The sequence below is a fragment of the Sorex araneus genome, chromosome X (assembly GCF_027595985.1).
Source record: "Sorex araneus isolate mSorAra2 chromosome X, mSorAra2.pri, whole genome shotgun sequence".
Classification (NCBI taxonomy): Eukaryota; Metazoa; Chordata; class Mammalia; order Eulipotyphla; family Soricidae; genus Sorex; species Sorex araneus.
Window position 1 is genome coordinate 212759378 of NC_073313.1, and position 235199 is coordinate 212994576.

General features: G+C 37.0%; 1 protein-coding gene across 1 annotated transcript; it reads right to left on the bottom strand.

Annotated features, from left to right (window-relative positions):
• Positions 1-2646: 2646 nt before the first annotated feature.
• On the bottom strand, positions 2647-219250 carry CCDC141 (coiled-coil domain containing 141). The gene is made up of 26 exons (XM_055121699.1): positions 219176-219250; positions 206676-207006; positions 202454-202686; positions 199221-199343; positions 152879-153070; positions 149839-149947; positions 144689-144942; positions 124671-124787; positions 93914-94108; positions 80142-80314; positions 69805-69946; positions 67769-67888; positions 65903-66094; positions 59364-59543; positions 50478-50654; positions 49694-49819; positions 47368-47556; positions 46313-46492; positions 43479-43628; positions 32312-32452; positions 30639-30833; positions 27121-27304; positions 22234-22346; positions 18733-18849; positions 7058-7914; positions 2647-4749 (listed from the first exon to the last, which is right to left on the bottom strand). Exons 3-26 carry the CDS (start codon positions 202553-202555, stop codon positions 4482-4484), a joined length of 4596 nt encoding a protein of 1531 aa, XP_054977674.1. The 5' UTR covers positions 202556-202686; positions 206676-207006; positions 219176-219250; the 3' UTR covers positions 2647-4481.
• Between the last annotated feature and the right edge of the window lie 15949 nt (positions 219251-235199).

Below are 235199 nucleotides of genomic sequence, written 5' to 3' on the forward strand. Positions count from 1 at the left end.
CTTCCTTCCTTCCTTCCTTCCTTCCTTCCTTCCTTCCTTCCTTCCTTCCTTCCTTCCTTCCTTCCTTCCTTCTTTCTTTCTTCCTTCTCTTTCTCTCTTGATTTTTTGCTTTCTTGCTCCTACTAATATATGGTCTCCTGCCCATGGCACAGTGCTCAGGGGTACTCCTAGTTATGCTCAGGAGATGAAATACCAAGTATCAAACCCAGACTCTTGCATACAAAGCATCAGCCTCTTGAGCCATCTTTCCAACCTGTAGATTCTAATTTTTCTGATGATTCTTATTTTGCTTGCCATTGATAGAACTTTACCATATTAATTGTGTTTTCTTTTCTAATATGTGCATTTGGCGTTTTAAGTTTATCTCTAAATACTGATTTTTAGGCATCCTAAAAATCTTACCAAAAATGGTGTATCCTATTTTAAAAGAATAGTGCAATTTTCCCAGCATTTTCCTGTTACTGAGTATCTCACGGTGTGGTCCAAAGACCAAGAGATGAAATTAATTTTTTTTTGTCTTTTCCTGGCAATGGACTAGAGCCATAGCACAGCAGGTAGGGCGTTTGCCTTGCACGTGGCCAACCCAGGTTTGATTCCTCTGTCCCTCTTGGAGAGCCCGGCAAGCTACCAAGAGTATTCCGGTTGCATAGCAGAGACTGGCAAGCGCCCCATGGTGTATTCAATATGCCAAAAACAGTAACAACAAGTCTCACAATGGAAACGTTACGGGTGCCCTCTTGAGCAAATTGATGAACAATGGGACAGCAGTGCTACAGTGCTACAGTGTTCCTGGCAATGCTCAGGGGTTCCTCCTGTCTCTGCATTCAGGAATTACTCCTGGTGGTACTTGGGGGGCCATATGGGATGCCAGGGATCATAGAACCCAGATCGACCACGTGCAAGATAAGCTCTCTACCCACTATAGATAATCTTTTGGCTCTTATATTAGTAGATCAATGTTTTGCTTACTAATAATAGAAAATGTATTTATTGTTTTTATGTATTTATTACTTATTCTAGATAAGTACATAAGCCTTGTTTTTTATAATTTGGACTTAGCTGCTGAGAGTAGAAATGCCTCTTCTCTGCTTATATTTTGTGATCATTGATGACTAATTACATGAGCCTTAAGATATTGAACAGTGATCCTGGATTTAGCCTTCTTTAGAACTATTTTGAATGCTGGGATAGCATCTATACTTATGTATAAATTTTCTATCAAGACCTAGTCCAGTTGTATCTGGGGGATTCTCACTTAATTTTTAAAGATTATTGAGTAGTATTTTATGCTTGATTCATGATAAGAACCTGATTCTGTTTATGTCCATTACAAGGATATCATTATTGCCATAATAATAATTACGTATTGAATATCTTTTTACCCTTTTTATATACCGTTCTTTGAAGAAAAGGGAAAACAAAATAGATTTATGTTTGTTTACCTCCAACAATTCATGATGTATTCATTGAGTATGACTGCCTTAGACACTCAGAAGAGATAACAAGACTCTTTGATGATCAAAAATATTGCTAATTAGAATCTCACAGTTCAGCCAGAGATCAGTGCTTGAACTTTCTGTGAGTCTATTGCTTTGTATTAAGGAACATGCCATACACAGCTCAGGTGCTGACAGTGCAAATAGCAGACACAACTACAATGGACTTGGTGGTCAGAGGCATCCTGGGGTACGTTAAGTTTCAAGTATAACTAGAAAGATAAGCTAGAATTAAGCACAGAAAAATAGGATAGTAAGAGCTGTTATAGAAAGGACTGGAAAGAAGAAAAAAATAATAGGGTAAAAACCTGAAACTAAATATTGCTTTGATTAGGGAATCAGAGGGGATACAACAGAAGCTGGGAAGATTGTATAGATTTTATGCAACTTGAGTATAGCAGTTAGAAGGTTCTTGTCAATAATCTATTTTAAATTTGTTTTGATTTTAAGTAGTGATTACCATTAGTGAGTAAAATAGTTACATCCCTCCCCAATGCTTTTTTAAATAAATATTGATATTATACAATATACACATTGCTTTTTTAAATGAATATTGATATTATACAATATGAACATTCAAGTGTAAGAATCCCTGTGTTAAATTTCATTTCAAATTAAATTACAAAAAATAAACTTTACCACTGAACTTACACATATCCTTTCATTAGAAAGTCTGAACTTGAATGAACAATTATTTTACCTAATAGGTAGTTCAAAATTTATTTGTGCTGCATTCCCTCAAGGAAAAAGTATATTTTCTTTTTGATCTTTATTTAAATTTTCATTTTCTTGATGAAATTTTTATATATCTAACAATCCGGGATTTTCTCTAGAACCAAATGGGTATAAATCATTTAAAATAAAAACATTTGAATTTTCTAGTATGATTTTAATTAACACTTTAATGCAACTTTCATGGAAGAACTATTTGATCAAGATGCAAATTTCAACAAAATAGAAAATAACTATGAAATTCATGTATAATCACAAAATGGCCAAATCTCTAAGAGAGCCATTTGCATTAATATTTTAAATATCAGCATAATGATACTGAAGATATTAATATCCACTCAATGCATGTGTATGTACACATATTTCTAATATACCAATCAATCCATTCATTTATCTTATATTTGATATACACATGAAATTAGCAGGCACATCATATATCTTTATTTGGTTACATTCTTTAGATACATGTATAGTCCAGTCTTCATAATATTACCATTAATTGCCATGCAACAAGTAAAGCAAACTAGTAATGTCAATGCCTTAAAAATCGCAAACCACAATCAACTGAGTTATTTAATGGAGAAAAAAATTCCTCCAAATTAACAAGAAAGAGTAAGATTCTGGGAAGATAGAGTTGATTACCTCATTCTATATACCCTCTTTAGACATGAAAAAATCTTACATTTTAGCTTTAAGAGAGTAATAGCATCAGTCATGATACACAAAATACTTGAAACTAGACAAAAAGTATAGAAGAATTAGGAGATTATGAGTTCACTAAGATATTGCATACATAATCCTTTAATGGTTTACATCAAAGTTGAAGAAAATGAGGAAATATAATTTTTAAATTGGATATGCAGCGCAAGAAAAATACATCCATTTCTACTAAGCACATCTGTTCTGATAAAATCCAACTTTTAAATATTAACTTAAATATATTACATTTAAATGTTTTTATTATTCAGTCTTTCCAGCAACCTGATTATTTTAATTTATCAAAATCTATAATAAATAATTACTTCCACTAAATATTTTCCTAGTAAAATAGTGTGTTTAAAATCTAAAAATCAAACCTCTTATTTATGTTTATTTTAAAAATGAACAAAACTGATGTTCCTCTTTTCTTAATAGCATATTTTAGAAAGTTATAGAACATAGTTCAATGTTACAGTAAAATGTTAGGAATGGAATTCATCTTCTACTGTCTTATCTTATATTTCATCCTTCTTTCACTAAACTATCCATCTGAGTTTAATTTCAAATCACAAGCACCACTCCTTGAGTTTAATATTCTAAAATAAACAATATCTGAAAGAGAAATAGTGGGAAAGAGAGTGTGATTTAAAAAAAAATTACATTACATGGTATCCTTACCCTCAGTTTTCATTAGTGTTTTTTTTTTCATTTTCCAGCTGTTAACAAGACATGAAATAAAAACTATCAATTATTTAAGAGGTAGATGATGAAATTGTTTTCCAGATAGGGAACCGAGTCACTGAAGTGCCTTACCATTGCCTATAAAAATTATCAGCAACAAAATCAAGTTTAGAAGCCAGAGGAACTGGCTGTATTTTTATATATGTATATGGATCCCAAACAATGCAATAGTTGGTAGATATAATGCCAGTTCATTCTTGCAGCCTGTATTCCATCTTACTCTATGACACACAGAGCTGATGGAAGCTTGAAAATCCATTTCAAGCTGAAGGCACATCTGTTCTTCAATGTCTAACCCATGAAATCAGAAGAGGAATGATTATAGCAGCATTCTCAGACTCACAAGTATAGGCTATGTGAAAAGTACACTAAATGTATTTCAATAAAGGAGATCAAGATATTAAAAATAAAATTTAAAGGCATTTAATACAATTATGAAATTGGCAATTTAAATTCAACCTTTCAACTGTTTTTCTGAAAAGTGATGCTTCTGAATACTATTATGAATAAAAATGTTCAAACAATTTGAAATTAAACTGATCTTGCTGCTCTTAAATTAAGGCAGAATTAGGTATCATAAGGCTTAATTGCGTTTTATACACATCTTCTGGAAATGTAAAAATGTATCCCTACACACTGCTAATAACTTACCAAACTCCATAAATGCACAAAAGTACTAATGAAAGTTTGATTATTTCATCTAACAATAGTATTAGCCAAACAAGCAATGATTCTAGTACGGAGAAGTTCTGGGAAAGAAACAGCTGTCTTATCCTTTGGGCTCCTCAGGATGTCCGGGTATCAGTTCTACAATTACTGTGTGAGTAGCCAGTACAAGAGAGACACACTAATATAGATGACACACAGCGTTATCCAGTTTATTTTTGTGATCGTCGGCCTATAGTTACCTGTCACATGGAGGATGACATTGGAAGAGAGAATGCCACTAGAGTTTTGGGCCTGAGCCACATAGAGGCCTGCATCTGCCTTGCATGCCTTCGGGATAAACACTGAATGTCTTGTCTCCTTGTGCAAAACCTGTAAGTGTCCATCTGCAGACAATTTCTGGCCCTTCTTGTACCTGAAGCAAAGAGTCAGTTTTTAAAGTCAGGATCACTGTTTATTCACACCATTTCCAAGTTCTAATAACCATTGCAAACAGGTCAATTACCACCAGAGCAATCTCTAGGTTTAACAGGAACTTTGTTATTATCACAAATTCTGTTAGGACTGTTTATCCTTCAAATAGTGATTGGAAATTGATGGTCACAGAACTACTTGATCAATTCAGAATATGTTCTGATTTTTTAACTTTTGTACACAGTAAACAATAATTGGATTATTGAATAAACATTCAAATATTCAACTACTCAGAAAAAAGAAAGAAAGAAAAAACAGGAAAGAGTGTCTGTCACACTGGGCCACCATATGCTCATGGGAACAATGGCCTTGAATATGAAATGATGCTCTCTGACTGGCCTGCATCATCCTTTTAGCTGCGGTGAAACAGCAACTTGTGACTGGGAATCTCTATTAGAGCAAGGCTAATCTGTTCCCCTCCCTCATCTTTATCCCCTGAGAGAAACATGAAAACACCAATGTGCTCTTTTAGAGGAAGGTACTCACATAATATTGCTTGCCTAAATGAGTTCATTGAATGTTTGTGAATTAATTTACCAGAAGAAAATGATTTCTAATTATAAAGGGTGCTTATGCAATTGGATTATGACTGTTAATGACTTGTTTCTAAGTTTCCTCTCATCGTAAGCACTTCGCTGCATCTTTTTATAAAGTAAACAATTGATTTTGTGTATTCTGGATTCCGGTTGGTTTATTTGTACTAATTCTCTGCTAAATAAGAAGTGATAACAAACCAGAATCATTTTTGGCTCCCATTTGCCTATAGGATTATTTTGCAGCTTCTGAATAAATGCATGATCCCCTGTGAGCTTGCCAGTTGTTCACTGTGCAAAATTGCTGAAAATGTGAGGGCAAGCTATTTCTTCAAATATATGTATACATATTGTGTGTGTATATATATATATATATATATATAACTAAATTACTTTTTGTGTGGACAAAAGCAAGAGACATTTCAGGCAACAATTTTCTTTAGGCTGAACTGATACTTAATAGTGAATTAAATGTCTTTAAAATTCATAAATAGAAAATCTATGATCTATAAAAACATGCAACTGTTAAAAACCAAACAGAAAGTATAAATAGCCGAACCATCACAAGTGCATTTCTCTTAGTAATCTGAGAGTTTTCTAAGTTGTTTAGATAATTGATTTACACTTCAAGTACCATCAGCAGACACACACAATAATTGAAGCTGTTAATGTCCACTTAAATATAGATGAACACTACTTTGATTATCTTAATAGCAAACCTCATCCTCACATACTTAAAATTATTTCCTCCAGTAAATTTACTAAAGGATAAAATTGACTAAATGTTTAAAAGTAACCCACACTTTTATGTTTTGGGATGACAGCTGGTGGTGCTCAGGGGTTACTCCTGACTGCACTCAGGGATCACTCTGGGTGGGCTTGGGGTACCATATTTGGTGCCAGATTCGAACAACCCACCCCCTCCCCACCCCCTTGTCAGCCACATGCCACATGTAAGACAAGTGCCCTACCTACTGTACTACTGCTTTGGCCAAAAGTAATCGATTTACTAAGAAAGTTAGAACTTACTTATAACAACAGTAGGTGATTCAAAACCTGTATCCCACAGTTCACTTTTATTAAAACAAGTAGGCTAAAAAATAATGATGTCTCCAGAGTGAAATAATATTGCTCATATCTCAGTTATTATACCACCTTTCAAAAATGGGTTTATTACCTGTCACAGAGAACAACTGTGAAAGAAATATTTTTATCCCATCTATTACACTGAACAAATTTATAAAAAGAAGTCTTAGTGAAACACACAAATATTACAGAAGTGACATGTGTGACTGTCTTGGGAAGAGGGAAAAGATTAAATAGGTAAATGAAAGAACAGGGAAAGACCTAAATGCTTATTTTTAAAAATTGAATAAAGGATGTTAAACCAGCAAACTGGCATGCTTTTTAGAAATAAACAATAGGAAATATGTTCAAACCATGGACTCTAGAAATGTAGAAAGTTAAATGGTTCTGAAAATAAAAGAAGCTCAAGCACTTTGTAGAACTTGTGGAGTTTAAATTACTGTTTAACAGGATTACTCTTAAGATTTATTAGCCATGCTACTACCCTAATGAGAGTTGGGGGAGTGGCGGATGTGAGGTGGAATCATGCAGAGTTGCAGAATATTAATTAGCTATCCCTAACCTGAAGTTAGTGTATACAGTAACTGGATTTGTTCCCTTTTTTATAGCTTGTCATTATAGGCTACCCACCATGTCAGTGTAGGCTCTGGATATCCTGTCACTTCAACTTCCAAAGTCACTGGAGAACCTTCCATGACAGTTACATTAGACAGGAGCCTGGAGAAATTAGGCGCCTGGTCAGCTAGGCTGACCACACTGTTCTTTGCAGATGTACTTTTAATCTCTTCTTGGGAAACCATTTGCCTCTGATAGGCCTGGCTGGTGCCTGATTGAAACCTGAGGCTGGAGAATGCATCAGGGGAAGCATGCAGCCTATCTTGGGTTTTAGTGACGTTATTATCAGCATGCAGTTTTTCTCTCGTTTCTAGCAAATTTTCCTGAGCCAGGGGGTGCTGCTGAAAAGCTCTCACATGCATGTCACTCGGCATGCCCTCAGGATGTTTAGCACTGATTGTGTGGAAGGCAGTACTCTTTTCCAGAAATCCCTGGGAGGTTAACAGGAGTTCAGCTCTGAACTGGGGTGTAGGCCTTTCCAGATGACTTGAATCTGTGTCTCTCTTGTCGCTGCAAATATCAGCAAAAGCAGGAGGTGGTGGAATGCTCAGTTCCTGGGCCGCTCCTGGCCCGCTTGCTCCTGCCTGCATCTTGTCAAGGATACTTATGTCAAGGCTGAGGGGGGGGCTGGGATGGTCCTCCACCTCCATGTCTGAAGGCGTAAGAGGGGACTCTGGGCTTCCTGGGAGTGGAGGCAAGGAGATGTCATCAGGTGAAACACACTCTGAGTCTTCTCCGGAAAGCACGTCTGCGGGCAGGACCAGGCCTAGGACTTCACTGTCACTGGCGGAGGACAGCTGTCTCAGGTCCCTTGGACGCTGTCCTTCCTTTCTTCCATTGATGGGCAAAACATCTGCCGCCGGTGCCTGCTCCTTTAAAAGAGAAAAGCCAAACCTTCGGGTTAGTCAGTGAGTATTCTTTTTCCAACTTTGAATAGAGTGAAACTCAACCTCAAAGACACAACTTGGGGGGCAGGAGTGATAGAATAGCAGGAAGGGCATTTGCCATATCTGACCTGGGTTTATTCCCTTGTACCCTATATGGTTCCCTGAGCACAGTCATGAATAAGCCGTTACATAGCTGTGTGGCCTCAGAACAAAACCCAAACAAACAGACCAAACAAACAAAAAAGTAGACAATTTGAGAAAAGTGACACCCAGTCTGAATGAAATGAGAAGCAGAGGAGACAAAGTTGAACTTTTATCTGCAGTCAAAGTGTCTGCAGAGCTCCTACCAGGTTAATGGTTTCCTACCATTATCTGGTTATCTCCTTCTACCACCAAACCTATTTTGGTTTATTTGCCTATGCAATAATGCCCATAAACTAGATGCTCCTTTGTAAGGTGACCCTTCAGATCCTCCTAGAATAATACCTCCTAGTATTATACCTCTTCTTTCTTGGGAAAGGCATACTTTGTTACTATGATAAAATGGGCAAATTTCCTTGCCCTTCAAATTTTCCTTCAAATTTCCTCATTTTTTGGGTTCTGGTTTGGAATTACATCCAACAATGTTGGTGGGTAATGGGTGGGGTGCTTCCTACACTGTGGATGGCGTTCACTCCTGGCAGTATTCAGGGAAACGTGTGGTGCTAAGAATTGAATTAGCCCTTTGAAAATTTACTATTTTAACCACCTTCAAATACACAATTAGGGGGCACTAAGTACATTCACATTATTGTGCAATTATCACCACCATCATCTCCAGAATGTTTTCATGTTCTTAAAATGAAAATCATGTTCTAAAAATCTACTCATATAACACTAACTTCATTCTTTCCTTCCCCAAGTCTTGAGAAAACATCATTCTATTTCTTATTTCTAGAAATACATTTGCTCCAGGTACCACGGCTAGCTATTTTTAAAGACTAGTTTTATTTTCTTAATATCTCTTAATTTTTGGCTTACACTGGGAAATATTTATTGTGCATCACATAAAAGGTATTGGAAAGAGAAAATGGTAAGTAAAGATAAATGCTGCTTTTCACAGAGATGACTGCCTAGTTGGTCGGGGGGTGGGTAGGCATAAAGAAAAAAATCATACACTATAAAATTCAAGAGAACATAGCATGATACAATAGAGATAAACACTTGTATTTTCTCTTTTTTCCCCATGTGTCATGTAGGTTATACAAGAAACCCCATGAGTGGTAGTCCTTCATCTCTGCTTACACTGTTCTAATCTTTCTCACTACTAATCCCTGTCCACCTCTGGTTTAAGAAGAGGCTCGAATATCTGGCATGAACTGAAAAGAACACTGAAACTAAAAGAGATTTCATCTATAACAAATTTATTTTACATGCCCTGTTTTCCTTGACTTCCTTAGCATTTCTCCTTAATCATCGACAAATGATTTTTGTTCTTCATGACTACTTGCATATAAGAAAGTCATATCTTAACCTTGGCTTGGAATTTTTTATTTATTCCATAGTCTTGCTGCTGAATACACTTTTAAAGTAACTTTTGAGATATGTGTTTCCAGGTTGAAGATTAAAAGAAAAAAAAAAGAACGCTTCTTTTACAATTCCACATATATTACTTAGCATGGTACCAACTTAGAGAATGCAGTTTTCTTTAGTCATTTTAGTTTAAATTCAGAATCAAAAATCCTATTCCTAATTAGGTCATTAGCATAGTTTTAGAATAAAAATATCTCTATTGATTTTCAAACTTATCAGGCATATACTTAAATATTCACAAGTTTTTTATACAACCATTATTTTGGAATAAACTGATTGATTTTTGTAAAAATAAAATTCAGAAGTTCCTAAAAGTCCCTCCATTAAAATGAAAACAAAACACACACACGTATGTACACATGCAAACACACACACATTCACACAAACCAGTGAACACATATACAGTAGGGAAAGCCTCCTTTTCTTTTTATTTTATCATTTAAGTAATTTACAATGGTGAAGATGTTTGTATTTATGACACACAAAGTTATTGTACCACCAAAGTACAATAACCCTTAGTTCCTAGGTCCCTTATCGCCTGCCACCACCCACCACATCCCCACCTGGTAACCTCAGTTCTGTTATCTGAATCCAAGGGTTTGTGTTTGTTGGGTACTATCCATTCCCTAGCTTTGTTTCTTCATAATATTATACATGACTGAGATCATCTGACATCTATCCTTATCCTCATGGCTTTTTTTTCCCCCCACTTAACAGGACACACTCCAGTTCTATCCAAGTTATAGCAAAAGATAAGGTTTCATTTTTGCATATAGATAAAAAGTACTTCATTGTGTATGTGTGCCAAAATTTCTTTACCCATTCTTCTATTGTTGGGCACTTGAGTTGCTCCCAGAGCTTGGTTATTGAAAATACAAGAAATATGTGTATGTATATATCTTTTGTATTGATGTTATTTTCCTTTTGGTATAGACATCAAGGAATGAGATTGCTGGGTAATATAATAGTTCCTTTTTTTATCTTTTGAAAAGTTTCTACATAATTTTTTCATAGAGACTGAACCCATTTACTGTCTTATCAGAAAATGAAGCTCTATTTTTATCATGTTTGTTTTTTTGTTTGGGGGACACACCCTATTAACTCTGTTTTTTTCTGGCCGTGTTGATATAGGCCGTTCATATTTGTGTATGGGGATTATCTTATGGTCATTTTCATATTCCTGATCATCAATGATGCTTATTATTTTTTCATGTGCTTATTAGTCATAGTTTCTTTCTCAATGCCTAAAATTTAAGCTTAACGTAATCTCATTTTTTTTCCTTTTTGACACTAGAGTCAGATCATTGAAGATGTCTCTGAAGTCATTATCATGGAGAATTGTGCCGATGCTTTTTGTTAACAAATTTATGGATTTGTCTCTAATATCAAGGTCTTTGATCAAATTTTAAATTAACTTTTACATACAGTACAAGGCATGGTCCAGTTTCATTTTATTTATATTTGGTTAACCAGCTTTTCAGCATCATTAATTTAAGAGACTCCTCCCTCCATTTTATGCACTTAACTCTTCAATCAAAAATTAAAAGTTCATACAGCTTAGGTTTACTTCTGGGCTCTCAATTCTATTTCATTCATCTGAAGTTTTGATTTTATTCTAATATCCCAGTATTTTGATTACTGTAGGTTTATATTTTAAAGTCACAGTAGTCGGAGCAATAGTACAGTGGATAAGGTACTTGCCCTTTCAGCTTTTTAATCATTATATAACTTTATACAAATTCCTGTCAAAAATCTGTTATAGTTTCCTAGAACTACATAATTTTCTTTATGAAAAATGGCTCCCTGCATTCACATTACCAGCTATTTTTTTTATCTTTCCCTATCATGAAAACATCTTTGCTACTGAGGAAGGGAGATAGGGGAAGAAGTATGTGTGTTTACAGAAAAGGTAGTAAGGTCAGTATACCTTAACACAGACTGGGTATATTTATATTTACATCAATTTACTGACTTCCACCAAAATAGCTGGGAAACTTAGTCAATTCACCAAAACATAGTTAATTCTCCATTTGTTACCATTACAAAACTTAGTTGCTTTTTGTTTGTTTTTTTGTTTGGGGGACACACCCAACTTTGCTCAAGGCCTACTCTTGGCTCTACACTTCAGGCTGATGCTTTGTGATGCTAGGGGCTAACGGAGGGCTGGGGATTGGAGTCCAAGTCGACCACAGGCACAGCAAGCTCCTTACTCAGCTGTACTATCTCTCCAGTCTCAGTTGCTTTTATTGTCGTTGTTGTTGTTGTTCATATTTCTTTTCAAATATAATGATGTGTGATCTTGTTTTTAACTTCTCTTATTTTCTTCACGAATTTCCCCCTTAAAGATCACATCTGCTTTCACATCTAGTTAAAAATTAGCTTTTATTTTGGCTGGTTGAGAGGAGGAAGGGTTGACCATCCTTACCAGTGCTCTGTTGCTACTCCTAGCTCTGTGCTAAACGGTGGCTCCCGGCAGTTTCCAGGGAACCACACAGTGTCAGGTATTAAACCTATGCCTCCTGCATGTAAAGCATGCACTTCAGCCCTTTGAGCTACCTCTGTAGCTCATCAATTAACTTTTAATTAATCCTAAATCTGCAGCCTCAGGTATTATCCTTGTAAGTATTTCTGAACTTTTATCCTCACTGATGGACTTAATCACTTGGATTAACGATAATTGTCAAAAAAAAATCTGGAAGAAAGAAATAATGATACTCTATATTCATCAAACTAAGATTGCAGAATTTATCTTCAAAGAACATAGATTTTAAGAAAGAAACATTGTATGGTAAATTAAGGGAACAGCACAAGACTTTATGTTCCAAAGTATCTCCATATAACATAGTGTTATCTTGGGACAAATAAGATTAAAAGAAGGTAAGTGGGAAACAGAAAATGAAAATAATGAAGGGCTATAGAGATACTATAGCAGGAAGGGCACTTGAATGCAGCTCACCTGAGTTTAATCCCTACGGTGCCCTGATTCCCTTAGGAGTGATCTGAGGATGCAGAGCTAGGTGCTAGCCCTGGGCACTGCCAGGTGTAGCAATCAACCCACCCCCTGTTAAAAATAAATAGTGAGGGGCTGGAGCAATAGCACAGCGGGTAGGGCATTTGCCTAGCATGTGGCCGACTTGGGTTCAATTCCCAGCATCCCATATGGTCCCTGAGCATCACCAGGGGTAATTCCTGAGTGCAGAGCCAGGAGTAACCCCTGTGCATGACCGGGTATGACCCAAAAAGCAGGAAAAAAAAAAGAAAACAAAAAATAAATAATGAACACTGAGCTCAGTCAGCAAAACCTCCTGCCCCCACGCCAGGCTGTTTTCCCCCGGGTCCCCTTGGATGGGGGGCAGGTTGGGTTTCCCTTCCTACCCCAAGCAAGATCCGGCAGCCAAAGACCTTCAGAACCCAACCACAGCCATGCTAAGCCACTCTCCACACGCTCAGTCGAGCCTCACCCATGAAGGAACTGACAGAGAAACCCAGGTATGTGGGTTGGCTGAAACCTCCAAGCCTCCTCAGATTGGGACTGGACCTCCTCCATCCAGATCTCCAATTTTGCCAGTAGCTAGGCAGTCACACCCACAAACTTCCCCCTTCCCTCCTCAATGAGACATGTAATCTCATCAACGGCCAAGATCCAAAGATTATAAAACAAAACTCCTGGAAAAGAGCAATGCAGAATCTCACACAGCAGAAACTGGCAAGGTACCCGTGGTGTATTTGATATGACAAAAAAGAGTAACAATAATGGGCCTCATTCTCCTGACCCTGAAAATGCCAGCGACAAATGAGACGTCACTGACACCCACTCGAGAAATCAATGAGCAACTGGACGACAGTGAGAGTGATACAGTGAGATCAGTTTGTGCAAGAAGATTCTGGGAAAATCTCAATGAGGGCCATTAATAGCCATGGATTGGAAGTTTTGGTAAAATGAACAGAAGGCTAGAGAAGGAGAAATACTTTGTCTCCAACAAGGGACCATTCCTGGCAGTGCTCAGAGTACCACATGGGATGCCAAGGATCAAACTTGGGTGGGTCACATGCAAGGCAAGAGCCCTGCCCGCTGTACTGTTGCTCTGACCCCTCCCACCCAATATATTCTAATGTTAATATCTATATAGAATTTACCGTTTCTCCATTCAGTTGATAAGAATTAGCAGAGGGGGAGCCAGGACTATCCTCACCCAGTTTGCTAAGAGCACTTCACTGAACTGATTGTTCATATAAAAGCACTTTCATGCCACTACTTTTAGTTTGCCATGCCATTGCTTTAAAAAGGTCATCATGTGACTGACACCCAAGGACGGTAGACACAAGGGCCAGGAAGATTGCTCCATAGTTTGAAGCCTGCCTCCTGGGTGGGGGAGAAGGGATCACTAAGTAAATGATGGTTGGAAGGATCAGTTGGGATGGGAGATGTGCACTAAAAGTAGATAAACGACCAAAAGTGATGGCCTCTCGGTATCTGTGTTGCAAACCATAATGCCCCAAAATAGAGAGAGAGTATGTGAGAAATTGTTTGCCAGGGAGGCGTGCGGGGGTGGAGGGAAGGGGGGTTATACTAGGGAGATTGGTGATGGGGAATGTGCACTGATAGAGGGATGGGTGTTTGAACATTATATGATTATAACTCAAACATGAAAACCTGTCACTGTATCTCATGGTGATTCAATAAAATAAAATAAAAAAAATAAAGCTCATCATGCAATGGAAGGAAGTAGACACTGGTGGAGGGATTGGTGTTGAATTAATTATTGGGTGCCTAAAACTTTTATATTATGGCTTGTATATTATAGCTTGTATATTATGGCTCTTGTATATTATATATATTATGGCTCTTTAATAAAGATTTTAAAAATAAACAAATTAAAAGGTCATTATGTAAACACATGATTAGAAAGAGGGAAAAGGTTTGACAAATGTCTTATTTATATGCAGCAATTCCTCAGAGTTCCCTTCTGGCTTGTGAGAAGGTACATAACAAATTCAGGAGTACCTTACAGATTTTGACACTTGTTTCTGTGATTTTTAGAGGGAAAGATATTTAATTTTTTGGCCTCAGTTTCCTCAACTGTAAAATGAAATTTGATCAGATGACTGTTAAATCCTTTCTAGCACTAATATTCTGTAGCTTGATCGCTGGCCTTGTAAGACATCATCTTCTATCAAATAGTTCTATAACTTTAGACAATTCTCTTAATACTTTGTGCCTCCATTTAACCTGAGGGATCTTCAGCTATTACTTTGGTTAGAGCGTCAATGCTCACTTTAGGGGAAAAAATGCCATCACTAATGTGTTTGCATGCAATGGGTATTGCTTTGACTGTGTTGCTGATTCCACCTGCTGCATTTTGGGTCAGAAAAATGAGAAGCACTTTATTTCTAGAAAAAAATAGTACTTTTGGAAAATAAATTCCTGTAATAGTTTGGTGAAATTGTTCTTTCTCACTTAATAAATTCTCAAGGATAGAACAATACCATGTAAGGGTAACAAAATTAATCACTGAAATCCCCAGACAAGGTTTTCACTTGTACTTCTTTTTAATCTGCATACATTTGTTTGGGGAATCATTATACCTGATCTAAATTATAAATAATATAGAACAAAATGGGAAGGAAACACAACTAAGCTCTTTAAAAGGGAAGATCACCTCTACCCTTTCAAAACACTCATTGGACCAGTTATACTAAAAAATAGATTAAAATGATGTAAGAGATTTCGTAATGACTTCTATACCAAAGGACTGATAATATGTTAACTTTTAATTACATTTAAAATAAAGGTGAATGTCCCTTTATTTAATTATAAAATTAAATTTCTCTCCTACCCCCCCTGCACACACACATACACACAAAAATCTGCTAAATCTGCTTGAGTCTTTCTATTTTTCTTATTTTGGTGATTGGGCCACACCCTGCAGTGCTTAGTGGAGGGGCTACTTCCAACTCTAGATCAAGGGTTCACCTGGCCATGCTGAGAAGACCATGTGGTACTGGAGATGGAAGTCCTGGCTCCCACATGCAAAGCATAAATCCATCCCGATAAACTATCTTTCTGCCTTATCACTTAAGTTTTTCTTCCAAGAATAATAAACATAGGCCAGAGAGCTAGTACAATGGGCAAGGCTCGCACTTTGCATGTGACTAACATTGGTTCAATCCCTAGTACCCCATATGGTCCCCTGAGCCCTCCAGGAGTGATCCCTGAGCATGGAGTCAGGCGTAAGCCCTCAGCACGCTGGGTATACCCGCTAAACAAAACAAACAAAAGAACACCCCAAAACAAGCAAAAAATAAACCAAAAGGGAAAGTAGGCTGTTCTCTCATTCTGGGCAACTCAGAGAAGGGAACAGCAAGTAAAATGTGGTTGTTGGTCATGTAGGGGAAAGATGATGCGGGCCAAATATAGACTAGAGACTGAACACAATGGCCACTCAACACCTTTATTGCAAACCACAACACCTATTCAGAGAGAGAGAACAAAAGGGAATACCCTGCCATAGTGGCAGTGTGGGGTGGGGGGAGACGGGACTGGAAGGGGGGGTGGGATGTTGGGTTTACTGGTGGTGGAGAATGGGCACTGGTGAAGGGATGGGTTATCAAACTTTGTAAGGGAGAAACATGAGCACAAAAATGTATAAATCTGTAACTGTACCCTCACGTTGACTCACTAATTAAAAATAAACTATAAAAAAAAACAAATAAATTATTCTGAAAAATAAAAAAAATGCTTATTTATGAGTGTGCTTGCTTATGATATGCTTGCTTTAGTAGCAATAAGTTATTTTTGCTTAATCACTGTCACTGTCACTGTCATCCCGTTGCTCATCGATTTGTTCGAGAGGGCACCAGTAACGACTCTCATTGTGAGACTTGTTATTACTGTTTTTGGCATATCCAATACACATGGGTAGCTTGCCACGCTCTGCCTCGAGGGCTCGATACTCTCGGTAGCTTGCTGGGCTCTCAAAGAGGGGTGGAGGAATTGAACTCGGGTCAGCCTCATGAAAGGCGAACGCCCAACCACTGTGCTATCACTCCAGCCCTTCTGCTTAATAGATATGCTTATTTGACAAGTTAGAAAATAGACAAGAATTTAAAAATGAAATAAAAATGTCCTTTTGGACCATATGTGGAGATACTCAGGGCTTACTCTTGGCCCTGTATACAGGGATCACTCCTAACGTTGTTCAGGTGATCAAATGAAGTGCGTGGGGATTGAGCTCATGTGGGATAAATGCCCTATACCCAATATACTCTATCATTTTGGCACCATATATTGTTTAATTAGAATAATTTAATAAATGAAGTTTGGAAAATGTGGGGTCAGGACGATAGTACAGCAGGTAGGGCACTTGTAATTCATGAGGTCAACCAGGGTTCCATCTCTGGCTCACATCTGATCCCATGAGCCTGGCCAGGAGCGATCTCTGTGCACACAGCCAAGAGTAAGCCCTGGCCACTCCTGCATGTGGCCCCAAACACAAATAACAATACACACAAAGAAAAACAAAAGTGAGACTGCAGAGATATAGTACAAAGACAACAATACATACAAAGAAAAAAAAAAGTGAGACTGCAGAGATAGTCTAGCAAAATGATGTTTGTATTGCACGTGGCCAACGAGGATTCAATCCCCAGCACCCTCTATGGTCTCCTGCACTCCACCAATATTGATCCCTGAGTACTGAGCCAGGTGTACATACACTCTGAGCACCACAAAATGTGGCCTGAACCCTCCCCTCCAAAAAAAAAATGCAAAGAAACTGTGATGTACTTAATAATGTTTGGAATTATTTGACAATCAAATAATTGAATTGGTCTAAATCAAAGTTGATTTTTCTCCCCAGGGACATTGGACGATTTCTACAGACATTTTATGAGTGGTACAATGTTGGGGTGGGTAGTGAGCACATCTGGCACCTACTACAGGAGGCCAGAGACATTGCTAAATATTTTACAGTGTATAAGACAGCATCCCTACAACAGAGGATTTTGAAGCCGAAATTTCAATAGTGATCAGATTTAGAAACTCTGATACAGAATCTAAAAGCAAAAATGACCGATGTTAGACTAAAGTCAACAAAATGACCACTGTTGGCCCATTTTGTTTGCCTTAGATAGAAACCAGGGTTAAATGCCTCAAGGCCATCCCATAAAAGGGCATTTTTGCTCAAATGTAGTTGCTGTCTAGTGGTTGTACAATTGAACTAGACCCTGACATTGATTTAACCTGTGGAAAGGACATTTAAAAAAGAAGTTCCAAGATCTGTATTGACTTCAAGGAAAAATAAATCTTTCGTTATGAGATAGCATCACTGATTAATAATTTTTTTCCTTTAAACTTCCATGCCACAATTGGGAACAGTTGAAAATGATGTTGATTCTGCTTGTTTTTTTCAGTTCTTTGGGAGAGGGAGAAACATTAGGAGCAAGAAACTTGGCAATGCAAAGAGTCAGAAGCTAATTATAGTCCAGGAGCTATGAATAGAGCGTGAACAACTTTTGCCAAAAATCCATAATGATGTGATTTGAATAATACTTTTGGAATCAGGATACATTTGCATTTTGTGAGTATTTGCACTTTTTCTGCATACTTAATTTATCTCTAGTGCATAGGTTTTTTTAGAGTGCAAAATATTTAATCTCTTAAGTCTTTAAAGTAACTTAAACATCTCTCTAAGTACTTTGACATTTGTATTTCAGCTAGAGTCTAGGCACATATTTTATTTAAATTCAGATAGAATATAGGTATATATATATTTTAATCTTGTAACAGAAATATCACCTTAAAGCTTTATTTTATAGGAATAAGATATATTCTAATTTTACATATTAAAATTTTCTTTGGGAATGTAAAACAAGAATATCCTAGTTTGCAGTATGATAAAGAGGGAGAAATAACATTTAAAACTGGAATTAAATATAAAAAGACAATGGAAAGTCAGCTAAAGATGGTGGGGAAGTGTTTTGGATTGATTGCAAGATGTTTAATAGACTATCCCAATGCAAATGTGAAATGCTATAGTTTTATTATTCAATAGGAGATTCTCAGAAAAGTAGCTAAGGTGAGAGAAGAACTAGACTAGGGGTAGAAAGGAAAGAAAACTGCATTTTAATTGGACATTTGATTCAAATATAAAAAATACTTCAGTTCAGTACACAATGAATCTAACCTCAAAACAAAATTAATAAATACTGAGATTATATGGTTTTCTTTACCTTATTCACTTCTTCATTGAATATTGTCTGATTATTCTCTATTGGTTCATTTAGAAGATCAGTGCAGTCATTGTGGAAGTCTTCCAAATCCAAACTCAATTTTAAAATATCTCCCTGCTGTGAAAAGTGATGGTTAGCATGTGCTGGGTATAAAAGTTGGAAGAACAGTGTCACATCTGTCACATTATAACCAGTGGGAGAACACAGCATTTTTTGCAAGTATCTGATACATGTATTTCACAAGAAATTGGAGTACTCCTATGACAGGATTTATAAAATTACCCCTCTCTACCCATGCTCCCAGGTCTCCTCCTACCCAAGTCCTTTGATTGAGTTCATTTTCAGCAAAATTTGGTTGTTCAAAGGCCCAGCAAAAAGAAAAAGTCATTGTTTCAGTAGGATGTATCTATAGGGACATTCTCTACAGCAGGAAATTATAGTGCACAGCAGTTCAAATTATAAGGACTGTCTGGTGGAGCAGTAATGAGATAGAAATGACTAAAGATCTCTGGTGAAGAACAAAGTAGAAAATCCAGGGAATTTGGAAAAGCAAGATATTTAAGAAACTTGAGGAAGAAAATGTCATTGAGTACGATAAGGGAAAAACAACTTGGAATAAAGTAGAAATCATGTGGTTGATGATATTTTGTTCCTACGTTTCATTTTACTTGTGGCTTCATAGAGGGTTATAAACTGCTGTGGAGCCAGTGTGAGGGCTGAGAATATTCAGAAGTGGTAAAAGGAACCACAGGTATATATATCAAGGGAAAGAGCACAAGTGTAGGAGGATTATTATGCGGCAAGAGAAGATGATTTCTTTCTAGAATATGATTATCAAGTAATCTTAAAGAAATGTGTGGGCTCCTCCGAGCACAAATGCTACTCTGACTCAGGATTTGAGGAGACATATTTCTGAGGTGATTCAGCTTTTAGTTTCAACTCTAAAAGTTGAACTGTTTGCATTACTGGGTAAGTCACTCTGCTTTCGTACACTCATGATTCCTTATTTCAATATGGCAGCTGTTGTGGAAAGAATACCCAATTCTGAATCACATCTAAGTTAAATTTCATATCCACCATTACTGATGGTGGGGACCCCAAGCACAACACTTTTACCATTTTCAAACTTCATCTCTGAAACAAGGAAAACGACGTTTGCCTTATCTCCTTCACAGATTATTTAGAGATTACTGAAGTAATATATATGGAAATCTTTTGTAAACCTCAAATTGTTTTATACATAGAATTTTTATTATTCTTTCAGCCTTGACAAGGACTTCTGGGTCTCCTCTTTCATAACCCATGCAAAAGAGAGCCAGAGCATCAACTTTAAAAACACACACAAAAATGAGAGATGTATGTTTCTCATGCAAACATCTATGAAGTGTTAGTAATCATTCTTTGACAAACTTTATTCAGGTTGTACTTGTAAGGGCAAGGCTGATTGATGCCTATTTCTCTTGCCAATAAGGCCCTTCCTCATTTCTATGTCTACACAAATCAGACCTTTTCATGGGTAATGAATAATTCTTCTTTGTATCAACCCTTTGGGCATTTACTCCAAATGCCACAACCATTTCTGGAGAAACGACTTTAGGAGAAGTTTAGTGTTTAATGTTGTGTGAAATGCTAAATGGAATAGTCATAGGTTTCTTTAAATATAGTCAAGTAAAGGTCTTGAAACACATGTGGTAGTTTTTAAGAGTGATAGAAAAACTAAGAAAAGAGTTACAGAGGAGGTAGAATTTTCCTTTCACTTTGAGTAATGGTAAGAGTTAAATAAGCAGAGATAGGAAATAATGGACTTAAAGAAAACAGTTAAAATCTGGTGACCTGGGAGCATGGGGTGGTTAACCAGTGAGACAGGAACCTGTGATGAAAGTCAAAGCATAGTGGTGTGAAAAGATGATCAACCTCTGAAAATTGCAAGCCTTTGAGATTAAATTTTATGTAGTGAACCACGAAGAATTTGTACATAATTATATCTATTTCTACTCATACATACAAAAATATACTTATACATGTGCATATATATTTCATACCCATGTATGGTTTAGTATGTATGTCTGTTTTGGAGAATGTATGTAAAAGTATTAATGCTAAAGAAAAGAAAAAGTTTTATGAATATAGACTTAGTATTCTTTAAAAAAAGTTAGAAGAAAAAGGGGCAGCTCAAAGCACTGGAGCACATGCTTTGCATGAGAAGACCCTGAATCAACCCCTTGCACTACTTGGTCCTGACCACTGCTAGGAGCAATCCCCATGCACCAAGTCAGAAATTGCCCCAAGTACCATTATTGTGGTCCCAGATCAAAATAAACAAAATAATACAAAAAACTATTTTGAATAAAATGGGTACTCAAATTTATAACAGAATTTCATGTAAAATTTTTATTAGAGGGAAAAAAACTTTGAATGGCAGCAGCACCATATGTGTGAATAATAATGATCACAGCTGCCATGTGCTCATTCACGTTCGGTCTACCCTGTGGCACTGTTTCCTATTTACTCTGTTTTATAGACCAGAACACTGAGTGTTAGTGAGTTTAAGGAATGTATCTGAACTCACAAGTTAAAAAATTTGGAAAGCAGACATTTCTAGGAGTGTATTTTGTTCTAGAGCATATATTATTTTTTTCCATTTTTTACAGATGCACTATTTACAATACCATTGATGATACTTTCATGCTTAAATCATCCAAATCCCACACCCATCAACAGTCTGCTTCCACCACCAATGTCCCTGGAACCTCCTCTCAACTCCTCTCAACTTCTCCACCCCAGGTAAACTGGTTATGTAGACCAACTCTCCAGTTCTGTTCCTTTTGAGAGGTTATATTCTTAGTTACCTTGCCATTTTCTCCATCCTAAAATATAGCAACAAAATAAAACTAAGCCAGTTATGAAAATGAAGTAATGAAGAAATGAGGACAGTTTTGAACACATCATAGACAATATATATCGTTCTCTTTTGCAACTGGATTTTGCATAGCTATAGATAATATTTTATATTTTCCCCATAATTTGCTATCAAATTTTTATTGCATGAAAGATTATAACGAGTTTAATAAGCCCATGAAGTTGAAAGCTAAGTGGGCATAATAACAAAGACAATCAGTTTGATTTTCTTTGGGGCCCCAATTTTGGGAAATAGGAAAACCTTACATTCATTACCTATAAATGAAAACATAAGGCTAATGTAGCCATTACTTTCAGTTTAATGGCACACACTTATCCTTTAGGATATGATCCATGAAAAAAATAAACTAGACACCTTAATGGTGTTTAGCTTTCATTCCCAGAAATATTTTTCTCTACTGTGATGGGAAAGAAACAGAATTAATTATGAGATACACAGATAATTATGTTAGAAAGCTGTGAAATAAATGTGCACATTATGTCCCTTGAGAATTTCCATTACAACTTCTTTGCATGAGAAGACACTTGATCAACACATTTATATTTATATCACTTAAAAATACATATTATTTGAAAAATTACCTTCAGCTTTTCTTCAAGCTCTGTGAGAGAGCTACATAATTCAGTAACAGACTCAAGAACTTCTTTGTGTTTTGCTACAATTTTCTCAACATATCTCTGCCCTTCCTCTAAACCTGAGGTGGAGAAACAAAACTATTTTTAAAGGTCAAATTCATAGACAAAAATAAAATTCTCTAGCATTAATTTCTCACCCCAGTGTTTTGTGTACAGACTGATGGCAAGCATAGTGAGTGCTTTTTAAATTTTACCTTGAAATAATGGGGTTTAAGTTTTTTAATTTTTATTGAGATAATATTGGTTTAGAGAGTGTTAAAATTTATCTATTGTACTCTTGGATCAATGGAACCCAGGAGCAGAGATCCTCTGCCTGCATCCCCCAGTATCCAGGGGCCCAGTGGTCACGCCCATAAGCCACCTCCTGCCAGCAACAGATAATCTCATAGCCACCCTCCAGAACTTACGGCTGCTTCTCCCGGAAGGGAGTATAAAATGAGGCCCCCATAACCATGCCACCGGACTCCATGCCAGGTTGTTTACACTCGGGGAGCCCCAGAGTGGGGTGGATGAGAGCCCTCCCCACCCCAAGGGACCCAGCCCCGGCAGCCGACCTCCACAACCCAACCGCCGCCACATTCCAGACCACTTTTCACATGCTCAGGTCGAGCTTCACATAGGAATGAACATATTCCTAAACATCCTAAGACACTCCCTACTCATTTTCCATAATTACCACACCATATTTGATAGGGTTCAGACAGTAGGCAACAAATCATAGAGGGAAATATATATATACATATATAAATGCCTATATACATATTATCAGACATATATACCAAAGCTCACATCACTCAAATTTTAACAACATGTTAGTGATATCTTATAGAATGTATTAATGGCTTCTGCTAAAATAGAACAATCTTCACACTGCTTTCTATATGAACACTCTTTTGTAAGCATGTTCAGCAGCTCTTCATAACAAATAAAACAAAATATGTTCTTTTGTTTGTGTTTTGAGACAGGGATTGGGGGCCTGGGATGAAAACATCTTGCACTTGGTGATGGGAAAGTGTAATGGTGATGGCTTTGTGCTTATATATTAGTTGTAATCAAATATTATGATGTAACTTATAAAATAAATAAATAAATACAGAAAAAAATTATCTATTGTAGGACAGGTGTTGAAATACATAGCATCATTCCAAGTCATACAATATAGGCAGATGGGCCATGAAACAGCTGATAAGAAATATCCAGGTCTATTCTATCTTACTCCACATGTATTTATAGGCTTTGTCCATCCTGATTATTGGATATTCTCTATCCCTGTTTCAGGGCTACAACCTTGTCCACTACAAAAGTGTCTATATACTTCCACCAGTTCAGAATCCTCTCCCTATTTACTAACTTCACTCCTGTAATCAGAGTTCAAGGGATCATTTTCATTGGCATTATATGTTCCCTTGCTTTTTTTCTTCATATACCACACATTAGTAATAGGATCTGCTAACTCTGTTTCTCCTGATTTATTTTATTGTGCATGATATTATTGAGTTACATTCATATTGTGAAAGGCAAGATTCCAAGATTCTTAGAGCTGTGTTGTCTTCCATTTGTCTCATAGCACATTATCTTTATCCACTAGATATTGCTGGGCACTTGGATTATTTCTAGATCTTGGCTATTGTAAATGCTGAAGCAATGAACAAAGTTGTACATTTATCATTTCAAATTAGTTATTTTATGTGCTTTGGATAAATACATAGGAGCTGAATTGCTGGGTCATCTGGCAGATGTATTCTTCATACCATTTTCCACAAGCGTTGGATCAATTTACACTCGAGCCAAATAGTTTACGATGATTTTGTTTTCCTTCTTCACAACTTCTTCATCTCTTCTCTTGTTTTTTTTTTGAGATATGGCATTCTCACTACATGCGGTGTTATATCAATGTTGCTTTGATTTGCATTTTCCTGATAATCAATGCTGCTGGGGATTTTTCTCATTCCCTTTGGCCATCTGCATATCTTTTTCTGAGAAATGGCTGTTCAACTCTTTCCCCTATTCTTTGATGGGGTAGTCTAATTTTGTTTTGTTGTTGAATATTGTGAATTATTCATATATCTTAGACATTTCCCATTTTTCAGATGTAGGGTGTATAAATATTTCTCTCCCATATATTTAGAATGTCTTTTTCATTATTAATTTTTTTCTTATAATGAACCTTTTTTAATTTAATGAATTACATTTAGTTTATTTTTGCTTTTCTTTAAAAATGGGACATTTAAAACAGTAATATAGGGAGCTAAAGAGATAGTACAGCAGGTAGACCCAGGTAGTATAGTATGTGGCAGACCCAGATTCAATCCCCAGCATTCCATAAGGTCCCCAAGCCCTCCCAAGAGTAATTATTGAGAGCAGAGTCAGGAGTAACCCCTGAGCATTGTCAGGTCTGCTCCAAAACCAAAACAAAACAAAGGACAAAAAGACTTTTTAGAAAAAATGATTAATTTCTTGTACCTTATTATTTTTATGTAATCTAAATAGCATTGCTGTTGACCTGATATAGCTCCATCCTGATCAACTTTCTTCTATTTAGAATATCTAGTGGTTCTTTGCTACCTAGACAATATACATTTAAGGTCCCCATAATATTTTTTAAAGCTATACTTTTCAAACATTGTTTTATTTTCTCAGGGTACCATATGTGTTGCTGGAGATACAACCTGGATCAACCATGAACAAAGCATCTTATCCATGTGCTGTCACTTAGTCCCACAAACATATTTTTAAAACAGTATAAATATTTTTGCTTTAAAGTTCTGGGTTCTAGAATTTTTTAGTGACCTGTAAGAGTTGATATATTTCCTCACTTGACGAAAAATTAAAAATTAAAATATGTGCAACTTCCTTATAGAACAGATGGACAGACTTAATTTTTATTTAAATTATTCATTCAATGATTCATTTATTCATTTAATTTCTATTAAGAACTTACTATGTATCATTAAGCAGTGAATTAACAGTTAAATATTTTCTCTGTCTCTGTCTCTATCTCTGTTTTTGTCTCTGTCTGTCTGTCTCTCTCTTTTCCCCTCTATACTGCAGGAAGATAGCCTGCCAAGACAACAAATACACAAATTGTTGATAGGAACACAAACTAAGTACAAAACTATGCATGATAGAAGTGAAACAAACTTTATCAGTATTTGTGAGTACTTACCAAAGTCTGAAACTGCATGGGAACTGACATGCAGTGATAAAATATACTTTTCTGCATTCAAGTTGCTTATGGTCAATAGAGGAGGCAGATGTAAGCAGATAATTATACCTCAGTGTGAAAAGTGCAATAATGGAAGGGCATATACTCAGTGCTATGGAACAAAGTACCTCCAGAATTTTTTTTTTGAATGCAGTTCTATGGACACTACAGTAATTATGAGATGCTTCATTTGTTCTTTCTAATTTCTCAGTCTGTATTTTATTATTTTTATAATGTACCCCTTTCCTTTGGAAAATCACTAGCAACTGTTTTTTAATCATTTATTATCAGGGATTACTCTTAATGATCCATGATAGTAAGTGTATCAGAAACATTATTATACAACATTTTATTTTTTTATTTTTATTTTTTAAATTTAATTAATTTTTTTAATTAGTGAGTCACCATGAAGGTACAGTTACAAATTTACCCATCTTCATGCTTGTGTTTCCCTCATACAATGTTCAAGAACCCATCCCTCCACCAGTGTCCATTCTCCACCACCAATGAACCCAGTATACCTCCCACACTCCAATCCTGTCCCCCCCCCACCCCACCCCGCCTCTGTGGCAGGGTATTCCATTTTGTTCTCTCTCTCCTTTTGGGTGTTGTGGTATACAACATTTTAATGATACTCATGAAGAGAACTTTATGTAGCAGGAGAAAATATGCGTTTGATAGCAGTCCTGGGAAGCAAAATGTAACATTCTCTACCTGTTGCTATCTTCTTTCAAAGATTTGCCTTATCTCTGGGGATTTGGGCAGGAGTGGGGGTGAGAGGGTGTGCAGCTCATAGTTAACAGTATCAATATCTACATGTGTTACTGTTATTTCTCAAATCCCTCAAGAACCTCATCACTAAAGAGGCTTCTTCAATGAGACCATCTTGAGTGAGGAAGACTTCTCAAGCTTACAACTCAACTGTCATTCCCAGTCATGGAGAAGAGGAGAGCAGCATATGTATGACAAAGAAGAACAGAAGAACGGCAATTTGAGAACTCCTAACTATTGCACAAGTGAAAGGAAAGGCAAAGAGGGAAAATGCTGGCTCTTTCTTATATCCATAAGCATGTTTTAAAAATCCATTGCCGGCCGTTTTTTAACAATCCTCATGCGTGGAATTGAGTCTTACCTCTACACTACTTCAAGTAGTGAAAATAGGGTGATTCATGCCTAAATAAACAGTATTGTTCTGTCTTAATGTCTTGGGAGTGACTTACAGGAATGAAGGAGAAAAGAGACTCGAAAGAGTGGGGTTGCATATCAACAGGTTTCCTCTCTGACAGTTATAAACTCTTTCCTCTATTCCTGTTACTATTTACTTTTGCAGACAGTGGGCTCTTATCTAGACCTTTTCCCAGAATGGGCTGGTGTGGAGAACATGTCTGGGGTTACTATGCTCTGGTTTTCTGCTGTATTAGGTTCACTATAGATCTGTACAGTGGCAAATCACTGTATTGCTTAGAAAAGACCTCATGGGCTGTGATTCAATGTGATAGAATACATGCCTAGTATGAGTGAGGCCCTGACCTCATAACAGAGAACTGCACTGCCAGATAGAGCATTGATCCTCAAGTCCGTGTCACTACAAATATGGGGGAGCAGGGGGAGGCATGGAGAGTGCTCACCATACAAACGCTGTGCAAGTTCAATGATCTCCTGAACCCTTTTTTCTTGTTGAGGTACTGAAGGTGTGATAAACTTATTGAACTGTTGGTGCAGAATTGCCACAGCTTCCTTTGTCTTGCATTCTGTAGAATATTTTCCAACTCTTACCACTGTAGCACTTGCATCTTCATACCAAAAGTGACACTGAGTTAAAGTAAGACAAAGCATAAATGTTAAAGGCACAACTTTTCTAAAGAGTCACTGAAATATTAAATTTCAACTTCTTCAAACATTTTGTTCACGTTTTCCAACTTTTGAAATCATAATAAAGAGAATATCAAGACATGATTGTGTATTTTTGTACTCTGGTACTAGAGTTAAATAAGAAACAAAAGGTATGGAAATGCATTTGATCTTCCTGGGTTCTTAGGTATTCCTAAAGAATAATTCATATCAAAATGTTGCAGATTTATAAGAACAGGCAATATAAATGGCACATGACACTTTAAAAATCCACGTATAAGCAAAAAAAAAAGGAAGAAAAAAGTTTAAACACATAAAATCTAGCTTAATTAATTGAAATCATTAACAATAGACGGATATTGCTTGATTAACATTCTAATAAATAAGTTCTCTCTTAATGAGTTTTAGCCAATAGACTGAAATAATTCCTCAGTAGAATTGGTTTTGACCTTTTGAAAATAGGAGATAGTCATATGCTCAAAGCACAATAGGGATTTGAGAAAGTGTTTCATCAGAAATAAATCATTAGATGGAAGGAAGTGTCTAACCCAGGCAAAAAAAATTTGAAAAACAGAAATGTACCATTCTGTTAGTAGTTGACTTTTAAATATGTCTGCAAATGTATGTACATATATATGCATATATATGTGTGTATGTGTGTACATATATATGCATATACATATATACACATATATGCATATATATATGTACACACATACACACACATATATATAAGCTTGCAACCCCTATATTTGCCACTGCAAACCTATATATCAGATCTGGAAGAATTATGTTATCTTATTAATTAATTTTCATTAAGATATGGTGATTTACATAGTTATTCACAGCTGAGTTTCAGGTTTCAATCCTTCTTAATTGGACACCACTTAAATGTTGAATAACATTGGATTGTCATTGCTTCTCCCATAGAAAGCTAAAGGTTCACTGGGCTACTCTCACAACAGTGCCCCTGAGGCACACCCAATTCCATTAAGCACTTATAATCCTATATTGCTTTTCTCTTTCCTTTATGTCATTTACATGGTTTATTTAGCAATTTCCTTTTTGTATAGACACAGGAAGACAATTCATGGTATGCTTTATAATATGGGAGTTAATTGACTCCAAAATAATATTTACTCCTGGGCATCCATATGTACTTAAGCCTCAGTTGCCCTTAGTTCCTAGCACTCCAAAAAGCAGGGTCCCCATGAAGGGACTGGATGGATCCAGGTCAAGCTGTAAGCCACCTTGGCGTTGAAAGGAAACAAGCTAAGCACCATAAGTACAATAAGTTAAGAGTATGGTCATAGGACAAACTCTGTCATGACCCACAAAGAACCAATTGAATAAGAACCCTGCTGTGTTTAGGAAAGACTAAACTGGCCTGAGGAATATGGTCTAGAATGTGTAGTGAGATGTTCCCAGGAGGAGCCAATATTTTAAGCTTAATATATCTTTTACTGTGTTCATACAAAATGACTGGAAATATTGTAAGAGGTAAATTTACTATGATTGTTCAAATGGATTACTAGCCAAGGAAAGGAGAAATCAATACACCCTGGATGGAATCCCACCCTTGAGTGGATTTCCTAGTAATCTGGAGTAATCTGCTCAAATGAGATTTTGTCCTGAGTTAATCTCCTGAAGGAGTGGCTTTACATCTCTCTGTTGTTATGATAATGTTCAACCTCACCTTTGTATCTCCACCCGTCATGATTTCTATATAACTATGCTGTAAGGGGTAAAAGAAACTAGAGAGTCCAGACTAGAGATTGAAGACTAGAAAGTCAACAACTAGAAGGAGGATGGGAACTGAGACTTTGGAGACTTTGGGACTTTGGGATAAGAAGGAGGACTAGATGACAATGATGACTGGATGTAGAGGACTATGAGACTGTCGAGACAAGGAAGAAAATATAATGAAAAGAGAGGACTTTGAGGTCTATGAGAAGACTAGGATGATGGAACTATGATGACTGGGACTATGATCAAAACTATGACTATGAATGCACCGTAAGGAGAGAGATCAGACTACACTGGGGAGGAGAGAGAAATAAACTGACTGCTGACCAGCCTGGGATCATGTTTCTTTGCTCCTCTGGTTCTTCATCCATTGCCATCATTGTCCAGCCTGGAGAGGTGGCTCTCAGCCACCGAACGCTCAAATTCCCTGCATGCCCATGCCTTTTCTTGGAAACTCACAGTTAATGTGGTGTTTAAACTAAAATATTAGCTGTATTATTTACCCACAGTTACATTTTGTGCCTCATAATAGTGAGCCACAAAGAACATTTAAGAACTTCCAAGTATAGATTTTTCTTCACTACAAGTGTACCTGTTTTAAGTCTATCTTACCATGTATTCTCAACAAAACAAAAATACTGATTTTTATACCTGAAAAAGCCAAGAATAACTTTTTATAAATATTGTCAAATTATCTGTAATAAAAACTAAATTTGAGTATTTTAGACAATTATGCAGCACTGAGCATAATTCTATTATGATTAAACATTTTCAGTTGATAAAAAAATAGATCACTGTATCACTGTCATCCTGTTGTTCATCAATTTCCTCAAGCAGGTACCAGTAACGTCTCCATTGTGAGACTTGTTACTGGTTTTGGCATATCAAATACACCATGGGTAGCTTGCCAGACTCTGCTGTGCGGGTGGTATATTCTCGGTAGTTTGCTGGGCTCTCTGACAGAACAGAGGAATCAAACTCAGGTCATCCACATGCAAGACAAATGCCCTACCCACTGTGCTATCGCTCCAGTTCAAGAGAAAAATATAATGAGAAAAAAATATAAAAAAAAGACAAATGAGAAAATTTCATATGTCTATGGTCAGAGTAAATTAGTAGAATCTTTCTGAAAAGATTTTGGACAATAAACTCAAAATCTTATTATATACATCCCCTTTGGTTCAGAAATTCTACTTTAGGAAATTATCCTAAGGGAGTAATAATAATAAAAAAAGCATGGTACAAGAATCACTGACTGGGGCTGGAGCGATAGCACAGCGGGTAGGGCGTTTGCCTTGCACGCGGCCGACCCGGGTTCAAATCCCAGCATCCCATATGGTCCCCTGAGCACCGCCAGGAGTAATTCCTGAGTGCAGAGCCAGGAGTAACCCCTGTGCATCGCCAGGTGTGACCCAAAAACCAAAAAAAAAAAAAAAAAAAAAAAAAAAAAAAGAATCACTGACAGCTAATGCAGCATTGTTTTAAGGTAGTATAGCAAGTCTTTAGGCCAATATTACAATGAGGATCACTTTAGAACGATAGAATATACCTCTTCTATTAGCTCCTGGAGATGTTCCGTCAGATCCAAATTCTTCTTATAATCTGTCACAACCTTGTCAAACTCATCCACATGCTTTTGCAAATCTTTCATAGCTTCCAAAAGAACATTAACTTTATTGTTTTGAAAGTTTACAAAAGTATCAGAAGTTTTATTGTCAACTTTTTCCATTTTCCTTTTCAGGGCCTGTTTTTAAAAATGAATTGAAAAGTAACATTTAATTGTTATTGTGAAGGTAACTGATAGTTGAATACTGAGAAAAATGTTGAACTCATGGCCAGAGAGATAGTACTGTGAAAAGGGCATTTGCTTTGCATGTGGCTGGCTCAGATTTAATCCCTGCCATCCCATATAGTCCCTGAGACCTGCCAGGAGTAATTCCTGAGCTCAAAGTCAGGAGTAAGCCTTGAACACCAGAAGGCATGTGCCCTGCCTCCTAAACAAAACAAAGAAGGAGGAGGGGGGAAGGAGGAAGAGGAGGAAGAGGAAGAACAAGGAGAAAGAGGAGGAGGAAGAGGAGGAGGAGGAGGAAGAGGAGGAATAGAAAGAAGGAAAAGCAATCAACTTGAACACTTCTAGTTTTCTGTTATCACTGTATCACTGTCATTCCTTTGTTCATCAATTTACTCGAACAGACACCAGTAATGTCTCTATTACACTCAGCCCTGAGATTTTAGCAGCCTCTCTTTACTCGTCTTTCCCAACAATTGGAGGCTCTTTCAGGGTCAGGGGAATGAGACCTATTGTTACTGTTTTTGGCATATCGAATATGCCATGGGTAGCTTGCCAGGCTCTCCCAAGTGGGCAATAGATGCTCGGTAGCTTGTCAGGTTCTCCAGAGGGAGAACTAGGCTATTAAATGTTCCAGGAGCCTAACTTCCGGGAGCTTTATTTTATAGTCTCTGGTTGTAGGCTGTTGATGGGATTACAGGGAACCGGGGGCAGTCTCTGGGTGTGACTGCCTAGTTACTGGAAAATGGGGGATCTGGGAAGAAGAGGCTCAGTCCCGATCCAAGTTCCATTATAATATCTTAAAAATATTCATGAATGTATTTTGAAAAAAAAAGGTCTTTTTTTTCAAATATTGATCCCATATTCAGCAAACATCAAAATTTTAGTATTAAGATTCATTTGATATTTGAGAATGATACTATGATTTTTAAAACACAATGACCATAAATGAAATAAAATGTTTTGTTATTTTCTGGTAATTTCACTATTTCCTAGAAAAATCATACAAATTATCAATCTAGGACAAGTGATAATCCAGGTATGTATGTGAAACATAGAAATAGTGAGCAGATTTCCTGACAGGCAAATTCCAGGAAAAGGAGGAAGTCTACACAAGAGGACTATGTGTCTATGTGTGTGTATATTTGGGGGAAGGGTGGGGGGGAAATGGAACAGGGATAATGGGTAAAATTGACAGGTTATAATTTGGAACTACCTTAAGAGATAAACTTATTATATATAAAAATAATTATTACACATACATAATTTGTTGCATATAAAGAAGACCAAAATTGTTATGAGAATAGAAATGGGACGCTAAAGTTTCTCTTCCAATTCGATTAAAATTAAAAATGCCAAATGATTTTGCAGTAATTTTAATAACTCATGTTTGACCACTCACATACACATACCCCATGCACAAACTTTGATACCTGTATTTTATCAGCATGTATCTCAACTTGTTGAATTTGATACTTAAGAACCTTCAAATTCCGAGCTTTTTCATTTTTCTTACTGTAGTTAAACTTCAAGTTGTTGAATTTCTTTTTCACATCTTTGAATGACTCTTTGAGCTGTAGGAATTCAATAAAAAGAGATGATTACCTTAAAATGATAATTGATATTTGTTGACAATAAATACAAATATTTTAAGACAAAAATATTTATAATATTAATGTGTTGAGTGACTCAACAGAAAACAAGTAGTATGCTAAGGTTTTTAAGTACATGATTTTTGTTTGTTTGTTTGTTTTTGGGTCACACCTGGCGATGCACAGGGGTTACTCCTGGCTCTTCACTCAGGAATTACCCCTGGCGGTGCTCAGGGGACCATATGGGATGCTGGGATTCGAACCCGGGTTGGCCGCATGCAAGGCAAACGCCCTACCCGCTGTGCTATCGCTCCAGCCCCCTAAGTACATGATTTTAAATATTACCCAATATTACTAATATTACCTAAATATTAGTCATCATAAATTGCTCTTGGTTCCTTAGGATTGCAACTATAGCATATCCTTTGAAATGCAAACAAGAGATTTTTCTAACATATCATAGACTCTCCATGATTAATTTTTTGTATTAAATATAATTTTTAAAAATCATTCTCTTCTCTATGTATTGATGTTTGATCCAGATTCATCTATCTTACAAAGATCTCTTAGGTAAATTTATTAAGGCCCCAAGGAGCAATTAATATTACGAAACTTATCAAGATGCTCACATGAATAGCACCTCTAACAGTTGACTGAAAGAGACAAGCCAACTTGAGTTTTAGTAAAAAAAGGAATTTTGTTTTTCCAATAAACAGTTTTCAAAAAATTTATTTTTTTCAATAGAAGTCATTATATTCGGATGTTCTTTAAAAATGAAAATGCAAAGGGACAGATGTTATAATGATAGCAATGCTAACTTACCTATAAATAGTGATGGTTATTTATTGAAAAAAGGGATCTTAATCTATGCCCTTTAGACTACAAAGGTAAACAGTCTTTTGAACTAAGTTTACCTTTACTAGTACACCAAAACTCTCTAAACAGGTCAGTTCTATTAAGCACTTCACTTTCTGTGCCTTCTCTGTATATAAAAAAAAGTAAACACACTGAAGATAATTATCTTAGCAGCAAAAAGAAGTACAGAAACAAACTTCAGATTATGTGGAAGCAATTAACAGCAAAAATGAACACTACTCTGAGACAAATTTGAACTATAGCAATAATAAGAACATTAAATTATTTTCACTAACAGCAAAAATTATTTGAGAGTGAATAAAGGCTGAACATATATTAGATTTTTTTATTTTCAATGCAGAAAAGTATATCTGTCTTCAAAGAATGTTTTTCTCCAAATACTTATTTCAAATTATTTATATTACAGAAAAAAACATGACTTTATTCTTAACACTTCTTGAGATAATCATCTATGAAATTCTAGCAGACTTGCACATATAGAAATTATTACACATAAGTAATCTTTGTACTTCAAATAACTAAAACTAATCAGTACCATTATATAGTAAGTGAAATTGTTGAACATTAGTTTTAAATTGTAAGTACAGAGGCCCCGTGAAACACATAAAATGACAAATCGTTTAAAATGACAAATCATTAGTGGTAGAAAGAAACAGAGTTTTGAAAACTATTCCTATATTATAAATCAATAAAATATTTTAAATATATTCAGTTTCTGTACAAATGAAATAAACAACCAAATAATATTTAATATTTTTACATTCAGTGTTTCATTAGGCATGTGTTTGATTTTAGTGGTAAAAGACAAAAGAGGTAAGTGTTTTGTGATGTAAGGGAACTTCATCTTAGTTTTTCACATAAAACTATGTCAGGATCTTTAATCCCCTAAGTTATATTCTGCAATTAAAGGAATAAGAAGTACCATATCTGAAGCATCTGAAGAAACTAGTGTGTTTTGGGGTGGAATGTGGTGGTGATGACCAAACCTAAAGCTTCACACATGCAAGGCAAATGTTCCAGTGCTGAACCATGTTCCCAGAAAATCTTTGTGCTAAAAATATGCTCTCAGTGGGGAGTTATTGTTCAATGAGTACAATGTTTCTTACTGGGATGATTGTTTTTCAAATGATGGATAGTGACTATACAATTAATTATATAAATAAACTTAGTATCATGGAACTGCATATATTTAAAATGGTTTAGATGAAGTTTTATGTTGTATATTTAAGGAGTAATTTTATATTAAGGAATATATTTTTACCACAATTAAAAAATGTTTTTAAAGGCCACTTCTAGCAGTGTTACATGCAAGGCAAGTGCCTTAACCCTTGTAATATCTCTCCAGCTGAAATAAAATTTAAACATAAAGCAATAATGCCACTAATAGATAAAATAAATAATTTAGAATATAATAAAATAGAGAAAATGTCCTACATAATTAGCATTTATCCCTTGAAAAATATATTTATGTATGTGTGTATATATGTAATGTATATGTATGCATATTTTTCTTCTCTTTCTGGAACAGCATGATGCATATTCATGCCCCCAAAAGGAAGAATTCTGCCATCAACCTGATGGTAATTGGGTTACAACTTGCCTATTCAAATAAGAAGGATCAACATCTATTTGAATCTATATGATAAATAGAAAAAAAACTAAAGATTAACACTTTAATTCTAGACCAGGACATTTTAAGTCTTGCTTGAATGAAGAAATTTATGACTAATTAATAATGAATACAATTCTATATTTTTTTGCTTTATAATGTACACACTTCTAAAGATGCATAAAGCTAGAGAATGTTCATGGCATGGGTATAAAAAAAGGGTTTTTTCTGACATATAACTTGAAAAGTTATTAGCACTTTTCCATCCCACTGGAAATTCATTTTAAATTATATGCCTTTCCCAGCTCAAATGGAGGATGATTACAAATAAAGGTGGAAAGCAGCATATATATTACCTTAGCAAGGTTTTCCAAAAAATTTAGTCATGCCTAATTTTCTAACCTGCATATTTCAAGATGAAAACGTAACTTCCCACATAATCCCCACATAACTTGAGATCTTATTTTCAAAAGAATCAAGTGCCATGTTGCTCAGCTGTGGTATCATGGTTTGTGCAGCTGTTTCTAACTTTAGTTAGCTTGTCAGCAATAGAGAATGGTGGCTAAGACAACTGCCCAAGTTGAGCATAGAAGTTGAAAAAAAAATACCCAACGTTTGTGGCAAGTTAAAATTTATCCTGTTAGAAATCTTTAAATGCTGTTATAATTCACACTAATAAAATCCGAAAGCTTTAAAATCTCTGTTTTTAACTGATAATGTAATTTTCCTATCATTCTATTAGGATCCTCCATATTTGTTGTCCTCCCCCACCTCCATATTTGTGAAAGATTTGATAGATGAATGGAAAGAAATAAAGACTTTAAAATTTAGTTCCTTTTTTTGCGGGAGAAAGGGAGCCACATACCTGTCGGGGCTCAGAGCTTACTTCTGACTCCGTGCCAAGGAATTATTCCTGGTGGGGCTCAGGGAATTATATTGGTGCTAAGAATGAACTCAGGTTGGCTATGTGCAAGATAAGTACCTTACCCATTTTACTATCTCTCCAGCCCCAAAGCTATAGTTGTTTTGAAATGAACAGAATGAGCATCTTCATCAAATTTCCCTGGGAGCAGCAAATTTCTCAGAGGGTTAAGAATGAACAAAGCTACTTTGAGATGGAAAGGAGAATGACTTTCCGGTTTGCTATTTGTAGTCTTGATAGAACTGGTCAAGGCAGTTTGGGCGAAGAACATATTATCTATAAATCTGTGCTTGGCAAGACACAATTTATGTTATGAAAATGGGGCATTTATAAGTAAGGGATTGCATTTAAAATGAACACTTTTCATTACAAGGATGAGACAATTTGGCCAGAAACAAAAAATACAAAAACAATTCATTGATTTTTATTTTTCTAATACCCACTTCACAAAGTTCATTTGTTCACATCATTTTATCTGTTAAAAAAGCAAAACAAACAAACAAAAACAAACCAAAACCTAAACTTCCTGAAACTTAATTTTCAGTAACAGAAAGATGCAATTATATCAACCAAGGATGTTTGCAATTAAAATGAAGGAACCCGAAGATTCATCATCTAACCAAATGATTTACTGCAATTATAATGCTAAAGTACTGAGCTTCTGTTCTAACTGCATTTGAGATAAAGTGTTTGGATCCCTTCTATCAGCAACCACAGGGCTGTCTTCCTTTGCTTACGACTCATTTTGAGCCGAAAGTCTGGGAGCTTGAAACGACAATCACTCTGTTTTAAGTTGTAGGTAGCAGCTTGTCTCAGTAGCAGCAATTTTATACTCTTTGAAAATTGTGTGATCATAATATATTTAATTTTTATTTTCTGAACATGATATCTGATTTTAAATGTTAGCTCCCTGTATTATTCAAGAAGAATGAGATATTTATTTATTTTTTTTACAGATGCTAAACACCAAAATTCTAATAATTTCAACCCCATGGGAGAGTGGTTGTTGGAACAAATTATACTCATCGCTGTCCCCTGAAAATACTATGCAAATGGTACTACCATAGGGCCCAGTAATGAGCAGCTCTATTTTAATCTGCCAGGATTCAAAGGTTCCTGAGGTCTCTTGTACTCTTATGGCTGGCACCTGACAGCTACAAGAAAGGTATTATTTAATTTTTTAAATTTTATTTTTATAGAATTGTTCACAATAATTTATTACATTCAATATTCCAATACCAACCCCGCCACCATTACACCTTCCCACCACCATTATTTCCAATTTTCCTAACCATCACCCAAGCCTGCCCCAATAGCATGTTTGTATTGCTTGTTATGAATAATTCGCTAAAAATGATCAAAATAGATTTCCTTAGAAGAAAGTGTGTGAAGATTGTTGTATCTCACCCTGGAGCCATTAAGTCCTTGTAAAAGATATTACTAACATATTGTTACAGATTGAGCCTTGTGTGCTAGTATTTTCTTAATCGAGATTGGTTGCCCTTTACTTTAATATCATCCAATGTTCCTGGTAAGATAGATACTTTTTCAATGATGATTATACAGTATTTTTTTTCCTTAAAATGGCCAATTGGGTTATCAATATGGAAAAGAATAAATCTCACTATTATACCATAGAGCTGCCCACTTTGGGTGCTCTACTATACACACAATTTCTGCTTCCTTTCCTGTCAGTGAAAGAGATTGTTCATAGAATTTATATTAATGTATTAATGACAAGGCATTATTAGGAGATTCATTTTATTAGTTATTGCATATGGGCAATAATGACATTCTATTATACTTCTAATATACTACTCTGTTGGTCAACATCCAGAGACTATAAAACCAACCTTCTGGAAGAGAGCTACGCATAGTCTCTTGCCCCCTGCACCTGGCTGTCTTCACCAGGTCCCCGTGAAGGGGGTGGGCTGAATTTTGCTCCCCTCCCCAAAGAGAGCTCCCACAGCTCTAGAACCCAGACACAGGCATGCTCAAGGCCCCTCTCCACACATTCAGAGGAGCCTCACGCTTGAAGGAACCGGCAGAGAAACCCAGGTATGCGGGACCTGGGGCTGAGATTTCCAAGCCTGCTCAAATTGAGACTGGACCTCTTCAGCCCAGATCCCCCATTTTCCAGTAGCTAGGCGGTCACACCCAGAAACTGCCCCTGACGCTGTGAAACCCCATCATCGGCCAACATCCAGAGACTATAAAACCAAGCTTCTAGTCATCATATAGCCTAGTTCTCCCTCTCGGACAATCTGGCAAGCTACCAAGAGTTTCCTGTCCACATGGGAGAGCCTGGCAAACTCCCCGTGGTGTATTCATATGCCAAAACCGGTAACAATGATGGGTCTCATTCCCCTGACTCTGAAAGAGCCTCCAATGCGGCACCATTGGGAAGGATTAATAAAGAGAGGCTTCTAAAATCTCAGGACTAGGATGAATGGAGACGTTACTGAAACCGCTCGAGAAAATCGAAGATCAGCAGGGTGATGATGATGATGATGAATATATTATTCTAATATACTTCTAAACTTACTTGAATCCCTGGGAACTCAAATGACCAACCTATCCTAATCAAAAAAAGAATGTGGGACTGGAACACAAGAGATACACATTATTTATATATCACTGTATCAGTGTCATCCCATTGTTCATTGATTTACTCGAGTGGACACCAGTAACGTCTCCATTCATCCAAGCCCTGAGATTTTAGCAACCTCTTCTTACTCATTCTTTCCAATGATTGGAGGCTTTTATCAGGGTCAGGGGAATGAGACCTATTATTGTTACTGTATTTAGCATATAGAATACACCACAGGGAGCTTGCCAGCTTCTTCAGTATTCACATATACATATCATATATATACATATGATATATAAATATATGTGTATATATACTATTATTGGACTTAGAGTTGGAAATTCTAAATGACATGTATATGTTAAAAAAAGGATCATTATGCATATGAAAACCTTTTGTGCTTCCTTCTCTATGTGTAAAATGTTGCAGCAGTCTAAAACTTCCAGGTAAAATACTGTAATTATATAAAGACTTCTGTTTGCAAAGCTTATTTTGAGAAATGGATACCAACCCAATTCTGTCATTACTATTTCTCTTATCTAAGTAATTTTTTGTGACCCATAATGAGACTCCATTTAAAATTTTCCATTAACATCATGTAAATGCAAAGATAATTTAGGGGGTCAGGTTGCAAGAAGAAAGCATGCTCAACATTAACTTATTGTGTTTTTAAATTAAGATGTGCAAAGAATGAGTAACTAATGGTGTTCTGTCATGTAATATGACAGAGAATGTCTGTAATGCTTTATGTATTAACAACTTACTTGTATTGCCAGGCAATAAAATGTAGAGTGAAATTCAGTATTCATGCAGGCAGATATACCTTTGTGTGAAATTAATAGGGAAAAATGTTCAAATCTTGCAGTTGGAAAGTCTATTTTCATGGAAAAAATTAGTTTAGTAATTTCTTTTGTCTTCTATAATACATGAAATTAGAAAATGCTATTTTGTGCAATGATAATAAAGGCCCCAAATAATGGATTTTGATCCTTCAAGAATATCACAAGACATAAAAATAATCATACATCTATTAATAATCAGATGAAAAAATCACTTGTCTTGCTTGAGGTGCTGAGTCCCTTTCTAAGAACCACAGTGCAGTTAAAACCATCAAGTGAACAACAAGATAATTACTCTCACTGTCAATGTCACTGTCACTGTCATCCTATTGATCATGGATTTGCTTGAGTGGGCACTAGTAACATCCCCATTGTGAGAGTTGTTACTGTTTACTGTTTTTGGCATATTGAATACACCACGGGTAGCTAGCCAGGCTCTGCCGTGCAGGTAGGGTACTCTTGGTAGCTTGCTGGGCTCTCTGAGAGGGACGGAGGAATCGAACCCAGGTCAGCCACGTGCAAGGAAAACACCCTACCTACTGTGCTATCGCTCTGGTCCAACAAGATAATCAGGAATAAAACTTTGGTTGAAATAATGAAGTGAACTGAGCTAAATATAAGATTATATCATTTATAACACTTATACTAGAAAAAATATAGAGGGAGAGGACTTAGACAAAATGGATACATTTAACAGACCTTTTAGTGAATGAATCATTAAGTGAACAGCAAATTCTGAGCTTAATTAGTGACAAGTGTACTGGTTCCCAGCAGGGGTCGGTGCTCAGTAAATGAGCCTTTGGCCCAAAGCTGACTCCTAGAAACACTATAAGCAAAACATTTGCATCTAGTAGCATATTGCTCAAATGAAAATCAAATATTCCTGCTTCTTATCTGAAAAATAAAGCTGTTAAACTAGATGCCCTTTAAATTTCATTTTCATTCAGAGTTTATGAACTTATCAAAACCATTTTAACTGCTTTAAAAGTCTAACTCACATTAGAAGGAAAACAATGTACTTCAAAGTCAACTGAAAGAAACAAATGCTGGCTTGGTTTTGTTCCTTGGTTGGACATCTGACTGTATTTTACATAGAAAAAAATAGTGTAATATTTTTTTTAATCTTGTATAATGTCTTAAGCATTTATACTAAATTCTAACAATTGATTACAATACTAATAATTTGTAAGCTTCAAATATTGGTGCTACTTGGATTCTGACCATCAGTTCATGAGTATAATATTCATAATACAAAATAGAATATGACTATATTTACTTTTCTATAAAATATTCCTCCTAATTTATGCTCTCATTTATTTGATTTAGAGTTAGAAATTCTAGATTATGTGTATAAATAATACTACCAGATTCCAGGTTATATATATAATTCTACAAGGAAGAAAAAGGGGACAGGAATAAAAGATCTGAAAAAATCCTTCATAAGTGAAATTGTAACTTACATATAAAATTATTTGGACTAAGGGCCAGAGAGATAGCACAGTGCGTGATAGCACACTTGCCTGATACTAGGTTTGTTCCTGGAATTCGATATGGTCCCCCAAGACTCACCAGGAGTAATTCCTGAGCACAGAGCTAAGAGTAGCCTCTGAGCACCACCAAGTGTGGCCCAAAGCAAACAAACAAACAAAATTACTATTTAGATTAGAAATGAATAAGAAGGCTGATTTTCTTAGTATTTTTTTTTTTTTTGCTTTTTGGGTCACACCTGGCGATGCACAGGGGTTACTCCTGGCTCTGCACTCAGGAATTACCCCTGGCCGTGCTCAGGGGATCATATGGGATGCTGGGATTTGAACCCGGGTCAGCCGCGTGCAAGGCAAACGCCCTACCCGCTGTGCTATCTCTCCAGCCCCTGATTTTCTTAGTATTTAAGACCATGTCAGAGTGATGTCAATTACAAACGAAATCCACATGTTTCTGGTTGCTCACTTCTTTTGCCTTAGACAATCCTAGGGCATCCCTACCAAGGCAGGCAGCAGTTATCTGCCACCCTGGCAATCTTGCTCCTTAGCACAGGCTCGTGACAAGGCAGTACTGAAATAGAACCTCTGTGGGAAGGGCCTGGACAGGGAGCCCAGCTGCATAAATGCCATAGCCCTCCAGGGAAATGGAAATTAAGCCATAGCGGGTTGAGATTATGGAAATAACCCTTCATCTGTTTCACTTGTGTTTTTAATAATTCAGAGCTGCGCAACATACAGAGAGAAATTTTCAGGAAGACAAACATATTATACTGGCCCCATAACCACCCACCCTTAAAGAAAGGAGTAGAATAGGATGAGATTGCAAAATGGAGAAAGAAGACAGAGATAACTTCAGAAAGGTAGCACAAAGGACTGGAGAGAGAGTACAGAATTAAGGCACTTGCCTTATACACAGCTGACTCATGTTCGACTCCCCAGCACTACATACGATCTCCTGAATTAGTATCATGAGTGATCCCTGAGCTTGGGCCAACCCTAAGCCCTGAACACCACTGGGTGTTGTCCAAAACAACCAAAAAGAAAACAAATCTTATGCAAAAGTTTGCTTCTGAGGCTGAAAATCCAACTTTCAGACCCTGGGGACGAATACTACTCTCTGTCAGATGATTTTCCATTGCAAGACCTGGCGGTAGTGCTGTTACCTGCAGACAGAAACCGAAAGGAGCCATTCTCTGTACTGTGGATTAACCCTGAATTAGGGAGTCTCTAAATGGAGAGCGACTGCCTGGAACATAGGCTCTGAGCCTCGCATTAACTTAAAATTATTGGTTGTTACTTTCTGTGTCCTTCCTGTTGAACTGATCCAAGTGGCTTTTCTTGCCCTTTTGACATCTCAGTTTTCTTCCACGTTTTGTTCCTGCACTTGCAGGAAATACCATCCAAGTTTACTCACTCATAACTTAATCCAACATCGAATGATGTTTGGTAGTATTTGGTACTTCTGGGTTTAGAATGTATGAACTGAATGTTTAAGAAAGCTTACCACTTCTGACTCCCTTTTCTGACGAAGTGGTTCCTAATAACTCAAAAATCTTTTCTCAAAATGAAAGTACGGTGTTCTGTTTTGCTGTCTATTCCCAGTCAGGGATTAACGCCTTGCTACCAGGGTCAGAAAGATGGTACAGCGGTTAGGGCACTTGCCTTGCAAGTAGCCCGACACAGTTTGATCCTGCCCACTCCATGCCCTTCTCTATCTCCCCCTGCCCCCCAAGCCACCATGAGTGATTCCTGAGCACAGAGCTAGTAGAATTAAACTCTCAGCAACACTGCCAGGTGTGGCCCAAAATAAAAACAAACCAACCAACAAAAACCAAAGCCCCTTGCTATGTAGATCTGTTTCTCCATGGCACAAGTAAGTTTTGAATATAAACTTTAGCAAAACAAGGATATGGTGGTAGTTCAGTAGTGCCTGGGAGCTGGGGGGACCTGAGGGATACACAATTAGATGAATGTGTGTGTGTATGCGTGTATGTGTGCGTGTGCACGTGTACGGTTAATTGACAGGAGAATGATTTTTATTCTGTTATTTTCTTAAGAGCTTTTTTTCTAGAGGAGCCATGCAGTTTGAGTAAATATGAAACTGGCCGCTTGACTTTGGTGATAATACTTTATAGCCCATCAGGCAAAAAGCCTGTTCCCCACAACCCCTTTCTCCATGAGTCAACGACACTAAAATAGAATCCCAGCAGGCTGGAACTGGCCACAGCAGGACAGTGTCACCCTCTCTGCCCTGACAAGCTGTGTCCACCCAGACAAATTATGGCTGTAATGACTCTGGGTTGGGTAGCAAAAAGAAAAGACAACATTATGGTTGTTTTTTTTTCTACACTGACAATGTTACGACAATTTGGGAAGCTTGAAGATTGCTTACTGTATTTTGAGTCCCAAGGCTATTATTGTTAGATGAATAAAGTCAAAGGTGAAAAGAAACTCCCTTGATTCTTGATTCATTATTCTGTGTGTGCAAGCATGTGTGTTTCCGTGTGTGCATCTTTTTGTATGTGTCTGTCTGTGTGTGTGTGCGCGCGCGCACACACACACACACACACACACACACACACACACACACGCGCGCGCGCGCGCGCGCACGCATGCGCAGACTTTGAGAACTGCATTTTAAGTTAGAGACGCTTTTGGCAGTGATCACTTCTCACCATGCAACCCCACCTCATTGATCTCATCTCTCGTGGCACAGTACTCCAAGCTGTGGGCCAGGGTCTGTTCATACTCTCCCACTTTGGCACACCAGCTTACATGGTCTCCTTCAATGAGGTCCAGCTGCTTCTGCAGGTTCTTTGCAGAAATATGAAAGCAGTTCTGAAAACGATGGAGAAGTGGAAGTTACGAAGGGAAGGGATTAGACAGTGGTAAGAGGAATCTGCTAGTTCTTTGCAGTATGAAACTCGTAAACAACATTTTTTTTAAAAAAGAAACAAAATGGCTTGTAATTTGTTTCCCCTTAAGCATATTTGAATATGATTTCTGAAAGAAGCCAGACAGCAATATGAAGGGAGGAAGCTTAATGTTACATTTCAAGTCTCTAAACTTCAGTTTTGAAGATTTGCTCATCACACTCAACTCCTCAGAGACACTCTTCATTATAAGGTATAATTTTTACTTCAAAAAGCATAAAATATGCATTAGAAATATTGGGCTTCTGCACTGTAATTTTCCTGTCATCTTGAGTTTAACCTTAGGTTTATTATGCAAGTGCTCCAATCACTGCTCAGCATAGAGGGCTGCTGAGGCTAAGGCAAGCCTCGAATTGGAGAACAATTTGTGTGTCTTGTGCACAGTGAGAAATATTCCCTTTTTTGCTTTTTGAAAATGCCAATAAAAGTCTTTAAAAAGAAAGTTCCCTGGAAGATATCTGTCATATTGAGTGAAATATGTGAGAAGAAAGGCAAACACAGGATGATCTCACTTCTCTGTGGTGTGCAAAATAACTGGAAGAGAAAATATAGTAGAGTAAAGCGGGGGATGCCTGTATTACCCTTGACTCTAGAGTTTAGGGAAGACAAGAAGGAAAAAAATCAAGGAAGGAAGAAGATGAGAAAGAAAAGTAATGGAGGTATAGGGGTTGGGTCATGTGGGTGATGTGGGAGAGTGATATCGCTGTAAATCCAAAACACAGAACAGCAACACTGAAAACATGAATTCTAAGCTGCCAACACCAAACTCTAAAATGGCAGGGGCGGGGGATGGAATATGGGAACACTGGTGCAGGAAAGTTGACACTGGTAGTGGGACTGGTGCTGAAATAATTAATTCCTAAACTCAACTCTCAATAATTTGTATTGATATCAAACTATTGTTTACAATATCAATACAAACAATAGTTGTTTGATATAAATACATAAAATTGTAGTGATATCAAGTTCATATATTTGTAAATCACAGTTCTTTAATTACATAAACATTGTTTAAAACATTTTTAAAAATTTCTTCTTGGCAAACAGATTCTACGAACAGCACCAAATTTTATTTCCATGACATTGTTTAGAAAAATGCTTTAGGTTTATTGCATTCCATGTAGGTTAATGGGTGTCTTAAATAAACTTTGAAGTGAAATTGACCATTGTGATTATATTAATGTCAGACTTATTGTGTAGAAAAATATATTTTCTCCTTCCAAATTAGGAATTGAAGGATTTTAAAAAATAATCTAAAAAATAATCAGACCTAGTGCTTTACTTTTAAAACTCAGATCTCTCTTTTAAGCCTCCTTTGTTAGTCCAGTTTGTGCATGATTCAGCATCAATGACCACTCCCTGGGTGCTGGGATGGAGCTTGGAGATTTGTACTCCTCAGGTCTAGAGTATTGTGAATAAAGCAGTTTCTCTGGGCCTCAAAGTCTTCAGCTATTAAATGAGATAAGTTCTAGGCTAGATGATCTCCAGAGAATATTTCTCATCTGAAATCTAAATCAACATTGTCTAAGCAAAGTATAGTGTAGGTCACATAAATAATTTTTAAAAATTTTGTATATATGGACTGGAGTGATAGCACAGTGGATAGATAGGGCGTTTGCCTTGCATGCAGCCGACCTGGGTTTGATTTCTCTGTCCCTCTTGGAGAGCCTGGCAAGCTACCCCTGGCATATTCGATATGCCAAAAAACAGTAACAACAAGTCTCACAATCGAGACGTTACTGGTGCCTGCTTGAGCAAATCAATGAACAATGGGATGACAGTGCTACAGTGCTTCAGTGCTTGTATATATATGAAAAAGAAAAATTTTTGGTGTAATTAGCTTTAATATTATTTTTTAAAAAAATAACATTTAAAATGTTAATAAAGTTTATTTAATGCTGCATCTCTAAAACCTGGTGTTTTCTACACTTAGAGGACATCTCAGCTGTTGAATTTCTATCAAAAAATTTTCATTTATATTTAAATTCATAGTGTTTATAATTTTAAAACTTAGGCTTAAATATTTAAGTGGTTCCCAGCATACTTACATTTTTCCCAATAACTACACTGTTCATTTAAAATTTTAAATTAATTTAAATTGAATATAATTAAAGCTTAATTATTAAGTTGCATTAGATATATTTAAAATGTGAAAAGCCAACTAGTATATTTGACAACATGGCTCTACAATTTTAATTATCATTAGAATATATATCTACACAGAACTGTAATAGGTAAATTAAAGTTCTCTTTCTCCTTTTACAGGTGATAGACTCATCAGTAGGCTTAATACAGTTTTTACAAATTTAAAACTTGGGGCTGGAGCAATAGCACAGCAGGTAGGCCATTTGCCTTGCATGCGGTCGATCCAGGTTCGATTCCCAGAGTCCCATATGGTCCCCTGAGCACCGTCAGGAGTAATTCCTGAGTGCGAAGCCAGGAGACTGCCAGGTGTGACCCAAAAAGGAAAATAAATAAATAAATTTAAAACTTAATATATGCTAGTCAATTATTTTTCTATTCTAAAAATATACTAGTAAAATCCCTGGTTATAAGTGGCTATAAATGGTGATGATCAAAGTAGCTTACAGGCCGCTGCATGGATGAGATAATGTCTGTTCCCAGGGATAGTGCCAATTTGTAGAGACGGTCTATATGTGTTTTCTTTTCCTGAGAGCGACTGAGACGAATCTGAACATCATGGACGTCATCCAGTTCTTTTGTCGATTCTAGAAATCCCAGGTCCATATATTTGATGAGATTTCCCAGCTGGAATTCAGGGGATTGACAATTAAACAAAGTTTCCATTTTTTAGGAAGACACATCCTTTCTAAAGCCTATTTCCTAACATCCTATAATCCCTACAAATCAGTGGGGTTAGTTGAGGGTTACCATTGTCAGTTCTTCTAAAGAAGTACATTTGGTCATAGTCCAAAACTTGAGCAAAATCTAAACCCAGGATCTATTCAAATGCTATTTTGATGGAATAAAAATACATCTTCATTTTCTACAAGTAGAAGCTAATAACTATGAACTTTTTTTTGGTTAAAAATCCATTAATAGGAATCAGGGAGTTAATACAAAAATTAAGTGTTTGACTTGTATGTGCTGACCCCAGACCAATCCAGACCCACTCCTAAGTACTAGAAGGACTGAATCATGAGCACAAAGCCAAGACAAGCCCCTGCCGGGAGTGATTCATTCCTTCCTCCTGTCCACAATAAAAGCAATCCGTAAATATACATTTATTGAGCATTATATAATATCAGTCAAAATACCAAGAGCCATTTTTTATAATGCTTTCTTTCTGTAAACAGTTTGCCTTTGAGTTGGTGGTAAAAGAGCTAGGTTGATGAAAATAGACTGCTGGAAAAAGTGACAGGGTTTGGAAGGTAGAGAGGAGCAAGAGGGACTTTTGGCTAATGACAGCCTCAGAGTCAAGGCCTGCCATTAAGAATGTGTCCTCCATCTTTGAAGCATGAAATTCTGTCAGAGCAGAGCACAGGGAGGATAGAGCAGTATTTTCAGATTGTGAAAAGATTCCTATACCAGAATAAGCAAGTTGGTCTTTACTATTACCTAATGACTTTTAAATTTTATAATTTAAGCTGAAGGGGCTTTAAGACATGCATAACAAGTCTAACCTCTTCCTTTACTTGCTGAAACTGGATTATCTTGCTCAGGATATTATCATAATCTTGGATGCTCTCTTTCTGTTTTTGGTGAAAGTACAGGAGATCCTTCAGTTGTTGAGACTTCTCATTCACAGGGACGCCTTTGCCACTTAGCTCTTCGAATTCTTTTATGATGTACTGAACCTCATCAGCTAGTAGCTAAAAAATTAAAAACAATAAGAGAAATTTAACTTTTAGAGAATGATCTGCTTTATAACAATGTTTCTATATTTAAATAATATTTATTAATTTATTTTCTTTTTAAACCACCTTTACCACCCATGCCCTCAAATCCAAGCATTGTACTTGATACTAGAGACAATAATATTTTAACCTGACTTTTTATTAAAAAAAATTTTTAAAGACCAGTGCTAAAGAAAGGTTTCAAAGCTAGGTGGTAAAATGGAAAGTTATTTATTTCTATGCTACACTAAATATTATAGTCATCCTCTAAATAATTATGCATTTTAGCTATTTTAAGAAGCTAAATATTGTCATTAGTTATGACGTCTAACACTTAATAGAGACTAGACACATGTCATGTGATTAGAAGACCAAGAGAAAACAATTAGAAAAATATATAAGGGAGGAATTATTTGTTCTTTGAGATAAAGGAATGGTCAAAATAAATCACTATAATAAATGAGCTTTGAAAAAAAGTCATTCCAGAGTTTATAAATAGTCTCACAGAGAAGAACAGATAAACCGTTTCCTCTTTTACTCAGTGCAGTTCCCTACAGAGATCTAGGTTCTGGGCCCATGCTTACAAAGACATACAATTTAAGGGGAAGCCACTTTAATTTCAGGGCTGGATCTTATATGAAGAAAAACAATTGAACATGGTTTAGACTAAAAAAGTCATCTGCAGGCATGACCTTCAAGCTGAAACTGAGCATATGATCATCCAATGCACATACATCACAGTGCTAGAACTAAGTAAGAATCTTTGCAAACCCCCCACCACCCTATTGAGAAGAATTTGGATACACAGATATATAACTTTCTATATAATTTGCTTTATAACAACGTTCAGGGAATGTGAGCACACAAGAAATAGTAATAAACACGAAACACAGTGCATGTCAAAGAACCTAGTATTGGACCAGTTGGGGCTTTTTATTTATTTATTTTTTAACTGAATGACTGTGTGCTACAGTTACAAAGCTTTCATGTTTGAATTTCAGCCATACAATGATTGAACACCCATACCACTTGAGGCATTTTAATTTTAAGGGAAAGAGCTCACATACGGCTACAATGGTATGTGTGTTGGTGTCAGTGTGTGGTGGTTATGTATTATCAGTTTTGTCTTGAAATTTAATTATATATTTATTATATATAAATTTAATTATATATGCATATATATCTTAAAAGAATCCTTAGTCTTCTAATTCTGGGATTCCTTAAGAGTCTGCATTTATGAAAGAGTGACAAATAGAAACACTGCATCTTCATTTTTTCCAGTGAAGAATAAAAATCCATGCAGAAGGATAGCGGGAGTGACAACTATTTTTGGCAGCTGTGTGAAAGTCAGGAGTGGCAAGAAGTAGGGGCTATGGAATGTACTAGCATCTGAGCTTGGGAACATGACTCATGGGCTTTTCTCTCTCTTGCCCTGAGGACTCCCTGGGCTGGAGAATGGGAGCACACAGCAAAATTCTTCGGAGGGTGGTAGGAGTCTAAGTGTTCATGACTGGGGACAGTGATCTCACTGGGGTAATTTTAGGAGTAGGGTTTTAAGAGTAAAGGGCAGCAGAGTGTCTGTGTCACAGTCTGTCATCTATCTCACATGTCTCAACCTATATCACATCTGTGTTCCTTTCAAAATAGAGTCAACATAAGTGATGACTATATTACCAAGAAAAAGATTTGGTGTGAATTAAAATCATTCAAGATAAGATACTAAGGACATTTTGTGCATGAATGGTTGAGATCGCCAAATAGAAAGAAGTGCCTAGGACAATAAGAAAAATGTAGTTTTAAGTGGATATTTCCGCACGGCAGAGCCTGGCAAGCTACCCGTGTTGTATTAGATATGCCCAAAACAGTAACAACAAGTCTCACAATTGAGATTTTGCTGGTGCCTGCTCAAGCAAATCGATGAACAATGGATGACAGTGACAGTGACAGATTTCGGGAAGCGTTATTATTGTTTTGAAAAACAGTACTTCACCATTTACCATTCACCATAAATATACCATTTAGTGAAAAGCAATTCACCATAATTTACTAGGAAACCTCAACCAAAGTTGGTTTCTTTGAACATTCACCCAAATTCATCCACTGGTTTCTTCACCTGGAACTGAGGTTTCATTTCATTCCATTTTTTCCTTACACCTAAAATACTCTGGAGGCTCCCTCCGAGGTCAAGTGCAGACACAGGCATAAGTGCTTCCTGAAGAAGTTTTAAGTTGTGAGTAGTCTGAAATAAATATCAGATCGTTAGGTGCACATTTTCTCTTCCACCAGCAACAATATGTTAACAGCATCCCAGTGAGGACATGGTATTGATTTTTCAGTCCTCTGCCTGGAGGAGTGCCTGTTTCTGAATTCAGCGCAGGCCTGATTCTCCTTTACTATTTTTAAAATGCAGACATAACAGAATGTATCATTGTAGGCCTTCTTATGTGTGCATTTCAGTGGCATTCGTACATGTACATGGGTGGTGTGCAACTGTGAGTACATTCATTTTCACAGTATGTCCTGCCCTCCTGGACTCTACTCATTTGACAAAAACTCCCTTTCCCCTTCAGCTCCTATTCTGCTTTTTCTCTTCGTGATGACATATGGTTCTACTCAAAACTACCAAAGTGGCATATTTATAAAATTTTTAAATACAATATCTATCCTTTAATTTTGACTATTTTCACTGGCTAGCACTTCATGTTGTAGCATGTATGAGAATTTCATTCTTAAGACTGAATATCAGGGTCCATAGCAATAGTACAGTGGGTAGGGCATTTGCCTTGCATGCAATAGACCTGGGTTCAAACCCAGCATCCCATATGATCCCGGAGCACTGCCAGGAAAAAAAGCCAAAAAAAAAAGGAATAAATATCATCCACAGTATAACACTGCACCTTTTTAAGTTGTTCTTCAAATGCTCCCCACTGCTGTTTCACGGGTCTCTTAGTGACTTGAAGTTTCCACGTTATCCGGAGGTGGCTGAGTTCTTCCCTTTCTGCCTTCTGGTTTTCCAAAGTGTTCCTCATAATCTGCATTTTATTTTTTACATCTGCGATTTCACCCTCTTTTGCCTGTCAAAGTAATAATCCATATGTATTTTTTTTCTTTTTAGTGAATCAATTTTTACTTTTTATTTATTTTTCTTTTTTCTTTTTTTTATCTGGACTTTATTGATCTAATAAAATTACATTAAGAATTGAAATGAATTGTACATTATTGTGCTCATGTTTCCCCCATACAAAGTTCGAGAACCCATCCCTTCACCAGTGCCCATCCTCTACCACCAGTAAACCCAGCATCTCATGTATTTTAATTCCCAAGAAATGTTAACATTTGGCACATATCTTTGGTATACACAGTCAAAGAAGAGCACAACTCTGATATCAAGACAAGTCTGACTGACTTTCCCGAAGTTAGCTCTCAAACCTCACATCTGTGCTTGGTACCATTTTCTGATGTCCTGGTGATCTACAAGACTCCAAAGGCATTTGTATCTCCTGCTGAGTTCTGTTTAGTTCTGCTAAGTTTCCTGTCTTGAGAGAAACTGAATGCGCACTGCAATCTAGATGTGTTGAATATGAGATTATTGATTGGCATAAAATTTAGTTTAGCACACCTTTTATTTCAGAGTATAACAAAAATCTCAGTATTGGGTAATATGAGGAATTGTTCTGGCATGTTTTTCCCTTTCAACTACCCCATTGTGTATGGTTCATTATTTTGAATTGCTTTCAAGTTATTTACAGTTATGAGAACAGAATCGAAAATTTAGATAGCTCTAGGTTTATATCTCTGTGTATCCATCCAAGCACAGTCTCCAAATTCAAAGGCTTCTCTTCCCAGTTTTCACACTTTCTAGCTGACTGATTTGAAATCTTTCAAACAATGGCTTTAAACAAAGGGAAAATCAATTGCAGGCAGAAACTGAAATAGGTAACAAGGCAGATCCTGTGTTTTAATTTATATGCAAACATTTTTTAGTGCAGAACCTGGTCAAACAATGATTTCCTTTTATCCAGCCTTTCTTAAATCCTTAAATTTCTCCCCATGCAAACTTTAAAAAAAAAACCTGATCTTAATCAACTTACAAATTTATAGAATTTTAGGGTATAGTTTAATATCTCTTTACGTGAATAGGATTCACCACTCCCACCACCAAAGTTAAGGGTCATCCCACCACCAAAAGATCTCTCCCCAGTTCCCTTTTCCTCTGGTAACTAACATTATTTTCACCAAGTCTAGGAGTAACAGGTTTTTTTGGGTGGCTAGTTAATTTACTTCATCTGGTAAAACCTTCCATTTCTAAAATACACATGTATTTCTATAATGACCTTGACATCTATTTAAATTCAAGGGACCCTGCAGGAAACAATGTCATAAATGATGCAGGAGCAGCGGTGACTGCGGGTGTCTGTATTGGTTCATGGTTTCCAGTTTCCTCAACATTTTCCTTTTTGAAAATAAAGATGTTCAGACAGAGTTAGAAAGAAGTAAAGTTTGTTGGAAAGTAGAAGAGAAAGGAAAAGGAACTTCTTCTGAGGAACTTAGTATAGGACTAAGGCTCAGCTAGTGGGGTTTTAAAGTAAACTTGTGTCTTTGTGTTACAGAAAAATGCAGGAAGTTAAAGATAAAGGATTTTTCTGTAGGTCCTTTAAAATAAATAATGAGTCTTTATATTTCTTATAGATTGACAAGAATGTTACAGAGAATGCAAGGATCAGAGTGGTCTGCCCATTTGCCTTAGGTATCGCCCTTTATCTTAGCCTTCTGCTGAGCCAAAGTTGGACAATTATTAACTTCTTACTTATCAGAAAGAGCCCAGGAATTCACTGGAAAAAAAAGTAAGATGGAGGCAGTCAAAGATGGGACTGCTCATGACAGCTGGCAAGGGGGAACTGAGGCTTCCTTTTTCATAAATATGTAACAGGCTATTTTAAATAATATGACACCTTACATGCAAATTACTCACATGATATTAATATTATACATTTGCACTTTATATTAATTTAGACATTAAAAGGATAATTATTTGCAAAAGATATCGATGTATTTTTCAACTGCTAAATGAAATTTCTGTATCAATTTGAGTACATAGTGAGAAAATGATGTTTCTGTAATGATTATTATGAAAATATGTTTATTATGAAAGATATTAGACAACTAGCTCAGAGTATCTCAAGTTATATTTTTATTTGTTATAAATAAAATTATACTATTAGAAAGCAATTGATAAGAATGCAATATGGTATCGCTGGAGCGATACCACAGCAGGTAAGGCATTTGCCTTGCATTTGGCTGACCCGGGTTTGACTCCCAGCATCCCATATGGTCCCCCAAGCACCGCCAGGAGTAATTTCTGAGTGCATAGCCAGGAGTAACCCCTGAGCATGACTGGATGTGACCCCAAAAAGCAAAAAATAGTGTAATATGGCATATGTAAGCTTAGAAATTTTTGCATGTCAGTAGCCATTAGAAAGCAAGGTGGTCTAGAGGAGAGTTATTAAAAAAAGGTTATTGTATGATTTGTTGATATTTACCTAGCAGGATTCAAGAACAGTGATTTTGGGGCAAAATTAAGCACCTAACCACTTTGAAAGATTAAGGATTTTCCTAAGATCCACTTGGTAAACACATTACTCATTTCCTTATGTGTAAGAGAAATTTTGCCATAATCTGTTCTACTCAGGCACTAAATTAGCCATTTTCCATTTAGGTTCATAAAATGAATGATCTTTAAATGTTTTGTTTTCTAGATACTGTGATAATAAAAAGGCAGTATCCCAGAGAGCATTTTGGTATTCACCACCATAAATTAGTGAATTGGCACTTCATCAAGACATCTGCCAGACTTCTGGCTTAATTCAGTTTCTCCAATCTTGTTTTTCTATTTTTTCTTTTTGATAAGCTGAAAAATTTCCCATTTCAAGCTTGAAAATATGAGCTGTGGCATCTAGTTGAGAGCAGGACACTCAACAGAGAATGCCAGCTGGCCTCTTCCTTCTGAATAACAAAAGAGGCACTGCATTTCAATAATAATGTTTGTTTGAAAGCATATTGATCCAAAAGATACAAAAAGATTTACAAATGTGTTTATTTGATTTACTAAGTTTCGTATCTCAAAATGCAGCTGAACCAAATGAGTTAACTAGCATGTGAACCTTTACTTTTATCAATAAGGAAGAATTCATTTATCAAATGATAGTGGTAGTTCAGAGCAAGTACAGCAGGTAGGTATTTGCCTTGAATATGGCTGATGGGTTCAATTCCACTATATGGTCTCCAGAACACTGCCAGAATGATCCCTGAGCACAGGATCAGGAGTAAGCCCTGAGCACTGTCAGGTGTGCCCCCTCTTTCTAAGTGGTAAATATGTTAGGGTAAAGTGAAAATGTTTATAATCTCAATATAAAGCATCACTAAGGTATATGGTAAAATGCACATTACTAGTGAGCACTCTACGTGGGCATTTGAATATCACAACAATCTAAGTTTACTGTTTTGGGTATACAGACCCAGGGTTCCTGTATGCAAAGCATGCACCTCAGCCCTTTCAGCTACCTCCTTAGCCCAACCTATGTTTATTCAGACCTTGAATGAAAATCTGACTGTACGATGCTGAACACCCTAAGTAACTACTATAAGACTTCAATGTCTGGGTAGTATGGATCAGCAAGAGGCAGAACAGTGCTTCCTTGTAGAATAACTAGAGAGTTGGATAAAATGCAGAAAGCATCCAATTGAAGGTAGATTCTGTAGCAACAATAAACAAGGAGACTAGGAATTCAGAGTAAAATGACTTGTGTTTGTCAAGTTCATCTGTCACCACTGTTAACACATTTGAGGCAATGGTGATATATAAAGCACAATGGTGCTATCACACAAGGTTAGTAACTGAGGCTTTACTGGAACTAAAGAAACTCATGGAGCCTCTAGTAGATACTATGAAATGCAGGCATATAGCTGATCTCCTACAGACCTTGACAAAATATGGGGGTTCTGCAGATAACTGAAGAATTTAAAACCCTATGCAAATACCTCTAAAAAGCAAATTGGAAGTTTTCATGAGATTCCCAAGACTGGAGTTGGGGATGTGTCAGGGAGAAAGGACCAACCAGCCTTTTAGTAAGCCCACAGTAAAACAGAGGAGGCTGTGTCTTGACAGGATTGCAGTCCATACCCTATTTTATCGCTACCACTGGGCTTATATGATCTCCCATCAACATTCAGATAAGAAAAGATGATGATACTGTGAACCAAAATTTTTTAAATTGAAATTCTAAGCATTTGACAATTATTTATTAGTCTTCCAGGTAAAGGACAACATGACTAGACACCAAGAGGAAATTAGATGATAGAAGCAATTCTAGATCTAGATATTCAAATTAGCTTAAAATCACTGTATCACTGTCATCCCATTGCTCATCGATTTGCTCGAGTGGGCACCAGTAACATCTCCATTGTGAGACTTGTTGTTACTGTTTTTTGGCATATCAAACACACCACAGGTAGCTTGCCAGACTCTGCCATGCAGGGGGGATACTCTCGGTAGATTGCCAGGTTATCCGAGAGAAATCAAGGAATTGAACCCAGGTTGGTAGCGTGCAAGGCAAACACCCTACCTGCTATGCTATCACTCCAGCTTAAAATACCCATAGTCAAGAAAATACAGAAAATATGGAACAACAGAAGACAAGAAAGAATTCCACTGGTAACTGAAATCCTTGTTAAAGAACAAACTTTCAAAACTGAAAAGTGAAATTTCTGAAATGAAGTTAGTAATAAAAATGATAGACAAAAATGCAGTTTGAATATGTTTGTATTTCCTCATAAGTGCAAATTAGAAAAATGCATTATCAAAAGATAAAAAACCATCTGAAAAACTAAAATTGCAAAAGTGGCATATTTATATAATACATGTTTGAAATATTCCCAATAAAAAACCCTACATTTTAGAATATAGTATGTGTGTACTATAAAGAACATGGGAAAATGCTTAGTAAGTTTTCTTTGATGTTTTAGAACAATCTTAGATAAAATTAAAGTATGTGATGCATATTGTGTTTCTACATAGATTTAAACCAGAATAATCTTTAAACAAGGTTGAAACATAGAAGGTAAGGAAAAATTGTAGCTTAAAGTATCTGAAGACAGAACCCGATTCTTCCAAATGAATTCAATCTCCAGACTGAATATTCACATTCTCAGTATTAAAAAAATGTTTAGTTACATTTGCTAATCTATAGAAAATAAGAATCAGAAAATTAGAGTAGAATATACCCTAATTTTCAAAAGGGGGAAAAGAAGGACTGCACATAGATTGGTAAGTTTTACATTGACTACAGTAAATTCATCTTGATCAAGGAGTTTGTGAATATTTTGAAAGATTTTTCATCAAAAGGAAATGGCTTAATGTATGTCAAATTTTATTTATATAGTTGATAGAATACTAGGTAAGTAGACCATTTTCCTTTGAGCAGTGTCTTCTATTGTATACTTAATAAAAATATTATAAAATAATGATTGAATTAAAATATTATAAGGAGTGTTCATTATTATTCTAAAAAATGGTAAATCAACTGATAGCTTGAATGAACTGAAATATCATCCTGTCCCTCAGACATTTTTATTAAAGATTTAATTTTAGTAATAGAAAACTTGCCTATTATGTGTATAAAATTAAATCCAGGAGAGATAGTTAATTCAGATAGAAAGCTTAAAATTAGTTTTACAGTATGTAATAATGGGTAAAGATCACAAAAATAAATTAAATAGAAATAAATATAAAGTCCCACATTTGTTTGAGAAAGCTAAATAGCTGTCATAGATAAAATAAAGTAGAGACCTAGCTAGGCAAGAATTGCCACAAAAGTATAATGGAAGTTTGATTTGATCAAAAGCTTAATATGAATCATCAAAGTAAAATTGTTGCTAAAAATGTTAACATAATAATGGATCTCATTAGTGAAAAATGATGTCTACTTTCTTGTATTCTGTGCTGAATTTGTACTTCACCTTTTAATTAAACTTTATAAATTATTTTGACAAGCTATGGAAAACTCCAGAAGGGAGGATTAGGATGGAGAGAGAAATAAAACTACCTAGAAGATAGTAAAAAAAAAAAACAAAAAACTGTACACATTTAACTGCTGAAGATTCAGATTAGGCATCGCAGCAGCCACTTTCCATGATGGTAGAACTTTAATAATAAGAGGAATGAAGCATGATTTCTTCCCCCCCGAGTAACTAAAAGATTAGAGTCAGATGTGGAGATAAATTGCACTTAATATTAAAAAACAGTTTTCTCTTGAATAACAATCTCAAACCATGCACAACAATGAATTCAAAATGGATTGAAAAACTGAATAACATTAGACCCCAAACTATTAACTTTTTATTTTTATTTATTTATTTTCCAAACTATTAACTTTTAAAAGAAAACACAGATCAAACATACTCTATCAGCTTCAGTTGATATCTTCAAGGATTTGACTATCAGTGTCAGTGAAGACAAATAAAAATAAACAACCAGGATAACATCAACGCAAAATGTTTCCATAAAGCGAAAGACTATGAAACAAAATGGCATGCAGAAATTATTTGCAGACAGAAACCTGGGTGAAAGTATAACTGGTAGGTTGTTTGGATTGTATGTGGCCAACCTAGGTTCAATCCTGGCACTCCATATGGTTCCCTGAGTCCACCAGAAGTCATGCCTGAGCACAGAGCCAGGAGTGAGCCCTGAGCACCACTGTGTGCACACTGCCACTTCCCCTCCCCAAATAGAAAATATTTGCAGACAGTATATCTAAGAAAGGGATAATATACAAGATATATAAAGAATGCACAAGACTCAGCAACAACAAAAGAACCCCAACTCAGTCCAAACATGGGAGAAAAAGTCGAGTAGACCCTTCACAAAAGACAATGCACAAATAGCCAACAAACACAGAATAAAATCCTCATTATCACAGAATTGTTAATAAAAATGACAGCGTAAATTAATCTTACAACTTTGGAAATTAGCATGACTATTTTTCAAAATATTAAAAATAGATAATTAATCTATTATCGAAACTATCCCGCCTGCACAGCAGAGCCTGGCAAGTTACCCCATGCAAATTCGATATGCCAAAAACAGTAACAAGTCTCACAATGGAAACATTACTGGTGCCTGCTGAAGCAAATCAATGAACAACGGGACAACAGTGCTACAGCGCTTAAAAATAGATATGCTATTTAGTCTAATAATTCCTTTCTTGGAATTAAAAAATCCAATATTTCAAAAATATAAAAAATTATATTTTTATTGTATTTTTTTTGTTAAACATACAATAAACCTATGTTTATTGCAGTGCAGTTCACAATAGCAAAGATCTACCTGCAACACAAGTGCCCAACTTATGGAGTGGAGAAGGAAGATGTGGTAGTTAAATGCAATGGAGTATCACTCAGCTACTAGAAAAGATGATATCGTCATTTGCTACAGCATTGATGGAACTGGAGGGGTCATGCTAAGATAAGCCAGAAAAAGAAAGACAAATGTTGGATCACTCATATGTAGTATATGAAGAAGCAAAGCAAGTAAGCAGATAAAATCTACCTAAAATAAATCTTTTGATCCTGACCACAAAAAGGAAGTTTCTAAAGATGGGAAGTGGGAAAAGATGATCAGAGAGGTGCCCAGTGGACTGTAGTGGAGCCACAGTGGCACTTTGGTGATGGATATGTTGTGGTAACGTACCCCTAAAACATGAAGACATTTACCGTTACAAAATAAATAAAAAGGATTTTTGGTTACTGATTTTCTAACAATGAACTGAGTGCCTTTTTTTAAGGAATAGGATGGAAGTTTTAAAGAGAAGACAGATTATACATCTTTTAAGAATCTGACAGAGATCCTGACTCAGACCAGAGGTTCACGTAAGGACTCTAGACTATTTTACAGATAAAAATATTTTACAGATAACAACTGCAACTAATTTTCAGGGAACCTTTCTCAATACAGTGCTATGGTCAGAAATTTGGGACTGGAGCAATAGCACAGCAGGTAGGGCATTTGTCTTGCACGAGGCCGACTCGGGTTCGATTCCCAGCATCCCATATGGTCCCCTGAGCATATCCAGGAGTAATTTCTGAGTGCATGAGCCAGGAGTAACCTCTGTGCATCACTGGGTGGAACCCAAAGAGCAAAAAATAAAAGAAAGAAGGAAATTCTTCAGAGTGAGGATTCTTCTTAAACATTGCGGTTAACCACTAGAAACTTTTCATGGAAAGACTGGAGATTCAGAATTAAGGCACATGTCTTAGGAGTGGACCCCAGTTCATTTCCTGGCACCACAAAATCCCCTAAACACTGTTGGTTGTGGCCCACAAACACCTCTGCAGGGCCTGAGTCCCACCTTAGGTCAGAAATCACTGAGACGGTCTTCCAAGTCTCCTGAGTACCATAGGAAAGGCCACCCACACTTTAAGAAGAAAGTTTTCAAGGTCCTTGTCCTGTTTTCTCATTACAACTCGAAATCTTTTAATGCTTTCTATCTTGGATCTGTTATAATAATCATCCTCTCTTCTTTAGAGCTAAAAGCAGCCTTCCCGTTAGAAACTAACAAGAAGTACTAGAAAAAGTGTTTTGATGCTGGACTTTTGGGCAGTCCTAGATTAAGTGAAGCTAAAAATTAGCTCCCTAAATTAGCATTGCTGATTAACAACTGAACTTTTTAATGTACGACTTTGACAAGTGATCTGTACAGAAGGTGTGATTCATTTAATGTCATTCTCACCATATTTATAAAATGAAGGAACTCCAGTCCTAAGTCTTGAGTTAAAAAACTCCTCTTTAAAAATAGGTGCCACTGTTCCTCAGTTAAGTCAGATGGATGCCTGGCTTCAGCGTTATCCTCTTTCTTCTGTTGGATTTCAGTTTGGTAAAATGTCTTTAGGCTCTGGCACTGCTCCTCCACCTTAAAAAAAGAAGAATATAAATATATTTTAGAACACTTAAAAACACTTTAAAAAAGCACACTAAACTTTAATTAAAGTCTGTATAAAAATTAAACTAAAACTACGTTTCAGAAATCTTTAGTTATTGACTAATGTCAGTTTACTGAAGCAACATGAGACTCCATTTCAGTTGTAAATTGATAGAATTATCACAAGTTAATAAATTGAATTGAAAAGTTTATTCCCTACAGATGCACACATATACATTATTCATGCATATACATTGCATTTATACCTATGTATGTAATTGGGGAATGCAATTCAGAAATAAATCTGAAAATTTATTAGAGCTTATTTATAAACAGATGTGCCCATAAAACTATAGATTAACATGAGTTTCACAAAAAATTATATTTAATGCAAGAATTTATGTATTTTAGATATCATCAACGCTTATTGGCCAACAAGGCAGGATTTGAAGAGCTCATGATTATCGAAAACAATCTAAATAAGGTGATAAATTTCAGGCAATGGAAACTGGATAGCTACCTGCAAAAAATTGAACTCTGACCTCTGTCTAATGCCAGGCACAAAAGTCAGATCCAAGTGGATTAAAAACATTAATATCATACATAAATCTATAAGGTTCATAGAAGAAAATGTAGGCAGAACTCTCCATGACATTGAAGCTAAAAGCATCTTTAAGGACGAAACAGCACTACCCATGCAAGTGGAAGCAAACACAAACAAATGGGACCACATCAAACTAAGAAGCTTCTGCACTTCAAAAGAAACAGTGACCAAAATACAGAAAGAACCCACACAATAGGAAAGAATATTTACCCCATACACATCTGATAAGGGATTAATATCCAGAATATACAAGACACTTGTAGAATTGTATAAGAAAAAACTTCCAACCCCATCAAAAAATGGGGACAAGAAATGGACAGAAGTTTCCTCAAAAAAGAAATACAAATGGCCCAAAGGCACATGAAAAAATGCTCCACATCCTTAGTCATCAGGGAGATGCAAATCAAAATAACAATGAGATATCATCTCACACCTCAGAGACTGGTACACATCAAAAGAACAAAAGCAACGAGTGCTAGAGTGGATGTGGGGGAAAGGGGATGCTCCTACACTGTTGGTGGAAATGCCAACTGGTCCAGCCTTTCTGGAAAACAATACGGACAGTTCTTCAAAAACTAGAAATTGAGCTTCCATATGACCCCGCAATTCCACTTTTGGGAATATATCCCAAGGATGCAAAAGAGCACAGAAAAAATGACAGCTGTACCTATATATTCATTGCAGCACTGTTCACAATAGTCAAAATCTGAGTGCCCTAAAACAGATGACTGGTTAAAGAAACTTTGTTACATCTACACAATGGAATATTATGCAGCTGTTAGGAGAGATGAAGTCATGAAATTTGCTTATAAATGGATAAACATAGAGAGTATCATGCTAAGTGAAATGAGTCAGAAAGAGAGGGACAGACATAGAGGGACTGCACTCATTTGTGGAGTGAAGGGTAGCATCATATGAGGCTGACACCCAAGGATGGTAGATACAAGAGTCAGGGAGATTGCCCCATAGCTGGAAGACTGCTTCATGAGCGGAGGGGAGAAGGCAGATGGAATAGAGAAGGGATCACTAAGAAAATGATGGCTGGAGGAAGCAGTTGGGAGGGGGGATGCATGCCTAAAGTAGGTAATGGACCAAACATGATAACATGATGACCTCTCAGTGTCTGTGTTGCAAGTTATAATGCCCAAAAGTAGAGAGAGAGTACGGGGAATATTGTCTGCCATAGAGGCAAGGGGAGGGTGGGAAAGGGGTGTATACTCGGAATATTGGTGATGGGGAATGTGCACTTGTGGAGAGATGGGTATTTGATCATTGTTAGATTGTAACCCAAACATGAAAGCTTGTAACTATCTCACGGTGATTCAATAAAATTAAAAAATTTTTTTCAGGCAATGGTTGGTTTATATTTTAACATTATTAATTTAAATAAACTTACTGAAGGGACTGCAAAAGATGTTTAGAAATAGAAATTCTTATTTCCTTACTCCATTTTTTCTTTAGCCTCTGTTCTGCTGATGCTACTCTCCATCAACCATTCCTAAAATTTCTGGCCCTGATTATTCTTCCTGAGCGTATTAAAGTGCCACCTTTCTCATGGACTTGTCTAAGTGTCACTGGTAAGAATTAAGTATTTGCTTTCTCAGAGTCCCAAATATATTTGGGTGGGGGGGCATGGAGAGAATATAAGCAAATTATAATAACATAAGACAAGTATACACTCAATGTTATAGGTCTGATAAGGAAATACCACAACTCTATCTCAAATAGGGAAAGAATTCCCAAAGGAAATAACATTTGATCTGCATTTTTCAGAATTGTCTCAGGTGAGAGTGATAAGGAAAAGAGTATTATAGATGGAAGAACAGTACGTGGATTAGAAGCGTGAACCTCTGATTGGTTCAGAGCATGATAAATCATCTTTGCTACAGTAAAGTTCAGGGTGCACTAGCTGAGCAGTAAGAAAGAGGCTAGAAGGATGACTACATTGTGATAAAGCTGGTTAGCAGATGTCAACTTGTTTTCTATTATAATAAACATCATTGTGACACATTTTCATTTCTTTTAAACAACTGATAGCGGTGACTAACAGTCACAATGACTCAGCCAGTAGGAATCTACTGTTAGTGCTTCCTGTGGGACTGTGCACTCCTAGCTGGGGTGTCAATTTGATGGGCTCAGCTACGTGAAATTCTCTATCATAAACTTTATGAACTTATACTCCTTTCCTGATTCTAAAAAGTGCCTCCTTGACTGCAAGTGAGAATGAAGTAATCATAGGAATTCCCCAGAATCTATAATCTGTACTAGTTTATCTTTTAAGTGAATACTAATAAGACTCTCAAACTTTATCCATTTCTGGTAAAAGTTATTTGTAACTTGATTCACAAATCAAGTTTATTATATCTATTAAGTTAACTGACTTTCCAGTCGTAGGCTTAGATTTTTATCAATTTTTGAAAAGAGGAATGGAGGAGAGAATTAGAGAAAGCAAAGAAAGCAGATAGAAAACAACCATTTGGTGATGGGGGAGAGGGATTCGGGGGCCATACCTGGCTCTGCACTCAGAAATCACTCCTGGTGTGGTTCAAGGGACCATATAGGATGCTGGGAATCAAACCTGGGTTGGATGCATACAAGGCAAGCACCTTACCTACTATATTCTCATGCCAGCCTCAGATGACAACTTTTTTTTTAAGGCAAGCAGAAGTAATGAGAATTCAACTGAGGAGGTGGTAATACCAATGAAGAGGAAGAAGAATTTAGAAATCTTTTTTAGGTTGCCTCTATAGACAAACAAAAGATGGCATGAGATTTGAGATTTAAAAAAATATGCTGAAGATTGGAGGTTAAACTGTAACTTTGATGGTTACCAACTCTTTTATTTTGTATACCTAATTTCTGAAAGTCCCTGTCTGGAGATGATAGGAATAAAATATAAGAGCACTGTCAATACAGTACATAATAAAATCAGGAATGAAAAAGCCTAGGGCAAAATAAATGCTCAGAAAGAGACAATTCAGAAGAATTTAAAGTTTCTACATAAGACTTCTCAAAGTTTGTCATTGTGAATATCTATTTTTTTTTTTATTGAATCACCATGTGGAAAGTTACAAAGCTTTCAGGCTCAAGTCTCAGTTACACAATGCTCAAATACCCATCTCCTCACCAGTGCACATATTTCACCACCAAGAACCACAGTAAACCTCATTGTGTATACCTATTAAAGCACACTTGGTGAGAGAGTGTAACTGGGTTGAATAAGTGTGGTTAGAAAGAGTTAGCAGTATAAAGATTGAAAATATACACTTAATGGTGCTGGGGTTGGTGTTGAAATATTGAATTTAATAAATTATTTTGAACAACTTTTTAAAAATAAAATTAAGAAATATATATTTTTTATTTGTTTATTGGTAAGGAATTTTACGAACATTTCAATGGAATGGAGAGGTGGCATATGGTAGTACTGAAGCGGAAGAGGGAAAAGGAATTGAAAGGATGAGCAAGAAGAGACTAGAAAAGTCATCTTTTCATTTCTACATTTCAGATATGTAATGAAAGAAAATTGTATAGTGGTAGCCTTGAGGATGACAAGACTCTCTGGGTCCAAGTACAGATAACTAGATAAAGAGAAGGAAAGAAGGGGAAAGTAGAAGATAATTGCAAAAGCTAGATGCTGAAAGATGCAGAAGCATGCGGGAGGGAGGGCCTGGGTACTGGTTAGTGTGAGGGAAGAGCTATGACTTCACTTCATTGGTGACAATGGAGAACGGTTTGGAAGTCAAAGGAAATCAAGGTAGTTAGATTCAATGAACTCTCTCTTTGTCATGTACAAAATAGGGACATCAGCTGGTATACAGAAGGAGAATGGGAGTAAAATATTTGAGAATTGGTACTGAGTGGGTGCCAAGTTGGGAGCATATGGGGGGACCCAGCTGAGGCAGAAACCCACATTTGCCACTGAGCTAATCAGCACAATGATATGATTTTTCACAGGAGCGTCTGGAAGGTTGAAAAGAGAAGCTAAGTAAACAGAGTGTTGGATAGATCTAATATTGAGAATTGGCAGGATTAGTGACAATGTAAGGCAAGAATTTGAGGGCATGGAAAGTGGAATGGAAATGAATGACCGAGAGCTGGTGAGGGGAGAAGGAAAGCCAGAGGGAGAGAGGGTGTGACAGATGGAGAACACAGCCAAGACGGGAAGGACAGAAGGCTCTGCCAGGTAGGAAAATAGATTGAGAGCAGGGAGGCTGAAAGGCCATATGATTCTTCCCCATAAGTGTTGTTTGCAAAGCAAAATTTCTAGTCCTAGAATCATTAAAAAAAATTATTTATTTATGTATCTTTGCCAGCGAGGCAGTTTTATTTAACTCTTTTTAAATAATTTTCACATGTTAGTTTTCTGTTTCTGATTTGGTGATTTTTGGGAGAGGAAGCCCAGAGTCCCCAGAAGCATGACCCAACCCTTGAGTCCATGCTGAGGTCCCCTACACAGAAAGGAGAATTGGTGAGCCCAAGGGAGCTGCAACTGCCCAGGACGTCTGTCCTATCTTTGGGGACATTCTGAAGGCCAAAGTGGGAGGCATGTGGTATCAGGTCCCGGTGCTAAGTGGCTAGAGAGGCCCCTCCCCTGGAGTGTTTCTTAGTGTCAAAGGTCAGGTAGGGCCATGGAAAATGCCTACTTAGCTAGAAGCCAAGAAAGTACAATTTTGCAGAAGGCATGCACTTCTTGATAACTTTTCCACCCGTTCAAGAGGGGAACAAAGTGTGCTTACTTTTTTTTTTATCATAACAAAAGTTAGATAATCTTGTCTTTTATAGTAGAATGTCTTCTAAGCCAGGAGAAATCAGAGCTAAGAAAAAATGGAGGAGAACCACAAAAATCAAAAAGTAAGTGAAGAGCCGGAAAAGAAGAGAGTAGTTTCTTTGACATTTCTTGGGACTGTGCATGGAATTCCTGCAACAGGGCAGAGATTCAGAACATCACATGATAGGGGCTGCTGTGGAAAGGTGCTAGGCCAGAAGGTGAAGGAGGAAGAATGGTGAGGGTCAGCGCTGAGAGGTGGGGAGCAGAGGATAGAGACCAAACATGCTCCCTCTCTCTGGCTGGCTCTAGATCTGAGTGGATCTTGCTGGTTCTGCCTCCACCTGCCCCACCTCCCTGAGAGGAGTCTCTCTGTGCCTGGGAGCTAGGTTCAATGAGATGAGACCCCATCCCTGTTCTATTAAGTTTTTTTCAGGAAAGTTGGAATTTCAACTTGTTAAAAGGCATGAAACAAAGACAGATATGACATTGTGTCCTAATGCCTCTAATTTCTAATCTGTGTATTTTGAGCATATTCCATTAAACATTTAGGTATTCAAAAATATCTGTGATTTAGAAGGTAACTAATATTAAATGTATGGGGCATATTTAGACTATTATAAATAATGGGTCAGAGTAAAAAGTGCTCCAACATAGCCACTTGATTTTCATGTGCATGTGAAATATATACAGGCACACTTGAATTATTTTTCAGTAAAATGATTTTCTCTTTGATTCCTTGTATAGTAGCTCAAAGAATAAAGGGAGAAAAAGTGAGCACATACACTGGGGCAGACAACATGACTGACCCACTGGGGCTTAAAACTCCCCTGGGATGGATGATGACCACCATGCTGAGGAGGTCAGCCCCAAAACATGCAGACTCTGATCATTGCAACAGCAAGAACAAAGGAAAAGAAAAAGAGGGAAAACATGAACCCAGAAAAAAAAAAAACAAAATAACCAACTAAGTTACTCTACCTCATCTGATGACTTCAGAAATGCCACAAAAGTTTGCAGCACTTTTGACCTGAAACTGATGATCTGGTTGAGTGTGTTTAATTCTTGCTCTAGCTGGTTAACATTAGAAGAAAGTGATGTAACTTCATCAAGTTCAAATTCATTTCTTTCTTTCATGAGTTTTGAAGCTGCTTCTAATTCATGTGATGTCTCCTATAAAAGCAAAGCACAGAGGGTCAGAAGCTGACAGGGGAATCATGAACAATTCACATTTCATTAACTTCTCTACATCCATATGTTACCATTGCTAATTGAACTTGTACCTAGTCTCTTCTCAACAAAAGATGCAACTTCTAAAATTTAAAAAGACACCTAAAAATAAAATTCATCTCAAATATTTATCTCACTATCAGCTACACTTCTTATTTAAAGCATTTTATTTTTCAGAACTAGAAGTAAGATTTCTTGGTATGAAGGGCTAGAAAACTAAATGACAAAAGTGCTTTAAAATTTTAAATAAAATGATGATAAATGAAAGTGCTTATAAAATTTAGAAATAGCTACAGAAAAAATTTAAATGTATTGTGTTACATAAGAGATGGCAAGTTTACAAAAATTACATATTTATTTTTAAATTTCAGAAATAGGACACAATTATGCAATCACTTAAATCTTTCAAACAAGAATGACAAGAATGACATACATGTATGTTACATATTACATCTAACTAAGTAGCCTACACAGGCAATATATTTAACTGCTTAAGGTAATTCTCCATTGTTTCTTTTTGTCTACATTTTTTGTCACAGAATCCACTGATTAAATGGATGAGTAGGTATTGTAAGATTTGCTATCGAAAGAATCATGTTGAATTTCATCTAAGAACAAGCTAAGAATCAAGCAAAAATGAAACAGAAAATCTTTCGGTTGCAGCAAAGAGAGATTTTTTTTTCACTCTCCTAGTACTTAATATGCCTCTCAAGTACTCCTTTGAATGAAGGTAATTTTAATTTATAAGTGCTGCTTCCAGAAAACATTCTGGGAAGTAGAAAGCCATGAAGTTTCTCTTATACAATTTTCTTCTTCCTTTAGAAAGTTTAAAAGTAAAGACATTGAGTGTTTTTTATACGTATTTTACCCTACACATTTAAAAAAAAAACACCAGCTCATCTGTGAGTTTAGGATGTATGACTGTAGAATGTTCTGGGAACAATGGATGACTTAGCAAGGAGCAAGGGCGTCTGCTCTTGGGCAAAACTGGAGAGGGTACTCAACCCAGCTCCCCAATATCTGCTAGGGCAGGAGGAACCCCAGAGCAGGTCTGGAAGTATTGATAGGGATATTTGAACCCAACTCCATGAGAATTGAGTAAAATAGAACTACAACAAGTGCCAAGGAAAGGTGAGTTCATTTTGTTCTGTAGAGAGTTTAAACTAAACTGTGGACTTGGTGGTTTGGTTGTTTGTTTTGCTTTTTCCTTTGGGAATCTTACATTTATTCATATCATGGTGATAATTTTATTTTATTTTATTATTTTCTCAAGGAGAAAAAACAATAGTCTTAGAAGTATTCTTCCTTTCTCCTCTGACACCCCAAAAAACAATTACTAACATCTTCTGGGGAAGGTAAAGGGATTCAAATGAATGTTTGTATAATACCAACCTGGAGTGCTAATTCTCAAGCGAGTTCAAGCAACTACTGAATGTACATATAAATAATCATACTAGATATACTGAATAGTCAAAGTTTTAAAACTCGTTATCTGTCACAATACTGTTTTAAAATTTCAACACTCGAAGGACCTAAAATCAAGTTTCATAGTTATGGAATATAAAGAAAGGAAATCAAATTTACTAAATCATATCCATAATGATAAATCTTATTTACCTCAGCTTGTTTATCTAATTCCAGATATTTATTCAAAATCTTCTCTGATTCAGAAAAGTTGGAACCGATATCCATTGCATTAGAAAGTACTGGGTTGAATTTTTGAATTAACATTTCCACCTTCAAAATAAATAAACTTGCAGTCTTAGTAATATGTATTTGCACATGTGCATGCAAAAGTATAAAGAAGATAAGCATTATTCTCTAGTCTCTCATTATACATATCAACTACATATCAACTTAATTTTAAACATCACTCACTGTCACTGTCATCCCATTGCTCATCGATTTGTTTGAGCAGGCACCAGTAATGTCTCTCATTGTGAAACTTATTGTTACTGTTTTTGGCATATCCAATATGCCATGGGTAGCTTGCTAGGCTCTGCCATGTGGGCTCCATACTCTTAGTAGCTTGCCAGGCTCTCCGAAAGGGGTGGAGGAATCGAACACGGGTCAGCCGCCAGAAAGGCGAATGCCCCACTATCGCTCCAGCCCAATTTAAAAAATAGACTTAAATATTTCAAAATTTCATACTTGAATAATACTCTTCATAAAAGATCATATACCCACCACTGGCCCACCAATTGAGGGTATATGCACAAGAATACTTTATTAGTAGCAATGAGATATATGCAATCTTTCATATTTTCTAAGAATTTATTATGTTATTTGCTGAGGATAATATATTGCTAAAATATCATCAGAGAAGAATTTATATAATTAATTAGAGTATCTTGCCTGCATGGCCGAGTCTGGGAAGCTACCCTTGGCATATCCGATATGCCATAAACAATATCAAGTCTCACATGGAGACGTTACTGGTGCCCACTTGAGCAAACTGATGAGTAACAGGATGACAGTTATACAGTGATATAGTGATAATTAAACCACAACTGTAAGTGGAATAGAACCCAATAACAGGCATGTTTTGATGATGAGGATCAAAGCATTAGATCATCCTGGTTGCTATACTTAGGGCTGAGGGACTCTGGTGCAGCACCAAACTCTATACAGGTCACGATAAAACATAAGTATGCACTTAGGCCATTTTATGATAAAGGTGGTAGGGTAATTTGCTATTCACCTACATGGATCAATGAATTAAGTAACCTTTAGAGGGTTTGATATCATTAGAATTAATTCCTTATCCCATTTTACTAACCAGAGTTCATACTTCCCACAGTTGCTTCTGAGTTAGATGCAAGATCTAGCAACAGTTGTTTAAGCTCTTACTGAGTTTTCCAGGGCTACCGAATTAGCTTCCTCTCCAGCTCTAGGGAATGCAGCACCACAGCTGATGCCACATTTGGAACCTCCTTGTACCCAGATGTCAGCACAAGGCTCAAATTCCCAAGTTTGGGGGTCAGTGGTAGGTTACAATTTAGATAGAGACATCTAGATTTAATATTCTCTTCTGTAAAATTTCAAATTTTCAAACTGGTATAAATCAAGGATGAGTCCATTTGATCAGATGAAAACATCATTAAAAATTTAAGACCCAGCCTGTGTAACAAGGTACACTAGCATTCATACCATTGAGATATTACTAGTTCTGTTATATATCCTATTTATATACCAATAGAGTTTTGCTTGGTTAAATAGACACTGCCTAGTTTAATTCCTCTTTGAAAAATAGAAAATGAGCTCCTCCCATACCTAGTCAATATTGTCACTATGCAAAGAGGAGTCTCACATCTCTGCTCTATTTAAGAAGGACCTTTATTTCTGACCTACTAGAATAAGTAAATATACAGTTAGATGCAAAACAAGGACTTCTTTTGTTCAAGGTGTGGGGTGGCAAGAGAATTACATATCTAGTTTTGGTGTCCTGCAACAAAAAATGTTAGAGGAGCTATTATCATTCCATCCAGTTATAAACACTAATATGGAAAGTGAGAAATTTAAGGACATTCCCATCCTATCAGGCCCACAGACTGCAAATGCCATACCCTTTACTTAAGTTCAAACAAAATAGAATCCAAATGAGTTCATTGTAAGTAACATATTAAGGAGGAAACAAATGTTGTATGATCTACCTTCCCTAGGTAGCCCTCCACTGAGGCTATTAATTTCTGTTTCTTAAGAGCCAATTCCTTGTGTGCTGAGCACTGTTGAATCAGATGATCCGCTCGTTTCTGAATGCATCTCATCATCTCATGGACACCGGTCACCTGGAAACTGACCAAAACAAACCATCTGTTAATTCACCCTACCCCATAAAGAAGCCTCCAAGGAAAGGAGACATTGTAAAATGAAGGTGCTCTTTCATGACAGGTCTAAGTTGATACCAAGTGGTAAACTTTAACCTAAAGCTTCAGGCTTTAGGTTAACAGAAGTTAAGTAGCAATAGCCCTGGTATAACAGAGAGAAAAACCAAATTATTTTTTTTTTTGTTTAAGTCAATCAGCCCTGCAGGAAAAAAGGGGTTATAGGTTTTTCAACCAGATCTATTATTTTCTGAAGGTCTACTTATTAATATTTATCTAAGGTATTTTGAGAACCTTATAGCCTTAAAAACACACACAGAAAAACATAAGGAAATAAAATCATATTTACTAAACCATATCCATAATGATAAATCTTATTTTATTTACCTTAGCTTGTATATGTTTGCCAAGAGTTTTCTTAGGGATGCTATCTAAAATTTTATTTATTTAAACATGTTCTTTGGATAAAAATGTAGATAAGTCAATTAACAAAATATTTACTAATTCAATGAGGTAAAATATTTATGTAACACTGAAGTCCTTATTCTTAATTATTACGAATGCTCAAGGCTGCATTCATGAGATGAAAGCTGATTTATCACTAACATCTTCTCACATTTCATGTCTATATAAAATACATCAAGTTTCCTTTGTCATTTTTTCACTTATTTCATTTCTCTTGAGAAAAAGAAAAGTAACATGGGAACTTGAAAAATGAAAATGTCTTTAAAACAACAAATGACAGACTTGTACCCTATGTGCTCTAGTGTAAAGCTACATTAGCATGTTTCCTAGCCACCCTTGTAGACCAAGTTCTGCGCGTAAGATAATGAGAATGTTACACATGAGATGAGCATCCTTTTCTTAAAAAAAAAAAAAAATTCAACCTATCCTTAACATAGCTTCTTCTACTATGTAAAAAGTTGAACTTTTTAATTTCCTGTCAGTCATTGCCTTCAAATACTAATAAAGATTAACATGATAACTCTTAGATTTAATTATCCAGAGTTTAAAAAGGTCTTGGGCTAAGGTACAGATCTCAGTGATTTTACCTCAAATAATTAATTTATAATTCTTCAAAAATGAATTTAATTAGTAATGAAATGAGAGCAAGATCCCAAATGACTGAGAGGTAACGTAACTTTGAAGTAATGGCAATAGGAGCACCTTGTCAAAGTGCTTGGGATTCAAGTGACCCTGGAAATCACTAGCATCCTAAAGAAGTGTCACTGGGGAAGGGGACTCAATCACTATGAGAAATCTTATTCCTGAAACTTTGGTTTTTGGGCCATACCGAGCAGTACTCAGGGCTTACTCTTGACTTAACACTCAGGAATTACTCCTAGCAGTGCTATAGGGACCCTACAGGATGCTGGGGATTGAACTCAGGTTGGCAATGTGCAAGGCAAGCACCCTACCCACTGTACTTGGGTAGGTCTCGACCCTTATTCCTGAAACTGATGTTCCATAGACTTAAAACAAATTCTTTTGCATTTTAATAATTCTGAGATGAAGAAGAATCTAATCAAGAGATTAAAAGAGTTTTAGAAGTAATTCTTATGATACTTAATCCAAAAATTCTGTAAAAGCATTAATACTGTATTTTGACTTTGAGCCACTATATGGGGAAAAAAAGACAAATCAGTTATTGGGTCTGAAGAGATAGTAGAGATGACCTAGATTTGACCCCAGAACCTCATACGGTTTTCCAAGTCCACCTGGAGTAATCCTTGAGAACGGAACTAGGAGTGAGCACGTGACACTGCCCAATGTGGCCCAGCTTTTTCCCCTTAAATAAAATCAGTTATCCTGTAGACATTGGTTCCAAGTTTTCTGTAGAATATTCAAATATTAAATAATAAATATAAATAAACACAGGTCAATAATAACTGTGGAAAGAAGCTTCAAAAAACAAAGATTGTGGGGATTAAATCACTAAAAAAAACACTGACTAAATACAGTTATTGAGTACTTAAGGCATTGTTTTTGTTTTAAGCAGTATCTTACAATTATGAAAACAATGTGATTTGGGTATATTTGGTATCTCCATTTTTTTCTGATAGCAATGTGAGAACCAGAAAAATTCAGTAACTTGCCCAAGACACAATTATTAAATGATGTAACTAGGAGTCAACCTGCTTATCTGATCTCAGAATTGACATTCTTTACAACCTTATATTACTTTTTATTTGTCTGTAACATTAAATGGTAGTATTTTCCCTTAAAATTTGACTTCTTTTGAAATTAATATTGATGGAGACAGGATTGCCTAGGTGGCAAATTCTTAAAACAGTCTCACTTTTAAGTAATGGAGTTCTACAGTTTGCAAAGTGACCACTAGAGGGACTCAGTACCTTCTTAAAATTTCATGTTATGATGGACCCTTCAACAAAAAAGAGAAATGCAGAAATAAAATTAAACCAAGCATTCATTCTAGAAAAAAATCTTGATCTTTCATAATTTGTGCTTTTAATTTAGCTGAATCACAGCCAACCAAAGAGAATAGTTTTATTTCTTTGTCTCTCTGTGTCTGTCTCTCAAGTTCATTCATTTTTTTTCACTTTCAAGGACCAAAAAAATAAGAGTCACTGGACATCCTATTCATCCATATATTCCCTGAGGTCCTGGGAACATAAACCTGAAAATAGTAGAGTGGTTTATCTCTTCAATTTTTATAAAATACTTTCATCGATAGTTAATAAAAGAAAAAGATGTTTGAGGAACAAGAACATATACAGATGGTTACTGTGTGAAAAATGCCACTACACCCCTACTAACAGTTTTCAGTCAATTTTAAACAATAAAGACTTTTCCCTTTTTCTCTTATAAAAGTTGTAGGCTATTCAGAGACTGCCACTCACTTCTTTGGTTTGCTTTAGCATTATGGTTAGCTTCCTGACATCTCCTTGCACCGTGTAAAGCCCAAAGGAACAGATTGAACTACCTTCTCCACTGTTCACACTATCTTTTCTTGTGCCTTTTGCCCTTTCCTTGCTGTGCAGAGTTTTCTTTTATCTTGCTTACCCTAGTGAGCTCCTGATTTCTTTGGTATATACCCTCAATTAGATCATCTATAAGGTATCGTGCATCAACCTAACTCTTCCCACGATTTCTGATTGAAATACATCTGCCAAATCCTAACCCTTGTGCTGCGCCCTTCCCTCTACATCCCTTCTTAGCAAGAACCATATTGCAGGTGATAGCGTTCGCCTCTCCATCATCTTCATTCATACACTGATCACTTTATGTACATACCTTCTGCACTGATTCTAGACTTTTGAAAACTCTAAAAAAGTGTAACATATATATTGGCTCAGAACATAAAAATCAGATGGTTTGATCAAAGAAAAAATCTGACTTCTGTCTACTGGGAATTGATACATGAACTGAAAATAAATTAACAGGAGTCCAGCAGTCACCCAGAAATGAATCTTATCATTTCATAGTCCTATTATACAAATGATGGGACAGTAGTGGAGAATAAGTAATAGAAACTTGACTACACTTGGTGTGCTATCATTTTGTTCTGATTCTGAAATCACACTATGTGTTTCTTGGGGGCTAGAGGCACTAAATCTGGGGCTCTATGACTGACATAAGAACTACCAATTTACCTTTGGACTTAATCTCTACATAAGAATGGATTAGAAGGTGTCTGTCTGCAGTGCAAGCATGAGGTACACTAGATTATTCCTGATGGTGATTTTGACTTTTCCAAGCAACACAGATACTCAGAAATGACAGCCTATAAAATCTTCTTGAGATATATGTTAAAGCTCCATCATGGGAGCATTTTCTCTTTTCTTTAAACAGTAGAAAGGCTAGGAGGACAGAAAATGATTTTTTTCCTCCCCAAAGAGTAAAGACATTGACTTCTGGCTAAAAAATAGACTGTTCTATTTACTGTATGGAAGCAGTTGCCTTATCTTTGCATCTGTTGTAAATTGGGAGTGGGGGAGGGGAACAAATCCCGTTGTTAATGTAGTCTAATGATTCTTTCCAGAGAACGGCAAGTTGCTTTTAAACCTTTCATAAATTACTATTGGCAGCCCATCTGGATTAGGAGCTGAAGCAGATGGAAAGCACTTGACAGCTTACTCTATCTCATCAGAAAGAATCAGCTGATCACGTGGGTTTTTTTGTCTATGGACAAATTATAGTTAGAAAATGGAGAAAATATTCTTATCTCTAGTACACTGTTTCTTCTAAGCAGGACCCAGAAACATTCTTTATGTTGGAGAATATTGTCGGCACCACCTCTAATCTATATTCTGACGTTTAAAGGGTACTGTTGGTATTGTAGAAGCACAATGCTCATTTTTACAATTTTTTTCTGACATACATTATAAACACTGATAATTCCTTCTTCCTCACCATGCACACAATCTTTGGTATATACAAAACAACAAAGAAATAGAGGAATAAGTTGTGCCAAAGTTATAGGGCTCCCAGGTTCTGGCCCAGATGCAAGCAGAGAAGGCCACACATTACATTTCTGTCATCGTAGAGAGTAAAGCGTGTTCTACATGAAAAGGAGCCATAACTAAGAATCCATCACCTCATTCAAGTAACAAGAATAGGTTATTCCTCCATACAAAAGGAGTTTAATAGAATACTATAATTACATGGTGATTCAATAAAAAATAAAAATAAATAAAATAAAATACTATAATTAACTTTGACTGGAGTGAAGGAGCCAGGCACCCAGGGCATGAACTACACCCTCATCCAGGTTCCCTGGCTGCAGCTCTGAGGGCAATACGTCCTGTTCACACAACAGGAGCTCAGTTCTGAAAGGGAGACCTTCTGGGTACAGGTGGAAGTCTTCAAAACTGTTAAGAAGGAAAGAATTAAAATGGGAAAAAAATAAATCAAAAAGGAAAAACAAACCCAAGAACAGACTACTGTAGATAAGAGTACAATGCAAAATTTCAAAACACCTCAGGAAAATAAACTCTAAAATAAGATACTCAGGGGTGGAGCTATAGTATAGCAGGTTGGGTGCTTGCTTTGCACACAGTTGACCCAGGTTCAGTTCCTGACATACACGTAGTCCCCTGAGACCCATCGGGAGTGGTTCCTGAGCAAAGAGCCAGAAGTAAGCCCTGAGCACCGCCGGATATGACATCCACTTCCAAAGAAGAAGTAATCATAAATGTAAGATTAAAAATAGACATGATGATACAAAGTAAACATCTGAGATAAGGTGGAGTTTATTAGATGAAATTATCGTAAGGGGTAGGATAAAAATCAGGACAGTCTTCTAGAGAGATATAGAAACTGAGAGGACAGTGAAGCAAATTTACCTGTAAACTCTAAGTTAATTTTCACAAACAAGAAAAGACATATGAATATTTCACAGGTGGCTTGCCTGTGCTGGGCCTTGCATGTTTCAGCATGCTGAATTGATAGCTGTGTTAGGGAATAAAGGAGAGTCCTAATGTTTGTTCAAATTGTGGAAAGTGTCACATTTCCATCTTCAACTTGTTTAAGCACTTCACCAGTTTCTTGGGCTTAATAAATGCAGAATAGGGGTCTGAGTACAGTGGGTAGGGCATGTGGCTTATATGTGGCTGATTTGAATTCTAGCCCTAGCACCTTATGTGATCCTCTGAGCACCGCTAGGAGTTACCCCTCAAAGAAGTGCCAGGGGTAAGGCCTGAGCACTTCTAGGTGTGGTCAAAAAAGAAAACCAAGAAGCAAAAAAAAAAAAGAAAAAAAAACAGACAAAATAAATAAATGCAGGATATTTAGACTTAGCAGCAGGCTTCCCTTGGTCTACAATGACTCTATGTTCAAGTTTCAATCCAATCAGGACCTAGGAATAGGTGAGGAAGGTCTGAAGTTAGGAGCTTTCAACTTCACTGAAATTCTAAGTCTGACCATTATTGCAGACTATCATAGGTAACATGACAATGAATGTACTTTAAATTGGTTTTTCAAATTTGGGTGTATGTATACTATATATCAGATATAATACTATGAAACATAATAAATATTTAACAGTGACTCAGACTCATCACCCAATTATAGAGGAGAGATGAAAAACATAAGTAAATGTAAATAATGATTATAATTTCCTGTGGCTGCTCCAACTTCAAAGGTAGTTGATGATAGCATAAAGCACCAGTGTGGATTTGTTCCAAATAAGGTAATAATTAGATAAGAATGATGACAGAAGGCTTAGAACTACTGGGAAGTTTTATTTCAGATCAATGTGAAGTTTTAAAATCCTGGGGTTTTTTTTTTGTTTTTTGTTTTATTTTTACTAACAGAAAAACACATCACTATGAAATTTATATCTGTCCCAATATTCATTCTGCTTATATTATTTTAAGAAAAATATTTACCTGCTTTGTTTCACATAAAATATTACTTAGTGAAAATGAGTTTATACAGGTGACATTGCATACTATCATAGCTAACATGACAATGAATGTCCTTTGTTGTCATTGTTTTGATTTGAAACAACTATGTGCCTAAGCATTTTATTTTTAAAATTCTTTTTATAGAAGTTTTTAAATGACGTAATTATTATTTGACATATTCCAGGTTAACAAGTGCTACCCCCTCAAAACTTAAAAACTTAAAAACTGCTACCCCCTCAAAACTTAAAAACTTAAAAACTGCCTCTAAAAATAAATATTTCCATTTTACAGATGAGTAAACTGAGACTCAGATAAGTTAATCAAAAAAAAACCACAATATTGTTCTGTTTCGGGAACGCACAAAATAAATTCCTTTGGCATTATGATTTAATTTCTAATCCATGCCAGTTTCCAAAGGTCTGATTATAAGAACATTAACACTGTAGCACTGTCATCCCGTTGTTCATCAATTTGCTTGAGCAGGCACCAGTAAATGTCTCCATTGTGAGACTTGTTGTTACTGTTTGTGGCATAACGAATACACCATGGGGAGCTTGCCAGGCTCTGCCTTGAGGGCAGGATACTCTCAATAGCTTGCCCAGCTATCCGAGAGGGATGGAGAAATTGAACCCGGGTCAGCTGCGTGCAAGGCAAACATCCTACCGGCTGTGCTATCACTCCAGCTCTATAAGAACATTAACACTTAGGACTTTGTATCTTACTTGTGTCCTCCAAAACATTCATAAATCTTGAAAGCCATGTGGCATCCAGTAACATGAACCTCAGAGAAGTTTATGCTTCTTCTATTGCCACTACTATAAACCCTCCTACATGCCATCAAAGGCTGAGAATAAAAATATGTCTATTATTTTCCATAGATAGTTATCAAGTTATTAAACAAATGACATATTAGAGGAACAAGGGGAGAAAATTCCTAGTGAAATGTATAGGATTGAAATCAGCAGCTCTCTGCTCCCCTAGTTTATAACTGAGATCCTAATGCATTTGATTGTCTTTTTAATGGATTTTTATTCTTTTGTGTGGGGTGAGGGGTGCAACAGGAGTGCAAGGCAGGGAGCACATTAGGCTCTGCACTCAGAAATCACTTTGGGTGGGGCTCATGGGACCCTGTGGAATGCTGAGGATGCAATGCAAGTGTCCCACCCACTGTACTGGCTAATCTTTCCAGTCCCCAGGTTTCTATCCATGTCTACCTTCTAAATCAAAGTTGCCCTTTGCCAAGTACCAATTTCACTTTACCTTTAGCTCTTCCTGAAAAATGAAAATAATGTTGATTTGTAAATACTGTGAAAATACTGTGAAATCTCAAGGCAACCAAGTAATTTGGAACTAATGTGAAAACTAAAATATCTAACATGTTGGCAGACACTAAACAGCTAATTACTTTTAATCCAATTACCTAACCCTTAAATCTATCTTCTTGAAGTGGTCATGAACTGGTACTTGTATTGAGACTTTGGTCTAAAGAACAGAAATATCAATTTTTAAATACATCACTTTAAAAAATAATACAAATATAAAAATCAAGATTAGAAGCAGCAAAAGAGGCAAGGACAATGAGACCAGCAATCAAACACAACTCCCACAGAAATGATGGCTCTTAAAGGTCACCAAAACTAAAAAGAGAACACAATATAAAATAAAAGTACTTCATCTATACTTAAGAATAGAAATAAAATCATATTGATTAGAATAGACAGGATAAAGTGAGCAATAATAAATTGTGACCAGCTCTCCATTTCCACAAGCTAAGCAGCAAAAGTGAATAGAGAACTTTAGCCTTCACTAGGAAGCAAGAACTAGACTATTTGCTGTCATGTCTTAAATGGATAGAAAATAAATAGACTCAATATAAGAAATAATGTTTCTCAGAAATGGAGTAAGAACACAAGGCAGATACTGCTGGCAGCAGGGTAACAAATAAGAGCCTTCCAGTAGCATCCATATACTGGGAGCTCACTTCAAATAAAAGCTTGGGGTGGCAGAACCCAAACAGAGCCGTATGGTCTTACTGATTTGTCAGAGATCACACTTGTGTACCTGCATGATGGTGTGAGGTATGGGGTCCAAAGAACCTAGAATTTCTAGATGAGGGTACCAGAGACAGATTTCCAGAGACTTGGGGTAGAGTTTTTGACCACCTGTTTTTTCTTACAATAAAGGAAACTGCCCATGACCCGAGAATACACAGGCAAAGAGAGGTTGGGCCAGAGAACTAATACCTTTGAGTTCCCATTGCTCACCTGACAAAGGACCATTGCACAACTAAAACTTGAAACCTCACCAATTAAATCAATCTGCAGTGATTCTAATCCATGTCCAAGATGTACTATAAGTTCACACACAAAAGTATCTGAGCCACTGCATAGATCACCTTCTCTCCAAGTCATTCAAGCATTTAGATCTAGAAAACAGAACTTTCAGCCAGGGATCGGGAAAGAGCTTTCATACCCACACTTTGAGGTCAGATATGGAAATTCTGAGACCTGTAGAGACAGTGGACTCATTATTACTTTATTCATAGCTTAGAACCAAAGTACAGAAACTTAATTGCTACAATTATTATTGTTAGTTTTCCAAAGAAGAAAATCATTTGCTTTTCTTAGAGTCTTGTGACTCTTGAAAAAACTTTGATTATATTCGATCTTGGCTTTGCATTATCTTGTAACATTCATTATAAGTCCTGGTTAAATATGTCTGTTCATATTCAGACAGTTTTCAAGAAAGAAAATTTCCTAATACCAAACAAATCTACCAAATTATATATTCAAACACAGCTAAAATAAAACAGAACAAAATTTGAAATATTTGAGATTCAAGGAAATTGTGCATTTGAAAGATAAAAGACTTTTTAATCATTACACAAATCTTTTTGTTTGCAAAATTGTAACCCTGACCACTGTTTCTTCCTAGCCAATATCTGTTCCACCATATGCTGTCATTTCCCTTTGTCTTACAATCCACGTATCTTTTTGCTGTTTCCATTGCCTTCAGTTTCTGTTTTCCAAGATCCTTTTCTCTTTCTATTCTCACACAACTCTCGGCTTATAGTGATCACCCACTGAACGTGGCCTTAAAAAGTGCTCATTCTAGTACACTGGTCAGGAGCTGTAGTATAGGCACTGTGCACTTAGATTCATGTTCTGGCTCCTGACTCACTAGCTGGGGATTATTTCTGAGTGACTTAACCTCTCTGTATATGTTACTTATCAAGGAGAACATTGGCAGTATGTGCCTTGTAGAGTTGTGAGTATTAGTGAGATAATTCTAAAATTCTGGGCACAGTGCAGGTTCTCAGTAAATGTGAGTTTATATGATGGTGTTGATGAAAATAGACATATATTTTACTTGGAGTATTTTTTTTATGAGTCAACAAGTTTAAAAGGAATAAAAGCTGTTTTGGTTGTTTTTTTTTTCCATAAAAGATAAAAGGAACTGGGTGGATTCCGGGCTCATTCATTGAAAACCAGGAAGAAACCCCTCACCGATGATATGTAAAAAGCACTGGGAACCAAAACTGTTTTTTCTTTTGTCCTACCCCTCTTTCCTCTGAGACTCATAGGAAGAATATTCCTGTCCTCAGGCTCAGAAGAGGGCCTCCGTGTCTGGTTGAGCAAAATTCACTGTTGATGAAAATTCAATAAATCCTTTAAACCATGTCATAATGCAGCCGAACATCAGAGACAGAATAAGAATCCTACCACTTACTTTTTTTTTAACAGGTTGTGGAAATTGTGTAAAAGCTTGTTACTCTGAGGAGGAAATAGACTTACTCACCTGCAGGAATCTACTTGGCTGATTAAGTCTCGTCCCTTTTGCAAAGCATCAGCTGTGCAGTCTTTAATTTCTTTATGTAATTCCTCATGCTTTGCTGCCAAGACAGGCAGACTTAAACCCTCTGATTTAAGAAGCTTAAGGTAAGCTTCAGCTCTTCCAAGTACATCAAATGCCTGCCAAAGAAAACATATTTTCATCTGTTTTTCTAGTTTAAAATCTACATCAATGTGTGCACAGAAATAATAGAGATTAAAACAGGCTATTCAATTTATTAGTTTATAATCATAATAAAAAACAAGTCTTAGTCTTAGAAAATGGCCATATAATTATAAGGAAAAGTGATCATAGTTTTGTTTATAATAGATAAATATCAGCATCATAAAATTGCCAAAATAGCTTACATTGAGAACAGATCTACACAACACAGTAATGACTGTATAGAATTTGGACAGCCAGGTTTACTTCTTGCACCTCCCGTAAAGTAGAAATATAATGAGTGAGATATTTTAAGAACATTATGCAACCTTTTGTAACCTGAATGTTTCTGTAATATTGTTAAAAGGAAAGTTGATAATAAATTGCACTTTGAAACTAAAGTACTATAGAGAAGTATATAATAAATTGCTAATTTACTTTTGCTCCTTGCATTTCCAAGTATAAGAAATTCTGTCTGCTATATACATGGCATCCATCTCTAGACAATATTAGAATTTAGTTCTCAGGCAGTGCATGGACTAAGGTGAATGCAATATTTAGTTTCTGATAAGAAAAATAGAATTATGCAGGGGAAAAATCATAGTCTTGTAAATCAAGCTAGTCTTGCTATACTTTTTTATTCCTTTTCTTTCTCACTTTATTAGCAGATTAACAACCAAGCATAAGGAATTAAGCTTTTGAAATTAACATAAAGTGGGGAGGACTTAATTTTTTGAATCATCAAGTCTTATTGGCATTAAAGTGGAAAAGTAAAGGCAATGAAAGAGAACTGGAGTAATATGAAGGAAAAAGAGAGAGAACAGAGTGTAAAAATCTTCATAGGTTTTCTGACATACCATTTCTCAATGTGTACCTAGAGAGCAAAAAGTTGGGTAAGCTGAAGAAACTCGGAAGCTGAACTACCAGGGAGGTCTTGCCATATGTCCTTTGACTCATCTGGGAAAGCCACCTTACAGAATATGCCCTATAACCTGGAGAGCATCCTCCTGCAGTTTGTTTGACAGCGCCATGGCCAATTGACCTTGAAGTAACATCTTGCTTAATTGCTACCTTGAAAGACATGAGTTTGGCAGGGTCCCACCAAAATGGAATATACAGACCCCACAGAAGATTCATGAGATACGAGAATAGCGGGTCTCATGAGTGTAATACTGAGACCTGAGAATGATCAGAGGAAAAATGCAGTTTAACTCAGCTCTGGTGGAGATGAAACAAAAGCCATACCCCAGTTGCCATCCTAAAGAGGTTTGAAGGCAAAACTGAAATTGAACAAAATTTGAATGAAATATGAAATATCTCAAACACTGCCAATTATTTATATGTTGATATTCTGTTCTCACTTCAAAGTCCTCATGTCTCCAAAATCTGTTCCATGTACTATTTTTTTTAAAAAAAATCACTTATGTCACAGATTATTTGAAAGAAACTTACTATTTCATAGGAACTAGCAACAACAAATGCAGTTAATAAGAACTGATGACACTCCTACACTCTCTGTCTCATGATTACTTTGAATTCAAGAAGTATCCTTGAAAGTCAACTAATAGTTTTGAATGTCTGCTGAGTTCAAGATACATCTTCCCTTACAGCTTTGGAAGCAAGCAGTAAATGATCCCCACTACGGACATTGGGAAACAAGGTCTCAGAGAGCTTAAATAATATCTACCAGTGAAACTTCTTCTCATGTGCAATGGATTTGTCTAGTACAGTTTTTTGTAATGGTGACATGAGAAAGGATTACCAGGAAGGCTGCAGAAAGTAGACTGTTTTCTACTTTTCAGAAAGTAGACTCTAGGCTTTGTCAGCAAGCATCAGCCTTTCCTCACAGGAAAAACAAGCAAGGAAAGTCGTGAGATTTCTTATGCCATACAGACGAGAAAGAAAGGCGGCATAATCAAAGACACTTTGAACCTGGAGCACCTGTCCTTCTCAGACTCTTTTTCTTCCATGGAATTGCTGGCAAAGACAAAGGTGTCAGTCAGGATGTCACTGACAATGATTTGAATGAACCTAATCTTTCCATCAGATGGAGGAAAGCACTGTTTGGTAATTATGCTTTATATTTAAATCTTTTATTGCTTACTTTGAATAAACTGGAGTCTCTTGTTAATCAAGAGTTAGTTTAAAAGTTAGTGCCTATGGCAAAAATCTGGTACAGTCATAGTTAACATGAATTCTCATAAACATGCCTAACAATTTAATATGTATGTGAACAAGTGCTCAGAGTAAGTGCATATTCAGATTTAAGATGGTGAACGACTGAGAAAAACATAAGGAACAAATCAAGGTAAAAAGCATATATATAGGTATCAGAGATTTAATATCCTTTTTTAAAGTTAATTCTCAAGGTCTGGTATGAAACGAAAAAGAATAGAGATTCCAAAGTTTACTATCTTTCCGTTTTTTTTGCCTGCAAGTTTAACTATATTTTGTTAATATTAAGCATCAGGAGCCTTAATTCCTATCATGTTTATTGGATTGAGAATTGTAGAAGTAAAAAATGAAGGTAACTAGAACTGATGATAAACATGTACAAAGTTTTCAGCAAGTATTTCTGGCTATACTGTAACCCTTTCTTGATCCAATATATCCTTGAAAGGTTAAGCATCTTTTCAAGATTGCTATGATTAAGATGAATGTGGTCAGCTGCTGGCCACCACCCGTTCTCTTGTGGCTCTAATCAACAGCTGTCCCCTGCCCCTCCCATTCTCCTAGGGTGTTGCTCTTTCTACAAAGGACTTAAATTCTGAAGCCATGTGGATACTAAATGCCTGTGTGATGTGAATCCACCCCATTTCTGGATTTTTTAAATTATGAAATGTATTCTTTTTTTAACTTTATGGAAATAAATGGAAGAGCTAAACATTTTGTAGGAGAAGGTGGTGATAAAGGACTTAGATAATCCATATCTAAGGCTCAGAGTATCCAAATTTTTTCTCAGAGATTTTTCTCAAATATATTAAAATGTTGGAGAAGCACTGACTTATAAATTTTATTCTGGGAACAATATTAGGGACTGTCCCATAACTTGAGGTGCTCAGGGGCTGCTCTTGGCCCTATACTCTGGGTCACTTCCAATGGTGCTTGGAGACCAAGTGGTGCCAGAGATCAAACATAAATTGTTTTTTGGGTTACATATAATAGAGCTATGACAGTAGAAAGAAAGTGAAGGATTAAATTTCTTCATTAGCTCTACAAATTACTTACTATATATATGTATAATGTATATGTACATATATACTAATATATATTACTCCAATATATTTACAGAATTCTACTATAGGGCTGGATGTTCTATGAGAATATGCTCCTTAGTTTTAATTCTAATCTAATCCAAATGGAAATAATCTGAGCACAGAGCAGAAATGATTAAATTTCTTGGTTTTAAGTGGAAGTCTCTTTCAAAAAGATTCTACTGTCTGTGATACTCTGAGTCATATGCAAAGCTCATTTTTCTTATCCCTATGCAGTTTTACTGAGGAATCCATGTACCAATTCCAGAAATGATTTAAATATCATTACTCTTGCTTAATCTACCCCCCGAAATAGAACTGAGTGCTTTTTATTTGCCATATGCAAAAGGAACCTGATATACTCAATCCAGCCTAGAAAGAATCTCTTTGTTGCACACATAGCACATAACTGGCTATTTCTGGCAAGAACACTGCAATCCACACATAAACATTTTTGCAATTATTTTTCCTTTAGGTTTTCTTTTCACACCAGTACTTTCTTCACACTATGTTATATTGTGTTCAAATAAAGGTTTTATGATTGCATTATCAAAAAAAACACAAACTATAGAAGCAAGTAGAATTCTCCTTTTGAGTTCTAGCTGATTATTCCATATGGAACCCCTCAGTTATTCGGCATATCAAAAGAAATCAAAAAGCTCTTATTGTCTCTGGTTTGAAACAGACTGAGGAGTTGCTTGATTTTTGTTCTTTGCGATGTTAATAAAAACTTTTTCTTTTTTTTTTTTTTGGGCCCAAGATTCAAAGCAGGTTGCACCAAACAAAATAGAGGCAGTATCAGGCAGAGTATATTTTATTCTCTCTTAACTACCTACAAGGTTACTAAACTAAGCAAGAATCATGAATCCCCTCAGCACAATTCTTATATCATGCAACTTCAAAGGGATGTTTAATTAGCGTTGCTAAATTAGTGTTGTTTGCTACTTGATTAATCTATAGAGAATCAATGTTTATGTGTATAAAATGTATATAAACATTGATTCTCTACAGATTAATCAAGTAGCAAACAATACTACTACTAGTAACTAGTAGTAGTACTAATTATACAATACTAATAATATGTAATATATATTTTATATATGTATGTATATGTATATATATCTTGAAAATTTCTCTTCATGAGTTTCAAGGATGGAGAATGTTTGAAGCTTTAATTAACAAGAACTCAAAACTCAAATTGTCTTCTAATTAGATTACTCTATCTATTGGAAACTGGCAAACTACTGGGAGTTTCCTGCCCACATGGGAGAGCCTCGCAAGGTCCCCATGGTGTATTAATATGCCAAAACCAGTAACAAGCTGGGTCTCATTTCCCTGACCCTGAAAGAGCCTCCAGCACAGCATCGTTGGAAGGACGAGTAGAGAGAGGCTTCTAAAATCTCAGGGCTTGGACGAATGGAGAGGTTACTGAGACACTCAAGAAATTTGACAATCAATGGGATGATGATGATGATGATGATGATGATGATGATGATCTATTGGAGATTCAAATCTCTCCAGGATTAAGTTTTTATAAAGGGGTCATGGATATAGTATAGCAAGTAGGGGATTTGCCTGCACATGGCCGACCTGTTCAATCTCTGGCATGATATACGGCCTCTGAGCACCACCAAATGATCCCTGAGCACCACCATGTGTGGCCTAAAATTCAAACAGTAAAAAAAGAAAAGATTTTTTTTAAGTGGGGAAAACCACAAGCTTCAATTTCCTTTCTAAAACATAACTCAAGAAACTTTTGGTGGCCTTCGATATGGCAAGATAATTTTTAATTCCTGTTCTGCCCAAATTTGCCCAGTCTTATAAAAGTCCTGGGAGCAGAGGGGTATGGAGGGAGGGATTTTTTGCTCCAGACATTTGCTGCCCCCTACTGGTGCTCTGGCTTATTCCTTCCTTACCTCTTCAATGTTGTTCCCCTGGGTTCCAGAACTCCCTGTTCAGAGTAAACATTGTTGGATTAGTGGTGTTAATGAGAGGTGTTTAAAATGATGACTACCTAAAGCAGGATTTTGCAAAGAATTTAAGATGTTGTAAATTTGTAAATACAGTATTTAAAGTGATTATATATGACGTTAAAGTGGTATATATATGAAGCATTTTTTTCCAGCCATGTATGGAGGAAGTTTATGCATCAATAATTTCTTTTTCTAAATTTATCTTAAAAAAAGTAAACTACATCCATATTTGAAGTCTTGCCAGATAGTCACTGTGCACAATAAGTCATTTCTTTAATTTTATTTAAATATACGTAGGTGATTTTAGGATGGTCTTGAGAATACTAGTATGTCCATTTGGAGAAAGTTCATCTATAATGCACACAGCATTATTTTTCCATTTATTCAACAAATATTTACGGATTAGGACCCAGAATATGGAAGATATCAGTGCTGAATAGAAAAACAAATATTTATTAAAGTCTGTATAGCATGCCCTCTGCTATGTGTTGGGAGTATGAAAATGAACAAAAGCATTTAAGTCATGCTAGAGTAACTAGTGCAGTATTAAATGCATATACTTAATGACAAAATAATGGCTAGCACTTACTGCATATTTAGCTGTTCTGTGCAATAGTCGTGCATTAATTTATTTACATAGTGCAATAACTTTGTGAAATACATATAATTATTATTCATATTTTACAGATGAAAAATCCAGACACACAGGAAATTAAATAACTGCCTCAGGTCATAGAGCTAATACATATCTGTGACCAAATTCATACCCAGGAGGTTTAACTCCAAAATCTATTATATTATTTTAGAAAAGTGTCATCTAAATTTTCATACAATACTCCAAGATTGCATTTATTTATTTACACTCCAATTCTCTCCTGACTGGATTTTATACATTTATCACCAACTTTAGGAACTTTTTCTGCTAAATGGTATTTCTTGAAAAAGAAGTAGCTTAGTAAACTTATTTTAGAAAGGAGCAAACTCAATCTCAAAATGATAATTGATTTGTCATATGGTCAGCCACTTATTCATGGATTTTACAACATTCTATGAAAACTGGTAAAAAATAAGATGATTAAGACATAATCTCTCTCTAACGAGCACAGAGAAATACTATGCAATCATAAGGAAAAGCAATTAGTGCTGCCCAAGACTTCTCAGAGGAGGTGATATTGATGATGACAGTGTCTTTATATAGGACTAATCAACTTCTCAGACATGACAGAGAGATTGAGCTTGCAATTGGCATTTCTTGTACATGAAAGTAGTGGCTAAGCTCTTTTCTTTCAAAATGATCTCATCCCAATTACTTAGATCAATATAGTCTTATATGAACAAGATAATGGTGGCCCCAAATGCAATAGTTTCTAATATTGTGCTGCTTTCAATCATTCAAATAGTTACAGAAAATATACTATCTGGAAGGCACTATTCTCTACATCCATTTCACGTTACACTCTAGTGAATGTAATGTGAAATGGATGTATTGCTTGCCCTCAATAAATTTTAATGTGGCAAAGCAAAGTAAACATATCAAAAAAAGTCCTAAGTATAAGGAATAATATATTTACTGAAAAAAAAGAGATTCAGCAATCTGAAGTTATTTACGGAAAGAAAACCAATTATTACACTCCTGACATGGAAGTCAATTGATAACTTTATCATGAGATAGTCATTGAATGAGTAACAATTAAAATGAGTGTCTTCATCCTTACTGGTGGGAAGGTCATCTAGTTTAGCCTCTATAGAAAACAGTATGGGGATCTTTAAATAAAATGGGAATAGAACTACTATGTGACGCAGCAATACTACTTCTTGGCATCTAATTCCAAGACACAGAAGCACTAATTGGAAAGGATAAATGTCCACCTGCATTCATCACCACACTTGGTACAACAGTCAAGATGTAGAAACAACCTAAATGCCCACCTTTGGATTAATGGATCAAGAAGTTGGAACAGAAAAATATGCAGCTCTAAGAAAAAACAAAACTGTGTAATTCGCAGAAATATGAACGGAACAGGAGGAAACCATGCTAAGTGAAGTCAGTTGGCATGAGATAAATACAGAATGATCTCTCTCATGTGTGGGATTTAAAGATACACAGCAAGGTAGCAGAAAAGGGTCAAAACCAAAGATCCACACAATTGAGTTGAGCGTAGTGTTTAAAAGGGACTGGCACTGGGCTCCTTTCGGGAGGGAGGTGGGTACCCTGGTCATGAGTGTGGTGTTGGAATTACGTGTATGCGAAACCGCCAATAACAGTATGTAAATCACAGAATCTCAATCAATAAAACAACTTAAAAATTCAAAACAATAAAATGAGTATCAAATATAAAAATATTAAATATTTTTGAGCTGTCGTCTCCCTTGCTAAAAGTTAGATGGCAAGGGAGTCTTGTTTTGAAAATTATCATCTATTAAATATAGTTCTGGGCTAATGTGGATATTTGACAAGTAGACATGTTAACCAAATATTTGCTGTGGTTCAAGCAGCCTATCTCTGAATTCTAAAGGCAAAGGTCTCTAACCCACTCTCAGAGGCAGTAATGGAGAGAGTGGACTATGATACTCTATTTCTGCCTCATGAGGTCTGCCTCATCATGAGTTTAAGTTTCTTATACCTCTGCATATTTAAGAAAATATTCAGCAAAAGGTAAAACCTGTCCATCAAGACCATTCTTGAAGGTTCCCTGCCTACTTTTATCTCATTACTCTGGAATATCGCCCTCACCATACCTGTCATAAGGATTTAAGATAGACTCTCCAACGTGGCATGACTTTATACCATCAGCCACCAACCCTTTAGGTCTCAGCCATTTAAATTTAGCTCACAGCTCGCCTTCTTTGAAGAAGCCGTTAGTGCACTGGGGTAAAGGATTTGGTGCTCTGAAGTGCAAGGTTCACTCCACCACAGTTTTTCCCACAGCCTGCAGTGCTTCTGTTTACCTGCCTCTTCTATAACTATGTTCAGAAACTCTTGAAGGCAAGGATTATGTATTTTTATTTCTAAGCTTTTGTGTTGGGACAGAAAAATCTTACAGGGGTTAAGGCACTTGCTTTGCATGTCACAAACTCCAGTTCTATCCCCCTGAACACAACCAGGAGTGATTCCTGAGCAGAGAATCAGGAATAAGTCCCGAACACTATCTGGTGTGGTCCCCAAACAAAACAAAAACCAAAACCAAGCAAGCAAACAAGCAAGCAAATAAACAAAAAAAAACCCTTTAAGTTTAGGTAACATCATATCTTTCTCTCTTATTTAAGACACCATGATGTACAAAGTTGCTCCTAATAGTTTCAGGCATACAATGTTCTAATGCCAATATCACCACTAGTGTAATCTTCTATGACATAGAGCCTACAAAGTTCAAGCAGGAGATTCATTAGAAACATAGGATTGTGTCTGTCCACCTTTTTATTGCAGTGAACTATATGACACATGACAAAGGAAGTCTATCATGTATTAGCTGAATGCTTAAGTGCAAAAGGGAGAAAGTGTATAAGCAAGCTGATGAATTTCTAAGAGTGAAGTTGTTCTGGGAAAAGGGAATATAGATAGCTACTTAAGTAATATTAGCACTGAAAGTAATATACTTGCCCTGATTTCTCATGACAAAGTATTTAATTTCTTGAATTCTTTATATCAACCTAACAAATTCCTTCTGCAAAATGCATTTAGATTTTCTACTTGAACAGGCATCTTTTTTTCTAATCTCTACCACAAGAAAATGTCCTAAACTTGTGCTTTTTTTGTCTTTAATTATAATGTCTCTGTAGAGATATTACTATTTGGAATCACTATAAATATATTTTAAAATGAAATGCTATTTAAAATTGTTTGGTTTTGTTTTTTGGGCTATACCCAGAGGTGCTCAGACCTTACTCATAGCTCTGCACTCAGGGATCATTCCTGGCAGAGTTTGGGAGATCATATGCATTGCCAGAAATCAAACTGGAGTTTGCTGCATTCCAGGTAAGCACATAAACCCTTATACTAACTCTCTAGTCCCATTAAAAAATACATTAAAATTTCAGCAATAATGGCAGATGCAGTATAACCATGAGAATTGCTACATTTCCAACTGCTTTTGGTGTATTCCTCTTTCCATTGAATTTTTGCTCTAAGATTAGTCCAACTTTCCATTGAATTTTTGCTTTAAGATTAGTCCCCTAAGAACCACAACACAATGTAGATTTGGTCTCAATCTTCTCTGCTTGCTTTCTTCAATGAGATAATGTGCTTGGAAATGGAAAGCACAGGATATAAAACTTCATGGTCTATCAGTCATATTTTGCAGATTTAAGTTCAATCATCATTGTCATATTCATATAAGTTATAGAGTCATACTATCCTGCTCTTGAAGTGTACTATACATTCACTTCTGTTTTATTAAAATCACAGTCCCTAAACAATGTCAAATGCACTTGAATGACTAATACATATTAACCAAAGCTACTTTGTAATGAGCCTGCTAGAAATATAATACATAAGAAATCTAAAACCACAAAAAATGAAAATTTGGAGACAATAAGATGAGTAAGATAATATGTAGCATGTTTACTATAATAGGCAATATGTTTGTAGAGCATGACATATCCTCATACTTCTTAGGAATTAGAATAAATCATACATGGTTGACAATATCACAAATAATTCTACTTGTGTATGTGATTTAGAAAATTGGTTGACCAAGCACAGTATACAACTTTAAAAGGAAAAGGAAGTTTCCTGTGTTCTTCAGTGTAAGGCTCAATTTTCTCTTGAATTTGTTTGATAAAAAGCATCAGTGTTGGGGACTAGAGCAATAGCACAGTGGGTAGGGCATTTGTCTTGCACTCGGTCAACCCGGGTTTGATTCCCAGCATCTCATTTCGTCCCACGAGCACTGCCAGGAGTAATTCCTGAGTACATGATCCAGGACTAACCCCTGTGCAATGCCAGGAGTGACCCCCCCCCAAAAAAAAGCATCAGTGTTGATACCCTTAGGTTCCATGTGCTGACATACAACCTACTACTCACTCTAAGTAAAAACCACTGTGTCTCAAGCCAAATGCTACAGTCATTTAAATAGACCATTGAACCCTGAATATTTGTCAGCATTTAGTAGGGTTAAATGATAATTAACTTCATCCAGGAGCAAAGATAGTATGGGCTCTATTGTCAATGTATATGATTAGGTGATAATTATGTTTTATTGACTTTCACAAACTGGAAATGTATTGACTTATAGATATTATGTTTTGTTCTCTGCTATATCCCCAGCATTTAGAACACAAGTTATTTTTTAGATATTTAGTAAAGAAATGAGTCCCTAAAAAAGAAGCGTATACTTATTTCATGAAATATTTATTCAGCAATTTCAATAAAAGGAATTACTGCCTTTACTCCAGTAAATAAGCATATCTATATCTACAACTGGTAGATCAGGGAATGAAAGAAAATAATGAGATTTCCAAATGATTGCAAAAAATATTGGTGCATTCTTCTGTCTGCTCCAACTTGATACATGATGAAAGTCAGGATGAAAAAAAGAACTCTATAATATGGAAAACTTATTAATGACAGGCCATTCAATAAAATGGGATTGTGCTATTTATTATTGTTTTAGCAAAGTTCAGTATTTCAAAAGTATAAATGAATGATACAGTATTTTTTAGGCACACATATGTGTCACATTCACTGTTTCCTATCCCCTATACTACCATATTTTTCACACTAATATTTCATGCAGAAATGTAAGGGTATTAACCTAGCTTTGACAAATTCAAACAAGAAGTTACTGCTGAAAAATAATTGCCCTTATCAAAGTGGAATAGGTTTTCATGGTCAGTATTTACTTTTTAAGCACTGACTACCTCCTTTTTTGTTTTTCTTTCATGGTTATAATACTCAGATTCACATGAATTGAATGGGAAGAGTCTCTTTTATGGGCATACCCCAAATCCTTAACTGAATTATCTTTATCTGGGTCATCTCTCATTACTGTATCTTCTCAGACAAAAACAAAGGCCTATTTATTGTTTATTCTAAAGCCATGGATTCCACAAGGTTAGGGGAATCCTATCTACTGCAGATGTGCTCACCTATATTACACCATGAAAATTAGTATGTGACTTGCTGATACTTTGATTACTACTTTTGCATGAATAATAAATAAAGTCTTTCAAAACAGACTCAGAACACATATGTCTTCTGTCAGTATTCAGGAATTTGTGACAAGTTAACATGGTCACATGGAAGTTCCTTAAGATTTGATCAAATGAATTGCAAAAAGAAAAATTAATACTTTGGAAATAAACATGACGTAAACTACACAATAAAAATATTCATTTAGAGACCAGAGAGATAGTATACCAAGTAGGGTGTTTGCCTTGCATATGGCTGACTCAGGTTTGATTTCCAGCACCACATAAGGTCCCCCAAGCATCACCAGGAGTGATACCTAAACATGGAATCAGGAATAAGCACTGAGCACAACTGGATATCATGAGTTTTCTACTTTAATGGATACCCACTACATAATTTCATCATTTATTCTTTATAATATGGTAAATAATTCAGGAGACATGACTAAACATCAGTTTTATAAACTTCTATTTGTATTTGTTGGGAAAAAAGCATTCATAATCTTTTATATTTAATTCTTAGATTTGGAGTTGCAAATGAACTGGTGTTTTGAATAGAGATAATTTTATACTTAAGCCATAGAAAATGTGATAGTGCAGATAAATAATTAGGCATTATTGTAATTTGAATATCCTGACATTCAAATGATGAAACAATCAAAAGTCTTTGGGGCTAAAATAAACAACAAAATGATTTTTTAGGATTTGACCAGAATGAATGCATATGGTTAACTGTTCTTCAGTTTTAAACTCTATTATTGTAAAAGATGCTATCCCTTTCCCTCAAGGCCAACAGATAATATTAGAAGAAAAATCTCTCTGGCATGTCAACAAATAATGAGAATAAAGAGTGAGCAAGAGAATGAGAATATAAAACAGAGATAAAAACTCCCTGTTTTGCAGGTAAACAAAGGATAGGACTTGTAGAAGTGTGACTTTATTGCAGCAGTATATCCTATAGCTATTTTCCTTAGAGACTTCATTGGTTGACTAGCAGATGACCCACTCATTGGTGGACTAGATAACCCACTCATTTTAGAGAATGAGAGAGTTGACTTAAGAAGCTTTTTCTTCAAAGACTGTGCTATTGAAGAGAAATATAACTAGTAGCTAACATCTAGTTAGCTCAACAACTTCAGTAATACATGATTCCTGTTTTTTTTCTCTTCAAGACATTTAAAACAACAAATAATTTCACAGTAAATATTCCTTTAACATTTTCCCCTTAAGTCTAGCACCTTTGTTTTGAAATTTTGCTAGCATTAATGTGTTTTTTTTAAAAGTTTAAAAATAATAAATGAATTATTAAAGAAATTCAAAAGTAATTACTACAGTGTATCTACCAGGACATTGTATTCAGGGTATTGAGGTCATGACTTTGAATCACAATGTGCCTAGTTTCTGGGAATTAACCCATTGTCCAGCTCTTAAAAAATATATATATATGTATATATATATGTAACGGAATTAAAAAGTATTAATTCCAGTAACTTAATTCCAATAAATTAATTCAGCAGGTTGAAGATGTCTAATAAATTGGGAAAAGTAGGAAAAATTTCAAATAGGATCATTAGACTCAGATTCTGAGTCTTATACAAGTGGCAGGAGCATGTGAAAATACCCACTTGACAGGAACTCTTGCTTTTTAGCATGAAAAGAATCAGCACTTCTCCAGCACAAGAAAACCTGGAGAGGCTCCATAGCAAGATTTCTGCTTAGCTAACTTTAAAAGGTTCTGTCCATCAAGGCTGATTTTGAGATTAAATGTTCGCAAATAGGTTTTGTAATTTTTATAAGTGAAAGACATAAAAAAAGAGAGAGAAAGAGAAGGATCTTTTTTAATAGTTAGTTTTGTTGTTTTTTTAAACAAGAATCTTGAGAGATATCAGGATTGAAATTTTATACGAGAACTTTTCATGAGAAACACTATAATATTAGCAATGTATTCCATCACAAACAGACCAATATTAGTTCTAAGATAAAATCCTCCTGTGATACCGTCCTAATGTGACTCTAAACATACCAAAGTTTAATCTCAGTGTTGAAAACAAAGTAATGGTCATTACAGAAATACATTTTAAAAACTCTTCCTTAGTCCTATTAATTAAAAACCGTGAGCAGTCTTAACTTGGAGGGTGTGTCCCCAAAGCCTGTGGTTCTAACGGGTTGCTTATTGGTCAGCTCTTATGATCTAAAATGACCAACTGGACCTTACACTGACCTTGTTAGCGTTGTTAAAAAAATCATTGGCCTTTTTTAACCAGACTTCCCTTTCCACCATGAGCCAACCAAATTCTTCTTGAAGTTGATTCAGTTTCTGGTTTGAGATCTGTAGATGTTCTTTCTCCATGTTTTCCTTTGATAGAAGAATCCCGAGTGCCTCAGTCTTCAACGTTTCAACTTCGGAATTCCATTCCTACAAGAGATCACTCTCTTCAGTTTTTTGACATATCTTACCCTTTATTATCATTGATAAGATTCAGAGGATACTTCAATATGTTGAATATATTAGAAACCTTTCCTTCTATTTTCAAATCATGGAGGAATATATGCTACATTTCAGGTTTGAATACCAATATACAAATAAAATTTTATTTTGATTTCTTAATTTTTTATTTTATTTCTTACTTTTCCACCTAATCACTGTGAGACCTTTACAAAGCTGTTCATGATTGGATTTCAGTCAGACAGTATTCCAACACTCATCCCTCCACCAGTGTACATTTCCCAGTACCAGTGTCCCCAGATTCCCTCCCATCACCCCCACCCCCAACCCCCTGCCTGCCTCTATGGCAGGCACTTTTCTTCTTCTCTCTCTCTTTTTTATGGTGCCAGAGGTCCTAGGGAGTGATGGCAGTGATTTGGTTCTCTCTTGTGCTCTCTCTCTCTCTCTCTCTCTCTCTCTCTCTCTCTCTCTCTCTCTCTGTCTCTGTCTGTCTGCCTTCTGTCTGTCTGTCTGTCTCTCTCTCCTTTTGAGCATTGTGAAAACAAAATTTTAAGAGGAAACCAGAAAGACATAAAAGGTGAGAGGAAGTGATAGTAGAAAGAAAAAGAAGTTTGGAGTGTGTGATTGATACAGGCCATTCCTTCATTTTCATTAACACTATCAGAAAATGTATCCAAATATTGCCAGCAGCATGTTACAATCACTAACTCATTTTGATCTATTTTTATTCACTTAAGTAATTTTTTAAAAGCCTCTCTCTTTTAATTCAATCTCATTGTCAATGTGGGCAAATGTGTGGAAAAAGGGATAGAATGTTCATATTTTATGGCTGTTATTTTGCATCTGTTTGTACTTAGAACTGAAATTAAGATCTGTTTTTCTCCATAAAATTAATAGCTATGATTGTGCAGTATTCTCTCTTTTTTTCTGACCTTAGTTTCACCTCTCAGTGCTTCACTCCTAAGGATATAAAAGTTCCAGAAAAAGAAGAGCTAGCTTTTTACTTTCTGTTGCCCAAGAATGAGAAACAGTAAATCGAGAAGAAAATAAAAAGTTGGGAAATCCAAACACATTAACCTTAAATTTATTTAAAGGTACATTTGAACTTCTTGCAAAAGAAATGAGGTCATATTCAGTTTTATAAAACAATGTTTATCTCTAAAAGGGTCATCTTGTGAGTGAATTTTCTGGTACCCATCTCAACTGAGATTAAGTGGTCAGCAAAGGCTGATTGTTAAAACATCAGAAATTTAGCACCAAATTTAAGAAGTCAAAATCTGATTCCATCCTGCCTGGCTCCTTAATGCAAAATATCCTATATTAAGCTTCATTTGCAATGTTTTATAAAACAACTATAATTTTAGTGCAGTTTACCATCACTATCTTAACCCATTCATTTCACAACACCAATGAAAACTATGGCTAGCATGATGCTAGGAAAGATATCTTGGGAATATAATGAAAGAATAAAACACAGTTATTTCCTTAACACACAAGCTGTTATTTTTTTATAATTTTTATGCACTACTAAGCGTATTTAATATTAAGTATAGGCTGGTTCTGCAGACAAATATAACATGGTAGCACTTTAAATAATTGAATAGATATGGTATAGATGGTTTTATTAATGCCATAGAAACTATTCTAGTATTTGCAAAGGAAAACCATTTAATCAATGTCAATAGAGTAGTAAAGGTATATTAGTTTTGAAATTTTAGCACATATTATAATTTTGTGGCTTGTAAAGTATAAGGTTCACAAACTTTGATTAGATATTACAATTTTCTCTGTATTTACATGGGCTCCAAAGGACCTTATTTCTCAATATTACATATCCAAAAAGTGGCAGAATAAGGAGCAGTTTACAGATCTGTGTGTAATGCATAATGTGTAATTCCAGCTGCTCTCCGCCCAGACGAAACCCCGAGTGGCCCCACACGAATGGCTCTTCCACTCCTAAACATGATCCCAGAGGCCCACTAACTAATTTCGGAACCCAACGGCTTCTTGCAGAAATGCCTCTAGACTGTGAACCAAGCTATGGCCCTGTGCCGCCCTGGGAGGGGAAAGGTTTTTGTCCCTCGGCCTTTCCTTTTGGTGGCAGTGATGGCGGTGGCGTGGTGACTGCCATCTTTTGGAGCCCACTAAACAGAGGTAGAAGCTTGCAGTGACGCGATTTCTGGCAAAAATTTCTCTGGACTTAATTACTAAAATACCTGAAATCCAAAACTGCAACATGTCATGTCATATGCTCTTCATTCTCAGCAATGGAAAACAAATTATCAAATTTATCAAATGATGCCTTTTCGGCAGGTCTGATTGTTGGGGGTAAATTCCAAATAATAATACTGATTTTTCTGTCGAAATATTGAATGTACTCAAAATAAAGAGAGAGTAAAGTGAAAATCATCAGTCACACAGGTGGGGGTAGGGGGTGGGATGGGAGTTATACTGGGGTTCTTGGTGGTGGAACATGTGCACTGGTTAAGGGATGGGTTTTGATCATTGTGTCACTGAGACTTAAATCTGAAAGCTTTGTAAATTTTCTCATGGCAATTCAATAAAGTTAATTAATTAATTAAAATGTGTCGTTCCAGGCAAGAGAGCATAGAAAGACTCCCAAATTTTAAAAATTTTCAGCAAGTGCAAAAGTAGCACTCTTCAGCATGAATATGGGTGACAGGAGTTCTGCAAGAGCTTTCCTTTTTTGATGATTGCTTTGTCCCCTTTTAAGGACAATTAATTTGTGCCATGACTTTTTTTTGTAAAACCTGATAAATACCCTTCCCACTCACAAACCATTACTTTGACCTTGAACAAATATTTTCAAAGCCACGAGCACAGTTTCTGGCACATATTAAAGTGCTTGTTAAATAAATAGCCTCACACTTTTCTTTCCTGGGTATTTCTGCCTTCCAGTTCTAAACAGTAGAGGGAAGAGTCTTCAAATATTATTGCTCAGAGTTAGGTATTGATGATATTGATGATTATACGTGATAAACAAAATTAAGCAATCCCTTTTGCTGGATACTTCTCTGAATCTTTAATGTTAAATTTGTGTGTATTGTGACTTCTAGAGAGAAACACCATGTGGAATATTTGGAACAGACCTTTCTTCTTATGAAGAAACATGTTTGCTAATTATAACCAGGGACCAAAGCTCCAGTTTGAACAATGCCAGAAAACCATTCCCTCTGAAGTTCAAAGAAGCTGAATTGTGTATTGGTTCACCTGAATTTCACAAACTGTTCTGTCTTTTACTTTCTTCTACTTTATGCTTATATCTCCTACTACTCAGTCAGTCTCATTCCTCTCCTTTCTATCCATTCCCACTTTCAGTCACGATCTGTGGTGTAGAGCAGGTGGAGAATAATCTCAATGGGCTGAGCACATGCAAAGTTATGTGGGCGGCTGAGCTGAATCCCCAGCATGCCTGTTCCTCCAACACCATAAGAGAGAACCTGGAGTAGCCACTGAATATGCCACAAAACAAACAAAACCCAAAAAAGATCCCTGTAGTAAATTCAGAGATGAAATAATTCAGCCATCTAAGTACTTCTGTGTAGACACAGGTAATTCTTTCAAACAATCAGGCATTTCAGATCTGGAAACAACCCAACAAGCCTGGGACAGTTGACTGGACAAGAAGCTGTGGCACATCGACACAGTGAAGTGCTACTTGGCTTTAAGAGAAAATGAAGTCAAGCAATTTGCTGACCCATGGGTTGTTCTGGGAGTATTATAGCTGAGCGAAAAGAGTCAGAGGGAGATGAATGGACACAGATTGATTTCACTCATGTGGGATACAAAGAATCATAGGAGAAGAATAATAAAGGCCAAGGCAATTAAGAGCAAAGAACAAGAAAACCAGTCCTTTGTAGGCACTTGCCACTGAACAGGGAAGGAGGTAGAGTAGGGATAGGTCAATGAAGTAAGGAATCATTACCACACTAATAGAGGGAAGTGGTCACTCTAGACCAGGACTAGGTCCTGAAAGGAAATAAATGCATAATAATGCCCTATCAGTACAGTAAGTCACAGTGCCTTAAGGAGGTGTGGGGGAACAGGGGAGGGAGATAAAGAAAAAAGTGCCTGTTCCAGAGGCACTAAGAGGGGAGGGAAGGGAAACTGGGGACAGTGGCAGAAGGAAGTGGACACTGGTGAAGGGATTAGTGTTAGAACATTGTAGGCCTGAATAACTTTGAAACTATAATTCACAGTGATTCCATTTTTTTTAAATGTTAAGCATTGACCAGAGTGCTCTGTGTTCATTAAGGGAAGTCTGTTAAACAAATATGAAGACCTTGAAAAAAATCTGGAGTATTATAAAAATAAAACAGTGATGTATGAATATGGAGAAATAGATTATAGCCATTGTGGAATACTAAGTTCTAGGACATGTCTTAACTACCAAGGAAGTTAAGGCTTGATTTTTCTGGAGCTGGAAAGATAAGGCAACAGGTAGGGCACTTGCTTTGCACCTGATCGACCTGGGTTTAATCTCCAACATCCCATATAGTTCAATGAGTCTACAGGGAGTGATTCCTGAATGCAGAATCAGGAGTTATCTCTGAGCACAATTGGGTGTGACCCCAAAACAAACAACAAAAAGACTTGATTTTTCTTTTTCTATGATGCTAACTTGTATGATGCTAACTACAATGTTAACTACTCACTGTATTATCTCACTTAATCTGCAGGACACTTCTGTAAAGTTAAAACGGCTAGTATGTCCATTTTATAGAAGGTATAACTGAGAGAAAAAAGTTGAAGAAGTTGCCTAAGGTCTCAATACTAGTAAGTGAAAAAGTTTGAATTTAAATTCAGGTAATCTGATTCTAGAATCTGTTCTCAAACAGTATCCCATCACAACTCTTCAAATACACTGTTTTACAAACTACAGAAAGGTCGAACAGATCAAATTAGAGGTACAGAGATGAAATACACATTAGCCTGATTCAGCAATGGAAAGTTTTTTATTGCATTTGGATTTTTTGATGTGAAGCAGAAGCCTCATTTTTTTAAAAACCTCATTGTGTTAAAATTAACACAACGCCATTATAGATATCACCAAGAGTTTACAGACAAAATTCAAGCTTCATTTTGTTTAGCAACTAAACCAAAAGAATTAAACCTTTCTTTATGAGTAAGAAAAAAAGCTGTCTTCTAAGAGTGTCCATAAATCTGCCTTTAATATAAATTTTGCAGTCAACATTAAAGAGAGACTACTGGAACAGAACCAAGTCTTTGAAAACTCATTTTAACCTTGTGATTCACACAGTGTTATAAAAAGTAGGTTGTGACCTTCTAAGGAAACTGTAAAGGACCATTTTCTGCTCTTCTCTCCCCTTCGTCTCGATTCCCAGCTCCTTAATTACATTTCACATGAACTCTGTAGGTATTAAATGAAGCCGGGTCCATTCAATATTTCTGTTCAATCTTCTCAGAAAATTGGTTCTGTTTTCTTTGGGCAAGCACTCTATAGGCAGTTTCTGATACATTTTTATACCATTCTGATGATGTATTTCCCCAGACATTTTTCTTAGGGGACTCTTCCACTATTTTCTTTTTTATGATAAGACTTCCCGGAGTCCTAGGAATCCATCACCCTGTATAAAAAATGTAGCTGTCATTGTTGTCAAGGATGAAGGAGTCCACTAGAGGAAAGGTCGGATTGTTTTCTCTCACCCTTTGCTGCCTGCATGTATAGTGTTAAGTCTCTAACTGAGTTTCAGTCACTCCAAAATACAATATTTCCAGTACTTAGCCCCAGCAGCAGAAAGCCAAAGCCTGCTATATCACTGGCTTTGCAGTTCGTTAGAGATACGTGCACATCTCTGGCCCAGTGGACAAGTAGAGCCCTATGGGCTCAGCTAGTGCCACAAGTCACTCCATCATGTTTCTTTCCTCCTTGTAGTGAAACCCTTTGAAAGGGCACCATTCACTCTTCCATTTGCAGAGGAAACTGAGCTTCACATGTATACCTTGACTGAAAGGGTACTTTTACAAGGATTAGTGTGGATAGACAAGGAGTCAAAAATGATTTCTTCCTTCCTTTCACTTCCATGTATCTTTAAAAACATTACTGGCTAGCTTTTCAAGTAAAGATCAAAAAATACCCCTAGCCATTGTATTTAAAATGTGAAAATAGTAACTGTTCCGGGCTGGAGTGATAGCACAGCGGTTGGGCTTTTGCCTTTCACACGGCCAACCCGTGTTCCATTCCTCCGCCCCTCTCGATTCTTCCGCCCCTCTTGGAGAGCCCAGCAAGTTACTGAGAGTGTGGAGCCCACATGGCAGAGCCTGGAAAGCTACTCGTGTGTACTCAATATGCAAAAAAATAGTAACAATTAGTCTCTCAATGAGAGACGTTACTGGTGCCTGCTCGAACAAATTGATGAGCAACGGGATGACAGTGACTGACTGAGTAACTGTTCCAAGTTTTAAAAAAGAAACATATGACAACATGTTTGGTACTTTTAATTACATAAAATCTTTCCTCTAGAGCAGGGACTAATGAGCCAAGTTCAGGTGGTAAATCTTCAGAACGAACTTTATTTCCAAAAAAAATTTTTCAGGTGAGAGAAAAAGATGGACAAAGGAGCCACAGGGGATCGATTGGTAAACTAAGTCAGAGCCAGTTGTATAGCTTATAGGTCAGGATGGTGACTGGCAGAAGCATATGGGGAGCTCCTGTATCGTTCCTGTAGCACTGCTTTCTCCGAGGACCTCTCATGAGACACAGCCGGTTTCTCCTTCCTTCTTGGAGTCAACAGCCCAATTTGGTTCAGCACCCAGGAGGATTAACTCACTGACACAAGATCATAGAATTGTGCATGATTGCATTAACAGATGGTATAAACAAAATTAACCTGGCAATTTTCATCAGAAAGTATCTGAATGTGTTCTGAGCAGGAATTTCTTTATAAGAAAAGCTTACATTTTTGAAGTGTCGATGGGTCCTTGAGAAGCTAACTCTGTTGAGCTGGATCAGACTGAGCCTCTCATTCTCCCCTTCTGGGCATTTTTGTACCACTGATCTAAACACAAGCCACTAACAGCCTGGAGAAATGAGTCTGGACCCACTCTTGGAGAACAGAGTTTAGTGCCTACAGGATATTTTAACTTTGCCCTCACCATTGCATTTGGTCAAGAACACAGATTGCAAACAGGAAAATCTGTGCTTCTGTGTATCACAAAAGATGAAGAAAACATGATGCTTGACTCCCAATCCTCAATAACAACAGATGCATGGAGTTAGAAGCGCACCACCGATATTGAAAACTTTAAACTGGTTCAAATTGGGCATTTTCTGTAACTTCCTTTCCTTGTGGGACAATGACCACCAAAACCCCTTCACATAAGCCTGCTTGTCTAGTGAATCATCTCTAAACTCAGAGACTGGGGTTTAAGAGCCACAGTACCCATGAGTTAACTTGCCAAGATTGGAACTAACACTGTAGAAGAGATGATAGATAAAAACAAAAGTCATTTCTGAGTTTTGGTTGCTGTTTTCTTATTTATTTCTCCATACATGTTTTACAACTTGAGAGGAAAACGTGGTATGAGAGTCTCCTGTTTCCCTTTTCCCACTCAGTACCTGGCCACTGCATAGTTTATCCAGTTGCAAAAGGCAGGAGCTTATGGAAGGTTGTGTGGTCAAATAAAAACTTTAAGTCAAATAAAATGATAATTTACATCATAGGCAAGTCTTTCAAACCAACAGTTAAAAGAGCAAGATATTATTTTTTTCTTCCACAATGTTTTTAGATAAAAATCTGATTATATGGGAAGTAAGGACAGGGGAGGATTCTACCCAAGATTTGTGTTTTCCAAGAAGCATTCTTTTTAACTTAGTATTTCATTCCTGTTTTTCTTAGAGTTCTCGTTCCTCTTAATCACATTTCCCTCAAGTTAATTAAATAAGGAGAAGAACCAGATTAGGGAATATTGGTGTTTTCATTTTTAATCAAGGTTAATAAAGTCTAGCTGGCCAAATAATTTTCATCAAACACAATTTGCTTACCACAAGATTGTGCCCCTGGCTGACTAGGTGGTCCCGTCCCATTTTTTATTAAGGTCCTCAAAGAACTTACTTTTTAATTTTCTAGAGAATATGTTAGAACTATCCTCAGGATCTCAACATATAATTCAACTATCAGGAGTATTATTAGGTTTTGATGTTTACTTCTTGTTAATGAAATAGATTAACAAGAAGTAGATTAAGCAGAGGAGAAGTGCATCCTTACCAGCATTAGATAAAGACTAGAAAAAGGACTCTTAAATCTGACTGCCTAGCAGTATCTTCTGGAAAATATTTAAGACCACATATTTTTATACCCAACCTGTAGCCACTGAATTACATTTATTACTATGAGAGTCCAAGAATATTTATTTAGTGGTGATATTGGTACAATATGTGCATGAAACCTTATCATTAGCTGTATTATAGATCAGGGACCTTAAAATATTAATAATATGTATTTTTATTTTATTTTATTTTATTTGCTTTTTTGGGTCACGTCTAGTGATGCTCAGGAGTTACTCCTGGCTCTGCACTCAGGAATTACTCCTGACTGTGCTCAGGGGACCATCTGGGTTGCTGGGAATCAAACCCGGGTTGGCCATGTGCAAGGCAAACAAATGCCCTATCTGCTGTGCTATCGCTCCAGCCCCATAATATGCATTTTTTTGGTCTCAATAATTTATTACATTCAATATTCCAACACCAATCCCACCACAATTACACTTTCCCACCACCATATTTTGAATTTTTCCAAAACCACCAAGCTTTCCCCAATAGAAGGCCCTAAATAATTTATTTTGTACTGCTTGTAATGAATAATTTGCTAACAATGATAATTTTTTTTTTTTAGAATAAGGTCTGTGAAGATTGTTGTATCTCACCCTGGAGCATTAAGCTCTGTTTGTTTTTTTTTTTTTTTTTTTTTTTTTTTTGCTTTTTGGGTCACACCTGGCAATGCACAGGGGTTACTCCTGGCTCTGCACTCAGGAATTACCCCTGGCCATGCTCAGGGGACCATATGGGATGCTGGGATTTGAACCCGGGTCGGCCGCGTGCAAGGCAAACACCCTACCCGCTGTGCTATCTCTCCAGCCCCAGCTCTTGTATAAGAGATTGCTAACATGTTGTTACAGATTGAGTCTTGTGTGTAATACTTTTTTAATCGAGATGGATTACCTTCTACTTTACATTCCAACCAATGTGGTATGCTACTCTTGGTACATTGTGGTGTAGAATAATATGTATTTTTAAAAACTGAAGTTTTTCTTGAAATCAGGAGCAAACATGTAAATTTATAACCAGTCAATTTTTGAAACGCTCTATCTGAATATTCTAAAATATATAATTAATATTAAACAAAAGCACTAAAATAATATCCTTGCAAGCTCATAAATGTGAAGAAAAGAATGACTTAATGGTAATTTTAGTCTTAAGACTTTCAACTAATATGACTTTATCAAAACCACATTTTGTATTAGTCATTCCCAAATCTAAGATCTAACTTCAATTTTACAAATTACTTCAATCAGTAAGTACTGTGTTAGACTGTAGAAATACAATGACTGTCCTATTCATGAATGATGAATGTAAATCTATCATGAGCTTTAAACAGCTTGGGTGCAATGTGGGTATCATTATCTTACATGTATAAAGAAAACACTGAGACATTTCTTTGTACCTTCTTCACATTATTATATCAGACAAAGAAACCATTGATTTAAAAAAATGCAGCAGAGTTTTTAAATAAAAGAAACTGAGAGAAGTTACACAACTGGTCAGGTTTTTCTTTCCCAATTAAAAAAAAATTTTTTTAAATAAATCTCAAGGTTTATTTGAACTTTCCTTGGCAAATTTTTTAACTATATTTTGATATCTAAACTATTGTTAGAAAGAGTCTTACTGTAATGGTTTAGAAAAAATTACTTTTTTTAAATAAAATCCAGTCAATGTTAGAATTTCTTCAACTTTCCCTTTTCATAGACTTTGTTTTCAGTTTATCACTGAGTCAGTGCTCAAGATATTCAATCCATATTCAATAATCTCTAAATTAACAGCAAATAATACTTGGAGGAGCAATATAATTCCTCTACCCTGGATGTAGAATAATCTGAAATGCATAAGTCTGTGCCTCTTTAAGAAATTTTTTGTATTAGCACTTATGCACTATTGTATTACCTAAGTAATACAAAGGGAATTGTGTAAACTCAAATGAAGAATTAAGCAATCTTTTAGAGAAAGGTAAAATCCTTTCTAAAATTGGGGAATCTGGGAAGCAGATTCTTAAATGATCATAAATATGAAAAGGAGTTTCAAGTAGTGAACAGAGCAAGAGACCTGGGGAGAAAGCAAGAGGTTGATTTAAGCACTGCTTGTCAATCTGGATTGCAGGAATGCCTCAAGGAATGCACTGAAGCCCTTAACATATTCAACCCAGACAGTTTCTAAATGTACTGCATAGTGACAGGAAGTGACAGCACATTTCAAGATGTCAGAGTTCTGGTAGGACATATACACATATTGGTGGCATCAGACCCAGGGATCATGTTAACATGATTTTCCTACACTGTTTCTTGTATCAATTCACACAAAGGGAAAAGTGCTGAATCCTTCTAATTGCTCCGAACCCCTCCCTACATCTTGAATATGTCCTTTGTCTTTCTCAATCTGACTTCCCAGAAACTCACTATACCTCTGAATGAAAAACTTCAAGTTTTCATTATATGCCAAATCTTAAAAATAAGACAAATCCCGGAATAAGAGTAGAAAAGTGGGCTAAAGATTGCTAAGCGGGGTGAAAATAAGGTTTATTTGATGAAAGAGTGCATTTCACCTATAAAATTATTAACATCAAGACTGATATAGAAAACAGACCCAGGGAACTACAAAAATAGCCCCACCCCCTCAGCCAAGGTGCCCTCCAGCACCCGGCCAGAGGGCTTTCCCAGCAAGCATTAGGATTGCATTGGAAATGGGACTTTAATACCTACAAGGCCAACTTTCTCACAGGCACCTCGGTGGCGGGGGATGTGGCCTCCTGCGAAGCATGCCCAGAAAAAGACTATGACATATATAATATGGTGGTTTCAGTCAAAACAATTAATATATAATTGCATAATTGAAATTTTCTAAGAGAATAGAATTTAAACACACATATAAAAATAAAAATGTCTGAAGTGTTGGATATATTAATTAACTACCTGGGGAAAACACACAAATTTATATCAAATTATGAGGCACACGAAATACCTTACAATTTCATGTGCTGAATATACCACATTAAAGGAGTAAAATAAAATAAAATCACTAAATTCCCAAATCCATGAATTCCATATTAAAAATACAGATTTGCCTGTACCATTCATTCTATGCCCATATAACCCATCAACATCCTATTTATAATTCTAGGTGTACTTCAGGGCATAGCTCCTGAAGACAAAATGTACCTTTTCTTAAATAGTAGGTTCAATGTGTAGGCAGCGTTGTGTTAGGCACTGTTAGTCACTTCACTTTTCAACATGGCTGAAAGTTCCACTCTGTGTTTAGGTTAATAGGCATTCACCTTCAAAAGTCAAATGTGTGATGGTATGTTGGAGAAGGTGAAGAAAAACAAAGGTCAGCAATGATTGGGCAGCATTCAATATTAGTGTGAATCAGATTGCTCTTCTCCAAACCACTGAGAATAAAAAGAGCACTGCATTGATCTTGTTCCTCAAGTTTTGACCACTATTTCTCCATTGCCTCAGAATCAAAAGGATTCCATAGAATTCCATTTCATGTCCTTTTACTCTTTTGAGCGATAACACAGCGGGTAGGGCGTTTGCCTTGCACTCAACCTACCTGGGTTTGATTCCTCTGTCTCTCTCAGAGATCCCGGCAAGCTGCTGAGATTATCCCACTTGTATGGCAGAGCCTGGCAAGCTCCCCGTGGCATATTCAATATGCCAAAAACAGTAACAAGTCTCACAATGGAAATATTACTGATGCCAGCTGGAACTAGTCAATGAGCAATGGGATGACAGTGACACAGTGATACAGTGATTTTTTTTTTTTTTGAGAGGGGCCTTCCTATTGGTGTTCAAGGAGTTTCTCAACCAACTCAGGGAGATGACTCAGTAAGAAGAACTGAGGATGTGATACTGGGAGGGTTCTCTGTGCCAGGGCCTCCAGGGCTGTACTCAGTGATGTTGAGAGAAGGGGGACCATGAGTGCTAGCTGGGGATCAAACTGGGATCTGTTTCATGCAAAGTATATGTCTTGATTTCTGTACTATCTTCTTTCATCTGTAGTCTTGATTATCACACGTAGAAAAAGTGACTCAGGACTTGCTAACCAAACTGAAAGTTGCTTATAAATTATAACAATTTATAAGTGTAGAAAGGGTTAATTCAGGGTGACATTTTGTTGTCAGCTTTTCCAAATAAGTAACTGGCCCACTCAATACTATTTGTGTTTAATTCCTAGGTCCCCAATCATTTTTTGGGGTGCTACAAGAAATCTAGAAGTGACATCTTTTCTATGATAAATCCATAACTGAGGGAAATCAGATGTGAAGAAATGAGAAATACAAATTTCATGCCAGAAAGGAGAGAACTAAGGCTTAATTTTGCCAGAGGAGGAAAGGCTTTACTTGAATAATAAGTAATATTCATTGAACAAAGAGAAAGACAAGAATAAGGATAAAAAACAAAATAAAACAAAACAAAAACTTCCCCATAAAACTTCCCATAAAACATACCAGAACTAAATCGAAGATCCTAGGTCATCTACCTAAGAGTTGCCCGGGTTCACCTTCTAGGCTGGAATGGACACACAGATCTTTAAATATACCCTCTGCCCAATGTATAAAATGTCCAGGGATCTTGATTGTGGGTTTTACTTTCTTTGTCTAGTTTCTTAGCCAAATTTGAATTACATAACAAATATACAACTTCTACCAGACCCAATTTTGAATTATATACCAAACACAGTTTACAGGTCCTATCTCTGCTTAGCTTTTCTAACACTGTCCCTGATTTCATTTTGACAGCACATCATCTTTTCATCATCTTTCCTTGGTTAAAAAAAAGAAGAAAAATGTGACCTCAGATTATGCCCATTTTTTAACTTTACTGTTTACATGTCAATTCTAATATCATAATTTTCTATTACCTTTGAAAAAGAGGACTAAAAGAAATATCAAGCAAGCAGGGGTGGGGTGGATGGGAGGGAAACTGGGGTCAATGGGGATGGGAAATGTACACTGGTGAAGAGATGGGTTTCAAAAAGACAGAGAGAAAAAGAAATTTCAAGATTGGTGAGGGAGCACGGGGCTGTTATGGAATGAAGAACAGTACCGGGGAATTGGGAACTTCCTGCTGAGACCTGTAGACAAAGGACATGTGCTGGAGGGCTTGAAATACCAAAAGAAAGTTTTCACTTTATTCTGTGTCCAAAGGGAGTTACTGGAGAGAATTGAGAGAAAAATAGCTTCATCTCAGCTTGTCCAGAGTGTAACTGATGATGCCATAAAGAACTGATTGCGAAATGGAAGAGCTAGAGGGGTAGAGACGCAGATGCCAGTTAGGCACGTGGCAGGATCATATTTTGTGCTCATCTCATATTGTCCCATCTGCCCTGCTACAAGTAGGCAGTCAATATTTTTGATGTGCCTTTTGCCAAAATAAAGTTTATAGTGAAATCAAAAGTAGAAGTTACTTGCAAGTAATTTCCCAGCTTTTTTATTATAAGAATTAATACATGTGAAGAGCAGACAATAAAGACTGAGGCAATCTTTATGACAGGGAGACCTAGCTAGAGCTGGAGAAGAGGCAAGATTTGGGCAGTGTCCCAGGGAGATGTGGGCATCCCTGGGAAGTCCTGTATGTTCACTCCTGGGACTCTGAATGTGGTACCAAACTAGATCCCCCAATAGGAACAGAAGAAGCAGAATCTCTGAAGCTTTTGACTACTCAAGCTAAGACAATAGCTTTTTTTAAAATAGGAAACAATAGACAAATGCATAGTTCTTCTACAAAGATCCTGTGCTGTGTGGACCCAGAAGCACTTTTATAAAACTTGAGGAAAGAGAACACTAAGTATGACAGAGACTGAGTCTCAGCAATCACAAGATGGAAATGCAGAATCAGACTTTAATTTATTAAGAAGAAAAAAATTTTGAAAGCCAAATAAATACCTTATGCAAATATTATAGTTTATAGAGCGATTGCACAGCAGGTAGGGTGTTTGCCTTGTACATGGCCAACCTGGGTTCGATTCTTCCGTCCCTCTCGGAGAGCCCAACAAGCTACCGAGAGTATCTCACCCACACAGCAGAGCCTGGCAAGCTGCCCATGGCATATTCAATATGCCAAAAACAGTAGCAACAAGTATCACAATGAAGACGTTACTGGTGCCCGCTCGAGAAAATCGATGAAAAATGGGATGAGAGTGCTACAGTGCTATAGGCTCAGATATAAACAACATAATTGAGTTATTAGTGAAAAAGTCTAACAAATTAAAGTAGAGGGTCCCAGATGAGAAGAGTGGAGAAAGAAATGAGTTGACTGAAATTTGGAGGTGAAGCTAAAATGAGGTTAGAGAAACAATGAGAACTTTAATGGAGTCTGAAGTCTCTAACTTGAGTGCCGATAGGACTACCATGAAATTGTATTGGGGAAACTGTAAATAATAAAATTAGACTGCATATCTTAATACCTTACACAAAAGTTAGTGAAAAGTGAATCAAAGTTTTAGATGTTCAGCCCAAATCCATAAACCACTTCAAATAAAATAGAGGCAAAAATTCCATGTTGTCTGCAGTAATGTTCAATGATGTAATTCCAGTGGCGAGTTAAAGAAAGAAAAAATAAACAAATGGGACTGCATAAAATGAAAATACTACTAATCTGAAAGAAACTTGTCACTCAAACAAAAATACATCAAAGTGAATGGCAGAAAATATTAGTAAGCCATACATATCTGACAAAAGACTAATAGCCATGATATAATAAAGAATTCACAAAACTCAACAACAAAAAATTCCATCAAAAATGGGAGAAAATCTGAGTTGACATTTCTCCACAGAAGGTATATAGATGGTCAATAGGCACATGAAAAAGTGCTAAGTATTACTGATTATCAGGAAAATGCAAATCAAAACAATATCATCTCACTCCAGTGAAACTGATCTGTATCAGAAGGAATAAAAATAACAAGTGCTGGAATGCATATGTGGGAAAGAAAAGGAACCTTCATTTATTGTTGATAAGATTGCAAACTTAATCAGCTTCTAGCATGGTCACTTCACAAATAAATAAATAAATATAAATAAATAAAAACAGAGCTACCTTAAGATCCAATAATTCCTTTTTAGGCATCTATCCCCAAAACACAAAAGCACTTATCCAAAATTATAGAGAGACACTATGTTTCCTACTATTTACAATAGCTAAGGGTTTGGAAACAATTCAAGTGCCCAGTCACAGATGAGTGAATAAAAAATATGTGGCATGTACATCCAACAAAATAATACTCATCTATAAGAAAAAGTTGTCTTGCTTTTATCTGCAAGATGAAGACTAGACTCTGTCATGCTAAGTGAAGTCAGGAGGAAGAAAGACAAATACTAAATTATCTAATCATGTGTTTTATATAAAGAAACAGAACAAATAAATTGACAACGTCTAAGCGAAACAAATATTTATATTCTGGCATCACAACCGAGAAGAATAGAAGAGAAGGTGCTAGAGATAATTGTGGAAGATTATTGACATGTTGTGTCACAGCATTGTACCCCTAAAACATAAAATTTTCAGTCTTATAAGTTCAATATTAAGTCAATAAATCATATTAATTTGAAATAAAACGAGAAATGATTTAGAAGGTATGATTTAATTAGAAGTGCTAATAAGAAATCCAAGTCTAAATCATCACAGCTGATGCCAGTTAGATTCCCAGCAGTGCATACGGTCCCTCAAGTCTCACCGGAAATGATCTCTAAGCGTTGAGCCAGGTGTAAGCCCTGCCCACAGCTAGGTATGGTCCAAAAGCACAAAAAAAAACAAAAATAAAAATTCTACTGATCAGCACGGGAGTTTTAACCACCTCCATTTCCGACCTGGGCCAGTTCACCCTTTCTTAGGCAACCTGGTGGTCCTCCGCTCCAGGAGGGTCACCATATTGATGCCGAACTTAGTGCGGACCCATCGGCATAGCGCACTAAATGGGAATGCCCTGCCACAGAGGCAGGGTGGGGTGAAGGGGACGGGGTGGGGGTGGGGGTGGGGGTGGTGGGAGGGATGCTGGGACCACTGGTGGTGGGAAATGGGCACTGCTGGAGGGATGGGTACTCGATCATTGTGTGACTGAAACGTAAACATGAAAACCTATAAGTCTGTAACTTTGTCTCATGGTGATTCACTAATAAAAAAATGAAAAGAAAAAGAATAATTCTACATCTGAAGTCTCCTAATGAGACTAAAAACAAGAACTCTGGGGATGATCTATTTTTTAAGTTTTGGCTGTAACTGATGTTGCTGACCTTGGAGGGCTAACAAGTTTCATATGCCTCTGTTTTGTCATTTGTAAAAAATTAAAGGCAACAATACTTACCTGTAGGATAGTCATAAAGATTGAATGAGTTATTATGTTAGTGAGATTTTAAAAACAGTTGCTGACAGAATGCAATGTTCTATGATTGTTAAAAATAAGGCTGTTTTGCCTGTTACATTGAGAAAGAAAGAAAGAAAGAAAGAAAGAAAGAAAGAAAGAAAGAAAGAAAGAAAGAAAGAAAGAAAGAAAGAAAGAAGCAAGGAAGGAAGGAAGGAAGGAAGGAAGGAAGGAAGGAAGGAAGGAAGGAAGGAAGGAAGGAAGGAAGGGAAGGAGGAAGGGAGGGAGGAAGGAAGGAAGGGAAGGAAGGAAGGAAGGAAGGAAGGAAGGAAGGAAGGAAGGAAGGAAGGAAGGAAGGAAGGAAGGAAGGAAGGAAGGAAGGGAGGGAGGAAGGGAAGGAGGAAGGGAGGGAGGAAGGAAGGAAGGAAGGAAGGAAGGAAGGAAGGAAGGAAGGAAGGAAGGAAGGAAGGAAGGGAGGGAGGGAGGGAGGGAAGGAAGGAGGGAGGGAGGAAGGGAGGGAGGGAGGAAGGACGGAAGAAAGAAGGAGGGTGGGAAGAAGAAAGGAGGGAAGGAAGGAAGGGAAAATGGAAGAATGGAAGGAAGAAGAGAGGAGAGAGAGAGAGAGAGAGAGAGAGGAGAAAGAAGAAGCCTTTTTACATGTCAACTTCAAGTCAACCCAATTTCATTCTTGTTATGATGATAGCAATAGTACCCTGAACTGTATTATTAGTTATTGGAAAAATAACACAACATGGGAATTTTTATTTAAGGATGACAAAGATAGAAAAACAAAATAATATGAAGATAATTAATGAATTAAATGAAATAATTTGAATGAATTTTTGTAAAGGTAACTAGAAAGAACAAAGAGGAAAACTCTAAATATTTAAATTATGAAATAGTGAAAACTCTATAAGCAAAGTAACAGCAAAGTAACAGTCTAGTGATCATAGACTACAACATTCTTCATTTGCTTTCTTAACTCATCCCCTTTTTATTTTTTATTTTTTTTCATCCCCTCTTTAGAAGGGCATAAATATTTCTATCCGACGTACTTTCTAAATCAAATTTCCCTTGTAAATGAAAACATAAGGTTCACTAAACTTTAAATTAATCTGCAAGGAAAACTAGAATAAGGTCACCAACGTGAAAATTCCATTATTTTGTAGATTTTTCCCTAGGCTTGCAGGCAAATTCAATACTCTTTACACATATTATACCTGTTAGTAATGGAATTGTTTTAATTTATTTTCTATAAAAAATGACATCTGTTTTTAATTGGAAAGTTCATTAAAAATCAGACAAGTAAAACATATTAGTCACTAAAATGAAGACAGAAGAATTAAAATGCACTGATGCAGGTGTCTATCTTTAGAAGTATCACTTAATTTCTTCCTGGAGTCATCTTAGATTCAGACAGCATTTTATTTTTTTAAATTAGACAAAACATTATTAAAAAACACACTCTGCTTCATTTTATAGACTTCCTTTCCAATCATCAAAGGTACTATGATCTGATTTACTGAAGCAATATATTTTGTGCCTTTTTTTTTACATGTCTTTAGTGAAGGAATTTTGGGATGTGATAGAAGTACAAACACAAGAGTCAAATTCTTTATTCAGGTTAATATGCACCACTATGAGAAGAGTGGATCAATAATGCTTGTGAAACACTTGAAAAATATTTGGATAACTTAGAAACTATAGTTATTGCTACATACTCCCTGAACCACCAGTGAGACCTTTCATGCTAAGTAATTCATATAAGTGCTACTTCTGAGAAATTATTCTTGTTTTGGAAAGGGTACAATCAGAAAGCCTAAACACATTTCTTTGATCTTTAGTTACCATAATAATGGGTCTACATATAAATACAAATGACAAAAGGAGATCAAGTTCTAAGCTCAGATAATCATGTTTACAGCTTAAGAGGCATAAAGACTTATTTAAACTTACATCTCCTGAGTCCTACCATGACCCAACATTCCAACCCTCCCATTTACACTATGATTCACACACAGTTCTTTCCTCTAAAATCTTTGTTGACAAAGAGTGGTCCAGTGACCAATAGCACCAATGTTTTAATTGGGGCTCATTAAAATGCAGACATGGTCAGGCAATTTGTGAGAAAACTATACTCTCTGTTAGAATATTTTAAAAAAGTATATATTTTTTGTAGTTGGATGAGCTAGGCGGTCACACCCAGGGACTGCCCCGGCGCTGCCATGTAATCCCACCAAGGACCAACATCCAGAGACTATAAAACCAAGTTCCCGGAAGAGATCGATGCATAGAGTCTCTTGCCCCTGCGTCTGCCTGTCCTCCCTGGGGCCCCTCGGAAGGGGTGGGTTTCAGTTTCCCTCCCTTCCCCTAGCAGAGCTCCCTAGGCCGAAGACCTCTGGAGCCTAGCCACAGCCATGCTCAAGGCCCCTCTCCACACGTTCAGAGGAGCCTCATGCATGAAGGAACCGGCAGAGGAACCCAGGTGTGTGGGACCCGGGGCTGAGACCTCCAAGCCTCCTCCAAGCCACTTCCGCCCAGATTTCCCATTTTCCAGTAGCTAGGCGGTCACACCCAGGGACTGCCCCTGGCGCCTCGTAATCCCACCAACAGCCAACATCCCTCTGGGAGAACCTGGCAAGCTATGGAGTTTCCTGCCCATATGGAATAGCTTGAAAACTCCCCATGGCATATTCATATGCCTAAATTAGTAACAATGATGGGTCTCATTCCCCTGACCCTGAAAACTCTTTGTGGCACCTTTCCAATGTGGCACCATTGGGAAGGACGAGTGAACACGAGTGAACGAGTGAACCTAAAATCTCAGGGCTAGGACAAATGGAGACATTACTGAGACTGCTTGAGAAATTCAACCATCAACGGGATGACAATGATGATGATGATGATGAGTTAGATGAGCAAGAGGCAAGTGAGCAAGAACTATGAAAGGAAACATTTGTAGATAATATATACTTTTGTACACAAAAAAAGTTGGAGAAAATTATTTCAGTAGATGCAATACATATTGGAGCAGACAAACATACTTTAGGAGATTTATAGTGTATAATATGAGCAGCCAAAAAAACTATCTATTGGCAATAAATAATCTGAAAAGAAAATTAAGAAGACAATTTCATTTATAATAGCTTAAAACAATTACTTAGGAATTAATATAACCAAGGAGGAAAATACATGTCCTAAAATTATAAAACATAGTGAAAACCTTTTTAGAAAAGCACTTAATAAATAAAAAGGAATTCTTTGGTCTTAGATAAGAAAACTTATTATGCTTAAAACTTAATGCTGCAATATTTCCAAAGTCAACAATACATAAAACGTAGTCACTATTGAAATCCAGTGGCCTTTTTTTTTAAGAAATAAAATATCTGCTCCTACTATGCATAAATGCAAGGGGCTCTGAGCAGCCAAAACATTTCATTTTACTGCTCGGTCACAATGGTGGTTGGTGGTCATTGTTTACCCCTGGCTCTGTGCTCAAGAATCACTCCTGTTGGTGCTTGTGAGACAATAGGTTGTACCAGGGTTGGCTAGTAGAAGGCAAATGCCTAAATCCTTGTCCTATTTACTTAGCCCAGCCAGAATAATTTAGGAAAATATTAAACTTAAAAAACTCAGGTCTAGATCCCAAAACTAATATAAAAACTATCACTAATCAATCACAGTGTGGTATTAGCATCAGCAAGAAATAAAGATCAATGGAATAGAAGCAAGAGTTTAGAAATCAACCCACTCATTTGTCACCAATTACTTTCAATAAGACTATTCAATGGGGGAAAGAACTGAACTGACACAACTGGATAGGCCCATGTAAAAGAATGAATTCTATCTTTACTTCACAGTATAAGCAAAACAACTCAAAATGAAACAAAAATCTAAATACAACAACCAAAGCTAAAAATATCATTTCAAATGAAGGATAAATCTTTTATATTTTGGAACTGGCAATAGTCTTTTAGTTATAATGCCAAAAGCACAACAAAATTAAAAGGAGATAAGTCTGGTTTTCAACAAATTTACAAACTTTCTCTAACACCACTGAGAATGACCCTCAAGCACAGGAGTTGGCGTAGACACTGATAAGTATAGTCCTAAAACTCAAAAACCTTTCATGCATCAAAGAACACGATGGGCTTGAGTAGACATTGTTTCAAAGCAAATATTCAAAAGGCTCAATAATACATAAAAAAGATCTTCACCGTCATTAGTTGCTAGGGAAATACAAATTAAACTAGAATGTGATAGAACTTCACACACACTAGGGTGGATATAAAAAAATTAATTAAAAAGCTTCAGGATTTGCCTAACGCAATCTTTTATTTTGCTGAAAAATCTAATCCCATCCTCTTATTTCTTAAAAAAATGTTATTGTTTTATATTTGCAATACAACTTCACCACCCCCACTATCAAGTATCAGGATCTCATAACTATTTCAAGATACCCTCAGACCCTACTTTGTCAATACAGATGGCTACTCTGTTCACCCTGTCTCAGAGCTAGTTTCTCTTGAGGGCTGCCTGCTCCCTTGCTTTCTGTATATTCCACATGTCAGGTCATCCAGTAATTGTCTTTCCTTTCTGACTTGCTTAGCTTGCTTAGCTTAATACCCTCCAACTCCATCCAGGTTGCAGCAAACCTCATGATTTTATCTTTACTCATAGTGTATACATCCCAATTTATTATCTATTCATCTGTTATTGGGCTTCTGTATTGTTTCCAGACACAGACTATTGTAAGTAATGTTGCAATGAACATATCTGCTTTCTTCCCAACTATAAAACCTTTCTATTTTGTACTCCATCAAGCACACTCTACTAGATAGATAGGACATTTATCCAATACATAAATCATATAATAAAACTAATTCTTTTCAGGTTTACACAATCAAATTGTTTTCTAACAGAAGTAAGTAGAGATGATGCAATTTAACTCCAAAATGAGATGTGTACCAATCTCTATATTGCTATATTTTAATATGCATTGCTTTCTAATTTTTAAAATTAGGTAACTCTATGGTATTTCTAAATTCAAATACTGTGACATACTGGGGCTTCCCTGCAGTAGTGCAGACTTTAAAGAGGAAACTGATTAGAAACATAATCAGACATTTTCTTCCACATTAATATTTTTATATTTATATTTTAACTAAGGGCTGGAGTGATAGCACAGCGGGTAGGGTGTTTGCCTCCTTCTCTACCGACCTGCGTTCGATTTCTCCGTCCCTCTCCAAGAGCCCAGGAGGCTACAGAGAGTATCTCGCCCACACGGCAGAGCCTGGCAAGCTACCCCTGGCATATTTGATATGCAAAAAACAGTAACAAAAAGTCTAACAATGGAGACGTTACTGTGCCTGCTCGAGCAAATCGATGAGCAACAGGATGACAGTGATACAGTGATTGCTTCCTACAATGGTTGAACCTACATGGTTGAGTAACATGCAATGAAGTCAAAGCATTCAAATTGCTTATACAAGTGGGGACATGTTTACATTATAAACTAATTGGAAAATTCACAATGCAAAACTAATAAAATTTTTAATATAACCACATATATACAATGTATACATATACATATAAAAAGTGCAAGAGTACCTAATTTAAGTATGCTATATATTACTTTCATTTTCCATAAAACTACATATCACAAGCAATTATAATTTTTTTAAAGTTTAGATATTTTCAAATTTTTCCAAAATGAGATATCCTATATACCAGAACAATGAGACATATTTTTAAAAATTCACTTTCTTGTAATGAGTCTATTAATGATAATTATGCATTTAAATTATTCAAATAAGCTTGCAAAAGATTCTGCTTTACTTTCTTATCTCATAATGATGAATATTTTTGTAACTTTAAACTTGCTTTTTTCCTCTGAATAAGATTTCTGTGGCAATAAAACTTTTAAAAATGAATTTCCAAAAATAATATTTGAAGGAACTTACAGCCAAGATCACAAATCCAATTTATAAAATCACTCAGCAAAAACTGGAAAATATCTTCAATGACTTGGAAAATCAGATTAGAAGATGAATCAGAGAAGATAGTTTTAATTTTGAGGCTGAAGACTGTGAATTCTGTTATATTAAAATATTAAAGATGATGTTTCAATATACCATTTTTGGTTTGCACCCCTCCAATAATTCAAAAATTATTGCTATTCAGGAATTTTATAAACAATATAGAGTCATCTATAGAAATAAAGGGTAGCTTGGACATGTATAAAATGTGTGGGGAAGTCCTCTTAATCTTTAGCTCTGTACAAATTCTCTGAGGGGAAAAAAAAAAGTCTTCAGACACTGAAGGCTTAGGAAGCATCTTCTGAGATGTTATATTTTTAAGAACTTCAACTGCTGTGATCTGGCAGCCGAGCCTTGACTAAAAAGCTATAAATTTCTTTTATGACTTAAAATGGGGATTAATAGCTTTCATCTCATAAGACATCATGTTCCACCTAAAGTCCCTGTCATTCAAACTTCAATAGTTCGCTTATGTGACTTTTCCTGTCTTAGTCCCTGTTCTTCACATTTATAATGTATTCAGAAGAATCAAAAAGTAAATCAGTTTGAACTTCTACTCTGCTTGGATGGTATTTTATTCACCATCGGGCCCCAAACTCAAGGGCTGGAGGCCTAGGCACGTAATATAATGAGTGAAGTAAAAGCAGAAGAGGCAGATAAGGAGAAGATGAGGATGGCAAACTGGAGTCTCTATAGTTGACTCTCAAGGAGTCAACTGTCATAGAACCCTAGTCAAGAGTCACCACTCTATATAGAAAAGTGAGTTTGAGCTTGTCAGATCTTCCTTCGTGTGGGTTTTGTTTGTTTGTTTGTCTTTGCTTTCCGCTTCTATTGAGATACTATGATGTTAATAATAAAGTTTCAGGCTTACAATGTTACAACACCACAAGCACCACCAGAGTCAGTGTCCTTCCATGAAAGTCTCAAAGGCCTTTGCAGCACTCTTCACACCCCTGTGTCCAACTTAGTCCTGTACGCAGACTCTCAGTGTATGTTATAACACTTTCATTTTTCAAAAGCAGTAAATATGAATTCATTTTTAAACTAAAATGCCAACATTTGAATGTCGCTAATCATTTTTGTTTATTCATTCATTTACATATTTCGGTTTGGGACCACACCCACTTATTTTCCCAGGCTACTGCCCAATTGGTAGTCAGGAGTCATTCCTGGTGATTCCCTGGGAAATCGCACAGTAGTAGGCATTGAGCCTGGTCCTATATCATACACATTATGTGCTCCGCATGTGCTCTAGTTGTTAGCTAGCTATCCAACCCTGAATATTTTTTAAAATCCCGATGGCTCAAACAAATTACATGGAATGTCTGGGCATGAGACGAGAATCAGACTTTGGAATTTGTTCAAAGTCCCCACAAAAGAGCTGGATACACAGCAGGCAGGTGCTTTCCCAGTACACTAAAGACTGGTTTGGATCTCCAACACCCCATAAAGTCTCTCGAGCCTGACCAGGTATGTCCCTGAGTACAGAACCAGGACTAAGCGCTGAGCCCTGTCAGGTGTGTTCCAATGCCTCACATGAATCTAGTCTGTGCCAACACAGTGCCTAAACTGAACGCAGCGTTCAAGCTATGGAAGCAGGGATTACTAGCCAACAAAGGTGGCATGAAAATTATTTTAAAACAAACACACTCGAATAATATGAAGCCAGAGAAAATATGCTACACAAATTTAAGCAGAGCTGCTTCTAAATGTTTTTTCCATTAATCCTTTCCCTCATGGCACCCCAAGGTTGCTTCCTGAAAGAAGGCTGATTCTTAGCAGCAGGAATTGCAAATTCAGCTGTCATCAACCCTCCCAAGAGGAATCTTCAGTCAGAAAGACAGACTGTTCAATACATTTATTAGAACCCAAAGTCTAGGATATTCTCCCATTATGACCCTAAAAGCCTTTCTTTTGCTAACATGATATACAGAAAACTGCATTTCAAATTATTTCATAAGTTTTCAATTTCTGGGAAGTTCCAAAACTGCAAATAAAACTTGTCTAGTAAGAGAAGCTAAACACTCCTGTTAGAGATTAATACCAGGTTACAAAGTTTGATTTGCATGAACCACATCAGTTGAATTCCTAGCAGCACACAGGATTCCCTGAGCATCAGCAGGAGTGAACTTTGAACACAGAGCAGGAATAAGCCCTGAGTACCACCAGGTGTGGCCAAATACTCCTCCTACCTCCATCCCCTGAAAAAAATCCCCAAATTTCTGTTAATTTCTCTATTGTAAATTTATTTGCAGGCCCCCAACTGCTGGGTCCAAATTAGAAGAGAAATCACTTTCTTCACACTAGAAGTGCAAGTTGATTCCCTAAAGTAGGTCTTATAGAATGTTATTTTTAATATGTAAAAGAAATGATTAAGCCTTCTCAAAGGAATTAATAACAAACTGTCTACATGTATTTTAATACACCCTAAAATTCTGCCTTCCAGTTTTAAATTTGTCTTGAGGTATCACAGTGATACATGCCAAATCTAACAGTATTTTATATTATTAATCAGTTATTTGTAATCATCTATATCTTATTTTTTTATCTGCTACATACTCAATTTTTTTAGCAAAGACTGAATTTTAATATAGGGGCTCAGAAAAAAGTGGTAAAAATCTTTTAGCTAAATTACTTGAACACATTCTGAATAAACCACCACATTGAGATATGAAAATTTTGATCTGAATGTGTGATAGTTTCAAGAGTTTATCTGAAAAAAATTACCGGGTAGACTAACAAATAACACAAATAACACAAAACATCTCCCTGTTATTTGATTTTTCGTTGAGAAGCAAAAGCTACTGCTTTCTCAGTGTTATAGATGATTACTTGCTCATGTGTATTTCACCAATAGATTTCCAAGCTTGAGAATTTATTTTATGGTAAATATCTTTTGAAGGATATAGTACACTTTCTTCTCTTCATACTCACATCCAAACAAAAATCTAAAGTAGTTATGTCTTTTTTGTTTAAGGACATTTAAAATTAGATTTCTTCTCTAAGAACAAGGAACAAGATGTTGAAAACTTACAGATGGAAATGACTAAAAATTTTATAAAGTAGATGGGGAAAGGAAACATTTTAAGAACCACTACTGAAAAAATGGAAGTATTTTCAGTAACATGTTCCTTTTTTTTTTTTGCTTCTTGGGTCACACCCAGCAATGCACAGGGGTCACTCCTGGCTCATGCACTCAGGAATCACCCCTGGCGGTGCTCAGGGGACCATATGGGATGCTGGGGTTTGAACCCGGGTTGGCCTCGTGCAAGGTAAACGCCCTACGCGCTGTGCTATCACTCCAGCCCCTCAGTAATATGTTCTAACTGAACTTTATTTATTTATGCTCTTTGTTTGGGGCCACACCTGGTAGTGCTCAGGGATCACTCCTAGCTATATTGGCAAACAATATGAACTGCCAGGGATTGAACTGAGATCTGTTGTAAGCAAGGTGAGTACCTTAATCTCTGTACTATTATTATCTCTAGCCCTAATTAGATGGTTATCAATCCTTAGCGGAGTTCAGAAGGAGCAAATATAACCAATGTTGAATAACAAGTGAGATGGCAGGAATCTAAATATTAGTATTTCTTTTTCTATCCAGATGCATCTCATTATAACATCATACATTTTATTTTCAGAAAACTTGTTAATCCAGGGGTGGAGTGGTTTGTGAATAATGCAAAAGAAAATGTCTAACTAACAAAGGTTTCTATGTCCTCCCAGTAATCCTAAATGGGACAAGCTTCATGGGGAACTGACCTGTGTCATTACATGGGACCTTGGGATCAGCAGGGTCCCATCCTTGGCTTAAGTGCTGTTTCTATATCAAAACCTCAAAAACTTCAATAAATTTCTCTTCATTTTTATTTTGCACCGAGTACCTAAAATCTTGTAGCTAGACCTTGAAAAAGCCAACCAAGTGAGAGTTAAGTGGCTATGCAGAGAACCTTCCTCGAAGAGGTAAAAGTAATTGAATCTCAGAGGCACAGGACTGTCTGGAACAGAATAAAGTTGGATGCCATAGAAAATGTGGCATGAGAATATTTTTGGGTGTTTTCCTCCATTCTCCACCAATCTGATCATTGCTTGCTTTTTGGTTTTGTTTGTATTGGGATTTTTTTATTGAGGTAAGACCATACCTGGCAGTGCTGAGGGGCTACTCCTAACTCTGTGCTCAGGAGTCACTCCTGGAAATGCTCAGGGGATCATATATTGTACCAGAGATTGGACGGGGTTCAGCCACATGCAGGGCAGGTGTCATTGCTTGTTAATGTATGATTTTTTTCAAGCTAGAAAATAATACCTGTATTTTCTGACATTGAGAATGACATTGAGATAGCTCTGGAATCTGTCTAGTGGATAACTAACACATGAGAGGCAGCAACTGGTGTCTTGATATGCCTTCTCTAACTCTCCACTATATGAGTTGGGTAAGGCATATGCCAGATAAATAGATTTTGAAACAAAGAAAGATAAAGAGGCATTCATTGTATATGTTTAGGGTGTGAAATCCTATTCAAAACTGCAAACTTTCCACACTGTCAAATGTTCCATACATTTGAACATTGAATCCACTTTCAGCTCATTTTTGTTCATATCCATCCACCCAACTCACTCAGAAGAGAACAATTCATAACACTGACTTTCACATCTCCCACTTCAATGCTCTACTATGATTTGTGTAACATAACATGTATTTTTCTGTATTTTAATAATATATGACAAGATTTCCTTTTGTTTGTGTACGTACACACATTTTCCTTGTTGATTCATCCCTAGAGTGATACTTTAATAATTGTAAATAATGTCATGATGGACATAGGGGTATATACATTCAAATTAGTGCTTTAATTTCCTTCAGAAAACACATTAAATAGGAATTGATAAATCATTGGTGGGTAGGGTTTTATTTTAAAGGTTCTGAGGTACTTCCATGGTGACTGCTTCAATCAACATTTTCTCAATACTAAATAAGTGCTCCCTTTACTCCAAGTCCTCAACCTAGAATGTGTTATTTCTTGTCTTTTTGGCAGCCATTCTAACTGGTATGAAACAGTATCTAATTGTTGGTTTGATTTACATTTTCTTGACAATTATAATCGTGAGAAGCTTTCAGGGTACATGCTTGCAATTTCTATGATTTCTTTGGAAAGCACATTATTTGAATCTTTTGCCCATTTTGAAACTGGATTCATTATTGTTGCTATTGTGGCTCTTCTGTATAAATTTGGATATTAATACTAACCAGATACATTATTCACAAATATTTTTCCATTTAATAGCCTGCCTTTTTTGTGTTACTTCTTTATTTCTATTTATGGGTTGTGTATATGATTTTTGATATAGTATCACTTATTTGTTTCACTTTAAGTAACAAATTAAAAAAAACTCATATAGATCAATTCAAGAAACCTAAAGCTTGTATCCTTCTATTTTAACAATTCAAATAATACATTTGAACATTGAATCCACTTTCAGCTCATTTTTGTTCATGATGTGAAGTAGATTAAATTTTTCTCTTTTGCATGTGACTATCCAATTTCCCCAATACCATTTATTGAAGATATAACTTTTTCCCAATTGTATTTTTGACTACTTAGTCACAAATTAATTAACTGATCGAATAGGTTTGAGTTCATTTCTGAATTTAAAAATATCCATTGGCATGTATGTCTGCATTTCTGCCAATACCAAACTGTTTTTACTACTATTTAGTTTGAAATCAAGAAGCCTCCATTAATACCTCCATTTTTGTTCTTCTTCCTCAAGATCACTTTGACTATTTGTAAGTTTTTATAGTTCCATGCAAATTTTAGTATTGCATTCTCTGTTTTGGTTGAAGAAAATGACACTGGTATTTTAATAATGATTGGATTGCATCTGTAGGCTCCTTTGGGCAGTAAAGACATTTGAAAAAAATATTTCTGGGCTAGGGGGCTGGATTGATAGCACAGCGGGTAGGGCATTTGCCTTGCACTTGGCCGACCTGAGTTTGATTCCCAGCATCCCATATGGTCCCCCGAGCACCACCAGGAGTAATTCCTGAGTGTACAACCAGGAGTAATCCCTGTGCACCTCTGGGTGTGACCAAAAAAAGAGCAAAAAAAAATATTTCTGGGCTGGAGAGAAATGTCACTTGCCTGTATAACCTTGCATGTGGCAGGCACACAATGGCAGGAGTAGCCCACAGACATAGCCAAAAGTAGCTTCCATATACCATTAGGTGTGCCCCCCAAACAAAAATGCAAAATCAATTCTTTCAATTCATGATGACAAATGCCTTTCCATTTATTTGTGTCTTCTTCTATTTCCTTCCTTAATGTCAAAACATAGTGTTTAAGGGTTTAGAAAATATGCTACATGGGGGGAAGGAGAGTTAGGAGAGAAGACACGGAGGGGATAATGATGACACTGGAGAGAAATGTTCAATCTAGAAGAGGAGGTGTTTTAAAGTAGTATAGTATTATGTGGGAAACTCTACTAGTAACAGTGCAGTAAAGCACAGTGCAGAATACTATAAAAAATTGTTTTTATTAAAAAGTGCCTCTTAAAAGAGGTACACTGGTTGGTAGGAGGCTAAAGGGTGGGAGAAATGCATTGTGGAGGGAAGCGAATACTGGTGAAGGGATTGATGTTCAAATATTGTGTGTCTGAAACCCAGTCACGAATAACTTTGTAATTTCACAGTGACTACATTTAAAAAAGATAAAGGAAGGAAGGAAGGAAGGAAGGAAGGAAGGAAGGAAGGAAGGAAGAAAGAAAGAAAGAAAGAAAGAAAGAAAGAAAGAAAGAAAGAAAGAAAGAAAGAAAGAAAGAAAGAAAGAAAGAAAGAAAGAAAGAAAGAAAGAAAGAAAGGATGAAAGGATGAAAGGAAGTAAGGAGAAAATAAAGGAAAGAAGGAAAGAAGGAAGAAAAAAGAAAGAAAGAAGGAAAAAAAGAAATAAAGGAAGGAAGGAAGGAAGAAAGAAAGAAAGAAAGAAAGAAAGAAAGAAAGAAAGAAAGAAAGAAAGAAAGAAAGAAAGAAAGAAAGAAAGAAAGAAAGAAAGAAAGAAAGAAAGAAAGAAAGAGAGAAAGAAGGAAGGATGGAAGGAAGGAAGGAAGGAAGGAAGGAAGGAAGGAAGGAAGGAAGGAAGGAAGGAAGGAAGGAAGAAAGGGAGGAAGGAAGGGAGGAAGGAAGGGAGGAAAGAAGGAAAGAAAGAAAGAAAGAAAGAAAGAAAGAAAGAAAGAAAGAAAGAAAGAAAGAAAGAAAGAAAGAAAGAAAGAAAGAGAAAGAAAGAAAGAAAGAAAGAAAGAAAGAAAGAAAGAAAGAAAGAAAGAAAGAAAGAAAGAAAGAAAGAAAGAAAGAAAGAAAGAAGGAAGGAAGGAAGAAAAGAAAAGGGGAAAAAGAAAAGAAAGGAAAAGAAAAGGAAAGAAAAGAAAGGAAAAGAAAGGAAAGTAAGGAAGTGAAAAAAAAAGAGCTTAGGGACTGGAGTTAGATACATTTTAGGTCAAACCACTTACCACTGACAAGATACATGATATTGCTAAAGTTGCATCTCTAAGATGATTTTTTACTTGTTAGAGTTTCATCTGTAAGAGGAGGTAATAAAACCTATCCATCATTAGTATTGTGATTATTTTAGGTAATATAACTCTCTTACTAAGTATAGTGTCTGACACATAGTAACTATTCAAAACAAGATGATTATTAATGTTTTTGTTAGCTTTTGTTTGCTTCTATTCTAGAAATCCACTTCAATGGGTTGTGATATTAGTGCTATCAAAATCCTTAATATACAAATAGTGAATTATTCAATTTTTAGTTCTTCCCTAAATTACTTACAAAATCACATTGCAGAGAAGTTCATGCATCTTTCAATATCTTAAATATGTCTCTTACCTTTGCTTTTATCATCAGTTCCTCGTGCTTACGGATTAGATCCTCATTGTCAGAAAGTGATGAACCTAGACTTTGTTCCTGTAAATCTCTTATGGTTTTTTGAAACCAACAGGTAACCTAGATTTAAAAAAAAAAAACAATAAAAAGACCAAATTTCAAATGATCAACTAAGTGAGTAAAAATTCAGAAACTAGTCCCAAGTATTAAATTAATATGATCTGGTTTTTACAAAATTTCTGAAAAGTTTAAAAACACATACCTCAGTAAATTACATAGTATAAAGAAAACATTTCAACTCTTCTAACATAAAAAATCGCCTACTCAATGAACCAGGCATTCTTTTTGAATATAATTCAGCTTAACTGAGTAAGCATATGAATCCATATGAATCTGAGTAAATTTACCTAGACCCACATGAAGATATTTAACAGCATATGTAGAATTATATTTTCTACCATAGAGAGACAATGCAAAAAATTAGTTTGCTACCATTGCTGGAAATTGATATCCAAAAAATAAATTTAGTTATTAAAATTCTACTGATGTTATAAATAACTAAAAGTATCAATCATATTTATTTAGAAAACATCCATATTGCATGCCTTACAATGTTAAAACAAGAAATAGAAAAGGACTTGTAAGTAACTTTACATTTTTTAATGATGACATAACTTGACCAGATGACATGGAGTACCTAAATGTAGATCACTTATTCCCAATTAAAGGATGAAAACTTGTGTTTTTACTCTCAATAATATTATTGTATTATTCTCATGATGACACTATAGCTGTTGATACTCAGAGAGCTCATTAGCTGTTAAGCACTTTATTAGCTGCCTATGGAAACATCACTTCCATTTCTCTATTTTTACCTTTTGGTTTTGGGGCAACACTCTTTGTTGACTGGAAATTTCTCAAATAATATCTTTGACATAAATGCAATGAAAATAATATGGTGACCTTGTAACAGTTTTCATGTGAAGTATGACTCATTTTCTTGAGAATGGTTTGTAATATGTGCATAATGCACATATTTGTGATTTTTCCTATCTAAAGCGGCATGTTTACATAGATATAATTATTTAAAAGTAATCTTTCTGGTATTAAAATTGGAAGCAAATAATAAATAATGTACATATTCAAACCCACAAAGTATCAAGACCTATGAGTTATTGATCTATTTAATTTATATTATTCATAAAATGCAGATAAATAGAATGAGAGTAATGATCTAAGGTTTTCATCAAAATAAGACAGATCAAGACTAACATTTTAAAATCACTTATCTTAAATAGAACAATAATGAGTTTATTAGTAGCTGAAGTAGGGAGAACTCAAAAATCTCAAGAATGCTTTAGGAGGGAAGGATGACAAAAAATCTGAGTGAATAAAAAGTGGATTACAAACAGGTGCTGACTAAGCTCTAAAAACAGGTGAAAGTCTGAAGCCTCTGATAATCTTATTCAATTGTGTGAGTCAAAGACTTGTCATTTAGCACATGTCCACAGCAGTAAGAGCCAAGGAGTGGGTTGTTTTGATTTTTAAAAATTATCTACTTATCTCATCCCCTATATTTGGCAAATAGTATCACCCCTCAAAGAATATTATTCCTATGGGCTAGTGCTTTTCCCTATAAGAGATGATAATTAAAGATTTCTGATGGTATTCCACATATCCCAATTACCTCACTGATGAAATATGATGACTCTATATAGACAAACATTTTTAATACCACATGTACCCAAGAAAGGAACCAAAAGACAAGCTGACATGAAACCCACAATTAAGCAGCTCATTGTAGAGGTGGTAATATTTCATCATGGGCTATTCACATATATGAGCAGTCTTTTACATCAGATTTACCATGTGCATGGTCTGATGCACACAGAATAGATTCTCAGAGCTCTTCTAAGTAAGGCACCCTAAATAACTGAAAGGATGTCAACCATCACATGCTGACACCCAGTAAATCATCCATTGCATCCTGTAAGTAGCTCCTGCAGACAGCTGCCTAGATATTCCAAGAACATATTTATGGGCATTTAGATTGTATCAGCTGTTGTCTAAAAGCCTGAGTGATAAGCACAGTAAATTCACATTAGGAAATTCCGGAGACCATGGTTTCTTGTGAAAGAACACAAACGTTCACTAAGGTCTGGTGGGTATACTGGGGGTGGTTGGAGGGTCGAAAAAAGATATAGTAGGAAAAGAAGAACAAAAGGCTTAAAAATATGCACTGAAATCAGTTTTGGGTAAAGGTGAAATAAGGAGGAAAATTAGAACGTTTTTCTTCTCTCTTCTCATCTCCTCCTACCTTTCAGTTTGACCTAAGAGCTATTTTCCTGGTCATGTCTTCAGTTTGACAAGGCATTCTAGTTTCTAGAAAAAGTAGAATTGGTAGAAAAGGAATGGGGTAGATCTTGTACTGATGAGGAGAAGGGATACTTGTCAGAGTGAAGGAAGACAAAGGGAAGGCAAAATTTACAAGCTGCAAAGAAGGGAGGATCTAGGATTTTCAAACTAAAGCAAGAGCTTCTTTGATAGAGAGGGGAGTCAGAGAAACCCAGTCAAAAGTTGTGTTTTTGCATTGTTTTATATGCAGCTACTAATCACATGTGGTCATTGATTATTTTTGAATGTACTAGTAGAAATGTGCTCTAAATATAAAATACATACCAGATTTTATAGACAGTATAACAATAATGAAAAGTTCTTGCTAAGAATATTAATACTAATTTCATATTGAATATCATTTCAGAATTATTGGGTTAAATGACATACATTGTTGCTTTTCACTTTTTTGATTTGTTTACAAGAGAAGTTAAAACCACATATGACTTTGACTATATTTTTATTGAATAGTTCTGTAACTCAGGAGTATTCAGAACATCCTTATTAAATGTTGATCTAAGTCTTAATTAAGGCTATTAAAAATAGCTGAAGCAAAGGAATGGTGAAACGAGGCATTAGGTGGTAAGGATAAAGGGCAATTTATGGGGAGTTATAAGGTAGCAGAACAAACAACCCTTCGAAAGAATTTTATTGGCTAAGAAAGGGGTGAGGTGGAGGATAGTTTGAAGGAAACTAGGGGTAGTAAAAAGGTTTCTTTATCTCCTTTCACGATTATATGAGACTTCAGTATTTTCTACCAGCATAGAAAACTGAAGACACATAAAGGAATTTGAAGGGAGTAATGTACCAGAATCCATAGTAAAGTTGAAAAAGCAAAACACTAAAGGCATTAACTTTAGGGTAAGGACAACTCATCCTCAACTCAACCTAATGCTGGAAGATAAAGTAAGAAGGAAGAGAAATGAACCAGACTTTCAAAGAGAGTCAGATTACTAGAGTAGGTGGATTATAAATTCCCTCACCCGGTCTTTATACCCTCTAGGATGGCGATACTTTCTCAAGAGTTAAGGAAATGGATTCAGGAGGGTAAACAACTAAGTCTATGGCTACACAAGTAAGTTAAAAAAAAACCACAGGATGAAAGAGCCATAATCAGAACTCATGCTTTTCTTTCTAGTGAGTTCTCTCAGCATGCTCATCTGTAAAGCCAGTTGAAGAAGAGAGCAGTTCTTCTGAGATAAAAAAAAAAACAAAATGCAACATTATAGGTATATAAGCTATTTCTAACATGTGACTCAATACTGTGAACAACCTTGAGTGCTCAATGAAAATAATGCTTTAGAGAAGAAATGATGTGCTGACCAACTCAAAAGGAAAACCCCCCTAGCAAGAGGCAATGGGAAAGGCATCAGCAAGTACAAACTGAGAATTCTAGTTCTTAAACTGAATATGCCAAAACCAGGACAAAACATAGAGAAAGCAAACAATAGGAGGGATATGGTTAAGGATGAACAACTTAAGTAGGAAGAAAGTGAAGAGCCACCACCCAGAGCAATTCATCATGCAAGCATGCTGCCATAAATATATTGTCTTTTTCTGCAGCCGTTTTACACTTGGAGTTAAGATTTCTTTAATCTTTGTTTAAAATCATGCTCAAAGAGGCAAAGTGGCAAAAAACATTCAAATTATATTAACAGATATGCTTAAGAAAAGATGAAAGTCTCTTCAAATTTCTTTCATTCTTCTTTCCATGGGAAGAACAGTTCTTGCAGAATAATCAGTTATTATTAGAGACAAAAAAATGAATAAAAGGGAAAATAACATCATTTATTTTTAATCTATATTTTTGTAATATATATCAAAGTATCAAAAATGTGCACATGTAGGGTTATTTTAATTATTGTAGTTGACAGTCACAGGTGATAGTTCTAAATGTGCAGTTATATTCTGAAAACACATAGATATTATAACGATCATTATTATCTCCCATAAATTCCTTTCAACAGTAGGAGTATTGTTTTTTAAATTTTGTGTTATGAAATCATAAGATGTTCCCTGTATTTAACTAGGCAGTAATCAGATTTCAAATATTCATTTGTTCTGTTAGGTAATAAAAACTATTTGCAGGGGCTAGAGCGATAGCACTGTCGGTAGGCACTTGCCTCACATGAGGCCGCTATGGGTTCCATTCCCAGCATCTCGAGCTCTTCCAGGAATGATTCCTGAGTACAGAGCCAGGAGTAACCCTGAGGATTGCCGAGTATGACCCAAAGAGCAAAAAAAAAAAAAAAAAAAAAGACTATTGGCAGAAGAGACACAAAAACTATATCGGTGATGTTTGTACCAGAGGACTTGGGAGAAGGGAAAAAGAATAACTGACAAAAAATGTGAATTGAGGTATTTTTCCAGGTACATTCCCTGAACTAATTATTGCCTCATTATTATTTGGACTTTTATCTTAGAGATAATGTTCACAGCTTCCCTCTGTGGAATTTGGAAAACCATAAATTGCTGAAATCATGAATTCTGGAATGTCAGTATTCTCTGTTGATAGGGAAAGCTAAAATACATTCTAAATAGCTTCATAGATGATCTGTCACCCCATTTAAAATCTTAATTTTCTATATTTTATTATTACGATTTACAATATAACTTGCATGTGACTGGCCTGGGTTTGATTCCTCCACCCCTCTCAGAGAGCCTGGCAAGTTACCAAGAGTATCTCACCCGCAAGGCAGAGCCTGGCAAGCTATGCGTGTCATATTCTATATGCCCAGAACAGTAACAAGTCTCATAATGGAGAACATTACTGGTGCCTGCTTAAGCAAATCGATGGACAACAGGACGACAGTGCTACAGTGCTACAATACATCTTATCTTCATACATCTATATTGTAAGAAAAAGTGGCAATAAGGATTTCTTATTTTCCCAAGATTGCCGTCAACTTTTATTTGTACATATGTAAGTTTTTTTGCTTCCGACTATTTAATGTTGAAATGATGTTCAGTGAGCAAAATCAGTATAGTAGAAGTCTGTGGATCTGAATTGTATTACCTCTAACTCATGGCAGGGTTGAGGCAGGCAGGTGGATAGGGAAGGGTCTCCATGGCAACAGGATTCCTTGGGAGTGATAAAACCGACTACCCCTAAGGCCATCAGGATCTACCTTGTGGACACAGGAATTACAGGCTGAACAGATCTTTACCTGCACCAGCACTGACCAAGTACCCGAAAGACCTGTGCAAAGCCTAGGACTGACTTTCCTTTCCTGTAAAGAGCAATTTCTTGCTCCAGTCTAAGTCCACTGCTTCCCCAAGAAATCAGGATGGTGTTTGAGCATTGTATAACTCAGATGTAAACCTGAAAGCTTTGTAACTTTCCCCATGGTGCTTCAATAAAAGAATTAAAAAAAAAATCATTGAAGCCTTCAAAGATTCTTAAAAAAGGAAAAAAAAAAGAAATCAGGATGTGGGGATTAACTTCCACGCAGTGTGCAAGTAGATGCCAGGTGTGGCTTGATGGCTACTACGTGGGGCTGGCAGGACTCAAGGTCTGGACAATGCAGGGGCTTGTCACAGACTTTATCAGTTCTGGGCTTCACAGCTGAATCCAGGATGGCAGAGATGTATCAGGAGAAAGTGACTGTGTCCCTCCCCTGTTTCACACAAGTCACCTGGGAGTCTACTGGCATCAGTTACATAATTTAGAATAAATTCTAAAGAAAGCATATGTTCTCAAATAAAATTCTATGATAAATTTTAATATAAGTGGTTAGAAAGTTGCATACGTTTGTAATTGCATTGTACTACTGAATACCAATATCTCTAAAATAATACAATCCTTATTTTGGTCTCATGTCAATCAGTATTAGAAAGTTACAAAGAAGTAACTTTTATATGTGTTAGTCACTAAGTTTTATAACTTTTATAATGTGTTAGTCACTAAGCAAGGGACTTCCATGTTTTCTCACATTAATTTAAACTGGAGCAATAGTACAGTGGCTGGGCGTTTGCCTTTCACGAAAGCTGACCTGAGTTTGATTCCTCCACCCCTCTCAGAGAGCCCAGCAAGCTACCGAGAGTATCGAGCCCACGAGGCAGAGCCTGGCAAGCTACCCGTGCGTATTGGATATGCCAAAAACAGTAACAATAAGTCTTTCAATGAGAGACGTTACTGGTGCCCGCTCAAACAAATCGATGAGCAACAGGATGACAGTGACAGTGACAATTAGAATAATTCAAATTCTAAATTTTAGTTAAATGCAACATCACAAAAAGAAGAATATACATGAGTATGTGAACATACACACAGCTTTGTTAGCTGCCTACCAGGTACAAGATTCTTGACCTGAGAATGTGTTTATATGTGTCATCTCTGATATTATTTTAATCACCTATTGGTTAGACTATGATTACATATGTAACATGATTATAATATACATGACATTCACCTTCTACATATTCCATTGTGTAATCTATTATCATCATTCTTCCCTACAAAGATGTGTATCTAATAAATATATGTGATCTGGGCAGTGAAAAAAAGATCTGTCCTCTTGTCTTATTTAATTCTCCTAGATGTCCTTGACATTGTATTATACAAAGAGACAATGAATAACTTAGCTTTAATTTATTTGTTTTTCTCACTTATGCCTGATTGTAGCAATTGAGAAAAATTGCATTCATAAATCTTCTTGCCAACATAATTAATTATGCACAAAATACTCCAAGCTGTTTCTGATTTTCATTAATGAAGCAGATTATCTAAAAAATAAGATATGCTAGAGTTGAAAAGAAAGGTCAACTACTCATATTTAAATATAAAACAAATGTACTTTTTTGCATTTGGGGAATAATGATAGAAAATTTTCTGATTATATTTATCAGACTATTACATCTCAATTTAAGACAGAAATGTGTGTGATTTTTATTTGTCTTTTTTTCCCTGCAACTGATGTAAATATCAAGTCACCATAATTTTGGTCATTTAATGTTTTTTGCAAAGGAAAATTAACAGAAATATTATAGTTCAAACCAGTAGAATTTAAGCACTTAGAAACAGAAAAGTACTAAATGTATATTTTAAATGGCCCTCAGTAGACAACATTAGATATTCAGACATCCACATTATTATTCATTGAAAATCTTTACTCTAATTATTCAATTAATTTTTCTTTCTTTTAAGCACTTAAAATGATTGACAAAGCTTATAATTTATTATTGTAAGTGTTTGACAGTTTCTATATCTATATTCCCTTAAAATAAAAGTATATAGTTGACTAAAACTCTTTACCCACTACTAAAGAAATGCCTCTGTACCAACTCAAAGTGCTGTACCAACTCAAAGCCAAGTAACTCATCTAGGAACATGATAACAATATACGCTATATTACTAAAAATGTCACACCCAATTTGTTTTCCCTGCTGTTACTCTTTAACACTATACAACAAAACTTCACAATAGAATATTCAGAAAATATTAAAGTCTTAGGCAATATATTGCATTTTACTCTATGAATTAAAAAACTAAATGTATATTCTTTTTTCACATATTTTTGCACAGTAATAACAAATAAGATGTTGAAAACTGAAGACTTCTTTAAAATAAAGTATCATTTAAATTATGCTGATGTTACTAAACAGTATATTATTCAAGTTCTGAAATACATCACATTTATCTATTACACTTTTGACACACAATGAACTAGTGATTTGCCCAATTTTAATTAGTATTGGGTGATATATAGAATACATCACCCTGTTGGTTGTCAATTTGTTCGAGCAGACCCAGTAATGTCTCTATTCGTTCTAGCCCTGAGATTTTAGCAGCCTCTCTTTACTTGTCCTTCCCAACAGTGCCCCATTAGAGGCTCATTAGAGGTCAGGGGAATGAGACTCATCATTGCTACTGTATCTGGCATATGAATATGTTACAGGGAGCTTGCCAGGCTCTCCTGTGTGGGCAGGAAACTCTCGGTAGCTTGTTAGGTTATCCAAGAGGGATATCTAGGCTATAAGATTCCGGTAGCTTGGTTTTAGTCTCTGGATGTTGGCCGTTGATGGGATTACACAGCTATATAATTATAAGTTATATTTATATACTAAAAAGCTCTTGCCATTAATGAGATAATAATGAACAAATATAGGACTGGATAGTATTGTAGGTAGTGGATGCAGAGACCTTGAAGACTAATATAAGTAGGCCTGTGTATAAGGTCAACGTGCCTTCCCCAATATACAATGTTGTACTGGTATAATTTTTCTTCATCTTGTAAATACAGCTCAAATCTAGTCCTTCTGTAATAATATTCCTATGCTCACTAAGATCTATCTTTTAGGGACAGAGATAGTACAGTGGGCAGGACACTTGTCTTGCATTCATTGAACAGGGATTCAAACCCCGGCATCACAAATGATTTCCCAAGCCTACAGGAGTGATATCTGAGTATAAAACCAGGAGTAAGCCCTGAGCACTATTATTGCACAACATGTATTTTAATTTTGCACTAATTAGTCACGAGTAACATCTCCATTGTGAGACTTATTGTTATTGTTTTTGGCATATCAAATACACTACGAGAAGCTTGTCAGGCTCTGCGGTGCAGGTGGGATACTCTTAGTAGCTTGCCGGGCTCTCCGAGAGGGACAGAGGACTCAAACTCGGGTTGGCTGTGTGCAAGGCAGATGCCCTACCTGCTATGCTATCGATCCTCGATAGTGCTTCCATCTATTATGTGTATTCAAAAGACTTTGCTATATGTAACAACAGTAATACTAAACCCAGGGGAAAACATGGTCAGACAAGAAAGAATTCATACATCGTAGGCTTAGCAAGAACAGTAAAACTATTCCTAAATAAGAGGTTTTACATTATATTTCATTTAATATTTAAAACAGTTTTGTGATAATAATCTCCCTTAATGTCAATGGTCTGAATTCACCAATTAAGAGACACAGACTGGCAAAATGGATTCAAAGACTGAACCCAACTTTCTGCTGCCTGCAAGAAACACATCTGAATAGTCAGAACAAACACAGACTCAAAGTCAAAGGATGGAAAACAATCCTGCAAGCAAACAACTCCCTCAAGAAAGCTGGGGTGGCATTACTAGTATCAGACAACATAGACTTCAGGTTGAAAAAGATTAGAAGGGATAGTGAAGGCCACTTTTTATTAATCACGGGATGTGTACATCAGGAAGAAATCACACTCCTAAGTGTCTATGCACCCAATGAGGGACCAGCTAAATATCTACAACAGCTGCTAAGAGACCTTAAGAAGGACATCTCGAGCAACACAATAGTAGTTGGAGACTTCAACACCACACTGTCTCCTCTGGACAGATCAAGAAGATTAAAACTCACCAAGGAAATACTGGCTTTGAAGGAAGAAATAGAAGAGAGAGGGCTAATAGATCTATACAGGGCTTTATATCCCCCAAAAAAGGAATACACATTCTTTTCCAGTGCACATGGAACATTTTCCAGAATAGACCATGTGCTAGGCCACACAGCATACCTCAACAGAATCAAAAAGATAGACATTGTACCAGCTATCTTTTCAGACCATGATGCACTGAAGATAAAACTTAATCGTAGACAGATGCAGAAAACCAAATCAAACACCTGGAAATTAAATAGCTCGATATTGAACAATGAGTGGGTCAGGAAGGAAATCAAGGAAGAAATCAAAAGGTACCTAGAAACAAATGAGAATGAAGACACGAGCTACCAGAACCTGTGGGACGCAGCTAAAGCCGTTTTAAGGGGAAAATTTATAGCTCTGCAAGCATATCTCAGGAAGGAAGAAAGGGCCCACATAAATAACTTGACTTCACAGCTCAAGACGTTAGAAAAGGACCAACAAAAGGAGCCCAAACCAGGCAGAAGGAAAGAGATAATAAAACTTAGAGCAGAAATGAACGACATGGAAACCCAAAAGACAATCCGAAAGATCAATGAAACCAAGAGCTGGTTCTTCGAGAAAATAAACAAGATTGATAAACCACTAGCAAGACTCACAAAGAAAGAGAGAGAGAGAACCCTTATAAGCCGAATCAGAAATGAAAAGGGGGACATCACAACAGAAACCAATGAAATTCAAAAGATCATCAGAGACTACTTTGAAAATCTCTATGCCAGGAAACAAGAGAACCTAGAAGAAATGGATAAATTCCTCAACTCCTATAATCTCCCAAGGCTGAACCAAGAAGACCTGGAGTACCTGAATAGTCCAATTAACATCAAGGAAATTGAAATGGTAATCAAAAGTCTTCCCCAAAACAAAAGCCCTGGTCCAGACAGATTCACTAGCGAGTTCTTCCAAACATTTAAAGAGGACCTTTTGCCAGTCCTTCTCAAGCTTTTCCAGGAAATTGAAGAAACAGAAACCCTCCCAAACAGTTTCTATGAGGCTCATATCTCCCTAATACCAAAAGCAAACAAAGACACCACAAAAAAAGAAAACTACAGGCCAATATCCCTGATGAACACAGATGCGAAGATCCTCAACAAAATATTAGCATATAGAATTCAACAACTAATCAAAAAGATCATACACCACGACCAAGTGGGATTCATCCCGGGGATGCAAGGATGGTTTAACATCCGGAAATCAATCAACATAATTCATCATATCAACAAAAGAAAAGATAAAAATCATATAATCATATCAATAGATGCAGAGAAAGCATTTGACAAGATCCAGCATCCGTTTATGATGAAAACACTCGCCAAAATGGGTATAGAAGGGACCTTCCTCAATATAGTCAAAGCCATTTATCACAAGCCTATGGCAAGCATTGTCCTCAATGGGGAAAAACTAAGAGCCTTCCCTCTGAGAACAGGGACGAGACAAGGATGCCCACTCTCTCCACTTCTGTTCAATATAGTACTGGAAGTACTTGCAATAGCGATTAGGCAAGAAAAAGATATTAAGGGCATTCAGGTAGGAAAGGAAGAAATCAAGCTCTCACTATTCGCAGATGATATAATACTATACCTAGAGAACCCTAAAACCTCTACCAAGAAACTCCTAGAAACAATAGAGTCGTACAGTAAAGTTGCAGGCTATAGAATCAATACCCAAAAGTCCATTGCTTTCCTATATGCAAATAATGAGAGAGAAGAAAGTGACCTTAGAAAAGCAATCCCGTTCACAATTGCGCCTCAAAAAATCAAGTACCTCCGAATCAGCTTAACAAAGGAGGTAAAGGACTTGTATAATGAAAACTATAAAACACTACTTCAGGAAATAAAAGAGGACACGAGGAAATGGAAAGACATCCCCTGCTCATGGATTGGAAGAATTAATATTGTCAAAATGGCAATTCTCCCCAAAGCATTGTACAAATTCAATGCGATCCCTATAGGGATACCCTTGACATTCTTCAAAGAAATGGAGCAAGCGCTCCTGAAATTCATATGGAACAATAAGGCCCCACGAATAGCTAAAGCAATCCTTGGGAAAAAGAAAATGGGAGGAATCAACCTCCCCAACTTCCAACTCTACTACAAAGCGGTAGTCATTAAAACAGCATGGTATTGGAACAAAGGCAGAGCTGCAGACCAATGGAATAGGGTTGAATACTCTGACATACACCCCCAAATATATGATCATCTAATCTTTGATAAGGGAGCAAGAAATGTGAAGTGGAGCAAGGAAAGCATGTTTAACAAATTGTGCTGGCAAAACTGGACAGCTACATGCAAAAAAAATGGGCTTAGACCTTCATCTATCACCATGTACAAAAATCAGATCAAAATGGATTAAAGACCTCAACATCAGACCAGAATCTCTAAGGTACATTGAAGATAAGGTCGGCAAAGCCCTCCACGACATTGAAGCCAAAGGTATCTTCAAAGCTGACACGCCACTGGCCAAGCAAGTGAAAACAAAGATAAATAAATGGGACTATCTCAAACTAAGAAGCTTCTGAAACTCAAAAGAAACAGTGACCAAAATACAAAGACAATCTACAGAATGGGAAAGGATATTTATGCAGTACCCATCCGATAAAGGGTTGATAACAAGGGTATACAATGCACTGGTTGAACTCCAGAAGAAGAAAACTGCCAACACAATCAAAAAATGGGGTGATGAAATGAACAGAAACTTTTCCAAAGAAGAAATCCGAATGGCTGAGAGGCACATGAGAAAATGTTCAACATCACTAATTATCAGGGAGATGCAGATCAAAACAACAATGAGATATTATCTCACACCACAGAGACTGGCCCACATCCCAAAAAACAAAAGCAACCGGTGTTAGCGTGGATGTGGGGAGAAAGGGACTCTCCTTCACTGCTGGTGGGAATACCGACTGGTTCAGCCCTTTTGGAAAACAATATGGACGATTCTCAAAAAGTTAGAAATTGAGCTCCCATTTGACCCAGCAATACCACTCCTGGGAATATATCCCAGAGAGGCAAAAAGGTATAGTAGAGATGACATTTGCATTTCCATGTTCATTGCCGCTCTGTTTACAATTGCCACAATATGGAAAAGACCAGAGTGCCCGAAAACAGATGATTGGCTAAAGAAACTCTGGTATATTTACACAATGGAATACTACGTAGCTGTCAGAAAACATGAAGTCATGAAATTTGCATATAAGTGGATCAACATGGAAAGTATCATGCTGAGTGAAATGAGTCAGAAAGAAAGAGACAGACATAGAAAGATCACACTCATATGTGGACTATAAAGTAGCTGAGAGGTACAAGCTTACAATGTTGAGATTCCTGGCAGACATTTCTCTGGACTTAGTTACTAAAATACTAAAATACAGAAATCCAAAACTATGCTGCTGCTAGTGCGGCCTCCTGACCTCATATCTCTTCATTCTCAGCAATGGAAAACAAATTACCAAATGCTTTCTTTTCAGCAGATCGACTTTAGGGGGAGAAACTCCAAATCAATAATAGTGAATTTTTTTTTGTTTAAATATTGAATGTAATCAAAGTAAAGTGAAAGTAAAGTGAAATTTACCAGTTACACATGCGGGGTGGGGGGCTGGGGAGGTGGGGGAAAGGGGGGAGGTATATTGTGATTCTTGGTGGTGGAATATGTGCACTGGTGAAGGGATGGGTGTTTGAGCATTGTATAATTGAGACTTTAACCTGAACGCTTTGTAACTTTCCACATGGTGACTTAATAAAAGAATTTAAAAAAAAATGTAGCTTATTAAAACAATAGTGATACCAGGAGTGAAGAAAACCGGTGGACACCACAACACTGGAGAATTCTCCGGGCCCCATACCAAGCCAATATCTCCGGGACTCCCAGATGGAGCAGGTGCAGTCTCCTCGCCTTCTCCAGATGGAATCCCAGTGACCATGAGCTTCTATAAGCATGGCTCCAGTATGTGGCTACAGGACTACTCCTCCTAAGCGTGCGGCCACTTAAGCAGCGCAGCCTTTCCTGATATACAAAGTGAACAATGGAAAATAAATGATCTAGCGTCTGCCCTTGCCCAAAACTACAGGGGAAGTGGCGACACGTGGGGCTTCATGGGATGGAGGGTGGAACTGGCCCCTCTCTCTGCCCCGACAAGACCCCAAGTTGCCAGCCATGAATGGCTCCTGGTTCCTGAATGGCCACAATCCCAGAGGTACACAGGCCAATCTCGGAACCCAGCGGCTTCTGGCAAAAATGCACCTGGATTGTGCACTAAACTATGGTGCTGTGCCACCCCTGGTGGGGAGAGGTGTTTGTCCCTTCTGCCTTTTCTCCCAAGCAGTGTACAGGCTGCCACCTTTTCAGAGCCTATTGGACAGTCAGGTATGAGACTGCAGTGACGTGACATTTGAGGCTTCATGGGATGGGGGAGTGGAACCGGCTCCTCTCTCCGCCCCAACGAGGCCCGAGTTTCTGCCCACAGACGGCTCCTGGCTCCTGAACGAACCGCCACGATTCCAGAGGCACACAAAACAATCTCAGAACCCAGCAGCTTATGGCAGAAATCCCTCCAGACTTATTACTAAAATATCAGAAATCCAAAATGCTCTTCATATCAGCAATAGAAAACAAATTATCTAATGATGCTTTTCGGCAGGTCTGAGTGTTGAGAAAAATTCCAAATTATAATGGTGGATATTTTGTCAAAATATTGAATTTGATCAAAGCGGAGAGAGAGAGTAAGGTGGAAATCATCTGCCACATAGGCGAGTGAAGGGGTGGGATGGAGGGTATATTGGGGTTCTTGGTGGTGGAAGGTGTGCACTGGTGAGGGGATGGGTGATCATTGTATGATCAAGACTTAGACTAGAAAGCTTTGTAACTGTTCTCACGGTGATTCAATTAAAAAAAACAAAACAAAACAAAACAAAAACAGTAATACAATACTATAGACTTGTAAGAATGGCCAAAGTCCAGGACCTGGTAATACTAACTTCAGACAGGGATGTGAAGCAAAAGGAATGCTCTTTCATTGCTAGTGAGATAGCAAACTGTTGCTGATGGGCAAAATTTTGAAATTTTCTTTTAAGTACACTTTTACAGTATAGGATCCAATGATTGTATTCATTGTCATTTATCCAAATTAATTAAAAACTTATGTTTACAAAAACATGAATGATTGTAACAAGTTAATTTATAATTGTCAAAAGTTGGAAGATACTGAACTGTCTTTAGTGGATGAGTGAAATATACCAAATTGTGCTATACCAAGACAATTGACAATTATTCAGCACTACAAAGAAATTTAAAAAGCTGTCAAGTCATGAAGATAGATGGAGGACTCAAGTGGTACTAAATATAAGAAGTCAATATCAACTATATGACATTCTGTAAAAAAAAAAAAGGCAAAAAGCTCCCCCCAAAACTATGTATAAATTTAAGAGACTAGTGGTTTTAGGAGATTAGGGGAAGGATGGTATGAATAGAGAGTCTGAAGGACTCTGGGCAGAAAATTTGTTCCGTATATTACCGTGGTGGAAACATGTCATTATATTTGTTCAGAATGCACTGCATCAAGATCAAATCCTGGGCCAGAGTGATAGTACAATGGAGGGCATTTGCCTTATACACGGCCAACCGAGATTCAATCCCTGGCATCCAATACGGTTCCCCAAGCACCGCCAGGGATAATTCCTGAGTGCAAAGCCAGGAGTAACCCAAAAAGAAAAAAAAAAGATCAAATCCTAGGTAAAGTATGAATTTGCGATGATAATGATATATCAGTTTAGGTTCATTGAAAATATTTAATGCAGCACTTTAGTACAGGAGTTGGTAATTGTAGAGATTGTGCATGTTGCAGAAATAAGGTATTCTATAATTTTGGCTCAATTTAATTGAGAATCTAACACAGCTCTAAAAGGCTATTTAGGAAGCAGATAGTACAGTGTGTAAGACATTTACCTTGCACACAACCAGCTCTAGTTTGATCCCCGGCACCACATATTAAACCCCAAGTTCTACCAGCAGTGATCACTGCGCACGGAGACAGGAATAAGTCCTGAGTACAGCTGACTGTGGTCCCAAAACAAAACAAACAAAACCCTACTTATATAAGAAACTCTGCAACACACACATACATACACACACACATACACACACACACACTCTCCTAAATAAGAATTAAAAATAAGAATTATGGGACACAGTGAGAGTACACTAGGTAGTGTGCTTGCCTTGCCTCGTATACATCTAACCCAGGTTCTATCCTGAACAAGCCATATGGTCTTCTGAGTCTGCCAGGAATGTCCCTAGAACACAGCGCCAGGAATAAGCCCTGGGCACCACAAGGTGTGGCCCCCAAACTAAAACTTAAATAAATAAGACCCAGTAAGTTAAATAATTCAGCAAATCAAAAACCTTCTATAACATCTTATTTTTATTATCATCTTATCGTGACTTTCTTCTGGAGTTGGGAAAAATATCTAGATATCCTAAGTCATTGCAACTGGCTTAGAATCTTTATATAATTTTCATGTGATTATTGATTTCTCTTTTTTAATTTCTTTTCTTCCCTTCCTCCCATCCTCTCTTCTTCTTTCCTTCCTCTTGCTTTTCTTCTCCCTCCCTCCCTCCCTCTTTCCCTCCCTCCCTCTTTTCCTCCCTCCCTCCCTCCTCCTCTCCCTCTCTCCCTCCCTTCCTTCCTTCCTTCCTTCCTTCCTTCCTTCCTTCCTTCCTTCCTTCCTTCCTTCCTTCCTTCCTTCCTTCCTTCCTTCCTTCCTTCCCTCCATGTCTCCTTCCTTCCCTCTCTCCTCTCTCTTTCTTTTTTCTTTCTTTCTGGAATATTCAAGTGTAGAATTATTGTAATACTTAAGGAGAAAAAAACAAAACTGCTACTTAAAAAACAAAAAAAACTACTATAGCTTTTTCATTTGTTCAAAAATTACTATAATAATTTACACAGAAATTCTTGAGAAATATTATTAATGGGATTTTTTTCTTGTATGCTTGAGGCAGTTTTGTTTATCTGGATAAGAAAATTTGTGGCTTAAAAGGATATAGCTGAACCACCAGAAGCAAGAGTATGGGTTATCAATGAGAAGGAATAAGGAAGTTTATTTTAAGGAAATGGCTCTGGAATCATTGTATCAGATTAGGATTGGGGATGCCATGAGGTGAGAAAGTTATAATGAAGTCACTTGTGTTAAGAAGATAGGATAAGAAACTTTGGTAACTGTTGTCTGATCACTGTCACTGTCACTGTCATCCCGTTGCTCATCGATTTGCTCAAGCGGGTACTAGTAGCGTCTCCATTGTGAGACTTGTTGTTACTGTTTTTTGGCATATCAAATACACCATTGGTAGCTTGCCAGGCTCTCTGAGAGGGGCGGAGGATTCGGACCTGGGTCGGCTGCGTGCAAGGCAAATGCCCTATGGCTATGCTATCACTCCAGCCCATTGTCTGATAATAATATTAAATTGATTCTTGAATTAAACATTACCTCTCCTTTGTTATGACAGGTTTTCATGAAAACTATTACAGTGGATATTAGTACTTTGGGTAATGAACATGTGAAGGTAGTATAGGAGAAGAACTGCATTGGGAAGTAGTGGGATTGTCTGACAAAGCACATCATAAGCAGGATAGCAGCTGGCAATAGTCAAGGCCAAAGGGCTGGAAGTGACTTGGAAGGTACTTTGTGACTTGGACAGAATGCAACAAAAAGAAATCAGAATATTTAACCCAAGATTATTGTTTGCCTCTGGGCTTTCTGTTCTGTTATTTCTTCAGAGACTTTCTCTGCGACTTCCCTAATTAAAAGTAGACCAACACAAGGCAAAATTCCTAGGACGATTTGGTTTTCTTTACATCACTTATGATTGTTCATTTGTTTATCATATGCCTTTCTTAACACCAAAATAACAGTCTTATTTGGAAGAAATTTTGTCTCTTGGGACATCTGGCAATGTCTGGAGACAGAAACTGCATTCTAATTTTCATTCCTATAGATAACACTTTGTCTTATGTATTGCGTATCTCTTTTTTTGTACACATTTAAAAAAAATTTTGTTGAATCATCATGAGATAGTTACAAGCTTTCATGTTTGGGTTGCAATCACACAATGATCAAACACCCATCCTTCCACCAGTGCACACTTCTGACCACCAATATCCCCAGTATACCCCCCCTTCCTACCCTCCCCCTGCCTCCATGGCAAACAATATTCCCCATACCCTCTCTCTATTTTTGGGCATTACGGCTTGCAACACAGACTCTGAGAGGTCATCATGTTTGGTCCATTATTTACTTTCAACACATATCTCCCATTCCAACTGGTTCCTCTAGCCATTATTTTCTTCATTATCCCTCTCTCTCTCTCTCTCTCTCTCTCTCTCTCTCTCTCTCTCTCTCTCTCTCTTCCTATTTTAGATAGTTATAAGCTTTCATGTTTGGGTTACAATCTCACAGTGATCAAACACCCATCCCTCCACCAGTGCACATTCCCCACCACCACTATCCCGGGTATACCCCCCCTTTCCCACCCTTCACCTGCCTCTATGGCAGACAATATTCCCCATACTCTCTCTCTACTTTTGGGCATTATGGCTTGCAACACAGACACTGAATGGTCATCATGTTTGTTCCATTATCTATCTATTTTCGGCGTACATCTCTCATGCCAACTGGTTCTTTCAGCCATCATTTTCTTAGTGATCCCTTCTCTATTCCATCTGCCTTCTCCCCTCTGCTCATGAAGCAATCTTCCAGCGATGGGGCAATACCCCTGGCCCTTGTATCTACTGTCCTTGGGTGTCAGCTTCATGTGATGTTATTCTAAGTATTGTGTATCTCCAATGCATAAACTAGAACCTGATACATAGTAGGTACTCAATAATTCGGTGTAAGGATAATTACTCAAAATTGGCTGAGTGTCATTAAGTTCTCATTTTTCTGGCTTGAAGCTGGAAGAATAGTACGCAGAGTTTGCCATGTTTCCTGCCATCCCAGCACCCTTTGTGTTCCCCCAAACACTTCCAATCTCATTCATTCCTGATCTATTGTCCCTGAGCAGTCCTAGAGCTAGGAATAGTTCTGATGCAAGCCAGGTGTAGCCCCAAAATAAAAACAAACAACAAAAAACAGAAAAAAAGAAAAGAATTCTTCTGGCCTCATGTTTGTTCTGTTTTAAGTCTATCTCTCCAATTTTCTTTTAATTGAATCACCCTGAGATAGAGCATTACAAAATTGGTCATACAATTTTCCAACACCCATTCAATATTCCAACACCCATTCCTTCACCAGTTTAATTTCTCAGCACCAGTGTCCCCAGTTTCCCTCCTACCCCTTCAAGCCACCCCTCACCCCAATCTGCCTCTACGGCAGGCACCTCTATTCTCTCTCTCTCTTTCTCTTATCTCTTCAATTTGAACCAAAGAAATAATATAAAATGTGTGAAGAGATAACTCCTTTACCTTCAGACAAAATCTCCTGCCTCATCATCTTTCCTTTAAAATTACCTAAACTCTTTCTGTATAAATTTAAAAATGATTTTGCAGTTATTAGAAATACTTCAATAAATATCCGACCTATTTGAGTCAGGGGTTTTCAAAGAAAGTTCTATCCACAAATATCTGAGAGTGATTGGAAGAGAAAGAAAGAATAGTGATGACTGATCAAAACTGAGCTTGCAGTCTTGGTAATTAGCTCTGGCAATCATGCCTACTATCAACCTCTCACCCTACAGTATTCTAATTACTCAGCACACAATAAAGTTTTGGAATCACTCAGCATAGGCCAATAACCTATTCTTCACTGGCAACAGGTCACTTTTTTTAAGAACATTACCTCCATTTTAAGCTTAACATTACTCCTATTTTATTTTTTCTCTCATTAGCAACAATCTAGTACAATTTAGCACCTTCATGCCTCCGCACATTCAAGAAAACTAAGATTAATATTTTATAATTTCAAAGTAAAATGTCTAAAAGAAGCTACCTGAAAGGAAGTTTGAAAGATAATTGAAAAATTGTCACTCTCAAAACTGCCTACAAAAATTCTACCATTTATAAAATCAATATACATTAACAAGACATAAAAATCTTTGATTTTTATATCATCTACATGGAAAGACGATGTAGCTGTTTGGACCTTAGAACCAAGGAATTTGACATGACAGCTGAGGAACTATGACAGGAAATAGCTTTCGACATATTAAGGAAAATTCATTAGTCAAGGTTCAGATAGCATTTTGCCCACATGTGGATTACCTGATTCTCTCGTTGATCCCACTCACATATCTGCAGAACCTGACCCAATTCCTGCCGTTGTTGCTTTAAGTACTTGTCTAGTTGCCGTCTCCTGTCTTGCAGAAGTTCAAGAAGGCTGTCAATCTTCAGACAACTGTTACTAGCTCCCTGAATTAACTGTGGGTTCACATTAGGTCCATCACACTTGAATTTGTCTATGAAGTCAGTGAGTTGTTGACTTTTGTTTAAAAGGGCTAGAGATCGTTCTAAGAGTTCTGGAAGAAAATAGAAAAATGAAAGAATAGTTACCAGTCTATATATTTTTAATTATATGAACCTTCGCATTCATAAATTATCCTGCAAGGAAGCAGTGTGCAAACAAAATACCTACAATACTACTGGCCAAATTCCTTGACATAACAATACCTATAGAAATAATGACTAAGTGAAGGCATGCTGAAACTCGGCACTATGAAAGACCATGGGATTTAGCCACTGGTTCAGTCCACTCTTTGAGTTGCAATACCAGTTAAGGGACTACTTACCTTAGGATTATTCTAAATCCTAAGTGGTTGGTAAAAGCTAATGACTATAATAGCCAAACTACATCCCACGAATATATTGGCTTTGTGATCAAGGATAAAGGACACAAAAAAGTGCTGGCTCAGTCTAACTCTGTCAGCTGTCACCCAGTTATAACCAACAATAGATATCAGAAATTATGGATTTGGTATTGATGTGGATTCTAATTTTTTAGAAAAGTTATAGATTTAATGTGGAAGCTTTAGAATATTATTGTTTCATGATTTATATTCTTAAACTAAAAAATACTAAGTAAACAAAACATTTCTCTGAAAAATAGGTCTCCAGTTTGTGCTTCCTGAGTAAACCCTGAGAAAAACCAGAAATAACCTCAAATAAAAAATAAAAATAAAATACAAATACATATCACATCCAAAAATAAATGGAAGTAATAATATGACTGTTTATGAGGAAGCTTATTACATTTTAAGCTCAATTTAAGATGGTCATTAGAAAATTTAAAAAAAATCCAATTATTATTCCTCCAAGCTTTGAGTCAATTTTCTTTTTTATAAATCAGTGTAGTGCCTTGCTTTTGCTCAAGTGGTATGTATTATTCCACCAAGTCTTACACTGGAATTAAATACAAATAGCACTCAATAAACATACTTTGGGTTGGACATTACTCTGAGTTCTAGAGTTCAAAGATGCAGAAATCCTTGTCTTCAGAGTACCATAATCTGGGATGGAGAACAAATCAAGGATTACTACACAGTATGCTAGGTGGTATAATAGAGGGACATACTAGAAGCACAAAAGTAATTCACAGGCAGAAGTCTATAGCCCCTAATAAGGGTAGGCTTCTGTGGACAAGTGTCTTGTCATTCCTTGACATTCTTTTGGTGTTTTGACCTAGCATGGGTTAGGAAAAATTGTTTAAGGACATGTTGTTGAACTGGGGGCCATCCTCGTGGCAAGTAATATAAAACCCATGTTCATTAGAAAGACTTGACTAAGTAGGCATGATTCATGCAAATGAAAGAAATTTGGGAAGGCCATTTTCAAGGACTTTTGCATGAAAGGGGAGACAAACTTATTCTGTAACATTCTAGAAGGCAGAACTTCATTCTGACTCTGACCTCTGCAATAGTAGAGAATAAGTCTCTCACCTGCAACACAGTCTGAATTCATTTTAAATATGATAAAAGCATTGGTAAAACTAATCGCATATATTAGTGACATTTGATTACAATCTTTCCAGTTACCTTGGTAGTCTTTACCATCCTTGCTCTCATATCTTGCAGTATTCATCTCAGAATCTGATTAGAGTTATTAGCTACCCTTGTATTTTATTGCTTAAGGTTTAAAGATAATGCTATTCCCATAGTCTGTTTCTCTCTCTCTTAAATTACAATGTCAAAAATTCTGTATCCACTGGGATGGTGTTTACATCACAATTGTGAAGCCCTTATAATGGTATAAGAGTTCTTTAAAATTGGGGCCGGAGAGATAGCACAGCGGGTAGGGCGTTTGCTTTGCACGTGTCTGACCTAGGTTCCATCCCTGGCATCCCATATGGTCCCCCAAGCACTGCCAGGAGTAATTCCTGAGTGCAATGCCAGGAGTAACCCCTGAGCATCGCCGGGTGTGACCCAAAAAGAAAAAAAAAAGTTCTTTAAAATTAAAAAAAAAATCAGAGATTCCCCAATCCCTCTGCTGTATGGAGGTACAATGAGAAATATGCAGTCTGGAAGAGAGCCCATCACTGAACCACATGGCACCCTGACCTCAGACTTTAGCCACTAGAACTGTGAGAAATAAATATTGTTCACAAGCTTCTCATTCTGTGACATTTTACTAAAACAGCATGAAGAATGGACTGAGATAGATCTGAAGCCCTTAATGAAAAGCCTGAATTTTGTCGTTGAATACACATTTGAAGTCTGCTTATCTTCATCATATCCCACTGAGTAGTGGATTAATAAATTTCACCATCCATTTTATATAAATCAAGCCACTATTGGGATATGAATTAGGAGCCAGATAGCCTGACTCTATAATCCTGGGCTTCAAGCATCACATAGAGAGCCACAAAGCCTTCATGATAAACATAGCATCAGAATAGAAAAAGCTTTTATCAGTATGAAAATAAACTGTTTGTTGTCTTCAGCTACCATTTCAATTGATCTCTTCAGAGTAAGAAGATGACCTTTGGACTCTCAAAGGCTGTCCCGCTGAAAGGCAAGACATTGGTCCCTTTATCAGCCAAAAGTCAGGGCACTACAACCTAGAGTCAGTCTCAAAACTGCATGAAAACTGGCTCCCTCTAGTCAGTGGCAGATTGGCAAATTCAAGTCGATTTAAAGGAGCCAGCACCAAAACAACTTTATGGCTCCGTCCCTCCTTCCAACTCCATGATCAAATATTTTGAAAATGTCCCTACTTCAATAGCCACTGATCCCCCAGAAAAGTGCTTCAGATTGCCTCAGTAATGAACCTCTTCCAAAAAGTGAATCAAATGGCAATACAGTTGCTGGATAAAAACCCAATTCAGAGCCTAGGGCTAGAATCACTCTCCAATATCCTAGGAGGAATTTCAAGGGACTCTGTTCACATCTTTGGACTCAGCCAGACTACTTCTGTTAAATAAATATGGTTGATTGTTGCTTTGACAATAAATTATTTTGATGTGCATAATCTCTTTTTATTTTCTTGCGTCCTTTATCGGTTAAAATTATGTGTGTAGAGCTAGTGAATGTAAACAGAAAAGATCAAGTTCTTTATTATTATTATAATAATATTATTGTTGTTGTTGTTGTTGTTATTATTATTATTTGGGGGACACACCCAGTGGTGCTCAGAACTTACTCCTAGCTCTTGCTCCTTGCAAGACCTTATGGGGTGCTGGGATCAAATCCAGGTCTGCCATGTGCAAGACAATTGCCCTGCCCATTATACTATCTCTGTGGTCAGAAGGAGTCCTTTAATCAAGTTTTGTAAAAGTGGTGAGCCATTGGGGCTGGAGTGATAGCACAGTGGGTAGGCCTTGCACTCGGCCAACCAGGGTTTGATTCCCAGCATCCCATATGGTCCCCTGAGCACTGCCAGGAGTAATTCCTAAGTGCAGATCCAGGAGTAACCACTGTGCATCGCAGGGTGTGACCCAAAAAGCCAAAAAAAAAAAAAAAGGTGGTGAGCCATCATTTGGGGAATCTCTAAGAGCATGATATAAACACACTATCTATTGTGACTTTAAGAACACTTTGCTCCTACTCTACAGGATGGACTTATAAAACCAGTAATAGTTTTATGGTAGCAATTCCAAAAGCCATTTTACTCATTTTCAGTTCTCTTTGGCAGTGACAATTAGAATAATGCATTAAGATGAAAATGATGACTCCTCTCTACTTCTTTAACCTATTCCCACAGGAACAGATTAGAAGCAACTGCTGCTCTTCCACAAATGTCTTCCTTACCACAGTCCAGCCTACCCCAAATCTTAGAGAAAAAGCCCAGAAAAATTGTTGATAACTATATTATCTTTATATTTGTGCAGAGAGAGCTAAAAATATTTTTGTATAATACTTAATTGGATTTTTATACTTCTTTTAAATTGAAATCACAAGAGGGACTTTGGATGGAGTGGTTCTATAAGGGCTGACTTTCATGTGTAGGCCACAGAGGAAAATTGTTTTCACCAAATTCAGTGATTTATCCAACCACATACTATTTTTTGAGGTTCTACCATGGGTTGGTACCTACTGACAGAAGCTACAAAGATGAACAAGGTTCCTGTCTCAGGAACTAAAATATAAAGTCAAGTGAGTGAGATAGTAAAAAACAAATATAGATAATCTCACTGAAATGCCGAGTATTATAAAGAACAACAAGAACAACAACAAAAAGACAATCTTCAATGCAAACAAACTATAAGAGATGAACAAAAGAACTGAGAACTGAGGAGGCTGGAAGGGAAATGGGTGAGGGACCTTGGGATTATGGAAGAAGGATCTTGACACACTGGTGTAGAGACTGAGTATTGCGCTCTGCAAGTATAAAATAATTACTTCAATAGTATAGTAAACTATTATTCCTAAATTAAGCACTATAGCACTGTAGTCCCGTTGTTCATCGATTTGCTCGAGTGGGCACCACTAATGTCTCCACTATGAGACTTGTTGTTATTGTTGTTGGCATATCGAATATGCCACGGGGAGCTTGCCAGGCTCTGCCGTGTGGGTGGGTTACTCTCGGTAGCTTGCTGTGCTCTCTGAGAGGGACGGAGGAATTGCACCCGGGTCAGCCTCATGCAAGGCAAACGCCTTATCTGCTGTGTTATCACTCCAGTTCTATTCCTAAATTAAAAAAGAAAAAATATAAAAACTAAAATCTAGCTGGCTAAATAGCTGAGGTTCTTCTGAGGTTCTCTACTTTCCCTTTCCAATAATTGCAACTTTTTCTTTCTTGCCTAACTGAAATGACAAAAAAAAAAAAAACCAAACACCCAAAGCTTTGTTTAATTTTAGAGCAAACTGAATTTCTCATAAACAAACTAAAACCTCACACTCATCATATAAAAGCATTCACAAGTGAACATTTTTAAAAGAAAAAATTTAGAAGCTTTTGTAAGCAGTCAATACATTTCTTGCCTTTTGCATGATGTTCATGGAGCTGAAGAAGTGACTTTAAGGACTCGGCACTCTCAAACTCCTGGGTGTTCTGAAGGAAATCCTCAGCTTGATCTATTTTAACAGCAAACTACAACAGAAATACAAGGGGAAAATGTTTGAAAGAGGAAACTCAGCGTGCCATTATGAGTTATTTATAGATAATTTTTATTAATTAGTTGTCTAGATGATCATCTATGTATACCTGTTTTAATAAAATTTCTTTGTAAGTACATGTTAGATTAAGGTGTTTGGGTGAAAGCATTTCACATGCAGGCAATTTACACAGCACAGCACCAAGGTAATGACTAGTTGTTCCTTTGTATTCTTTTCATATCATTAAATATGTGTCTAAGTTTGTCAGAGAGTAACAGTAAAGTACATTAAGAAAAACCAATAAAAGCTTGGCTAATGAGAGACTGGGAGGTAGCAGAGGTTTATAGTTGGACATAGATTTGATCCCTGGCAACACATGACCTCCTGAGTATGACAAAAGGCAGAACTGGTGCTCCCCCAGCCCAGCAGAATAAATTCTCACATGGAACCACTGGATTCCTTGGTAAAATATTGCTGAGAATGGCCGTGAGCCCCATAGCACTTCTTAGGTGCAGCCATGCTAAAAAGTAGTTTGGTTTATCAGTAGCCTATACAATTATAAGTAAATTTAACTTAATATACTCTAGAAGGTTACAATATATTTCCCCCAATTAAAAAGTTCAAGTTTCAGAATAGTTCTGATTTAATCCAATTTCAGTTTGGTCTTAGCCAAAAGGCTGAAATGCAAAATCTAATCCAATTTCTTGCTTTGTTTATCTGTTTAGTTTTGGGACCACACCCAGAGATACTCCATGGCTACTCCTGGCTCTGCACTCAGGAATTATCCTTGAGGTGCTGGGGGGACCAAAAGGGATGCCAGAATCTGGTCAGCAGAATGCAAGGCAAACACTCTACCTGATGTACTATCACTCTGGCCTCAATCCAGCTTCTTTTTCTCTCTTTAAAGTTTTTAAATTTAATTATAGAACTGTGATTTGCAGAGTTATTTATAGTTGAGTTTTAGACATATAGTATCTTAACATCAATCCCAAAACCAGTGTCAACTTCCCTCAGTTTCTTATACAAAGAAATCTAATACATATTTGTGCATAAAATGAGCTAAAAAATACACAGAGTTAACTGTACAGAATGAGCTTAGAAATGAGGAAGAGAAAGGATATTTTAGCTTTTAAAACTATAATTTATTGATTCTAGAAGGTTCCTATGTCACAGCAGAGATTTCTTTTATGTCGATAAAATCTCCAATTTATGCAGTGGATTGTGGGTGAGGTCTACCCTGGAACGCTGATACTGATAAATAGGCAAGAAACAGGCAAGTAGACAATGTGCAACTTGGCTAAAATGTTGTGATCCTGAAATAAAATGCAATTGTGTTGGCCAAAAAAACCCAAACAAACTATAATTTGTCATTGTTTTCATTTTTATCAATAATCATACATTAGTTATATGAATAAAAATGAAAGTTGGCATTGCAAGAATGAAAAAACACAAAAGTAGTTCTCTGTTTCAAGAAAAAAATGAATCTCAATTTGATATCCTAAATAGTGAGGAATATGCTTACTCTTTTTCAAATGTTTATGGAAGTAGAATAAAAGGGAGATGCTTAAAAGTGAGGAAAACATTTTTAGAGAAATAATCTTGGAGAAAGTTTAGAATAGAGAAAAACAATTGTATATCTGTTATTGTATATTCATAGTAAAATCTAATAGGAAGATTGTTTTAGCACTAAGATTTAAGGGCAATTATCAAAATTTATATAGACATTATAATCCACAGGCTCATCTTTGCGTTGGATACAAAATAAACCAAAGCCAAAACATGAGTCAGAAAGGCACAAAAGTCTACCACTGTGTCTTTTAAATTTCTTTTTCACCATTTATTTTATTTATTCACTTACTTTTTACTTTGCCAGGCTCTGCTCGGTAGCTACTAGATACTCTCAGTAGCTTGCTGGGCTCTCCGAGAGGGAGAAATCTAACCGGGGTTAATGTGTGCTAGGCAAACTCCCTACCCGCTATGCTATGGCTCCAGTCCTTGCTATGGCTCCAGTCACCTGTGGCATATTCAACATGCCAAAAACAGTAACAAGTCTCACAATGGAGACGTTACTGGTGGAGCAAATCTATGAACAATGGGATGACACTGCTACAGTGCTACAGTGCTACTTTTTACTTTAAACACCATGGTTTACAAAGTTGTTCATAGCACAGTTTGTTACAGGCATTATGTTTTAACACCATTTCCACCACTATAGTGACCTTCCCCCTACTATTGTTCCTACTTCTTTTTTAGGTTTTCTCCAAATAATATTTGAATTTAATGAACTTTAATACTTTTCTAAACTACTTGATCAACAAGAATTCTTAATTATCAGTGCCATATAAAATCCAGGTATGAATGAGTGGAATGATAAATGGCTGATGAGCTCATCTCACTTGGAAATGCATAGATTCCTTTAGCCAGTTGGAGTCTTCCCTTATCCTTTAGGGGCAATATCCTTAAATTGCTACTTCATATGTGATAGAGAAATAAAAACTGTCAGATGTTTAAGTCTCTGAGCCTGAAACCACCCTATAACATTTATGTCATGTGAAAAAACAGTTATGCTATGTTTTTAAAGAATTTCCACACAGGACACACATCAGTAAAGGGATCCTATTCCTATCTCACTGACATCTCAAATTCATTTAATTTGTGGCGATAAAACTTTTCTTGAGTGCTATTCATTTTCTTTGATGCAAAAAGAAAAAATGGAGAGTTGGGGCTGGAGTAGGTACAGTGGGTAGGGTGTTTGCTTTGCATGCAGCAGACCCGGGTTCGAGTCCCAGCATCCCAATGGTCCCCTGAGAACTTCCAGGAGTAATTCCTGAGTGCAGGGCCAGGAGTAACCCCTGTGCATCTCCAGGTGTGACCCTGCCCCCCCCAAAAAAAGCAAAAAAAAATGGATGTTATTTTAAGCACAAACCTCCATGGCATTCTCAAAAAATTCTGAAGTGAGTCTAAGGAGTTCCCGTCTTCCTTCAAGCATAGTGACCAGAGCTGCCCATGCTTCGCCCAGAGTGTCGGCCATGGCTTCGTAGACCACACTCTGCTCCTTGTTCTGGTCAGCTGTCTTGTCTGCCTCCTGCAGGAGTTCCCACACCCGGTCTTCCAAAGCCTAAGGCGGGGAGGAAGAAACACAGTGTCTCTCAGTGTAAGAGTACAGAACCAAATCATATTTTATCTTATTTGCAGGATCACACTTTAAACACTTGGCTACTTAAATTGTGTGATGTCAAGAAAGGTCTGGGAGATAATTTATGAACACAAACTGCTATGCAGACAGGCCTATGGAGCAGGCACAGGGAGCAATAGATTGCCTCAAACTCGGGGCATGGACTAGCCTAACACGTCTCAGATTTTGAAATTAATCACAAGTGCACATCTACTTTCCCATGGTTATAGGGGATCGATCTCATGTTAAAAAAGTAGAAAGAACAAAGAAAAAATCTAATTAGAACATATTTGAAAGAAGATCTCAAGATAAAATGTGAAAAATAACCCAGTAAAATCATTTATTCCATGTAATTGTTGCTAATGAATTTGTAAGGCTTGATGTAAAGTGGGAAAAAAAATAGCTAACTGAAAAATAGTTAACTAATCAAATTTCAACTACCTTTAGCCTTAGATGAAATTCATAGCATTAGACAACTCCTCGTCTTTAAAGAAATAAAAAAAATGAAGCAAACAAGTAGGTAGATGGAGAAGCCTCCACTCTCCACCCCCTTGGAAAGTGATAAAACCAATAGCTCTAAGACTGCTAAAACATCACGTTGTGAGCACAGGGATTTCTAAACCTGGAAGGAACCACAGAAGCTAGCCACAGGAGAAAGGAGAAAGGGTCAAGCTGGAAGCCCAAATAAAAGGGATTCCTACCTTAAAATTCTACTCTTAGAAGACCAGATTGGGAAGCAAGAATGTCAGCAGCCTCCTTCAAGCTAGTTAGAAACTATTATGTCCCCTTCCTCTTTGTGTAAGAAAGACCCAGAAGGTAAATTCCACCATCTCAAGCAAGGGATAAGCTACAGGGCAGTGAATGTCATTGATCCCCAGAGGCTAAACAAAACCAGCTCCTCCCAATCAATATTGGACAGCCTGAATGAAAATTTAGACTCAGAAGGTGCTTTCTAGAATTAAAAAAAAAAAAATCTGCAGACCTCCCAGTACCTCCAAGTCCACATTCAGCCCAATTTTGAACATTCACCAGCTCCAGTTTGATCAAACTGGATGCCACAGGCCACAATACATTATCAGATCACAGGATGCTTCTACAACTGCTTGAGTCTGGCAATCTAATTGCTATTAGGTGCTGGCAAATGCAAATACCCTGAGTTATTCAGGCCCACTTGGTGGTGTAGTTATTATTGGGGGCTAGCATCCACATCCCCTTTTGTTGCCAAAGACCACTAGACATTAACACTTATACAGCAGGAGTAGAAGAGTGGAGGGCCAGGTGCACTAGTTAATTTGGTTGATTGCTTTAAATCTAACCTGCTAAAAAGGTTTCCAGGCAAATAGGTAAATGGGTGCTGGAGGAAAGTAATACAGGAGGTAGGGCGCTTACCTTGTAGGTGAGCACCAGGATTCCATCCCTGGCACCACATATGTTCTCTAGAACCCACCAGGAGTTATTCCTGAGTGCAGAACCAGGAGTAAGCCCTGAGCACTAAAGGATGTGGTAAAAAAAAGAGAGAAAGGAATGGCTTCTGAGCTTTGCTGGGCATAGCCAAAAATAAAACACTTAGCAAAGGGGATGATTGGAGGTGGGAGATTGCAGCAGATAAAAGAAGCCCCAGACCTCTCTCCTCTCTCTCTCTCTCTCTCTCTCTCTCTCTCTCTCTCTCTCTCTCTCTGTCCTCTGGCTCTCTCTCTCTCCCCTTTTCCCTCTCTGTCTCTCTGCTCTGTCTCTGTCTCTATCTCTCTGCCTGTCTCTCCCTCTCCCTCTCCCTCTACCCACCTTCTGTCTCTGTCTGTCTTTCGGTCTGCTCTCTCTCTCTCTCTCTCTCTCTCTCTCTCTCTCTCTCTGTACACCCTTACACTGTCCCCTAACCCCCACCTAAGCCCACACAGACAGCTGATCAGCAGAGTTGGGCATTAACGAACAGGACAAATAGTGAATACATGGGTAAAAGGAGAGGTCTGGACATTAGGGAGAGATCTTGTACCCATCTTCTTGAGCTGTACACTATAACAAAGATTAACTTCTTCATTTCTTTGTTTTGTTTGGGTGCCACACCTAGCAATGCTCAGGGGTTACTCCTGACTCTGCACTCAGGAATCACCCCTGGCTTGGGGGACCATATGAAATGTCAGAGATAGAACATGAGTCAGCAGTATGCAAGGCAAAAACACCTTATCAATGGTACTATCTCTCCAGCCCAATAAAGTTTAACTTCTTGAGCATCTGAATTTTGTATGCAAATCTTTCATACAATTCTCAGGAACTCACTAATGAAGGAAAAATTCACTTTCACACAAAACAACACAGCCACTGTCAGACAGCAGCCACTGCAAAACCTGGGAAGTAGCCCTGGTTTACAAGATCTTGGTGCTGTGGTTACTGCATTATACTTCGGGGTATGAATTCCCACAGTTGTCAAAAGCAACTCAAACTCAGAGCCACATTCTCTAGCTGGATTAGTGACTGAGCCTCAAATTGCCATCCACTCTGACCCTCACTGCTAGCTCTTGCAAAGCTCCAGACACAATGAAGCAGAGAAATGTCCCGGCCTTGATGAAGAAAGAAGCCTTAGAATGACCACAAGCATACAAGAGCTTTTTTAATTCCCTAATGTCACTTTATAGTCACAATTATAATGATGTTCACTGAATTGAGCAAATGAATAAAGGAGAATTCCAACAATAAAGAAAACTTATGGGGCTGCAGTGATAGCACAGTGGGTAGGGCATTTGCCTTGCACGTGACTGACCTGGATTCGATTCCCAGCATCCCTTATGGTCCCCTGAGCACAGCCAGGGGTAATTCCTGAGTGTAGAGCCAGGAGTAACCCCTGTGCATCATCAGGTGTGACCCAAAAAGCAAAGGAAGGAAGAAAGAAAGAAAGAAAGAAAGAAAGAAAGAAAGAAAGAAAGAAAGAAAGAAAGAAAGAAAGAAAGAAAGAAAGAAAGAAAGAAAGAAGGAAGGAAGGAAGGAAGGAAGGAAGGAAGGAAGGAAGGAAAGAAAGAAAGAAAGAAAGAAAGAAAGAAAGAAAGAAAGAAAGAAAGAAAGAAAGAAAGAAAGAAAGAAAGAAAGAAAGAAAGAAAGAAGGTTTATGTGATTATGGTAAAACAGAAACCATTGAGTACCTTGCATGTGTGAGACCCTGCACTTGATCTTCAACATCATAAAATAAATAAATAAATAAATAAATCACTGAGTTAAAATACACAGTAGTTCAACTTTAAATCACAGCACAGGAGCTCAGCAGTAGATTGTCAGAGAACAAGAATAGTGACAGAAGACATAATATGTCATGAGTCAGTATGGTATATGATAATATAGATTAAAAACCATAAAAACACTGGATGGATTTTTTTCAATGAAGAAAACATAAGATATCTATGGGATAGTAGAAAGCAGTATTTGTATCATAGGAAGAGTGAGAAGGCAGAAAAGGAAGGATCACTGGCTGAGGATATTATAGGGCACACTTTCTATAAACCAAGGAAGGAGATACACCCTGAAAATCAGAAAGTTCAAATGTTTTAAGTAAAAATGGCAAAAATCAAATGTACAAAATCCTGAAAAGAGCCTTGAAAACAAAGCAAAGATTTATATATAATGGAAGTCCCATAAAACTCACAACAGATATATCAAATGAAATACTAGCAGTATAGCACATCCAATATATTGATAAAAATCACTGTCACTGTCATCACTGTCATCCTGTTGCTCATCGATTTGCTCAAGCAGGCACCAGTAATGTCTTCATTGTGAGACTTGTCGTTACTGTTTTTGGCATATCTAATACGCCCTGAGTAGCTTGCCAGGCTCTTCCGATCGGGTGAGGTACTCTCAGTAGCTTGCTAGGCTCTTCGAGAGGGGCAGGGGAATCAAACCTGGGTCAGCCTCGTACAAGGCCCTACCTGGTGTACTATCACTCCAGCCCATTGATAAAAGTGAAGCATCCAAATAAGACTGCTTTATCCACCAAACTTATCTCTGGAATTCCAAGTAATGATAAAAAACTCTTAAATAAACAGTAAACAAATCCATGGCCACTAAACTAGCTCTGCAAGAAATACTAAATTATCTTTGATAATAGACAGAGAAACTTTACTTTGAAATAATGAGATACCAAAAAACATAAAATGTGGGGCAGGAGCAATATAGCGGGTAGGGTGTTTGCTTTGCACGCAGCTGACAGGGGTTCAATCCCTGACATCCCATATGGTTCCCCAAGCAACGCCAGGAGTAATTCCTGAGTGCAGAGCCCAGAGTAAACCCTGAGCACCACCAGTTGTCACCTCGAGAGTCAAAAAGAAAAAAAATAACCATAAAATGTGGGAAAAGCAGAGAGTTATAATGGAAACTTTCACAGTGAACTCAAGACTTGCTTGCTTTAGGCTAATAAATCTAGCATGTCAATTGCAAACTTCATGGAAATCTCAATACAAATATACAAGAAGCAAATGGATCCAGATTTCTATATAAAAGGCAGACATTAAAGTAGAGAAAGAAGGAAGAAACCGGGCGTTCCGGTAAGCAACGCAGCCGGAGAATGCTCTGGACCCCAGACCGAGCCAGCCACACCGGTGAGCCAGACAGAGGAGGTACAGCCAGTACATCTTCTCCAGATGGAGCTATGGCGACAATGAGCAGCAACTAACATGGCTCTGGGATATGGGACTGGGACAGCTCCGAAACACGAGGCCGCATGACCTTTTCTAAAAAATGAAAACAATCTATTGATGCCATCCAACATGTCTGACTGTTGGAGGAAAACTTCCAAATAACGATAGTGAGATCCCTGTTGAAAATTGAATGTAATCAAAGTAAGGAAAGAGTAAAGTGAAAAATGTCTGCAACGCAGGCAGAGGGGGAGTGAGGGGGGGTATGCTGGGGTTTGGTGGTGGATCAAATATGAAAACTTTGTAACTGTATCTCACAGTGATTCAATAAAAAAATAAAATTTAAAAAAATAATAAAGTAGAGAAAGAAAAATTAAAAAAAAATAAAGACAACATATCAAACACCTACAATTCATATAGTACATACAGCAGGTAAGGTGCTTGCCTTGTACAAGGCCAACCTGGGTTCAATATTGTCCCTGGCACTCCATATTGTCCCTCAAGCCCTGCCAGGGGTGATCCATGAGTACAAGGTGAGGAGTGAGCCAGAAGCATCACATGATGTCTCCCCACAAAAGCAAACAAAAAGGAAACAACAAAAAAAGTAAATTTTGATTATCATGAAGCCAACAAAAAGTAAAGAAAATTTATTCCTGAATCACCACTGTCCAAAGGTTGTTTATTATCCTAACAATGTCTGACATATTCACAAAACAAAATAATTTGTTATATTTTATATAATCAAGGGTTCTCTCACATTAACAAAGTGGGAAAATTAAAAATTCTATTCCAGAATAAATGAAAAATCTATTCCAGAACCTGATCATCTTATGGCAAAAAAAGAATAAAGAAAATTGGGTTGAATATGCCAATAAATTCTTCAGGGATATTGACTAAAGACTGATATTGACTGAAGAACATGACTGAATGTGCTCCAACTCTCATTTCTCTGATGTTAAAACTAAGCTAAATAATTGTCAAACTTGCCTGGAGAGTTAGGTAAATATGTACACTTTGCTCTTCAGTTCCTCATATGACAAACTTTAAATTATCTTGAAGACTAGTTAATTTTGTCTTATACATGTTTATTTATTTTATACTTATCCTCAAAATTAAAAAGTTATTTGTTTCCACTTATGAGTGGCATTTGAAAGAAGAAAATATGTATCAAGAGTTTGAATTTTAAGTATTTCTTATAGTTATATAACAAGCACTGTAAAATCAAAAATAGGAAAACTTGATAAATTCATGGAAGAGATGTAGGGGGAAAATAAGATATAATAAATAATTCATCCTAGAGTAGCAAGTGGACTTTTAATATTTCAATGTTATTTCTCATGCTTGAATGAAAGTTAGAAGATAAATCTCAAAGCTAGCTATTTCTAGTTCTGATAGAGTTATCTTCAGAATCATATTTTGGCCTTGTTAAACACATACATAAAAATAGTTCCTTTTGATACAATTCTTTTCCCATTGAAGAGGCACTTGTCATGCAGAATTTGGGGGAAAAAAGGATAGGACTACAAACCCAGCATTTCTTGGGATTCTCCCATGACCTGAAAAGTGAATTGCTAAATCTTCTATTCACTGCAATCTCAAGGCCAGAACATTCTCACTGAACCCTTTGCGTTTCATTTGGTACAAGTTGCACTTGGGATTTTCTCCAAAAAAGCCAACATTTGCTTTGAGAAGTGACTAAAAAAAAAAAAAAAAGTTTTCTTGGAACAGACCAAAAATTTGCCTATTCATTCCCAAAGAGCCACACCTCCTAGTTTTCCATTTGTGGAAAAAACCCTCAAATCATCCTGCTATTCTCCTAGCTCTCATTCCATATTTAGACCTGTTTTGAACATTTCAAAGCGTTTATGTACTATGGAAATTAGAGACAGGTAGTCTTGAGGATTGTTTTGAACACACGAATTGAGGTCCTGCTGCTCCTGCTTTCACCCAAACTCCTCAAATTGCCTCTCTATTTGCTAGAGGATTCTCAGAGATAAACAGATTCTCCAGGTTGAAGACTGAAAACAATCATGAGGAGAAAAAATATGTTAGTGTCTTATCAATGCAGTCATAATATTGCAATATAAATAATAATATTTGTATAATGCTTTACAGTTAAACTTATATTTTAGCTCTACAGTTTTAGAATACCCTCATTCTCATTTAGCAGGGAGCTTGTAGAAAGTAATTCACTTGAATGAGAAGTCTTCCTTTTGCTACATTAAAGCTAAAATCACTTGTTCAAATGCAAGATAACAGGACTCAAGGACTCTTACGGCTCAGAGAAATAATTCTTAAAAGAACCTGATGTTATTCATGAATGCATTAATATATCCATCCTTTCACCCCATTTAGCAAGACTTCAAGTATCTCTTAATCAAATTGTACAAATTCTGATAATGGATATGAAAGATTGAATAGTAGTGCATTTAATAATTTTTGTATTTTTTCTTTGGCACTTGATGTTTTTCTTAATACCAATCTACTTCCCAATTCACTGTTGAATGGCTTCTATTATTTCATTTACCTAAATGTAGTTGTATAGATCCAAAGTGACCTCACATTTATCAATGCCAAGAGTCTTATTTAATTACTTCTGTGATTAATATCATTTTATAGTCCATTAAAGTTGGATTTTTGTTTTTAACTTCTACAGGGAGAATATATTCCAACTCTTCTGTATTTAGAATCTCTTTTAGAGATTTATCTTTTATGTATATATGTATGTATTTAGACATATATATATTATTATCTTGGTGGTACAATAGACCATAATCTTTCTTTTTCACTCACTCAATAAGTAGCTACAGAGTTAGAGGAAGCATAAAAATGTTTGTATTTCTTTTTACAACAATATTTCACTTTCTCCAGAAACTACAATGGAATTCTTGGGACCCTCTGTGCTTGATTCCTTTCCTGGGACAGAGGTCAAGTAACCCTGACATTTAGATAGACTATCCCAGTAAGCTGCTGGTATTAATTAGATTCCATCTTCATTTAATCCCTTGAAAGAGGGACTGGGTGAAGACAAAGAGTAAGCCATTTTTCAAAATGTCTTTTTAAGTGAATGCACAGGGTTTTATAAACTACAACCACTGTCTCTATCACTTTTTATTCCTAGTATTTTAATTTTAAAAATCTTTACCCAAATACCCTAAAACTACCTTCAACTAAAACATCTAACCTTATCATTTCATCTTCTCTACCTAGTCTTCAATTGACCTGGCTCACAGATATAAAAACATAGAATTCTCTCTTCCTACTTTCCTTCAAATCCAAGAGCTAACCAGTAACAAGCTACATTAAATCAGCTTCCCTTGTATATGTTAAGCCATCTCTGTTCTTTATTTTCACTCCTTTACTTCTCTTTAGAGTAGCAGCATTCACAACAGATACTATATTGATCTTTCTGTGTTGAAATATGATTATTTCACTTAGAAACTTAGAACTCTTGGGGCTGGAGCAATAGCACAGCTGGTAGGGCGTTTGCCTTGCACGCGGCCGACCCAGGTTTGATTCCCAGCATCCCATACAGTCCCCTGAGCACCGCCAGGAGTGATTCCTGAGTGCAGAGCCAGGAGTAACCCCTGTGCATCGCCAGGTGTGACCCAAAAAGCAAAAAAAAAAAAAAGAAACAGAACTCTTTTAAAGACTTTCAGTAATTTTAAGATAAAATTCAAAGTGAAAATATTATAGACCTCTTATGTTTGATTTCATTTCTAGTCTTTGCTTATTCCCTGACACGGCCCTCCAAACTTAAGAAATTCTTGTAATTTCTGGACTCTTTCACAGTCTAATCTAAAAGTATAAAAATGTTCTCCCGGGGCTAGGCAATTGTACAGCGAGTAGGGCATTTGCCTTGCACACAGCCAACCCTGGGTCCCCTGAGCAAGCCAGGAGTAATTCCTGAGTGCAAAGCCAGGAGTAACCCCTGTGTATCACTGGATGTGACCCAAGAAGCAAAAAAAAAAAAAAAGTTCTCCCTTCTTTCCTCCCTTCCTTTTCCCTCTCTCTCCAGTGACTGATCAATGTCTAAATAATTATCCTCCGAGACATGGTATAAGGTTGACTTTTACAGTAAACTTTTTCTCATGCTCAAACTCCATGGGTACATTTACCCCTTTAAAGTGCTTTCCACTGTTAATGAAATCACTACTGTCACTGTCACTGTCACTGTCATCCGTTGCTCATCGACTTGCTCCAGTGAGCACCAAGAATATCTCCATTCTGAGACTTGTTACTGTTTTTTAGCATATGGAATATGCCACGGGTAGCTTGCCAGGCTCTGCTGTGAGGGCGGGATACTCTCGGTAGCTTACCAGGCTCTTCGGGAGGGTCGGAGGAATCAAACCCAGTTCGGCCTCGAGCTATTACTCCAGTCCAAATTACTACTACAAATGTTAAATTTTCAGTAGGAAAATAATTTACTAATAAAATGGGGACAACATAAAAATCATATAATGAAAATTATCTGTAATTCTTTTTCACAAAAAGTCATAACTAGCATTCATAGCATTTTTCATAAATGTCTAAACAAAACCATGCAAACATACATAATAAGAATCATATGATAGAGATCAGATATCAGTAAACTATGGCCTACAGTGAAAATCTAATCTGAAATTAATTTTTGTATGGTATTTAAGCTAAGAATATGTTTTTTAATTTTTTTACTTCATATTAAGTGACTGAAATACAAGCTTTTAAAAATTTATTTTATAGCACATGAAATTATACAAGCTAAATTTTAGTGTAATAACTTTTTGAGAGTATTTTATGAATTAGCTATAGCTCTCTTCAATATGCAACACATTTTAAACAGTTGCAACTCACAAAATTATGATTCACAGAATCAAAATTATTTGTCATTGTGTTTTACAAAATATAATTTTGGTGACCTCTGGAATAAAAACCTTCATGTTTTCTTAAGTATCTTTTAGTATTTTATACAAATATTATTTTATTAATTTTAGTGAATCTCTAATAGTCTTTCAAGTGAATCTCTAATAGTCTTTCAAGGAGATGCCCTTTTTAGTTTAAGTATTCCCTATTTGCTAATATTAAATTTTAAATATTTTTTCTTTAATTTTTTTCTGAAATAAAATAGTTTTACTTAAGAAAACAAAGAGTCTGAGGAAGAGAACATAAAAAATTGCAGGTTGTGGCATGGAAAGCAGAGAATTGTCTGATTGTCATCTCCCTCCCTCCCACCCTCCCTCTCTTCCTTCCTTCCTTCCTTCCTTCCTTCCTTCCTTCCTTCCTTCCTTCCTTCCTTCCTTCCTCCTTCATTCTTTCATCTTCTATCTACTTCTCTCTTTCTTTTCTTCTTTAAATTATTACAAGTAATATTGGGCAAAAAAATTAACAGTACCTCATTTTAATTGAATTTTTCATTATTTATTGTATGTATGTCTTTTTGAATCTTTTAATTTCCATATAACATAGTTCTATTTCCATATAACAATACTGGGAAGACCTGGAAAGGCAATTAGAGACCACCCAAAAGCCTCCGTCCCTCTCGTAGATCCTGGCAAGCTACCGAGAGTATTCCACCCTCGTGGCAGAGCCTGGCAAGCTACCCGTGGCGTACTCGATATGCCAGAAACAGTAACAACAATGGTCCTCATTCCTCTGATCCTGAAAGAGCCCCCAACATGCCATTGGACTACACTAGCATGTGACAGGGACAAATGGAGACATTACTGGTGCCCGCTCAAGCAAATCAATGAACAACAGGATGACAGTGATATGGTGATACATAGTTCTAAAGTAGCATGATTGTGTCAAAGGATAGCCACTTTTTTTTACAGTTTTGATGCAATTGTTAAGTTGTTTTCCAGAAAATGTGTACCAATGAATGAGCAAAATCATGATACATTAAAATAATCTCTTTGCATATCTGGCTTTGCCATAAATCCTGAGAATAGAGATTTAAATTCCAAGAGTGTAGGGGAGTGCAAGTCTCATAAGAAGTTCATAATTAGGAATAAGCAGTCAGGTCTGAGTGATTTTTATTTGTCCAGGCTCATTTCTAATACTGTTTAGCTGCATTTCTCAAGCTCAAGACTTAAAGCACAAATAATTTGTTGATTACAAGTTTGAGACACCATCAGTATAGTAAGATTCTGCAATGTACTTGACACAAAATGAAAAGCATTAAGTGTAAGCACTAACATTTGGCAGCTTGTATTATATATTTTAAGATCATCATGAAAAATTTAAAATAATTTTAGCTATCAATGAATATCTGAGAATACAACTGTGCACTTTCAGATATCTGGGAAAAACAATTTTAGAAAAAAATACAATAGATGAAATAAGAGGATAAAATAAAACAGTATCTAGTACTAAACCTGAAAGATTTGGGGAGAAGTTACAAGTGGAGAGATGTGCCTGATAACAAAACTCATGTAAATCAGGTATCCTTGCAGGGCAAAAATAGCAATGATGATTAACAGAACCAGGAGGGCACAAGTCATTCTACGATTTATTTGCCACCAGAAAGGAAGTGAATGCATGGGCAAAATCCCCTGGAAGCATTGCAAAACCATCAAAATTGTACATATCAGATCACTTGATATTCTTGTGGAATTACAAGAGCTGTGAAGTATTTGCTGCCAGGAAACCTAAGTGAACAGTTGAGCAATTACTCAGATGATTTGATTGATGCATTCAGTCAATATGGAAAATGAGATGTAGATCTTTTTTCTCATTGCTGTTTCTGCTTTGAATTATCTCAGTATTCCTCAACCATTTTAGCATTTTAATGTAATTTGAAATTTTTATTCCTACAAAAAAAATACAAAGTTGGCTCATAAGAAAAATTTGAAGTAATGTCTTTTCTTTCATGTTTAAAGATAATATATTCTGACTAACTTCAAACACACCGAGTTGCTTTTCCAGTGGTGAAGATGAATTTTCCTTGAGTGGTTATATTGCAAAATAATAATTTTTTTCTGATGTATGGTTTGCATTATAGCATAGTGATTAAAACATGGAATCTGGAGTCCACATACTCACTTTGCTTTGTAATTCAGCACATTTTAGAAGCACTTTCTGCGTTAGGTCATTCTATTATAAAAAGGGAATAATAATAAGAATACCTATTTCACAAATTTTGTGAAGATTAAATGAAGCAGTCTGTGGAACTCTAAGTATAGCGACTTAGTAAGCTTCCAAGAAATGCTATAATTTCAATGATGTTTATGTGTATCTTTTCTTTTTCTTCCCAATTTTTGGTTTGTTTTTGATTTCCAGGCCACACCCAGAAATGCTCAGGGCTTATTCCTGGCTCTACCTTCAGGCATCACTCCTGGCAGTGCTCAGGGTACTAATATGGGACAGGTGAGATTGTTCGAGTGCCCTACTAGTGGTTCTGGTACTATCTTTCCAGCCCTTTCTGACTAGTATATTAATGCATCCTTTAAAACCACTGATGGACAACATATTGAAGTCCTAAAATGAATTATTTAAATTATTCCAGAATCCTAATTAGAAACAGAAAGGTATTCCTTGTTTGATGTAGTTACATGACAAGCCAATCACTATAGTCTATATTAATAATTTCAGAATTTATAAAAGTTCAAACATAAAGCACTTAAATCCTAGTTCAAATAACAATGATCCACTTTCAAAGAATATATACATAGTTATGCATATAGATGCATATATTTTATTTATATTTTATTTTATTTTTTATTATATATTTCATTTGGGTTCTTGGACTACATCTGGCAGTCTTTACTTCTAGCTATGAGTCCACCCCTGGTGGTGCTCTGGGGAAGATATATGTTGTCAGGGGTCAAACCTGGGTCAGTCAAGTGCAAGGCAATCTTCTCACCCAATGTCATATCTCTCCTGCACTCATAATTATTGTTCTTTTTAAAAGATTATTGATTTTTTAAAGATTATTGTTCTTTTATAAAAATTTTCAGTCACTTGTTTTACCTACAAATTTTGTACCTCTGCAATGACAAGATTATATTTTTGTATAAATTCATTTAATCCTATCACATATGCTGAAAGATAGCACATTCACTACTTAAAATTGAAAGTAGCAATGTAATAAACTTGACACAAGTCTGAGTTGTGTGAAGTTCAATTCTTAGTATTTTGAGCCTTATTGTAAGCCCAACTGTCCTATCAAACTGAGTCCATTCATTTTGAAAATCCAAGAATGAGACAAATGTTGCCTCATGGAATTTACAGTTAACTTTGGCTGAGGACTGTACTAATGGCTAAGGAAACATTGATGAATTCTTTTTATGCACCTCTAGGGCATCTTTTATTAAAAACAAAGTGAAATGTGGAAATAAACATGTTCTGTCATTATTGCAACTGCATTTTACTAATGCTAATATAAAATGTGGTCTAAATCAATGTTTACAGTCATCTTCTGCTATTCCTTCTAAAGTTAGCAAATGACCTGACAAGTTTGTTTCAAAGCTCAACATCATACAATGCATACTAATAACTAGCTCTTGAGACTAATAGTCATTTGCAAATGTGTGAATTGTATGCTTATCTCTAAACATAAAGAATTTTAAATAAATAAATATTTTGTCATTCTATTGTAATTCTATTTCCAAGCACTTTTGTTATTGGCATTTTTGATAAGTGATGTAATTACAGATCTTCTACATATGTGATAAACCAATGGGAAGAAACAACAACAAAAAATATTGCAAAAAACAAACATATTATCTTCAAAAGAACTTTTGGTACTCAGCATTTATTGTGTATTGACCATTTGCAAAGTGCAAGAGTATTATCAGAAAGTCTTATGTAAACTATTTGGCTCTGTTTTCTACCACATTTAATAGAAGGATTTAAAATTAAATGTTGAAGGGCTTGAGAGAGATAGTATAGCAGGTAGGCACTTGCCTTCCACACAGCCTAGTATGGTTCAATCCCCAGAATCTTATTGTTCCCCAAGTACTTCCAGGAGTGTTCCCTGAACATAAAGCCAGCAGTAAGCCTTGAGCACCAACAGATGTGTCCCCTTCCAGAAACAATATAAAATTAAATTTTGAGGTGGTGAGAGGCTTATAATAGCCAAGACCTTATTGAAAATCAAATTGGATACTGTCAAAAAATTGTGTTTGTTTTTTCACTTAATATGGCACCATTGCTTTTGCCATTGAATATTGTAATAGTTTTTTCTTGCCTGGACAAATAAGTATTAATAAAATAAAGTCAATATAGGTAGGCTTTGATATTTTTTTTATTTCCTTTTGTATTGAACACCAACAGGAGTGACTCTGGTAGCCCATAAAGAACTGTCTGATGTGGTTCCCTCTACTAATAAAATATAGAAATAAAAAGAATAGAAATAATAAAAAATATAAATGAAGGAAAAAACACATTTTCGGATTTAATCCAGAGATTTAATACATTTTATTACTTTCTCTAAACTGAACATACTTTAATCAGTAGATGAAATAAATTAAAATATTAGTCACCTGTTTTTGACTGAACAAAAGGTTAACAACAGAAGTGCATCAGATGGCCATGATTTGTTAGCCACTTTATTTTTATTTTTATTTTTTTACTTTTTGGGTCACACCCAGTGATGCACAGGGGTTACTCCTGGCTCTGCACTCAGGAATTACTCCCAGAGGTACTCGGGGGACCATATGGGATGCTGGGAACCAAACCCAGGTCGGCCGAGTGCAAGGCAAAATTCCTACCTGCTGTGCTATTGCTCCATCCCCCTGTTAGCCACTTTAAAGTAACTGTTACACTGAAATATGGTTTTTGAACATAATGTACAGCCAAGTCCCTAAAGATCAGTTATTCTTCCCAGTATTACTTATTGACTGCCCCTCAGTCCTTTGCATATCCCCAATGTCTAAATAATACTTTTACTTAAAGCATTTAGGCAGAAATAAGATTAAACAAATTAATGTCTAAAAGGGCGATAGCACAGCGGTAGGGCGTTTGCCTTACATGTGGCCCAACGGGGTTCAATTCCTCTGTCCCTCTCGGAGAGCCTGGCAAGCTACTGAGAGTATCCCACCCACATGGCTGAGCCTGGCAAGCTCCCCATGGCATATTCTATATGCCAAAAATAGTAACAACAAGTCTCACAATGGAGACATTACTGGTGCCCTCTTGAGAAAATCAATGAGCAACAGGATGACAGTGATACAGTGAATGCCTAAAAGAGTCTTGGTTTAAGCATTTATTTAAAAAGTGTCAACTAATGATGATGCAGTGATACTTGCTCTTGTTTTACACAGTAAGAAGATAAATGTTTTGTAACATTTAAAATATTTTTTAAAAATAGGATGACTGGCAAGTTTAGTATTTAATGATTTTCCTATCTTTATTATTTAATATATGTCTGGACTAACAACTATTATTGCCTCCACCTGTCATCACTTAGATTATCTGTTGCAACTATATAATGATGAAAATTGATTCAGATGGAGAACCAGGGAATACATTTTCTAGGTTAGCACATAAAATCTCACTGTGGCAGTGTTCACAAGGTGATGGATGTCATCTCTTATACTGTTATATTTTTTACAGCATATATTTTATCAAAATGGCTATTGGTTATTTTTAAATTAACAGAATTCTTGAAAAGCCTGAGTAAATATCTGGAGCTTAGGCTATCTTTATTATTCATTTTAATAAATCGGTAGTTTTAGAGTTTGGAGCAGAGATATACACCCAGTCTGAAAACCATGTCCCATGCAATATTAGGGTTAATTGGTGTTTATTAATTTTTCATGTATTTTTTTAGTCCATCCTGTCTGAATGACTGAAATCAGGGTACAAAGTTTCAACAATATAAATGGCAATTTCAACAACGCTGTCCAGTGCAATCAACATATTCCCATGGCATTTGATTGAGCTGTTATAAATAATGAAAAGTTTTAAACATTACGAAAAAGCCACTGTCACTGAATCCTCCCTACCTTCTCTCTGCTGCTTAATTAAAGCTACCAACCTCATACAGGAGGTTGGGGGCCCCAGCGCCATCTATAGGAGTTTTGGGAAATGCAGCTTCCAGGGTTCCACTTCAGAGACTTGGGACTCAAACTTGGGAGTGAAAAAAAAAAAATCTTAATATTCCCTGCTTCTTAAAAACAAGCACAAAATCCCTCCTCCCTTGGCTCTGATGTTCATCCATATTTTGGAAGAAGCTTTCCATAGATTTATTCTTAGGGAAATGGAAAACAAAGAACATGAGTGAGTATTAGGGTTCACCAATTCCCCAAAATGTATCTTCTTACAGATTTGTGGTAGAAGATATGCATGCAAAAGAAATTCCCCTTTCATTGTTCCATTTAACATCATATACATTTTCTATAAAGTTCGTATAGCAGTACACAAGCAAGGTCATTCCACAATTTAACACTTGTCAGTGATCAGTTAACACTTATTAAAATGAAGAAGAGAGAAGAAGGAGGAGGATGAGGAAGAACGAAAGAAAGAAAGAAAGAAAGAAAGAAAGAAAGAAAGAAAGAAAGAAAGAAAGAAAGGAAGGAAGGAAGGAAGGAAGGAAGGGAAGGAAGGAAGGAAGGAAGGAAGGAAGGAAGGAAGGAAGAGAAAGAAAGAAAGAAAGAAAGAAAGAAAGAAAGAAAGAAAGAAAGAAAGAGAAAGAAAGAAAGGAAGGAAGGAAGGAAGGAAGGAAGGAAGGAAGGAAGGAAGGAAGGAAGAAGGGAAGGAAGGAAGAAGAAGGCAGAAGGAAGGAAAGGAAAGAAGAAGAAGAAAGAAAGAAAGAAAGAAGAAAGAAAGAAAGAAAGAAAGAAAGAAAGAAAGAAAGAAAGAAAGAAGGAAGGAAGGAAGGAAGGAAGGAAGGAAGAAGGAAGGGAAGAAAGAAAAGAAAGAAAGAAAGAGAGAAAGAAAGAAAGAAAGAAAGAGAGAAAGAAAGAAAGAAAGAAAGAAAGAAAGAAAGAAAGAAAAGAAAGAAAGAAAGAAAGAAAGAAAGAAAGAAAGAAAGAAAGAAAGAAAGAAAGAGAGAGAGAGAGAGAAAGAAAGAAAGAAAGAAAGAAAGAAAGAAAGAAAGAAAGAAAGAAAGAAAGAAAGAAAGAAAGAAAGAAAGAAAGAAAGAAAGAAAGAAAGAAAGAGAGAAAGAAAGAGAGAGAGAGAGAGAAAGAAAGAAAGAAAGAAAGAAAGAAAGAAAGAAAGAAAGAAAGAAAGAAAGAAAGAAAGGAAGGAAGGAAGGAAGGAAGGAAGGAAGGAAGGAAGGAAGGAAGAGAGATAAAGAGAGAGAAACTCCTTTTCCATGGATACTGTACCTCAATGATCTGACCACTGCCTATATCCATCCCATTTTGTCCATAAACGTATTTCTATTCTCTTTCTCACCAGTAAGCAAACCATGTCAAATTACTTGCAGCTGGTTCTCCTGGGGCCTTGGTTTGTGCTTTACTAAGTGCTTAAACTGTCTTCCCATCCCCTGTGCCCTGGGAAGTGATACTTTATAAGGATTTTCCTGCTTACCTCCTAGACCTTCTTTATTCCTCTATGATTAAATTTTATATAAGGTTCTGATGAAACCCCTTCAAGTTCGTAAACCAACTTGTTTAAATAATCATTCTCAAACACCTGAAATGTACTTCTAATTAATTTATTCTCTCCCCTAACAAGAAAAATATTAAAAGATATATATATATATATTGTATTTCCATGGGTACGTGAAGAAATGAGAGGAAAGACAAAGCAATTATGATGCAAATATAGAAATGCGGTAGTAACTCCAGGTGAAATATCTGCCACTTTGAAACTATTCAAACTGAAAGACGGTCAAAAAAGGGACTACCTTCATATAAGCTTCTTGAGCAGAGAAATGATATTATACTTATCCTTATATTTCCTGCATTGAATCCATAATCTGTTTTTATTAATTATTGAATGAACTCCTGACTAGGAGGAATGACACATTCATATCTTGCTACCTTTTGAAGTACAAATTAACTCTTACCTAGTGGAAAACAGATTGAATTCTGAGATTGGGAGGTGGGTGCAAACCAGCATAGACTGAGCTTTGTAAGCTTCTGAGACTTTCTAAAGGGGAAAAGATACTATTGTAATGATAAAGTTTGGATGCAATGGTCTCCAGGCAATCCTCAAATACAAAATAAATTCCCCATATCAGCTGGCCTCTATGCCTTAAGAATTTTTTTTAATGGAACCGGATGGGGAGGGATTTTGCATATGACTGAAAAAAGACTCTTTAACTGGAATTTCAGCTCTCACATGACAGAAATATTTATATATCATAGAAATCAAATTTTCTATTTTATCCAGATATTTTGAATTTTAAAATAATTATAACTAAAATAATTACAGCAATAGAACAGCTACCAGTGATTTGTGAGGCCAACTTTCCCTACATCTTACTTGTAACTGAATAATGGTGGGCATCTGCAAAAAAAAATAGTTACCTTTAGTTCTGTGGTTGATAGTGTTAGTCAAATCAACCTCCTGTAAACTTAAAAGATCCATCATAGCAATAAATGTCTAACTTTCTACCTGCATCTTCATTTGAGAAAAAGCATGTACTGCAATAAGTGAAGTAGGTAATAATCTTTCCCCAAGGCTGTTAAACATAGCATGGATCCCCTTTTTTGTATGCTTTTTTTAAGCTTTCATTCCCTGTCTACCACAGAGAATAATGAAGCCCTTCACTTTTTCACTGATACAATCTTTACTATAAAGTAACTGGAAGTCAGGTTACACAAATTTTTACAAAGAAAAACTAAAGACTGAAGTGAATAAAACCCTACTTCAGCCAATTTCCCAAGTCTTTAAAAAAAAAGTTGTGTTTGTCCTTACTTTCAAAGTAAAATATTTTCAGATATGAAATCTGTTATCAGGATAAGAAAGCCTTAGGAAAGTCACCAAGTGAAACACTTAGGTTAATTTACAGTAGCAGTATAATGTGTTTATATATTTTTTAAAGCTAGTTGTTAACAGAACAAAATGGAACGCCCAGTTTACAGTGTGAAACGACTTTGGCTTGACAGTGAGATATGAGGCTTCTAAGATGAGCAATCCAGAAAAAATGACTTGCCTCGAGGCCCAGTCGAAGCCACCTTAATTTAAGTTTTCCTTTCCCACTTGGTTAGTCATTAAACTCAGTAAAAGTATTTTGAAATTGGATCTGAAAAAAAAAGATACTCTGCCCAATGTCATAAAGCTGGTTATTTAAAGAGACATTAAAAGGCACTACTTTCTCTTTGGGTTCCACGAGAACAGGAAGTCACAGATATTCTGTGGTACTTGAAAAATGTACTTTGTCTTTTTAAATGTAGCTTCGAAAGAGTTGGTTTAAGTACAGCCTATATTATGAACATCATAATACCTCAACTGTCATGCAGAGCACACAAAGGATTATAGATTTTCTCTCCAGTAGAGCATTAAATGGTCCCCTGAATAGCAATTTTCTAAAAGAGCAAATATATACGGCATATCCTGCATATGTTTTCTTATACTGCAGAATCCATCTGCAACAGACTGTGGGGCACAGGTAGCATCTCTAGTTTATAGAAATTGTGGTAGTTCTAGCCACAAAACTACTGAAGAAAACAAGTTTAAGGTACTTGGAATTAAATAATGCATATTTAGGAACCCTTTGAAAAATGTATTGGTATTATCTGACTTTTGTCTTGTCTATACTATGACAACTTATTTTGGCTTTTGTTGCTCTTTTTAACGAGAATGCTTTATACTATACTTCCTGCCTATCTACAACCTTTTTGTCTTCAAGTCGCAGTCCCAATCTTCCTTTCCCATGAAATAGTGCCATTTACCCTAACTAAAAGCAACTCTTTCTTCCTCTGGAATTCAATGTCAGTTTATTTCCACTTTTCTAATCTGGATATTATATTTCACTCTGCAGTACCACTGTGCATGATCAAGGTTTATATCCCACAGGTAATAAAGCTAAGGTGAGAACAAAGACTGCCATCCATTTTTGTGTTTCCAAAAGGACCATATAATATTTTTTATTTATTCAAGATAAAACTATTATGAAAGGTTAATAGATAAAACTGTTAGATAAAACTATTGTTAAAGGAAAACAGCAAATAAGGTATGGCTGATATTCTGAGAAGGTGATTTCTGAATTTAATTTCAGATAATAATTCTTTAAAAGCAAATTGGAAAAAATCAAAATCCATGGGCTGGGAAGATTGTTAAGAGGGCTTAGCACATGTTTTGTACAGAGTTTCCAACTTTTATCTCAGGTACTGCATGGCTCCCAGAGGTCACCAGGGTAGTCTTGATGGCTACCTACGCTCTGTAGGGTAAATATGAAAAAATCCAGTTTCCATTGGTCTATAATCTCCTAAGAGTCAGATCATCTTTCAAGAAACAGACTCTTCCTTTGTTCTCATTAGCTCTAAGGTCCAAATCATTGTACATTGTCTCAGAGGTAGCTATTATTTTGTTATTCAGAAGAAGAACTGTGTCCACTGAGCCAATGTTACAAAGACTACCGGACTCTGTCTACTTAACATTATAACACAGTCTTTTGGTATTCTAATATGCAATACAAATGCAAAAAGATTGATGCATATTCAAAAATTTTGAATTATCAGGAAGGAAGAAGATGAGAGAGAGAAGTAATGTGGGAACAGGGTTTGGGGGGTTGGTTTAATTGGCGATGTAGGAGGGTGGTACAACTATATATCCAAAGCACAGACTCAATAATACTGAAAACATGAGATCTAAGCTCTAACCACTGAACTTTGCAAGGTGGCACTTTGGTGGCAGGAGGCGGGGGGGGGGGGTGGCAGGGTGGGAGAAGCAAAGTGGGTATATGTCAAGAAGTAAAATCACTGGGTCAGGTGGAAACTCTTATTTCTTTTTACCTTTTTTTTCTTTAAAACAAAAAGCATTTTTGTTATCCTGAAGAGTCTCCTTAGACTCCCCAACGACCAATAAAGTATATTCATGGTCTATACTATTAAAACATTAAGTACTTTCACATTAAAAGAAATTAGAATCCTTTAATCTTTATATATTCCCATTTCCCTCTATATTTTAAAGCATCTATATTAGATTTCAACCAAAGCCCTAAAAAAGTAGAGTGTGACGGTCCCATTGGCAAAATGTCGCTGAATGAAAAGAAGTTTGCTCCACTATTTGTATTTGAATGAAGACTAATTCACATATAATTTGAAATCATGTTGCTCTGGGGAAAAGGGGGTAGCTCAAAGGTCTAGCGAGGGGCCCACAGTTCTGTCTCCAGCATTGGACCGTGCTCCAAGCAACTCTGAGTGTGACCCTGCTGGCCACCATTGAGCACCACAACCTGAGCACTACACCACTGAGATAACCTGAGCACTATGTCATCAGGCTCAGTGTCACTAGGAGAGTCATCCTGTGCCCTGAGCACCTCTTGGGAGACCTCCAAATATATATTTTTTTAAAAATATAGGAGGCCAGAGAGATAATACAAGAGCAGGTAGGGCTCTTGCTTTGCATATGGCTGACCCAGGGTTCGATCCCTGGCACCCCATGTAGTCCCCTGAGCACTGCTAGGAGTGATCCCTGAGTACAGAGTCCTGAGTACTGCTGGGTGTGGCCCAAAATCAAAAAAAGCATAGAAAATTAAAGGAAAGGAAGGGAAGAGGAAGGAAGAAGGAAGGAAGGAAGGAAGGAAGGAAGGAAGGAAGGAAGGAAGGAAGGAAGGAAGGAAGGAAGGAAAGAAGGAAGGAAGGAAGGAAGGGAGGGTGAAGAGAGGAAGGAGGGAGGAAGAGAGGGAGGGAGAGTGGAGGGAGGAACAGAAGGAAGGAAGGAAGGAAGGAAGGAAGGAAGGAAGGAAGGAAGGAAGGAAGGAAGGAAGGAAGGAAGGAAGGAAGGAAGGAAGGAAGGGAGGGAGGGAGGGAGGGAGGGAGGGAGGGAGGGAGGAAGGAAGGGAGGGAGGAAGGGAGGGAGGGAAGGAGGAAGGAAGGAAGGAAGGAAGGAAGGAAGGGAGGGAGGGAGGGAGGGAGGGAGGGAGGGAGGAAGGAAGGGAGGGAGGGAAGGAGGAAGGAAGGAAGCAAAGAAGGAAGGAAGGAAGGAAGGAAGGAAGGAAGGAAGGAAGGAAGGAAGGAAGGAAGGAAGGAAGGAAGGAAGGAAGGAAGGAAGGAAGGAAGGAAGGAAGGAATTTTCTCTGATAATGAGACTTAGAGATTAGAAATTCTGAAGGGATGTGAGGACAAGAGTACTAGTGTCACTGAGACAACATCAATCTACTGCTATGTCATAAAACACAATCACTCTGAGTTTAGATTCCATGTGTAGAAAATGACATAAGCGTGTATCACTCATAATAAGGACAAAATAAGATGTTGTATTTAAAGGGCTCGGCACACAGTTATTCATAAAAGTCAGTGACTACTAACATCATTATTACAATGGAACTAAAGTTCATGATAATGCGAGGCTAATGAGTGCTTTAGAAATCGCTTTTGGGGGCCGGAGAGATAGCACAGTGGGTAGGGTGTTTGCCTTACACGTGACCGACCCGGGTTTGATTCCAAGCATCCCATATGGTCCCCTGAGCACCGCTAGGAGTAATTCCTGAGTGCAAAGCCAGGAGTAACCCCTGAGCATTGCTGGGTGTGACCCAAAAAGCAAAAAAAGAAAAGAAAAGAAAAGAAAGAAATCGCTTTAGAAATCGCCTACTTCTTTTAATAGGTAGTATATCCCTCTACTTCCCTAACAACATAGGAAATACCCTTTTCTGAAACCATACTTATTTAATTTAGTTTTTGAATTATACATGCTTTTGGGAAACAAAATGACCTTCTGGTTTAAAATATGTTTCTGATGCAAGAGAAATGAACATGCCACTACCTAATTCTGGCTATGAAAGCCTCACTTCACATGCCTGGCCGATGATGAGATTGCCCTGCCCTATTTGTATGCACTGCCTCTAATCCACCTTGGCACACAAATGACAGAACTAGCTATCTGGTTGCCTTCCAGGTTGAAATGGAAGCGTCAGCTAACGGGTTGCTGAAAACCCCGAGGGACCCAGCAGTCTTGACTGGAAATAGCCTCCAAATGAAAGCTAGAGCACAGCCCACATTTAATTAAAATTCTGTGTCACTCCTTAACTTTCCGAGGTTCTTGTACCAAAACCAAATGAGTAAAATATCTGTTGGCCCTATTGTTACTAGGAAGTGCCCAATCACCAGCAATGACAGAGAGAAAAACATTAAGAAAAATAACTTGGAAAATTCTGATATTGTACTTAATCAGTCCATTCAGATTCCAAAAACTAAATCTTTAATTTTATTTAATTATTTTTTGGAAGCGAGGGCAGTTACTTTTCAAGCCAGACACACTTATTAAAGAACCATAAAAATCTGTGCGTAATGGAAATGCCAGAAAAATCCCTATCTTTCAAAATTATAGCATAGCTTCTTTATAATTAAATGTAAATGAAATAATATATTTTACTTAATTTATTACAAAATAATTGCTGAAGAAAGATTTCTTTGGGGATTGGAGAAACAGTACAGCAGGTGGGGCACTTGCCACTTGCCTTGTATATGGCTGACCTGGGTTTTCTCCTTGTCATCACATGTGGTCTCCGGAGTCCCACCAGGAGTGATCTCTAAGTGCAGAGCCAGGAGTAAGTCCTGAGCACTACTGGGTATGGCCAAAGGGGGGGAAAAAAACCCAAATGTATTTTACACAGGCCCAGTGTGTGTGTGGGGGGGAATCTTTTTTTGGCTGTTTTTCTTTTAGAGGCCACACCCTATGATGCTTAGGGGTTAGTCTGGGCTCTGCACTCAGGAATCACTCTTGGAGAGACTCAGGGAACCATATTGGGTTCTGGGGATGGAACCCAGGTCAACTGCTTGCAAAGCAAGCTCCCTATCCTCTGTGCTATTGCTCTGGCTCCCAATGAAAGATTTTTCCAAAAACATCGATTTTTTTTAAATGCAACCAAAAAGTTTTACAGCATTCACTTTTTACAGAGGTTATTTTTTTTCTTAATTTTTCTTTCTTAGGTATTTGCATATAAATGACTTTTCCTGGTCTGCTCTGTGATATGAAGTAAATAAAGTGATTAGAAATAATCTGCAGGTGCATGGATTTGACTATTAATAATGGTTTCTATTATTTGAAGTCGTTGTCTGTATCCTTGGATTTGTTTAGATTTCACTGCCTTTCCCTTAGCTTTCTGTGGCCTTTCATGTGACTGAAAAAACAGAGCCCTGGAGGCTTATCAAGAATGCTTTTGTGTATTTTACTGGAGAACTTGAACTCTACCATGCTTGAATACAAAACAAAAGCAACAACAAAGAGAATGACACATTCCCTAATACTTGATGAAAGTTACAATGTTGGGGAGTTTTTGTACCAAACAGAAGGATAAATAAATACCAGCATTAAGTTAACATTTGCTCACAGGACAATTCAAAGTCAGGAAGGAGGCAACTACTTCTGACTTGAAGAGTTTGCTCACTTCTGTATCCCAGAAAACACTTCTTACACTTACTTCCACAACTCTGCATGCAACGCTGATCTTAAATTCCACCATCTCCATAGAACCACTCCAGCTAACTTAAATAATTTCCCCCTGAGCTTATCTATAGCAGATTCTCTATCAGTGTCTTTTTTTCTGGGGACTTAATTATCCATTGCCTTGACACTGTAATTGCATTGTTATTTAATCGCTTCATGCATCTACCCATGCCATTTTTCCCTTGTACATTTTTGGAGGATGAGATCTCTTCCCTTACCTTGGGGGTAGAACTCCACACTCCATGCCTACTAAAAGGCTAAAATGCAGCAAGCGGAACTGACTGCTACAGCTTGGTACGTGCTAAACCTGCAAAATCCATGCTTGCAATGCCAATAATAAATTATTGTGTGGTCCTCAGCTGACTTGTAACTCACCCCATTCATACATGCTTCCTGAGTGAAGTTTTATAGTACTGCTAACGATGTGAGGTCATACAGCATGCCAGGTACAAGTAAGTACTGGCAAAGAGACACACCAATTAAGAGTGATGGCTTCTCTGCATTCTAGCTATGTGGAAAGTGACCTTATGTTTACATTAGTCTCCACGTTGTAAATGGAATTAAAAATAATAGCTAAGAATCATCCAATACTTTCCATGCATGACATCCTGTTCTAAATTCTTTAAATAATGTGCCTTAGAGTATCCTCACACCTACCTTAATAGGTCAGCACTATTATTATCTACCCTACCTTTTACAGATGAGGAAATAAAAATGGACACAAAACACGTAACTTTACCAGAATTATGTACCTAAGCAGCAATCCAGGGATTAATAAGCAGGTAAGATGTATAAACTATCATAAAGTGCCTATCATAAAATATATCTTATATACTTACTAAAGGATTAACAAAAATGAATTTACAGCACCTAGATATTTTCATGCTGAATATATTTAATATAACTATTTTCTATCAACATTTAAAGCTGGTTAGCACCTAATGAGCTCTCAAAAAAAGTCTACTGTATTGATTATTCTTGTGTCATTATTTAGGTTCCAAAATTCTTACAGTTAGTTAAGATAAAAACTATTTGGATAATAAATATACACAACACAGTCTTTGCCCAGAGGAAAGCTTGTACTCACCTGAGAAATATAGGCGTATGTAAAAAAAATTAAAAAAGCAAATGTTAGACACAACAATAACTGATGAGGACGAGCCCACTGGAGTTGGAAATGGCAAGTATGGCTTCTTCTTGTCTTACCCACAAGAGTCCCATCCCATAGCACTCACAATAGGTCCCATTGTACAGCACCCAAGATAACTTGGTTCTAGTATAAGTATTCAGAAACTACACTTTAAATACAAGACTGAAGTGAAAGTACAGTTCTGGTCTTGCTCATGACTGACCTGGGTTTGATCCCTAGCACCCCATATGGTCCCTCAGTACAAAGCCAAAACTAATCACTGAGCACTTCCAGGTGTGGCTCCACAACCTCAATAAATAGATGCAGGATATAGTTTATATTTGACTGAGCACTGCATTGGAATGTGAGACTACTTTCACCGTGCTGTTTGAAAAGACCCATGGAAGCAAACAGAGACAGTAGGGCCTAAGGTGTTATCATGGTCCAGGGAATATTTCCTAGAGGAAGAGAATTCAGCATTCTAAAAGTGGGTATCAATAATTTAGTTGAAAACTCATCCTTTGGCTTAGTTAAAGAAGAATAATGACACACATCAGAAAAACTAATAGCATGAATAATTAACCAGTTCCACCATGTTCTCTGAGGGGGTCCAACTGTTCTATACATTAATAATTGAGTTTTCTTAAAACCCTCCAAACGTTGTGAGCCAGAAGAGCGAGGCATGCAAATACATCTAAATCATCACTATTTCGCTTCCTCACCCACATTCAACTTTCATATTTTAAAATATTTTTAACTACACAATGACATATGGCTTCTGGAATTATGCAATGGATGGAAGTATTTCTTCCGTCCTTTGTTCATTTATTCTAAAAACATTTACTGAAAGACTAATCATAACAGAGTGCTCCAATGAGGGAATAGAAATATGTTCACAATCTAATAAAGAAGACAAAAATAAAAATTTAAGTGCTTCCCACGAAACAGATACTAAAGTAGAGAGAGACAAGTTATAGTTTCAGAAGCGGATGTGGTCAGCAGAATAAGCAGAAAATATTTTACAAAGTTTTCAGAGAGCAACAATAATTTCTTTACTGTCAAATAAAGTGGCATTTTCCCCAGCACGTACAGCTGCTGCTCTACTTTCAATATTTTTTTTCTCAAAGTTTCTTATCCCCCAAACTTTTGTGATGTGATCCTGAATATTTTTGCCTAGAACTTTGATTACATTCAGTGCCATCATGGTACCTCTGTTCAAATCCTTTAATTTGGTTGCTTAGTGGTTGTTTCTCTTGGTTTCGGTCAGAACTTCCTATTGTTCACTGTGCCTCTGAGTTTTGTTTTAAAAGTTTTGAAATTATCCCAGGATTCCCTTGGTTCTTTGGATTTAGGGTCTGGATAACTGAGTCCGGTGTTGTCTTTTTAAGTTCCAGGAGTTCTTATGCTGACCAGATTGAGAATTGCCTCCTTAGAGTTTCCTTCCTCTGTTCCACATAGAGATTATTCCTTTTCATATCATTTCCTCCAATTCATGTCCTAAATTGCCTTAATTGCCGTTTCTAGTTTTGGACCTAGAAACAGTCATAAAGGAACATGGAAGAATAAACGTTCCCATGGCAGATTTTACTCACAATAACCTATAATCAATTAACCACCATGACTATTTGGAATCTCAAAGTTACCTTATACTTTTCTTTGGGCAGTTGAGTAAGACCCTCTGGTCACTAAAAGTTTTCCCTTCCTGTTCCCTTTAAACACCAACTTCACAACTGTATTTCATGTAAATTCAGATTCACAGTAAACACTTCACTATTTCTCACACTTCACTAATAAGTGAAGCCTGCCCATGACCTTAATCCCAGACTCTGCTTGCCTGACACAAGCTGCTCAGTCAGCATCACCTTTGTGCTTCAGCCAACTTTGAAAGAGGAATTCACTAACACCCAAGGACAGTAGAGACAAGGGCCAGGAAGATTGCTCCACAATTGGAAGCCTGCCCCATGAACTAGGGGAGAAGGCAGCTGCGATTGAGAAAAGATCACTAAATCAATGATGGTTGGAGGAATCGTTCAGGATGAGAGAATGTGTGCTGAAAGTAGATAAAGGACCAAACATGATGGCCTCTCAGTATCTGTATTGCAAACCATAATACTCAAAAGTAGAAAGAAGTTGTCTGCCATAGAGGCAGGGGGTGGGGTTGGGTGGGGGTGGCGGGAGGGATTTGGGGGACACTGTTGATGGAAAATGTGCACTGGTGGAGGGATTGGTGTTCGATCATTTTATGACTGAAACTCAATCATGAAAGCTTTGTAATTGTACCTCATAATGATTCAATAATTTAAAAAATGGTAAAAAAAAAACCCTTTTTTAAAAAATAAGAAATTCCTTTTGCTATCTCTGATTCTTTTCTTCACATTTGTTCATTAATCAATTGTAACATGTTACTCAGCATTACTTTAGTCTTGCAAATAATAAAATATCATTGACTACAATCTGGCAAATATAAAAAATACTTTAAATTCAAAATGGCACCATTTGACAATATTGTGATATATCAGTAAATCATCTATTTTTATTAGTTGATTTTTTTTTGCTTTTAGGGTCAAATCCAGCGTTGCACATGGGTCACTCCTGGCTCTGCACTCAGGAATTACCCCTATTGGTGCTCAGGGGACCATATGGGATGCTGGGAATTGAACTTGGGTTGGCCACGTGCAAGGCAAATGCCCTATTCGCTTTGCTATCACTCCAGCTTCTATTTGGTCATTTTTAAGGTTCAAGATTATCTTTTACTTTCCCTCACTGTGTAAAATAAATTATCATTTTTATATACACCTTTTATAAATTAAATCATCAAAACATATTCCCATTATGCATAATATACTGTACTAAGTGCTATAAGAAAGACCTTTAAGTTTAATGTTCTCTACTGTTATACTCAGAATTCTAGTTTAAGTTTTAATGTCTTTTAAGAGCCCACAGTTGCAATTTTTAACTTGAGTGATTTTTTTCCCATTCAAATCTGCCCTGCCTTTTGCTATACTTGCGACCTTTTAAAAACTCTGCCTTTATCAAATCATTCCACTTCTTTAGGGGACACAAATCCAACCACTTTCTCCAACATCTACTGCTTTCTAGTCCGAGTCCCTATCCTCTATACCAGCTTAGTTTCACCTCTGGGTATTTTCTGGCAGGGTTCTTTACTTGTCTGTGTGAATCTTCTTTATTTCAGTCCCAACAGTGTTGCTAACCCCATTTCCTGGACTCATCTGAAATATCATTTTGACTTTAAATCCTTATGTATCACTTCCCTTCAAGGTCCAAATAAATGCTTCTATTTCTGAGCTGATAACATCAGCCATTTGTAAGCACTTTAATAGATATTTTTCCCCATATATTATTTTACAATGTGTATGTTTTGAATCCTAGTTCTCTAAAATAGATTAGAATTGCAGTGACATATAGTGACACAAGATTGTGGAACTTGGGCAAAGCTCTGATCTTACTTAATCATATGCAAATATGACTCTTTTCCACCTCACAGTACTTAATGCAGACAGTATGGTGATTGACACCTGGTTGCTGCTCAACAGGTAGTAACTATCATTGTATCTGCAAGTTTTTCAAAGGGTAGAAAATTCTGTTTTGTAATGGTCTCATTTCTCTATCCAGTTTTGAGCTGCATGCACAGAAGATGTCTTATAACTTTGTCTATATACAAGATGAAAATTTTGGTAACGATGGTAAAATCATATTAGCAAATTTAAGTATTTTTTTTGTAGAAGTATACACCTGATCTATTCAAAGCAATTGACGACAATGATTAATGATTAAAAATGTTTGGTGTTCCAATGTTTACCTAAAAATTTCTGCAGGTCAGTTTTAAATCTCAGGTAGTATAGAAAATTTTTATGTTCTTGGGGAAAAAAGAAAACCCCCAAAGCATAATTATTTATCATACTAGTCTTTATTAATTACTCAAACACTTTTTGCGCAGTGTTGGTTGATCTAGTTCTATAAAGCAAGTCTTGCCAAAGATATAATCTTCATTTCATTTGTATAAGTAACAATATACAGAACATGGTCTTTAAACACAAGACACTAATAGACAATAAATATTTGTAAACCTTCAAGTATTGACAGATCACATTTTAAAATAATATTTGTATACCTTCTTTGATTTATTATTAAAAACTAGGTGTCAATTACAACCATAAAGAAAACTTTTTCACTTATGAATTATTTATAAAAAGAATTAAGTAATTCAACGAAAAAATTTAAAACAGTCCAAGTTTTATAAGTATGCTAACAAAATAACTATGCCCTTATTTTTATTATATACTCATCATTAATGTACCAAAATATATGACTTTTAATGATTTGTTAAACAGCACTAACCAAAATTAATCAAGAATATTGAGAAAATACTTTCAGCTAATTTTAGATTCTGAATTGCATTTGATATACCATCTATTACAAACTTTAAGTAACATAACCATAAGCAGACCACTGAGAAAAATTTGAGGAATGGATGTACAATGAACAACAAATTAATTACATATGAACTCTTCTATGCAATAAAGCTTCCAGACACACATTCAAACAATTCTCTATTAAATCATTGCCTTCTACTGCCAGACTTTCAAATGGGATTAACAAAATATATTTTTTATTGTTTCAAATGTTTGTGTAATTCATTTGTGTTAGTTACTTTTTAATTTAATTTAATTTTTTTAAGGAAAATGCATTGGGAAGGAAGACACACCTGGTAGTGCTCAGATCTTGCGTCTGATTCTGACTCTGCATTCAGGGATCACTCTTGGTAGGGCCAAGAGACCATATGAGGTGCCAAGATATTCGACCCTAGTAAACTGTGTGCAAGGTAGGTGCCCTATCTACTATACTATCATTCCAGTCTCAGTTACTTTTTAAAGTAAAATAAATTGCAATCGCTGAAAAACACGTGAACAGATACACTTATTCTCATATTTTTGCACATTACCCTTTGAAAAATATTTTCACTCTTCCTATTATAGTGTCTAAAGGTACCATTTAAGTAATAACCTCAAAATTTTTCTTTTCAAAATAATTTGATACCACCAGCCAGACTCCACTGTTCCGATGAGTCTCACTCAGAAAATAATCTGTTGAAAAACTCAGGTATGAGAGTTTCATGACTGAAATCTCAGGCTTTCACGGAGCTGTGAATGGGCTGCCTTCCACCATCTCCCTGTACTTTTGGAAGTCCTAGCAGTCACACACACATGCCTCAAAGCCGCCAACGAGTTAAAAATTTAGTTCCAGCTGTATCACCTCATTAAAAATTCTGGACACCCAGGACTGCACAGCCACAAATGTGGCCAAGCAACATCTCAAACTCTACAACACTAATAAACCAGGAGAAGCACTCTAGATTGGATGGGATGTAATGTATAAACAGCCAATCTTGACTAACAAAATATAACACAGAAGGCTTAACTTGTAGCGACATCTTAGTAATTTCTTGAACAAGGGCTTAATAACTCTATGGTGAGATAAAAAAAAAATCTTCATTAACTTTCTTTTTTTTTTTTCAGTATTGTGGTAGTGCTATTTACTCAGCCATTGGTTAAGCTGATTTTATTGGGTATGAACTCCACATTACTTTTTTTAAAAGAAAATTTTTAATTGGATATCTGTGAGATAAGCCATTACAAAGCTGTTCATAATTGGGTTTCAGTCATGCAACGATCCGGCACCCATCCCTCCACCAGTGTACATTTCCCACTACCAATGTCCCCCATTTCCCCACCACCACCCTCCAAACCTCTACCCTCTACCCCCAGCCTACAATATGGAAGGCACTTTCCTTCTTGCTCTCTCTCTGTCCTTTTCCTTTTATTCATTATAGTTTGCAATACAGGTGCTAAGAGGTCATAGTGTTTGGTCAGGGCATTTGATATTTTTATTGGGAGGATAAGGCTGGAGCATATTTTCAATTAGGTGGCAGCTTTGGGTGTGGATGTGACAGCTGAGGCTTTTGGAAGTACAGGGACGTGGGGGGGGGGGGAGGTAGCCCATACTGACTCCGAGAAAGCCTGGAGATTTCAGTCACAAAACCCACATATCAAAATTTTAAGTAGATTATATCTTGGTGAGGTCTGTCCTCAGATGGTGGAGTTAGGTCAGGGGTATAGCAGCAATTTTGGATTGTGGAAGCAAGCAGCTACTGAGGGCTTTGTTAGGACATGCCCCAGGTCAACTTACCCCCCTCTGATTTACCCCGGTCTGCTCAACCATGCACTGTCCAAGCTTAACTGCGGATTTTGATCTCTTTCGACATTTATCTATGGGTCTCTGAAATAAGGCCAATACATGAGCTTGTATAGCTGAGTTGGAGGTGATTTGTGGACATGACTCCCACATACCTAACTTTTGACTGTTTAATTTCTTGATAAACTTGGTCCCAAGTTCTTGGGATCCAGTGAACAGTACAATGACAATTTGGGGGTGTCAGGAAGCCTGAAGGCACCATCAGACCACTAACTTTTCTCTAAGACAACATTCTTTGAACATCCTTTTAGCAAATTATTTATAATAACCAATATAAAGTAGATTATTGAGGCCTGCTATGGGGGCAGCTTTAAGGGGTGGTTGGGAAAACCGGAAGTGATGGTGGGAAGGTGCAATGACAGTGAGGTTAATATTGGAATACTGAAGGTCTGTAACTAAACTAATGACTTAATAAAGTTATAAAAATAAAAATAAGCAAATAGATAAGAATAAAAATAATTTGACCAGGTTTTCTTCTCCTTAAAAGAAATCAAATCTCATGATTTTTCTTTTCAGGTTCCTTCCTAAATTTTTTTGGTTATAAGTAAATTTTTTATTCCTAGAAGACTTAACTTTTTCACATGTCTAAATCTTTATTTTCAATATGATAAACACAAGTCTTTGGAAATTGAGCCAGTTCAAATAATTTTTGTGCTGGGGACTGAAGCAGTGTCATGCAGACACTGCCTTGCACACACAGCTGACCCGGGATGGATCTCTGGCATTCCAAGCTGACCAGGCATGATTTCTGAGCACAGAGCCAGGAGTAACCCCTGAACATCACCATGATTATGTCGCTCAACCTAAAAAAATTATATATATAATAAAATATATGTTATTGGATTATTAGCAAAAGTATATACTAAGGGGCTGTAGAGATAGTACAGCAGGTAGAGCGTTTGCCTTGTATGGTCCCCTGAGCACCAGAAGGAGTAACTGCTGAGTGCAGAGTCAGGAGTAACCTCTGTGTATTGTTTGGTGAGAACCAAAAAGTCAAAAATCAAAAAGTATATACTGAGTTTTAAGCATACTAAAAATAATCTTAATAGCTTTTGTAATGGTGATATATTAAGTGATATTATTTTAGGTATACTAAAATAAATTAAGCATGTTATAAAAGTAATTTCATTCATTTCTGATCTTCATATTGGGTGACTTTTAGTGAGGTTCGACTTTCGAAGAATTGTTTCATTTTATCTCAGCTGTTGAGTTTATATGCAAGGAGTTGTCCATAGTATCCACATATTATACTTCCAGATCAGTGAAGTTTATAATGATTTCCCATGTTTTATGTCCAATACTGATAAATTTTGTTTTCTTTCTCTTTTGCTTCACAACCTGGCAAGAGGTTTCTTGATTTTATTGTTCTTTTCAAAGAACCATTTTTTCCCCATTGTTTTTATGTTTTCAATGTCATTGATGGCTGGTCTTTATTTTCCCCCTCCTTATTATGGCTGCTCATTCTTATTTTTCTAGTTTCTTAAGGTGAAAACTTAGAATAGTGATTTGAGACATTTATCCTTTACTAATGTATTTCATGCTGTAAATTTATATGTGACTTAGAAATTTTTTAATTACATAGGTGACTTGCTTCTTGGTTTGCATTATATATTCCTACTTATTGCCATTCTAAGACACACGACCAAAATGCTTTCTTTCCAGAACATTAATGAAAGTATGATGGCCTTAGGGATTCCTGAGCTAAAGAATCTCAGGACCTCAGGAAGCAGTCAGCAATAACCTTGGTGGTTTGGGTTTTTCTAGTTCTAATTATGTTAAAACATGGAATTTGCTTTGAGTGGAAACTTAAGTAAAACAGCATGTCCTACAAATTAAATTTGAAACTCCTGGTTCTATCTACAGACAGAAATCGGGGTTGCTTTCATGAAAATCAGATAGCCATCTTAAGGTTATAGAGCTGTAAGCGAAACAGAGGTATTTCTCTCGGCTTTCCTATTATCTCACAGGCTAGACTCAGCTCCTGACATTTCACCAAGGAAGCCTGAACCTCTGATCAGCAGCCCGAATTTCTCTCCTCAGCAGTATGGGTATGAAGTAGTGGAGAGAACAGAGTGAGGAGCTAAACAAAAGCTACTTCATCACAAATTCTGCTCCCAGAGACATTTTCCTTTCTCCGAGGGAACTCTCCACCTTCCCCATCACTGCTGTATCCGAGGGACTGCCTAAGAGGAGCAAAGACCAAAGAAAAAGGAGAAGAAAACACAAAAACAAAAACAGGGCATTTCCTTTCTGTTTGACCGCATAGTTAGCCTCTTTCTACTTTACCTGACAGAAAAAACTCCTGCCCATATCTTTTGTGTACTTCAGGGTGTCACCTAGTCTTTGAATTCAAGCTGGGCATTATTGGAGTGGACAAAAAAAAAAAAAAACACAGCTGTTTCAGTGGTGGTGTGTGGAATTCTGTTTTCTATTTCTAGTCTCCTGCTGCCTTTACTTAGACATTTTGCCAGGGTTTGAAGTTGCACTTACTAGAGACAAGAGGATGTTGCTTATTCTACCGGCTCTGGAATTTGAATTGGTACCCAATTTTAACATTTTTTTTTAAGACAAAAATTCCATTGTCACTAGAGATAACTGGTTTGGTTTCAGAGGATGTAGGTAATTTGAAGGATAAAACTAAGTAATCATGTAGTACGAAGTTGGTTTTTTCTCCTGACCACTAAGAGCTTGACGAACTTGTCATGAGAAGTGATAGCCTTACCATTTGAAATTGTTATAAAACACTCGAGTTTTATATGATAATGCATTACAATACATCTAAGACAAAGCCTATGGCTTAGGAAACATACATTCTGCCTAAGACTAGCCAGGTTGGATCATGATAAATCTGAAATGAGCAAATGAAATAAAACAAAGGCCCTAATTTTCTATTAAGTAACATTTTTTTATTAAGTAACTTTTATCTACTTTTATACCTCTATACAATTTTTATTTTATTTTTGGTTTTGGGCCACTGTCAGCAGTGTTTGGGGCTTCCTCCTGCCTCTGTGCTCAGGGATCACTTCTGGCAAGGTTCAGGAGACCATATCGGGTGTCAGGGATCAAGAGCAGGTCAGCCACATGCAAAGCAAATGTCTTACCCACTGTACTATCTCTCCTTCTCTATTTCAATCTTTTTAGAGAGAGAAAAAAAGAATCAATTGATTTATGGATAAAATGCAAAAGTCTACTTTGATCCTAACATTTAATAAAACTCATATCGTCTTCAAAATTGAAAATAAGATTGACTGGGTTCTTTGCTCCCATTTTACCATGACCAACCCTCATTTATAGTTCTTACGCCCCAAAGAGTTCTGACAGTCTAAATCTCAGAGCAAGACCATTTAATCTAAAGACTTTGAGTTCTGTTTTCAGTGACAAGGTTTTGATTTTTAATTTGCATTTTAAAGAATGGCTACTTTAAAAGCCATTAAACAGATAATCGGAAATGGCTATAAGCCTATGATCTCAGATTTGCTTGTGGTGATTCTGACTTTTGACTGACTTCAAATAAGAATGTATTTGGTGACAACTAGCATCAAGCCCAAACTATACCAGCTTAATCACCTAGGAGACTGTCAATGTCACAAAAAGAAGGCTGGGCTCCTGCACAATGTTGCACAGTATGGAAGCTTGAAATGAACTAACACATGCATTCCCTTATTGATGGACAATGTTCTGTTTTCAATGAGATTAATCTATTGAAAACAAGTGAAAAGATGCTTGATATCTTTTAATTAAAGATTAATTAATTAAAATTAATTTCCCTTTAATTCCATTTCTCAGCACATTTTTTTATGCTGAACATCTTTTGCATGTTCATTGGAAATTTGTCTCTTTTCTGTGAACACTCTATTTATTACCTTATTTTGTAATTAATAAAGAGGGTTATAACACTAAGTGTCATATAATTTGGATGTATACTTCTGCCAGTGTATTGTTTGTTCCTTAAGTTGGTAGATGATGCCTGGAAAACTCATTTTCATTTCTAGAATAGCTCATATATCACAATTCCCCCAGCAGAATTAGTCATTTCTTCCACTGTGTACCCATAATATTTTGTGCGTGTCCCTGTGTATCAAATTATTTTTCCAACACACTGGAAAATATTTCTCTTCTGACAAAGAAGGTCAATTACGCTAACATTATAAGAGAAATGTTTTTGAATTGTTATTTTTTCCCAAATGTAAATTATTCACAAACTACAGAATTATCTTGCTACTTATCTTGACTACTACAACGCCAGCTTTTTCCTTTCAGAGAATCCTACTTCCACTTCTCAACTGTCTCCCTGTGAAAACTTGTTTTCTTCTGCCTGTGCCTTTTTACTTGTGGGGGCTCTTTCAAAAGGCACTGAAGGACAGCTCCATGCCTATTTTCTTCTCTTCCAATTACCTATTGTTGTGTGGCAAACAGCATAGCAATAGGTTTTGGTGGCCCAAATACGGGTGGCTTAAAATAACTCTTTATTTTGCTCATGATTCTCAATTTGAGGGGGCCTCATGAGGAAGATTTGTCTGTGTTCAAATCAGTTGGGAAATCGACTTCCAAGATGGCTCCCTCACAGGTCTGGCAGATTGGTTGGCTATGAGCCCAGAGCACAGCCAGAGCTTTTGTTCAGTATCTCCTTTTTCTCCACATGGACCTCCCCACAGTGCTATTTGCCTGCCTCGAAAGTTGGCTGAGATCCAAGGAAAACTTTTTGAAGTTACAGAAGGTAAAAGCAATCATTCTCCTGAGACTGGGATGAGACTGATACTGTATCCTGCTTATAAACTGCTCATCAAAGCAGTCTCAGAGTTAAGGAAAAGGACAGAGACCCCAGTCTAAATTGGAGGAGTACCAAAGAATTTGTGTCCACCTTTAATATATTATCATCTTTTTCTATACCGGTGCCCTCCAAAGTTGTCAAAATAGTGGTTGGTATTTGCTCTAAACGAGCCACATCTTTGCAGAAATGTGGCAGTGCCTCTTTCCTGCCAGATCTGTGTCACTCACTATCCCTGCCACAAAGGAAAATGATGAGTGCTTCATATTTCCCACAGGCGTTTCTTTAAGCATCTGTCAAGGAATCCAACCTTGACTGCTGAACCAGGACAGGGACTAGAGAAAATGCTCTCTCCAATTTTTAAACTCTTTAGTCTGTGCCTACAAATGTTTCCCGTACAGAATTTCTTCTCCAGCCATCAATCATGGGAATTGCATGAACTCTTCATTAGGTAAGGTGATATTTTGAACACCTGCTTAGCCCAAAGAAGTAGCATATTATTTGTGATGTTTGTAATATTCTCAGTGCCATGCCCGTGTGCCAATAGTCATGGATTCTCTAACTGCTCCTAAAACAAAGTCTCATAAAAAGCAATACATTTCTTTAAGTGACTGTGGTGTTTTTCAAATCTAAAAGCTGCTATTCAAATTTTTACACCACAGCTCTATACTATTCACTGGACTAAATGTCTACAAAAAGAAATCCCTGTAACTAGAAATGTGCCAAGTGAAGCAGGAAGAAGAACTGGTAGGTTTTGTTGTTTCATAGTTGTGAGAATGCCATTTTTGTTTTTGAATGGAAAAAGTTTTTCATTTTTAAAAGGCTGAAAGAAAAATTAACCTACACTGTCACCACTCCTCCGGGCTCCTGTGACCTTCCTATCTCATTAGAGGAAGTTTCTCCAAAATGACCATGAAAAATAAGCCAGACACTTGGCATTTTAAAAATGCTAAACACAGAACAATTTAGTGGTGGAAGGCCCGGAGGGTAAAGTTGATTTGGCTTTCCATTTTCTTCCGAAAACCTAGTCTTTGGGACTTGCCAGTGGAGAAAGTTGTATCTGAGGCATAAATATGAATTTCCCTGTCCTGAGAAGGGTGGCTGTGTCTGCCTCTGCCAGACAGGGGGTCTAGCCAGGTCAGCTGAAGCACGGAGTTGGGGGACTGTGGCCCAAGGGTAGCTAGGGATGCGGGAAAACCTGCCAAGGCAAGCTTTTCTGTGACAACTACCCCAAGTTTTATCAACTATGTAACAGAGTCCCTTCACTCCTATCAGGAAGAAAGAGGAGGAAAGATGGGTGAAAGCATCAATCCATTCCTGAGACTGCAGAAATTCCTATTTTGTGAATAAAATACTGCTATGATAGAGAAAATGCAAAATGCTTTTGTCTTCTTCAAATTATATCTGCAAGGGGTCTGTTGCATTCAAAATACACATGTAATGAAAGTTTCCTTAATACAGCTTTATAAATCGAGTCATATAAATATTGTATTTATATGAAAATACATAACAGAAATACAATATTTAAAGACACTGTCAAGATAGTGAGAAGGAATATTTGAAGACCTTCTATCTTATAAGGGATTACTATCCAGAAAGTATAACAATGTCTTTTTCACAGGGAGAACCTTCCAAAAAGGGCTCAAGGCTACGGGGGCCATATCTGATGAGTCTCTATCAACCAAGCCAGTGTTTCAATGCATAGGCCCGAGGATTCAGAGCTGCCCAGGCCCTGTGCTTTGGGGGATTACTCAGGCCTCACTGGAGTTCTTGGTGGCCTTTAGGGTGTACCAACCTATATCCTGGGACTATGTGGTGCTGAGGAAGGATCTAACCTGAGTCTGCCTGTCCTATTTCCCCAGTCCCAGGATATATAAAGAGCTCTCACCACCCAACACTGAAAAGCACAAACAACCCAGTTTTTAAGAGGCAAAGGGGCTGGGGAGATGGCTTTAAAAATTGGGGGCATACTTTGCACATTGGAGTCCAACTCTTGGTCCCCACCACCTTATGGTCCCCTGAGGTGTGTGAAAAGTGGATCCAAATTTTCTCCAAAGAAGATAGACAATTGGTCATAAAACACAGGAAAATACACTTAACATTGTTAGTCGTTAGGAGCATGCAAATTAAAATTATCCTGATACCTACAAACATGGTTGTAATAGGAGGGAGTAAAAAAAAAAAGACAGAAAATAACAAGCTTTGGCACCAAAGTGGAGAAATTGGAAAACCTGTACATTACTGATGAGAATGTAATATGATGTGGCTACTGTGAAAACATTTTGGTGTTTCCTCACAAAGTATAGAATTGACATTAAATATAACAGTTTCATTCCAGCATCTAAAGGGTTAAACATAGCCACAATTATCTATTGTATCTATTTGAGCTTATTGTAATGTTATTCATAATAGGTGAAAAGTGCAAATGAGGAAGTGTTCATTGATGGATGAATGAATAAATAAAATATGTTATCCATACAATAGAATATTAGTCATTTATTTGGAAAGACTGAAGTTCACATACTCACTACAACATTAATTAAATTTGAAAAATTATTTTAATTAAACAAGTCAGAACAGCACAGGGCAACTATTATATTATTTAAATTATTTAAGTTATATAAACAGAAAATTCATAGACTCACAGTAGAATAGAGATCACTAGAGGCAGAATCAGTCATTGTTTAAATAGGCATGGAGTTTCTGTTTGTAGAAATAAAAACATTTGGGGAACACTGGCAATCATTTCACAATGTTTTGTTTGTTTCCAGTGGCCATACCCAGGAGTATTCATAGGCTATTCCCAGTTCTATGCTCAGGACAGTTCTTGTGGGTTCATATGAGGTGCCAGGCAGTGAACTAGGGTCAGTTACAGACAAGGCAAATACTTTAACTCCTGAACTAGCTCTGTAGCCCTCAAAAAGGTATTATTGCAATAATGCTAAGCACAGTTTACAGCACTAACATCACTTGTTCCTTATTTAAGGCAGGGCTTTTTTATAGGGGGTGAGAAGGAGTTGGCACACCCAGCAGTGCTCAGGGACTAGTTCTGGCTTTGTGCTTAGGGGGAATGCCTACCAGTGCTCAGAAGACCATATTGTGGTGCTAACGATTCATACCAGATTTGTGGCTACAACCACATGCAAGGCAAACACCTTAACTTCTCTCTAGTCCTTTGGGAAAATTTTAATAAGACTTTCATCTTACTACTAAAATATTTACCTATTTCTAGTTGTATTCATGTCTAGCTAAATGAATATAAAAGAAAAGGACACAAATGAGCATTCATTAGTGTCAGGATTTTGTCAGAACTGGGAAACCAAAAGATCCGGGAGTTATCTCAGACTTGCAGGATTTTAGTACTCCATACTCCATACTCCAAAGTGATAGATAGCACAGCGGTTGGGAGTTCGCCTTTCACGCGGCCAACCGAGTTCAATGTTCAATTCCTCCACCCCTCCGGCAAGCTATCGAGAGTATCAAGCCTGCGCAGCAGAGCCTGGCAAGCTATCCGTGCATATTGGATATGCCAAAAACTGTAACAATAAGTCTCTCAATGAGACAATGAGAGACATTACTGGTGCCCGCTCGAACAAAGCGATGAGCAACGGGATGACAATGACAGTGATACTCCAAAGTGTCATTGTTCACAGAGTGCTAATTTCTCTATTTAGATTATAGGACTCTTCAGAAAGAGAGAGACAGACATAGAAAGATTGCACTCATCTATGGTATATAGAATAACAGAGTGGGAGACTAACACCCAAGAACTGTAGAAATAAGTACCAGGAGGTTGACTCCATGGCTTCGAGGCTGGCCTCACGTTCCGGGGAAAGGTCAACTCAGAGAAGCGATCACCAACTACATTGTAGTCGAAGGCCATGTGGGGGAAGGGAGTTGCGGGCTGAATGAGGGCTAGAGACTGAGCACAGCGGCCACTCAACACCTTTATTGCAAACCACAACAGCTAATTAGAGAGAGAAAACAGAAGGGAATGCCTTGCCACAGTGGCAGGGTGGGGTGGGGGGAGATGGGATTGGGGAGGGTGGGAGGGACACTGGGTTTACGGATGGTGGAGAATGGGCACTGGTGAAGGGATGGGTTCCCAAACTTTGTATGAGGGAAGTATAAGCACAAAAGTGTATAAATCTGTAACTGTACCCTCACGGTGATTCTCTAATTAAAAATAAATAAATTTAAAAAAAATATATAATAAACGGAATTTTTATAATATGACGATTGCATGGTATGTATACAGCAATCAGATGCAAAGATTTAATGGAACTTTGGTTAGCACAGGATGTTTAAAAATTATGATAATAAAATAAACAAATAAAATAAAAAAAAAGATTATAGGACTCTAGATTATAAGCTTCTCTTGATTCTTCATTACAATTGGTTTTAACATATTTAATGATCAAGTGTACAGCATCACAATCTGTAGGCGCCTCATTATTATCAACATTAAAAGCCTAGTTTCCATTCCCCACCATATAATTGTCCCTATATACCTATAATTCACCCACTTTCATTCTCCCCACTGGTTACCACAATTTTGTTTTCACAGGGTGTGTGATTTTTTTCTTCATTTATTTTATTTTATCTTTCACATGAGCAAACCTCTCTGTATGTTGTTTCTGACTCCATCTTCATCCCTGAACACCTGAAGTTATCTTTACATTGGCCTTAACTATCTTCTTCCCCTGACTTCCTCTTTTATTTCCTACCCTTAGTTTTTGGGTATTTTTTTTCTTCTTATTTGAAATTATCTTAGTATACTTTAGGAATCTAGATACCTTTAGGGAGCTGGTGTTTTATCCACATGATTATGTTTCACCACTAAAAACAGGGAAATGTTTTTCCTGTGAATGCTCCATGGGATTCACTAAGTATACAGACGGAAATAAAATAAGATTTCTAGGGTATAGATACCAGAAACACTCATAAAACTTCTGTTTCCAGATATTTTCCCAGTCTAAATTATTAATATTTTATATTATTTCAACAGAAGGTAGAATATATTCTATCAAACAAATTACTTTGACATATTAATCACTGATATAATAATTTTATTACTTTTTTCTTTTAAAACCAGAATTTAGTATATCATTGCATTCCTCCCCCAAATTTCCTTTGTGGATGTTTTATAGGAAATGTTATTGTCATAATTTTTCAAATAAAGAACCAGAGCCCGGATATGCTAGTAATTGCTCTGTGGGAAACAGATTGAATGAACTAGGCGGTGAATTCTCCACTGTCCGCATCCATTACAGAGCATCTTCTTTATAATGAGAACAAATTGCTGGGCCCTCCCTGAACATAGGAAAAGGACTGGAAGTAACATTAAAACTTAAACATTATTGATTTATTGATCGACTGATGTTCCCCTATTTGAAAAGCTCATATTGAAACTTACAATCAATAATTTTCCATTATGAATTAAGATCTGTCTATCCTGAAAGAACAGAAACTAGTAAATTGGTTGTTATAGTGACCTATCCATTTACATTATGGAATTCTTTTTTGTTGTTGTTATTTTAAAGTATTTTGTTAGCAGAACTGGAATAGTTTTCTTTTCTTTAAGAGAAACTTTAAATTGATTTCTTTAACCAAAACCATTGGTTAAAATGGTGTTCTTACTTAAAATTAACGTCTTGGAGTGACTGGCTGGGTTGAATGGGAGGTGAGGTGCAGGGAGTATAAGGGAAATAGACATTCAGAGGTCATTGTTTGAGGCCTATATATAAAGGCAAAGGCCTTTCACTTGAGATTTCATGTTCTTAGACTCACATCCAGAGAGAGAGAGAGAGAGAATTTCCACAAAACATGTTAATATTTGATTCATCCTCTTCTTTAGGATGAATTTTAAAAGTTTAAAAACTACAGAAGGGTACTTCAGCCCCTGAATGCTGGTGGAAAGAAAGAAAGAAAGAAAGAAAGAAAGAAAGAAAGAAAGAAAGAAAGAAAGAAAGAAAGAAAGAAAGAAAGAAAGAAAGAAAGAAAGAAAGAAAGAAAGAAAGAAAGAAAGAAAGAAAGAAAGAAAGAAAGAAAGAAAGGGAGACTAAGGAGATGATGAGAGTTAAACCTCTGTCAATGGGCAGAAATTGCCAGGAGAATGTTGCATTTCCATAGTTCATGGAATTAAGCTTTTTACATAGAAGCAAACTTTGAATAGTTAGCCAGATTTCACTAGTTAGTATAATTAACACTGAATTAGGACTTTTCCTGTTGTACTTCACATATGCTGTCAGTCTTCAGTTTTTGTTGACTGCTTTTTATTGACTGTTTTCTTCCAAATATTTCAAAAGATCTCAAAATTTTGGGGAAGAGAAAGCTACTGTAGAATTTAAAAATAACACAAAGCAATCTTTCTTATACTTGTCCTTCCAATAAAATTTTGGGATGAATCATTGTGCGTGATTCATTGGTAGTTTGAATAATTTGTAAATCTGCCTATTTAGCAATGCTTTGTTGGACTCTATATTGAATTCCCCACTGAGTTTGTAAGTTAAAATAATAAGCATAGGACCCAATTTCCTGATCAAGTACTCTTTTTCATTATCATGTGCTTTTTCAAATACTCAAGATTATGGTGGACAAGTGTTGAATAACATTGGGTTGTACTTGCTCCTCCCACAAGGAGCTTAGGTTTACTGAGTTTCACAGCATCCCTGAGGCACACCCAGTTCCATCAAGCACTAATAATCCTATATTGCTTGTCACTTTCCTTTATGTCATTTGCATGGTTTATTTAGCAATGTCTTTTTTGTAGAGACACAGGAAGACAGTCCATGCTATGCTTTAATATTTACTCCTGGGCATCCATCATATTTACTTGACTTAAGATTCAGTTGCTTTTACTTCCTTGCACTCTAAAAGCAGGGTCCCGACAAAGGGACTGGATGGACCCAGGGTAAGTGATAAGCTTCCCTGGCATCGGAAAGGGACAAGCTAAGTGCCATATGAAGTATAATAAGCTAAGAGCATGATCATGGACAAGTTCTGTCATGACGCAGAAAGAAATAACTGAATAAGGACCCTCTTGTGGTTGGGAAAGACTAACCTGGCCTGAGGACTGTGCTCTGGAATATATAGCGAGAAGTCCCCAGAAAGAGCCAATCTTTAAGCTTAATATATCTCTTAAAGTGTTCATACAAAAGGACTAGAAATATTGTAGCACTGTAGCATTGTCATCAATTTGCTTGATCGAGCACCAGTAACATCTCCATTGTGAGACTTGTTACTGTTTTTGGCATATCGAATATGCCATGGGTAGCTTGCCAAGCTCTGCTGTGCAGGGGGGATAATCTCGGTAGCTTGCTGGACTCTCCGAGAGGGACAGAGGAATCAAAGCCAGGTCGGCCGTGTGCAAGGCAAAAGCCCTACCTGCTGTGCTATCACTCCAGTAAGAAGTAAATTTCCTATGATTGTTTAAATGGGTTACTAGCTGAGGAAAGGAGAATGGAATCCCTAGATGGAATACCGCCCTTGAGCGGATCTCCTAGTAATGTGGTGTGCTGAACCCTGAGATGAGATTTTGTCCTTGAGTTAATATCCTAGAATTTCCACTGAAGGAGTAGCTTTACATCTGTTTGCTATGAAAATCTTCAACCCCACCTATTTGTACCCCCACTCATCTTGATTTCTATATAACTCTGCTGTAAGAAGTGAGAGAGGACTGGACAAGGAGTAGAAAGAGGACAACTAAGAGGATTTTGAGGTTTTCGGGGAGACTAGGATGATGGAACTATGACTGGGACTACGACCAAAACTATGACTATGATTGTTCTGTAAGGGAAAGATTGGACTATCCCGGGAGGAGGGAGAAATAAATTGACCACCAACAAGCCTGAGGCCCAGTCCCTGTTTCTCCATTCCCTTTGTCTTTCATCCATCCATCGCTGTGTGCCAACCAGGGTAAGAGCTCTCAGGCCACAGCTCTCGGACCACTGAAAGATTAAGTACCTCTTGCCCCCACCTTCCTCTTGAAACTCACAACCAAGAATTTCTACCTTGAAAGCAAAATTCAAGAAAGAAACTTTCTTTTTTTAAATGTTTGGTTTTTGGCCATACTCCAAATGCCCAGGAAGTACTCCTAGCTCTATGTTCATTTGATGGACCACATGGGATGCCAGGGATTGATCCTGGGTCTTCTGCATGCAGGACAAGCATCCTATCCACTGTCTTACTAGGTCGGCGCAGAAACTTTCTTAAGTAGGAGAATAAGCTCTGGATTCTATGAACTCTGCATACTTCAGTACGAAATCTTTCTTCAGTTTCTCAGTCTGATTTTCTACTTCTTTTTCCTACTGTAACATTTGAAAAACTTCTGTCCAGAGCTCGAGAAGATAATTTAAAGGTCTAGCACACATATCTGGAATGTTCAAGGCCCCTAGTTCAAACCTCAGTACCACTTGATCCCTGCCTGACTATCCCTCAGTGCTGCCAGATGTGGTCCCGTTGGCCTGAGCAGCAGGACATAAGCATGAGTGACCATTTTGCTCACATAGTCATCTGGAGTATTACCAAGAGTGGCCCTCAGGCCAACTGAGCATTACATGAGAAGCCTAAACTCCTTACATCTTTGCCCCCCAAAAGCTATTGTGTCCATGTATATCAAAAGATCTACCTCTAAAAACAGAAAACAAGTCTAAATTCAGCCTCAGTGTTCAAAGAAGGCAGCAAAGTGGAAAGGCAGCCTATCTAAACATTACCAGTCTCTGAATCAAACTTCTTTGATCTCATGACAGCATTCATTCGTCTGCGAATTTCATTTCTCACACAAATCATGGAACTCAGAAAAAGATCACCTGGGGTTTAAGTCTCTGCTTGTCACTGTCTTGAAATACTTAACAATCACATCTTTTAAGTTTTGCTTTGTAAATGAAGTACAAGACAGTAGAGTGTCAGGGGAACTCAAGCCTCCTCTCCCAAGTGTCACAGGTCTCTACTCTCCCATCAGCACCCCCCTCCCATGCTCAGTGACCTTGGTCATGTGTCCTGGCAGAAATCAGGACACAGCTCCGCAGAAGCTGCATCAAGTTGCACCCTGACACTTAGTAATGCTAAGTCCCAGTGCCTGTGTAGATTACACTTGCCGCACATATCCTCCAGCCTGAAAACCTGGACACAAAATGGCAGACAACAAATAATGTCAGGATAGGACGAGGAAAAGGTCATCCTTGCTGTTTAAACAGAAGCCCCCGCATTTTCACTGAGCCTCAAAAATTATATAGTTGACCCTGATTTGATAACTTATCTACAAATGTCAAACCCAATGTGATTTTTAGACTCAACCAAATAACAGCATCATATTTGGAATAATAACTCTGATTTTATCACAAGGGTTATCCGGTTTCAAGGACTTCAACTATTAAACACCAAATCTGATATTTTCAATAGGTGAACAGAGTGGGGGAGGGGAATCCACTATATTATTCTTCCAACAGATATCAACAACAGAATGTTTAGATCTATTATTGTGACTTGGTAATGTAACTATGAAAATGGAAAAATAGTGAAAAATTTTACAAAAGCCTATCAGAAGAAAATTTCTTATTTCTCTATAGAAAAAATTTTTCTGACAGAGAATAGTAAAACATTACCACACCCTATATTTCTATTACTTTAGGGAGAGATTTTTTTAAAATCCTTTTATTATTCTCAAATGCTAGTGTTAACTCATAACTTGCTTTAGCAATCTCCCAATTGTCTACATGGCTTTATATTAAACCACCTAGAGGTCAGTGGCCTCAGAGGAAGCAAACTAAAAATCTACACAAAACAACTTTTAAAATTTTGCTGTAATTTTGTATATCTCACCTTGAGCTTGGCCAAAAGAAGTTCATGATCATGTAGAAGTTGTTTGGTTTCATTTAGACTGCTACCAATTTCTAGGAGGTTTGGCTGTGATTCAGTCAGCTGAAGCTGTACCCATTTCCCAGACTGAAAAACAAAAATAAAACAAAATGCACTTTTAATTCTTCTTGTTATTTCTCTTCATCCTTGTTTTCTCCCTGCTCCCTTTGTTCCAGTTTTCCAATTAGCATGAATTACATAACAGTATATCCTTCCCACAGAGATTTTTCTGACAGAGAATAGTAAAAGTCTACCAGGAATTTGTGGCCTGCTTTTATTTTATTCTTAGAATAAAATATATTTATTTTAATTTTATTTCCAGAATAAAATAACTTTATTTTAATTTTATTCCTGGAAAAAATATATGTATTTTTTTCTCCTGGCACACTGGATTTAAATTTAAAATTCTCGACCAAGGAACACGTGCAATACATTCGGCACTATAGAATATTTTAAAATCACAGAATAACTCATATTTATATATCCTCTCATTCACAAAACAAAATTTCATTAATAATAATGAAACTCAATAAGGAGAAGGACAGGAAAGGAAAAAATTTGAGGGGGGAACGAAGAAGATGAGAAATAAGACTAAAGAGGAAGTAGAGGTCAGGAGCTCTGGGTATATTGGCAATGTGGGAGTGTAGCTCTCTAGGCCCACTACAATAACAACAACAACACTGAAAACACAAAATCCAAATTACGACAATAAAACTTCAAAATGTGCTTGTCAGATGGCAGGCTGAGGGTAGTGGGAAGGAGTTTAAGTACCCTGGTGAAGGGAACTTGATGCTGGTTATGGGATCAGTACTACAACATAGTAAGTCTAAAGCTCAACTGTCCATAACTTTGTGAAACATGGTTCTTTAATAAAATTTAAAAAATTAAACTAAAGAAAAATAATAATGAAACTCTACTCAGGCAAGTAGGATACAAACTTCATCATACAGGAAAGATTTTTAAAGGCCTTTTATTGTCTTTACATTGGCCTCATGGGTTCAATCACATAGAATAAACAGGTGACAAAACAACAACTTTTATGTGTAATGTTTTAAAATTTTGTTATTGAGTATTCAACAAAGTACATACAATGATATCAATACAGTGAGATGCATGTGACAAGAGCCATTTTAATGCAACCAACTTGTTTTCTACGCTCTGGGTTCTATCACTGCTCCAAGAAATAATTCATCATCTCATTTCCTGAGGAATTGCTTTTCAATGAAGCAACAACTGATTAGACAAGAGGGACCACTAACATGCATCTGCCTAAGTAAATTGCTAAAGATAAGGAGAAACATTTATCCTGGATAATTAGTACCAAGAGAAATTTGGGAACAAGAAGTTCACAGATACAGACACTTTTATTTCTTTAAGATAAGCTTTCCACTACTAGTGGCATTGGATATAGTTGATATATATATCCAATATATAAACTATATGAACTGTATAAACTACAGGGACAGTTAAGAGAACTCACTAGTTAAGAGAACTCTGGTAGGAGAGTAAGGCATGGAAGGAGGAGTTTTTAGAAATAGTTTGCTAAATTTACCTAAACCAAAATCTTTTAAAATAGAAGAATAATAGAATAATAATAATAAAATAAAATATAGTTTAAACATTTTAAATAATAGAAAACATTAAATATGCAGTTCAGTTAAAGTATTTCTAATACAATCTTAGATGATTTTTTTTTCTTACCATCAATCTTTTTCTAATTCTTCCGTAATGTATTCATTTTCTGTTTGTTTTGTTTGGGAGCCATGGCCAGCGATGCTCAGGACTTACTCTGGCAGTACTCAGGGGCGTCATGTGGTACAGGGGGTCAAACCCAGGCTCCCATGTGCAAAGCATCTACTGTCCTCTGGCCCTCTACTTTTTTCCTTACATATTTGTCCTCATCCTGCTCTGAACATTTCAAATTAGAGGTAAAGTTAACTCTTTTAAAAGAGTGGGTTTGCCATTTTTTTCTCATTGTTAAAATTTGCAGTTGCATAAACCATCATAAAAGTACATCATACAAACTGTGTCTACTACTTCTGCCTCAGGTTGGGTTCCATTGTGCATGCATTGCTTTTGAAAGCACGGGGGTCCAGTGTCGTGTTCACGTACAGTCAAGCCTCAGTAGCACTGGGAAATCAGTCTCGGTTGGAAATCTTTGCTTTCTGAGATTCTAGAGTGAGTCATTTTGCTCAAGGTCAATTGCTGTTTCCCTTACATGAATGTTCACATTAACATAAAATTTACAACAATTAAGTAAAATTAAATAGCCTTTTCCCCCATGCTCTAGCAAAAAGCCATAAAAATCATTCAATTAGGTCTGATCGAGTTCTGACTGTACCCAGTTGGTATCAGCTTATGTGCTGGATTCCCTTGTTTAAACATATCAGATGGGTGAATTGCCTAAATCCAAACATAATGCTTTAAGAAGGGGGGGGCTTGCAGGATATTTTTATAGGAAATGAAGTCATAGATGTCTTCATCAGCCCAAAGATGTGCAGTCATCTTTGCAAATAAACACATTACTTGACATGAAACATGCAAGAGACTTAAGCCCCAATGGCTTCAACTTCCTGTTCTTAAGAGCAAATTTGATGCATGTCCTTTGCACCTTCTTTGGCAAAATCTTCCTTCTCTCAACAGAGTGACAAGGATTTATTAGTGCCTTTACTGTGTCAAGCCAGGTGCTACGAAGAGCACTTAGCAGGGCTGTTCTCATTAGGAGCTCCCTGCTTTTCATCATACTCCAAACATTGCCACCCGTCCCTGCTGGGACTTTTCTCTTCTCTCCTCCATCGCATCCACTCTCAAAAATCACATCATTTCACACTTGACTCTTCAGCCTGGCAATTAAAACCTTGTAATCAACAACGCCTTGCCTCTAAACATCAAATTGAAAGTAGAGAGTAGTTGTTTTTATTTCTTTTTTTCTTTTGGATGGGGGAGTTTTTTTTTTTTTAATTATTTCCTTTAAATCAAGCTGCTGTAATTGGTGTCTGACTAATGGAAAGAGATCTCTAGTACACGAAGAAAACTTGGTAGTTTCTCTTAGTTGCCAGTTTAAGCAGTAAGCTATACCGGCTCTGCTCTTTCTGAGATGCCCAGTACAGCCGACTGTGTGGAATGTTTTTTCTAGGATTATCAGAGCACAGCAAGAAGTCCACAGCCACACAGAAGAAAGAAAGTTGTCGGCTTACCTTTATGACAGCTATGACGATTCTGCAGTTCCCAGCCTGCACAGCTACGGAACTGACTGTTGTTGCAGAAAGCTCCACACGTGGTCCTCTTTGGCTGGACATGGCACTTTGTATCCAGAGTTTAGACTTTGGGCAGCCTCTGTGCAGATGTGTGTCTGCCGGTCATTTCAGAAGGCAGTCACCGGGGTTACTCGGATTCATTCAGGGAAAGAACTCTGCTTGCACTGATTACTCTGCCAAAAGGAAAGAACAGGAGGTTAAAAATAGACAACCCCATTGAGTTTATCATGAGAGAGAGAGAGAGAGGAGAGCGCAGGAGAGAATCGCCACACCCCTAGTATGGTAACAGTAAGCGCCTGTTATTTTTGCCATTATCTTCAATGTAGAGGGCAGTTTCTAGCACTGTGCCTATCAGTTGATGTTTGATAGCAGATGGAAAAAAAATTACACCCTGACAATCCAAATAAGTTTTGCCAAACTATACAGCTATGGTGGACTTTGAAAGTAGCCAATTATGACTTGGAAATCAACTTATTTTGGAATTATTAAAGTCTCCCTCAAGCAAAGAATTCCCCCCACCACCAATGTACTTGAAAAAATAAATACTGATGTTTGTTTAGGGATTAAACAAAAATTGCTTGAAATTCAACTTTATAATAACCTTCTTTTCTAAAATTCACTGTCTTACCAAAGAAAGTTTGCATAGAATGCTTACATTTTCTAAAGCTCAGATTCTGAAGGACAGCTTGGGTTTTTTGTTTTATTTTTCTAAGTGAAGCGAAATAGTTTTTATTGAGAGAAATATAGAGATATGAGAGAGGAGAAAGAGATAGAGTGATAAGTGTTTAAGAAGAACACAGTCTTCTCCAGGGTAGAAAAAAAAGCCAGCTTAAAATACTGTTTACTGTTTAACCAGCAATTATCAATAGGTAGCTATCATTTCAGCATTTTTTTGTGGTAAGGACTTCAATAAACATATTCTAAGTTAGGATATCACAACTACTCAGAAGTAACTATGAGAAACATAACTTGCTTTACCTTTTAGTTGAAACGAGATATTTTTAAACTAAAGGTAAATACCGCATACAATTGTTATTGTATAAAATAGAAAGGGGAAAAAAATTCTAACTTCAGTATTGATGTTTATCCTGCACCTCCTCTCCCCACTTCTCAGGAAAATAATTGACTTCTTCAAATCAGAGCACAAGATCAGTAAATTAATCTTATTGCTAGAAACTCCCTGTGTGTCACAAGTTGTCTGTGGCATTAAACAGCAGCTGTTAGACTCCCTGGCAAAGAACAGCTGAAAATAACACCAAGGTTTAGGTCAGAGGTCAGAGGCAAACACACCAGAGTTACTGACTCCAAAGCTGCTGCAGCTATCGGAAATCTCTGGGACAAAGCCAGAATGGAGGATATAGCAATAAACAGAGTTAAATGAGTCCAGTTGCTGTTTTAAAACCTTAGCTCAATTTAAAAGCATGTCCAGGTTCAGGGCCAATGTTCAAACAACTAAGTCAGCATCACCGCTTGGTTTTTGCTAAGGGTCCTGATGATATTCTTGAGTTAAAGGGGAAGGAGCTTTTACAGGCAGTTGTTTAGCAATTACTTTTTTTGTCTCTCAGAATATGGAATTGCTCTGTAATTGAGCAGTTTTGACCCAGGCTTTTGCTCTAGGACTCTTGCCTGTTGCTCTGGTAAGAGCGAAAGCATACCTAGATTTGAGTGCATGAGCTTTGTCATCTTCGATGATACCTTGAAAGAGCAGTTGTGTTTATCTTGGAGGATCAGATGCCACAAGACACCACAAAGTGTAAAATACTGTAAATGGCTTTATTTTATGGTGACAATTGAGAATTTGCAGAGAACCAACAAATTTCTCTGCTCAGGTGACCTCCGTGCTGAAGGCATACTCTCTCCATGAACAAATAGTTGGTTTTAACAAACCAAAACAAATAGAATGAAACCAGTTTTCAGCTCAGTGTCCTCAAAAAAAAAAAAAAGGTTGACAACTGTGTCACATGATGACCACACCTAAACTAAAATGCCCAAAGATATTTGAGGTTATTGTGTACACTGCCAACCAGAACAGCAAACACTGATCTGCACCCAAAATACACACAGTTTACTCTTACCCAAAGTTAATCCTACTGTTGGAAACATGGCATGTGCCATAGGTTGAATAAAGGCTCTGAGGAGGGGCCTTTTGGCTAGGAAAAGAGTAGTTATGTCCACAAAGCTCCACTTTAAAATGGATGATTGCATAAAGGGTGTGGAGGGCAGCATGGAATGTGTGGAATTGCAGGTTCACACCAAGAAAAAAGGCAGCAGAGAGATGGAGAGGAGATTTGAGAACCTGACTGAAAGTCTGATTAATTCCAAGGTTTAAGAGCAAAGTGAATGAAAAATATTCAAGACTTTGTTAAAAGATTAATCCAGCTATTCAGCAGTCTTAGTATGTGTTGATGACTTTTCTTTCTATTAATTAAATGGAATAGGCCAAGGGTGTGGCATAAAGAAAATGTTTGCTAAACCACTGGCCATAAGCAATAATGCCAAGTGCATACAGGAAATTAAGCAGTTTATGACTTTAAGCTCAAATTTTTGACTATTAAATCTTTAAAAGAATTAAATCACTTTTCCCTCACCTTTTAGTTTTTTTCCTCTTAAGATTTTTCTTTAAAATATGATATGTCACAAACAGTAACAATGTGCTCTTTCCTGGAGCGAGCAGATGCCATCAGGCTACACTAGCATGTCACAGGTCATAGGGATAAATGAAGATGTTACTGGCACCCGCTCGAGCAAATCAATGAACAAAGAGATGTCAGTGATACAGTGAAGATTTTTCTACTTTCCTCTGCAGAAGTTCTGTTGTTAGATTGCTCCATCTCCACCTTGGTCTACTTTTTCTATATTTAATTATCACTTGCATTATTAATTCAAGTAAACAGTTTGGAAAATAGTACGTGATTATTGTACTAAAGAGAATGGCATTCTAAAATTAGTTTAGTAGAAATTTTTCCCTTTATGCTAAAAAACTAAAAACTTGAGATACATTTTGTTTATATTCTACCTTCCCTATCATATCACAAAACAAAGGAAAACAAGAACACCCCAAACTATACTAAATAAAAAGCCTTACAGGCATTCTCATAATCTTTGAGGTTTATGGAGTATCTTGCAGAGGTTATTACGAGTTCTCTGTTTATCCCTCTGGGAAATGCCTGTTTTCATACCAGTTGAATTTTAGTGAAATATCCTCCATGGGGAATGAAAAAGCTATAACTGGATTCAGCAGAGTTTCACACAGCACTTTTTCCAATTTTTTTATTTGATAAAATATATATAAAATTTATCACCATCATTCTAAATATACGGCTTGGTGATATTAAATAATCTCATAATGTTGTAAAACCAATCATCACCACCATCCATTTCATCTTGTAAAGCTAAAACCTGTGCTCACTAAACTGTAACGTGGTGCTGGGAAGATAGTGCAGGGTTTAGACAAATAATCTGGTTTCATCCCCAGGACAACACTGAACACAGCCCTAATGTCCCTGAGCATCATGGTGGTGGGTGGTACTGGTGCTTCCTGACTTGAAAAGCTCGTCATCCTCACATCGAACTGCCTGCTCAGTTACCCAAGAATTACCAGGAGTGGTTCCTCCCTGGCCTCCCTGCCACCATACCCTGCCTCTTCAAATCTATAACTTTCTCTCTCTCTCTCTCTCTCTCTCTCTCTCTCTCTATATATATATATATATATATATATATAATACATGCATTTTAATTTAAATTATTTGATGTAAAAAAAAGTTACAACTTAACACAAGTCTAGGATTAAAATTTAAAATTGATTAGGTAACAAAGTTGAAATATTAAGGTGGATAGTTCCAGAAAATAAATTTATGTGAGCATTGTTATAGCTGATGCTGGGTTGCTAAGTCCTTGTCTAAGAATTTGATAAGGTTTATGCTACTTCAGGAGGTGTCTTAGCGAACCTTTCATAGTTTAGACAATTCTGTGGTCTGGGTCACAGAGTCAACAAGGAAGCAAAATGGGTCGGGGCAGGACTGCCGCCGGTTCCAGATTTAAGAGGGTTGGGGAAAGGCTGCCCACCCCAACTCGAAAACAAACAAACAAACAAACAAACAAACAAACAAACAAACAACAACAACAATAAAAACAGCAGAGTTCTCCGCCCCAGCACCGGTACCTGAAATTATTTGAAGATTGGTGTCAACAACGAAAAGTCACGCGGCGGTGGAACTGAATCCTTGGCGTATCTGTGGCGTTGGGGATGGGTGCTGCTGCCGGAGCCTTGGTTTGGCGGGTGTTCAGCTCGTCTGCCTCCCATGGGAGTTCTGGGGTTTTCAGCTGCAGGGGCGCTAATTCCATACGGTTCAGCTGCTTGGCGTGCATCTCCTGGGAGATGTAGTCAGGATTTGGTGGAGCCGGGCTGGTGAGCGAGCCGACATAACGGCAAACAAGGGTGGTGCGTGCGCAGGGCTTCTGGCTCAAATCTGTATCTTTCTATTGCCTCTTCCCTGTATGGAAAACACACTTATCTTGCTTTTATGTTTTAGTCATTATGAGTAATGACTAAATGACTTCCCTCTACTCCCTGGGAATCATTATTCCACATTATTCATGTGTCTACTTTAACTATTTTATGCTAAGTACAATCATACAGTAAAACATTGTCCTTTTTGTGACTGGTTAATTTCATTTAGCATAATATTCTCAAATTCTATTTTTTTAATGTTTGGTTTAGGGGTGGTACCTGGGGATGCTCAGAGTTTACCCCTCGTTCTATTCTCAGGGGTCACTCCTGGCAGGGCTCTGGGGACCCAATGTATTGACTGGGATCAAACTAGGGTTGCATTATTCAAAGTGACCATATGCAAGGGAAGTGCTTTATCACTTTCACTATCTCTCCAGCCCAATGTCCCTTTTATGGGGGACTAAATAATATTCCACAGATGTATACAATACATTCTACTTAACCATTTATATATATGTGGACACTTACCAAGCTTCTTGCTTTAGTCATTATGAATAGTACTTCTATGAATGCCAGTGTTCAAATGAACACATTATTTGCCTACTACTCATCTAATAAAGGATTTATATGTATGTAATTATATATTTATATATGTATATCACTGGTTGAACTCTACAAGAAAAAAAAATACAACCCTTTCAAGTAATGGAGAGAAGAGATGAACAGAAACTCCTTCAAAGAAGAAATAACAAATGGCCAAAAGCATACCAAAAATTGCTCTATATCATAAATTATCACGGAAATTAAGATCAAAACAATAGTGAGATATTAGCTCACACGACAAATACTGGCACTCATCAAAAAGAACAACAACCTGTGTTGGAGAGGATGTGAGGATAAAGGAACCTTCATATGAACATTAATCAAAAACTAGGAATTAAACTTTCATATGATGAGCAATTTCACACCTGGGAATATGCCCCAAGGAGCCAAAAATAAAAATCAAAATATATCTGCACTTCTATATTCATTGCAGAACTCTATACAATAGCTAAAATATGGAAACAACCCAAATGCCCATAAATAGAAGACTGGATTTTAAAAACTATGGCATATATACATAATAGAATACTACTCAGCCTTAGGTTGTGCAATTTACTGCAATGTGGATGGATTTGGAGAGTATCGTGTTGAGTGAATTCAGCCAGAGGGAGAGGAACAGACTCAAAATGATCTCTCTCATACATGGGCATAAAGAAACCCTGCAGGGAATATCAAATGTCCAATGGCAAGAGAAACAAAGAGCAGGAGAAATGGTTTTAAGTAGGATGCTTGGCTCTTGGGGAAAGTGAGAGGGATATAAGTTAGGGAAAGGAACACTAGGACAATGGGGGAGGGGAAAAGTGCCTGCCGCTAAGGTGGCTAGGAGGTGGGAGGAAAACTGGGAATGTTGGTGGAAGGTAATGGACACTGGTGAAGAGTTGGCACTGGAACAATATGCGCATGAAATTCAATCATAAATATCTTTGTAACTCTGTAATTCACATTTTTTTCTTTCTGGGTCACACCCAGCTATGCACAGGGGTTACTTCTGGCTCATGCACTCAGGAATTATTCCTGGTGGTGCTCGGGGGACCATATGGGATGCTGGGAATCAAACCCAGGTCAGCCGCATGCAAGGCAAAAGCCCTATCCACTGTGCTATTGCTCCAGCCCTGGTGATTCAATTTTTTTTAAAAAAAAACTTAAAAAAATAAAACCAACCAAGGGGCTGGAGCAATAGCACATCGGGTAGGGCATTTGCCTTGCACGTGGCCAACCTGGGTTCGATTCCCAGCATCCCATATGGTCCCCTGAGCACCACCAGGGGTGATTTCTGAGTGCAAAGCCAGTAGTAACCCCTGTGCATCGCCAGGTATGACCCAAAAAGAAACAAACAAACAAAAAAAAAAACAACCAAAACCAAACGAGACCTGTATTTCAGTTCTTTTAGTTATATACTCACTCAGATGTAGAATTGCTAGATTTTATTTATGGTTATTCTATTTTTAATTCTTTAAGGGAACAAATTATTTTCTATAGTGGCAAACAGTCATTTCAATAAACTGTAGGTACATCAGGACTGGAGCAGTAGCACAGTGGGTAGGGCGTTTGCCTTGCATGCAACCTACCTGGGTTCGAGTCCTCTGTCCCTCTCAGAGAGCCTAGCAAGCTACCGAGAGTATCCTGCTCACACGGCAAAGCCTGGCAAGCTAACCGTGGCATACTCAATATGCCAAAAAAACAATAACAACAAGTCTCACAATGGAGACATTACTGGTGTCCGCTCAAGCAAATCAATGAACAATGAGACAACAGTGCTACAGTAGGTACATAGGGACTGGAAAGAGTAAAGGGGATTAAGGTGATTATCTTGTATACAGCTGACACTGGTTTGATTCAAGACTCTTCAGAATGTCCCCTGAACATCACTTGGAGTGGTCTGAGTACAGAGCCCAAAGTAAGCCTTGAGCATTTCTGGGTGTGGCCCAGAATTCCCCAGATTAACAAATAAAAATGTAGTAAATAATTTGAAAACTTTATCATTAAATTACTTTTTGATTTATCTATGAATAGGCCATGGAAATAACTCATTTCCTTTGATGAAGTATATGTAGGGCCTGCTCATGTTGTAATATTGAATCCTGGGTGTCTTATTACTAGTTAAACTGTATTCAGCTTTATAAAGACAAAGACATATCTGTCATAATAACTCAGATTAAATAAATCTACTCAGATTAAATATTTAAAGCAAAAATGTCTGCTATCATTACTTTTTTGACAGTAATAATAACAGCACCATTTAGCACATCTAAACATGTACTAGGAATTGGGATAAGAGTGTTGTACTCTTCATTCCATTTGTTCTAATAATGAAGATGGAAAGATTGATTTTTTTTTCTTTTTCGTCACACCTGGCAATGCACAGGGGTCACTCCTGGCTCGGTACTCAGGAATTACCCCTGGCGGTGCTCAGGGGACCATATGGGATGCTGGGAATCAAACCCGGGGTGGCTGCATGCAAAGCAAACACCCTACCTGCTCTGCTATTGATCCAGCCCTGATTTTTTAACTTTATAAATCACTCACATACTCAAAGTAATTCTAGTCAGCTAGAAATTCTAGTAATTCCATTCAGCTTTGGTCCAAACTTTGCTCTCTGACTTTTAAAGTTATCTAAAATCTGGTTCTGTGTATAATGGCATATATCATTACTACTAGGCTCTACAGCTCATTCTTCTTCTCTTCTAAATTCAGTTGCTATTTCCAGAAAAATATCACTTCCTTCCCTATCAGGATAACTAATAATTTTGGCTTCATAAAAAGTGTTTTTAAGAATTCCTTTTTCTAATTTATTTTATAAAGAGCTTGAAAAAGGTTAATAATAGGTCATCTTTAAATATATCTTGTAGAATTTACTAGAAAACACTGTAAACCCCAATGTTTTTATTTGGGGTAGGGCAAGACTTTTGATTTATGTTTTAATTTAATTGTTTGTGATTAACCTGTTTTGATTTTCTATATTTTGTGATTGTATTTTGGGATATTCTAAATAATTGCCCATTTCTTCTAGGTTCTCCAACATAGTGTTGTAAAATTGTTCAAGATAGTTTCATATAATCTTCTGTATTTCTATGGCAACTGTTATAACTTCTCACCTTTCATTTTAGATCCAATTAATTAGGGTTTTCTCCAGTTTTTCTTGTGCACTTCTGTATTTAGCTTATACTTTTGAATTTCTTGCTCTTACTTTCATTCACTTTTGTGGCTTTTTAATTTCAACTTTGTTTCTAATTTTTACTTTTTAGTTTTTTCTTCTAACTTTCAGTTTCATTTGTCCTTCTCATTCTATATCCTTAAAGTGTGACATTAGATTATTAAGCTTTATTCTTGGCTTTTTCTTTTTTTTGTAAGCCTGCATTCTGTGTATTTCCTTTCATCTTAGTACTAGTTTTACTGCGTTCTGTGTATTCTTATTTGCTTCTAGGAAAAATTTTTGCATCTTTGATTTCTTCATTGACTCAATAGTTATTATATTTGGTCCCCAAATGGTTGAATTTTTTAGCTTTATTTTTATAGTTGATTTCTAGCATTATTCCATTGTGATCTGAAAAGATGCTTGATGTGATTTAGATCATTATTACTTTATTGTGTCCCATAATTTGTTCTATGCTGGAGAATGTTTCATGTACATTTATCTTTTGAAAAGGTGAAGGGCCACATAAATATCTATGTGGCCTATAGCTTTTCCAACTCCTCATTTAAGGCTATTATTTCCTTGATGAGTTTTTGGCTGACTCATCTGTCCATTGGTGAAAGTGTAGGTGTAAAATTTTCCGACTACTTATTGTGTTCCTGTCAACCTCTCTCTTCAGGTCAGCCAGTAATTACTTTATATGCTTTGTGCATAGAAATTACTGAGAGTTAAGCTCTCTTGATGTAGTAACTGTTCCCTTGACCATTATATAATATCCTTCCCTGTCTCTTATTACTGTATTATTTATTTATTTACTTTTACTTTAAGCACTGTGGTTTACAATACTGTTTATGTTAATTTCATGTATACATTATTCCAGCATTACACTAGCCACCAGAATGCCTCTTCCCTCTACCAGTGCTCCAAGTCCCCTCCTATCTACCTCCACACGTTCTGCAGTGTCCCACCACCACCACCACCACCACACTCACCCAGATCGCTCAGTTCTGTAGAAAACTGCTTAGGGTCTTTGGCTATTTGTTTGTTATTCTCTTTATTCTCTTACTGTTTCTTTTCTCCCTCCCTCCCTCCCTCTCTCTCTCTCTCTCTCTCTCTCTCTCTCTCTCTCTCTCTCTCTCTCTCTCTCTCTCCCTCTCTCTCCCTCTTTTTTGTTTTCTTTTTTCTTTTTTTTTTTTTTGCTTTTTGGGTCACACCCAGCGATGCACAGGGGTTACTCCTAGTTCTGTACTCAGGAATTACTCCTGGCGGTGCTCAGGGGGCCATATGGGATACTGGGAATGGAACCCAGGTCGGCCACATGCAAGATAAACGCCCTCCCCACTGTGCTATTGCTCCAGCCCCACTTACTGTTTCTTGTATCCTACACAACAAGAGAGACCATACTAATGCTGTCCCTTTCTGGCTGACTTATTTTTTTTTTGAATGTTATGCTCCAGTTCTGTCCATGTGGCAGCAAAATGCATGATTTTGTGTTCTCTTATAGCCAAGTGATATTCCACTGTGTATATATACCACAATTTCTTTCTCGAGTTATCTGTTCTTGGACATTTGGATTACTTCCAAGTCTTGACTATAGCAATAGTGCTGCAAAAGCATCAGAGCATAAATGTCTTTTCAATAGTGTTTTTGGGCCCTCAGGGCAGATGCCAAGTAAAGAAAACGCTGAGTCATATGAATCAATTCTTAATTTTTTTGAGGTGTCCATTTTTATGGTTTCCTATATTTTATTCCTGAGCTCACTGATCTGATTTTCATTTCAGTCATTCAGTTGTTGTACCACGCTATTAGATTTTTCAGTTCATCTACTGTGTTTTAGCTCAATAATTTTTGCCTAGATATTTAACATACTTTCTGTGCCCTGAAGTTCTCTTCCAGTGATTTCCTCATTTGAGGGCCTATCACTAGGATTGTTTATTTGAGGTCTACTTCAGGGCATTTAAGTAGCCCTGATGTAAGTGAGGTTCTTCTCAGACTACTTTCTTCTACACCAGAAAGAGGAATTCTTTTGTTACCTCATTTTGCATGTTTTGTGAAACCCCCTGTGAGGGCTCATGTTCAAGTGGGCCTGGGAGCAACTGGAGATTATTGATGACAAGTGCTAGGAAGCAGATGCAGCTCTCAGTTCATGTGGATCTGACTAATTACTGGAAATTTTTGATTGTGGGTGCCTTACAGTGACTCAGCACCAAAGTCTCGAAGGCCGGGGAAGTGACTAGTGTTACCAGTATTCACAGTTGCTAGTACCCAGCAGCAGATGTGATGATAAAATCAAGAAGTTCTGAGCAGTGACTGGCCACACACTGATGGATGCCTGACTAAAGAAATATGCAGGGCAGACCTGTTTGGTGACCAGGAGATTCGTGGTCACAAGTGTCCAGTAGCAGCTGAATTGCTGAGGTAGAATTGGGCTCTGCTCTGCAGTGCAAAGTTACAAGTGTTTGGCAAGGCGTGCAGCACCAAGTTTGAGCTAGCCTGGCTGCAACCAGAGACAAGATTATGAGTGTTCAGGGGTATGTGTGCACCTAATTTGAGCTGATATGGATAGACAGCAGGGTTTCAAGAGTTCAACAATATCTGTGATCACAGATTGAGGATGTCTGGCTGGATAGGTTATGGAGTTCAGGATTGCCAGTGCTCAGAGACACTTGTGCATCAAGTTGGAAAGTTCTTATACAGTAATCAGGTACTCAAGGTCACCTGTGACCTTCCGCCACTGAGAACTGGTTGCAGAAACTTATGTTGTGGCTGGAAACCTATGACAGAATAGGTTTAAGAAGAGATGGGCCTCAGTAACACCACATGACAGTGGGAGCTGGCAGGAAGCAGAGGAGGGTAGTTGGGGAATCAATTGTCACCTTCTCTGATTTCACCCCAAGGGTTTTCTCTGCCTTTAAGGGTGTAATTTGCTTGCAGTAGGATGTTGACTGAGGGAAGCCAGATAAATTCATTTGTTAGGCTAAAACAATTATGGTCTTTCACAGTCCCTGCTGATTGCTCTCATCTAAGTGCTAGGAAAAGGCTAAGCTTATCAGGAATTTGCCCTTAGGATCTGTTACTTTGGAGCGAGATCGATATGGTGTCCTCCAGCAAGGTTGAGAGAGGTCACCAAGATGTGCCTACTGATGACTCTGACTCCTGTTTATACTTCATATCTTGCTTCCTGTTCCAGTGTTGTAAATATAAGACAATAGGATTGACGTGCTTCATAACTTCAGTCTGCTGCTTCCCAGGACAAAGTTCTACACTCCAGAAATCTCTTCCCCATTGAAGTTTGTTGTTCCCAGGAGGAGGGTTTCTCTCTTAGCCATGAATCTTTGTCTCCATTCCATCTGAGGACTTTCTTAGGTTGAAAATTTTACTCACTGTGATTTTGGTCAGTTTCTATGTAGTTTAATCCTAGTTTTGCCATAGATTTTTACATGATCATAGGGAGACTGCAAACATTCAGCCATCTTAATTCAACCTCTCATTTATTACTTATTAGTTCACCCAATAGTTAATAAGCACAAATATATATATGTGTGTATATATATATACCAAATACATCATTAAACTGTAGCAATAAGGTGATAGTACAAGTGGTAAGGAACTATCCTTGCAAGAGATCAGCTTCAGCTTAATCTCTAGCACAATATGTAATTGCCCCAAACACTGCACTTGCAGGCTGATAGGTAGGGTGGTCCTGGAAACATACTTCAGGGAAATAATGAAACTTGAAAAGAGATTGCCTACCCCTGAAGTAGCCCAAGGGTATAAAGACCACCCAAATGCAGAAATTCAAGACTGCACTCAAAGAGCAGACTCCTCAGAAAAGGAGAAGCTACAGAAGAATCTATGAGATTATGAGAAGACCATCAACAGAGCATTAATTAATTAATCTGACAATTTCCAGATTAATTTTAATGTATTAAAAACCCCAGATAAAAAACATGTGCAAGAACTGTATAAAACCTACCAAGGCCATTCATGGCTTGCTCTTCAAGCCCATATCTTCTCCCTTGAACATGTATCTTGCTTGCTTGTCTTTTTGTCTCTTGGCTTGTTTTTTTCCACTCTGGAGAAGCCTGAGTTCTATCATGACATGTACTTCCTCTTTACCTTGCCCTTTATGTCTTCCTATGTAAGTGTCATTCAATAAAAACTATCTTGCTTCCCAACTTAACCTCTTTCTGAAATTCTTTTCTGTGAAGGAAAGCAATGGATTCAGCACATCTTTGCTAGAGTTAGGACTGACTTTCCTTTTCTGCAAAGAGCAATTCCTTGCTCCAGCCTGAGTCTATGGTCACCCTAGAAGTAGGGTGAATGTCAGGCACAGTCTTATGGTTGCCTTGTGGGGGAGACAGGATGTAAACATCTGTAATGTAAGTTCTTGCAGTAGATTGTACCAGTCCAGATTCAAGTCAGGCATTTTTCCTGATTGCTGGTGCCAAGGCAGGTTGAACAGTAAGGTGGAAGTACTCTTTTTTTTTTTTTTTGAGTCTACCTCCCAGATTTCCCAATTTACTAAGCCACCGGCAACTTTTCCAAGAGTGAGCTTTGAGCACAGAGCCAAGAGTTAGGAGTAGCTCCTAAGTGAGTATGGCCCCCAAGTCCTTCAAAGACTATTTTTTTTTTCTTTTTGGGTCACACCCGGCAATGCACAGGGGTCACTCCTGGCTCATGCACTCAGGAATCACCCCTGGCGGTGCTCAGGGGACCATATGGGATGCTGGGATTCGAACCCGGGTCGGCCGCGTGCAAGGCAAACGCCCTACCCGCTGTGCTATCGCTCCAGCCCCTCAAAGACTATTTTTTTAATATAGCAATGAACAAAACAGAAATCCCTTGAAATCATTGAAAACGTGTGAGACAAACCATAACTGATAAAACAAATAACCAATATAAAAATACACTGAGAATGAGGGAAACATGAGCACAAAAATGAGTAAATCTATAACTGTACCCTCACGGTGATTCACTAATTAAAAATAAATAAAGAAAAAATAATAATAAAAATACACTGAGAAAAAAGCTAAGAAAAGATAACATAATATTTTTTTAAGTAGATGAAATATCTAAAGGCAGTATTTAGAATTTACAAAAGAAATCAGGTGGGGGGAGGATAATTTCAGATGTTTCTATTGGAATGTAGAGATAAACCAGGAACATTAAGTTGATTGTTATTATAAAACAATAATCAGAATAACAAGTCATACAATATGAAAAGGACAAGGAAGTTAAAAGCACAGACTATGAACTCAAGTGCCCTGAAATCAATGTGTTCAATTTCCTCATGGCAAATCGGGGATAATGTGAATAGTTACTTCATAAGAGTTTGTTGGGACAAGTAATTATTTGTAAAACAGTTAAAATAATGCCTGGAATATTGGTGGTGTTCTAATTGTTTGTATTATTATTTCTAAAATCACATAATCTATTGTTACAAGATTTTCTAAATCTAGTAACTAACACAAAATTTAAAACAAATTTAAAAAAATTAAGTTAAACTAAAACATTTAGTCAGTAATCTAAATAGATAAAATATATTAGAAAGATATAGACTATGTATCACCAAAGAGGAAATTATCCCACCACAATCAAATAGCAAACATATTTTAGTAAAAACGGTAAATGCAACTTAGTGACTCATTATTTCATGAATACAACCTTTATCACTCACTTAAACAAAAATTTTCCTAACATAATATAGCATGTAACATATTTTCAGGGAGCTATGTTTATTTCTTAGATAACAGTCTTTCTTACTTGCTATCTATAGGTAAATGAAAGCTTCTATTTCCTCTTTAAACAACCTTTTTTCTAGCCACCAATCTGTAAATCTCTGTACGTTTTCATTTACCAATTCATGAGAAATGATCAAATGTTGACTAAATATTAAAAAATGCTCTAGATGTTAGGCATATGACAGTAAATAAAGCAAAGTACATTCACTAGTAGAGTTTACCTTGTGGTAGGAGACACAGCCAATTAAGAAACAAACTACATATATGATTATGTCAGAAGAAAGATAAGGCAGGGTAAGAGGTAAGAGGGAGAATGTGAACAGAAGAACGATACTATTTTAAGAAGGATTTAGGAAAGGTCTGTTTACCAAGAAGATTTAAGTAAAGGCTGGAATTAAGTTAAAAAGAGTAAGACAAGCAGATATCTCTAGGAAGAAGGTTCCAAGCTGCGGAGGCATGCTTGTTACATTTGAAAAGCATCTAGTGGCAGGAACTAAGGACTAGGAGAAAAGGACCTTTATAGAACATAGGATCTGAGAGATATGGCTGATGAATTCATGTAGGGTGTTCTAGGTGTGTACTGCTATGTCCTGTTTTGCTTGGTACAACTACAGCTTCTATTGATTGCCCTGCCCTATTTATCTCTAACTCAGTGTAGTACTTAGTAACTGTTCCATTTGTATGAATAATTATGTGATAACCCTACTGTTTAAGTCAAGGTAAGGCCTTTGGATTTCATTTCATGTGAGGTAGGACATTATTAAAAGGTTGTTTTCTTCCTGAAGGAAAGACATCATTTAACTAACCATTGTTAAAGGACTCTGTGGAAAAGTAAACTTAGCCGTCAAGAATAAAAACATGATACAGTAAAATTTTATCATTACAATTCTAACACAATTATTTTGGGAATTTTTTTTTTAATTTTTGGAGCAGGTAGGAGGCACCAGTTGGGCCATACACTGAAGGGCTCAGGACTTTGTCCTCTGTTCTTAGAGGTACTTGCGGGACCATGCGTGGGAGGGGGGATTTAAACTGGGTCAGCTACATACAAGCAAGTGCCTTAACTCTTGTACTAAATCTGTCCCTAAGGATATTCCTTTATGGGAACCAGAGTTTTACTGGAAAAAAATAAAAAATATTATAGCTCTTTTTGACAATTATACTTTGTCTGTACATTGAGTTCAAAAAATTTCCTGACAAATGAGTCTGTTTAAATATACAAATCCTTAGTTTCTCCATAGGATTTGGAGAATAAGGCCTGGAAGAAGAATTATAAACAAGCTACTTCTAGATCCAGCAAATTTCCTTTCTATAAAATGATAAGGAAAACAAAACTTGGTCAAGTTCAAAGAATACTTAGTTTGGTGAAGAGATCAAAGGTGGTTATATTTATTTTGAATTTAAGCAATGATTTGCCAAAATAATGTGTGAAATGATACAAATACTTACCTTTTTTTCTTGAAATTCCCTATTTAGACCAATGTATAATGTGGAAGAATGGATTACTCATTGCTAGGCATTTGTAAAGATTTTAATTTAAGTAATGTGTAAATTTTCATTAAAGAGTAATTATTTAGCTATTATTGATTTGGGAAAATACCACACCTAATCAGATTTGCTCCCTGTACTGGGCAATACTATATGATCAGATTAAAACATACTAGAGTTCTCTCACTGATATAATTACTCTTCCCATAATGAAATGTCCTAAGAATTATATTTCAGAGAGGACAGTGATTATATAATAAGGCAGGAGTCTTAATGAACTTGATTTTGGAAAATTACTTTATTTTTTAATTTTTTTTTAGCTCTTGCTAAGCTCCAGTTGGGGGCTGAAAATTTCCATCCCCAAGTAATCCCCAGGGAGGCCTGAAGCACAACAGTCATTCCAGTGGCTTGGGAAGCCAGCAGTGACACTGAGGTTGAGCTGTCACTTCTCCAAGCTGCTATAACTTTTGCCAAAAAAGAGAAAATATAATGTAAACCCTAAGGACATAAATACCAGATACCATAAACAGGATAATATTATGCATGAAGTCCAGGCAAGAAGTATGTAGAATTATAATTTAAAAAATAAACTGGTAATAGGCATAATTAAGAAACACAAAGACAACTAAGTATTTGATATATGTTATATATAGTAAGGTTCTTTTGAATACTGTTATAAAGGAATTTTTCAGTTGACCAGGGTTATAGTTTATGATTTATTGACAGTCTGTTGGCAGCAATTTAGAAGCAAAGCCACATTTTAAGATTTCTCTCTAGAAGGATCTATTTGTTAAAAACTTAGCTGAGTTTTTAGGATTTTTCTGGGAAGCTTTGGAGATGCCCGTTCTAGTTCTATTCTGAGTAAAAAGGTCTCTCAAAAAATTTCACACAGAAGTCCCTCGCTAAGGGATTCCTTGTTTGGGTTAGCACATCATTCACCAGAGTCCTAGAACCCACATGAAAGGCCATGATAGGATGTCCGGAAGAATAAAGAAGTTACTAACACCTGCAGGAAAAAAGATAGCCAGATAGTCAGGCTTTTAGGAAAAACAGGAAACAAGATGAGAAAAATCTACAGAAACCTGGAAATAAAAAATGGAAACAAAAGTAGCCAAACATTTCTGTCCCGCCCCACACAACACACACCACCCTAAGCAAACAGGTTTCCGATCACAAATAAAAAAACGAGGCTTCTAAAGAAAAGAGTTCAAAAGCCAAGTCCATCTATGCTATTTAGAGTTTACCTTCTGATTCTGGCATGTCCCTGCTTTGAGTTCCGAGCCTGGGATGACGGATGTGAAGGTCTCTGGAGAACACTCACTGGACCTCACTCATGTGCTCAGGCCCTGGTCCGCTCTTCAGCACTGTACTTATTAAATTGCCTCATATTTGTAAACACTTCATCTGGTTGGATGGCTCAACAACTTTGTACTCGAGGTCTAGGAGAGTATCGTATTTCACTGAAGAATCTGCACATCACATTTTTGTTTTTCTTTTCTTCAGTTTGGAAGTTTAACCTTTCATCACATAATTGTAGATAATTTACATTTTTTAAAAATAAGTGTTTTTTTCAGTAAGAAAATACTAGCCTTGAAGGAGTAAATGGAAGATAAGGGGCTAGTAGATATATATAGGATTTTTCATTCTCCGAAAGCTGAATATACATTGTTCTCCAGTGTACTTGGGACATCCTCCAAGCTAGACCACACGCTGGGCCACAAAACATACCTCCATAAAATTAAGAGGATTCAAATTATATCAACTATCTTTTTGGACTATGAGGTACTGAACATAGAAGACAAACATAAACAGAAACGGAGAATCAAATAAAACACCTGGAAACTGAACAGCCTGCTACTGAACAAACAGTGGGTTATAGAGGACATCAAAGAGGAAATCAAAGATTCCTGGAAATAAGCAAGACTGAGGACATGAGCTACCAGAACTTGTGGATACAGCAAAAGCAGTGTTAAGAGGAAAGTTTTGCAAGTATACATCAGGAAGGAAGAAGGGGCCAAAAAATAACTTGACCTTACAGCATAAAATCTTAGAAAATGACCAGCAAAAGGAGCCCAAACCAGGCAGGAAATAATAAAACTCGGAGCAGAAATTAATGAGCTGGAATACCCAAAAACAATCCAAATGATCAATGAAATCAAAAGCTGGTTCTTTGAAAAAATAAACAAGACTAATAAATCACTAGCATTACTCACAAAAATGGAGAGAGAGAGAGAGAGAGAGAGAGAGAAAGAGAGAGAGAGAGAACCAAATCAGAAATGAAAGGATATCACAACAACAGAAACCACAGAAATTCAAAGAATCATTAAAGATTACTTTTTTTTTCTTTTTGGGTCACACCCGGTGATGCTCAGGGGTTAATCCTGGCTCTGAACTCGGGAATTAAATTACTCCTGGCGGTGCCAGGGGGACCAGATGGGATGCTGGGAATCTAACCCAGATCGGCCGTGTGCAAGGCAAACACCCTACCCGCTGTACTATAGCTCCAGTCCCTAAAGATTACTTTGAAAGTCTTTATGCTACAAAACAAGAGAACCTCAAAGAAATGGATAGATCTCTAGATTCCTATAACCTCCCAAGGTTGAACCAAGATTTGGAAAAATATCTGAACAGAAGGGGAGAGAGAGTGAGAGACAGAGACAGAGACAGACAGTACAGAGAGACAGAGACAGAGAGACAGAGACAGAGACAGAGAGAGACTGAGAGACAGAGACAGAGATAGAGAGAGACTGAGAGACAAGAGAGACAGAGACAGAGATGGAGACAAGACATAGAGAAGAAAAGTACCTACTACAGAGGAAGCGGGGAGTGTGTGTGTGAGGGGGGAAATGCACACTGGTGAAGGGATGGATGTTGGGGAAAAAAGTAAGTGATTTTTAAATAATACCACCATTTTTTTTTCAAAAAAAGTTTAGCCCTTGGTTTTTGATTGCAGAACTGAAATTTCCATAAGGTAGGAGGTGCCAGCGAGGACTAAAATTGACTCAGGAGAGTGGTGGATGTTTGCGGGGCACTGTAGTTACCACTGAGGGTGCAGTGCCTTTGAACGTCAAAACTGTGTTAAACACTTTCATAATTGTGTGATATAAACTACAATTTTAAAAAGCTTCACATAATGATATCCAACTCATGTTTTAGTGGAACAGGGTGTGGGGGGAAGACCTAACATTTGTGACAATTTGACAGTGAAATGTAGCTATAGACAGTGAAATGTAGCTCTAGAGGACTGAGGTGAGAAACATTAAGTGGGACCAGTGAGTTGAGAAACACATCGCTTCCCTCCATTAGGGTCTCCTGCTCTAAAGCCACAGGAAATAGTTTTTTTCTATCAAATAACAAATTAAAAATTGTTTTTTTTTTCCTCAAACACAATCTGCTAGTCTTCATAGCTGGATTTCCTGGACAGCATCCCCTGGGTGAGAAGAATACAGCAAGTACCCTTGAAAGGGAACACAGGAGCTCTGGTTTCAGTTTTTCAGTTTTTAGAAAAGTAATGTATGCACAAGAAGCACTTTGACAAGACGATTTTATAATATGCAAACTCTGCCATGGTAAAAGGCCTGGAAATAAGAAAAACCTTAAATAAGAAAAACCTAAAACCTTAAAATCCTTAAAGAATCTCCCAAATCAATGAATCAAGTACAGAAGTTTTTATTTGTTTTGAAGGCTTCAAATCTTTTTCCTTTTATTTTTCTAATTTTTTATTAGTGAATCACTGTGAGGTACAGTTACAGACTTACAACTTTTCGTGCTTGTGTTTTAGTCATACAATGCTCGAGTACCCATCCCTCCACCAGTGCCCATTCTTCACCACCAATGATCCCAGTATCCCTCCCACCCCCCAACACTCCCCACCCCACCCCACCTCTGTGGCAGGGCATTCTCTTTTGTTCTCTCTCTCTCCTTTTGGGTGTTGTGATTTGCAATAGAAGAAGATACAGAAGTTTTATATATGGATGTAAAATATTGTAAAAAGATTTTGGGTTTGTATCACAATTTTTTCTTATTTTTAAAAGATATTAAATAAAAAAAGATATTAAATAATATTGTTAAGGATTCTTGAGAGAAAAGAATGAATTTGATTCTTTTGGGTGGGGATGGGGGAAAACTGAGTCACACCTAGCCGTTTTCAGGGCTTCCTCCCAGCTCTGTGCTCAGAGATTACTCCTGGCAGTTCTCAGGGGGTCATATTCAATCTTCATTGAATCAAGTTTGACCCTGTGTGAGACAAGTGCCATAATCTCTGCATTCTCTCCTTGAACCCAGTAAAAATTAATTCTTATGGTAATGTTCACTAAAAGATCCTTTAGTGATTTGTTGTCATGTATGAATTATGCATTGGTATTCATCCTTCCTTAGACAAAAATAAAAGCATTTTCTAGAAGTGTCTGTCTAAAATCTATTTTATATACTATTGTAGTTGTTGAGTAGAGAGCATCACACACGGGAGGTATAGGCTTTACCACAGAGCTATGTGCTCAGTCCTTATTTTAAAATGCTTTAATTTGTTTGCCTGTTTGTTTTTGTTTGGGGCAACATCTGGGTGTGTTCAGGGTTTACTCCTGGCTCTGCTCAGGGGTCACACCTGGCAGGACTCAGGGTATTCCATATGATGTTGGGAATTGAACCTGGGTTAGCTATGTGCCCACTTTATTATCTTTCCATCCCCAAAGTACTTTAATTCTTGGGTTCTTAATTCCACTTTCTTTGTTCCCCCCATAATTAAAAATAAATATTAAGTATAAATACTTAAATATGAATATTAAAGTTAGATAATCCTTTTCCTTGGGTTTTGATTTCTTTAGTACCTCACTGTTATACAAGAAAAATATTCCTGGGAAAGGAAACACATATACTTAGCATTTACTTTGGAGTTTGCAAGTAAATTGAGTATGTAGTCTGCTCTCATCATTTCATTGGGATATTATATACATAAAAAGATACAGATAAATGATAGAGAGGTCGATGACCTCAGAAGATAGATAAAAGATATGACTATGCTCAAACATTGGATGACTCCCTAAAAATTTGTTTCTTTAAATGCTTACCTTTTTACTATTTTTTTAGACCACATATAAATATGATTTACAATCTTCTTTAAAATACCACACTCTTACTCTCCAAAGTGATAGAACAGACATTAAAGCACTTGCCTTGCAGGTGACTGACCTTTACTCCATCTCTAGCACCATATATGGTTCTCTGATCTCTGCCAGGGGTCTCCTCTGTTTCCAGTTTTAGGCTGTCATGTTACATGGGATAGGATTTGACAGGTCTTAAGAATTCCTTAAGAGAGTTTCTTGCCTGCATGCCTGGTTGTCTTCCCTGGGCCCCTCGGAGGGGGTGGGCTCCAGCTTCCCTCCCATCCCTGAGCCCATCTCCTGCAGCTTTGGGATGGGAGGCTTTGGGATGGGACCTCTGGAGCCTCGCCACAGCCATGCTCAAGGCCCCTCTCCACACGTTCAGAGGAGCCTCACGCATGAAGGTACCGGCAGAGTAACCCAGGTGTGTGCAACCCGGGCCCCTCGGACCTCCAAGCCTGCTCGGATCGGGACTGGACCTCTTCTGCCCAGACTTCCCATTTTCCAGTAGCTAGGCGGTCACACCCAGCGCTGTGTAATCCCACCAATGGCCAACATCCAGAGACTTAAAACCAAGCTCCTGGAAGACATCTAATAGCCTAGTTCTCCCTCTGGGAGAACCTGGCTAGCTACTGAGAGTTTTCTGCCCACATGGGAGAGTCTTGCAAACTCCCCATGGTGTATTCATATGCCAAAACCAGTAACAATGCTGGTTCTCACTTTCCTGACCCTGAAAGAGTCTCCAATGTGGCATCGTTGGGAAGGACGAGTAAAGAGAGGCTTCTAAAATCTCAGGGCTAGGATGAATGGAAACATTACTGAGACCGCTTGGGAAATTCGAAGACCAATGGGATGATGATGATGATGATGATGATGAAGAATTTCTTCAGGGAAATCTTAACAGTATTGATTAATCCTTCCCTGCTAACCCTTGCTATCACTCAGCCTTGTAGACTGTATTTCCTGTACCTGTTCATGTCATAAAACTTCAAGGGGCTGGGGCTGGAGCCACAGTAGAGCAGGTTAGAGCATGTAGTAGAGTATGTCTTGCATGGCAGCCAACCTGGGTTCAATTCCTGGATTCATCCCATATGGTCCTTTGAGCTCTACCAGGAGTGATCCCTGAGCACAGAGCCAGGAGGAAGCCCTGAGCACTGCAGGGTGTGGCGCCCAAACAAGACCAAAACAAAAAACTTCAAGGGGCTATCCAAAAGTCACGCCAGTGGATTCCTTTACCAGTACTGTGGTGTTGACAGCCTGTCACCTAGCAGCTACTGAACCCAACTGGGAGAACAGGGAATATTTCCAAGTTCTTCCAGTCAGAAAGTCCATGGTTATAACTTAATGTTTTGTTTTGTTTTGTTTTGTTTTGCACAAGGAAAGGATGGACAACGGGAGTATTACCGGGGCATGGACACAGCTTTCATGAATTGACCCCAGTGCATACCACTATTGGTTCATATTTGAATGTGATTTAAGTAACACGGATAGTGTCAGCGCCAATGTGTTATTAATCCAAAATGGACAAGATTTGATATGAAGGACTGTAACTCTTTCTTTTCTCATGCTTAGTGGGATGCTGTCTTTTCCAAGGTAAATTCCCGGTTCTTTTAACTGAATTTGAACAGCATCAGACTTTTTGACCTCCCAGGAACTTTGGCATCCCAAACCTGAGCATTTCCTTGAGATTAAGTGTCATTTGGAATTCTAAGACTTTAAAAAATAATAATATTAATTATTATTAATATTGAATTACTGAAATAAACAGTTCCAAAGTTGTTCATAATTGAGTTTCAGTCATACAATTGTTCCAACACCTGTTCCTTCACCAGTGTGTTTCCCACCACCAATGTCCCCAATTTCCCTTCTGCCACACCCCTCCCCAGCTTGCCTCTATTCTCTTGCTCCTTTCTTCTCTTTCTTCTTGCTCTCTCTCTCTCCCTTTGTCTCTATCCCTCTCTCTCTCTTTCTTCTTTTCCCAGACTTTTTTTTTCATTGAATCACCGTGAGATACAATTGCAAGATTTCATGTTTGTGTTTCAATCATACAATGATCAAAAACACCCATCCCTCCACCAGTATGCATTCTCCACCCCCAATATCCCCAGTATACCCCCCCTTTTCCAACCCTACCCCTGCCTCCATGGCAGAAAATTTCCTCCATAATCTCTCTCTACTTTTGGGCATTATGGTTTGCAATACAGATACAGATTTGGTTTGGTTCTTTATCTACTTTCAGTACACATCTCCCAACTTGAACGACTCTTCCAACCATCATTGTCTTAGTGATCCTTTCTCTATTCCAGCTGCCTTCTCCCCCAGCTCATGAGACAGGCTTCTAACTATGTCTCCCAGACTTTTGAGAGGAAATAAATAGATCTTGGAGTCTAGTAATTGCAGAATTGGTTTCTTTAATTTCTTTCTTTCTTTCTCTCTTTCTTTAATTTCTTTCTTTCTTTCTCTCTCTCTTTCTTTCTTTCTCTCTTTCTTTCTTTCTTTCTTTCTTTCTTTCTTTCTTTCTTTCTTTCTTTCTTTCTTTCTTTCTTTCTTTCTTTCTTTCTTTCTTTCTTTCTTTCTTTCTTTCTTTCTTTCTTTCTTTCTTTCTTTCTTTCTTTCTTTCTTTCGCTTTTTGGGTCACACCCGGCATTGCACAGGGGTTACCTCCTGGTTTTCCACTCAGGAGTTACTCCTGGTGGTGCTCAGGGGACCATATGGGATGCTGGGAATCAAACCCAGGTCGGCCGTGTGCAAGGCAAACGCCCTACCCGCTGTGCTATTGCTCCAGCCCCGGTTTCTTTAATTTCTGAGGGGGCGGTGAATATGATGTTAAAAAAAGATGTAGTTATACACTTCTTAATAAAAGAATTGCCACTCTGGTACATTAAAAAAATGGAGTGGGCAAGGCTAGTGGACACTTCTTCACAGGTAAGAGTAAGATAAGGGATAATATAAGGTGTCTGACCAGCTGGCTCTCAGTTTCTGTCACTGTGTTTTTATTTTTGGAGAGGGCTTAGCCTGCTGTCAAGAAGAGTAGGAGGCTCATACATCAAGTGAAATTTCTTCACCACGTCAAGAGTCATCTGAGGTCCCAGTGAAATGGTAATGGGCCTAGATTTTGGTGCTGCTAGCGAATCCCAGCATTATCTACTTGCTCCTCTTATTCCAGAGGCTGACCAGGGTGTGCTCATCCGTGACAGCCAGCCAAACCCCTCTGGAGCAGACCAGGTATCCCTTTTCCTGTGCTCGTCCTAGCACCATGCATACAGATTTAGCCCCGGCCTTTTTACTCCATCATTGGGTCAACACCAGATTTCTTAGCTGCAGGTCCTTTATGTAGGTAGGTAACCATAAAGTGAGGCCAATGAGGACAGCCCACGGCTGCACTTTAAAAAAAATTTTTTTTTAAATTTTCCTCATCCTACTCTGACCTTGGTAGTCTCTCTTACCATGATTGACCTAAATCTTTAAGTGTCGTTTTTAAAATTTTTACATTTTGGCTTTGGGGTCACACTCTGTGATGCTCAGGGGTTACTCCTGATTATTCTGATTATACACTCAGGAATTACTTCTGGAGGTGCTTGGGGAACCATATGGGATGCCAGAGATCAAACCCGAGTTGGCCCCATGCAAGGCAAATGCTCTACCCACTGTACTATTGCTCCTGTCCCAAGTCTTGTTTTAAATTTTATTAAAAATTGTCCTTTTATAAAATTTCTTTTCATGTATATGGACTTTATTCTACTTACTAGGTTCACTTAGTTTTAGTCTATGCTTCAAAAAAATCAGTCTCTTTTTTTTGTTTGTTTCTTGGGCCACATCTGGAAGCACTCAAGGTCCCCTCCTGGCTCTGTGCTCAGTAATCACTCCTGGCAGGCTTGGGGGACTATATAGGGTGCTCGAGATCAAACCAGGGTCAGCTCTGTGCAAGACAAGTGCCCTAGCCACTACACTATTCCTCTGGTTCCAGAATCTCTTTATAAAATGTAAAACTTACATATTTTTCCTATATATATAATTTTTCCTTTTAAAATTCTTAGTTGCCAATAAACATTGTAAGTCAAAGAAGTTTTCTAGCAGTTTGCAATAGAGGTACTGAGTGGCCATCATGTTCAGTCTATAGTCTACTTTCAGCACGCAGCTTTCAACCCGAGTAGGTCCTCCCAACATTCTCTACTAGGTGTTCTCTTTTCTATCTTTGCTGCCTTTTCCCCCAGCACGTGAGGCCAGTTTCCAAGCTGTGGGACAGACCTCCTGGTTCTTATCTCTACTACTCTTGGGTGTTAGTCTCCCATTCTGTTACTTTATATTCTACAGATGAGTGTGATCTTTCTATGTCTGTCTCTCTCTTTCTGACTCCTTTCACTCAACATACTTTCCATGTTGATCCACTTATATGAAAATTACAACATCCAATAGGAGAGAGAAAAAAAGGGAATGCCCTGCTGCAGAGGAAGGGTGGGACGGTGGGGGTTGGGGTGGAGATGGTGGGAGGGATACTGGGAACATTGGTGGAGGAGAATGGGCACTGGTGGAGGCATGTAAATGAAATGCAAACATGAAAGTTCATAAGTTTGTAACTGTACCTCACGGTGATTCACTAATGAAAATTTTTTTACAAAGTTTTCTAGCAGTGTATTAAAATAACTGTTCTTTTTAAATTTTTACTTCAGACATTCATGGTAGCCAAATTATGATTCATATCTATGATGGTATGACTTCCTTTTGAGGAAGTCATGGAAATTTATGAGGCATTGTTTAGTACACATTTAAGGTAAATAAGAATGGTTGGAAAAGAGATTTTATAAGTCTGAAATATATAGGAGAGAGGCAGGGTAAGGGAGAGAGGAAAGGGAGGCAGGGAGGGAGAGAGAGAGAGAGAGAGAGAGAGAGAGAGAGAGAGAGAGAGAGAGAGAGAGAGAGAGAAGAAACTCAGATCGGAGAAAGTTTTGACCTTCCAGTGGAGACTAAGTAAAGCAGAGAAAGTTAGGAGGAATGAACTAAATAATATCCCCCTGAATTTAATTTGTGCCACGGAATTAATTCAGGGAATCTGCCTAGTGGGTCATGGTTGTCCTTGTGAAAGAAATGAGCTCTACAGAAGAGTTTTTGAGGCCCCAGTGCAGAGGATAGGGGCAAACTGTCGGACAGATTCTACATGGTTTTTAATGAGTGCCACCGTGGAATATTTTAGTAAAATCAGTGTAACAGTCATGATGAATGGCTTAAAGAGCATTACTGTGAGTATAGAAATTGGAGACAGAAATTTTAAAAAGGGAAAATCAATTTTAAAGGGAGGCAAGGCCAAGACATGAAGAAGAGTGAGAGAGAGCCCAGAGGTGGGTCACGAGGGACGGGAAGTGTGTTTCCGGAGAATAACTGGTGAGCTGATGGAAGTGATCCCCTGTGGTTTGTGTTAGTGTTCCAAGGCAAGCTGTGGCCATGATTGCAGCAATGACCATGACTTTGCGAGGACAGGAGAGGTGTCCCCTACTCCCACCAATGGAAAATAATGTGAGAGGGGGAAAATAAGCTTCCTTAGATTTTTTTCCTCCAAACATGACTCTCCAAAGTATGTGATGGTTGGCAATTTTCAGGAGCGTCCTCAAGACTCACCCACAAGTGCTGGAATGGCAAAGTCTTTAATATGGGTCTGTCCTGAAAGACATTGGAGGGAAAGGTCCAAGGGTCACTGAGAACGGTCACTGAGAATGGGAAACTCTCAGACTCAAACCACTAAGTGTTGGAGTTTATAAGCCAACTGATGCGCTGGCCAGGACTCTCCAATTCTTACCAGAAAGAGGAGAAAATCACTGACACTCAGAGAAAGGAAGGAGAGCTCTGACAGTTGGGATGTCATGGGTTTAATCCCCTGCATGAAATTTGGCAGAATGTAGGAAGGTCCCGAAGTCAGAAGCAAAAGAGAAATTTATTAGAGCATACTTGCAAATGTGGGCAGTCCTGAAGGAAGAAAAGCTGTATTTGGTAGGTAGCAGGGGCATATTTCAATTTTTAATTATTAATTTTGCTTCGGGGGTCTTAGCTGATGGTACTCAGGGCTCATTCCTTGTGTTGCTCATGGAAACCTGTGGGGTCTCAGGGATTGAAAGGAGCAATTGGGGGTCAGGACACACTGGGGCTTACTCCTAACTCTGTGCTCAGGGATCACTCCTGACAGTGCTTGGGGGACCATATGAAGGCCTAGGATTGAACCTGGGTTGGCCATGTGAAAGGTAAGTGCCTTTTCTGATATACTATCTCTTTGGTTCTAAAATGGTGCATTTTTTAAAAAGGATATGCTTCCAGCTTCTTGAGGTGATCTGACTAGATAGCAGGATGTGCCTATAAGTTGTAATTAGGGGAATGACAGCTATACCTATAAGAAAACTCTTCTTGCAAAGGGAGCAGTATAACAATAATAGTTGAAAATGATCATGCCAAGAACTGAGTGTTAAAAGTAGGTAAGGAGATATACATGACATCCTTTCAGTATCTGTATTGTCAACTAGAATGCCCAAAAGGCTGGAGAGAGAGAGAGAGAGAGAGAGAGAGAGAGAGAGAGAGAGAGAGAGAGACAGACAGACAGACAGACAGACAGACAGACAGACAGACAGACTGATAGACAGACAGAGACAGAGAGACAGAAAGAAAGACAGAGACAGAGACAGAGAAAGAGAGAGAGAAGGGGCAGACTGGGGTTGGGAGAGGAGATGGGAGGGAAATTGGGGACACTAGTGCTGGGAAATACACACTGGTGGAGGGATGGGTGTTGGAACATCGTAAAACTGAAACCTAATCATGAACACTTTGTAAGGGTCTGTCTCACAGTGATTGAATTAAAAAAAAAAAAAAAGCTCCTCTTGATGACTTTCTGTCTGCAAGTCTCTGTAAAAATCATTTCTGAATAATGGGAACAAGACCATTGTTAATTACGTCTTAAAAAATGGGAACAGAATTATCAATTATTTCCAAATTATGGAAACATGACCATTAGTAACCACCATTGTGTTATGTTTCTATAAGTTGGGGGAGTTGTTTTTTTAGAGTTTACATCTAAATGAGATCAAACAGTTTTTGTCTGTCTCTGTCTGATTTCTTTTAGCATAATATCCTTTAAGTTTCATCTATATTGTCACAAATGGCAGTATTTCCTTCTCTTACTGAGTAGTAATCCACTAGATTACTAGACAGATAGATGGATTTTATATTTTTACTCACTCATTCATTGTTAGACACAGGTTTTTCCCATATTTTTGCTACAGAGTAGCACTGTAGTACTGTCCTCCCATTGATCATCAATTTGCTCGAGCTGGCACCAGTAAGGTCTTCATTGTGAGACTTGTTGTTACTGTTTTTGGCATATCAAATATACCACAGGTAGCTTGCCAGGCTGTGCCATGTGGGCGGGATACTCTCGGTAGCTTGCTGGGCTCTCCGAGAGGGACAGAGGAATCAAACCTGGGTTGGCCGCATGCAAGGCAAACTCCCTACCTGCTGTGCTATCGCTCCAGACCGCTCCAGAGTATAATACTGCAATAAACATGAGAGTGTGGCTATCTCTTCAAGATCTTGTGTTTGTTTCCTTAGGTATATATCCAGAATTTTTGTTGATTATATGGTATCTTTTTTTTTTTGCTTTTTGGGTCACACCCAGCGATGCTCAGGGGTTACTCCTGGCTTTGCACTCAGGAATTTCTCCTGGCAGTGCTTGGGGGACCATATGGGATGCCGGGGATTGAACCCAGGTCGGCTGCGTGCAAGACAAATGCCCTACCCGCTGTGCTATTGCTCCTGCCCCATGGTATCTATTTTTATGTTCAGGAAACTCAATCCATATTGCTCTTCAAATGGCTTCACTAATTTACATCTCCACTAGTAATGCTCAGGTTCTTTTTTCTCCATAATCTTGAAAAAACAGTATTTTCTTTTGTATTTTGATGATAGCTATTCCACAGGGTGTGAGGTGGTAGTTCATTTAATTTTCAGCCTCTGGTTTAAAAGCTTTATGTAAAGTCTAATATCTTTATCTTCTTTAGTTAGATATCTATTCATTTACTCTGTCCATTTTTGAGTGGTTTGTGTATTGTCTATTAACTGTATATGAAACAAATGCTTTGAAAGCTTTTTATCTTTTGGGCCGTTTTCCATTTCATGTTGTTGACTGTATATCTTGCTATGGAAAAGCATCTTAATTTTATATAGGACCATATACTGATATTGGCTTTTGCTGTTTATGCTTTTGGTAAAGTACCTAAAAAAATTCTTGCTAAGAGAAATGTTGAATAGCTTTCTCCCTATGTTTTCCACTAGAATTATATTTTCAACTTGAGAATAAGTCCAAATTCATTCTCAGCTGATTTCTGCAAGTAGTATAAGACAAGAATCCAATCACATTTTTTTACTTAATGTTGTCCAATTTTCCCATCATTTGTTGAAGAAACTTTCTTTTCCCTATTGAATGTCATTAGTTTCCTTGTCAAATATTAGTTGACAATATACATGACAAATTTATTTTTGGGCTTTCAGTTCAATTACATTGGGGTGTGTGTGTGTGTGTGTGTGTGTGTGTGTGTGTGTATGTGTGTGTGTGTGTGTGTTTAATACTGCAGTTCTATACTGGTTTTGATTATAGCTTTATAGCATAGTTTGAAATTATGCCTCCAGATTTCTTTTTCTTTCTCAGAATCACTTAGATTTTAGCACATCCACACAAAATGTTCTTAGAATTGTTATTTATATGAAATACATGTTATTTATATGAAATAAATAAATTCATATAATTTATTTATATGAAATATATGAAATACATGATATTGTAACAGCTTTAGGTAGAGTAGATATTTATCAATGCTAATTTTAATTCATGATTACAGAATATTTTTCCATTTCTTAAATTGAATTTCTTCAGTCAAAATCTAGTTTGCATACTACAGATAATTCACTCTCTTGATTAAATTTATTTTTTATTGGTTTCCATGTTCTTGTGAATAGTCTTTATTTTTCAGATATTTTGTTGATATATTTATGTACCAACATATTTATGTTCCTGATTTTATACCATATTATTTTTATGTTGTTGGTTCATTGTAACAGTTTTTGGGTAGTGTTGAGGGTTTTCTTTATATAGAATCTTGTCAACTGTGGAAACAAGGAATTTTTGCTTCTTTTTTCCGAGTCTGGACACCTTTTATTTCATCTTGTTTGATTGCTTTAACTACAACTTCTAGATCTATGCCAAATAAGAGTGGTTAGTTAGTAAACTTGTCTTTTTCCTGATCTCAAAGGAAAAGATTTGTACCTTTCACCATTAAGTATTAGATGTGAACTCATACTAACATAGCTTTCTTTATTATTTTGAGGTATGTTCCTTCTACCCTCAATAATTTTAGGTTTTTATGTGAAGGTATTGTAGTTTGTCAAGTGCTTTTTATGCATTTATTTATTTTGAGCTGATCAAAATTTACCATATATTGATGTGCTTGTTATCTCAAGCCTGATAATTTTATAAACATATATTTTGTTTCTAGGATCCCTAAAAATAGTCTTCCCAAAATGCACTTCTGCATCCTTCTATTTAAATTGCAGGAATTAGAATGATCAGGCAGTGTCTTTGAAGACACATATACTAACATTTAAAAAAAATAGAATAAAAGATTGACTGGGAAGATAGTATAGGAGATAAGGTATGTACCTTGCATGCTGTACACTCAGTTCAGTCCCTGGCACTGCATGTGGTCCCCTGAGCACTCTCAGAGAGATCCCTGAACATAGATAGGACTAATTCCTGAGAACTGCTGAATGTTCAGCCCCCCAAAAGAACTGTAAATAAAATACTCTGAAGTCTTGCAATTCAAAATATTCGGTACAGACAGGCCATGTTGGCAGTATCTGGAAAGTTGCTGAGAATGAAGAACCTAGGGCTGGGTAGGTATTCAAAGAGCTGAGCATATACTCTGCTTGTAGAAGGCTTAGACTTGATCTGTCGCACCACCTGGGCTTCTGGGCACCACGGAAGAAATGCCAGAGCAATGAGCTGAGAGCAGACCATTAGCCCTGCTGGTTGTGCACCCTCCAAAAGAAAAGCTCGTGTTCTACCCAGACTTATGGAGTCAGAATCTGTATTTTAATAAGATTTCCAATTGATTGATAGGTACATTCAGGTTGGATTATCACTAAACTAGAAAATGTGTTCTTGTTCTGACGGCAAATTTATGATCTAACTAGTTTCCTCCTTAACAACTTAATTTATATTTGGTTCCTAAGTACCAGAGATACCCTTATGGTCTAAAAATATTTCCTTAGAACAGAGCAGTTCCAAATTTTATATGTAGTGTGTTCTAAAAATCTCTTGGTTGTAGGTCTGTTCACAATTTGCAAGAGTGACATTATTAATTCTATCTTGTAGTTTGCTTCTTTCATATAGAGAACCAATTGCATTTATTTGTTTTTTTGATGGACTTATGTGTTGTTGGCTCTAAGAACCCACTAAGATCCCAGGAGAGCTTAGCCCTGTTGTCAATGGAGCACGTAATAGTCCAAAGAATGCTCTTGATACAAAAAGAAACTGAATTACAAAGAGGAATTATGGTTGAGTCAATTACTTTTTAATCCACCTTTTCTGAACACCAGAGACATTTTGCCAGCTTTTTGATTTTGGGTTTGGAGGATCCTGCATCCAGAAATTGAAGAATTTTAACTTTCAATAAAGGTTTAATTATCATAGAGATTTCATTCCCAATAACGTACAAGGACAATTATCTTTGAAATCTCCACACAATATTTTATCTGTTTCTTTTTCTTTCTTTTTTTTTGGGGGGGGTCACACCCAGCATTGATCAAAAGCTATTCCTGGCTAGGTGCTGGATGGTAGGCCCTAGGGGCACTCCTGAGGGGCTCCTGAATGCAAAATATACACTCTTGCTTCCTGAGCTCTTGCTATTGCTGTTGATTTTTAAAATGGAATTTAGACCTGAAGGAAGGAAGGTAAATAGATAAATTCACATCACTTCCCCAAGAAATATTCAATAATACACTTTAAACACTAAATTCACTGAGAATTATGTTTCATAGTTTGAAAATACAACAGTATACTGACTTGACTTTTAAAATTAGACTTCCTGGGGGCTGGAGTGATAGTACAGTGGGTAGGGTGTTTGCCTTGCATGTGACCAACCCGGGTTCGATCCCCAGCATCCCGTATGGTCCCCTGAGTACTGTCAGGAGTAATTCCTGAGTGCAGAGCCAGGAGTAACCCCTGTGCATCATTAGGTGTGACTCAAAAATTAAAAAATAAATGAAATTAGACTTCCTCAGATTTTCATATTTCACCTTAGTTCGCCTTGATTAGAGTTCCTGTGGAAGGGAAGCTTCTAAAGATAACTATGCCATGGGCTGATGTAACTCAATGCAACACAAAAATGTGTGCTTTGTTACAAATTCCATTTTGTCACACTCACTATCCAGCCTTTACAATTAATTAACTGCTCACTTCTTTTCCAGTTTGCCATCAGCTACTTTGTTAAGATACTTCTTGATTTCTTAGTATCATGAAATTCTTTCTCCTAAAAGCTGGGTATTTATAGTGTTCCATTTGACTTTCACATGAAGTGTGCTTATGAGAATATTTCTGGGCAGATTTTATGCAGAAAACGGTATGGCACTGCTTAAACATCTCCTTTAAGTTATAGTTAGGGTTACAATGGTATTAATGTACAAAGGGACTCTGCACACCACCAAGTCCACTGAAGTGCCCCTGACCCTCCACTCCCATCCCTGCGTCACCTCCATTCAACCCTTCCTCCCACTCTTGCCACCATTTGTTGATTCAGTTCTGATGTTTACTATTACCTCCCTAAGCACCAACCATGTGCTCCATTGTTCCTGTGTTACTACCAGTCAGTCTATTCATTCCTCTCACCCCTTCCCCCCCAGATCCCACTTGTAGGTCTGCAATCCAGTGTCCAAGATTATCAATTGGTATTGCCCATACCCTTGTTTTGTTTCTCTATATACCACAGATGAGTGAGATCATCTTGTATTTGTCCTTCTCCTCCAACTTAAAGAAAATGGAATGGCTATGTAGTTATATTGTCTAAAGGAAAAACTAAAGTTGGGTGAATAGTCATTAGAAAAATGAAAGTATCTATTCATAAGTATCTCATTTTTCATGTTG

Excerpts from the sequence above, each read along its gene's own strand:
- CCDC141 (XM_055121699.1), bottom strand. The coding sequence starts at position 202,555 with ATGTCCAGCCAAAGAGGACCACGTGTGGAGCTTTCTGCAACAACAGTC. Across the intron at positions 46,493-47,367 it reads TTCAGCAAGTAAAGGAAGAG|CTGGGAAATCTCATCAAATA; the intron begins GTTAGACTTGTT and ends CCTGAATTCCAG. Across the intron at positions 32,453-43,478 it reads CGAGAGATGAGATCAATGAG|CTCAAAGAGTCATTCAAAGA; the intron begins GTGGGGTTGCAT and ends GAATTCCTACAG.